Consider the following 288,358-nt stretch of genomic DNA (forward strand, 5'->3'; position numbering starts at 1 on the left):
GTTCCTGTTTTGGCCAGTCTACGCCTCTCTTGCGCTCAAGCCATAAATCGGGCGGAACAATGATTTCAAACAAGGTATTCAAGTCTTCGCAGAGACACTTCGCAAGCTTCACAAACCAACCTGTTTGTTGGTACCACTCGATTGGTTTCTCCCTCAACCTGGGATAATCATTTGTAAAAGATAGGATGTCTCCCCTGGACCACGGTACATGAATTAAAACCCCACCAGCTGTCTCTCTCATTGGTAGTATTTTCACTGATTCCATATCTGGTGTAGTTTTAGCTTTACTTGATCCTGGACTGTCACCTTTCTCCTTGTCTCTTTTCTTAGCCCATCTGCCTTCCCACTTTTCTAATGCTCCCCAGATTTGCGCACTTTGTAATATTTCCTTTAAATGCGCTTTTATTCCGGCAGACCTCATATGCTCGAAGTCCTTTGAGTCAAAGTCTAACCTGTAACTTCTTTTCAAATGTTTAGTATTCTCAAGGTCGATATTGTATTTGTCTGCCAGGTTCGCTAATTTCTGATGTACCTTGCCTACTTCTTTAGTAATCTTAGGGCACAGGTATCTCAATTCTGCTTCTGTGTATGACTCTAATCTGTTTACCCCCATTGTTCCGTCCACTAATTCAGCAGCTTCCACGCCCCGTCTCACAAAATTCAGGTACTCATCTTTTCCCAACCTTTCTGGTTCCACTGCAGTTACTGTAGTCTTTTGCGTAGTAAAGGTCTTCTCTAACCACTCATTCAACTGTTGTACCGTAAAACCTTGTAAGGAGATGTTTCCTGCATGCATCATTGGTGACTGTGAAGCATTCGTATTTATTGTCTGTGGGGTTAATACTCCTAGCCCTGCCTGTCTCATTGCTTCCAACGGGGCTTCAACTGGGCTAAGGTCTATCAAAGGCCTTGTTTTTTCAACCGCTTGTTCTCCTGGGGCCATTAACTGAGGGGTTACTATGGACCCTCCTCTTATTACATCCTGGGGTCATTACTCCCTGATCACATACACCAGGCTTACCTTGTGCATACAATGGCACCGGTGGACCAACAGTAATTGGCAATGATATTGCAACTGGTGTCTGACCTGGTCCCAAACCTCGTGGAGCAGCAACTCCAAAGGTCTGATTTTCTGAAGCCGTGGCAGGTATTAATGGAGGACCTGCTGCTGGATTATACCCCGGTATCAGTTGTGGCTGAGGCTGGGGCAGCAATTGCGGAGTTGACTCAAACTTCATTAACCTCGATTTTGTACATATCGGGTCTGGCGGCACTATAAGGTTTGTAGTAGTCTCTAGTACCGGGACGTCTGGGTAGATTCTCTGTATCTGCGGTGGAGGTTTCAACTGTATCTGCATGTCTGGCGAAGTGGGTACACTGACACCATTCTGTATCAAACCCATATCACTAGTCTGTGCTGGATCAGTAACTCCCTTCTCCTGCGTCTGGTTCCCAGGACCTGCACTAGTGCTCGGGACATTGTCGCTTACCGCATAAGGTGGCGGGCGATCATGTAATATCTGATTTAGGAATTCTTCATCGTCTGAATCATCTTCTTCTTCCCAAGATCTCTTAGTTTCTTTAGGCTTACTAGAGTCTTTGTCTGTTTTACAGGTGGCTTTCTTTCCCTGTGTCTCATCTCCCTGTGTTATTGCTGGGAACAATTTTAATCTGTCAACTATTCCCCGTCTCCACATTTTACTCTCATTATCCCACCTAGCTTCCGCATAAGTATTTTCTGCCCTTTTTATTCTTCTTTGGAATTTCTCTTGTCTCTGTTTAAGAGCCATTAAATCCCAAATCGCTAAAGCCTCATACTGAGCTGGCCTCGGAGGTGGTTTCTGTACACTTAGGCCCATATTTATACTTCTTGACGCTAAACTGCGCTAACGCAGTTTAGCGTCAAAAAGTTTTGCGCCGGCTAACGCCATTCTGAAGCGCCATGCGGGCGCCGTATTTATTGAATGGCGTTAGCCGGCGCAAGCAGACCGGCGCTGCCTGGTGTGCGCGAGAAAAACCACGTACACCAGGCAGCGCCGGCGTAGGGGGAAAATGGCGCATGGGCGTCTTAAAATGGGGCAAGTCAGGTTACGTCGAAAAAATCGTCGTAACCCGACTTGCGCCATTTATTTTCGACGCCCATCCCCCATCAACATGACTCCTATCATTGTAAAGATAGGAGTCATGCCCCCTTGCCCAATGGCCATGCCCAGGGGACTTCTGTCCCCTGGGCATGGTCATTGGGCATAGTGGCATGTAGGGGGGCACAAATCAGGCCCCCCTATGCCAAAAAAAATTATTAAAAAAAAATAAAAAAATACTTACCTGAATGTCCCTGGGGTGGGTCCCTCCAGCCTTGGGTGTCCTCCTGGGGTGGGCAAGGGTGGCAGGGGGGGTCCCTGGGGGCAGGGGAGGGCACTCTGGGCTCATTTTGAGCCCACTTGTCCCTTAACGCCATGCCTGACCCAGGCGTTAAAAAGCGGCGCAAATGCGCCGTTTTTAGCCACGCCCACTCCCGGGCGTCTCTTTTGCCCGGGAGTATAAATACCACGTAAAGGCCTGGGAGTCATTTTTTAGACGGGAACGCCTCCCTTGCATATCATTAACGCAAGGAAGGGGTTCACGCTAAAAAATGACGCACATTCCGGGAACTTTGGCGCTATTCGCCTCTAACGGCATAGTATAAATATGGCGTTAGTTGGCGTTAGTTTAGCGTCGAATTTGCGTCGAAAAAAACGACGCAAATTCGGCGCAAACGGAGTATAAATACGGCCCTTAACATCCACCTTAGATTCTCTAGAACTCTCGTATTGAACGTCCCGTGTTCTGGGAACGCCAAAGATTCCTCTTTTTCTGTCAATTTGCGCCATTGTTTCATCCACAAACAAGGCGCGAAACCTTTTTCCTCCATGACTATGTAAGCTGGAGTTCCCTCAGGCAGTGTAGGCTCCCCTTCACTCGCTATAATGTATGCGTCTCCTTTCAGAGCACTCTTAAAAGCTTTGACAAAATTCATCTTTTGCCCACCTTTCTCAACCTATTGCCTCTCACGGACGGCAGACAATCCGTGTCCGACCCCTCTCGACAACTGACCTATCTCAGCGTGGCACCACTGACGTCACACTCACACACTGCAGCTGACAAAGTCTTGCGGCTCGTCTGCCCCTCACTGGATTCACACCAAACTAATGCAAAATTACTGCGAGCACCTTTAACAACAACACAAATTTGCTGGTTTACTACAGGAAGGGTAACACATTCGCTTCAGAACTTTACAGAGATTTCACTTGAAGCCTCGGCCGCTACTCTCTCCTTCTCAGTTCCTGCACCCGCAAGCAGAATTCGACCTGCAAATCCTACTCTCGACTTGTCAATGGTTTGCTCTAGTGCACTTTAGAACTTGCCAAATCTCCATCGAAGGTTTCACTCACACAATTGACTCAAACTCGACTTGTCAGCCACGCCCGATTGACCTAATTAAACCGCACAAATTACAACATAAACCCAAGTGTCTTCTACACTTGTCAATTTACTCCGGAGTCTTAGACCACGTCGGGTCCGTACATGAACAACCAACCACGTGGATAATTTTGAGCACAAAGCGCCACACTCATATGAAGTACGCCGACTTCCCTACTCTCATACTGCGGAGTACGCAGGGGGTCCTCTGGCTGGAAGACGGTCTGCGGCGCTGCTGTCAGCAGCAGCGTCCACCAGCAAAACACCGCCAGGCCGCATCATTGCTCATGATACAGTCGGCAGTGTTTTGCTGGCGTGGCAGTGCTGCTGTCAGCAGCGCCGCCTTACCGCCGCTGCCGCCATGACTGTCGGCAGTGTTCCACCAGATTCCTGGCAGAATACCGTCGGCAGTCATAATACGCGTTGCCAGCTGATAGCCACGGTGGCGGTATGTTGTCGCCATGGCGGTAGGCGGTCATGCCGCCAATGTTGTAATGTGGGCCATAGTGTCCCTTTTGTAGGTCAAAACCAGTTCATAGCTCATCAGATGTCAACAACAAATAATCCTGTAAGAGGGCACCCACTTGCTTAACCCCCAGCTACTGCTACCTGCCCACCTCTTCTAATCACCAGCAAAGGGTAAGACTGGCAGTGCCTCAGAAGAATATCAGATGAGTAAGGTGCCCATGTTCTAGTCTTCTGAAACCACCAGATCCAGCAGTGTCTGACCATTGCCAACAGGTCCCAGTGCAGCATCCTCAACCACTTAGGGATCAACAGCAACTGAGACAGCTCCTGGTATGGTGGGAAAGTGGTGTCCCCAAACTCATCCCCGCTCTGACAAGCATGCAGCCACCTAGCAACCCATTGCATTTGGCCTGCTAAATAATATGCTTCAAAATCCCAGGCCACTTATCCACCCTCTGTCATTGGTTGCTAAAACTTAGTCACCCTGCACCAGCCCCTATTCTACATCAACCAAGTGAGCAGTGAGTGAGTTTCAGTATCCTGGAATACTGTTCTAGGGACAATCACTGACAGGGCCACAAAATAGTATTACAATTGTGGCAGGACATCATCTTGGTAACCGCCACACACCGGACCACAGATAAGGGCAGAGTTTTTCAAAACTCCACCCTCACCCTCAAGGCAGCCACCAACCCACACTGTTACTCTGCAAATGATCCTAGTGCTCATGGTATATGTGGACTCCCCAAGTATTTAAACAACTTGGGCTCCCATTGCAATTCTACCGGAAGCAGGGGCAAGCCACTCTCGCCTGAACAGGAAATAGGCTGGTCTTCTGCCAATTGACACGGAGGCCGGAAACATCCCCAAAGCTATTTAACAAGCGAATATCCTTCACTGGCTCCATCCACGTGTCTTTTAAGAAGAGCAACATATCGTCACTATAGAGCACAATATAAAGCCACGACCCATATCACAGTATGCCATCAAAATAGTTCTCTACAAGCCAGGGGCAAACAGGAGTGGTGAAAGCTGGCACCCCTGCCTGGTCCCCCTTGTCCATCATGTACATTTCAGTGATAACACCTCTTGTCTTTTCCCGCACAGTGGGGCCTGAGTACAATAGTCTCATCCAAGCCACAAACCCTCTCCCTAGGTTCCTCGCTCCATCACCTCATACAGATATGCCCAATCCAAAGCTGTCTCAATAACCTCTGCCATGAATATCCTCTCTCCCCCAGGGTTGACCCCATCTTGCAGCACATGCAACACTTGCGAATACTGATGGCTGTGTTAGAACCAAGGATGAAGCCAGCCTGATCCCTGTGGATCAAAGCAGTCAAATGAGGCAATAAACGGGACTCTAGGATTTTATAGTCGACATTCAGCATCAACAGTGGGCGATATGCCTTCATATCTGAGGGAGGTCGCCAGGCTAGAGCAGTGGCATCAGCAATGCCTCACTCGTGCCCTCGCAAGAAACCATACTCCCTATCCACTCTGTACAGCTTTATCAGCTTGGGTATCAGTTGTTCAGCATTCCCCCCATAAAAATTCCACAGTCAATCCATCGGAATCCGGGACCTTCCCCCAGCCATACCCTTGATCATTGCACTAAATTCCTCCACGGTGATACCAGAGCCCAGTGCCTCTGCCTCTTTCCCCATTAAACGAAGGCAGCAGCTGATCGAGGCTTGACCAATGCTAATACCAGGATGGAGCACACAGTAGAACGAAGGCACCCCCAAGTCCGGATCCCATGGCGCCGGATCAACAGAAGGGGAAGAGGGGTACACTCCCAGAGCAGTCAAAGAAGCCACCACAGCCATTGCTTCCCGATGATCCTACTGCACCTGTGCAAGTGTGGGACCTCTCTGACTCCATGCTGACTTGTTCTCAGAGTAGGAATGCCACCACAACCCCACACCAGGTGGTCCTCCACCAGGCAGTCCTCCACCAGGGTCCCCCCATCCCAGAGCTGTCAACACAGTGCCATACATCCTGAGGGGATGTGAAAAACTTGACTCCCCTATCTGTGAAAAGGCAAAGTTTTGCAGGGTCCCCATTTGATAGAGATGCTTCTTCTACAATTGATGCCTGTTGTTTCTGCACAGCCCTAGTAAAATCAGGAAAGACAATTATCCTCTGGTTGTACAACATCAGGTTGCCGCAGGCATGTCCCTTCTACAGTATGTGGTCCTAGTCATTATAGTTCAGTAACTTGGCCACCACTGGGAATGCCGCTGCACCAGGTGGGATAGGCATCCCCAGAACCTGATTGGTCATCTTCAAGGCAATGAAGGGGGAGAAATCTACGGGCCACTTTGTCTTCCAATCATGCTTCCAAAAAGGATACTATATCAGTCTCCTCACCCCCCTCAGGCAGTCCAACTACATGAATGTTGTTGCGCTGGGTACTGTTCTTGGCATCCTCAGCACAGTATTCCAACACCTTCATACACCCTCTCTAATGATACCAGCCGCTCTATCAGCATGTCCAACTTCGGTGAGATGTCCCTCAACACATGTTCAGCAGTCAAGACCCTCTCCACTAGCTTACATTGAGCCTCATGCAATTGGCTCACATCCACCACCAATGCATCCACGTTTTGCTTTAAAGCCTCTATCTTATCCTTGATGGTCAGAAGGTTAGTATCCAGGGTGGCAAATGACTCCTGACCCCTTTGTTCAATAGTGTGGTGCTCTCTGTCCTCAACATCACTATTGGACGGAGTCGACAAACATCTGGGGTCTCCACTCTCACACAATTTGGTGTGCCTGCCCACGTCCAATGGTGGAGGGTCAGGAGGGATACTGCTGCAGCATCCCCTTCAGGGCCAAATAATCAAAGCTGTGAGAACCCACACCCATGTGCCAGCGCATGGAAGAAATCTTCCCCTAAAGCCCAAAGGGACCCCCCTAGTGTAGTGGCTGAGCAGTGACAGCAGTCTCCGGCACTCCACTACCGAAGGGACCCCAGCCGGGACCCCAGCCGTGATCACATGTCAGGCATAGGAGGAGGCCAGCCACATTGAATGAGTCCTTGGCACAGCAGATCCATCAGGGCCAAGGCCAGACAGGCCCACACAAGTCAGCCCCCAGAGCCTGTTCCCTGCACACCTTCTCAGTCTGAAATGGCAGGATTACTTGGGAAGGGCGGACTCAATCCACACTATCACAGGCCCCCACTGAGACACCACTCCAAAGGCACATGGGCCTGACAGCGTCAGCTGCTCGTCAGATGCTCCAGCAACACAGAGCCAGGCCACTGATCAGCACATCTGCTACAACAACCTGCCCTCAGTGGCCTCAGCCTTCACCCCATGGCCCCATAGTCCTGCACATGCACCCAGAGACCGGTCTGGGTCACCTCCACGGGTCCCGTCACTTCGTACTCAGCAGTACTTATGTGGTACAGGCTGCTGACATCTTGAGGCTGACGTCTCGCAGCCCCTGCACACCCACGGATTCACCCCCTCACTTCTGGCCCCGGTGTGGCAGGCACAACAGTGTCACACACGCCAGCACGGGGCACCAAGATTCTTTGAGTCTGGGTGTCAGGGAGCCAGGATCAATGCAGGATGGCAGCCGATGCCTGCGCCAGTGGAGGCTCGTCAATTTGAGCCCATAGGCATCGGTGTCAGGCCACCCACTCTCCTTATCCACTTACTACATAAAGTTTTGTTCTGTTACTATTTTAGATGCAAAGGGAAATACAGTTTTTCAAATAGCAAGGGCCCACAATGGCACTGGTCCAACACTGCACCACTATTTAAGAGAAAAAACAATAAATAATTTTGAATTTACCCATGTCTTGAATTAAAAAAACTACAGAAGAGAATTGAAATGGTGATTTGGAGTGACAACGTTTGTATAGTGAAAGGCAGCAAAGTACAATTGTTGGATTTTTACTCTACGTTAAATATATGTATCCTCCATATTAAGTTTACACCCAATGTGATAACTAGCAATTTAATTAACATGAAATATTAACGACAATCACACTTCAGGATAACATTATTAGAACAACCACATAAGTTAAATCAACTGACAAGAATTTTTAGCTGCCATGAGCTACAATCCTCAAATCATTACTTGTGTACTTCCAAACAGTCAATATTTATGAATAAAAAGAATCATGCCTATCCCACAAGAGTTTTGGGAGAAGAACAAAGTCTATTATACAATTTTACAGCAACAGAACAGGCACCGAACTTCTCAACAAAGTTAAATAGAAAGTTAAACAAAAGGCTTGGTCAACACAACGTGAACGGAAAACAGATACAAAAATCTGGATCAAATTTCGTTCATTGATATTTCCTAAAAAACAATGTGAAAACATCCCTGGGCCTACATGCATGAACTGCAATAATTTCATGAAAATCCCACATCCTAATAGCAGATTACTTTGAAGACGGCGGACTATCCTGCATGGATAAGGTTCTAGGGGCCAGATGTAGCAACCCTTTTGCGAGTCGCAAACTGTGAAAATCGCCGTTTGCGACTCGCAAACGTGGGTTTGCAATGCAAAAATGCATATTGCGAGTCGTTACCGACTCGCAATATGCATGTGCGACTCGCAAATAGGAAGGGGTGTTCCCTTCCTATTTGCGACTCGCAATGGTATGCAATACCATTTGCGACCGCATATGCGGTCGCAAATGGCATCGCAGTTACCATCCACTTCAAGTGGATGGTAACACAATCGCAAATTGGAAGGGGTCCCCATGGGACCCCTTCCAGTTTGTGATTGCACCCAAAAATAGTTTTTCAGGGCAGGGAGTGGTCCAAGGGACCACTCCCTGCCCTGAAAAAACCGAAACAAAAGGTTTCGGATTTTTTTAAAATGCAGCTCGTTTTCCCTTAGGGAAAACGGGCTACATTTAAAAAAAAAAAACCTGCTTTATTGAGCAGCAGGTCGCTAACATGGAGGCCTGCTGACGTCAGCAGGCCTCCATGTTAGCGAGTGCCCATAGTCGCTATGGGGCCGCAATTTGCGACCCACCTTATTAATATTAATGAGGTGGGTCTTTGCGACCCCATAGCGACTTGCAGAAGGTGTCTGAGACACCTTTCTGCATCCCAAATTGCGACTTGCAATTTGCGAGTCGCAGAGACTCGCAAATTGCAAATCGCAATTTGGTTTTTTCGGACATCTGGCCCTAAGTTACTTATAACATAAATTACCCCATAGGCTTACTTCATAAGTGGCAAACCACTGAGAAGGCTCTCACTAAAATGAATAGAAATCACAGTGGATTGTACTTAATCACTGGTAGCACAATTCTAAGAATGACAACTTAACGTGGGATAAACAAAGACTACAGGTCACATGTCATGTACCACTCTTTTATGTCAAAGATGCAATAGAAACCTCAGGAGAGCCCAAAGAAAACTATATTAATTAACACTCTGGATTCACTCTATCCATGAGATCTAAGTGAGATGAACAAACTAATGTGCTTTTTATGATCAACATCGAGCACCCACATCTAAAGTGGACCATGGCAGGCAGCTGAAGATAGAGGAAAAACTCTCAAATGTTGTGTACATGCATGCATGTCTAAGACGGAAAGAGTGTGAGTTATATTTCTGAGCATGTGCTTTCATTTCAATAACAGAGAAGAAGAGTCAGAATAAGTGACAGTGATTGATAGTGTAACTGTGAGAAGGAGTGAATTAGAGTGAGTGAGACCAAGTTAGAATTAAATAGTGGGTGTAACAGTGAGAAAAATAGACAGTGCAATTAAGTGAGACTGAAAGTGACTGAGTGAATTGATTCAGTGTGAGTAAAGATGAAAGAGTCAGAGAGATGTGTGTGTGTGTGTCTGTGTCTGAGTGTGATCGAGTGAATATAAATGAACATAAGTAGTGAGAGTGTGTAAAACAACGAGTGTGTGCATGTATATCGGTCTGCCAAAGTGAGTGAGTGAGAGCAAGTGAAATGGGGATTAAGGGTCTGATTTAGATCTTGGTGGAAGAAATACTCCGACACATACGTGACAGACATCCCGTCCGTTGCATTACGATGTCCATACGATATAATGGGATCATAATACGGTCGATGGGCTATCGGTCACGTTTGTGACAAAGTTTTCCCTTCTGCCAAGATCGAAATCAGGCCCTGAGTGAGAATAGATGTGCAAATAAAACTATGAGTGAAAATGAATGGAATAATTTATATAGAATGAGAATGAAAGAGTGAGACTTGACAGCGAGTGAAAGAATGAGTGTAGGTGTAAAAAGAGTTTGAACAAATGTGAGACTGTTTGAGAGAGTGTGAAGAGGAGGGAGGGAGGGAGTATGAGTGAGTAAAAATTAATGTGAGTGACAAGTGAGCATGAGGGAGGAAGAATGTATGTGAAAATTTGTGTTGTGCTCTTGAGTTTGCACTGACCCTTGCATACTAGAGGGGAGGTACAACTTGGCTTACAGAGGCATCCATGGCAAATGCTGCCATATGGAATTCAATTCTTGGTATAATGATTTTCATGGAAAAATGCTGCCATTGAGAACGGGACGTAATTCTTGGCATAAGTAGCACATATGGCAAAATGCTGGACCTGTCATATTCGAAGTAATTTTTGTCATAAGAGGTACACACGGCAAAAGAGTGGTACTGGTGTACTGGAAAAAATTCTTGACATAAAAGGCAACCTTGGAAAAATGCTAACGTTGGCACAGTAGAGGTGATTGTGGACATGTGGTACACTAGTGACAAAATGTTGGTGCTAACATACTGGAGATAATTCTTGCCCTTGGGGAGAAAAACCATGACATATTGGGTGGGAGGCAACCATGACAAAACGCTGGGCCTGACCTACTGGAGGTAATTTTCGACAAATGGGGTCATAATGATACATGAATGCTGTAAATGACATATTTCTGTCACTGGTATTTAATACTTAGCATGAGGTGCAGTGGCAGTATATAGGGGTATTCATGACAAAATGGTGGATCTTGCACAATGGAGGTAAGTCCATTGTGCATAGGAGAGCCCCAGCAGCACATTGAGAAAAAATAGCAGATCCTGGGCAGTGTCAGGCCTTAAAATAGTATGATATGACAGGCTTGGCATAAAATGTGGATTTTTTCAAGTGTTAAGGAAGGAAAGTCCTCATTTTATTAAAGACATAGAGGCGAGTATTATCCAACCACATAGTCTTTTGATTCTAAATACAAAATATTAACATGTAATATGTAACGTGTATAAGTATATTAGATATTAAAGCATACCATCTGAAAAATATTTACATGGACTCATGATTCTGTGTTTTCTCCCTACATTAATATTTAGTTATTTAGATACTTTTCCTCTCTACAGTCCAATCGGCTGTTTCCCAATTTAGGTTATAAGATCTCATTTGTCAATGATTGGACTAGATTTCTTTTTATAACTGACTTTTTTTATATTTCTCATTTTTTCACTTGCTCTTCAACTTTAAATTGACTGTTTTTGACACTCAGAAACAGGAAGGACTGTTGTGCAGCTTTCTTTTATATAGATATTGTAATGTATTGAACTCATTATGTAGTTCATTTACAAGTGTTATGGATTTTTGTTATTCACTTATGACAGGCTTTTTGTTACGGACTTCTCTGAGCATTAATGTGAGAAATTAATGCATAAAACTTGTCTCCATGCTTTTACCAAAATTTGGACGTTCCATCCTTAGCACTTGGAAAATCCACACTGACAGGTATCATTTAGAAATGGGAGGATGGTTTTGTGGTCAACATGTGCACACCAGATTGCCAATGGTTTGACCAAGTGATTGCCTAGGTGATGGATTGGAGAATCTGATGTCTGCCTGGACAAGAACCTTCCGGCAGACTGAAACAGACTGGTTGTGCCACTGGGGTATCATTCTAGGAACGATAGAGAACTGTTCCCGGGGCCTGTCACCCTTATTCCTTTTAGAGAGACCGATAGATCCCAAGAGTTATATATATATATTCGAGTCAACTAGGTTTGAACAAGCCTACAGCACAGATACCCTAAATACATTATCATACTTATGTATGTAATAGTAAGGCTTAATTCAAAGAAATCATAATAAGATATACTTGTTTATTTATTGTTTTTTTTTTCTTTTTTCGATCCATCGCTTCTGAAGGCCCTCGCCTGCCTTTCTCCATTTCACTTACACAGCTCCAATTCTATACTTTCTTGGTTTCTATTTTTCAGTGTTCTAAGACACTCTTGCTCTTTCTTTCTCTAACACAATTGCTTTAGATTCTCGTAGTTTGACTCTTGCTCTAGGCAAGATTGCTGGTTTAAAGATGACAGTACTTAGGCGACTATGCCAGTCCTACAACAAGTCGCAACTGTCATCTCAGTCCTCCCGACTCACAAGAAGCACCTCACCAAAACCCCAAACAGTAAAAGGTGATTTGCGGCAGCCTGACGTCGGTCTGTTCTCAAACAGTAGAGAACAAGACATGTATGGGGACTCAATGACATAAACAATTCCTCGAAAGCAAAAAGTTGAAAAATACCTAATGTGAATACCTACATCTTATCTATTTACTGGCGCTGATAGTGACGCCTTAGCTGAGTGGCTCTGATAGTGCGAAACTAAAACATTGTCCTATTTAGAAACAATGCAGCCATCTTGGGAACATATAATTTAATAATTGAGCTAAAGCAGAGCAAGCTATGTAGGGTACAAGTCACTGGGAAGCAGGGACACAGGCCTGCAAGCCAGAGGGCTAAGCTAACTCCTGTTTCCAATTTAAAACAAGATAGGATTCACCACAAGATATCCCTATGTTGCTTTCTTTCTTAAAATCTCAAGAACGTAATTGTGTTTCTGACTCTTGGACTTCACCCACATGCCCCACTCTCTTTAATAAATGTAGTTCATTACCTCCTCATCGCATTCCTTATTTGAAGAGGAGAGGCCTGTCTGTCTTCGACCGGCACCCCATACCAAAGTTCTCTTTTAGACATAATAATTTGAAAATGGTGGGCCGAATTGATGGAGTTTCATTTAACGGAATTACATCAGAATTCCACAGAATTCTGCGAAGGAGGAGAGTGGGCACCTCAATGTGCAGCACATTCCCCTTGGTGCCATTTCATGACTATGAAAGGGCACCAAGGGGTATCCACTCCATTACATGCCTCTTGGTACCCTTACTTCCTTATGTATGTACTACAGTACAGTGCATACCCCTTATTGCCCTTACAGCAGTGCACTGCATACCCCTTGGTGCCCTTACATAAGTATGTAAGCGCACTGCACCAACCATGGAGTTTGTTTTCAGACACATTTTGTTTTTCTTCCTCCTGTAAAACAGATTAGGACTGTTTTTTTTCTCTTGCCATAGGCTTACGCCTAATTCAGAATTTGGCTCAGAGTGCAGTGGAGCATGGTAAATTTGTAAGAATTCACCTTTATTCTCCAGTGGTTCTTATTTCATTTGTTAAGTATCTAGTAGTTTTCTTATATGCTGGGAGGAGTTTCTATCTCAGACCTAAGTGGGCTGCCATATTGGGTGGCATTGGGATCCAAAATAATATCATCTTTTTGCAAGTAGATTCTTCAATAGAACCTCCCTTCAAAGCATATTCAAGATCTCTTTACTTTAGTGTGATCAGAGGAGATGGTAGACTTCACAGATTCTCATTCTTTTTTCAGTGCTTCTGCAGTCTTTGTACTCAGCTAAAACACTTAGGGGAATATTTACACAGAAGTGGCGCAGTGCAGCGCTGCGTCAAAATTGACAGCGCCACGCTGTGTCACTTCTGAAGCACAGGGATGCACCATATTTACGCAAATATAGTACACCCCTGGGTTTCCCCTAGGGCTGGTGCTAAATTTAGCTGCCAGCGGCAACACAGGCACCCTTGCACCATAGTGCAAGGGTGCCTGCGATAGGAGGGAATGATTGTTTATGTGCAAGAAGGTATCCCTTCCTGCACATAAACAATCTACAAAGGCAGAATGCAGCACACATAGAAGTAGCAGGTTGTTATTATTGAATGATTGTTTATGTGCAGGAAGGAACACCTTCCTGCTCCTAGGCAATCATTCATGGTGTTTTGCTCTTTCTAAGTGTGCTGCAAAATGCAGCACACATAGAAAAAGCAAAAACGAGGCGAAATCAAACTATTTCTCCTCGTTACACCATGCTAATGACATCCCTGGTGTGGTGTTAGTTTTTGGCGCAGCCACAGATTTACTAATTCTTGTAAATCTGGGGCAGCGTCAAAAGCAATGGGTGTTGTAGTGGAACGCCCGCAACAACACCCATTGCACGCCACTCTGCCGCAGAAAACTGCATCAAAGAGGCCCATATTTACAAGGCAGCGTTAAGCCACAAAAAGTGGGAGGAGTTTTTCATCGAAGGGTCAGGCTTTATGGTAAATGAATTCACAGAACTGCACTCCAATCACATTTCTGTCTTCTTTCGAGGTCTTTTTCCGTGGCTTCTTTTTGATTATTTGTCTGCACCTTTGGAAGTTTCATGAACATTTCTGCCTGGTAGACTGGTCCAATGGCAGGTGCTCTTGCCATATATATCACAGAATTCTAGCATACGTTAGTTGAGTTCACGCTAATATGACCCCTGTGGTTTTTAGATCACTTTGAGGAATTGATTTTTAAAATCATGGGTGTCTTGAAGTGGCCCCAGATATCTTACATTCTGGGCCACTGAGTAGTTTTATGTAACCTCTTTGGTTATATCGTCTCTTGTTGATAGTCAAGTTTACAGCCAAACTGGTAACAGCAAAGAGATACTCATGCTGCCTTCATGTTCATTTTTCACTTTGCTTTTGATGAGAGTTGTAGGTATGGAGGTATCGTTGTCACTAGTGACTCAAGTAGGGCGTTTTCTTTCACAGGAACCTTCACCATTATTTAATGCTGTATTAAAACCATAAGACAGCATTGGTTTGCATTCCTGTATGTATTCTGATCAGGTTGGTTGACTGCAATGAAAGCGTACTGCGTGGATAGACCCTCTTCAAGAAGGGATGGGACGAGGAAGGAGATGAGGAGCCAAAGCCTATTTCACTTAGCGGTAATCTTCATTACTATGATTCTCCCTTTCTCATTCCAGTACTTACTAATGTGAAGCTTTGTTTGCAATTTTGCCTTTATGACGTGGTAATAACAGGAAGTGCTTGCAGGGACCACATATGGCACGTGAGGGAAAGTAGGTAAACTCCCTTTTCAAGGGATTATTACTAAAAGAGAACTTTGGTTTAGGATGCCAGCATAGGAGAGACAGGTCCCCCCCATCAAGTAAGTACTGGGACAAGGAAGGATGATGTGGAGTAATGAAGACAGCTGGTAAGTAATCTAGGCATTTCCCCAGATCAGCTTCTCTTGTGTCTCATTGTTTGTACATGTCTCACCATTCTATCTATTTCTTGTGAGTTACTTTCCCCATCTTGTCTTGCTTCATTTTATCCCTATTCCTTGCTGTATCTGTCCCACTCCCCATCATTCTTCCTCTTATATATATTCTCTTTTCTAGTCTTAACCTGTCTACATTTCTCCTGTCTGCCCCCCCTTTTCTCTGCATTTTTCCTGATACTGTTATGTTAGGATGTAGGGCTGGGTGGTATGAAATGTAGCGCTAAGAAGAAGGAGCTGCTGCTGAAATTGGACGGCTGATTTCTGCCACAGCCATTGGAAGCACACAATGGTGTAGTTCCTCTCTGTTCTCCCTACATCACTTGGTTCAGTGGTCTGGAATGAATAGTATGCATGTTTAAATTCAAACATTCTCAGACATAACAGACATAATATTGATTTACATTTCCAAGAAAATAAAGCTAGAAAATAATGCTTTATTCTTACAGTTTCCTGTCTGCAAATTCATCACGTGTGCGATTGCTCAGGGCCAACTGCAAATTTGCAAATTTTGCTCTATACATTTCGACTGAGCCATGACGATTCGTAATCCTATACATAAAAACAGACACATTTTCAGTGAAAATTATTGTTTGTATCTACAAATATTCTTAAAACTATTTGGGCATCTTATAAGAATTTATTGTCATTATAGATAAGTGTCCATATAAGAGCAACTAAGCAGAGAAGCAATAAAGTTTCTCTGCTTAGACTATTCTAACTCACAGACTGAATGCAAACATAATTCCACATAAGAGTAATACAAGTAGTTGTAAAGGTTCAGATGCGTTTTTCCTTGCAAGCTACTTCACTCACATCATATTGAATTCAAGAAATAAGGCAAAGGCATTTTGCTTCATTATTGTTGCTTTCATAATGTAGACTAGAGCATACCGTTTTTGCTTCCTTCCTGATGACATAAAAAGACTGACACCAGGACAAACAGGCATTGGGAAAGCCAACAGGCTGGGCCTTTACAAGGCCTATTGGCTTTGTTTTGCCATGTTGTACAACAGAGTGACTCCTGTTCAGCATGGCTAAAGGTTAGTGGCGTGGAGAGTCAGAGTGGAGTGGGGGAGTAGAGTGTTGTAGAGTGGATTTGCCTGAATGCTGTAGAGTGGAGTAGGAGGATTAGAGTGCCGTAGAGCTGAGCAGAGGGGAGTAGGATTCAGTGGCAGAGAGTGTTGTAGAGTGGAGGGCGGTGGAAAAGTGCGGAGTTAGTTAGAATAGCTTGAGTGGATAGGTGGATTGGTGTGGGGTGGATGGTGGATTGGATTAGAGTGGGGTGGACTGAAATGGGCTGAGGTGGATGGATTGGGGTGGCTTCGAGTGGGGTAGAGTAGATTGAATTGAGTGGGTGGGTGTTTTGGATTGGAGTGATAGGGTTGGGGTGGGCTGGATTGGACTGTGGTGGGGTGTGATAGATTGAATGGGGTGGGGTGTATTGGATTGGATTGCAGTGAATTGGATTGAAGTGGATTGGAGTGGAGTGGAGTGCATGGAGGTGGGCTGGACTGGAGTGCAGTGGGATGGGGTGGGCTGGATGGATTGGATTGGGGTGGACTGAACTGGGATAGGGTGGGTTGGATTGTATTGGGCTGGGGTGGATTGGAGTGGATTGTGTTGGAGTGGGGTGGATTGGAGTGGGTAGGCTGGATGGATTGGACTGGAGTGTGGTAGACTGAACTGGGATGGGGTGGGCTGGATTGGGGTAGAGTGTGGTGGATTGGAGTGGGTTAAAGTGGTTGGCATTGGGTGGGATGGACTGCAATGGGATGGACTGGAGTGGAGTGGGGTGGAGTGGGGTATATCGGAGTGGAGTGAAGTGAGTTAGACTGAGTGGGGTGGACTCAGGTGTGATGGGGTGGATTGGATTGTGTGTGGTAGATTAGATTGTGGTGGATTGGAATGGAGTGGACTGGATTGGATTGGAGTGGTGTAGATTGGATTTGAGTGGGTTAGGTGGATTGATTGGAAAGTGGTCTACTGGATTGAAGTGGGGTAGATTAGGGTGGCTTGGAGTGGGGTGGATTCAACTGGAGTAGGGTGGATGAATGTGGACTAGATTGGACTGAGTCGGATGGATTAAAGTGGATTGTATTGGAGTGGGTGGATTGTATTGGAGTGAGGTAGATTGGGTAGTGGTGGACTTGATTGGAGTGGGGTGGATTGGACTGGAGTGGACTGGGTTGGATTGGAGTAGGGTGGGTTGGATTGTAGTGAGGTGGGATGACTGGAGTAGGGTGGGTTGGATTGGAGTGGGGTGGATCAGACTGCAGTGGGGTGGACTGGCCAGGAGTAGGGTGGGGTCGACTGGACTGAATTGGGGATGATTGAATTGGTGTGGGGTGGATTGGATTGGATTCATGTGGGGTTTACTGTGTTGTAGTGGGGTGGATTGAAGTGGGGTGAATTGGGATGGAGTGGGTTCTACTGGGGTAAGGCGAGGTGGATTGGATTAGAGAGGGGCAACTATTTTGAATTGGAGTGGGTTGTTTGGCATTGTATTGGGGCAGGTTGTTTTGGATTAAAGTGGAACAGACTGGAGTGGGGCAGGTTGAAATGGACTGCAGTGGGGCAGACTGTTTTGGATTGGAGTGGGGCAGATTGTTTTTGATTGGAGTGGGGCAGATTGTTTTGTATTGGAGTAGGGCAGATTGAAGTGGGCAGATTGTTTTGACTGGAATGGGACATACTAGAATGGGTCAGAGTGGAGTGGGAAAGATTGTTTTGGATTGGAGTAGGACAATTGTATTAAGGTGGATTGAAGTTGTGTGAATTGCGTTAGTGTGGGGTTGACTGGATAGGAGTGAGCTGGATTAGAGTGGGGTGAATTGGGATGGGGTGGGGTGTATTGGATTGGGTGAAGTGGATTGGATTGGATTGGAGTTGGACATATTGTTTTGGATTGGATTGGGGCAGATTGGAGTCAGCTGACTTTTTTGATTAGAGTGGGGCAGACTGGAGTGCGGTGCATTTGAGTGGGGCAGATTGTTTTGGATTTTAGTGGGGGGATTTGAGTGGGGACGATTTGAGTGGGGACGATTCGAGTTGGACAGATTGTTTTGGATTGAAGTGGGGCAGGTAGGAGTGGGGAAGATTAGAGTGGGGCAAATTGCTTTGGATTGTAGTGAGGAAGATTGTTTTGGATTGCAGTGCAGCATACTGCAGTGGGCCAGATTGTTTTGGATTGGGACAGATAAGAGTGGGGGAGATTGTTTTGGATTGCAGTGGGGCACATTGTTTTGGACTGGAGTGGGTCGTATTGTTTTGGATTGGAGTGGGGCAGATTGGAGTGAGGCAGAATGTTTTGATTGAGTGGGGCAGATTGCTTTGGAGTGGTGCAGACTGTTTTTGATTAGAGGGGGCAAAATGGATTGGGGCCGATTAGATTGGGGTGGGTTTGGAGGATTGAAGTGGTGTGGGTTGGAGTGGACTAGATTGAGGTGGGGTGGACTGGTGTGGGGTAAAGTGGGTTATAATGGGGTAGATAGTAGTGGGGTGGATTTGAGTGGGGTGGATTGGGGTGCTCTGCATGATTATGTGGTAAAGCATAATTTCAGAGATTATACATAATAAAGAAACACTGTCATTTTGCAATATTTTGAACAAGTTAAGCGTCATCTTTTGAGAACAGCGTCCAAGAGAAAAACAAAAAAAAACATAAGTGGAAAGTGAGAAAAGATGACTTGACAAAATAAAAGACAGCTAGCTTTAAAAAATAAAAAAACAAAATAGTACCTCGATCACATCTGGAGCAGCGGACGGCCATTAATTGAGTTGCAACAAATAGTGTTTGATCCGTGCTAGACACAGAGGAACGGAAATAATTCCAGGTGTGCCTTGTACGAATTATGAGGCTGTAAAGAAGAGTACCACACAAACCAACAAATGTTGAGCGACAGGCATACTCCGAGCCCTTTACTGAACACAACAGTCTTGCAAGCAAGACATGCTCTAGCGCATGCATTTGCAGGCTTGACCCTTATTGTTACTGGCAAAAACAGGATTAATATAAGCAGAAAAGTTCAGTTCAACTCCTCTTTTTAGTGAAATGCTATGCTTAGACAAACTCTATTTCAGTAAGAGCAGCCAATTTCTGTCAGTCTTGAAGTTCCTGTTCTGAGATCAACCCCTTTGTATCAAGGTGTTTCTGTTCTGAACTCAGGCTCTTTTGGTGAAGTGGTTCCTAATTAACAAATATATCTCAGCCTAGTGCATTAGGAGCAAATTTCCAGAGGGCAACCTGCTCATTACCTGTGAATACCCTCTGTAAACAAGCATTGACAAAGCCAGTAGGTCTCAGCAATGCCAGGGTTATTGGCATTGTCAGTGTAGATGTCTTTCAGCCATGTTGCATAGCAGCAAGGCTGCTGTTCAGAATGGTTCAAAGTCCTTGGGAAAAAGCGCTGATGCGGACAATAATGGCTGTGTCACAGAGCATTTCTGTCTGGCAGCAGGGGTGGGACAGGCAAGACAGATCAGGGTGGAGCAAGCAGTACATCGTGGGAGGAGGTGGACAGGAGGTGAGGAGAAAATAAACAAGCATTTGCAATGCAACAAGTCTAGCATTTGCTTGAGTTAGAGCTATTAGCGTTGTAAACCCCTAACTGGAATTTTCTTGGCAAACAAATTAAAAGGAAAAAAACACAGCACGATTGCGCTGAAATTGAAAATGGAAACACCGAGCGCAATTGCACTGCGTGGAAAATAAAAAGATAAAGTAGTTCGGAAACCCTGCTGAAAACATCGAGCCTCGAATGCTTTCAGTAGTATACTGGTGCTGTGTAGAACACTGGAAAAGGCATGATGTATGCATGCCTTTCACAAAAGAAAGCATGCAGATTTTAAAAGGCAAGCCCCCGAACCAATGAAAGTGACTGACATGACATGGACGTGGATAGAAGCCCAAAGAGAGATTACAGCATGGGACGGAGGGCTTTGCGCTTCCCCACAAAAAGTGCATTACTTTTGGTGTCTGATGCTGAGCAGACTGATAAAACCACTGTAAACAATTTGGAAAATGCAAGCATGTGTGAAACATAACTTTAAAGTTAACTGGAATTCTAATCTGAACCCAAGCGCACCCTGCTGATTTTCAGACCTACATCAAGCACAACTGTTCAGTGAAACCTCAAAGAGAGCTTTTACATGCATATTAATAAGTTTGCTTTGACTATGTTTTCTTATACTCAAAAAGTGATCGTTTTAGTTTTGGATATATGAATAGCCTGGTAGTTCTATGTAAAGAGACCACCGAATACAGATCACCCCCAAAATCGACGTAAAATAAAAGCAGTCCCGTGTTATTAGTATGCAATGTAAAATGAGTTGCTGAATAAACAATGTTGCATGGACCGAACCAACAAGCAGCACATCTGCCAAAAACTATGGAAATAATCGGCATGCGGTATAAAATAGGCCAAAATATTACAATTCCATGCTGGAAACAAGATTTTAAAAAGTCCCTAGAGATATACAAAGCATATTTTCTACTGCTTGTGTTAAGTGCAATGGAAGATCCCAGCAATTACAGCGAATGTCCTAAGAGCAGGTTCCGGCCGGAGCACTTGTCTCAAGAAGGCATACGACCCTCCTGCAGCTACCCACTGGATCCCTTTAACGTTTTCTGTGACCTATGAAGATGTTGGCCACCTCCACGGTTACAATGCCGCATTGGCCATTTCGGAATGAAAGTCGTTATGCAAAAATATGCTTTTATTCACTCAATTGTCGAGATGAGTGTTTTACCAGAAGTCCGTACACTTGATGAGGGAAGGGGTTGGAGGACAGGTCAAGCAGCAAAACGAGAGAGGTTTGGGGGACTGCCAAGCAACACTGTGACCTTAATTGAAAAAAATCCCAGCACGCAAACTAATATTTGCAAAAAGACCGAGGTGGCAGAAGGTTTGAAATATGATGGGGGCCCAATTGGTAGAACGGCTAACTCACAAATGCTGCATGCCAACACAAGAGAGACCCTCACATGACTCTCCCTTGCACACTGGGATAGCCAATACTACAATATTCACTGCACTTGGGAAACTTGCCCCATAATGCTTTGCGGGGCATTCCTTTTACAACACATTTTTGTCCATAAAACAGCCTGTGGTGGTCCTAGGACAACAGGACCACCACCGAAATGTTCAACACAACATGGTATTTCAGTCCAGCTCATCTTCTGGACCCCCACACTAGGTTAGGGGGACCCCAAAATCATAACCTATACCACCATTCAATGTATTTTTAAGCTCTTTGTGCCTAGAGCTTTTGTTTTACAGCTGGGTCTAGTTTGTGCTTAGCTTACTAAGTCTAAAAATGTATAATTCACTCTGCTCTCTAGGGGCTGAATATATGGTTTCACTGCAATGATCTCAGCCCTTCTCTTTTCATGTAGTTATGCTCTCCAGGGGCTGACTATATGATTACATTACCACGTTTCTTTCAGATGCTATTTTAATGTGGTGTTCTCTAGGGGATGTTCTGAACATTACAGTCTAATACCTAATTTATAAAGAAATGCACAAACACAGTTTATTTCTGACACAGGTTTAATGTGCTGCATGGCCAAATACTTTTAGGGTCCCCAAGGCGAGACCTATTGGCTATGCCAACGTTTGTATTATTGTCTGTTATTCTACAGCTTCAAACATTTAATTTGCAGAAGAGTGAGCAGTAAAGAGAGAGATGCTCACCAAGTCACAAAATGGTGACTGAAAGCTAAACAGTGGGAACACCCACTCTGTCTACAGTTAAATGTGTTTCTAAAAAAAGATGTTCTTGCCTAACACAGGATTGTTTAGAAGAGGCTTCTAATTGAGAAACGTTGAATAAACAGGGATGGGTTAACTAAGGTTTTACAGATGGAATGAAGTCACAAGGTGATGGGGTGGGATTATCCTAAATTCAATGAAACCCCAACATCACATGCTGTAATTACTCCGGGGCAGATGGTTGGAATAAGTATATATTTGTGAACAAATGTTTGTAATCCAATTATGGATCTGCTAATCACATTGTTAATAGCAAGAAGAATGTTGTAGAAACACATACCGATCGAAGACTGCAGCACCCAAGACTCCTTAAACAAACAATGAGAGACAAAGGGGGCAAGCAGCAATGAGGAAGGGGGTGGGGGGATGGGTCTCACTCACTTTGAAGTCAGAGAAAAAAAAGTAAATAGGCGCCCTCAGAAAACCAGTGTCTGAAGTTTGACTTTTTTTTGAATGCACAGCAAATGTGGCAAGATTTACAGGCCTGTTTACAGCTAGAGAAATGGAGCTTGGAGGGAGTGAAAACAGAAGCGCTTGTGTGAAGTGCTCTTAAGAAAATAAAAAAGTAGTTCCTAATACAGTTATTAAAATGGGGTCAGTAGATGGATAGGAGTAATTAGTCCATGCTCTGGGGAGGGTGTTAGCGCGTCGGACCTTAATAAGTAAACTGTTGGAAACAGCCCTTTTTGCAGGGTCATCCCCAATCTTTTTGCCTCCTGCCTCCTATTTTTTCTGATCTGTTGCTGTTGGCTTTTGAACTCTGAGCACTTTACCACTGCTAACCAGTGCTAAAGTGCACATGCTCTCTGTGTAAATTGTATTGTTGGTTGGTTTATCCATGATTAGCATATTTGATTTACTAGTAAGTCCCTAGTATAGTGCTCCAGAGGTGCCCAGGGCCTGTAAATCAAATGCTACTAGTGGCCCTGCAGCACTGGTTGTGCCACCCATATTAGTAGCCCTGTAATCATGTCTCAGACCTGCCACTGCAGTGTCTGTGTGTGCAGTTTTAACCTGCCAATTCGACTTGGCAAGTGTACCCACTTGCCAGGCCTAAACCTTCCTTTTTCTTACTTGTAAGACACCCCTAAAGTAGTCCCTAAGGCCCATATTTATACTCTGCTTGTGCCGGATTTGCATCATTTTTTTTAACGCAAATTCAGGGCAAAACTAACACCATATTTATACTTTGATGCTAGACCCCGCTAACGTCAAACTATCTCAGTGTGCGTAATTTTCTGGATGTGTGAAACTTCCTTGCGTTAATGACATGCAAGGTAGGCGTTCCCGTCCAAAAAATCACTTAAACACCCGTGTGCCATATTTATCCAACCGTGCAGAAATCCCGCACGGCTGGGAGGCGGAGTCGAAAAATGGCGTACATCCCGATTTGCGTAAAAAATTAACGTCTGGGTCAGGGCAGGCGTTAAAATGGGGCAAACACACCAGTACTTAAGGAAAACCCACATAAGCAACATCAGAGCTCCAAAAGGAAGACATGGAGGTGCTATTCATCTAGCATGCACAAAGACGCAGAGCAGAGGAGCAACAGCAGCAGCTTCCTCCACACCAACAGGGACCCCAAAGGCAATGCCGAAGGCAGGAGAGGATATTCCGGACCAGGTCAACCCTTCAGGGCCTCAGGGAACATGACATCATCCAGAGGAACAGACTAAACTGGCAAGCCATACAGCACCTGCTGCACCACACTGAGCCACAGTTGGCACCCAGCTTGCAGACACTCCTCATCATTCCACCAGAGAGCAAGCTACTAGCTGTCCTGCACATGTTGGCAAGTGGCTCTATTCAAACCACTGGTGCCCTGGTTGCCGGGATCTCACAGCCCTCATTCTCTGCCTTCCTGACCAAGGTACTGGATGCCATAATCTCCCTCACACCCCGCCACATCAGCTTCCCCAACACACAGCAGAAGCAGCAGGAGACCAAACAGGGCTTCTATGAAATCAATGGCTTCCCACAAGTGCTTGGGGCCATTGACTGCACACATGTATGGATTGTGCCACCTGCTGCAACCGAGCATCCATACCGCAACAGGAAGCACACACACTCCATCAATGGGCAGGCCATTGTGGATCACCGGGTATTGATCACCAACATCGTGGCAAAGTATCCTGGGAGTGTACATGATTCATTCATCTTCCACCACAGCACCATCAATCAGCACTTCCAGGATGGACGATATGGCAATGGCCTACTTGTTGATAAGTACAGAAACGTAGTTATATACACACAAAACAGCAACCCTGTAGGAAACACAACACATACACCACTACATTGACACGTGGCCAGGAAGACACTAAGGTCGTGACACTGGTAGTCATGTTTGATATCCTGACCCAATGGAATACGCACCTATGGACAAATGACAGATGGAAGTAACAACAGATGCCACTCCAGAGCCACACAGGACCAATTTAAAACCACACAGTGACAATGACATGGCCTTAACTGGCAGTACAACTTGGAAGATGAATCTTCCAATATCACATCAATAACACTCAATCACACACCCTTCCAAGCAACACGTACTGTGTAAGGGGTGCGTAATGTGTTTCGCTACAGGTCAAACACCATGAGACACATAGCATGATGATGCTGACTCTAATGAAGGAGACATGGAATCATTGAGCCAGTACCAACATCTCACATCACTCCTGGGGTGACATTGCCCGCTCCCAATAAGGAAGTGGACTGTGCTAAGAACACATATTGATGTGACAAGATTGTAAAGTGCACACTGCGACACATGCAGATTGACACAATTACACATACACACAACAGATGTACAAGCACATGAACCTTCTGACACTTAAACCTTCACCCCCACAACCACGTTAGCCAGCTTACCTGGAGCAGTTTCAGTAGTGTAGGTAAACGTTTGCACATGAGCCAACACGGCGAGGGTACAAAAATAGGTTTGCATAGAACTTGTCACACATGGGAAATTTGTGCATCGTCAATTGTGAACACTTCAGTGCTGCCAACTTATGGAGATATGATGTACATTGTCACCTACCCAAATCAAAGGGCATCACTGTTGTTTTTCACATGCTATTACATATGTTGAATTGGATGGGATGTTCAGTCCATATAGTGCAACCGTGTTACCACCACAGTGGAATCAATTCTGTGTGTGGAAGTATCATGTCACCTCCAGTGAAGGCACATGGACACTTCTTTCACATGACATAATGCATGGGAGATACACAATGAGCTGGAAGTTTACAAATATACCGCTGTTATCAGCTCAATCAGCTAAACACCAGTTTTGATAATTAAATAACCCAATTCTGAAAGAACATCCCAGGAGCCTAGGATCCCACACAATAACACAAACACAGATGAGTCACAGATGACACAAGATAACAACTGCCATGCAAAGTGATAAACAAGGTGCAACCAACAGCCAGATATTTACACTAATTTTCTCTTTCAGCTGATTAGGGTTATGGGATCCAGCCATGGATCATTGACCCCCATTTGCCAACCCAAGCACAGCATCAGAGCGTGCCTATAATGAGGCACATCGGAGGACACACACCATAGTAGAGAGGACGTTTGGAATCCTGAAGTCCAGATTCCGGTGCCTCAGCATCACCGGAGGCAGCCTCCTATATTCACCTGAAATGGTCTGCAAGATCATTTTGACCTGTGACATCCTGCACAACATTTGTGTAAGGAGGAACATTCCCCTCTATGAACCAGACCCACAAATGCCTGAAGAGGAGGAAGAGGAGGATGCTGTTCGTGAACATGAGGGGGACCATCCAAACACTGCAGCAGCATTGCGTCAGAGACAACACATTGTACAAAACTTCTAACTATAGTCACCATCACCACTTAGTTAGCATATGTCATTAAACACCTACCTTCGTCACTGAATCCTGCTATGGGTAATTATTTATGCATCACATGATCCTTACGAATCATAATCAGAGTTTAGCCTCAGGGAGCATTGCAGAAATTACAGATTAGGATACTGAAAAAGCCACATCACATTTGATGTATGTACAGCCAACATCACACACAGTGTAAATGACATATGTCCTGTCTATTTCACATGCAAAGGCCAATATCAGAGGACCACAGCTATGTCATACATCCAGGTTGCCAACATGGTTCATTGCAGCACATGAAACACAACTTAAACACCATCAATCATAAGGTAAAAAAGTGCTTCATACATGAGTCAGTGGATGATGCTATTGCATTGGTAACAGGAATGTATGACCAGACCCTTAACAGCAGTAAGTGTGACATCAGCTATCTTTGCATTGAGCATGTGTGACAAGGAGTCTATCTAAGCTGCAAATGGATAGCACAAGTGCCCCAGGTATGACAAGCATTGCCCACAAGACATGCCCTGCGCAGTCCATCCCAGGTAATAAGTCCTGCCACTGCCATGTTTTCAGTCTCTGCCCGCTCTTCTCTAGGGGGCCCTTTAAATGGACTATCTGTACCCTGATAACCTTCATCTACACACACCCAGACTCCCATTCTGACTCCTGTGTGCTTCCCTCTTCAGTATGGCATGCCATAGTCATAGTTCATCAGTCTACATGGACTTCAGGCCTGATAAGGCACTGCCTGGTAGTCGGTAGGACCTGTAATCAGCTGTCCATTGCTTCCCATGTGAAAGGTCCACTTGGCCCTTTGAACTTGATTCTCAACTCCGGGACTTGTGAGAGACTGCAGCTACACACACCTGTGAGCACTTCCATGCAGACCAGCCATTTGAACCTGCCCTGCCCTTGCTGCTGCCTGGAACTGCCTAGAAGCTGACATTTTCTGAATCTCCTTGTTGTGCATTGGTGTACAAATCACTTGTGTAACAGAGCCCTTGGGGGATTGTGTAACGTTGCAGACCACAGCACAAATACAGTTTTTAGTTCCCACAGTGTTGTTCCATCTTTTCCCAGTCAGAGTCTGATCACTGTGTATTTGCCTTGTTCATGTTTGTTCCTGACAGAGCCTGCATCCTGTTAGAGTGACAGGTTCCTGTCTTTGCGTTAACCATAGAGGTTCCCTGGGGCTACATTTGTCTCAAAGATGCTTTCCATGCCCTCTCTTTCCTCCTGGGGTATTGTGTCTGGTAGGTCTACGATGAATCCTCAAATATATAATATAGTTTAATCAGTTTCCTCATAGCATTCTGTTTTTGGACATGTATTCATATAGCCTAATCTAGCCCCATCCCTTGTCTGGTTGTGCATGCATTCATTAGTGCCAAACAGTGACAGTGTGCCATGGCTGTATGCATGGATTTGGTACGGTTGCCTCCAGCACAACAAACAAGGGTTGCCAATGTGTATGTAAGGACAAAACATGTTTGTGCCCTGACGGTCCACACACAGATTCACTTCTGCCGCCACCTTTTGATGGGGCGTGCGTGATGACTAGCTGTGACATTAATTAGCAGAGAGGCACTGGTGTTACCTGTTGCAGTGGGAATTTTAGAGGCCACCCTGTGTACAAATGTTGTGATGAAACCTGCCTGTTTTCTAATACAGATCCAAAATGTTTTTAAGCACACTCTGTCGTCTGACTTATTAGAGGTCTGCAGTGCCGTAGCTGGACTATCCCCATGTGTGTTGTTAGTTGTTCTTTGGCTTTAGGTCAAATCTGCTTTGAAGGATACTCTGTTAATGCAGGGAATGGCTCCACAGACTCATGACTAGACCTGCACGTAACTGTGACAACATGGAGGCCAATACTGGTACAGGGTACACATGGCCACACACTTGAACTGGACACCCTAATGCAATGAACCACTGGAAATATGTGAACACAAGCAGCATGGTCTGCTGGTCCTCCACAGCCACAGGAGAAACATAGGTCATTTACATGACTCAAACTGTGGTGTACCATAACTTTTTTGGATTAGAGTTGGGACTCTGTGTTACAAACACTGTACCTACCTAGCATGTTCAAATGTCTGACTCGTGGGTAGTATACACACAAGTGACGATGACGTTGTATCCAACATTCCAGTACATGTGATGGCTTACCTTTGTAACATTGCCATTATCAACCGTCCCTCTATCTATCATGTGCATAGTTTGTCATAGGAGATGTTTTGTCCCCAAAGTCAGGGAAGTTCACACAGCATAAGACGCTACGGGTATGATAAACACATATCTTGACGGATGTAATTCAATGAATGGCATCTGATGGTTATCCACAATTACAACACATGCATACAAGCACATTATGCAAAACACGTCTTGTGACGTTCACACAGAGGCACAACAACAATTGAAATAGCCAATTCACAGACATAAACACACAGGCCATGAGTGATTTTTTTTAAGTTGCGTAGCCTTGCTATCCTCTATTGACGCACCACCTGCTCAAACTAGGGAATACCAATTTTAATTCCAAATGTTTGGGTTGCTGTTGCATCAGTTAAGATTGCTAATCCGGCACAACAACATGAGCATTATGGTCCACAGTAGTGTGGTCTGCCACATGTGCCCAAACACTAGAACACACACAGCAGGCCCTAAAAGCCTATCTTTGTATAGTTATAGCTTTCATGTACGTTAAAAAGGAGAAAAATGACACAAACACAGTTAAAGACAGATATTTTGACGCAAACGTGTAAAAAAAGACGCATATGCATCAAAATATGCTGCATAAGCGTTAAAAAATGACGCTCACAGACATTATACATCGATTGGTCCCTAGCGTTAATTCCAACACTGCACCCCATGAAATTGTGTATCCATGAAAAATATATTGATCTTTCAATGCGGGGTCATTTTTAAGCATATGCGTAAAAAAATATTGACACAAAGCCCGTAAGCATCATAAAATTTCACGCATCATAATAAAAACGCACCGCATTTGAGACAGGAAGTGATGTATTAGGATATCTTGTTTACAGAAATGGTACAGTGGGTGTACTTTTACTTTCACTCTGCAGTCTGTGATTCTTCTAGACTGAGTGGCTGTGTTGAGAGTTGTGTCTGTCCAAATTGTGCTTTTGTCTCCTGTGTGCCATTCCAATTGCCATCTGTTGTTTTTGTAATTGTCTCAGTAATTCAGTGTAAGTGTGTTTTTGTCATTTTTTTTGCCTAATTTTGTCTTTTTACTGTTAGGCATGTGTAGTGGGCATTGGTAGTTGGGGTATTGTTGGGCTGTTTGTGGGTTCTTTAAGTTTCATTTTCCTACCTCCTTTCCCTGTATTTCCCTCTTTTCCCTTTCCTATCCCTATTATTTTTTTGTGATGTTGGGCAGGCCACGTCTCTGGAGAATGGGTGAGGAGGAGCTGGGGGCTTTCATTTGGCTGGTGTGCCACTTCCTCCCCCTGATGTTAGAGGCTGGTGGCAGGGTGATACAGGGGTATCGCACCGAGGCGAGGAGGCTCAGGTGGTCCAAGGTGCTGTTTCACCTAAAGAGAGTATTCAACAGCCAGCACAACGACCACCAACTCAAACATCGCTGGGCTGACCTTGTGGCCAGAGAGCAAGACCTGTTGGACCACCTGGGTGTGGTGATTGGTAGCCCTGATGGTGAGTACAAATCAGACTAATGTGTACAGTAAAAAGCTCTGTAGTGACAGTAGCAGATTTGGTGACATGCTGCATGGAATGTTTGTGGACATGTAGAACATACAGAGGCCCTGATTTAAACAACATTTTCTACGCATTACCGTCATTTGTTGACCTAAAAGCTGCACAAACTTACAAAACACAACTTGACCGTGTAAATTAGTACTGCTTTGACGTCAATAGATGATGGTAATGCAACACAATGATGATGAGTACAAATCAGACTAATGTGTACAGTAAAAAGCTCTGTAGTGACAGTAGCAGATTTGGTGACATGCTGCATGGAATGTTTGTGGACATGTAGAATGCAAGTTGAACATACAGAGGCCCTGATTTAAACAACATTTTCTACGCTTTACCGTCATTTGTTGACCCAAAAGCTGCACAAACTTACAAAACACAACTTGACCATGTAAATTAGTACTGCTTTGACGTCAATAGATGATGGTAATGCAACACAAACAAATGTTTTATTCATGGTCTGTGAGTGTACCAGGAATGAGATGTATTTCACATGCTAAAGCAAGGAATGAATGTAGTCCCCAATTATTTGGAATACATGTCTGAACTGTATTCATGGCCATACGTACAAAGATCTTCCTAACCTCAGGCAATATCTTAGGTTGTGCAACATTTAAATTAATCATGGATGTCAAAGTAATGCACATTGGATAATATCTAAATGTTTGGTGCTACTTTCCATAGCTGTAGCGTAAAAACAGGAAGCAAATGCTACACATAACAAAAGTAAAACATTTGGCCCTATGTTAATTGTTCCTGTGTGTTTTAATTTGCCTTGAGCACAATTGCTGGTACAGAGCTGATGCATTTGCCATCTGTGTCACTTTATAGCCAAGGATTTTTCATAAGTTAATGGGTCATCATGGGATCCCTGAACTTTGTGAATGCATGTTCACAAATTATCTATTTGCATGATGTTGTGCAAGGGACCCCTTACTGCTTCCATCCTACATATAAAGTGCCAAAATGGTTTGGTAGTTTATGTTTGGTACACCCCTGCTGATCTAGAGCAGCATATGTACAATTGTTAACTTCTCAGTATGAAGGCTATCACAGACATGGGTGAATGCTAAGATCAGCAGACCAGCATTCCTGTGACTGCTGCCATTCCCAAGGTGCATACAAATTGAGACCTATCTTATCAAGATTGCCACAGTAGGACATTTGCTAAACCATGTTTCAATTAGGGGACAGTGTCAGTTCGTTGTATAACCACAGATCACCCAACTTGGCAAATGTAAGATGATGTATGTGGCTAACTGTGATCTACAATACCTGATATAGGTACACAGGGCCCTGAGTAACACATTTCAGATGCAATGACTACACCTGTGCCCATGCTTTCTGTCACGAATGGTCACATTATACACTGTCAGCATTTATTTCTTTGTGGTTTTGATTTAGATAAATGGCCAATCCATGTTTAGTGTAACATTGTCATCAAGTAACACACATCCCTGCCATCATGGTGTCATAGGGGGCATATACGGCTCTAGGTACACTGGCAATATGGCATATGTAACCTACAGACAACACAGGCCCACCTAAAATGGACCATAGAAAGCACAATAAATCCTGAACTAAACTCAACCCACATGAGCATCACACAGTAACTAATTTGTCCCTTGATGCACAATCCACATTACCTGAGTGACTGGTATTGCAGTGCACCAGGAATGTAGCTTTACATGTCTCTCATAACAACAAATGAAGAAATGGAGTACCCTCTAGAAAGAATTCTGCATAAAATTGAGTAATAATGTTTGTCACCACATGATTGTTAGGGCCAGTGCATGTGTGCATATGTGTCTCTATCAATCACTGGAGTGACAGGGTCAATACACGTTTGCAGTGGTATGTCTGTTGGGGTGTCTACATGCCTGAGGTGCTGCTCTATCATCTTAATGTCACACACAGTGATTTTTTGTTCCAAGTTTTGTACAGTGAGCAGACATTGAGCACATTTCACCCTTCCATGTGTTACAGGTGGACCAGCCCCCTACACAATTGGAGGAGTGGCTCGATTTGCGGACCCAGACATAAATCCAGTAAGGGTTGATATGTTAGTTCTGCGTCGTGTTTGCAGATGTTGTGTGATTGACTCCTGTCTGTTGGACACATTGCAAGGTATGATGTGCTGGTACATGATCTGATATGTGACTTGCCTGGAGTTTGACATTTTGTTCCATGTTTGAGTTGGACAATCATTGGCGGAGAGTCATATTTTGGGATTCTAGTGCTGCGCTATAGGCATGGGCAGGTGAACAGGGTGAGATTTGTTGCTACATTTATGCTAGTGATAAATTTGGAGGTGGCCATGTTCATGATTTAGTCAGCAAGTCATACCCTGATTCACACAGACCAGTGATGCTGAAGTAGTACCCACAGATTTGAGCCTCCCTGTTAACTAATGAACATGTATGACTGTATGTTTGACTTCCTAGCAGCATCTGGCTCAACATGTTGTGTAACGTTTACGTGGAACCTGAGTAGAATGTCATAGGTGTGCATGCAGCTCAAACCCAGATGCCTGCTTGCATCTATGTGCTTGTTTTTGGAAAGGTATTAGTGAGATCAAATGATGTTGACAATTGTCCACAATTAGGAACATAAATGTGGATGTGATTGTCCAATGTTTGAGTCAATCCTAGTTGGCAGCCCTCCTTACCTATGGTGGACTGACTACCCCATGGACAGCTGTCCAAAGCTTCCTGGCTGTCCTTGATGTTTGAAAGTATGAGTTGCATGTCCATCACCCCCTGAGGCACAGGGTTAGGGTTAGGAAATATGTATAGCTAGATGTGAGGATCCCAGTGTAGAAGACAGACATGTAATTCCAACATTCATTTGTTCCAACCTAGGATACCCCCTCATAATTAGCTACTGCATTCCGTCCAGGCAATTCCATTTACAAATCACAAATCTCGTGGGCCTTGATTGTCTTCCAGTATATATTCATTAGTTGGCCTGTCACATGTGGAGTACTTGCAGCATTTGTTATGTGACTAATGGCAGAACAATGATGCACAGATCATTTAAGTAGGTACACACCTTTTACAGCATTGCTGTGGTGTTAGCTAGGAGATGTGTAGGCTGCGTTGGCATGTCATTTCTCAGAGACATTCTATGATCTGTACTGTGATTTGGACTGTTTAAGCTAATTTTGAGGAAGTGTTAGCAAATCATCAGTAGATGTATCACACAATAATGTCACTAATGTTTGGCTTTCTCTATTTTTACAGCTGCCAACATGGATGCCCATCAAATCAGGGAATTCCAGAGGCGGGTGATGCGTTACTTCCACATACTAGATGTGGAGTCTGGGTTCTGCAATATGGCATGGCGTTATCGCCATGACAGAGCCACAGGGGCCGGAAGGGCATTTGCCCAAGGAGGGCAATCCTTGCCCACAACAGCCACCACCACCAGCACAACCACTCCGACCACAGTTGCACAAAGGATGACAGCCACTGTTGCAGGTCCCTCTACCTCATCAGCTCCAAGCCCCCAAACAGAAGCTCCTGCACCTCCCCCTCCAAGCACGGCACCAGCACTACCATCCACTAGTGGCACACAAACAACCCCAGCTGCAGTGATAGACAATGCAGAATTCCACCAAATGAAACATGACATGCAACAGATGTTGCGCAGGATGGACAGGATGCAGCAGGAGGTGTCCCGCAATAGCAGGAGACTGCGTAGAATAAAGAAGATCCTGTGGAGGGAAAATCGGTGACTATGTGACCCTCAGCCATGATTTCCTCCCAACCCTCCTCTTTCCTGGTACTTATATTTAGTGAGTTTAGGGGGCTTAGTGTTAGGTTAGAATAGGCTGTTAGTTTAGTTAGTATAAGTGGGTTGGGGGTGGAGGGGCTTATGTTATTACATGTGTTTTTTTTGTGGGTGGGTGGGTGGGGGAAGATGTTGGGATTTATGTGTATAAAATAATATATATATAAAATAATAAATACCAAAAAATATATATTTGTTTAGGATAAGATAGTATGTGTTTAGGTTAGTATATGTTGTTCTACATGTGACAGTCATATAAGGGGGGTGCGGGGTTGATGTTTAGAGTGTTTAGTTAAATGTGATAGGTACGTTTAGCTTAGGGTAGTTAGGGCCAGTTGTGGGTAATGTGTAGTTAGGATAGGATAGGTTAGTTAAGATGTTTCTCCTAGTTTTATTATCCTTTTTTACTGTTTAATAAATATTTAGGTAATCCTTTACAGTATGTGTCATATGCTTGGGGATCAGGGCCTTGGCATGGGTGAACAGTGTACATTTAGTATTTGCATTTGTGTACCATCCTGCATCCAAATCCCATTATTGACATGGTTATTCACAATTCCTAATGTGCAGTCACATTGGCAGCTACACCACAGCTACTTCTCAATGCATCTGCCATCCATTGCACCCACCACTCAAGGTTACTATGGTTCCCAATGTGTTGTGAATTTTGGATGCGTATTTTTAAAAAAACTGTCATCGTTTGAGACCTGATTTGGAATCTTGGCCACGGTGGTACATCTGCCTGCAGACTGACGTTCATGTGAACTCTGAAAAGCTGAATGATGTTTTAATCTTATGTAGTGTTGTATACATAACTCACACCTATCATTTCTTACATCGGACTTCCAGGTTACATAAATGTCCATACACTCGTACACATCCATTCCTGCTGTATGGTGTGTGATGGAAGTTTATAATCAGATGTCACATAAATAAAGATTGTCTTGAAGGGAATATTGAACACATTGATTTTCAGCTCAAACATACCTTGAAGCGGCATTTTTCAATCCAACACAGCATTACACTGTTAGTTTTCAATTTACTTAAGAAATAAGCCCCAGGAAGCGCACATGATGATACAGTCCAGACTTCAGTGCATAGTTATCAGCCCACAATCTTTCAACGCAGTTGTATTGACATTCTATGGCCATTGACATGCGACATACATCATTATTCTCCTACACAGTTGATGTGTCACATTACACAGAGACAAAGCAGTTGTGTAAGTGCTATTTATTTTAAAGTGCTGTAGTGCAATATTTACATAGTCCAGGATTTTGAGTCCATTAGTGTGACGCCTTCTATTGTGATGCTACACAAGTGCAATGGGATATGTCATTTGACATGCTGGGATGAAGTGTCATACAGTGCAGAGGAACATGAATTGCCAATGAGGTAGTGAGAGACAATCACAGAGCATAGTGTCAAGGTAAACAGTGTGCTGGGAAACAGTGCATGTGAGCAGTTGTTGCAAGACGGGCATGTTAACAAGCACATATCCTAGGATATCAGTGCCTATGTGGCATGGACTTGTGCTACTGGGTACTCTTACGGATGAAGGTGATCTGTTCCACTTCTTCATCTTCTGATGTGTGGGTCGTCTCCTCTGCCCTTGGTGGTGGTGGGTTGGAAGGGGCAACACACACTTCAGTGTTTGAAGACGTGGAGCCAGAAATCACAGTAGCTGCCAACTGTGGGGCTATGGAGGGCAGTACTGCAGCAAGGAGGAGCTGCTGGTTCTTAAGGTTAGCAGCTACATCACTATGGTAGGCAGCCAGGTCGGCCCTGAGGGGGTCATTATTGCATTCGTGCACGCAGTGAAAGGTTTGGGGTGCGAGGTGTTGCGGCAACTCCCTTACTGCAGTGGTGAATTCCTTTACAGTTTGTTCCAGTCCTTGCAGGATGGATGTTAGCGCTTGCATGGCTGCTGCATGTTCTACAGATGACATCATGCACGAACGCATCCCCTCAAGGCTGGCTGCCATATTTTGCATCCCCACCTGCACCTCCTTGGCCAGCTCCCGCTGTACTCCAACTACAGTCCTCCCAAAGGTGGTAACAGTGTCCTCAGAGTCCTCAGAGTCCTCAGCTGGGTTGGAGCTGGCAGGTCGTAAAACTGGGGTGGTGGGTGGTTCCTCTGTGATGGCTGCTACTTCTGTGCTCCTCCTTGCGGCTGAAGGTGGGGTCTGGAGGGTTCAAAGGACATCTTGGAGGGTCTGCTGGCTAATGTTTGTCAGCTCGTCATCCATGTAATCAGGGAAGTCCAGGACAGGCATATCCCCAGGAGAGCCATCGTCCTCTGCAATGAGATATTGTACAATTAGTGTGTCTGTGTTGTGGCATTTGTAATGTGACATTCTTGACTTCCTATTAGTTGCACATTGTGATCTTGGTTCCTGTTCATTGTTACTGTCATTAATATTAGCATTCTCTCAGGCCTATGCCGCACCTGCATGTCACATGTATTGTGGGCAGTTTGGGGGAAAGGTTTGCGTCACATTCTCTAGGTGTAGGTTCTGCCCAAATTGTATGTTGCCACCTTATTGTACTACACATCCCTCCGTCTACTTCTATTATTATGGTGTGGCCTTGCACTGGCTGTGGGTGTTCTGATGGCTCTTGCACCACACTTAACAATCTGGAACTGACCCAGTCTTTGATATTCACATCCACTGATATGTTGCTGAGACCTAGCATATACTATGTATAGCACTGGCATGGCATGGCACGATACGGGTGTCAGCATTGGTAGTGTATACTGCTGATGTTGGGGAATGTGTGCTACATTGGATTGCATTGATGGTCCTAGCAGTGTTCCATTTCCTCTTCTGACTGTGCGGGGGTGTTTCACTAGCTAGAAACATATGTCCTTCCCCTCAATGCTGTTGCCTTAGCACTATGACACGTGAGATTTTGCATGGTGCATTGCAGCTATTGTAACACATGCACAGGGTAGACCCTGACATGTGCATCATGGGTATGACATTACTGCTGTGTACCTCATAATGTTAATTACAATACCTGATGTTTGTAGCGCCTACAGACATGAGCATTTGACAGCATTTTATTAATTATAGGGGATTGATAACGTTGTCATCCTGAACCCTTTATTTTAGGTGTGTTTGATCCATGGGTACGTAACTGCCATTGGCTACTTGACCTGCACACACAGCAGAGGTGGTAGTGGCAACTGTTGTCAATGGTAAATACCACTTGCTGATATGGCCTGAGACTGGAAATTGAGCCCTAGTTCATGTAGCGACAATACCAGCTGTCGTCTGACAGCAGGCCAGTTTTACGTTGTACCCTACCCTCCTGGACTGGCTTTGCCTTTCCAACATCCTTGGCATGGCCGAGTACCCTGATGCAAAGGTTGTTGGTGTAGTGGTGTGCTGTGCGCCAGGTTTCCCCTGCACAGCCCATGCACCCGTGTCGTACCCCTTTGCCCTTTCCACTACCTGATTATCATGGCTGACATGCATTGTGTAGTAGGTATGTCCTCCCCCACTTGCAGTTAACATTTAGGCATTTTTGTTCCCCATGCCACTTACCCTGCAACCATCTCCTCCATTTGGTCTAGGGCCTCCTGCGGTGCTGGACTCCCACCTCCAGTCTGCAGTGCTGCCTTCCTGTTCCTTGCCATCTTTTCCTTGGTCCTGCGCTTGCAGTCATGCCAGCGTTTCTTGCACTCGGTGACTGCTCTCCGTATTTCTGCCACACTGTTGATCTTATCGACAATTTGTTGCCAAATTGCCTCTCTCCTCCCAATTGGCAATTTAGAGGTGACAAAAAGTTGATGCTGGTGTTCCGTCACCTCTTTCACCAGTATTTCATGCTCCTCTGCACTGAACCAACACTTCCTTTACTTCTTCTCCCTCTTGGGTTTTGTGTGGGTCCTCCTGGCTGGTTCCTGGTCGGTTGTCATCTTCCTGGGGTCTCTCATGGCTTCTGGAATCCATTTTGGGGCTCCTTTGCACATTTTGCTGTCTTTTTCTTTACGACGTGGCGCAATGGTTTGAGTAAAAAAAAATTACTCTAACCCGTGGTTTGTACCACCGAGTGTCAAAGTATAAATTTGACACTCGGGTGGCGCTAAGAAATGGCGTTAGCTGGCGTTAAACTTTTTCACGCAAAACTGCATTGGCACAGTTTTGCGTCAAAAAGTATAAATATGCCCCTAGGTATCCCCATGGGCAGGGTGCAGTGTATGTTTAGGTAAGGACACATACTAATGTGTTTTATATGTCCTAACAGTGAAATACTACTAATTCGGTTTTCACTGTTGCAAGGTCTATCCCTCTCATAGGTTAACATGGGGGCTGCCTTTAAATTTGATTAAAGCGTAGATTCCCTTTGAGAGCGGATAGATATGTGGAGTTTGGGGTCTCTGAGCTCACAATTTAAAAATACATCTTTTAGTAAAGTTGATTTTGAGATTGTGTGTTTGAAAATGACACTTCTAGAAAGTGAGCATTTTCTTGCTTAAACCATTCTGTGACTCTGCCTGGTTGTGGATTCCCTGTCTGGGTCAGTTTGACAGTTGGGTTGTTTGCACCTCTCTCTAGACAGTGACACAAAGGGAGCTGAGGTGTAGCCTCTGTATCCTGATGAGTCATCTGTTCTAGGAGGGAGGGGTGGAGTGGTCACTCACACCTGAAAGGGCTGTGCCTTCCCTCACACAATGCAGTCTCCAACCCCCTGGTGTGTGTCTGGGGCCTAGCCTGGACAAGGCAGGATTTCACAAATAAGAGAGACTTTTCTTTGAAGTAAGCCTTCTTCAGAGGGCAAAATGGGCATGAGAAGAGCACCCAAACCACAAACTTTAGATCACTTCTGGACAACGAAGAAGAACCTCTGCCCGGAGAAGAGCTGAAGAGCTGAGGAGGAAGAGCTGCCCTGCCTGTGACTGTGCTTTGTGGAGCTACCCTGCAGTTGCTGCTTCTGCCTTGTGAAAGGGGACAAAGACTGGACTTTATTGTGCATTCCTGCTTGTGAATAAATCTCCAAGGGCCAGTCCTGAGCTTGCCTCCTGTTGATGAAGTCTCAGGGCCAACAAAGACTTCCCCTGCCAGCACCTGGACTTTCTGCTGAGACTCCCACCCTGCCAAGTGGCGCCCTATCCAGTACCTGGGGCCTTGACAGGTGAAACTGGCAGACTAAGCCGAAAAATCCACACACAGACCACCATGCAGGAAAGTTTGCGATGAAACCTCCGAGAGCGGGCGCAGAAACAACGCGCCGCCGGCTCCGTTGCTGACATTGACGCAGCGCTTGCAGCGTGGCTGGGAGATCGATGCAAGCAGCTGGAGAAAAGATGCGGCGCATCGCTGGCGGAGGATGGTATCGTCGCAACCCACACATCATGGTTTTGCTATCACCGTGCAGCAGGATTTTCAACGCAAACCTCGCTGGGTGTGGAAAAATGGCGCAATGACTGCCCGGACCCAAGTGCTTCCCGGATCGACGCATTGCTCACCTGCAGGGAGGAAAAACGATGCACGCCGGTCCAACCGGAGAAGGATAAATGACGCACGAGCTAGCTTGCGGGTGAGAAATCGACGTACCGCTTATCTTTTTCGATGCACACTCACCCGTGCGTGGCATTTTAACGCGACCCAGGTACTTTTCAACGTTAACAGTGTTAACATTGTTTTCTAAAGGATTTAAGACTCTTTTTACGTTTTGAATAATAACGACTTGTGTATGGTGAATTTTTGTCGTTTTGGTTAGATAAATATTTCCTATTTTTCTAAACCTGTGTTGTGTCACTTTGTAGTGTTTTCATTAAGTTACTGTGTGTGTTGGTACAAATACTTCACACCTAGCACTCTGAAGTCAAGCTACCAAGGGGGTGAGCGGGGGTTAGCTGAGGGTGATTTTCCTTTACCCTGACAAGAGTGAGGGTCCTTGCTTGGCCAAGGGTAACCCGACTGCCAACCAAAGACCCCATTTCTAACATAAATGTACAAGGGGACGCAAATAGGTTGATGAACCTTTTGACTTGCATTTAAGATGTTCCCACCATAGATGCAGTACATGCAGATCAATAATCAATAATCAATCAATAGCATCAATGATAATCAACAACATATATAATCAGTTAGTCAGTAGTTATCACACACCACGATCTTTCGGTCATGAATAACCACACCTTTTAGTAAAAGTTAGAATATTTATTTCCCCATATTAACAATGCTAAGGTCATGTAAAATAATTTCAAAATCAAATAATAAACATACAGAAAAATCACTGGTTGCCCAAAGCGGCGAAAGATACGTAATCTAATCAAAGCTTGAACAATTACACATTTTAAGGTTACGGTGCAAATTAATAACAAGAACAATTGCAGAAACTATATCACATACATTTAGATTCAGCAAAGGAAAGACATTGATTGTTACTCCACATGGCGAGCTTTCCTTAGTGAGGATCCTAACTAACACTAGATTAGCACCGGCATATTCGGCTTCATGCAAAACATTTTAGTCAACACAAATTTAGAAAACATCTAACTATGGCTCTATCAAAATAGCGCGGTTGATACCTTGAAAGAAAAAGCAAATAGGCATAACAAAACAGATGTCTAACAGTATACCTCTCCCCAATTGGATCGGCAGGCTAAGACAGTCTTCGTCATCAGGACATCAGTTTGGTCAGCAAAGCATCAAGATTCAGCATCAAAGTTCAGAAAATGCAAAATCTTTAATCAATTCGAAAGAATAGAGGTAAACCCTCAAGAAGAATGGGGAGAATGGCAAATGACAAGTGGCAAGTCGCAATGAAAGATTCTTCTTCGTGCAGTCCGGCTAAGTTAGATTTCCTAAAATTACTTCCCAAGTCCTTAATTGGTCAAGGTATCGCATGTTCACTCTTTGTCCAATAAAACTAAAATATCAAATCTATAATTTCTACTAGTACTTGGTTCACATGTCGCTGATTGGCTTCTCTTGCAATGTCCTCATCGTCCGGCTCATCAGGTAACAATATTGCTGCAGCTTATACTCCAGTCAGTGTCTCTATTGTTCTCCTCCTGAGAAAATCAGTCTTACACACATGACACTTATACTGTTACATTTGACAAGAACATCATCTTCCAGCAAGCGTTTCTCATGAGAAAGACTTTTAGCTACAAGCATATTTAGTCATCACAGTGGAAAATTACAGATCAGCCCTCTTAGTACAATTGGGGTAGAGCTGCTGATCAAAAGGATGATATTAGGACTGGAACTGTTAGATGTCTGGAGAAAACAAGTTGATAATTATTGTTTTAGATGTATAGGAGAAGTGAGAAGTCTTTTGTAACCAAAACAAACTTGAATCAGCCTTCTGATGTAAAAAATAATACTGTCTTGCACTTGTGAGTTATATTTCAGCTCTTCAAGTTTGAGAAAGTACACACCTTTTAAAAAATAATACATGACCATGTTAATATTGGAGTAATCGATGTTGATGCACACAGCAATACATTCGTATACACGAATGACGTCGCATTACCATTATTAGATTCCACCGTCATGACCTCTCTGTCAACCCCGGCGTGTAGGTACATGGTCGGGCAGGTTCTGAGACCTAGCCCTGAGGTTACTGACTGGCAGGTCAAGGGTGGGGTAAAACAGCTGGCAGACAGACACACAAACAGGAAAACTTAGATCAAATCCCACAGATAGGCTCAGCAACACCACAATGGTCCCCGGATTTTGGGCCCATTAAAACACATGTGGCCATAAAGTTAGATGCCATATGGAGTGAGGAACACTTAGCCAATCTGGACATAGCACACACAGTAGATGCAGCAACTACGGGTCCCTCAGGCCGGGCATCTGAACACATACTCACTGCCCCACAATGTGTCCACACAAGGTTGAGGCCCACCTGCATTTATTATCTGGAACTGTATTTATGACTCCATGACAACTGTCCTCATTTTTAACCAAGAAAGGAATGTTTTTTTCTTGCTTTATGGTATTCAGAGAAATGTATAAAACCCTACTGCAAACAAACGTACATCAAGAGACAGTCCCCAAACCTCAGTTCTGTAACTGCACTCCCAGCCATAATGTTGAATTAAACAAACTGCTCCTATTTTGCCAGACACCTCATGTCTTTTGTTCTTTAAGGAAAATCCACATTTGAGCTGCATATTGGTGAGCCAGCCAGGATGTGATTGGTTCCTTGGACCCGACTGCGACCAAAGGAAAGGTAACCCACCTGAACTGATTCACATTTGTGCAACAAGAAAGGTGAGCAGATGTCGCAATTGATTGAAAGTTCTGCTGAATATGCAGGGCGTAGGTCCGTCCTAAAGCTTCTGTCAGAAGAATAAGAGACTACATCAGGGCTTTAGTCCTAGCATTTGGCGTGTGACAAACTACATAAAAGCATACCTACATAGCAAGCAGAAGTCACCTTTTGTTGATCATCAGGGAAGGTGAATACTTTTTTGATTTGTTTTAAATTGCTGATCACTTGGACCACTGGGCATGAAACTGCTAGTACACAAAGTCTCTGGGTGTAATATAAGGTCGACACTTCAGTCTTACTAGATCAAAGAGGTTTTCTCAGTGCTACCAGTTTCTTAACATTGCTAGTATCTGAAAGAAATTAGAGGTATGTTCACTTGGACTGCTGGGCATGACACAAATAGTGTGCAGGATCCCTGCGTGTGACACAGGGTGTAATTCAGACGTTAGGGAACTAGTACGATTGGGATCCAAGATATTAGGCATAGATTGTGTTTGGCCAGTTGGTTGTTGAAGGTATTCCTTCATTTCTCCCTATAATTTGTTGTTATCTTTGCCCCGGAACTGTTATCTACAAGACTATCAGGCTCACTTAGTCCCGAGCACTGTGCAGAGTTTCCCTTACTCACACTGTGCCTTTTCAGCTTTTCTTCGTGCCAGCTGAAATAGTGTTATTCTGCTATTGGGAAACTGGTAAATTAATGTGACTGTGTTTTGTCTTGAGTGTTGTGGTTGCTGATGACTGTTAGAAATGGGGTCTTTGGTTGGCAGTCAGGTTACCCCCTGTCCAAGCAAGGACCCTATCTATAGTCAGGGCAAGTCACACACAATCCAAATTATCCTGTGCCCACCCTTTGGTAGCTTGGCACTGAGCAGTCAGGCTTAACTTAGAAGGCAATGTGTAAAGTATTTGTGCAATACATCATGCAATAACACAGTATAGCACCACAAAAATACACCACACAGTGTTTAGAAAAATACATAATATTTATCTGATAAGATGCAGGTCAAAACAATTAAAATGCATGTTCAGATACCACTGTAAAAGTGATATAAAGTGTCTTAAGTCTTTTAAAAGCATAAAAAATCTCTTTCAAGCACAAAGTACCTGGTTTGCGTGCAAAATGTCCGCAAAGAACCACAGATAAGGAGATGCGTGGAAACAAAGGGGTGTGCGTTGATTTCTCAGGGCGCACACAGCGATGCGTCATTTAGTTTTCACGCAGGGACGGCAGTGCATCGATTTCGGGTGCTCGGTCGTGGATCCTCTTCGGGTTGCGGGGATTTCGGACGCCCCGGGGATGATGCATGGATTTCCAAGTCACAGGAGCTGCATCTATTCGGTGGGTGTTGCGTCTAATTTTCTATTGCACGGCAGGCGCTGCATCGATTCCTCTCTGGAAGTCGGGCTGCATAGTTCCGGCTCAGCTGTGCATCGATCCGGTGGGCTGTACGTTGGATGTCCGGTAGCTAGGCTGGCGCTGCATCGATCCTCTTGCTGGGAAGTCAGGCTGCGTCGTTCCGGTTTGGCGTGTGGTGAAATTTTCAACGCGGTGCAGGCTGTGCGTCGTTTCTGGCAGGCTGTGCGTCTAATTTCACTGCACAAGGAATCCTTCTTGTAGGGATGAAGTATTTTTGGTCCTGAGACTTCAGGGAACAAGAGGCAAGCTTCTTCACCACAGCCAGAGAGCAGCAAGGCAGCAGGGCAACAGCAAGGCATCAGTCCTTCACAGAAAGCAGACAGGTGAGTCCTTTGAGCAGCCAGGCAGGTCTTCTTGGCAGGGGGCAGGTTCTCGTTCAGGTTTTCTTCTCCAGGAAGTATCTGAGTTAGTAGGGGCAGATACCCTGTTGAAATACCCAAATGTGCCTTTGAAGTGGAGGAGACTTCAAAGGGTGGCTTAGAAGTGCACAAGGTCCCCTTTCAGTTCAATCCTGTCTGCCAGGGTCTCAGTAGGGGGTGTGGCAGTCCTTTGTGTGAGACCAGGCTACAGTCCTTTGACATGTAAGTGTCAGGCCCTCCACCCTGCCAGCCCAGGAAGACCCATTCAAAAGGCAGATGTATGCAAGTGAGGCTGAGCAGCCTGTGTTTTGGGTGTGTCTGAGTGAATGCACAAGGGAGCTGTCAACTAAACCCAGTCAGACGTGGATTGCAAGGCACAGAAGGATTTAAGTGTAGAGAAATGCTCACTTTCTAAAAGTGGCATTTCTAAAATAATAATATTAAATCCAAATTCACCAGTCAGCAGGATTTTGTATCACCATTCTGGCCATACTAAATATGACCTTCCTACTCCTTTCAGATCAGCAGCTACCACTCAAACAATGTATGAGGGCAGCCCCAATGTTAGCCTATGAAGGGAGCAGGCCTTACAGCAGTGTAAAAACGAATTTAGGAGTTTTACACTACCAGGACATGTAAACTACACAGGTACATGTGCTGCCTTTTACCTACACAGCACCCTGCCCTGTGGGTTACCTAGGGCATACCTTTGGGGTGACTTATGTGTAGAAAAAGGGGTGTTTTGAGCTTGGCAAGTGCTTTTACATGCCAAGTCGAATTGGCAGTGAAACTGTACACCCAGACCTTGAAATGGCATGCCTGAGACTAGATTAAGGAGCTACTTAAGTGGGTGGCACAACCAGTGCTGCAGGCCCACTAGTAGCATTTAATCTACAGGCCCTGGGAGCATATAGTGCACTCTACTAGGGATGTGTAAGTACATTAAATAGTCCAATTGGGTATGATCCAATGTTACCATGTTTAAAGGGAGAGAGCATATGCACTTTAGCACTGGTTAGCAGTGGTAAAGTGCACAGGTTGTAAAAACCAGCAAAAACAGTATCTAAAAAGTAGAGGGAGGCAGGCAAAAAGTTAGGGGTGACCACACCAAGGCTGTCAGGTCTAACAATGACTCAATGTGCTATACCGGTAAATTTCTGTAATTGTGTTTTGCCTTAAGTATTATGTTTTGTCAATGTCTTAATGTGCTATGAAGGCATTGCTGATTCTTACAAATTGCTATTTTATGCCAAAGTAAGGCTAGCTATTTTGACGCCAAATTTCATGCTGTTTTGAATGAACAGTTATGCGTTTTCCTAGGTTGTGATCCTTCATTTGCATTGCTATTTGTGTTGCTAAATGTTTATTTTTTGATGCATCTGTGAATAACATTGAGCTTATAGGACCAAGTGACCCCGTCTACATAGTTAGCACTACCAGGGTAGATCTAGGAACCCTATATGTGTATATATCTCACACTACCACAGTAGAACTGGTAATCCCTGTGTGCACATTTTCCAGTTCCAGAGTAAAACTTAACAAACCTCTAAAAACAGAGAAGTTAAAGAGCCTATAACTTGAGATCCCATAAAACACAAAAATTAAAATAGTAACTATCACCTAAATGGCTACCCAAGTTCATCATGGAATCCCTTCTAAAGCATATGCAAGACGGTTTCCTCATGCAGGCAAAAAAAGCCTAGCAAATTTTGTCACAAATTATACACACACACTAAGGTACACACAGTCCCCTGGCCAAAAGAGGGATAATTTGGCACCTACATAATTGAACACACAAGGGCATAAATACAAACAAAATACACAGGGCAAAAGAAGGATGAAGGAGAGGCATTACTAGAATTCTAGGCCATCTTTGAGTAAGCCTAGGCTGATGACACTAACCCACAACCAATATGCAAGACGACTACACCTCCCCCACCATATGTAGGTATGGATGTGCTCTCCCCGATGCCTGCTATCCCCACATTAGGCCACATCAATCCACGAGTCGAGAGACCCTAAGGGTCCCCTACAGAACAACAGTCTCTCAGGTCTAGACATGACAGATTAATAGGCCAACAATCCTAGGCATCTCAGCACTATACCAGTCCAGTGCTAGAGCTCCCTTACGTTCAACCCTCCTGGCTGTCGTGTTCAGGCCACTGAAGCTCAGTGGCACAGAGAACACCCATTCTGACTGGTTCCATGGGAACGCACTCAAGTAACAGGCAGGTTTATGGTACTTCTGGACAGTGGGACAACAGGGGGGGAGGGGGAGGAAAGGGGTCCCCTGTCCTCTTGGATCCGATACTGAGGAAGGAACCACAGGGTACGCACAGGAAGCTGAGTAAACAACAGATAGCGAGGTTGAGGGCAGGTCCCGACTAATAAGAACAGCACATAGCTCAGAACGAAGCAGGCAATCTAGGTGGGATTTAGAAGAAAGACATGATCTGAGGGGAGGGACAGAGAGAGTGTGCACCCTGGAAGCCCTACAAGAGAGTAGAACAGCACACCCTCCACCTGAGGAAAGCAGGGGTAGGTACAGAGCCCCAGTTGAGGAACAATCTTAGAAAAAATAGGGGAGAGGCTTTTCACTAGGGCCTGTGCCTTACCAGAGTGCCAACAAAGGAGAGGGGAAGACTAGGAAATCAGGGACCAAGTTAGTCTGGTGTAAACTCAGCTTAGGCACAGGAAAACAAAGATGGCACCCTTGCATGAGCACGAGGGGAGCAGGGACGAAGACGCCTGCTGCTCCTCCCGAACACACAGGATAAATAAACTAACCCCAAGGGATATATTAGCTCAGGAGAAAGCTGGACCGAAGGAAGTGATCAGTATGATAGGCCCTGGCTGGAGGAGGGATCCTTAGAACCAGAGGACATAGCTGTTGCGGAAGACTGTATCCAGCATGAAAGAGATGACCCACTGTGGAACTTTAGGGTGCGAATTATAGTAACTTGAATTAACCATAACTATAACAGCTGAAATTCTATGATTTAGTGAGAGAAAATTCAGAACGTAACTATAACATCCCTGTAATCTTTGTTTTTTTCAGTGAATTTCTATGTTGTGTAAAGTAATTTTAGTGACTTTACAGTAATACAACCTCCACCCCATACAGCCTTGGACCAGGCCCTGCACCCAAATCCCTATAAAAACCAGGCCCTGCAGCCTACCACTGATGTGTACCCAATATTGCGCTACGCCTCATCCAGACCCTGCGAGTGACCCCATATAAGTATCCAAACCCGCCATTAGGAATTATGAGATGGAAGAGAGAGAGAGAGAGAGAAAGTGAGAAATTGAGAGAGAGAGATTTAGAGAAAGCGATTGACAGAGATAAATTAAGAGAGAGAGGGAGTTCTTTTAGGCTTTGATGAATGATATTCTTAGAATTAAATACATTTGGACAAATCGAAAATAAAAATCCATTTCACACATAAACAAAGTGAGATCACCTTTCCGTATGTACTTAAAATATTTAATTAAAACAACATTTAAACAAGGAAATGACCACTGGCACTTGAACCCTTAACCTTTTGCATGAGGGTCAGAGATGTTGACCACCAGGCTACGGGTCAGTCCTTACACCTTTCCTACTGTGATGCTGTGATGTCATTGTATGGAGAGACTATTGCAATCTTTCTGTCTCTCCCTTTCATCCCATTTTAAGATGGAAGAGAGAGAGAAAGTGATAGATTTAGAGAAAGGGACTGACAGAGAGAAAGAGAGAGAGAGTTTTTTTTTTTTCAAGCTTTGATGAATGATATACTTAGAATGTGATAGTTTGAGACACATTAAAAAGAAAAATGTGTTTGTCAAGTAAAAAGAGTTAGATCACCTTTCGGTATGTATCTTAAATATTTGAAGGTAAAAGGAAACATGAATTTCTGTGGCCGTTACATGGCAATTGGAAGTCAAGTTGAGGCAGAACACTGTGCCATTAGTGGAAATCAATATGGACTGGCCAATGGTCTTTAGACAATAATGCTAATCTCATTATTGACCCCAAACAGTTAGTTTTTTTTGGTATACATGTATCCCTGGACTATGGTCTAGCTTGATGTTCTTCCTGAGTTACTTTATTTGTATGCCTCCAGTTGTGTGTCTTTTGACTTGCTTACTGCTCCATGTGCTGTTGTTTGCAGTATGCAAGTTTGTGTGCAGTGCTGTTGTCTGCCAAGAGAAGGGTATTTGTTATGTGTATAGGTATGTGTGTGTGTGTGTAAATGCAATGGTGGTGTCATGGCATTGGGTACTGTTTTGTATGGTAAGTATTTATTTTTGTGTTGTCCAATGTGTGCAGGTATGGTGTTAGACTTGTCCCCCAATTATGGCTTATGTATGCATCTGATGTGTGTCATCATGAGTTTTGTTTCTGCTGACATGGGTTGTGATAAATTGTGCTAGCTGTGTTTGCAGTTTCCTGTGCATGTGTCCCTTTAGGTGTGTGCCCCTTGCAGCTAGTTTCTGTAGAGGTATGTCCCATGTAGTAGGAGTTGTATGTGCTCTATTGACATGCCCTTCCCCATTATGCAGATGTGCATGATTATTGGTTTTAGTATTGTTTGTCTCTGAGACCCATGTATGGCCATTTCCTGTGAACGTGTTTTTTGGGGGCCTGTTCAAACTGTTATATGTCCCAGTGCAGTCTCCTTCACTTGGTGACCCAGATGGCCCCATCCCAACTGTTTATAGTTGTCATGTTGCTCTTGGTCTAATTGTGTCTCTGTGGTTTGTGCATGTCATTGTGCTTCCATTGTACTGTGATGTGTGTGATGTATGTGTCCATTGCAGGGCTGCGTACTGGTGGTGTTGTTTATGTTCAATGCCACATCATTACATATGTGTGTTGTATGGGAGGACAGTCCCTGGCCAGTGTGGAATGTGAGTGTGTGAGTTGTATTTGTGCTCTAGGTGTGTTTCTGTTGATGTGTATGACAATGTTGTGTGCTTCAAGAAGAGGGTCCCTGACCCCATATACTAGCCCAACCAGGGACAAAATCAATATTCTTAAAACAATAGGCCGTTCTGTTTGACTAGAAAAAAAACTTAAATTGGTAACATATAATATTATATATCTCTCAAGCCCATATGTAAATGAAATCATTTCCTGTTTATTTAGACCCATCACTGAATTTGCGCAATGTAATAAGTGTGGGAAATTGTGACGTAATCACACAGTATTCTCAGGATGATACAAAGACCTTATTGTGTCCACCAACATGTGAGTGCTTAGATCTACGGCTAACAAGGTGAGACAGAACCTATACCTGTAGTCCACAACCATAAGGAATATACAATAAGTAACAAACAATAACATGGAAAAAAATATTTGAAAAAAATAAACCCTCACAGCAATGTGCCGGGAATGACCACTTCAACAAGATGGGCCCTGACCCAATATAGTGGCCCAACCAGGGACAAAATCAATATTCTTAAAACAATAGGCTACTCTGTTTGACTAAAAACCTTAAGTTGGTAACATATTATAATATGTATATCTCTGGAGCCCATATGTAAATTAAATCATTTCTTGTTTATTTAGATCCATCACCTAATTTGCTCAATGGAATATATGTGGGAAATTATAACCTAATCACACAGTGTTATCAAGATGATACAAATACTTTATCGTGTCCACCAGCATGTGGGTGTTTAGGCCTAAGGCTAATAAGGTGAGCGGGAACCTATACCTGTAGTTCACAACCATAAAGAATAAACAATAAGTACCAAACAATAACATGGAAAAAACATTAAAAAAAACAAAAAAACTCACAGCAATGTGCTGGGACTATGACCACTTCAACATCAGGGTCCCTGACCCAATATAGTGGACCAACCAGGGACAAAAATCAATATTTTTAAAACAATAGGCCACTCTGTTTTACTAGAAAAAACACTTAAATTGGTAACATATTATATTATATATCTCTCAAACCCATATGTAAATTAAATTATTGCTTGTTTGTTTAGACCCGTCACCTAATTTGCTCAATGTAATATATGTGGGAACTCATAACCTAATCACACAGTGTTCTCTAGATGATACAAAGACTTTATCGTGTCCACCAGCATTCAAGTGTTTAGGCCTAAGGCTAATAAGGTGAGTCGGAACCTATACCTGTAGTTCACAACCATAAAGAATAAACAATAAGTACCAAACAAGAACATGGAAAAAACATAAAAAAGAAAAAAAAAACTCACAGCAATATGCGGGGACTATGACCACTTCAACAACAGGGTCCCTGACCCAATATAGTGGACCAACCAGGGACAAAATCAATATTCTTAAAACAGTAGGCCACTCTGTTTGAGTAGAAAAAAAACTTAAATTGGTAACATATTATATTATGTATCTCTCGAGCCCATATGCAAATTAAATCATTTCTAGTTTATTTAGACCTATCACTTAATTTGCTCACTGTAATAAGCGTGGGAAATTATAACCCAATCACACAGTCTTCTCAAGATAATACAAAGACCTTATCGTGTCCACCAGCATGTGATTGTTTAGGCCTAAGTCTAATAAGGTGAGCCAGAACCTATCCCTCTCGTTCACAACCATAAAGAATAAACAATAAGTAACAAACAATAACATGGAAAAAACATAAAAAGCAAAAAGAAAACTCACAGCAACGTGCCGGGAATATGACCACTTCAACGAGAGGTTCCCTGACCCAATATAGTGGCCCAACAAGGGACAAAATCAATATTCTTAAAACAATAGACCACTCTGTTTGACTAGAAAAAAACTTAAATTAGTAACATATTATATTATATATCTCTTGAGTCCTTATGTAAATTAAATCATTTGAGTGTTTAGGCCTAAGGCTAATAAGATGAGATGGAAGCTATACCTGCAGTTCACAATCATAAAGAATAAACAATAATATATCTCTCAAGTTCATATGTGAAATAGAATGACCTATTGATTTAAGAATATTGATTTTGTCCCTGGTTGGGCCACTATATTGGGTCAGGGACCCGCTTGTTTAAGTGGTCATATTCCCGGCACGTAGCTGTGAGGGTTCTTGTACTTTTTAATGTTTTTTACATGTTATTGTTTGTTACTTATTGTTTATTCTTTATGGTTGTGAACTAAAGGTATAGGTTCCAGCCCACCTTATTAGCCTTAGGCTTAAACACTCACATGCTGGAGGACACGATAAGGACTTTGTATCATCTTGAGAACACTGTGTGATTAGGTTGTAATTTCCCAGACTTATTACATTGAGCAAATTATGTGATGGGTCCAAATAAACAAGAAATTATTTAATTTACATAACTGGCTTGAGAGATATATAATATAATATGTTGCCATTTTAAGGTTGTTTGTAGTCAGAGTGGCCTATTGTTTTAAGAATATTGATTTTGTCCGTGGTTGGGCCATTATATTGGGTCAGGGACCCTCTTGTTGAAGTGGTCATATTCCAGGCACGTTGCTGTGAGGGCTTTTTTTGTGTTTTTTCTAGTTTTTTTCCATATTATTGTTTGTTACTTGTTGTTTATTCTCTATGGTTGTGAACTACAGGTATAGGTTCCGGCTCACCTTATTGGCCTCAGGCCTAAACACTCACATGCTGGTGGACACAAGAAGATCTTTTTATCATCTTGAGAACACTGTGTAATTAGGTTATAATTTCCCACACTTATTACATTGAGCAAATTAAGTGATGGGTCTAAATAAACAAGAAACTATTTAATTTACATATGGGCTTGAGAGAGATAAAATATACGTTACCAATTTAAGATTTTTTGTAGTCAAACAGAGTGGCATATTGTTTTAAGAAAATTGACAATGTTATGTAACCGTCAGTCTCCCTGTGCCTGAGCTGTGTGGCTGTGTGTATTTGTGTAGTGTTGCAGTGCAGTGTGAATGTGCTGCCCAAAGTGTGCGTATTGTGACTGTATATATGTCCATCTTGATGTATGTTTGTGAGTGTGTGTTGTTTGCGACATAGTGCCCCCGTCCTATGATATGTTTGCCAGAGCTACAAATGGTTTTCACAGTTTGAGATGCAGGTCGGTGTGTATACTTAAGATTGTTGGTGTCCACAGCAACCTTGATTTTGTTATCTTCCGATGATCAGCGGCATGATGTTTGTGAATGGCTCCATGGTGTCATCAGACATGTAAGGCTACTTGCAGGTGAATGTCTCCCTTTATACAGTCTGTTTCCGCCTTCTAATTAGTGGTATTTAGACCTCCACGGTCACATTGGTGTTGTGCAACCTTGTAATGAGTCTGGCGGAAACACTGTCTCGGCCAGCCTGGTTGTGCTTCCTCTGCACTGTGGCGGTCTGTGCTGCCTGGTGGTGCCGATGGACCACTGGCAGTCTTCTATTGGTACAACTGTCAAACTCGCAATGAGGCCTAGTATCTTTTTCCCTTTAATATGGGTGTCTGTGGGTGTAGTAGTGCCGCTTTGCCAAACTTGTATCAAGTTATCATACCCGGCAGTTTATAGAATTGAATACATATTTTTTAATCTTTCTTTATCAGCATCTTTTCATTGATTTTTTTGTCCATCTATACTCTGGTGTATTGATTACTTTACGTATAGGTATAATTATTTTATACATTATGATTACTTTTATTGAATTGACTGGAATTGCTAAGTTTCATTGGCAGTCACCTTTTTTTGCAGGAGGACAAGACTAAGAGGGTGACAAGTCTGTGAATTACCAGTCACAAAACTTCAGCAACCTTTCTACTAAGAGCATCATTATGAGTTTGGCGGTCTTAGTACCGAAAACCCACTGTGACTGTAGGACCACCACACTCCTGGCAGTCTGACTGCCAGATTCCAACCCTGGCAGTTCGACCGCTGCCACCACCTGGATCACAGATCCCTGCCGTGCTAATTACCGGTCCACTTTCTGCCAGCATTAGCAAGGCGGTTTCACCGCCATGGAAAGGCTGGCTGAAAGCCAGTGATGGGGGCCACAGGACCCTGCCAACACCCTCAGAACGAGGCACAGTCTGTTCTGCAGACAGTGCGCATTCCAACTGTGCTGCTGTGTGACAGCATTGGCCCTGGCAATGCCGTGGCACTGTTTCTGCCAGGCTGACCATGGAAATGTCATAATACGATGTGGAAACATCGTAATACGACTGGGGGTGAGGCCACAGGTATGACGGCAGCCTCACCCACTACGAGCCAGGTGGTACAATGGTCAGACCGCCAAACTCATAACGAGGCACTAAGTTGCTAATCAATGAGAAGTCAAAACAATGACACTCAAGAAACAGACTGCTGCCAAATAAGAGGCAAGTGAAGAGAAGGCACATTTCTTCACAACTGAAAAAAGTAATGGCATCAAACCCATTTCTTTTTCTATGAATTGCAAAACTCAGGGTACCTGCAGAACACTCTTCTGGTCAGGAACATATAGTGATCAACCTTGGACCAACAATAGTATGATTACCAAAGGCGATGTCTTTCAGTGCTGCAGTGACTGCAGTCATGGCTGAGACAATGAGTCTAAAATGGAATTGTCACAACAAACAAACGTTTCTCAGCAAACTGATCAAGAACAACAGTAACATGAGTCTGCTACGCACAATGTTCCCTTGGTAGAGTTGAACAGGAAGTTTGGCTCTTAGCACAGCTGAGTATGGTGTCTGTTATTCCATTGTAACCACGATGTTCACCATTGCCTCCTCTAAGAATAAGAAGGCCAAATTCCCCATCTTCTCAAAGCTCCCCTTCAGATGGAGGAGTGGCCCCTCAAGCCCTGCAATGAGAGACAAGATAAAAGAAAATGTCCAGAAAGAGTACTTGGCAATGAAGAAGATGAACCAGCAATTTTTCATGTCAATAGTTGCAGAGAGAAAGAGCGAATAACCTTCATCATGCCTGCTACTGTTCCTTCACTACCAACTGCTTCATTGTTGCAAAACTCCAAGCATAGGCTCAAGCAATACCCCCCTAAAGCCAAGGCAACACAAAGCAAAAGCAAATCACACCTAGCTCCAAAACAAGTAGTTTTGGGTTGGTGCTATCAGAAAGCTCTCCCCTTCAATTTAGGACTTCATTACAATTAGTTTGAGTGAAGAATACATTGCCCACTGCACAGTTTATTGCAAACTAGTGCTTCATGGGAGGGCAGATGGACATCTTAGCATCAAATCCATTTGTCCCATACAAAAATCAACCATTCGACCCCATGGGGCCAGCAGCTAAGAAAGATGAGTGTTGCGGATACAGAAAGAACCTGAACTAATAGTCGGTGATGAATATGGTGAAGCATCCCATCCATCACTTTTTCTTTATTTCAGTGCAAAGTCCTAAGTGGGAAAGGTATGTCCGGATGGGGTCCTATGCTCACTTTGCCACAGGGACCAAACTACACCTGTCTGAAGCGCCCCAACTAGGGTGAAAACAGCTTTGGGTTGCGTGTGACCCGGTTCAGCGAGAACCTGGTTTGGCATTTCATGCCGAACTTTTCCTACTGGAGCAGAATCAAAGCTGATTTTCTTATGGCTGAGTCTATCTGGAGTAGCAAGGTGGGCAAAAGAACAATAGACTTGGATGCTACTCCAAGTAATTACTAGTGGTGGAGATTAATTTAAACATCCTGTTGATCACTTTTTTGTTTACTTCAGTACAATATTCCAAGTGTGTTGGTTATGTCCAGACATGGACCCCATGCTCACTTTGCTATTGGAACCAAACTGCACTCGACTGAAGAGCCCCAAATTGGGTGAAACCGATCTTGGATTGCTTATGTTCTGGTTTCATGAGGACATGGCTTTGCAGGTAACGTTGGAATGTTCCTAACAGAGCCTGATGAAGGCTAATTTGCATATTGCTGGATCTAATAAGAGGTGGAATTGTGGGCAAATGAATCATGAACTGGGATGTGGCTCTGAGTAATTACCTGTGGCTGAGATTATTTCAAGTATGCTGCTCGTCATTTTTTGGTTTAATTAAATGAAAATGTACTTGTCAGGGCAAGCAGACCGGTCGCTCATACTGCGCAGTAAGCATCAGCCACTACCTCTGTTTGGCAAGAGGAGGGAGAGAGAATCTTTGTGATTTAAAAGCATACAAGTAACTAACCTCCATAGAAGTTACTTGAGGTCAGAAAGTCATTATCGACAGCCTCTTCACAAAAAAGCACTATCACAGCTGTGTTCCAAAACTATACACTGAACCAAGGAATCACTAATCTGGTCCATTTATAAAACAGGAAACTGGACAAAATCTTGGCAGTTGACCACATCCAATTTTCTATGAGGGTAAAAGAGGGATTTCTGTAATTTGTGTAGGCCATGTGTCCAAAACGGGAAATAATTAACTATCTCTGTGTCATAGCTGCACTGTGAAATGCTGGGATTGGTTGATAAGGTAATGAAGAAGAATGCTCTCCAGTACATTTATCTCACTACAGACATATGAACAGGATGTCAAGCTCCAGACTTTATATGCATCACTGTACATTAGGTCTCCTTTAAAGCAGTTAAAGAAAGGCCATTACTTGTTGCCACTTATACTAATGCTTTTCAAGGCATTTCTTAGAATACAACAGTTGCAATGCTCTCCATGGAGAATCACACACACCTTTCAACATCTTGGAAGAATTCAATACCATAGGCCATGGATTGTTTGAACTCAGGGGTATCAAGGCTGGATTCTGCTAAAGTTAATCCAATTGATTAGTGGCAAATTGAAATCAACCAGTCTGAGTTATATTTTAAAGAAATGTTTTGTGCTTTGAGATATGATCAATTATGATTTATTTAGCAGTGGTATGACCGCGGGAGTTTTGTCTCTGATGGGACCAAGCAGCAATGGCAGCTTGTAAAAAGGCTTATATCCAGGAGTTAAAGAAGAGAAAAGTTGACCGGAAGGTTGAGAAATAGGAAAACCTGGTGCACACCTGTCAAGCCAAAAATGTGCAGGTTTTTTGAAAGGCTGTACATGGAGACCTTTCCCCAGGTTCTGTTCCCAACAAAATCAGTACTTATATAGGTCCTGAGGAATGTATATGTAATTTTAGCAGAATGTATCACTCCAATGACTCTATCCAAGAGAGGATTTGATGATGGTATATTGCCTCTGAATATTCAATTCTCCACTGAGGAGGTATTTTACACCATCATTAACAGACCTTCCAGTAAAGCACCTGCCCCTATGGGATTCCCGTGGACATATATGAGAAAAGCCCAGATTTCTGTGCTTGGTTGATTACCAATGTTATTGCAAGGGGGGCATTTCCTCTACTTGGCGTTCCTCCACAATTGTGCCAGTATTTAGAAAGAGTAATGCCCAGGAAACAAAGTGTTATTGTCCAATTTGCCTTTTATTATACAGTAAAAATTATTGTCAGAATAATATTGGACAGGTTGCTTCTCTGGTCCATTGAAAATAATATTTTATCACAGGCCCAATATGGTTTTACAAAAGGTATTGGAACTATATAACAAGGTCTTAATTTACACCTTTTAGTATCTATATATATGTGTGTCAAGTCTAGTACCTCCATCTAGCATTTATGGACCTATCATGTGCCTTTCATTGTGTATACAGGTCTAGGCTCTGGGGTACTTTAAGTTCCTTGGGTATTGAGGAGGGCTAGGTGGCCTTTTTGCAGTGTCTCTATGTGGACCTGGCTACTTCAGTGAGGTATGGGGATGGATGACGGTGTTCTGCTCCCTTTCCAATTAACCAGGGGGGGGGTCCGTCAGGGCTATATGTTGGTGCCCATTCTGTTTTTAATTTATATAAATGGTTTGGAAACCCCCCTAGTGAAATCAGGGATAGATGTTCCATGGGTCAATAAAAAATCTGTCCCAGCACCCCTTTATGCGGATAATGCTGTGCTGCCTGCCAGGATGACTAATAGCCTAAAAGTTTTGATTTCCACTTTTTTCCTGTTCATAAAGGTGCTAGATTTAGAAACTAACTTCACAAAAACCTTTATTATGGTTTGTGGTCTCGAAAACACTGAAACCCACCCTATTAGTATGGGGAAAGTGGCCCAGTTCCCTTGTCTGAGCATAGTGTATGTTAGTGCGTGCTCCTGGTACTCGTGTGTTAGTGACAAGAAAAATCGTTTTTTGCATTACATGCATGTGGTTGGCTCATTTTTTTCTTGTGCTTGTTCCAAAGGAAATAAACTAATAACCCTTAACTTTACATCTATAGCAGGAAGTGTCTACCTATATGTCCTACGGAGAGAGTGTAACAATGATTTTTCAGTCACTAGCAATAAGAATTTCAGTCAGCTTTTTGATTTTGTGGATAAAGTTGCGAACAATATATTATGCTTGGGTATACCATTCAATTTTATATTGGTTTGTAATTTTCATGCTACAGGGATGTGGACTGTATTAACATTGAGGGAAATAAAGTGTGTCACTATCTGTTAGGGGTCCCTCTATCAACATCCCATTTTTCTACTCATCAGGAATTGGGCCCGGAGTATATGGGGATGAGATTAACCATGCTCCTTGATGCTTTGGTGCTCAGTCTAGTAGAAAGAGGAAGCTAGTTAAAAAGGGAAATCATTTTGGACAGTTTATCTTGGTCTTACTGGAATAGGATACCCTGGATTAAATATATTATTGAGACAACTGTTGCCCTAGGATGCCCTACAATCTATAAGAAAACATCAGATATTTGTAAATGGGATTGAGGGTGGATTAGGGAATGTTTCTCTCCCTCAGAAGGACCCAAAAAGAGGAGAGAGAATTAATAAACCCTTCAGTTAGGGATTATTGTCTTTAGCAAACCACACTGGGGGTAGTACCTTATTTGAGTATGGTTCCAAGAACGATATGTACGAACACATTTTCCCATAGACACAAAATGGGTAAAACCCTTTGATACATCTGGCCCTAAGTTCTTGGGAAGCATGTTGTTATCTCAGTTTAGGTTAGGCTCAAATAAGTGGCTACTGTAGGAAAGTCCTTCTTTTTGCCCTGGTCAACCCCAAACTTGCTGGACAGATACTGGTGGTTACTGACTCTTGGCTGTGCCCTGGGTACTACTTACAAGTCCCAGGGCCAGTGCTCTGTACTTTCCTACAGTGGATATGCAAATTAGTCTAATTATAATTGGCAGTATTAACCTACCAATAAGTCCCTAGTATATGGTAGGGCATGTAGGTTTAAGGACCCCGGCATAGGTAGTGCACCCACTGTTTTGTGATACTTGAATGCTTTACACTTTGTCTCCTAGGTTAAGCCTTGTTGCTCGTTGCCAAGCTACCAAGGGTTGATCTGGGGTTAATTTATTGTGACCTAATTGAATCTAGTGGGGGTTAGTGGCCTATTGCTAAGTGTAGGTACTTATCTGCCCTTGCCAATAATCTACTTTCCAAAATTTTTGGTGCACAGTAGTGGGATCCACTACTTGTGTTCAGTATCACACTACAGTTTTAAGTAAAGCAAATTAAAAATCATTTAAATTGTCTTAGCGCAAAAAAAAAAATTGATTTTTAATTTGGATTAATTTCAATTATTTAATTCTTGTGAATTTTCTAAATTCTTGATTCTAATTTTTGCAAAAGGTTTTTGGTGACACAAAACTAGGGAACCATGGATCTTGATCTGGCTAGCCTACCCACAATGGCAGTAGTCCAGCTTATGGTTGTGTACTGAGACGGGGTTGCCTGCAGCCACTAACCTCAGGAAGAATGTTTTGATTAAATCCCTGACAGCCTGGGCTGAGGCCCAATAAGTAGGCACAGAGGAAGCTCCAGGGGAGGAAGAAGTAGGGGAGGATGCCAGCTCCAACCACTCAGGGGACGGAGGGCACCTGAGCCTGGGTGAGGATGAGGAAGACAGGTCCTCACTGCACACAGTTACCAGGGCCATACCCAGAGCTAGTTGTGGGAAGGTGGTCCCTTCAGAAGGAGAGAACCTGTCCTTTAGGGAAAGAGAGCTGGAAGCCCAGCTAGCATATATAGCTTTGGGGGCAGAGAAGCTGGCCCTGGAAAAGAAAAAGTGGGCAAGGGAAAAGAAAATAGATGGTGGCAGTGACCAAGAAGCTGAGATGTCCATCAGTGTTTGTTTTTGCCCCAGACTACCCAAGGGGGTCATTCCTGCCTATGTAGAGGGGGATGATATTGACAAATGGCTGGGGGCCTTTGAGATGGCCCTCCAGATGAGGAGAGTTACGCCTCAGTACTAGAGTTCACTTCTATGGGAGTTGGTCCCTAACTCTGGGAGGGATAGTCTCCTGACCTTAAGAGGGAAGGAGGCAGATTCATACCCTAGTATGAAGAGGTGCTTAACTAAAAGGTGTGGTCTGACCACAGAAAAGTATAAGCTAAGGTTTAGGGACACCCAGAAGACCAGTACCCAGTCCTCGGTTGATTTTGTGGACATCTCAGTTAAGGCACTAGAGGGCTGGATACAAGGCAACAAGGTAAGTACCCTTGAGGGGCTTTACAATTTTATTATGAGGGAGCACCTTCCAACTAATTGTGCCCAAAAGAAGCTCCGCCAGTATCTAGTTGACTCTAAGTTGACCAACCCAGAGAGCTGGGGGAGGCATCAGATGACTGGTTAAGAACAAGGGTTAAACAGAAGCCCCTCGGGGTTGACCAGAAAAAGAGAGGACATGGTTCTTCTCAGGGAACGATCCAAGAGAAGGATGATAAAAAGTCTAAAGAGTCCTCGCAAGAGTCCCGAAAACCTTCTCAGGGTGGGGGAGCCCCGAGCCATGCCACTTCTAAGGGGAAGCAGTACCAGGAGAAGCATTATGATCTTGTTAAGGCAGGAAAGTTTCAGGAGCTTGCTAAGGCCGGTAAGTGTTTTGAGAGTCATCAACCTGGACACAAAAGAGGGGATGCTACCTGCTCCAACCCCCCCCCAATGGTGGGCAGTGATATGGGATTGCTAATGTAGGTGTGGGGGTGGAAGTTAGCCCAGGGTTGGGATCAGGTTACACAGAGGTGCATTGCAACTATGGCCACCTTACCTCCCATCATGGAGAGGTATAGGCAGAGGCCTAGGATCAATGGGACTGAGGTGGAAGCTCTGAGAGATACAGGAGTCAGTGTGACAATGGCCACAGAGAAGCTGGTTTCTCCAAAGCAAGTCATAACCTGGTGTCTTCCACCAAGCAACATATGCAGATAGCAGAGCCAAACTCCATCTCATGGCCATGGTGAGCCTGGAATGGGAAGATGTGACTGGCCCTAAGAAGGTAGCTGTAGCTCCTGCCCTCCCAGTAGAATGTCTGTTGGGAAATGATCTGGAAGCATCTGAATGGTCAGAAGTAGAAAGAAGGGTACATGCACAGATGCTAGACCTCCCTGAATGGGTGTGTGCTGTGACCAGGTCACAGGCAGCACAATAGAGAAGTGCTCGACACTTGGACCCTGGAACAATGGGCCAAGCCTCCAAGAAAAGGCGAAAGGGCACTGGGTCTGGCTTGCCAGCCTCACCAGGTACATAGAGTCAGGAGGAATCCAAACCTGACAGGGAGGATCTGACCTCTGGAAGAGGGACCCTTCCCCTGCAAGCTCTTCCTGACTTGCAGAACTGCAATGAGCAGGTGGGCCCACCAGAGAAGAATTGTGCCAGGGACAAACAAAGTGTCCCATTCTTGAGGGTCTAAGGCAGACTGCTGCCAGGCAAGAACAAAGGGATACTAGTGGAACCCACAAGGTTTATTGGGAGGATGGAGTTCTCTACACAGAGGCAAGGGACCCCAAACCAGGGGCAACTAGGAGAGCGGTGGTCTCCCAGAAGTATAGAGAGTTCCTCCTGACATTAAGCCATGATATACCCTTAGCTGGCCAAGACCTGGAACAGGCTGGCCAACCATTTTTCTTAGCCCTCAATGTCAGAGAAAGTGACAGAGTTTTGCAGCTCCTGTGTCACCTGCCAGGCCAGTTGCAAGGCAGGGGGCACGCCAAAGGCCCCCTTGATACCACTGCCAGTGGTTGGTTCACCCTCTGAGAGGGTGGTGATTGAAATTGTTGGTCCCCTGGACCCACCAACTGCCTCAGGCACAGGTACATGTTGGTGGTTGTGGACCATGCCACCAGGTACCCTGAGGCAATAGCCCTCAGGACAGTCACTGCTCCCACAGTGGCTAGGGCCCTACTTGGTGTGTTCACCAGAGTGGGATTCCCAAAGGAGGTGGACCACAGAAAAGTATAAGCTAAGGTTTAGGGACACCCAGAAGACCAGTACCCAGTCCTCGGTTAATTTTGTGGACATCTCAGTTAAGGCACTAGAGGGCTGGATACAAGGCAACAAGGTAAGTACCCTTGAGGGGCTTTACAATTTTATTATGAGGGAGCACCTTCCAACTAATTGTGCCCAAAAGAAGCTCTGCCAGTATCTAGTTGACTCTAAGTTGACCAACCCAGAGAGCTGGGGGAGGCATCAGATGACTGGTTAAGGGACACACATTGTATGTCAGCCTATCTGAAAGCAATGTGGGATGAGTGTGGTGTTACATATAAGTTCACCACCCCTACCATCCCCAGACCAATAGTCTGGTGGAAAGATTTAAAGATTTAACAAGACCCTGAAGGGCATGATCATGGGTTTGTCTGACAAACTCAGAAGGAGATGGGATGTTCTCCTCCCATGCCTGCTGTTTACAGAGAGAGAGGTGCCACAGGAAGGGATTGAATTCAGCCCCTTTGAGTTACTGTTTGAGCACCCAGTAGGAGGCCCATTATGCTTTGTAAGATAGTCTTGGGAGAAGTCTCTCAAAGAATCCAAGTAGAATGTGCTAGACTATGTGCGGGGCCTGCGGTCACACATGGCTAAGTACATGAAGAAGGCAAGCAGCAAACTGGAGGCCAGCCAAGAGCTCATGAAGCTCTGGAATGACCAGAAGGCTACCATGCCTGAGTATCACCCAAGTCGGCTGGTGTGGGTTTTGGGGCCTTTGGCTCCTAGGGCACTTCAGGCCAAATGGACTGGGCCCTATCCAATTTTGGAAATGGATAGGTCCACCTACCTGGTGGACCTTGGCACCCCCAGGAATCCTCATAGGATCCTACATGTAAACACTGAAACCCCACCAGGACAGAGCAGACATGACTATGCTTATGGTCACTGATGAAGGGAAAGAGAAGAAGAGAGAACCTCTGCCAGAACTCGTTTCTACAAATGCACAAGATGGATCAATGGAGGGAGTGGTACTCTCTCCCAAGTTGGCAGCCCAGCAGCAAAAATACCGTAGACAAGTAGTGGAGCAGTTTGCTGGTCTGTTTTCTTTGACTCCTGTACTCACCAATTGGTGTGTCCTTGACACCTACACTGGTGAAAGTTTACCTGTCAAAAACAAGTTGTACAGGCTGTCTGACCAGGTCAAGGCCAACATTAAGGCTTAGGTGGCTATGATGTTGGATCCAAATGTAATTGAGCCCTCTGATAGTCCTTGGTTCGGTCCAGTGGTACTGGTACCCAAACCTAATCCCCAAGGTGGGAAAAAGGAATTAAGATCCTGTATACACTACAGAGGTCTAAATGCAGTCACCAAGACAGATGCTCACTCTATACCTAGAGCTGATTAACTCATTGATAGATTGAGGGCTGCCAAATACCTGAGTACATTTGATCTGACCTCAGGATACTGGTAGGTTGCCTCAAATCCAGGAGCTAAGGATAGGTCAGCATTTTCCATAGCAGAGGGCCACTTTCAGTTCTAAGTGATACCCTTTGGCCTGAGGAATGCTCCTGCCACCTTCTAATGGTTGGTAAACAGAGTCCTTTCTGGGTTGGAATATTTCAGTGCAGCTTATTTGGATGATGTAGCTGCATTCAGTTCCACCTGGGAGGACCACCTGTTCCACCTGAAGAAAGTGCTTCAGGCCCTGCTTCAAGCAGGCCTGACTATCAAGACAAGCAAGTGTCAGCTAGGGCAAAGTTCAGTTGTGTATCTGGGCCACTTTGTTGGTGGAGGCTGTGTACAGCCTCTCCAGCCAAAGATCCAGACTGTCCAGGATGGGGAGGCTCCTAAAACTTAGACTCAGGTCAGGGCCTTTCTTGGCCTGACTGGCCAAGGACTGGACAGGAGGTTTGTTCAGAATTATGGGTCCATAGCGGTCCACCTGACAGAGCTCACCTCAAAGAAACAGCCAAAGAAAGTCATTTGGACTTTGATACTCTGAAACAGGCTATGTGCTCAGCACCAGTGTTACTGGCCCCTGACCATAGCAAAGAGTTTATAGTGTAAACAGATGCTTCAGAAGAAGGGATTGGGGCAGTGTTAGCACAATTTAATGAAGAGGGCCAGTTGCCTTCATCAGCAGGTGGCTTCTCCCAGACAGAAAATATGAAGTGCCATTGAGAGGGAGGCCTTTGCGGTGGTCTGGTCCCTGAAGAAGTTGAGGCCATACCTGTTTGGCACTCACTTCCATGTACAAACTGACCACAGACCTCTCAGATGGTTGATGCAAATGAGGAGGCGAACCCAAAACTGTTAAGGTGGTCCATTTCTTTACAGTGGATGGACTTCACAGTGGAACATCGACCTGGGAGTGTCCATGCCAAGGCAGATGGCCTTTCCATATTTTTCCACTTAGCTGATGAGGGCTACCAGGGTGTAGGTTAGTACCTTTCATCTGGGGGAGGGAGCAGTGTAGGAAAGTCTTCCTTTTTGCCGTGGTCACCCCCAAACATTTTGAACAGATAATGGTGGTTACAGACTCTTGCCCGTGCCCTGGTTACTGCTTACCAGTCCCAGGGTCAGTGCTCTGTGTAAAGTGGATATGCAAATTAGGCTAATTATAATTGGCATTATCAACCTACCTATAAGTTACTAGTACATGGTAGGGCATGTAGGTTTAGGGACACCAGCATAGGTAGTGCACCCATGGGTGCACTGTGGAGGTGCCAGTGTCATTTTAAAGGCAGGCCTGCCTTGCTGGCTGCTTTTAAAGTAAAAGTAAAGTTCTATGCAAATTCGACTTTGGAATTGAAAGTACTTCCAAAGTCCTAAACTACATTATTTGTACATATAAGTAACCCCTAGGGTGTGTCCTATGTGCCACTGGGATAGGGTGCCATGTAACTATTAGCAGGGATCTTATAAAATTGTTATTTAAGACCTGGTAAGGTAAAATAGCCAAAGTCATTTTTCCCTCACTGAAGTGAACGGCATCCATAAGCTAACATCTGAAAACTTTATTTTAATTAACAAAGTCCTCTTAAGTGTCAGATACCTCGAGTTTGGTATCAAATTAATTGTTATGATAAATCTCACAAGGAAGTTCGAAGAATTTTCATCTCGAAAAATCATTTACGTCCAAACGTAGAGATCTTCACTGAGGACAACTGCGATGTGTTTCTGAGGAAGGGCTGCAGGGAGGTCGGATCGTACTGGCGACTTCGTCCCGCTGAAGAAAATCATCATGAAAACAACTACAATAATTTTTATTGTTTAGTTAATAAAAACCATAACAATCATCTCATAATACAACATGTTTAAAGATAAAACATCTCTAAAATTCTATAAAATTCTGTAAATTCCTTGGCCATGAAACCATGCGAAGATCTAAAATCAGTTTCTTAATTCTAAGATGCAAAAAAGTGCGTGATTAAGTATGCATCCCGGATGGCAGGTTTACGTCTTTGGTGTGTGCAGTCAAGAATTTGATAAATTTGCATATTGATTGTGCATCATTAGGATCAAACATTGACATCACCGCTGACCGACAGGAACGAGTCCCATTTCTCATAAAAAGCAGTTTTAATAGTTGTCTGCGGGCTTCTTTTAAGGCTGGATGAATACAAATCAGGTGAACCATATCTTCTTTCGGGCCTTTGCTTAGCCTGCAGGAAGTCTCTCCTCTATTCTTCCACGATGGTTGATCCGCTCTAGCAGGAGATGCTCCCAAACGCAGAGTCAAGAAGCGATGCTTGATGTGAAGTGCGAAGGTTTCGGCCAGGTATTGTGATGGGGCCATGGTGGTATAAGTGTGCATTACCAGCCAGGCGTGTGAGCGTTGCGCAAGTTTAGCTTTATCATCTAGAAAAGATTGGATACGTATTTCCTTTTTTATCGCTCGACACAAAAGGGAATACGACATGTTGGAATCCGATAGGTACTTTGTTTTCGTCTCTTGCAAGGAGTTGTTCAGGTATCTGTTGTATACTGAATTAGGATTGCTGTTTACTGAACTCCATAGTGCCGCTACTAGCGGGCTGACAGTGTTTTTCCTTATTTTGTACCAGATCTTTATTGTGTGGGCCTTCCTGTCGAGCTGCTGTTGTGTTAGACCAAATTCCAGCCTTATCTGTGCAGGGGAAGCAGAGCAAGGAAGATTGAAGACTTGCTTATAGATTTTTATTTGCTGCCTTTCCAGAAGGTTAGCATGTTTCCCGTATTGGGCTGCGCTTCCGTATGTAATTGCTGGAAGGAATTTAGCCGACATAACCGACATTAGTGGTTTATATGATGGGCCCTTTAATCTTTTAGCAAGAGTGCAGAAAGCGAACGCCAAGGCTTTTGTCTTCTGTAGAATATACTGGTTTTGCGGCACAAAATTGATCTTATTGTCTACTGTAAGTCCAAGATATTTGTAGCTGCAGATCGTATCGAGAGTGAAACCGTTCAATTTTATTTTGTTTTCAGGATTCAAAGAGCAGCCTATTGACATTGTTTTTGTCTTTCAAGTGTTAACCTCTAGTTTGTTTGTCTTTGCAAATTCGCCCAAGGCAGTAACCAGTCGTTGCAACCCTATTTTTGTGTGGCTTAACAGAACAATGTCATCAGCATACGATAGATGTGTTATAGCCAGACTTCCCATCCTTGGAGAATGTGAGTTGGTTGCGTCTAGTTTTGCAGAGAGATCTGCCATGAAGAGGTTAAAGAGGTGTGGGGCCAACACGCAGCCTTGCTTTAATCCTATATTTGTTGGTATTCTCCTGGAAACTTTTGAGCCGTCTGCTACCTTGATTCGTACCCAAGTTTTGTCATACAGCAATTCTATACACCTCAAAATAGGTTCTTGCAAACCCCAACTCCGTAGTTTGTTCCAGAGAATTGCTCTGTCCACACAATCAAAAGCACTTTTGAAATCCACAAAACATATGTGTAAATTTTTCTTTAAGTACTTTGCTCGGTTGGCTATATCTCCTAGCGCAAGAATGTTAGCCACTGTGCCGTAGCCCTTCCGGAAACCAGTTTGATTCATAGGGACCAAGTTATTTAAATTAGACCAGGTGAGCAGGTCTGCTAGGTTTAAAGAGGCAAAGTATTTGGCCTCACTGTCAATTAGAGCTATCAGCCTATAGCTAGCTGGGTTTGCCCTGCTGCCTCCTTTGTATATAGGATTAATGATGGATCCTTTCCAACTATCAGGAATGGTACTGTTACGTTCAACTTCAGCATATAATATTGACAGAGTGGCTGACCAATAATCGAGATCCGCCTTAAATATGGCTTGGGGGAGACCATTAGGGCCGGGAGCCCCGTCCCTACGGCTTCTTCTGATCACCTGGGCTACTTTATTGGCACTGAATCTCATATCACTCTGAGGAACGTCTATAGGTTTTAGTGAAGCCTTCAGTTGCTGATTTTCTACAGGAGGGTTTGGCTTAAAAAAGATGTCTAACAGGTAATCCACCCATTTATCTTCTGAAATTGAAGTACAGTTTATTACTCTTGCTTTTCGGTCTATTTCATTCACTGAGATCCAGAATTCTCTAGTATTAGCCTTTCTTAAGTTGAAAAGTAATTTGATCCAGAAATCCTCCTCTTTTTGGGTTCGTATTTGCCATAGCTGTTTCTTATAATTTTTCCGAAGGGTTTTTATTTGGACACATAAAGATTCTGTAGGAGGTCTATCTTTTGTGGATCTGAGTTTACGTCTCATATCCTTTCTTAATTCTAAGATATTTGGTGGCATAGTTAGTGGCCTCCGGTAATGATTTGGAGCTTGATGCCTGGCCGAGCCAAGTGATGGTACTAACTGTAGAAAGCTGGCCCACACTTCCCCAGCTGAGAGATCTTGGCATGCTGTTGATTGAAGCAGGGTTTTTATATTTTTGCACAGCTGTGGTAAAGAGGACTCCATCCAAAACAAGCGGTTTAGATTGACAGAGGTTACTGTTCCTAATTCATTTATGGCTGGAAGAAAACACGGAGCGTTCCAAGCCAATTCTATGTGCTGAAGCGAATGGTCACTGTGAAGAGTAGGTATGATTTTGAATTTTTTAACATGTGCCACCAGGGGAAGAGAGACGGCAGTATAGTCAATTGTAGTTGCATATTTTGCACTATGATGAGTAAAGTTGGGCGGGACATCACCTTTCACCCTGCCGTTTAGCACCCTCATACTCAGATGTTCTAAGGCCTCGACCAAGTGCTTGCCCCTTATATCCAGTTTCATCTGTATTGATGGTAACTGTGGTAGCACTGACCAAATTGCGTTTTCTGCTGCCAATTGCTCGTCCAGTTCTGGAGTATATATCAGGTTGCTATTAAAGTCACCTGTTACCAAGATGTCCCATGCTGGATTAGCGCACCGTATCTCTCCTATCTTTTGTAGTAACTTCTCGAAGAGAAGTACTTTGCAATGTTTCCACGGATGAGCGTAGACATTAAAGATAATTAGTGGAGCGTGCCGATTGAAACTAAAATTGATTTTTATTGCCTGTAAGTCTGTTGATGAGAAGGCCAGCTGTTCTGTTGGGACCTGAAGAGCTGTAGAGATGTATGTGGCTAGACCACCGCTTGCCCTGCCTGATTTGTTTGATTTTTCAGCTCCAATGTGGTGTAGAGAATAGCCTCCTAGTTCTATTGGGTCTACCAGCCATGTTTCTTGCAGCACTATTATCGAGTAGTTGCAATTGTACATTATTGTAAATCCTTCTGTAATAATTGCTTTTGCTCCCGCAATGTTCCAGGACATAATATTAACGGTCGTCCTTTGATCTGTATCTGGTGCTTTACGTATGGTGGGTCAATTACTTCTCCTTGAATTTAGGGTACGTGCCATCCATCTCCACTCGTCTTGTACTCCATTCCCTACAATTAGGGGGTTAATTCAAGGTATTTGAATCTTTTTCCCCCAATTTAGATTGACGCTGTTCCGCTTCCCCGACGTCCGGGCCCCATCCACGCTTGCGGGCCTGTGATTCAGTTTTTTGAATTGGTTCACTTTTCAGATTTAACAATAGGGGAAAAGGATAACGTGGGCTGGTTGGTTGTGATAGCCGTATACCCCAGTTTTCAAACTGTTGCTTAACTGCCATAATTAAAGCAGCGATTTCGCTTGTTCTCCACATAGTCAGAGTTTGTTCCTGGTCATTCTGAGTGCTGTTGGAGAGGAATTTCAGTGATATTAAATCTGGGGACATCATTTTCTTAGTTGAAGGAAGCTCTGCCAAAAGCCTCAGAATGTTGCCCCTGTTTAGGCTATCTTGTTGGCCGCGTGAGTCATAATCTGGGGTTAGAATGACCTGCCTTGATTCCCTATCATTTTCAATAACATGACTAGATTGGGAACGCTCTATAATTCTGTGTGGCATAGGCCTGTTCCGTTGACCATCCTCCGACTTGTTTCTACTTGGGGCCCTTTTGAGCGTGCATGATTGTTTGCTTAAAAAGCCTTTGTTTTCAAGGCCTGTTGCGGCTATTTGAGTATTTTGAATCGTTACTTTTGTCTTTATTCGTCCATCATGAGGAGTAGTTGCGACCTCCCTTGAAGGATATTTGAGATTTAGGGTCGGTGACAGGTGTGTTTCTCTGGTGCGAGGATTGAGTCTGCACTGCGAGTCGTCTGCTAAAGGAGTGAATTTATTGTTCTTTGTGCCTGCGGGGATTACTATAACTTGCCCCGCATTGACCTGTGCGGACGATCTTTGCCTGGAAGATGTTTTGAGACTCGACAAGATGCCCTGGGTCTTGTCCGGAAGGGTTATTGTAGATAGTGAGGAAGTGGCTTGTGCGACAGCTGCATAGGAGGGTGGCTCTGGTGGAATATTCACTGGTAATTGGGCATCTAAATGGATCTCAGATTTATCCTTGTAGATGCAATTTCCTGCCCTTATGTCTCCCTGACAAGGAGCTGGCAACCTCGTGGCCAATGCGTGCCCGTTCAATTGGTCTTGGGATGTTGGGTGTGGCATGTTATATTTGAGCGATATTGGCGAGTCAGCAGGTAGAAGTTCTCCAGTGAATTGTTGTTCTGGACTGGTGACTACCCCCTCCCTTATGGCTTTGAAGCTATTTGAGATTTGCATGCTGATTACGGTTCCTAAAGCTCGATTTTGCGGTTGCCGAAGCGTTGAAAATATGGGATACAGATTGTCATTAATAGCTTTGGCACGTGTTTGTTTCCTTGCCTTTCTTGCTCGCTTTTTTTGTCTCTTTGTTAGGGGTTTCAGTGCTGGAGCTGGCTGTTCAATTATACTCTCCAAATTGGTAGATGCTGTTTGTTCCGACTGTGAAGATCTATCTGATCCGTCTGTGACCATTGGGTTAATGCACTGAATGTTTGCATCTTTTTTTGCTGGGCTGCTTACCCCAAAGGCTGGTGTCTTTTGAGATGTATCTTGGTTCCTGGAGATGGCCTCATTGGTTTTCCTTGCTTTAACTTCCTGCAGAATCTCTACTAAGACTTGTGGTAACGTACACAGTTTATCTAATATTGGGCCACAATTACAAGGAAAGTGCTGGTGGTTGCAATTTTGTTCAGTTGGACGAATGGCCAGCGAGTCCAGTTTGTGATTGATGCCAGCTATGCATGTGGCCATTACCTTCATTAGATCCATTTGCAAGTCTAACTTATCTGATTGCATGTTAAGAACCGCTGTCGAAGTATGTAGAGCATTCAGCAATGAGGTGTGTAGTCGCGTTAGATCTCTCATTTCACAAGTAGGGTGGCCTGCGTGAGCGGGATTTTTGAATAGAAGTTCCCCGTTAATGGACTCTGAGGGGATATTATTGGAAGGTGAAGCAGTTGAGTTGCTTTTTACCATTAATTCCTCAAGTGATTGTATTTTGGACATCTCGCTAGAAATTTCAATACACGAGTTAAAAGTTCTTTCTTGTTGGTGCGTAGTAATACTGTTTTTAATGCTTCCTACCACCAGAGGATAGCTCGACTGCTGGTCCTTAGGATTCACTAGATCAAAAGTTTTTAAGTCCAGCGCTTCTCCCAGGTCTTTGTTATTTGTTATAGAGAGCGACTGTAACCAGGAATCTTCCAACCCTGTAATTACTTCGGAACCAATGTCCAATCTCTGATTGTTCCCCTGGGTGTTGAAATTTGACCGCGGGATTGGGGTCGATTGTTGGTGGGTTTTCACATACCCAGTGTCATTATGTACCTCTGTCGCATTACCCGTAGAGATTGGAAGCTCGGAGTTACTTGGGTTGCCCATTAAAACCTGTAGATGAGCACCTGGAGAAGTTTCCCGCTCCTGGGCATGTACCTGAGTAACTGAAGTTGATTTGTTGCCCTTGTAGCAGGGGATCACTAAGCACTTCAGGAGCTTGGTCCTTTGATGTTTCCTGACAGGGGAGGGCTACCCCTAATTGTTGTGTTGGGTTTGTTAACAGCCCGGGCCTCATCTGCCCATGATCAGAGATTGTGGAATCAGTGGGGTTGGAAGGCCCACATCGGTGTCGGGATTTGAGAAGAAAGCCACAGCTGGATCTTTCAAAAAGTCTGCCTTGTTAGTGAGTCCTGTTTGTTTGAAGTAGAGCTGAAAAGGAGTGAGGGGCGCTACCAGCTGATCCTGTCTGCTACTTTGCGGACTTGGCGCTGAGTGCTTCGCTGAGCACTTTCCCTTCCCTTGCACCCTCCTTTGGGGTTTTAAAGGTTTGACTTTGCCCTCTGCTAGAATCTTGAGTCGCTCCGATCTCACGGTGGCTATCTCTTGGCCCAGATTGGTGAAAGAGAAGCGCAATTAGCTTTTTCCTGATGTTTAGGATTGCAGGATTACAGTGGCTTACAGCCGCAGGTGAGCGGGGCACCTGGGGGATTCACAAGCCGCACCCAACCTAGCGGGCCGCCTCCGTGTAACCCCGGTGCACTCTCTCTGCAGCAGTTTACAAAAACTGCTGCGCTCACTACGACCTGTAGAGAATGGTGGGCCCTGGTAGGCCCAGAGCACTACACCTTCTGCTTAGGTAATAGTAGGTGAAGTTGTACACGCGACGACGTACAGCAGTGGGCTGAGTGTCCGAGGGCTGAATGTTCGTAGGTTTCGTAAGTGAGGAGGTAGGTGAGGAGCGAGGTGCAGTTGGGAGGTGCGGTGGGTAAGCGGGGCACACAGGGCCCACAAGCTGCACCCAGACCTGGCTGGGCCGCTTCCGTGTGGCCCTGGTGCACTCACTCCGCTGCTGTGACTGACACAGCTGCGCTCACCCTGCCTCTCTCAGTAGCCTTCACGGCAACAGCAATGGCCGCAACGGCAGCGGATGCCCTCGTCCGCGTCTATAGCGGCGCCCTTGTTAGCGCGTCAGCTCTGTCTCGCTCGCTCCGTCTCACTCAGTGCGGCACTCTGTCTCTCCCGTCACAGCCCTTTCATGTCTTCAGCAATGTGTGTTCTGCTCCTGGGGTCACAGCCTCTCGCTCACAGCTCTCCCAATGGTACTGCTACATTCCAAGTTGATCCCAGCGCTCTGCCTTCTTCGCTTCTTCTCCAATTCAGCAGATTCTCTGAAAACACTAAGGGCCATATTTATACTTTTCGACGCACAACTGCGCCAACGCAGTTGTGCGTCAAAAAAGTTAACGCCGGCTAACGCCATTCTGAAGCGCCATGCGGGCGCCGTATTTATTCAATGACGTTAGCCGGCGGCGCTGCCTGGTGTGCGTAAAAAAAAATGACGTACACCAGGCAGCGCCGGCGTAGGGGAATATGGAGCTTGGGCGCCAAAAAATGGGGCAAGTCAGGCTGAGGCAAAATTATCGCCTCAACCCGATTTGCGCCATTTTTTTCGACTCCCAACCCCCATTGAAATGACTCCTGTCTTAGCAAAGACAGGAGTCATGCCCCCTTGCCCAATGGCCATGCCCAGGGGACTTCTGTCCCCTGGGCATGGTCATTGGGCATAGTGGCATGTAGGGGGGCACAAATCATGCCACAAAAAAAAATATATATATACTTACCTGAACTTACCTTATGTTCCCTGGGATGGGTCCCTCCATCCTTGGGCGTCCTCCTGGGGTGGCAAGGGTGGCAGGGGGTGTCCCTGGGGGCATGGGAGGGCACCTCTGGGCTCCTTCCGAGCCCACAGGTCCCTTAACGCCTGCCCTTACCAGGCGCTAAAAAACGACGCAAAAGCGGTTGGATGTCATTTTTTTTTTACCCGCCCACTCCCGGGCGTGATTTTTGCCCGGGAGTGTAAATACGGCGCACACTCCTCGGAGTCAATTTTTTAGACGGGAACGCCTACCTTGCATATCATTAACGCAAAGTAGGTGTCCACGCTAAAAAATGACGCAAACTCCATGGACTTTGGCGCTAGACGCGTCTAACGGCAAAGTATAAATATGGAGTTAGTTTTGCGTCGGAATTGCGTAAAAGAAAACAACGCAATTCCGGCGCAAACAGAGTATAAATATGCCCCTAAGGGGGTCATTACGACCGCCAGGGTAATGTGGCGTCCGTACTGCCAACAGGCTGGCGGTACGGAGACCCGTATTACGACCGCGGCGGTAGCGATGCGGTTGCACCGCCGGGGCCGGCGGTTTCCCGCCGTTTTAGCCCCGGCGGTGATAATCCACCAGGGCAGCCCCCCTACCGCCAGCCTGTTTCTGCCGGTTTGCACCGCCAGGAAGAGGCTGGCGGTAAGGGGTGTCCTGCGGCCCCTTATCAGGGCCCCGGGCAGCTTTTCACTGTCTGCATAGCAGACAGTGAAAAGTGCGACGGGTGCTACTGCACCCGTCGCACGGCCGCAACACCGCCGGCTCCATTAAGTCTCATCCCCTCTGGGCCGGTGGGCGTAAACTTAGTTTGCACCCGCCGGCCTAGCGGGGATGTCGTAATGGGGTCCGCGGGAGTGCGGCCGCATTGGCGGCCGCACAGCGGTTACGGCTTGACTTGTAATGACCCCCTAGGTCTTTTTGCAATCCTTGAACACTGGTTAGGGTCTTACTTTAGCCCCTCCTCTGCCTCTTCCATCTCCTGTAGCAGCGGCACTTTTCTTTGGTGAAACCACAGAAGATTTGTTCCTGGTCCACACTTTTGCACCATCTGTTCCCGGCCGCATCACAGGTACCAGCCACTCTCGTTTCAGGTCCAGGTGCTTCCCATATGAAAGCAGACTGCCGCCTGGTATCTGGTTCTGATGTTGCCTGGTTTTGAAAGAGGAAGTGCAGTTTTCCTAGAAAGCCTTAATCGCGTTTTTCCTCCTGCTCTGGAACTGGGCGAGGTACCCCCAACAGCCTCAAGACTCCGCTGGGACTCCCTTTCTCAGGACTGCTGCCCCCATGTGATCTGGAGCACCACAGCTGCAGAAAACAACTAAGTCGAAAGGTAAACTTTTAACTGAGGCCTCCTGCTTGCTGTTGTCGAGCCGAGCAGGGCTCCATCGCGGTCGGCCTTAAACTTTGACTTTGCCCCTGGCATGGTGAAACCAGATGACCAGATTGGCGCTATTTGTTTCTAAGTGCTAAAAAAACATTGATTCTTTAAAAATTCATATCTCCAGTTCCCCTTATCCGATTTTGATTTTGGATTTTTAAACTGTTTCCTGTGTTTTATTGAATTACTGTTTTGTGATATTTGATTGCTTTACACTTTGCCTCCTAAGTTACGCCTTGTCGCTCGTTGCCAAGCTACCAAGGATTGAGCTGGGGTTAATTTATTGAGACCTAACTGTACCTATTGGGGCTTAGTGGCCTATTGCTAAGTGTAGGCACTTACCTGCCCTTACCAAAAATCCACTTTCCAACAGCTACTCTGTTTCCCACAAGTTCAGTTTGCTTCTTCTTATGAGCATTTGCTCATGCGACGAGAGTTCTCCCCAGACCTTGCTACATTTTGGCTTTTTTCTTCAAATTTTACCTTTCTCTTACTAAACTTTATTTATTGCCTGTGCTACAGAAATTAAATTTTAGCAAGTGCAGAGTGGCGCTGTTATTTTTGCAGCAGTTAGAATGCCCAGCTTGTGTATAGCAACAGGTTCCTCTTTGAAAAATACTCTGCGGCTCATAATTCAATGTTGTTTTCAAACCTGTTTTTTAGATTCTGGATAGTCAATCTTATCAATGTTTTTATTGCTTTTTAATTTTTTCATCTTATATGTGTGTTTTATCTATTTATGAATTAATGTCTCCTTTTATGATCTACTTTGCAAGTGATCTAATAAAGAATTAAATTGTGAATTGATTGATTTATAATAGGAAGAAATTGTATTACTAAGATAACTAATATGTACATATGAGATAAAAATGATATTTTACACAACTATCATAAATAAAATGACATTACGCACAACTATATTTAGAACATGATATTAAATGCCTAAAAGACGATGGCCCTCATTACAACCCTGGCGGTTGGTGGAGAAGTGGCTGTAATACCGCAAACAGGCCGGCTGTAAAAAAACCTGAATTTACAAGCATGGCGGTGACCGCCATGCCAAACCGCCACTTCTCCACTCCGACCTCCAGGGTACTAACGACCACTGTGCTGGAGACTTCGGTCTCCAGCCCGGCAGCCGTCACTACACCGCCGGCGGTATCACGACCCCGCATACTGCCATGGATTTTGTAGTGTTCTGTACCGCCACGAAATCCATGGCGGTAGGCACTATCAGTGCCCGGGAATTAGTTCCCTGGCACTGATAGGGGTCTCCCCCTCTCCCTCTCCATAGAGTCCTCTCCCCAAACCCACGCCCCCCCCACCACCCCTCAAAGGTGGTAGGACCCCCTCCCCCAACATTGACACACGCACACACCCCCTACACGCACACTCACACAACAACTACACATACATGCTGACATACACACAGACATACACGCTGACATACACACAGACATACACACAGACATATGCACAGACATACACACAGACATGCATGCACACATTTTCCATACACACAACACACCCCCTGCATGCATACACGCACTCACACACCCCCTCTACACACTCACATGCACACCCCCATGCACACACACAACACACAACACCCCCTCCCCTAACGGGCAATCACCTTACCTGGTCCGGTGATCCTCCGGGTGGGAGCGGGATCCATGGGGGCTGCTCTGCCGCCAGCTCCCCATCACCAGAACACCGCCACACCGAATCCTGGGACGTGATTTGGTGGGCGATGTTCTGATGACGTGGCGGTGGAGGTGGAGCAGCCTCCGCTTCACCGCCGACCGCCAGTATGGCTGCTGGCGGCTCTCCGTCCGGAAAAGGGCAGAGGGCTGCCAGCAGTCACAATACGCTGTGCGGAAAACCGCCTGCACTGGCGGTCTTCAACACGGCGGTACCACGGCGGTCTTGCGAAAAGACCGCTGAGGTCCAAATGAGGGCCGATATTCTTATCTTCTGTATTCTGTAGCAGAATATGTTGACATCAAATATTTTTTACATAATATTTGTGAGCACAATATTCCTATACAGTATATTGTCGGAATACCTAAAAAGGGGAGCACATGCAGAGATAGGCCATCAAAAATGGGTTCTCTCCATGTGTTCTGATATGCCCACAGGCACTCTGCTATCACCACTCAGTGCATGTTTTCCAAAACCTGGGTGGCTAAAGGTGATTGTGCTGTATATAAGTCAAAGGTTGCAGGTTCTCTTTTTGCCATGCTGTTTGGCACTTTTCAACTTAAATACAACTTCCATCTGAACGTGTAGCCATGTTTAATACCAATGTACAATCCATGATCAAAAAAAGTGTACTTAAACCTCCTGAATCCAAATAAACATGAACAAAAGAGGGCATAAACACAAGCATGCAAAGAAGTGCAATAATAATGAAAGGGAAGGTGTTTCCTGAGGTTAGTCTTCAGGTTAAAAAAGTGGAGACCTAGGGTAACAGTGCAAGATGTTTTCTCATGAAATTAAATTAATTAAAATAGGGAAGACTTGACAATAAAGATGAAAACAAATATGTAATTGAACATCTTTCCAGTGATTCCACCACTATTTTCCCAAATGGTAATGCTTCTGTCAATCAAAATGTGACATTCACTTTGATTTGTGGTAAGATGCATGGCATTTAATTATAATTGACTACTTATTACTTAAATCTGCTTGGGCAACACACTAGTGTTACAAAGACAATTATTGGTGGTTACTGACTCTTGGCTGTGCACTGGGTACTACTTACAAGTCCCAGGGCCAGTGCTCGGTACTTTCCTACAGTGGATATGCAAATTAGTCTAATTATAATTGGCAGTATTAACCTACTAATAAGTCCCTAGTATATGGTAGGGCATGTAGGTTTAAGGACCCCAGCATAGGTAGTGCACCTACTGTTTTGTGATACTTGAATGCTTTACACTTTGTCTCCTAGGTTAAGCCTTGTTGCTCGTTGCCAAGCTACCAAGGGTTGTTCTGGGGTTAATTTATTGTGACCTAATTGAACCTAGTGGGGGTTAGTGGCCTATTGCTAAGTGTAGGTACTTATCTGCACTTGCCAATAATCTACTTTCCAACATTTTTGGTGCACAGTAGTGCGATCCACTACTTGTGTTCAGTATCACACTACAGTTTTAAGTAAAGCAAATTAAAAATCATTTAAATTGTCTTAGCGCAAAAAAAAAAATTGATTTTTAATTTGGATTAATTTCAATTATTTAATTTTTGTGAATTTTCTAAATTCTTGATTCTAATTTTTGCAAAAGGTTTTTGGTGACACAAAACTAGGGAACCATGGATCTTGATCTGGCTAGCCTACCCACAATGGCAGTAGTCCAGCTTATGGTTGTGTACTGAGACGGGGTTGCCTGCAGCCACTAACCTCAGGAAGAATGTTTTGATTAAATCCCTGACAGCCTGGGCTGAGGCCCAATAAGTAGGCACAGAGGAAGCTCCAGGGGAGGAAGAAGTAGGGGAGGATGCCAGCTCCAACCACTCAGGGGAGGGAGGGCACCTGAGCCTAGGTGAGGATGAGGAAGACAGGTCCTCACTGCACACAGTTACCAGGGCCATACCCAGAGCTAGTTGTGGGAAGGCGGTCCCTCCAGAAGGAGAGAACCTGTCCTTTAGGGAAAGAGAGCTGGAAGCCCAGCTAGCATATATAGCTTTGGGGGCAGAGAAGCTGGCCCTGGAAAAGAAAAAGTGGGCAGGGAAAAGAAAATAGATGGTGGCAGTGACCAAGAAGCTGAGATGTCCATCAGTGTTTGTTTTTGCCCCAGACTACCCAAGGGGGTCGTTCCTGCCTATGTAGAGGGGGATGATATTGACAAATGGCTGGGGGCCTTTGAGATGGCCCTCCAGATGAGGAGAGTTAAGCCTCAGTACTAGAGTTCACTTCTATGGGAGTTGGTCCCTAACTCTGGGAGGGATAGTCTCCTGACCTTAAGAGGGAAGGAGGCAGATTCATACCCTAGTATGAAGAGGTGCTTAACTAAAAGGTTTGGTCTGACCACAGAAAAGTATAAGCTAATGTTTAGGGACACCCAGAAGACCAGTACCCAGTCCTCGGTTGATTTTGTGGACATCTCAGTTAAGGCACTAGAGGGCTGGATACAGGGCAACAAGGTAAGTACCCTTGAGGGGCTTTACAATTTTATTATGAGGGAGCACCTTCCAACTAATTGTGCCCAAAAGAAGCTCTGCCAGTATCTAGTTGACTCTAAGTTGACCAACCCCAGAGAGCTGGGGAGGCATCAGATGACTGGTTAAGAACAAGGGTTAAACAGAAGCCCCAAGGGGTTGACCAGAAAAAGAGAGGACATGGTTCTTCTCAGGGAACGATCCAAGAGAAGGATGATAAAAAGTCTAAAGAGTTCTCGCAAGAGTCCCGAAAACCTTCTCAGTGTGGGGGAGCCCCGAGCCATGCCACTTCTAAGGGGAAGCAGTAGCAGGAGAAGCATTATGATCTTGTTAAGGCAGGAAAGTTTCAGGAGCTTGCTAAGGCCGGTAAGTGTTTTGAGAGTCATCAACCTGGACACAAAAGAGGGGATGCTACCTGCTCCAACCCCCCTCCACTGGTGGGCAGTGATATGGGATTGCTAATGTAGGTGTGGAAGTTAGCCCAGGGTTGGGATCAGGTTACACAGAGGTGCATTGCAACTATGGCCACCTTACCTCCCATCATGGAGAGGTATAGGCAGAGGCCTAGGATCAATGGGACTGAGGTGGAAGCTCTGAGAGATACAGGAGTCAGTGTGACAATGGCCACAGAGAAGCTGGTTTCTCCAAAGCAAGTCGTAACCTGGTGTCTTCCACCAAGTAACATATGCAGATAGCAGAGCCAAACTCCATCTCATGGCCAGGGTGAGCCTGGAATGGGAAGATGTGACTGGCCCTTAGAAGGTAGCTGTAGCTCCTGCCCTCCCAGTAGAATGTCTGTTGGGAAATGATCTGGAAGCATCTGAATGGTCAGAAGTAGAAAGAAGGGTCCATGCACAGATGCTAGACCTCCTTGAATGGGTGTGTGCTGTGACCAGGTCACAGGCAGCACAATAGAGAAGTGCTGGACACTTGGACCCTAGAACAATGGGCCAAGCCTCCAAGAAAAGGCGAAAGGGCACTGGGTCTGGCTTGCCAGCCTCACCAGGTACATAGAGTCAGGAGGAATCCAAACCTAACGGGGAGGATCTGACCTCTGGAAGAGGGACCCTTCCCCTGCAAGCTCTTCCTGACTTGCAGAACTGCAATGAGCAGGTGGGCCCACCAGAGACGAATTGTGCCAGGGACAAACAAAGTGTCCCATTCTTGAGGGCCTAAGGCAGACTGCTGCCAGGCACGAACAAGGGGATACTAGTGGAACCCACAAGGTTTATTGGGAGGATGGAGTTCTCTACACGGAGGCAAGGGACCCCAAACCAGGGGCAACTAGGAGAGCGGTTGTCTCCCAGAAGTATAGAGAGTTCCTCCTGACATTAAGCCATGATATACCCTTAGCTGGACATTTGGCACAGACCAAGACCTGGAACAGGCTGGCCAACCATTTTTCTTAGCCCCCAATGTCAGAGAAAGTGACAGAGTTTTGCAGCTCCTGTGTCACCTGCTAGACCAGTTGCAAGGCAGGGGGCACGCCAAAGGCCCCCTTGATACCACTGCCAGTGGTTGGTTCACCCTCTGAGAGGGTGGTGATTGAAATTGTTGGTCCCCTGAACCTACCAACTGCCTCAGGCACAGGTACATTTTGGTGGTTGTGGACCATGCCACCAAGTACCCTGAGGCAATAGCTCTTAGGACATGATTGGGACAGTCACTGCTCCCACAGTGGCTAGGGCCCTACTTGGTGTGTTCACCAGAGTGGGATTCCCAAAGGAGGTGGACTCAGATAGGGACACATATTGTATGTCAGCCTATCTGAAAGCAATGTGAGATGAGTGTGGTGTTACATATAAGTTCACCACCCCTACCATCCCCAGACCAATAGTCTGGTGGAAAGATTTAAAGATTTAACAAGACCCTGAAGGGCATGATCATGGGTTTGTCTGACAAACTCAGAAGGAGATGGGATGCACCCCCAGGAATCATCATAGGATCCTACATGTAAACACTGAAACCCCACCAGGACAGAGCAGACATGACTATGCTTATGGTCACTGATGAAGGGAAAGAGAAGGAGAGAGAACCTCTGCCAGAACTCGTCTCTACAAATGCACAAGATGGATCAATGGAGGGAGTGGTACTCTCTCCCAAGTTGGCAGCCCAGCAGCAAAAATACCGTAGACAAGTAGTGGAGCAGTTTGCTGGTCTGTTTTCTTTGACTCCTGTACTCACCAATTGGTGTGTCATTGACACCTACACTGGTGAAAGTTTACCTGTCAAAAACAAGTTGTACAGGCTGTCTAACCAGGTCAAGGCCAACATCAAGGCTTAGGTGGCTATGATGTTGGATCCCAATGTAATTGAGCCCTCTGATAGTCCTTGGTTCGGTCCAGTGGTACTGGTACCCAAACCTAATCCCCAAGGTGGGAAAAAGGAATTAAGATCCTGTATACACTACAGAGGTCTAAATGCAGTCACCAAGACAGATGCTCACCCCATACCTAGAGCTGATTAGCTCATTGATAGATTGGGGGCTGCCAAATACCTGCGTACATTTGATCTGACCTCAGGATACTGGTAGGTTGCCTCAAATCCAGGAGCTAAGGATAGGTCAGCATTTTCCATAGCAGAGGGCCACTTTCAGTTCTAAGTGATACCCTTTGGCCTGAGGAATGCTCCTGCCACCTTCTAATGGTTGGTGAACAGAGTCCTTTCTGGGTTGGAATATTTCAGTGCAGCTTATTTGGATGATGTAGCTGCATTCAGTTCCACCTGGAAGGACCACCTGTTCCACCTGAAGAAAGTGCTTCAGGCCCTGCTTCAAGCAGGCCTGACTATCAAGACAAGCAAGTGTCAGCTAGGGCAAAGTTCAGTTGTGTATTTGGGCCACTTTGTTGGTGGAGGCCGTGTACAGCCTCTCCAGCCAAAGATCCAGACTGTCCAGGATTGGGAGGCTCCTAAAACTTAGACTCAGGTCAGGGCCTTTCTTGGCCTGACTGGCCAAGGACTGGACAGGAGGTTTGTTCAGAATTATGGGTCCATAACGTCCACTTGACAGAGCTCACTTCAAAGAAACAGCCAAAGAAAGTCATTTGGACTTTGATACTCTGAAACAGGCTATGTGCTCAACACCAGTGTCACTGGCCCCTGACCATAGCAAAGAGTTTATAGTGTAAACAGATGCTTCAGAAGAAGGGATTGGGGCAGTGTTAGCACAATTTAATGAAGAGGGCCAGTTGCCTTCATCAGCAGGTGGCTTCTCCCAGACAGAAAATATGAAGTGCCATTGAGAGGGAGGCCTTTGCGGTGGTCTGGTCCCTGAAGAAGTTGAGGCCATACCTGTTTGGCACTCACTTCCATGTACAAACTGACCACAGACCTCTCAGATGGTTGATGCAAATGAGGAGGCGAACCCAAAACTGTTAAGGTGGTCCATTTCTTTACAGTGGATGGACTTCACAGTGGAACATCGACCTGGGAGTGTCCATGCCAAGGCAGATGGCCTTTCCATATTTTTCCACTTAGCTGATGAGGGCTACCAGGGTGTAGGTTAGTACATTTCATCTGGGGGAGGGAGCAGTGTAGGAAAGTCTTCCTTTTTGCCCTGGTCACCCCCAAACATTTTGAACAGATAATGGTGGTTACAGACTCTTGCCCGTGCCCTGGGTACTGCTTACCAGTCCCAGGGCCAGTGCTCTGTGTAAAGTGGATATGCAAATTAGGCTAATTATAATTGGCATTATCAACCTACCTATAAGTTACTAGTACATGGTAGGGCATGTAGGTTTAGGGACACCAGCATAGGTAGTGCACCCATGGGTGCACTGTGGAGGTGCCAGTGTCATTTTAAAGGCAGGCCTGCCTTGCTGGCTGCTTTTAAAGTAAAAGTAAAGTTCTATGCAAATTCGACTTTGGAATTGAAAGTACTTCCAAAGTCCTAAACTACATTATTTGTACATATAAGTCACCGCTAGGGTGTGCCCTATGTGCCACTGGGATAGGGTGCCATGTAACTATTAGCAGGGATCTTACAAAATTGTTTTTTAAAACCTGGTAAGGTAAAATAGCCAAAGTCATTTTTCCCTCACTGAAGTGAACGGCATCCATAAGCTAACATCTGAAAACTTTATTTTAATTAACAAAGTCCCCTTAAGTGTCAGATACCTCGAGTTTGGTATCAAATTAATTGTTATGATAAATCTCACAAGGAAGTTCGAAGGATTTTCATCTCGAAAAATCATTTACGTCCAAACGTAGAGATCTTCACTGAGGACAACTGCGATGTGTTTCTGAGGAAGGGCTGCAGGGAGGTCAGATCGGACTGGCGACTTCGTCCCGCTGAAGAAAATCATCACGAAAACAACTACAATAATCTTTATTGTTTAGTTAATAAAAACCATAACAATCATCTCATAATACAACATGTTTAAAGATAAAACATCTCTAAAATTCTATAAAATTCTGTAAATTCCTTGGCCATGAAACCATGCATAGATCTAAAATCAGTTTCTTAATTCTAAGATGCAAAACAGTGCGTGATTAAGTATGCATCCCGGATGGCAGGTTTACGTCTTTGGTGTGTGCAGTCAAGAATTTTATAAATTTGCATATTGATTGTGCATCATTAGGATCGAACATTGACATCACCGCTGACCGACAGGAACGAGTCCCATTTCTCATAAAAAGCAGTTTTAATAGTTGTCTGCGGGCTTCTTTTAAGGCTGGATGAATACAAATCAGGTGAACCATATCTACTTTCGGGCCTTTGCTTAGCCTGCAGGAAGTCTCTCCTCTATTCTTCCACGATGGTTGATCCTCTCTAGCAGGAGATGCTCCCAAACACAGAGTCAAGAAGCGATGCTTGATGTGAAGTGCGAAGGTTTCGGCCAGGTATTGTGATGGGGCCATGGTGGTATAAGTGTGCATTACCAGCCAGGCGTGTGAGCGTTGCGCAAGTTTAGCTTTATCATCTAGAAAAGATTGGATACGTATTTCCTTTTTTATCGCTCGACACAAAAGGGAATACGACATGTTGGAATCCCATAGGTACTTTGTTTTCGTCTCTTGCAAGGAGTTGTTCAGGTATCTGTTGTATACTGAATTAGGATTGCCGTTTACTGAACTCCATAGTGCCGCTACTAGCGGACTGACAGTGTTTTTACTTATTTTGTACCAGATCTTTATTGTATGGGCCTTCCTGTTGAGCTGCTGTTGTGTTAGACCAAATTCCAGCCTTATCTGTGGAGAGGAAGCAGAGCAAGGAAGATTGAAGACTTGCTTATAGATTTTTATTTGCTGCCTTTCCCGAAGGTTAGCATCTTTCCCGTATTGGGCTGTGCTTCCGTATGTAATTGCTGAAAGGAATTTAGCTGACATAACAGACATTAGTGGTTTATATGATGGGCCCTTTAATCTTTTAGCAAGAGTGCAGAAAGTGAACGCCAAGGCTTTTGACTTCTGTAGAATATACTGGTTTTGCGGCACAAAATTGATCTTATTGTCTACTGTAAGTCCAAGATATTTGTAGCTGCAGATCGTATCGAGAGTGAAACCGTTCAATTTTATTTTGTTTTCAGGATTCAAAGAGCAGCCTATTGACATTGTTTTTGTCTTTCAAGTGTTAACCTCTAGTTTGTTTGTCTTTGCAAATTCACCCAAGGCAGTAACCAGTCGTTGCAACCCTATTTTTGTGTGGCTTAACAGAACAATGTCATCAGCATACGATAGATGTGTTATAGCCAGACTTCCCATCCTTGGAGAATGTGAGTTGGTTGCGTCTAGTTTTGCAGAGAGATCTGCCATGAAGAGGTTAAAGAGGTGTGGGGCCAACACGCAGCCTTGCTTTAATCCTATATTTGTTGGTATTCTCCTGGAAACTTTTGAGCCGTCTGCTACCTTGATTCGTACCCAAGTTTTGTCATACAGCAATTCTATACACCTTAAAATACGTTCTTGCAAACCCCAACTCCGTAGTTTGTTCCAGAGAATTGCTCTGTCCACACAATCAAAAGCACTTTTGAAATCCACAAAACATATGTGTAAATTTTTCTTTAAGTACTTTGCTCGGTTGGCTACATCTCCTAGCGCAAGAATGTTAGTCACTGTGCCGTAGCCCTTCCGGAAACCAGTTTGATTCATAGGGACCAAGTTATTTAAATTAAACCAGGTGAGCAGGTCTGCTAGGATTAAAGAGGCAACGTATTTGGCCTCACTGTCAATTAGAGCTATCAGCCTATAGCTAGCTGGGTTTGCCCTGTTGCCTCCTTTGTATATAGGATTAATGATGGATCCTTTCCAACTATCAGGAATGGTACTGTTACGTTCGACTTCAGCATATAATATTGACAGAGTGGCTGACCAATAATCGAGATCCGCCTTAAATATGGCTTGGGGGAGACCATTAGGGCCGGGAGCCCCGTCCCTACGGCTCTTTCTGATCACCTGGGCTACTTTATTGGCACTGAATCTCATATCACTCTGAGGAACGTCTGTAGGTTTTAGTGAAGCCTTCAGTTGCTGATTTTCTACAGGAGGGGTTGGCTTAAAAAAGATGTCTAACAGGTAATCCACCCATTTATCTTCTGAAATTGAAGTACAGTTTATTACTCTTGCTTTTCGGTCTATTTCATTCAATGAGATCCAGAATTCTCTAGTATTAGCCTTTCTTAAGTTGAAAAGTAATTTTATCCAGAAATCCTCCTCTTTTTGGATTCGTATTTGCCATAGCTGTTTCTTATAATTTTTCCGAAGGGTTTTTATTTGGACACATAAAGATTCTGTAGGAGGTCTATCTTTTGTGGATCTGAGTTTACGTCTCAGATCCTTTCTTAATTCTAAGATATTTGGTGGCATAGTTAGTGGCCTCCGGTTATGATTTGGAGCTTGATGCCTGGCCGAGCCAAGTGATGGTACTAACTGTAGAAAGCTGGCCCACACTTCCCCAGCTGAGAGATCTTGGCATGCTGTTGATTGAAGCAGGGTTTTTATATTTTTGCACAGCTGTGGTAAAGAGGACTCCATCCAAAACAAGCGGTTTAGATTGACAGAGGATACTGTTCCTAATTCATTTATGGCTGGAAGAAAACACGGAGCGTTCCAAGCCAATTCTATGTGCTGAAGCGAATGGTCACTGTGAAGAGTAGGTATGATTTTGAATTTTTTAACATGTGCCAGCAGGGGAAGAGAGACGGCAGTATAGTCAATTGTAGTTGCATATTTTGCACTATGATGAGCAAAGCTGGGCGGGACATCACCTTTCACCCTGCCGTTTAGCACCCTCATACTCAGATGTTCTAAGGCCTCGACCAATTGCTTGCCCCTTATATCCAGTTTCATCTGTATTGATGGTAACTGTGGTAGCACTGACCAAATTGCATTTTCTGCTGCCAATTGCTCGTCCGGTTCTGGAGTATATATCAGGTTGCTATTAAAGTCGCCTGTTACCAAGATGTCCCATGCTGGATTAGCGCACCATATCTCTTCTATCTTTTGTAGTAACTTCTCAAAGAGAAGTACTTTGCGATGTTTCCACGGATGGGCGTAGACATTAAAGATAATTAGTGGAGCGTGCCGATTGAAACTAAAATTTATTTTTATTGCCTGTAAGTCTGTTGATGAGAAGGCCAGCTGTTCTGTTGGGACCTGAAGTGCTGTAGAGATGTATGTGGCTAGACCACCGCTTGCCCTGCCTGATTTGTTTGATTTTTCAGCTCCAATGTGGTGTAGAGAATAGCCTCCTAGTTCTATTGGGTCTACCAGCCATGTTTCTTGCAGCACTATTATCGAGTAGTTGCAATTGGACATTACTGTAAATCCTTCTGTAATAATTGTTTTTGCTCCCGCAATGTTCCAGGACATAATAGTAACGGTCGGCCTTTGATCTGTATCTGGTGCATTACGTATGGTGGGTCAATTACTTCTCCTTGAATTTAGGGTACGTGCCATCCATCTCCACTCGTCTTGTACTCCATTCCCTACAATTAGGGGGTTAATAGAGGTATTTGAATCTTTTTCCCCCAATTTAGATTGACGCTATTCCGCTTCCCCGACATCCGGGCCCCATCCACGCTTGCGGGCCTGTGATTCAGTTTTTTGAATTGGTTCACTTTTCAGATTTAACAATAGGGGAAAAGGATAACGTGGGCTGGTTGGTTGTGATAGCCGTATACCCCAGTTTTCAAACTGTTGCTTAACTGCCATAATTAAAGCAGCGATTTCGCTTGTTCTCCACATAGTCAGAGTTTGTTCCTGGTCATTCTGAGTGCTGTTGGAGAGGAATTTCAGTGATATTAAATCTGGGGACATAATTTTCTTAGTTGAAGGAAGCTCTGCCAAAAGCCTCAGAATGTTGCCCCTGTTCAGGCTATCTTGTTGGCCGCGTGAGTCAGAATCTGGGGTTAGAATGACCTGCCTTAATTCCCTATCATTTTCAATAACATGACTAGATTGGGAATGCTCTATAATTCTGTGTGGCATAGGCCTGTTCCGTTGACCATCCTCCGACTTGTTTCTACTTGGGGCCCTTTTGAGCGTGCATGATTGTTTGCTTAAAAAGCCTTTGTTTTCAAAGCCTGTTGCGGCTATTTGAGTATTTTGAATCGTTACTTTTGTCTTTATTCGTCCATCATGATGAGTAGTTGCGACCTCCCTTGAAGGATATTTGAGATTTAGGGTCGGTGACAGGTGTGTTTCTCTGGTGCGAGGATTGAGTCTGGACTGCTAGTCGTCTGCTAAAGGAGTGAATTTATTGTTCTTTGTGCCTGCGGGGATTACTATAACTTGCCCCGCATTGACCTGGTCGGACGATCTTTGCCTGGAAGATGTTTTGAGACTCAACAAGATGCCCTGGGTCTTGTCCGGAAGGGTTATTGTAGATAGTGAGGAAGTGGCTTGTGCGACAGCTGCATAGGAGGGTGGCTCTGGTGGAATCTTCACTGGTAATTGGGCATCTAAATGGATCTCAGATTTATCCTTGTAGATGCAATTTCCTGCCCTTATGTCTCCCTGACAAGGAGCTGCCAACCTCGTGGCCAATGCATGCCCGTTCAATTGGTCTTGGGATGTTGGGTGTGGCATGTTATATTTGAGCGACATTGGCGAGTCAGCAGGTAGATGTTCTCCAGTGAATTGTTGTTCTGGACTGGTGACTACCCCCTCCCGTATGGCTTTGAAGCTATTTGAGATTTGCATGCTGCTTACGGTTCCTAAAGCTCGATTTTGCGGTTGCCGAAGCGTTGAAAATATGGGATACAGATTGTCATTAATAGATTTGGCACGTGTTTGTTTCCTTGCCTTTCTTGCTCGCTTTTTTTGTCTCTTTGTTAGGGGTTTCAGTGCTGGAGCTGGCTGTTCAATTATACTCTCCAAATTGGTAGATGCTGTTTGTTCCGACTGTGAAGAACTATCTGATCCATCTGTGACCATTGGGTTAATGCACTGAATGTTTGCATCTTTTTTTGCTGGGCTGCTTACCCCAAAGGCTGGTGTCTTTTGAGATGTATCTTGGTTCCTGGAGATGGCCTCATTGGTTTTCCTTGCTTTAACTTCCTGCAGAATTTCTACTAAGACTTGTGGTAACGTACACAGTTTATCTAATATTGGGCCACAATTACAAGGAAAGTGCTGGTGGTTGCAATTTTGTTCAGTTGGACGAATGGCCAGCGAGTCCAGTTTGTGATTGATGCCAGCTATGCATGTGGCCATTACCTTCATAAGATCCATTTGCAAGTCTAACTTATCTGATTGCATGTTAAGAACCGCTGTCGAAGTATGTAGAGCATTCAGCAATGAGGTGTGTAGTCGCGTTAGATCTCCCATTTCACAAGTAGGGTGGCCTGCGTGAGCGGGATTTTTGAATAGAAGTTCCCTGTTAATGGACTCTGAGGGGATATTATTGGAAGGTGAAGCAGTTGAGTTGCTTTTTACCATTAATTCCTCAAGTGATTGTATTTTGGACATCTCGCTAGAAATTTCAATACACGAGTTAAAAGTTCTTTCTTGTTGGTGCGTAGTAATACTGTTTTTAATGCTTCCTACCACCAGAGGATAGCTCGACTGCTGGTCCTTAGGATTCACTAGATCAAAAGTTTTTAAGTCCAGCGCTTCTCCCAGGTCTTTGTTATTTGTTATAGAGAGCGACTGTAACCAGGAATCTTCCAACCCTGTAATTACTTCGGAACCAATGTCCAATCTCTGATTGTTCCCCTGGGTGTTGAAATTTAACCGCGGGATTGGGGTCGATTGTTGGTGGGTTTTCACATACCCAGTGTCATTATGTACCTCTGTCGCATTACCCGTAGAGATTGGAAGCTCGGAGTTACTTGGGTTGCCCGTTAAAACCTGTAGATGAGCACCTGGAGAAGTTTCCCGCTCCTGGGCATGTACCTGAGTAACTGAAGTTGATTTGTTGCCCTTGGAGCAGGGGATCACTAAGCACTTCAGGAGCTTGGTCCTTTGATGTTTCCTGACAGGGGAGGGCTACCCCTAATTGTTGTGTCGGGTTTGTTAACAGCCCCGGCCCCAGCTGCCCCGTGATCAGAGGTTGTGGAATCAGTGGGGTTGGAAGGCCCACGTCGGTGTCGGGATTTGAGAAGAAAGCCGCAGCTGGATCTTTAAAAAAGTCTGCCTTGTTAGTGAGTCCTGTTTGTTTGAAGTAGAGCTGAAAAGGAGTGAGGGGCGCTACCAGCTGATCCTGTCTGCTACTTTGCGGACTTGGCGCTGAGTGCTTCGCTGAGCACTTTCCCTTCCCTTGCACCCTCCTTTGGGGTTTTAAAGGTTTGACTTTGCCCTCTGCTAGAATCTTGAGTCGCTCCGATCTCACGGTGGCTATCTCTTGGCCCAGATTGGTGAAAGAGAAGCGCAATTTGCTTTTTCCTGATGTTTAGGATTGCAGGATTACAGTGGCTTACAGCGGCAGGTGAGCGGGGCACCCGGGGGATTCACAAGCCGCTCCCAACCTAGCGGGCCGCCTCCGTGTAACCCCGGTGCACTCTCTCTGCAGTAGTTTATAAAAACTGCTGCACTCACTGCTACCTGTAGAGAATGGTGGGCCCTGGTAGGCCCAGAGCACTACAGCTTCTGCTTAGGTAATAGTAGGTGAAGTTGTACACGCGACGACGTGCAGCAGTGGGCTGGGTGTCCGAGGGCTGAATGTTCGTAGGTTTCGTAAGTGAGGAGGTAGGTGAGGAGCGAGGTGCAGTTGGGAGGTGCGGTGGGTAAGCGGGGCACACAGGGCCCACAAGCTGCACCCAGACCTGGCTGGGCCGCTTCCGTGTGGCCCTGGTGCACTCACTCCGCTGCTGTGACTGACACAGCTGCGCTCACCCTGCCTCTCTCAGTAGCCTTCACGGCAACAGCAATGGCCGCAACGGCAGCGGATGCCCTCATCCGCGTCTACAGCGGCGCCCTTGTTAGCGCGTCAGCTCTGTCTCGCTCGCTCCGTCTCACTCAGTGCGTCACTCTGTCTCTCCCGTCACAGCCCTTTCATGTCTTCAGCAATGTGTGTTCTGCTCCTGGGGTCACAGCCTCTCGCTCACAGCTCTCCCAATGGTACTGCTACATTCCAAGTTGATCCCAGCGCTCTGCCTTCTTCGCTTCTTCTCCAATTCAGCAGATTCTCTGAAAACACTAAGGGGGTCATTACGACCGCCAGGGTAATGTGGCGTTCGTACCGCCAACAGGCTGGCGGTACGGAGACCCGTATTAAGACCGCGGCGGTAGCGATGCGGTCGCACCGCCGGGGCTGGCGGTTTCCCGCCGTTTTAGCCCCGGCGGTGATAATCCGCCAGGGCAGCCCCCCTACCGCCAGCCTGTTTCTGGCGGTTTGCACCGCCAGGAAGAGGCTGGCGGTAAGGGGTGTCCTGCGGCCCCTGAAGGCCCCTGCACTGCCCATGCCACTGGCATGGGCAGTGCTGGGGCCCCCTAACAGGGCCCCGGGCAGCTTTTCACTGTCTGCATAGCAGACAGTGAAAAGTGTGACGGGTGCTACTGCACCCGTCGCACGGCTGCAACCCCGCCGGCTCCATTAGGTCTCATCCCCTCTGGGCCGGTGGGCGTAAACTTGGTTTGCACCCGCCGGCCTAGCGGGGATGTCGTAATGGGGTCCGCGGGAGTGCGGCCGCATTGGCGGCCGCACGGCGGTTACCGCTTGACTTGTAATGACACCCTAGGTCTTTTTGCAATCCTTGAACACTGGGTTAGGGTCTTACTTTAGCCCCTCTTCTGCCTCTTCCATCTCCTGTAGCAGCAGCACTTTTCTTTGGTGAAACCACAGAAGATTTGTTCCTGGTCCACACTTTTGCACCATCTGTTCCCGCCCGCATCACAGGTACCAGCCACTCTTGTTTCAGGTCTAGGTGCTTCACATATGAAAGCAGACTGCCGCCTGGTATCTGGTTCTGATGTTGCCTGGTTTTGAAAGAGGAAGTGCAGTTTTCCTAGAAAGCCTTAATCGCGTTTTTCCTCCTGCTCTGGAACTGGGCGAGGTACCCCCAACAGCCTCAAGACTCCGCTGGGACTCCCTTTCTCAGGACTGCTGCCCCCATGTGATCTGGAGCACCACAGCTGCAGAAAACAACTAAGTCGAAAGGTAAACTTTTAACTGAGGCCTCCTGCTTGCTGTTGTCGAGCCGAGCAGGGCTCCATCGCGGTCAGCCTTAAACTTTGACTTTGCCCCTGGCAGGGTGAAACCAGATGACCAGATTGGCACTATTTGTTTCTAAGCGCTAAAAAAACATTGATTCTTTAAAAATTCATATCTCCAGTTCCCCTTATCCGATTTTGATTTTGGATTTTTAAACTGTTTCCTGTGTTTTATTGAATTACTGTTTTGTGATATTGGATTGCTTTACACTTTGCCTCCTAAGTTACGCCTTGTCGCTCGTTGCCAAGCTATCAAGGATTGAGCTGGGGTTAATTTATTGAGACCTAACTGTACCTATTAGGGCTTAGTGGCCTATTGCTAAGTGTAGGCACTTACCTGCCCTTACCAAAAATCCACTTCCAACGGCTACTCTGTTTCCCACAAGTTCAGTTTGCTTCTTCTTATGAGCATTTGCTCATGCGACAAGAGTTCTCCCCAGACCTTGCTACATTTTGGCTTTTTTCTTAAAATTTTACCTTTCTCTTACTAAACTTTATTTGTTGCCTGTGCTACAGAAATTTAATTTTAGCAAGTGCAGAGTGGCGCTGTTATTTTTGCAGCAGTTAGAATGCCCAGCTTGTGTATAGCAACAGGTTCCTCTTTGAAAAATACTCTGCGGCTCATAATTCAATGTTGTTTTCAAACCTGTTTTTTAGATTCTGGATAGTCAATCTTATCAATGTTTTTATTGCTTTTTATTTTTTTCATCTTATATGTGTGTTTTATCTATTTATGAATTAATGTTTTCTTTTATGATCTACTTTGCAAGTGATCTAATAAAGAATTAAATTGTGAATTGATTGATTTATAATAGGAAGAAATTGTATTACTAAGATAACTAATATGTACATATGAGATAAAAATGATATTTTACACAACTATCATAAATAAAATGACATTACGCACAACTATATTTAGAACATGATATTAAATGCCTAAAAGACGATGGCCCTCATTACAACCCTGGCGGTTGGTGGAGAAGTGGCTGTTATACCGCAAACAGGCCGGCTGTAAAAAAACCTGAATTTACAAGCATGGCGGTGACCGCCATGCCAAACCGCCACTTCTCCACTCCGACCGCCAGGGTACTAACGACCACTGTGCTGGAGACTTCGGTCTCCAGCCCAGCAGCCGTCACTACACCGCCGGCGGTATCACAACCCCGCATACTGCCATGGATTTTGTAGTGTTCTGTACCGCCACGAAATCCATGGCGGTAGGCACTATCAGTGCCAGGGAATCAGTTCCCTGGCACTGATAGGGGTCTCCCCCTCTCCCTCTCCCTAGAGTCCTCTCCCCAAACCCACGCCCCCCCACCACCCCTCAAAGGTGGTAGGACCCCCTCCCCCAACATTGACACACGCACACACCCCCTACATGCACACTCACACAACTACACATACATGCTGACATACACACAGGCACACACGCTGACATACACACAGACATACACACAGACATATGCACAGACATACACACAGACATGCATGCACACATTTTCCATACACACAACACACCCCGTGCATGCATACATGCACTCACACACCCCCTCTACACACTCACACCCCCATGCACACACACAACACACAACACCCCCACCCCCCTCCCTTAATGGGCAATCACCTTACCTGGTCCGGTGATCCTCCGGGTGGGAGCGGGATCCATGGGGGCTGCTCTGCCGCCAGCTCCCCGTCACCAGAACACCGCCACACCGAATCCTGGGACGTGATTTGGTGGGCGATGTTCTGATGACGTGGAGGTGGAGGTGGAGCAGCCTCTGCTTCACCGCCGACCGCCAGTATGGCTGCTGGCGGCTCTCCGTCCGGAAAAGGGCAGAGGGCTGCCAGCAGTCATAATACGCTGTGCGGAAAACCGCCTGCACTGGCGGTCTTCAACACGGCGGTACCACGGCGGTCTTGCGAAAAGACCGCTGAGGTCCAAATGAGGGCCGATATTCTTATCTTCTGTATTCTGTAGCAGAATATGTTGACATCAAATATTGTTTACATAATATTTGTGAGCACAATATTCCTATACAGTATATTGTCGGAATACCTAAAAAGGGGAGCACAGGCAGAGATAGGCCATCATAAATAGGTTCTCTCCATGTGTTCTGATATGCCCACAGGCACTCTGCTATCACCACTCAGTGCATGTTTTCCAAAACCTGGGTGGCTAAAGGTGATTGTGCTGTATATAAGTCAAAGGTTGCAGGTTCTCTTTTTGCCATGCTGTTTGGCACTTTTCAACTTAAATACAACTTCCATCTGAACGCGTAGCCATGTTTAATACCAATGTACAATCCATGATCAAAAAAAGTGTACTTAAAGCTCCTGAATCCAAATAAACATGAACAAAAGGGGGCATAAACACAAGCATGCAAAGAAGTGCAATAATAATGAAAGGGAAGGTGTTTCCTGAGGTTAGTCTTCAGGTTAAAAAAGTGGAGACCTAGGGTAACAGTGCAAGATGTTTTCTCATGAAATTAAATTAATTAAAATAGGAAAGACTTGACAATAAAGATGAAAACAAATATGAAATTGAACATCTTTCCAGTGATTCCACCACTATTTTCCCAAATGGTAATGCTTCTGTCAATCAAAATGTGACATTCACTTTGATTTGTGGTAAGATGCATGGCATATAATTATAATTGACTACTTATCACTTAAATCTGCTCGGGCAACACACTAGTGTTACAAAGACAATTATTAGCAATAGGAGTATGATATGAGATGTGCACCATTTCATAATACTTCTAGGACTCTGGTATGCAATAATGTGCTTCAAAGTCACTTACGGTTCTTGAAGTTCGTCATAAAAGTCTACAGCGATCAAAAAAAGAAAAAGAGAAACGTAAGTATTGTGGTTTGAGTAATAATGAATCTCATATACACATTGAACTTCCATTGATGCACCTTGCACTCAGAAAGACAATATTAGCTTTATGGATGCACCAGCATTGCAGAGGTTGACAAAATCACAAATGGGATGCACATTGTTCAATGTTTGGCTGGATTATGATTCCGATTATTGAGATGCAGAGGGGACGATTCATCAAATGGGAAGTCCTCTTCTGTGCCTTGTGTAATGGCTTAGAAACGCCTCACTATAATAGTGAAAGTGCAGAGAGCACACCTTTTTTATTTGTATTAATTATACTTGAATGATCCCCTAATATTCCCATTTAAACATTCTGGGGTCCATTTACAAAGGCATGTTAGAGTACATAAAAGATTAAGACAGAAGTACTGCTTTATGGAATCCAAAATGTCTTTGTGAGTAAGCACATGAGAGTCAATTCCTTTTAAACACTTGCTGCCATTAACTGTGATTTCTATGTCCCATATCCCTTTGGGAAAGAAAGATTCGATCCTTTGTACCTGGCATTGATCAAGGTGTACAACACTCAGGACCCAATTTACAAAGATCTTGCAATGAGCAGGTGTAATTTACTCTAGTAACACTCCTAACCTACTTATGAATTCCAGGAGAAAGCCATAAGTATTCCAGGTTTCTGTTGAAATGTATGAGTATGTTAGGAGTACATCAAGTGTAAGTCACAGAAAAATGCTTGTGAATCAGGCAACTCGGCAATATGTACATTTGTATTCACTAAAATATTTTAATACTGTTATTACAGCAAAGAAATAAAAGCAACGGGTGGCTGCTGAAGTTCGGCATTATCTACTACCAAACACAGGTTGTGGTTTTAACGCTACGTTTCAAACCGAGTCACTTAACTTTACAACTCAGTCTATTTTCACCAGTTACATATATGCATTCAAAAATAAAACTTTAAACCTTCAGAAACTCAGTTGGTCCACCCACACAAGTCCAGGTGTTATATGGATAAATGTGATGATTTGGGAGTGTTGTATGGTTGTAAACAAAGCAACTTCTGAATTCGATTTGGCTGCAGGGATTGAAGAATGCTGGTCCACAATCATAGATGTTCCAATATACACAGTATAATTCAGGGCAGGAAACGGCACAACATTTATTGATATCTACTGGGTTAATTATATGAGAAAAAGTGAAGGCCATAATGACCTCTAAGATCTTTAAGGGGGCATGTGATTAGAAGATAAGACTAATCTGCACATTATTCTTCAAAGACAATGTTATACTTCATAGGAGATGCAGTGACATGTATTTCAAATATATTCCTTGACAAAGGCTTTGTACCATTTGCTCATCTATTAGCCAGAGGACTTAATTATTGGGTTGAATTTAGTTGTGTGCAACTGAAATATCTCGAGTTCCCTAATACCGAATTTCTAAATTACAATGATTGTGGCAACAGGGTATTAGGTCTCTCGATGTTCACATAATACAGAGCACTCTGTGACTTAGCAGCTCTAACTAAGCATTGCTTTAGAAAGGAAGGCAATAAGTATCTTTGGGGGTTATTACAACTTTGGAGGAGGTGTTAATCCATCCCAAATGTGACGGAAATACCACCAGCCGTATTACGAGTTCCATAGGATATAATGGACTCGTAATCCGGCTGGTGGTGTATCTGTCACTTTACCGTCACTTTTGGGACAGATTAACACCTCCTCCAAAGTTGTAATAACCCCCTTTGTGTTTAGTGATTCGCAGTGGGATAGATTGTGAGTTGGCCACAAAGCTGTTTTGTAATACTAAATGGAAACTGTAGGGTTGAACAGGAACTGCACAGTGTGTATTGGGTCAGTTTGTATCCAAGGGTATTGGAAGCTGAAAAGCATTTCCCTCCCCTCTTCACACCAGTTATGTTTAAGTGATTGGGCCACAGCCACCTGAGCAGGCCTTCCGTCTCCCTTCACACCTTGCACAGCCCCTTATGCTTAAAGTCACATGCTCTTAAAATATGTTTTTTATTGACTGTTGCATTCGTGTTCTGATTAGTTCCCAGGGCCAGGGTTTGTATTGACCCCAGGGTTTAGGGGGTTGGTTCTAATTGGTTGATAGGCTTAGGGTTGTGATTGGTTCCTGGGGCTAGGTTTTGTATTGGGCCTATTTGTTCATATGGCCAGGGTTCACTTTTCCTTATTACTGATTCCCTTATCCTGCAGGGCTTGAACCAAATGGAATGTTTGAACCAAATGGAATTTGACATCCTAGGATATTTGATTGACTGCCCATGAAGCATGTAGACAAATTGTGTTATCCACTATCCCGAAGAGGGGGATTAGACCGCTTGTTCAGGAGAACATCTGCATCATCCCTGAAGTTGGCCCAACATTTGCAACCTGTAAGGCAAGCTTTGGGAAGGGTTTGACAGGAGTCATATAGTAAATCGGAACAGTTTGCTTTATGTTACTATGCCATTGGCTAGCATTCTGGATATGCCTGAAAAGGAAGTGGTGAACTGTGTTCGGATCAATTCCCATTTTTGCAAGACTGTTCAAAGGGGTTTCTATATATCTTTGGCAGTGTCACTTCCACAACCTTAGCAGGGCTCTCTAAAGGAATTATAGTTTAAAAAAATTCTAAGCTTTGTGATGCATCCTACAGAAAAGTAGAGCCCGATTCTAATGGTCTAGGTTTTGATGACTTCTCATACTAGGAACCCAGCTCTCAATTTGTAAACTTTAATGCACCAATGTTGCATAAGAAAGAGATCAGATCTATGGCCTAAGACTTTAACCCTTAACATTATCTTATCGCCATATGAAACCAGTGACCGCTATATTGAGCATAATGTTTGCCACAGAGCAACCATCAGGCATCCAATCATAAAATTACAGCTGTATACAAACCTGCAGCTGGGGAAATATACAACATCTCCTAAGAAGCCTATTAAGCATATCACAGTGAAAATCTTCTACCCCCAAGGTTTCACAAAGGGTGAAACCAAAGCCCTTGCCTATTGTGGAAATCTGTGAGATTCCATGTAACAAAATGCCTGTCTACAAGTTATAACATGGTGAAAGAACAATCCCCTCTAAAGTGTTTATTGCTTTAACAGAGGTTTTTCACAATAAATAAGGCACAATGAATAAATATATAACTCTATATTGCTTTTCTGGCTAGTTTTCATAAAACACAGATCAGGCATATGGCTATGTACGTAATGCTTCCCAATAAACCAATACAACATATAGCCTTCGTCATTGGCTTATCACTATAGCCAACTGAATCATACTGTACTGAGTGTATAATTTCCAACAAAGCAATCAGCTGACATCCAGCCATTAAATTAAAAATATATAAAAAATGACAGTGGTAAAAAAATATACAACCATCCCTCAAATGGCATAAAAAGGATTCTCTAAGTGCAAAGTTTCTACCCTGATGGCTAACCATAGATGGTACCCAACGCCATAAACCTTGCTACCATGGTCATTTGTGGGATTTATTTGAACAAAATACACGTCTAAAAGCTTTAGCATTAGCATTTGCATAAATGTTTCACATTAAATATATCAGGTCTACCACCTTTATCAAAGTTTTTCTTAATAAACAGATCTGACCTAGGACGTCTGACATCATTTTCCCAATTAAACAATCAGGCCTTTTGCCTTATGATTATTGACATGCCACCATAAACAACTCAGGCCTATTGTGTTGAGTATAAGACAAAAACACTCTTTTCAGAGGAATCACACACCTATTGCCCAATCAAAAGAGGGTAAAGTGGATAACCAAAATGTAGGTTAAGCTTATCTTTCTGTACTGTTTCTTAAAGTTTTTTTGATGATCACATAAGGTAAGGCTGCGAAGCCAGACTTAAAAGTGTGTAAATGTGGAAAAGCAAAGAGCAGGTCATTTGTTGACTTACCGTTCTGTCATTCTTCAGCCTACCTAAGCGATAATACCTCGACAGCATAATATGTTACAAAACTGTGATTTACCAGTTAAAGACTGCATCATTGCTTTCATTTCCAGCTTAAGTAACAACACCTGAAATAGGGCATGCACTCTAAGATGGAAGGGCATCGTTCCTATCCTATGGCTGTATCCAAAGACTTTCCTTTCAATGTTTTTATGAGGCTCACAGGATAGGGCGACCTGGGTCAGCCCCTTCAAGATGAGACACCAGTTGATTGTATATACATTGACCGCTATGCTTAGAATTCAAGAGGGATTAAAAGCAAGACGTGGGTGGCCCTTTTTAAGTGAGGAACAGAATATTTGCGTGTCTCTGTCTATTACCCTTAGCTATGGTCAAAATATATGTTCAATTAGACATAGTATTATGTGCATGATAAATACCTGGCGAATAAACGTCTATATTTTTCTAAAAAATGAGAATATATCAGCTATAGTGGCACCCTAACCCCACAGAAAAAATAAATGCAGATAAAATCAGTAACAAAATAAATATGAATAAATGCAGACGTCAAAAATAAATACCCCAAAAACCTGAGAGCCTTAAGCATTAAACGTTAATTGGTGATGTTGAATGAACATATGATCAAAGTAACTAATTTGACACCTTTTCCTGTAATTCCGTGAGCAGGGTGAGTTTTAGTGGCACCCGAGTGCTTTCAACCAATCAGGTTGATGGAACAAAATCCCCCCAGAGGTGCAAGAATAAGATGACCTCATATGATTTTCTGGGGGTAAACACTGTAAATCAGTGCAGCATGAGACAAGTAAGCAACAACAGTACAATATTAACGCATGTGGATCATCCCCTTCATTGTATTTAATATAGAAATCCTGCAGGATTGTGCTGTCATACAGGAAACCTGAAGAGGCAGCGCGCCCCTGCACTCCAGGTAGATTTCGGCTTTGAAAAAATACGATTAAATGCATACAAATGGCTCGATTAATGCTGGTGAATTACCGGTACTCCTACTCCAGGTCTGTTTAGGTATGGAGTAGTACCGGGAGGAGATCTATGCTTGAGCGTACTTATAAACGTCCTCCTCACCCCTCCAAGTGAGAGTCTGGATGATAAACTGTGATCAGTTTCACCAAGAGACACAGGCAAAGTGTTTCCAAAATGCAGAAGCATGTGGGTTGACATCGGATGCAGCTACATTGGAAGGGAACTGTTTTCATTCAAGCAGTAGACAGCAACCTGATGCAGTAATCTGGGGAAACTCATAGCAGGTTCGAAGCTACCTAAAAAAACAAAAGGGAAACTAAGGAAACGTCTTGGGGCCTATTCACAAATGCATTTTCGAGAGTGTAAAATAGTACTCATGTACTACTCCTTGTCATACTCTTTTGTGCCTTCGGAAATTGACACAAAATACCGGAAATTGGAATAAAATGGCAATAATTAGGGAATATTGTTACATAATTAGTACCCTCTGTGCACAAAACCTAATAGAGAGTTGGATATTTAATGGCTGATCCAAAAAGGTATGTAAGAGTACATAAAAAAGTGCTCCTGAAGTAGTATTCCCTGTACTCATAAATGCTTTCAATAATTGCCCCCACCCACTTTAAAATCAATCAATTACTGCAAGCAAGGGCGGAACTGTAAAAAAGGAGAAAAGCAAAGTACTGTATTCAGACTTACACACCAGGGGGCATATTTATGTAGCAGTCATGCAGCACAAAGCAGCAAGTAACCCTGCTGCTGAGTGATAGGGAAAGGGAAAGGATGTGCCATATTTAAAACAGTACGCTGCATTCCTGCCTTTTCCCAACACTGGCACATAATGACCTGCCCAGCACCAATGAAGGCACCCTTACACCATGGTGCAAGGATGCCTGCATTGTAAGTAGGACTATTTTTGTGCAGGAAGACGCATCTTCCTGCCCAAAATCAATCTGTGGAGGCTTTCTCCTCTTTCTCTATGTGCTGCATATAGTAAGAGGAACAAATGTGGAGAAATAAACATACTTCTCTTTGTTACAACTCGCCTGAGGAGGCTTAGGAGTTTTAGCAATGCACAGGTCTACCACTTTGGGTAAATCTGGGAATGCATCAAAATCCATGCGTGTTGTGTTGGAACCGCCAGACACCACAAATGAATAGCCTCTCTGAGGCAGACTAAAGCAACACAGAGATGTGTGCTGCATTGCATTAGACTGGGTTTAACGAGCCAGTCAGGGCCATTCAAGGTGGCCTTGTGTGGCTTTAGAAAATGCATTTCGTAGTTGTGTCGCAATTGCACCTCAATGCGTGGTACAAAAGTGACGCCACTACTTCATAAATATGTCCCTTACTATAAATATTCCTATTGCTATACTACTAAAATATGTATAAACGCAAGCCTGATCTAGATGGCAATGATAGTGGATCCTTATCTAAACTCACAAGAGTTGCACACATATTCCTCTTAGGCTCCCCCTAGGGTTACCACTAGCATTACTTGGTTTTATGGTGATGTTTAAAAGAGGGGCCAGTTTGAAGATGGAATTCCTGAGGCCTATCACGATCCTCCATTAGCCCTCTGCAGATTCAGACAATGACTATGCTTCGGATTTTTCCAGAGATCAATTGTCTACAGCACATATTCAAACTTTTAAGATATTCTAGAGAATGTATGAACTACCAACAGTGCAGCTCAAAAATGAAAAAGCAATTATATTTTGTGTCTTTGAGCTTCGTTGTCTGCATTTCATGTCCTTACCCGGAGATTTTCTCATTTAACGAATGTGCCATGAACAGCACAATTAAAAAAGTAAAAAGTCACAGAGCAGGGCTTAAAATGGGATCATGATACAGCCCCAGGAAGCAGCACCTGCAGACCTTTCATAAATAAAGCTGGGCTGGGGAATCAAAGCAGCCTTGGCAAAGAAATGCTCAAACCAACCCCACTCACTTTGTCTCCTCACACAGTCTATCTTTCCTCTCTCTTTTTATTCATCCATTTTCCCTCTTTCCTTCCCTCCCCTCTCTCTTCTCCCACTCTGATTACGTTCTCTCTATCGCCCCTTCATTCCATCTCTTTCACTCTCTTCTGTAGCCTTCCTGTGCTTTTAACCTCGCAGAGCTGGGGAAAGTGACAATGATAATAGAAACAGCCCTGGGCTTTCAAAACCCACCTCAAAGGCCCCAGGTCACAGGGTAAAAGCCCAGTGGAATAGATATCTGTCTAGCCCTTGCAAACAAATGTTTATCAGCTTCCCTTATCAATAGTCCAGTACACATTCTTTGAGCCTTTCTGTTAACTATTAGGTTTGGGTTCTTCGGCTAGTTTCGGGCTAATAGCTATTGCCAAATAAAAAGTGCCTGTTACAGAGCCCAGACATACAGAAGAGAATCACAATGACCAGCTGCACTTAGGTGCAACAATAAGCCAGTGGTTTTTGTCCCTTACATTATGTGCTGTTTATTTGTATGAAAAAAGAGGATCTTTTAGTTACAGCAAAAGGCAATGTACTTTGTGTACTTATAAATTTGGGCGTTGGGTCATACCTTTTGCATAAGGTAGAATGTGAAAAACAAACACAATTATGACTGAAAATTTACTTATAGAAAAACGCTGAATAAAATATCACTATCTCAGAATTTTGAACTAAGTTATTGTACTGTAATTCAATAATGCAGGTCTGAACTTTGCTGAATAGGCTGCATTAGCAGCGTTAAAGATGTATCCTCAAAGAACAGTTTTGTAAAAAGGAGTAAGCAGATAATGTTTGAGTTACAACTGGTGAACTTAAAAAGCTAATATTGGTTACGTATTTAGATACAGACTTAGGGATTCTACTAACTCACATATGTAATGAGAGAACATCAATCAGTTGACCTGCTAACCAGTGGAGGCTGGTGACATTGGAAAGTGATGGGGCGTAAAAGTTCGGGGTGAGTGGGCGGTGGTGAGTGAGTGTAGTGAGCAAATCTGTCTGCCATAAGGTGGTTCACGGGATTCTCCACTCAAGAACATTTTGAAAAAAGAGTGGGCAAATGGTGCATTTTCAAGCACATTTGAGAAAGCAAGAAGGTTAGTTAAGCAATTGTGAAAGTGTAGTCATGACATCAACAAAGAGATTTCATATAACAATGAGGTAGATAGCTGCTTATTCATTATAACCACATAACTTTATAACAGACTTTGCAATAATGCTGACTACCTCACAGATTTCTTTATTTATTGCTATACCTTTACAAATTAAATCTACTGAGGAAATAAAAGTTATTGCTGTTTGTCAGACTGGACACAATGAGGCAGCAAGGAATAAATATGAAAAGGTAGTAGGGCACCGTGAAAGGCACTTTATCTCATTCAGAGGATGAAAAAAATATGATCACATCACTCCCCATCATGATGAAACTCCATTAGCTCTCCTTGAGTCTGCGATCTGAAATGTATGCTAGCACCGAGGAGGTAGATGTCATTGCTGCCTTGAAGGTGAGACAGATTCTATCACCAAAGCTCCTTTTCTGCAGTACCACTGCACTTCCATGCCTCTACACTTTCTGTGGCAAACATGACTATGTTTATTCTGACTTCCATTTAGGGCTGTGTTTGACAAGTAAACGTTGTAAAATCGTTTTATCACCCCATTTCACAAATGACTGTGAAAACACAGTGATTTGGAAGCACAAAGCAACAATACAGATCATTTTGTTTGATTGGAGCAGAGCTGTCTTCTGTGAGTCGCAGTTAAGAAGGGGTGCAATTTATATGGCTAAAGACCCTGTGTTAGAAATGGGGTTTCAGATTGGCTAGGGTATGCACCCAAGCCAGGCAGAATCCACCCTCTCTAGTCGGTGCGAGAGAGTTACACACCCAAGATAACCCCTGCTCACCCCCTTGGTAGCTTGGCCCGAGCAGTCAGGCTTATCCCAGAGGCAATGTGTAAAGAGATTGCACAACACACACAACACACATGACGCACTATCCCCACCACAAAGGAAACACAACACCAAGTTATATTAAAATAAACTGTATTGTACACAATCTCATTTGACCAAACACAACATGTCAGTAATACCGTGCTACACAAGCAGTTGTCAGAACATTACTCAGTTACTAGTACTCTGACAAAGCCAGCAGTAGTCACATGAAACACATAGGCTTCTGGTGATTCTGCATTTTATTCTTCTATCTATTTACTGTAACGTAATTATTGTGTGGTTTTTGTGTTTTTGTCTGTACTTTTATGGCATTTGCCGAATAAAGTTTTGTGACTGACAAAAGTTTTGTGACTGACTGATTCTGCAACATAAGCAGTAGTAGGAAAACAATATCACTAGGAATGCACAGATCATGGAAAACACGTCACCAGAAAGGTCACACAGTATCATTAATGTACACAGTAGAAAATATATTGAGCAATTATCACCATAACATGAGGAATGCATATGTCATGGAAAAAACGTCACCAACAAGGTCAAACAGTATCATGCATTGTAAGAATTACATTGCGCAAATGCCACCAAACCACCAGAAATGCCTAGAACCATAAAGCATTCCTCGCTGGTTCACAGGCCAAGACCCTGAGGCCACATAGAGGGACTCCTGCGCTCCTTTTGTGGTAAATGGGGTCCCAAAAAGTGTCTCTTTAGGGATGGGGCCTCCAGTGAGCTTTTCTTCCCGCCCAGCAAGCAGTTTCAGAGAGAACGTGGGAGGGGGAAGCATACACCCCCTCCTTTCCAATAGTGAGACCTCTCCCTGCAAAGAAAATGCCCAATGGGCAAAAATATCCCAAGTCATCCCAGAGGCCATGACCAGCTCTTGCGGGGACAGGAAAGGTCGCTGGATCAACAAATGTCGGAGCTCTCACGCTCCTCAAGCAGTGACCGGGGAAGAGGGACTTACCCTCACCTCCCTGAGTCTTACTCGTGGGGTGCCCACTCCTCGAATGGGGGCACAGTGTGACAAACTTTCGGCTTGTGGGGCCTCCGCTGAGGCTTCCTCATCACCCGGTGAGAGGACAGAGGCTCTAGCAGCCTCTCACGCCTCGGGGAACACTTGTCTCCCCCTGTGCGTCCTGCACCAGTGTGGTAGGCTCTGGGGCGAACCAGCGAGTAGGAGGGACCTCCGATGAGGTTTCCTTTCCTGCTGGTGCTTCTCCTTCACTCTGTCACCCGCCCGTGCCCGAAATAGAGCCTGAGTGATTGAAAGCAGTCGTCCCAGGCCGCAGGGGTGATTTAACAACAGTTGATGCCTGCATGTGCCCAGGGGCATGCACCAGCGAGCTCCTGTAACCCTGGCACACTGATGAGAGGCGCTCTTCACGCACCTTTCAATTTAGTCGACCCACTCAGCGGTGATTTATCAGCAGTAACCAGCAGTGCGCTCGGGACTCGCTTCGCTGACCCAAGACTAAAGCGCTCAGCATGTTCTTCATTTGGCCCCAAGGCAGAGATCCGAATGTGCTCTCCCTGCAAAGAATAAAGAGCTGATAATGCTCCTATAACCACCCAAAGTGAAGCACTCTTCCTGCCCAGCCTTCAAGGCAGGGATGAGGTTGCAGGGGAACAGGGGGCACACCACCCAGCCCCTGGAGAAAGCAGACCTGGGGCACAGGGAGGTAGGGCCCACAGATTGCAGTCAGTGGCAGTTCCTCCTAGTGACCCAGGAGGTCACAGGTCAGCACAACAGCAGCAGTTCAAGGTGGTTCCTGGTGAGTCCTTCCAGCAGCATCCTGTGTCCAATTTAGTAGAACAAGAATGTCGCCCCTAAAATCGGGAAAACCCCCTGTATTTATACTCAGTTTTGCACAAGCCTTCCCAAAGAGGGGGAGAAGATGTTCCAACCAACTGGTTCTAGGTGTGTCCCTCTCTCCTCCAGCACAGGTTCCAGACATCAGTTGGGGATAAACAAGCCCTTTGTGTGAGGCCTGGGCAAAGCCTTTACAAATGCAGGTGTGTCACGCCTCTCCTTCTCTCAGCCCAGGAGGACCATTCAATATGCAGATGCATCTCTGTGACACCTCCACCCTCCCTGTGTATAGGATATCTGAAAAGTATGCACAAAGCCCAGCTGTCACTCTGCCCCAGATGTGGATTGGAGTCAAGCTGCAAAACACCACAGTCATAAGCACAGAGAAATGCCTACTTTCTAGAAGTGGCATTTCTATAATGGCAACAAAATACCCACCTACACCAGTAAGCAGCATTTCTCATTACCATTACAACCGTATCAAACATGCCTACACTACCCCTCGTAGATCAGACAATACCCCCTAGTCATAAAGCAGGGCATTTCCAATGCAATCCTATGAGCAAGGCAGCACTCACAGCAGTGAGAAACCAAGTAGGCTGTTTGTCACTACCAGGACAGGCCAAACAACCAGGCACATGTCCTGCTTTCTACACACATAGCACCCTGCCCATCAGGCTAGCTAGGGCCTACCTTAGGGGTGACTGACATGTAGTAAAAGGGGAGTTCTGGGCCTAGCAAGTAAATATAGATGCCAGGTCCCTGTGGCAGTACACTGCGCACACAGGCCCTGCGCTAGCAGGTCTGAGAATGATCTGAAAGGCTACTTCTGTGGGTGGCGCAAGCAGCGCTGCAGGGCCACTAGTAGCATTTAATTTACAGGCCCTGGGTACAGGGATACCCGAGTACAAGGAACTTACAGGTAAATTAAATGTGTCAATTAGGTCTAAGCCAATCATACCAACTTTAGAAGAGCGAGCACCTGCACGTAGCACTGATCAGCAGTGATAAGGCGCTAGGAGTCCTAGAGCCAACAACAAGAGGTCAGAAAAATAGGAGGAAGGCAAAAGGTTTGGGGATGACCTGGCAAAAAGGGCTAGGTCCAACACCCATAATGTAGTAATTATCTAAACCGCTGCAGGAAAGCCCTGTTACAGTGAATGCGCTTTTTTACTCATCAAATTGCTGTATACGAAAGTGTAGCTCTTAACAAGATTCCATTTAGCAACTTTCCTTTTAGGCACCAATTATATTCAGCCACTTTCGATTTATTTTTGGTTAAGTCCAATTATGCCAGAGTGCACAGTCTCACATATTTCCTGCACACCAAATAGGTATATTTTCAGTTGTCTGTAATTAGTGGCACAGTGTTCACGCTTACATCACAAGATGGGATGGTGGCAGATTTGAGATTTAATTAGTACATACTACATTTGCTAACAGTCACAGACTCAGTGCAGTGTTTTTTTTTTAATTTCTTCCTCAGCAGCAGCGGGGTAAACAAAACACTGAACACCTCAGATTCAGTCCCTTGCTGAACTTGTAACTGAGACAATGGTTAATTTGAAAATAAAATGTGCCGGTGCCCAAAGCTCTCCTCTGAAACACGCAGCTGCTGCACTTAAATGTGCGAGCTAAAGCAGCGTCATCCTGAAGCAATCTGGGGCCACTTTAATCCATCTAAAGCAAATCCCAGCCCCTTCAGCTCACAGTGGCATAACTCCACCGGAAAACTCATATCTCAGCTCCTACTGGTATCCTGCTTCCCTCCAAACAGATAACACTGGCTCCCACCGAGCTTCCCGCCAAGTAAAAACAGTAGCACAATATTATCCCTACAAAATTTTTTTCTCGGCTAACCTCAGCAAATATACATTATATATTCATGTTTGTTGAGAGCAGGGCAGAGCATTGGTGGCAGCGGAAAAAAATAATCCTTACCGCTTGACAGCTACTTCTTTGAATCTCAGTTCAATATTTGCACCACTGTCAACGTTATTTATTTAATGACTACGCTCCCCCCACCATCTGGAACACTCTCGTTGTTAGGTTAGTTATGTCGTGCATCTAGGTATGCATCGAACTTGTGACCACAAGCTCTGAACTCAACTCTCATTCCCACCCCGGGGACTCTAGACCTGAGCCACAGAAGACACTGCTCCATTCCCGTTCCTGTTAGGAAACAGCATGAGAGCAGTGCAAGGGCTGGCTCGGTAAGGCACTGCCAATGCTCCAAAAGAGACTTGGGGGCTGTGGCAGTAATTCCCCAGGCTCTTTACATTGTGCAGATAGGCGAGGGTTCAAGTGCGCATTTCGGGCTGGTCGGAGCAAGGCACCCAGCCAACCTGACATGCGCACTTCAACCTAAGCAGGCCTGGCACCTGACCTGTCCATCACTGTTTCAAGCAGGCGACTAGTCCCACCCCCATGGGCGTTTGTAGAAGTTTCTTCTTGGGGGGGCAATAATGCTGATATATTGGGTCATGAATATTATCATGCAACGTGTTTTGAAGTGCAGAGATTCTAGATCTCTTCAACAGTACCAGAAATATTGCATAGGTAGGGGCATGTTTTCTGGCATTTCATGCAAGGTAGCGCCGCTAGAGAAGTTGCTGCTCTGCTTCTGTAAAAGGGAGAGAGCAGAACAGTGCTGTATTTCAGAGATATGGTGCAGTTCTGCTCTTTCGTACTGCTGGCACACGTAGGGACAACGCAGGGACCCTTGCATAAAATTACAAAGATGCCAATGTTGTGGTCAGCATAGTTTTTGTGTAGGAACTATCCTTTGAGGCATGCTATTTCCTCTTTGGATTTCCCAGTACGAGGTGTCTTTTTTAGCGTCACAAATAAATAGATCAATAGTCCAAACAATATTCACAGTAACTAATCAACAAATTAATCAATGACGTTTAATAAGACTCAATAGGTGAACACACCATGACCTTTCAGTCATGAATAACCACAACACACTGGTTAAGTGTTAGGATATTTATTTAACTATTGGTTACAACCTAATATAATCTCCGTTAATCTCATTAGCAATCAATCTCATTAAGAACTCATCTAATTTGCAATTAGGACACAAACTAATCAATGTATAGAGAATAGTCATTCAGTATTAACACGTCATTAATATGAAACAACTTAGCAAAGTCTCAGCAGTACATGATTCAACAAAGCAAGAACTCAGTCGTTTGTCTATTTGCACCGGATAATTGGGAACGCCTTAACTAACCTCAAATTAGCATCAGCAAGTTGGGCTTCATGCAAAACATTTTGGCAAACACAAATTTGGAAAACATCTAACTATGGCCTCTGTCAAAATAGCAGTTGGTACCTAGAAAGGAAAGGCAAACAGACAATTACAATTTGCATCAGATAGTTACCAATCCAACAGATCAGCAAACAGCTTCAGTCTTCGTCCTCAGGATATCAGTCGATTCACCATCAGTGGAGATAGAACGGGGCAAAGTCTCAATATAGCATAGTTAAGGAATAGGACTCTTCCCTCATATCGAGGAGAAGTAAGTATAAGATAAGTAGAGGATGATTCAAAGGGAAAAGGACAAGCGAAAGAAGTGAAAAGTCTCTGTCTCTCTGCATCTCTGCTCTGCTCTCCAAAGGTTACTCTCTCCTTGGGTCACTCTGTTAAATCAAAACTACCTAATTAGTTCATAATTCCTCATTGGATAATAATTGTTGCATCTTTATCTCTTTCCAATAATCCTTCATGCACTTTGCCAGAATTTTCCACAAACCACAGTTCTCATGTCACTGATTGGTCCATGTTATTGACATCTTCATCGGTTGGAATGTCAGGTAAGAAAAGTTACACTTTGCGCTCCAGTCAGTGGCTCTATTGTTTTCTCGTACTCCAGGCAGCCTTGCACCTGTTACGAATTACACTGTTGCATTCAGCAAGAATATCTCCTTGAGCAAGTCGGTTCTCATGAGAAAGAATTTACTACGGCTACACACACATCTAACTTCTGGAAAAGTACGGCTTCGTGTCCTTCAGGAAAACAGAACATTGTACGTTTAAAAAATGCAGTCTAACAGGAGACCATGCAACTAGGCCCAGACCCTCACTAAGCTAAGGCCTTAAAATATAATAAGCAACTTCTAATAGATAACTCTAATTATGATATGCTAATACAAATTCAAAACATTAGTACATCATTAATTCAGAATTAAGAAGCTTTCATTAGTCTTCGTATACATTGGTAGCCATTCCCCGGGGGCACATTTCAAACGGGTGCATTATTTCTATGTTAACACATTTTCCATGCAGCTTCATTACACAATATATTGCAAGCTTTTCATGTTAATATTGCTTTGGAAAAACACACTCCAACAATCCCTCCTCTGATGACTCTTGTCATCACATAAACCTTCCCCCAGAAATTTTACATATTACAAATTCTCTTAACTCAATTTCTTCCCTTCTTGGCTTCCCCTTTGATTTTGCCCTGTACAACTTTTCCCTCTGTTTTTCTTCTCTCCTCTTATTATTTTTCGCCATTTTTAATTTTATTCTTTTACTAATTTTACATGCCACCCATAATCCAAATAAGCAAGCTATAACAATCAATGGCCCCTGTACAATTTTAGACAATATCCCATGCCAAATGCTACTAAGCCAATTTCCCACTGAAGCAAATCCCTTTCCAACCTTTTCCCAAACACCTGGTTCTTTCAATTCCTTCAAATCTGTACTGTCCTTAGTCAAGTTAATAAGCATACTTCTAACCTCATTACTATTATCTGGTATATAGGCACAACAATGACGCTCATTAAGCATCTTACAAACTCCGCCATTTTTCGCTAAAAGATTGTCTAAAGCAAGCCTGTTTTGAAGAGTCATACCCCTCTCCGCAGCAAGTTCAGTATCCATCAGGAGTATAGCCCCTGAAAAATTTGTCAACATGTTATCCACAATAGTAGACAACTTTCAAATCTTTATGGAGTTTAAGAGAACTCCCACTGAAGGAATTATCGCCCCAAATATGAATCCTACTACACCAGCAGCAGTTTCTCTCTTCTGTCTAGTACGATGTAATTCAGACAATTTCAGAAACCTTTTCAAACCGTCAAGTTGATATATCTTTGGGAAAACTATCCCCAAATAACATGTCCCATACCATCCCTTTGGAGGACGGTAATAAGCATTAAGTCCACATATATAATAGATCCCTCGGATTGCAGGATCCTGTCCATTTAACATGAACGTCCATTTACAAAAACACATGCTTACATTCACTCATTCCCACAAACATATTGTCATAATATGATTTCGGCCTAGATATGCAAAGCTTCCCTACGGGTAATGCATTTAAAGCTAGCTTCCCTTGTTCTCTAATTGCACCATACCCTTCACTATTAGCAAAAGCCCGCTGTTGCAATCCTTTTTCTAATTTGCCCTTTAATGCTCTTCTCCTATCTTCTGTTTGATCTAGAAAGCTTTTCTCTACAGGTGTAAGCAAGCATTTCAAGTTATTGCGGTGTGCATAAGATGTACTAATCGTCAATGTCAACTCAAAGAATCCTCTAACTAACTTTATACTATAGTATCAAGCTACCCCACTCAAATCTTCTATTATAGGCACATAAGAAAACACAAGGTCATAGTTCGAGTAAAAGTATTGGATCTCCTCCTGATTATAAAATCTTGTTAGTAACAAACTACAACTTATCCCATAGGTTAATGGCAGACTATTATAGGTAACCCCTTCTTGTACCGAAACAGGAATCTGTGTACACACAAAGTAATCCTTCGCATCCATTGTGTCAACATACTCACTCAGCAAGCGATAGAAAAAGTTAGTGGAGAGTTCCCCTTTTGCATTAGTTCCCTCATGCAAATATTTTGTATCTAGTTCGAACCTTTCCCAAGCCGTTAGTGCAGTAGTAGTCTCAGGAATTGTAGCATTATTAGTCCCACTCTTATCCATTAGTGTCACACCCAGAATCACAACCATAATGAATATCACACACACAACACCTAAACCAACACCCAAATATTTACTCCTGCTCCCTCTATTATCCTGACTAGTGTTAGCCATGATCTGTAAAGAATCAGAAAGTGAAGGATGGTTAATACAAACAACAACAGAGGATGGTTAGAAAAGTTTCTTCTTCCTTTTTTTTATTTCTTCGCAGCAAATGTCAAACAAGCAAAAGTCTTCCTTCAGCAATTATTTACAGCTTGCACTTGCACTCCCAGGATCCTTGTCAATTCAGGTTAGCAGCTTGTCAAAATCATTTTTTTCAAAAGTCAATTCAGGTTTTTTAAAGTCTCATCCTGTAAGTTCTCTTTACTTTATTCCGATCTTTACACCAATTCAGTCTGTTCAGCCAGATTCAGGTGCCATAGTACTGAACCGGAATCTCTAGATCAAAGCAAAATGCCAAGAACTCTTGTTGCCATTCAGCTGTCATTGCATACGCCCATTCAGGACCCGCGTACCTTCTGTTTGCTACTCTCTTTTTTTTCAACTTGCGATCACCTTGCAACTCTCCCTCACTTAGATCTTCTCTCCTTGTTGTGTCAACCTCTTCCTCTAATGCATCTTCGACAACCACTTCTCCTTTCTTCACTTGCAATTCTGCCCACCTGTCTCCTTTCAGTATTTCTCTGGTCTTTGATCTCTCTTGTGGCAACCCTTTGCCCTTCTCTGGCTCTATGGTGTTTTCTCTTGACGGACCTGCAGTCTGCTCAAGAGGAGTTTGGAAACTCTGACTCTCTTCCACCTCAACTCCTTCGCCTTCTGGGTCTGTCAAATGCTCTGGCTCATTTCCATAATCGTCTGCTTCTGGGAGAACCTCTCTCTGCTTTGGCTCTCCTGTTGCCTCAATTGAGATAGGCTCACCGTCACCCCTCTGGATCTCGTCCTCCTTCGTCTCTTACTGGAGTGATTAAGCGGTTCTCAAGGGCTCTCCCTCTGTCTCAGTTCCCCTTCGATCACTCTCCGGCCCTGAGACTTCCTTTTCTGTTGTTGGTACTTTCAACAACTCAACTTCCTCATCAGTTGGACATGTCACCTTCTTCGTGTGACTGGCATGGATCCAGTTCGGAATTCCTGCACACTTCACAGCAGTAGTAGTCGTTAGTATCACTTGATATAGCCCCTTCCAACGTGGCTCCAAACACGTCTTCCTTACGTGTTTCTTGATGACAACCCAGTCACCAGCTTTCAGGTTGTGTCCCGGATCATTTATCGGTGGCAGGGTGGTAGCTTCCACCTGGTGAGAAAAAGAGCGCACCACATCAGCCAGACCCTTGCAGTAGTCCAACACCATATCATCTGTGATATTCACAAGAGCATTCGCAGGCACTGCGGGCAGTCTCATAGCTCGGCCCATGAGAATCTCAAGAGGAGACAGGTGCATTCCTCATTGACATTAACACCAAAGGTAATGCATCAGGCCATTTCAAATTTGTGGCTACACACATTTTCGCCATTCTCGACTTCAGGGTACCATTCATCTGCTCCACTAGTCCTGATGCTTCAGGGCGGTAACTACAATGCAACTTCTGCTCAATGTTCAATGCTGCACACAGTAACTTAAGCACCTCGTTGTTGAATTGACTTCCCCTATCTGATTCTAAAGAGATCGGAAACCCGAAACTTGGTATCAATTCCCTAAGCAGCAGCTTTGCTACTGTGAGGCTGTCATTCCTGTGTGTAGGGTACGCTTCAATCCAATGACTAAAGATATACACAATCACCAGCACATATCTCAAACCTCCACACACAGGCATCTCAATAAAATCCAATTGCATTCTGCTAAATGGACCTCCAGCTCTCCCAATGTGGCTCAAATTCACCACTGTCCCTTTTCCCGCATTCATCTGTTGACAAAAGATACACCTATGGCAAATCACTTCTGCAGCTTGTCTGAACTTTGGGTTAAACCAGTCAATTTTGAACAACCTGATCATGGCATCCCTCCCAATATGCACTTGACCATGGTAAAATCTTGCAAATTGTGACAAAAGATTGTTCGGCAAGACCATTTTCCCTTCATCTGAGACCCACAAGTCATCTGGCCTTTGTACGCATTGCATCCTAACCCAAGAACGCTTCTCATCTTTGCTGGCACGTCCCTGCAACAATCTCAATTCTTCCAACGTGTCAATCACCCTTAAGGCGTAACCTGTGCATGTTTAATTTTTTGTTTCAGTTAACAATTCCCATTGATCCTTAAACGATATACAGTTCAATGCGCAAAACCTTGCGACTTGATCCGCATATCCATTTCCCATTGAGACAAAGTCTTGTGACTTCAGGTGTACACTGCATTTCACCACGGCAATTTCATGAGGCAACTGAATCGCGTGCAACAACTCCTTCATTCTCTCACCATTTTTTTACTGGTGAACCAGAAGATGTCAAGAAACCCCTCTGTGACCATAGTTGGCCAAAGTCATAGACAATTCCGAATCCGTATCGACTATCAGTATAGATAGTTACTCTCAATTGAGCAGCGGCATGGCAAGCTCTAGTAAGAGCAACCAATTCAGCTACTTGAGCAGAATATACTCCTTGATTCCAGGACGCTTCCAGGATGCCAGAAATCGTACATACAGCATATTCGTCTCTCAGTACTCCTACCGAGTCTCTCAAACATGAGCCATCAACAAAGATAATTTGGTCATTTTCTTCCAATTGGGTATCTTTAATATCAGGCCTCGGTTTGGTGCACATTTCTGTTACCTCAAGACAATCATGTTCTACATCTTCAACATTTTCAACTTCTGTGTTTTCAGTTGGAAGCAAAGTTGCCGGTTTCAACACTGTACATCTTTTCAACGTTACATTTGGTGACCCCAATATGATCGTTTCATATTTTGTTAACCTTGCATTCATCATGTGCTCCGTTTTAGTATGGGTCAACAGGATTTCAACTGAGTGAGGGACCATGACTGTTATAGGATGTCCCATCACTATACCTTCACACTGTGTGAGGCTTTGTCCAACTGCTGCTACTGCACGCAGACAACCCTGTAAGGCTGCTGCATCAGGGTCCAAAGTAGCTGAAAAATATGCTACTGGTCGGTTTACACCTCCATGGACCTGTGTCAGGACAGACAAAGAACATGCATCACATTCATGACAAAACAGAACTAAAGGCTTTGTGTAATCAGGCATACCTAAAGCTGGAGCCCTGCAAATGCTCTCTCTTAACTCAGTAAAAGCTTTCATTTCCTTATCTTTCAACACTATGACACCTGGCCCTTCCTTGACCGTCAGTCTCACCAATGGCTTGGAGATGACGGAGAAATTTGGGATCCACTGATGTCAGTAACCCACCATTCCTAGAAACATCCTAACATCTCTCCGTGTTGTTGGGGAATTCATCTGTAACAGTGCAGTCACTCTGTCCCTGGATAACTTCCTCAACCCTTTCTCAATTTGATGACCCAAGTACTTCACTTCTTTCTGGCAATACTGCAATTTCTTTGGGGACACCTTGTGCCCATTCTTTCCCAGGTGATTCAGTAAGGCAATCGAATCATACTTGCACTCATCCTTTGTCTTGGATGCGGCCAACAAATTATCAATGTACTGCACTAGAGTCGATTGAAAAGGCAACTCCAATGACTCCAAATCCTTCTTTAGCATTTGATTGAATATGGAAGGTGATTCCGAAAACCCTTGAGGAATTCAATACCAACTGTAAACCTTGTCCAGGAATTTAAAACTGAAGAGAAATTGGCTGTCCTCATGAAGAGGCACAGAAAAGAATGCTTGGGACAAATCAATTTCTGTGAACCATTCTGCATCACATGGAATCTGAAACATAATCACAGCTGGATTTGGCACCACTGGGCATCATTTCACTACTATGCCATTGATCTTTCACAAATCTTGGACAATCCGAACCTTCCCACAAGGCTTTCTCAGTCCCATTATTGGTGAATTACAGGCGTTGCTCATCACTTCCTTCAAGAAACCTTGTTTCACAAAGTCTGCAATTAATTGCGCCACCTTTATAAGGACATCCTGTGCCCTATGATACTGCGGTATCTGGGGGAACACAGCATTTGCCTTCACACTGACTTTAACTGGTTCTACTCCTTTTTATCAGTCCTACTTCTTTCCCCGTCAAATCCCACACTTTCTCTTGGACTGTTCCCTGCAAGTCTGCCAGTAGATCAGCCACTGTGAACATCGTGAAGAAGTTAATCAGTGGGTATTCCTCATCTGTGGGCTCCGTTTCAGGCTCTGAAACCTGTTCCTCTCCTTCATCATCACTGTTTGTCTGAACCTCAATCCCCTCATTTGAACAGGTGATCGAACACCTCGTTTTGCACAGTAAGGGCCTGATTCTAACTTTGGAGGACGGTGTTAAACCGTCCCAAAAGTGGCGGATATACCACCTACCGTATTACGAGTTCCATAGGATATAATGGACTCGTAATACGGTAGGTGGTATATCCGCCACTTTTGGGACGGTTTAACACCGTCCTCCAAAGTTAGAATCAGGCCCTAAGTCTCTTCCCAGTAGGGACACAGGACTTGAATCACAAACCACAAATCTATGCAGTCCTTGGAAAGTGCCAAGCTCACCCGGCACTGGATCTGTGATCGAGTTAGTCAGGAGTTGGTTTGCTACTCCCACTATCTTAACTGTACGTCCCGAAAGAGGCAGTTTCGGAACCTCTGCACTTCTGACTGTAGAGCGTGTAGCTCCTGTGTCAACCAAGAATGAAACCTTGTGACCCATTACCTTCCCCTGACCATAGGGCCCTTTCTGATCTACCTATAAGGATGCTGCAAGCCTACACTCCTCACTATCTGAACTCTCATCCGACCTTTCATCATTTATTCCATTCTCACCACACAATGGGTACTGCTGCACTGTGTTATTTTGATTCATCCTTTGACTTGTGACCTGTTGAGGAAGCATCACCTGTTGCTGTTCCATTGGGGCTAAAGGCACTTGCATTTGCTGTCTAGGTACCATGGGAACCTGCTGTTGCATTTGTTGTAACTGCATCGGCTGTATCCGTGGCATCTGCACTTGCTGCATGGGTTGAAAACCTTGCATCTGATTCATATTATTCTGAAAGTTCGGATTTGGACCTCTCAATCTCCGTCCTCTCACATTTTGAAATGAACTGACATCATTGCTTTGTTGAACAACACCCTCCTGCACCATCATCAAACACTCCTGCTTCCAATGTCCAACGACCCCGCAAGCATGACAAGGTAACATCTTCTTCATCCCCTGAACATCATTTTGAACAACTACAGTGTTCAAACCTGGACTTCTGTTCAGAAAACCTCCGCGACCTCTGCCTCTCACTTGCACCTAAAACATCCCATTTCCTTGCGGCTGTTGTACCATCTGCTGTAAGCAACCTCCCTGCCACCCTGACTGTGCTGCCTTAATGTGCATCACCATTACCTTCTCTTTTAACATTTTATGCTTCAATTCAATCTCGTCACTACAGTACTTCACATACTGCAACTCCTCATAAATCGGCTTCGCTTGCCAGCACATCAAATGACCCTTAATCATCTGACTAATCTCAGGTCTCAACCCTTCAACAAATCAAAACACAAGGTGATTCATGTCCTTCGCCTCAACAACCTCTGTACCACTGTAGTGCTTGAACGCCTTCAACAACCTCTTATAATAGGCATGTATCGACTCCTTGGCTTCCTGAGCCATCCGATCAATCTTTTGCCAATCAATATTCTTTGGCGAAACTCTCGATCTCAGAAACTCAATCACCTTATAGTAGTACTTCATCATCTCAGGAGACGCTGCTCCTGTGATTCTGTCCCTTGACGGTTTCTCGGTCAGCCAATCCACACTTCTCTTGCACTCAAGCCATAAGTCAGCTGGAACTATGATCTCAAAGAGAGCATTCAGGTCTTCCCAAAGGCATTTCGCAAGCGTCACAAACCTGTCCGTCTGCTGATACCACTCTATTGGCTTCTCCCTCAGCCTGGGGAAGTCATTCGTAAATGACAGGATATCACCTCTAGTTCACGGCACATGGACAAGAACCCCTCTGTCAGTCTCTCTCATTGGTAACATCTTTACCGCACTGGTGTCCGGTAATGACTTTGCTGACTGCTCTATGCAATCACTTTTCCTCTTATCTCTTTTCTTCGCCCATCTGCCTTCCCACTTTTCTAAGGCTCCCCAAATGTGTGCACTCTGCAGTATCTCTTTGAGGTGTGCCTTCATCCTAGTAGACCTCATGTGTTCGAAATCCTTAGGCTCAAAATCGAACCTGTAACTCCTCTTCTGATGTTTGGTATTGTCTAACTCGATGCCATACTTATCTGCCAAGTTTGCCAACCTCTGGTGCACCCTGCTCACTTCTTTAGTTATCTTTGGACACAGGTATCTCAATTCTGCTTCCGTGTATGACTCTAACCTGTTCACTCCCATGCTCCCTTCAACAAGTTCATTGGCCTCCATGCCCAACCTCACAAAATTCAGGTACTCTTCTCCTTCCCTTCTCCCTGCTGCTGCAGGAGTAGTCTGTGGAGTATTAAGCTTGTCTAACCAGTCGTTCAGCTGTTGTGCTGTCAAACCCTGTAAGGAGATATTACCAGCCTGCGCTAAAGGTGTCTGCGGTATATTCGCGCTCGAGATATGCAGAGTTAACAGTCTCGAACCTGTCTGTCTCATGGCCTCTGGAGGAGCTCCAATCGGACTGAAGTCTAACAAAGACCTAGATCCTTCATATGTTGGTTCCACTTGAGTCATTCCTTGGGGGCTTCCTATGAACCCTCCTCTTGTCATCTATTGAGTCATCAGCCCTTGATCGCATACACTAGGCTTCGCCTGCGCATACAATGGTACTGGTGGACCAACTGTAATGGGCAAAGATATGGCAGCTGGCGTCTGTCTGTTCCCCAAAACCTGTGAAGTATTAACTCCCATATTCTGGTTCATTACTGGTGCCATGCTTGACTGCGACCCCATGACTGAAGTACAATTCGGAACCATTTGCTGCTGTACCTGGGGCAGTAAAGGTGGATTAGGATCAGTCTGAATCAACTTTGGTCTTCCATATATTGGCTCTGTCGGCATCATCAGATTCGTTGTAGTCTCTAAAACTGGGACATCGGGGTAAAGTCTCTGAACCTGTGGTGGTTGCAACTGAGATTGCATACCCTGGGCAGAAGACGCACTAAAACTACTCTGTACCTGGATTAGTGTTGAGATATGACTAACGTGTATCGGATTCGTTGTCACTTTCTCTTGGGTCGTACCTGCAGGACATGTACTAGTACTCGGTTTTAGTAAGTTGGCTCTGTATATACTATTTCAAAGTAAGAAATATTGTGCACAGAGTCCAAGGGTTCCCCTTGGAAGTAAGATAGTGGCAAAAGTAGATCATTCTAATGCTCTATTTTGTGGTAGTGTGGTCGAGCAGTAGGCTTATCAGAGGGTAGTGTTAAGCATTTGTTGTACACACACAGGCAATAAAGGAGGAACACACACTCAAAGACTTACTCCAGGCCAATAGGTTTTTATATTGAAAAAAATATTTTCTTAGTTCATTTTAAGAACCACAGGTTCAAGATTTACATCAAACACTTTAAATGTAAGGTACTTCACTTAGATACTTTAGGAACTTTGAATGAAAACAATATCATGTACAGTCTTTGTAAAAATGGCAATAAGCTATTTTCAAAGTGGACACTGCAAAAATCAACAGTTCCTGGGGGAGGTAAGTAAAGGTTAGATTAGGAGGTAAGTAAAACACTTACAAGTCTCAGTTCTGGGGCATAGGCAGCCCACCATTGGGGGTTCAAGGCAACCCCAAAGTTACCACACCAGTAGCTCAGGGCTGGTCATGTGCAGAAATCAAAGAGATGCCCAAAACACATAAGCGCCTATGGAGAACAGGGGTGCTCCGGTTCCAGTCTGCCAGCAGGTAAGTATCTGCGTCCTTGGGGGGCAGACCAGGGGAGTTTTGTAGAGCACGGGGGACACAAGTAGGCACATAAAACACACCATCAGCGGCACAGGGGCGGCCGGGTGCAGTGTGCAAAGCAGGCGTCGGGTTTCAGGTAGGAAACAATGGAGGGACCTGGGGGTCGCTCTAGTGGTGCAGGCAGGCACAGGGGGAGGCTTCTTGGGACAGCCACCACCTGGGCTAGGCAGACGGTCGCCTGGGGGTCACTCCTGCGTCAAAGTTCGGTTCCTTCAGGTCCTGGGGGCCTCGGTGCAGTGTTGGTTCCAGGCATCGGGTTCCTTGTTACAGGCAGTCGCGGTCAGGAGGAGCCTCTGGATTCTCTCTGCAGGCGTCGATGTGGGGGCTCAGGGGGGGTCGTCTCTGATTACTCACGGGCTCGCAGTCGCCGGGGAGTCTTCCCTGAGGTGTTGGTTCTCTGGATCTCGAGCTGGGGGCATCTTGTGCAGAGTGGGAAGTCTCACGCTTCCGGCGAAAAAAGTGAAGTCTTTGGAAGTTGCTTCTTTGTTACAAAGAAGTAGCTGGTTTTGAACAGGGCCGCTGTTCACTGGAGTTTCTTAGTCCTTTAGTCCAGGGCAGTCCTCTGAGGCTTCAGAGGCTGCTCGTCCCTGTCGGATGCGTCGCTGGAGCAGGTTTTTGAGTTGGAGACAGGCCAGTAGGGCTGGCGCCAAAGCAGTTGTTGTCTTCCTCCTTCTCTGCAGTTTGCAGGTCAGCAGTCCTTCTTGTTTCTTCAGGTTGCAGGAATCTGATTTCCTGGGTTGTGGGTCGCCCCTAAATACTGAATTCAGGGGGGTGTTTAGGTCACGAGGGCAGTAGCCAATGCCTAGTGTCCTGGAAGGTGGCTACACCCTCTTTGTGCCTCCTCCCTGAGGGTAGGGGGGCACATCCCTAATCCTATTGGGGGAATCCTCCAAAATCAAGATGGAGGATTTCTAAAGGCAGGGGTCACCTCAGCTCAGGACACCTTTAGGGCTGTCCTGACTGGTGGGTGACTCCTCCTTGTTTTTCTCATTATCTCCCCTGGACTTGCCACCAAAAGTGAGGGCTGTGTCCAGGGGGGGGCGGGCATCTCCACTAGCTGGAGTACCCTGGGGCATTGTAACACGAAGCTTGAGCCTTTGAGGCTCACTGCTAGGTATTACAGTTTCTGCAGGGGGAGGTGTTAAGCATCTCGCCTCAGAGAGCACAAAGGCTCTCACCCCAGGGGGTCAGAAACTTGTCTCTCAGCAGCAGGCTGGCACAGACCAGTCAGTCCTGCACTGAAGGATTGTGTAAAATATATGGGGCATCTCTAAGATGCCCTCTGTGTGCATTTTTTAATAAATCCAATACTGGCATCAGTGTGGGTTTATTATTCTGAGAAGTTTGATACCAAACTTCCTGGTATTCAGTGTAGCCATTATGTAGCTGTGTACTTCGTTTTTGACAAACTCCCAGACCATATACTTAATATGGCCACACTGTACTTACAATGTCTAAAAATAGACTTAGACACTGTAGGGGCATATTGCTCATGCAGCTATGCCCTCACCTGTGGTATAGTGCACCCTGCCTTAGGGCTGTAAGGCCTGCTAGAGGGGTGACTTACCTATGCCACGGGCAGTATTTTATGGGCATGGCATCCTGAGGGGGATGTCATGTCGACTTTGCCTTTTTCTTCCCACCAACACACACAATCTACAATGGCAGTGTGCATGTGTTAGGTGAGGGGTCCCTTAGGGTGGCACAACATATGCTGCAGCCTTTAGGGACCTTCCCTGGTCATGTAGTGAATCCTAGTTTGTTTTAACAGGATAACAGGAGTTAGCTTAGCTGTAGGCTTGTAAACTCGTGCCCCCGTCACCTAGTGACTTTTAACCTACTTAGCTTGCTCTGTCTTAGTCCATTTCATTATTTATTTCCTTTAAGATGGCGGCCTTGTTTATAGTTAGGCCACTTGTTATGAGTTTTAGTTTCAGTGTCACTGTGCCAGGGCGTCAAGATCAAGCACAAAAGACAAACAAACAGTAGGTGTTCACACTTAGGGATTTTCCCTCTCTATACTTTGCGAGGGATTGTTGATATTAATTGCCGTCCCAAGCATGCCTGCTATCTATTGTTTTGAAATACACCTACGTCAGGGGACCTTGTAGATCTGTATAAATACATCACACTTCAGACAGATAATCAGAGGGATTGCGACCAGAGGGCATCGCCACCATCGCTGATACCGATGCTGCAGTCGTCTTGACGTTGACCCAGTCTTCGTGTCCCTACAGAGTCTGAGATAGAGACCTCATTCCAAGGTAACGAGGGTTGGGGGCTCCTCTCATGGACAAGGCTTTGGCAGATTAGGTTTAGCAAACCCAGCTCTCCTTTAGGTAGGAGGTTAGGATTATTCTCATTAGGGTATTAGGGCATATTCCATCTCGTACATATATATATATTTCTTTCATATATTGCAAAAATGGTGGGGGTCTTTATAACCATGACTCTCTTCTTCACAATACTGTTGCTTGGTATATTCATTATCCTAATCATTGCAGTTCATGCAACTTATCGCAAATGGCAGTTATGTTAAATAAAAACTATTATAACTTCACTGCATCTGTGTTATTGCCTTTGTTTGTATGAGACATAATACATCTGTGAGAAAAGGGTAATTTCCGTTTAACCACGACAGCCCTGAGATATCTTACTTTGAGTCCATGCGTAAGCGACTGCTACAAATCACCTTTTACTATTGTGTTTCTGGTGAGGTACTTCTAGTGAGCCGGTAAGGTTTGGACAACAGTTACAACTAGTTGTAGGAAGAGACTTAGGGGGTCATTCTGACCTTGGCAGTAAAAGTCACTCACCGCCGGCCAGAAGGCCGCCATAACACCGCTGCAGCCGCGGTAAACCGCCACGGTAAACCGCAACTGGCAAACCGCCAAAAATCCGACATCCTCAAAAATCCGCCACACCAAAGGTCAGCGAAAAAATGGCGCTGACCAAACCTCCACCGTCACGCCAACAGAAATACGCCCATACCATTCCGACCCACAAATCCACGCAGCGGTCTTTCAAACGCGGTATTCCATTGGCGGTACACACCGCCGCGGTCAAAATACACACACCCATAGAAAACTCAGCCACATTGGTCAGTTTGAAATACACACACCTGATACACATACTAACACCACTCCCACACACCCAACACAATATAAAACACACACCCACATCACCCACAAGCCCCTACGACCCGAAATCATTGACGAACGCTAGAGACAGAGCACAGAATAGAGAATCCCACAACACAGAGGCACACAACATCATCACCTACACAGAATCCACGCACCAAACACCACACACCACCACACGCACCACACTCATCACCACAAACGCCACCCCACACCTCAACCACACCACCCCATGGCACCCCAGGTTCAGTGACGCCGAACTCCGGGTCATGGTGGAGGAAATAGTCCGTGTAGAGCCCCAGCTCTTCGGGGCACAGGTGCAGCACACCACCATTGCCAGGAAGATGGAGCTATGGCAAAGGATAGTGGACAGGGTTAACGCGGTGGGACAGCATCCACGCAATCGGGAGGACATCAGGAAGAGATGACACGACCTACGGGGGAAGGTGCGTTCCATGGTATCAAGGCACAACATTGCGGTGCAGAAGACTGGCGGCGGACCCCCACCTACTCCCCCAGAATTTACTGCGTGGGAGGAGGAAGTCTTGCACATCCTGCATCCTGAGGGCCTCGCAGGAGTAGATGGAGGAATGGACTCTGGTAAGGCAAATCTACACTACTGCTTCCCACCCCCACCCCACCTGCATGCCAAATCATACCATCACCCTCACCCCCTCCCCCATCACACCAACCCCTAGCAAAAGGCTCACCATCACAACCCACCCATCCCAACACCAAGCCCTGCATGCGACCACAAAGCATGGACACCCATCACCAAAGCATGCCCACTGCACACACACATCACCCCCACAAGCCACCCTCACAAAAGCCCCCACAAGGAAATGCCTGCACATGGGTACACGGACACCCACCCATCACATGAAATGCCACACACAGAAGCAATAACCATACCTTTATACCCCTGCAGGACCCGAACGCCACCACACCGCCACGGAGGGTCCAGAGATGTCCATCCCACCCCCAGAAGAGGCCCCCAGCGATGACAGCAGCTCTGTCTCCCTGGAGCCAGACGACCAGCCCGGCCCATCGGGGACCTCTGGACAGTCGGTTCCCCACTGACAGCCACAGGCTACACCAGACCCAACCCCCTCTGGGAACACCAGCACAGCTCCCACCCAGCAGGCCCATGCCTCTGTCTCCAGGGCACGTAAATCAGCGGTGTGTCCACGACTACAGGGCACCCAGGTAGACCCACCACCCCAACAACAGGGACCTGAGGGCAGTGGTAGTGAGCACACCGTCCAGGGGACAGAGGCCCAGGAACACAGGGGAACTGGGAGGGCTCCTGTGCGACAGGGGGGGGACAGGCCCGGGGAACCGACTCTCCAAGAGGCCCTCTCCTCCATCATGGGAGCATACCACCGCTCCCAGGAGACGATGGCGACGGTACTGGCCCGGTTCCAGGAGATCCAGGAACTGCAGGAGGAACGGTACATGGGGTTCAGGGAGGAACTGAGGAACATCGGTTCCGCAATGGGGACCATCGTCCTGGCCCTTACCCAGATCATCACCACATTGCGGGACCATGTGGCACCCCAAAGGGCCCCTGTCACTAGCCCAGGCCAGGAACAGCCTACCACCTCCGCCGGCGCTAGTGGACAGGAGGCCCCCACACAACGACAGGCCACCAGAACTCCACCTCCTGCAGAAGAAGAACCACCCCGCAAGCGGAACCTGAGATCTCACAAGAAGACAGAGTAGGATTGCAAGACCCCCGCCAGCCTAAGATACCCCCTGATGCCATCCCACTGTCCCACATTGTCACCCTGTCCAACCTTGAACTGCCCCTGCTCCATCCTTCCACAGGCATATGGACAATGCACCTGTGCGACTGAGAACTGGACTCTGCCATGGACATTACTCCACCCCCACCCATCCCCGCTTCCCAATCATTTACCTATATGTAGCACTTAAAATAAATCACTTATTCCACTTAAATAAACAGGAGTCTGCTTGTATTCTTAACAAATGTATTACACATAACGGTTCAATAATGTCCAGTTACTTTGTGATGACAACATACCAATTTCAATAAGCTTTAGTCCATGGGCAAACAAAGCTGAAGTCAGGCAGTGGGTCATACAGCTCTGAAAAGGGAAGGGAAAGTCACAAATCAGTTAACAGGAACTGGGGGGAAACACAGACAGTGGAGACGCATGAGGCCTCAAGTAAATGTAAATTGGGGTGGCTGTTTCTTACCTGTGTGCTACTGAAAGTATTGTTGTATGACTGTATCCCTGTTGTCCGTGTCGTCCCCGTCGTCTTCCTCCTCTTCACTCTCCACAGGCTCCACAGCTGCAACAACACCACCATCTGGGCCATCCTCCTGCAGAAAAGGAACCTGGCGTCGCAATGCAAGATTGTGAAGCATACAGCAGGCCACGATGATCTGGCACACCTTCTTTGGGGAGTACATGAGGGATCCCCCTGTCATATGCAGGCACCTAAACCTGGCCTTCAGGACCCCGAAGGTCCTTTCTATGATCCTCCTAGTTCGCCGATGGGCCTCATTGTACCGTTCCTCTGCCCTGGTCCGGGGATTCCTCACTGGGGTCAGTAGCCACGACAGGTTGGGGTAACCAGAGTCACCAATTAGCCACACACGGTGTCTCTGTAGCTGTTCCATCACATAAGTGATGCTGCTATTTCGCATGACATACGCGTCATGCACTGACCCAGGGAACTTGGCATTTACATGGGAGATGTACTGGTCAGCCAAACAGACCACCTGGACATTCATCGAATGATAACTTTTTCTGTTTCGGTACACCTGCTCACTTTCTTTGGGGGGAACCAAAGCCACATGGGTCCCATCAATGGCACCAATGATGTTGGGGATATGTCCAAGGGCATAGAAATCACCCTTCACTGTAGCCAATTCGCCCACCTCAGGGAAAATAATGTAGCTCCGCATGTATTTCATCAGGGCAGACAACACTCTGGACAAAACCTTAGAAAACATAGGCTGAGACATCCCGGATGATATGGCCACTGTTGTCTGGAAAGACCCACTTGCCAAAAAATGGAGTACTGACAGAACCTGCACCAGAGGGGGAATCCCTGTGGGTTGGCGGATGGGGGACATCAGGTCTGGCTCCAGCTGGGCACATAGTTCATGTACAGTTGCTCTGTCAAGCCGGTATGTAAGAATGATATGTCGTTCTTCCATTGTCGACAGGTCCACCAGCGGTCGGTACACGGGAGGATTCATCCTTCTCCTCGCAAGTCCCAGCGGACGGTGCCTAGGAAGGACAACATGGAGCACAGAGTCAAGCAACCCACAGGTTAGTTCACACAGCTTGCACAGTACACGAATCGCTATGCATGGAACGGCTTGTATGAGTGGCAATGCAAGGCCTAGGCCTGTGTGACGCAGTAGAAATCATGCCATGTGGGCCCTTGAAATGGCGGCTGCCTGACCTGTGAAGTGTGACAGTGGGATGTGAGGTCACTGCGCTGGCGTGGCACACCGTGGCGTTAGGCGGTCGAAGACCGCGCGCAAAGCAGCATTGGTTAACATTGAACCCTATGGGTCTCAGGAGCCAATGACGATGTGCGCCGGCGGTACGCACCGCCGCGGGCGTGGCTGCCATTTTCTATCTGATTAATCACTCGAGACCTGATCATCCACAGGAGAGGACCTATACTGCAAGTGCTGCTGTGACCTCGGTCTGGGAGATACAATGGCTGCTGCGACTGGGGAAAGGGCCCCTGCCTTCACTGCCGAAGAATTGGAGAAACTTGTTGATGGGGTCCTCCCTCAGTATGCGCTACTCTGCGGTCCTCCAGACCAACAGGTTAGTACACAGGGTGCACGTTGAATGGGCAATGCCTGTGTTGAGTGGGGTGTATGTAAGATGGTGGGTAGGGGAGCGAATGAGGAGTGCAACGCACGAAAGATGAGAGCATGTGCCACATGGCAAGGTTGGGGGGGGGGGGGGGCCACTCACATTGACCAGGCAGAAAACTGATGCGATTTCCTTTACCACCCTGTACATGTCACATAGGTCAGCGCCCATCAGAAGATCGACATTTGGCGTGCCATCGCCAAGGACGTCCGGGCCCTGGGGGTCCACAATAGACGGGGCACCCACTGCCGAAAGAGGTGGGAGGACATCCGCCGCGGGACCAGAAAGACCGCCGAGTCTCTGCTGGGGATGGCCTCCCAACGTAGGAGGGGTGCCAGCCGGCAATTGACCCCCCTGATGTCCCGGATCCTGGCGGTGGCCTACCCCGATTTGGATGGGCGCGTGAGGACATCACAGCAGACACAAGGGGGTGAGTATCAGCACATTCTGCTATCTTTGCGCGCAGTGAAGGTGTCTGGGTGGGGGAGGAGGGCTGTGGCTATCTCCAGGCCAGGGCGCATTCTGTAGGCTAGGCCCCTCCGTTAGACACGGCCCTGTGCCCCCGCCCCCCACCTCTGTAGGGTGCCAAGTACAGCTAGCCATGGTCCGGCCCCACCCATGTGTGCATTTGTCGTCCATAGACACGTAGGCCTAATCACAATAACTGAGTGGTGTACCCCCATTGCGCGGCCTAGTTCAGGGGGCTTCTGTGTCTGTCCTCTCCGCCAACGGTGTTGCCAATGCATGCACTCAACCTGTCTTCATTTCTCCCCCCCCATTTTCTTTGTCTTCCTGTTCATGTGTGCATTAGCATCATCAGGCGGTGGAGAAGTGGCATCGGCGCACGAGGGAGCTGCATCTCACATGGCCCCGGAGGGCCATACAACAGACTCCGAGTACACCAGTGAGACGGAGGGCGAGTGGAGCTCCACAACGGGGACCCGTGGAGACGTCAGCGACACCGACACGTCCTCGGAAGGGAGCTCCCTAGCGGTGGCGGCAACATCCGTGCCCGCCGCCACAACAGGTACAGCCGCCACCCAGCGCACCAGCCCCGCCCTCCCAGCAGCCCCTCAGCCTTCGCTCCGTGCCCGCTCTGCCAGGAAGGCGGGCATCTCCTTCACCCCAGGCACCTCAGGCCCTGCCCCAGTTACCCCTGCTGCCCTCAGTGAGGAGGTCATTGACCTCCTCAGGACACTCATTGTTGGGCAGTCTACCCTTTAGAATGCCATCCAGGGTGTAGAAAGGGAGGTGCATCGGAGCAATGCATACCTGGAGGGCATTCATTCGGGTCAGGCTGCCCATCAGCGATCGTTCAACGCTCTGGCCTCAGCACTGACGGCAGCCATTGTCCCTGTCTCCAGCCTCCCTCTTCTGACTCCCTCCACCCAGTCCCAGTCTCCTGTTCTTCTGCCTATCCCATCCACACCATCAGACCAGCCTGCACACACCTCTACACCCAAGGCCAGCTCATCCAGACATAGGCACCACAGATCCCACAAGCATTCACCCAAGCAACATACAGATGCAGACATGCCAACAGTCACTACCACCTCTGTGTCCCCCACCTCCTCATCTCCCTCCTCCCTCCCTGTGACGTCTCCACTCACACCTGCATGCACACCAGCATCAGCCAGTACTTCCATCACCAGCACACCCTCCATTACAGTCCGCACACGTGCAGTCACCAGCCCCACTGCCATTTACACGTCCCCTGTGTCCTCTCCCACTGTGTCTGTCACCCCCTCTTCCAAAGCACACAAATGCAGGCAGCCACCCACCCAACAGCCATCCACCTCACGACAGCCTCCGTCACAAGCACCTGCACCCAAAGACAGCACACTTGACTCTCCTACAACCACATCCTCTTCCTCCACTCCCATACCCACTACAGCTACCCGTCCCTGTCCTTCCCAAGTCGTTTTCCTTTCCAACCTTGAGCTCATTCCAATCCCTGACCCACCCCCTCCATCTGGTAAGAATAAAAAAAGCACCTCAGCCACCACCAGCCCTGCATCTACTGTGACCATAGTGCAGGGCTATTGGAGTCCACCAGATCCTAGGGCAGGAACATCGGCCAGCAGCAAGGGGACTGCCAGCCCCCCCCCCTGGGAAGAGGACTAAAAAGAAGAAGGCCCGGCGCGACAAGCCTGAGACGGCTGCCACCAAGGACAGTAGCATTGCCCCGTCACCTGCCACATCATCCAAGGGAGGCAAGGGCCACAGAGCTCCAGCGAAGGAGGGCAAGGGCAGCAGGGCGGAGAAGTCAGGCAGCAGGCGAGCTGCCCAGGAGGGCCCCACCAGCCCCATTCCGGGTGTGACGGACAACACCCACGGGCCCAGGACTCCATCACAGGAGGGCGCCGCGACTGCAAGTTCGGATGGTGAATGAGCGGGAAGTCTTGCCCAGGTCTGGCTCCATAGACACACAGGACAAGCACCGGTGAACAGGGCCCCGCTGGGAGGAGCACCGCTGAACAGGGCCCCGCCGGGAGGAGCACCGCTGAACGGGCCCCGCCGGGACAAGAACCGCTGAACAGGGCCCCGGCGGGAGGAGCACCGCTGAACAGGGCCCCGCCGGGACAAGAACCGCTGAACAGGCCCCGCCGGGAGGAGAACCGCTGAACAGGGCCCCGCCGGAAGGAGCACCGCTGAACAGGGCCCTGCTGGGAGGAGCACCGCTGAACAGGGCCCTGGCAGGAGGAGCACCGCTGAACAGGGCCCCGCCGGAAGGAGCACCGCTGAACAGGGCCCCGCCGGGACAAGAACCGCTGAACGGGCCCCGCCGGGAGGAGCACCGCTGAACAGGGCCCCGCCGGGAGGAGCACCGCTGAACGGGCCCCACCGGGACAAGAACCACTGAACGGGCCCCGCCGGGAGGAGCACCGCTGAACAGGGCCCCGCCGGGACAAGAACCGCTGAACGTGCCCCGCCAGGAGGAGCACCGCTGAACAGGGCCCCGCCGGGAGGAGCACCGCTGAACGGGCCCCGCCGGGAGGAGCACCGCTGAACAGGGCCCTGGCGGGAGGAGCACCACTGAACAGGGCCCCGCCGTCTCAAGCACCGCTCCGCTGGGCCCTTCCTGTCAAGCACCGCACCGCTGGGCCCCGCCGTCTCAAGCACCGCTCCGCTGGGCCCTTCATCTCAAGCACCGCTCCGCTGGGCCCTTCATCTCAAGCACCGCTCCGCTGGGCCCTTCATCTCAAGCACCGCTCCGCTGGGCCCTTCCTGTCAAGCACCGCTCCGCTGGGCCCTTCATCTCAAGCACTGCTCCGCTGGGCCCTTCATCTCAAGCACCGCACCGCTGGGCCCCGCCGTCTCAAACACCGCTCCGCTGGGCCCTTCATCTCAAGCACCGCTCCGCTGGGCCCTTACTGTCAAGCACCGCTCCGCTGGGCCCTTCATCTCAAGCACCGCTCCGCTGGGCCCTTCATCTCAAGCACCGCACCGCTGGGCCCCGCCGTCTCAAACACTGCTCCGCTGGGCCCTTCATCTCAAGCACAGCTCTGCTGGGCCCTTCCTGTCAAGCACCGCTCCGCTGGGCCGTTCCTGTCAAGCACCGCACCGCTGGGCCCCTTCATCTCAAGCACCGCACCGCTGGGCCCTTCATCTAAAGCACCGCTCCGCTGTGCCCTTCATCTCAAGCACAGCTCCGCTGGGCCCTTCATCTCAAGCACCGCACCGCTGGGCCCCGCTGTCTCAAACACCGCTCCGCTGGGCCCTTCATCTCAAGCACCGCTGGCCCATTGACAGTGCCGGTTCTGTGTCGAGCAGGGCTTCAGGAAGCACTCTGGGCACCATGCCTCCTCCAATAACAGTGGAGTCGGTAATCCATCTGATGGACTGTGGCTTTGCACTCCCCAGGATGGTCCAGTGGGCAAGCCTCCCACTGTAGAGACTTGAGAGACTGTGGCTTTGCACTCCCCAGGATGGTACAGTGGGCAAGCCTCCCACTGTAGGGACTTGTGAGACTGTGGCTTTGCTCTCCCCAGGATGGAACAGTGGGCAAGCCTCCCACTGTAGAGCCTTGAGAGACTGTGGCTTTGCACTCCCCAGGAAGGTCCAGTGGGCAAGCCTCCCACTGTAGGGACTTGTGAGACTGTGGCTTTGCACTCCCCAGGATGGGACAGTGGGCATGGAGGCCCCTCGTGGATCTGGCGTCGTAGACTCATGTGGCTGAGGTGCCTTCCCTTCCCCCTGAGGTGCCTGTATTTTTATCATCTGATGCCCCTGCAGTGTTCTCTCCAATGGTATCTGGTCTCCTGTGTGGGCGTTGCCCATGTGTTTGTGCACATTGGCCCACGGACTATGGAACTTTGACGGAATGTGCAGGACTTTTTGCCTATGTATATATTGTTGACTATGTTCATTCCTTATTTTTGTATCTTTTATATGGCATATTTGCCATTCCTTCAATTGAGCTATTTATACATATATTTTATAGATCATTTAAATTGTGTCTTTGCATTATTCTGGGGGGTTTGTGTGGTGTCACTCTGACTTGTTGCTCGGCATTGGGGTGTAGGTATTTGTAGTGGGGGAGTGGGTGTATGGCGCATGTGTGTGCCCGTAAGCTTTCCTCCTCCCCCCTCGCCTGTGTCGTAGGTGCAGTACTCACCGTTGTCGTCTGCACCGGCGTTCGTACTCCTGGTAGATGAGCAGGTAGACAATAGCTGGTAGGATGTGTAATTCGGGCTCCATGCTGTCCTAATTCCTCGTGGAGTGTGTAGAGGTGAGCGTTTTCCCGTTCGTAGTCTGTTTCCGCCGTGTTTTTATCGGCGGGGCTCCCGCCCCGGAAAAGGTGGCGGATTGGTGAGTTGTGATAGGGTGGGCGGTACATTATCTGCCGCCTGCCTGTTGGCGGTGACCGCCGCGCTGTTTGTCGGTCCGGCCGTGGCGGTCGGAGTGTTAAAGTGGCGGCCTGTGTTGGCGGTTTCCGCCAGGGTTAGAATTCCATTTTTTGGACCGCCGGCCTGTTTGCGGGTTGGCCGCCGCTTTGACACCGACCGCCAGGGTCAGAATGACCCCCTTAGTCACCTACAAACGAAAGTACTGTCATCCTGAGACCAGCAGTCTTGCTCAGAGCAAGAGTCCAAACTACGACAGTCACAGGGCCCTTGGTACCACTGGTACCTTTTACAAGGGACTTATCTGTGTGCCAATTGTGGAAACAATGGTACATTTTAGGTGAAAGAACATTGGTGCTGGGGCCTGGTTAGCAGGGTCCCAGCACACTTTCCAGTCAAGTCAGCATCAGTATCAGGCAAAAAGTGGGGGATAACTGCAACAGGGAGCCATTTTCTTACATCGGTCTATTGTCATCTATCGCATATGATGGTGGTCGATCATTCAATAACTGGTTAAGGAGCTCATCATCGTCTGAGTCATCTACCTATGACCATGGCTTCCTAGCCTCTTTGGAAGGATTTTTGTCAGTCTTACAAGTGGCTTTCCCCCTTTGTCTTCGCCTTCTTGAGCTATTGCTAGAAACAGCCTGACTCCATCTATTGTTTCCCTTCTCCAAACCCTTTGTGCACTATCCCACCTAGCCTCCGCTAGTGTCTTTTCTGCTTTCCTCATTCTCCTCTCAAATTTCTGTTGCTGTTGTTGTATGGCCATCAGCTCCCAAATTGCTAATGCCTCAAACTGTGCTGGTATTGGAGGTGGCTTTAATTCATTTAGCACCCTCCGCAAATTTTCCAAAATCCTCAAATTGAACGTTCCGTGTTCCGGAAATGCTAAGCACCCCTTGTTCTCTGTACCCTTGCACCACTGCTTTAGCCAAAGACATGGTGCGACCCCCTTTTCCTCCATTACAGCATAAGCCGGTGTATCCTCTGGTGGTGTAACTTCCCCTACACTCGCGGTAATATATACGTCTCCCCTCAAAGCGCTCTTTAAAGCCTTGAAAATTTTCATTTTTATGTCCTTTATTTTGTTCACGATCGAATCAGGAAGTGACTTTAATTCCCAGAACTCTCTTCGCCTACCTTCTCAACCAACTGCCTCTCACGGACGGCTGCCAATCCGCACGCGACCCTTCTCACTTACCAACCTGTTCCAGCGCAACTCCAATGACGTCACACTCACCCACACTGCGGCTGACAAAGTCTTGCAGCTTGTCCTCCCACTCTCGAATCCACACAAACTAATGCAATATATTGCGAGCACCAACCAAAAATAAATTCAAATTTGACGGTTTACCACAGGAAAGGGTAACACAATCGCTTCAGAACTTTACAGAGATTTCGCTTAGCCTCGGCCGCTACTCTCTCCTTCTCAGATCCCGCATTCGCAAGCAAAATTTGACCTTCAAATTTTACTCTCGACTTGTCAATGGATTGTTCTAGTGCACTTTAGAACTCACCAAATCTCCATCGAAGTTTTCATTCACTCACTTTGACTCATAGTCGACTTGTCGATTTTGCCATCAACCTATTAAACCATGCAAATTACAACATAAACCAAGTGTCTCATACACTTATCAATATACTTCGGAGTCTTAGACCACGCAGGGTCCGTACATCATCAACAAACACGTGGACAATTTTTGAGCACAAAGCGCCACACTCACATGAAGTTCGGCGACTTCCCTACTCTCATACTGCAGAGTACGCACACTCCTACTAAAACATCATCATCTGGTCTAAAATCCTCACAGACTTCACAGTTCACTTGCGGTATGCATAAGCTGTGCAAGCGCAAATCCTACTTTATCCACCCGATCACTAGAACGCCGAGAACATACTCAAACTTCCTTCAGCAAGCTCTGAGATTCTGAGAAAGTCATTTGGGACTCAAGGGCACATCATCTCTCCAATTTGTATCATTACAAAAGAATATTTTTTCCAAACCCAATTTTTTTCTCGATACACCTTGCTTACTCCCAAACCACGCCCATCAATTTCTACCAGACTCTTTAACCATCAACTCTATCAAACCATAGTCCCTTGTACTGGGGCCCCAAAGGGCCAAACCATCTGCACTGCTACCAAAAACTGATAGCTCGTCAGAGCCTTGATAAGTAAACTTACAAGGAGACACGCCTAGGTCAATGAACCTTTGGACCACGTTCGGGGACTTCCCAGTACGAGGTGTCTTTTTGGCATCACAAATAAATAGATCAATAGTCCAATCAACATTCACAGTAACTAATCAACAAATTAATCAATGACGTTTAATAAGACTCAATAGTTGAACACACCATGACCTTTCAGTCATGAATGACCACAACAAACTAGTTAAGTGTTAGGATATTTATTTCCCTATTTGTTACAAGTAGTAGTAGTACAAAATCTTTATTCGACTTTCACCAACTCATAAAAGACATAACAATCATAAAAAGATCTCCAGTTATAGTACATACATTTCAATATACAATAAAAAATCAAGTAGGTAAAATAATAAAAATGTGATAAAAAACACACAACAGTAAAAGAAACCTATCACAGTAGATTATATTTCGATTGTATCCCCCATAGATTTCCTTATCTTTAATACAGAGCATAAAAAATTAGCTAAGATTCCACATGTCTCTAAAGAAGATAGTGACTGGAGACAGGCGTAGGCTGTGCGATATTGGGGGAGATTGATTTTCCTTAAAAGTGGAACAACTAGGCGCTTCCTCTGGTAGGCGTAGAAATTACAAAATAAAACCACATGGATTGTGGATTGCGGTGTTTCTGCATCACAAGGGCATGGTTTTAACAAGGTGGACCAATCGTTCATAGTTGGGAATGAAACTAGGCGATGAAACGTATCTAGCCTAAATCTAGTAAGAACATAACGGTGGCGAGGGAGTACCATATTTGCCAAGTAAGGCTGCATGCCCTCAGCCGTCAAAATTATTTGGTTATGAATGACTGAAGTTTTTTTTTATTCCACACCCCAACGTATGTCTTCTAGATGTTTTAATGCCAGTTTACTCAGATCCTTCCTAGATATCTTCTGCAATGAGACTGGATTTGTATAATAGTCTTTATTGCCCAATTTTCCAAGAAAGGTCATGATGTATTTTAACCATGGTACCCTTGATGAGTATGATGACTTCGTACAATCGGACAGAATGGCCTTATTAAAACTAGTGTGTTCCGAGGACCAGACTTTACGCTATAATAGCAATGGCTGAATCTTTATCAAGTCTGCAATATAGGGAACCCCAAGTTCCGAGTGTGTGACATACGATGAGGTGCCTTTTGGTACCCTCAGCAAGTGTCGTAGGAAATCATTTTCCACAGTCTGGACTAGATCGCAGTTTGTATGGCCCCAAATTCCTGCCCCGTACGTAACAGCTGGAATGCACTTGGCTTTATAGATCTTTACCATATTAGGTGGTATGATCCCCCAAGCCTTTTGGAGAAGAGTCGTAGTGCCATCGTTGTTTTGATCAGGTGCACTCTCTTCGTCTTCCTGCAGTTGGCCCAAGAACCCAGCTTATCAAGTGTTATGCCCAAGTATGAAAAGGTTTGTGCGATTTCGACCTTGCTATCTGCAATAGTGATGTTGTAAAGCTTGCCGCGCTTCCCTCCGCAGTTCATGATAAAAGTTTTGGAGCGGTTGACAGTGAGTCCCAGCTGTGTCATGTATGTAATGCAGGTTGTTAGGAGTTTCTGGAGAGCTATTGGGGTCCTGGCCATTAGTACTACGTTGTCTGCATAAAGTAATGCCGGAACAGGTCGATTATCTAGTTGGGGTAGATCGTTACACCTAGTGGCCAGTTCATTGTCTAGATTGTTTATATACATTGAAAACAGGAACGGAGCAAGAACGCAGCCTTGGCGCACTCCTCTATGTAGACCAAAGGGGTGGGTACATTCCCCTTTTAGGCCATACCTCACTCTTGCTCTGCTCCCTATGTACATTTCGCGAATAAATTGAATTAAGGCTGGTTCCACCCCCATGCTGTTTAAAATATCCCATAGTTTATCATGGATTACACAGTCGAAGGCTGATGATAAGTCAATAAAGGCCAGGTACAGGTTGCCTGGTCTGATCTTGGTATACTTTGCAATAATGAGATTTAAATTTAGACTTTGTTCCACAGTTCCGATACCTTTCCGGAATCCATACTGGACCGGGGATAAAACGTTCTGTTCCTCTGCCCATGTTTGCAGCCTATTCAGAATTATTCTCCCTGCTAGTTTAGCTGTTGTGTCCAGCAGGGAGATTGGCCTGTAACAGGCTGGATTAAGGCGGTCACCCTTTTTATATATTGGGATTATGTTAGAGTCTCTCCAAGATGGTAGGGGTCCGCATGTGCAGATAGCCCTCAATGTCTGAGTCAGTACAGGCCCCCACAGCTCAATATTGGCCTTAAATATATCAATCGGAACACCATCAGGGCCTGGCGCTTTCCCTGATTTACTTTCTATTATAGCTTCCTCTACCTCCTGGAGACTAAATTGGGGGGTAATGACTAGGCGCGGACCTTCCTGTGCGTCATGGTCATGTGTATGGTCTAATATATTACTCGTCAATGAATATATATTAGAGAAGTGTGCTACCCAGTCTTCTTCGGAGATAGCAATTTCCATCCTAGGAATGTCACTGTCCCCTAGCATGGGGGAATTTATTGTCTGCCAGAAGAGTATATAATCTTTCTTACGACTTGCTATATGGAGGGTTTCCCACAAGTTTGTTTTTATAGTCAATTTCCTTTCCTTTATTGCTGTCTTCTATTCCTGTCTGCGTTTGCGTATGTCACTCGAGCACCTTTTTGGGGCATTTAGGGCCTTTTTCAGTCTCTTATGTGCTTGGGTGCAGTTGTGGTCAAACCATCCGCACATCTTTTTATTCTCTACCTTACTGCTTTTAATAGTGAGGGCTTCTTTTATAGTTTGTGTAATCATTGTAAACGCACTTAGACATTGCCCTGGATGTGGGTTCTCTCTTAGACAGTCTGCGAAAGCATGTTTGCATTGGTGTATTACCTGTTTCAATAAAAAGTTAGGGTCTGTCTGGGCCCACTTCATAGTGTATCCATTGCGCGGGGCCAGTTCAATATCATCTACCAGTATAATACTATCTTCCCTAGCTACTAAAAGGGGAGATAGTAGGAGATTCATGCTCTGGGGGTAGTGATCACTAATTGCGATGTCGTGCAAGGTATAGTTTGTAAGATAGTGAGTGAAGTGAGTGGACATTAGGACATAATCGATCACTGTATTTGCGCCTCTTTCGTTATACGTTGGTTTGAACTGTGGATTGGCCAAAACTAATTCATTTACAAAGGATAGGTTGTAGGTTTGAGTCAGTAAATTAATTTCCTCTCCTTGAATGTTATGAGAGAAGTGGAGGCTTGCACCTATACCTTCCGAGTCCCAACCACATATCTTATCTGAAATTTCTTCGCACGGATGGACGTTAAAATCACCCCCCCATATCAATAGAATCTCTCGATTATTTTTACCGAATATTTTCTTTAAATCATTTTCCATTCCCACTAAGATGTTGGAGAATTCTCCTGGAGCAGCATTATTATAAAAATTAATAATGACTAAGTGGGTCTTGTGATCCAGGTTACTCTCTATCAATTGGTAATATGGACTCGTAAATTGCATCTCTAAGTCCTGTAAGGGTAATTTGTTGGAAATATATGTGCACAGTCCCCCTTTGGGTCTACCATGCCTTGACTGCTCGGCAGGAGTATGAAATGTTTTATAGCCATTTAGATGGGCGGGAGTTAAAAGCCATGTCTCTTGTAGGCAAACACATGAATAGTCTACTATAAAATTGGCCCAAATCTCATTATCTAGCTTATAGGCTAAGCCTGCAATATTCCAGAATAGTAAGACTATTTCCGGTTTCTGATAAAGGTACTGCTTAAAGTTGCGGTGCTGGTCCTTTGGGGAGGGAGGGGGGGTATTGCTGTTAGTTAAGTTTAGTATACGTCTGGGATCATCGCCCTGGCTTAGATAAGGTAGACTCTTGTTCCTTACAGGAACCATAGTGTGTGATGTGACTTCCTTTTGTAGGTCCATCCCTGATATGTAAATTGTTTTAACTACTCTTTCAGGGAGGGCTGACTGTTTCGTGTCCAGTCAATCTATATTTTCCAACATTGAAAGGGGGAAAAATCTGTTGCATGTTATAGATAAGTCTGGGCTAGATGAGGGTGCTACAGCTCGCTGTGGGTGGATGGAGTTATTCCCTGCTGGTCTTTGATAGAAATAACCCAGGGGTAGTAGCGAGATTCCTTGTAGGGTAACTTGTCTGGCTCCTAAGTCATGGATAATTCTATTCACTAGGTTCGGTGAACCAAAAGAAAGGACCACACAATCTCCAGTTAGTGCTTTCGTGCTATTCCCGATCCATTTAATTCTTCTGACCATTTTTATGTCATCAAAAAGGGTCCTTACTGAGCCAGGGCCCATTCGGGTCCCGATCCAATTGAGGGCCTTGTTTCTCAAGGCTGACCACGTTTCAAGTTGTTGATCGTCTGTCGGTGGGACATTAGCCAAGACCACAACATATGGTGTGGCCTCCGGGGGGAGGTGTAGCAAGTCACTAGGGAGGTAGATGGAATTCGGGGGTTTGATCCTGCTAGTTGTATTTCTCCCTGGATTTGAGTGGTGGTAGGTAGTCGCTGCCCTATGCGCTACTTGCTATCTTATGAAGTGTGGGCTTTAGATTTTGTTATCTGAGGAAGGATTATGTGGTGAAATGGATGAAAAGGAGGGTTGGGTGGAATGATACGGCGAGGGAGGTATTGATTGAGTTTGTAATTCAGTCGGAGAATTAATATTTCGGTATGAACTGATTGGCCTGTTGTATGGAATAGGGTGTCCGTTGTTCTCACGTTCTGGGGGCCGCGATGTGCTACTGGTGTCCTTGTTTTGAGAATGCGTATGTTCCTGTTGTAAGGACTTTATTATTTCGAAACCTGCCTCGAGCCTAGACTCCACCCCCTTTAGGCGCTCCGACATAGAGTCCAAGGTGGCTCCGATAGATAATTTCAATGAGATCACTGTCTCGTGGAGATTTATAAGGAGCGACCGAACAGTGTCTCCTGCTGAGGTTGGGGGTTTCTTCCGCGTTGATTTTCTTGGATATTTTTTAGTTGGAATAGTTCTTGGGGTAGTTCTTGGGTCTATCACTGGCATTGTTTTTGCGTTCTTATCCACCAGGGTTACCTCTGGTTTTCTTGGTCGCTTGGCGACAGAGGATAGTTCATCCATGGAGTAGATTAGATTCGAAGAGTCTTTAACGCAGCCATTTGTAAGCCTTTCTCTTGAATGTCCATCCCCATGTTCGCTGGATGGGGAGTTGTGTTGCGGTGGTGTAGACCCTGGTGATTCGTGGGAGCGCTCTTTAGATGATGACAATTTCCCTTCAACAGTAGCGATTTGCTTATCTGTCATTCCCATCGCCCCAGAGATATATTTTAATATAGATGAACTGTCTTTTAAATTTGGATTGTTTAGTTTTGAATGTTTCCTTTTACCCATGATTGTAATGTATTTTTATTTGATTAATTTAATGACCGGTTACTCAAGGGGCTATATTTAGGTATATAAAAACTATTTCCTTGGTGCTAAAATGTTTAAAACGAGGGAGAGCAGGCAGAGCACCAACACAGTACCTTCAGGCAGCCAAAACACTTGTAGGGGGCCTCGTCCCGAAGTCCAGAATGCTTTTTTGGAGAGATGTCAGGGGGGTGGCCCTGCCCTGCCTCTTCCTGGCAATGACGGGCAAGGACGGGCCCGTCCTTGGCCCGGGCGCGTCCCGCGCGGCGGGAGCGCGAGCAAAGTTTAAAGGGCTCCTGCCCCTTTGATCTGGTACCCACAAACAACGCGCTTCCCGCGACGGCGGGAGCGTGAGCAAAGTTTCAAGGGCTCCTGCCCCTTTGATCTGGTATCCACAAACAACGCGCTTCTATTTGTTACAACCTAATATCATCTCCGTTAATCTCATTAGCAATCAATCTCATTAAGAACTCATCTAATTTGCAATTAGGAAACAAATTAATCAATGTATAGAGAATAGTCATTCAGTATTAACACGTCATTAATATGAAACAACTAAGCAAAGTCTCAGCAGTACATGATTTAACAAAGCAAGAACTCAGTTGTTTGTCTATTTGCACCGGATAATTGGGAACGCCTTAACTAACCTCAAATTAGCATTAACATGTTGGGCTTCATGCAAAACATTTTGGCAAACACAAATTTGGAAAACATCTAACTATGGCCTCTGTCAAAATAGCAGTTGGTACCTAGAAAGGAAAGGCAAATAGACAATTACAATTTGCATCAGATAGTTACCAATCCAACAGATCAGCAAACAGCTTCAGTCTTCATCCTCAGGATATCAGTCGATTCGCCATCAGCAGAGATAGAACGGTGCAAAGTCTCAATATAGCATAGTTAAGGAATAGGACTCTTCCCTCATATGGAGGAGAAGTAAGTATAAGATAAGTAGAGGATGGTTCAAAGAGAAAAGGACAAGCAAAAGAAGTGACAAGTCTCTGTCTCTCTGCGTCTCTACTCTCAAAAGGTTACTCTCTCCTTGGGTCACTCTGTTAAATCAAAACTACCTAATTAGTTCATAATTCCTCATTGGATAATAGTTGGTGCATCTTTATCTCTGTCCAATAATCCTTCATGGACTTTACCAGAATTTTCCACAAACCACAGTTCTCATGTCACTTATTGGTCCATGTTATTGACGTCTTCATTGGTTGGAATGTCAGGTAAGAAAAGTTACACTTTACGCTCCAGTCAGTGTCTCTATTGTTTTCTCATACTCCAGGCAGCCTTGCTCCTGTTATAAATTATACTGTTGCATTCAGCAAGAATATCTCCTTGAGCAAGTCGATTCTCATGAGAAAGAATTTACTACGGCTACACACACATCTAACTTCTGGAAAAGTACGGCTTCGTGTCCTTCAGGAAAACAGCACATTGCACGTTCAGGAAATGCAGTCTAATACGAGACCAGGCAACTAGGCCCAGACATTCGCTAAGCTAAGGCCTTAAAATATAATAAGCAACTTCTAATACATAACTCTAATTATGATATGGTAATACAAATTCAAAACATTAGTACATAATTTATTCAGAATTAAAAAGCTTTCATTAGTCTTCGTATACATTGGTAGCCATTCCCCGGAGGCACATTTCAAACGTGTGCATTATTTCTATGTTAACACATTTTCTATGCAGGTTCATTACACAATATATTGCAAGCTATTCATGTTAATATTGCTTTTGGAAAAACACACTCCAACAGAGGTGTGCTACTGAAGTCTCCCTGAGTACATTTTGTAACTAAATGAAAGCAATGAAATCATCCAAGAGAGAGAGGGAGAGGGGTTGGTAGATTTGTGGGAACGCATATGTCTGGGTGATCCTTAAAAAGGAAGGAAAGTATCCCATCTTTTGCATTGTAACATCAAGTCAGTGTAAATATAAATGTACCAATTATTTTGTATGATGTCTTTTGGATATCTGGAGTCACACTGAGACATTGCGATATTTTCTATCAAATCTTGCAGCTCAATAACCCTTGGATTTGATGCTTTGACATGTTTCTGTGTATAAATTGTTTAGGACTAAAAAATCAATTCCTTTCAAGTTCCACATCAATAATAATAGCAACAGCTTTTTTATGCAGCCCTTGCTGCCATTGTTGTGTGGTTTATTAAAGCTGTAAATCAAAGGTTTCACTTTTAGCCAAACTGAAGGTAAAGCTTTTATTGATTTTAGGAGGACGAATGACCTAGGCATCTCTGCTGGGATTTGAACCTCTGAATGATAGGCCCCATACAGATTGCTGTAGCAGACACAGTAAATGTACTATCTCTCTGTATTATCCTAGGTGACCTTTGCACTCTGGTTTCTTCACTTTATTTCTCCAGTTATGTACATCACCCCATGTCTTGAAAACTAGTTCAATACTCCCAGCAGAAAATGCTCACCATCTTGCAGCACCTCAGTTATATGTATGTGAATATTCAATCAATATTGTTTATTTTGGATTCAAAGAGTCTTAAAAGCAACATAAAATCAACAGATGTAAAGAAAATTAACCATACACCAGTACAATCTTGTAAAAGCAACATAATCCACATATTGGCACATTGCACAATATTGTTTGTGAATCAACAAGATAGCCTAATGATTATCATTGCAGTGCATATAATATAAAAACAGCATAATAGCTATGAGCCAATACTCTGAAAGAAATCATAGTAAAAAGCCAAATATAGTAGCCATTATCTAAAGATTACCATAGCAGCAAAGATACTGCCTATAACACTGTGAAAGGAGGAGAATAATAAACCAAAGGTGCTATTAAACACAGTATCGAAACCACAACTAAATATCAATTGCAGTACTTAAATGATCAATCTTGAGCTCTGCTAATTTCATGCTTCTGATCCATGAAGAGGATAAACATTTAGCAACATTAATACAAATCATTTAATTTGTCATCAGATCGCATAATTTGCACAACAAGTTCATCCTGCTTAAGAACTAAAAGAAGACGCATTGGCTTAATCCACTTCTTCCGAGAAGTTAAATAAACCTTGCAGAAAAAGAAGTGAGGAAACGTTTCAGACTCCAATTTACATGACAGGCATAAAGAACGTGCACGGAAATTCACTCCTCAGAAAATAAAAAAACTGTTAATAGGTAACATTCCATGTCTGAATCTAATGTATAACTGTTTGGCTAGGGGGGCAAGTAATCGTATTCAGGAAAGGCTCAAATGACGGAAAGCTTCAAAATCTAAAAGTTTATCCATCAAACTATTTGAATTACATTTTTATAATCCTCTTCCCAAAGAAGAACTTTTAATCGTTGTTTTCCCTCATCCCAGAGAAGAACCTTTAATCATTGTTTAATCGCATATTTAGAGATAAGAACAGCATCAGCAGGAGAGTCCAAAAGCACAGTAGCATCAAGCCTAAATATGGTTTTCTAAACATACCTTAGCCAGGGAATCCTCAAAGGATCTTTAGAACACATTATTTCCACAAGGAGGAGCCTATAAGGCGCAAAGTCACCACTAATGCATTTGGGTACACATCCACATCTAGTAGCTGAGGTAGACAAGGGGAATAAAGACAACAGATTTGTTTTCTGCCACTGTGAGCCTCTTAACCTTGGCATGGCCCATAACTCTGCGTCACACATAGCAGACCCTTTGTCCTTAGCATTATAGATCTCTACCGCTGGAGCAATGACCTAGTCTTAGGCCCTCGTTATGAGTTTGGCGGTCCCACTGCAGGACCGTCAAACTCATGGGGAGCACGCCACTGCCATGCCGGTGATGTCCCCACTGAGCGTATTATAATGTCCCAGCCTGGCTGACCAGTGGGAACATTGTAAAATGCAGTTCCCGCTGGGCAGCCCAGTAGGAACAGTGCAGCAATATTGGCCCCAGCATCCTCGGAAGCAGACAGTGTGCTTTCCGAGGGTGCTGGACAGGGCGGCCCCTGCACTGCCCATGTCATGGGTATGGCCAGTGCAGGGGCCCAACTTGGCACCCAGCACTGGCTTTCCACCAGTCTTTCCATGGCCGGGTCCTTGCATTGGAAAGGCTGGTGTAAAGCTGAGTTGTAATCAGCCAGATGGCGCTGACTTCAGCACAACTTAGGCGCCGTCACCACGCTGGGAACCAATGTTCCTGGTGGGGACGGCAGTCTTTAGGCGGGTCTGCCCGCAAAGGTTGTAATGGAGGGGTAGAACGCTTGGAGGCCGCGGTCCGACCGTCATCCTGAGTGTGGTGGTATACTTGTAATGTAGGCCTTAGTCTTCTTTGCTAACTGTAAGATGGCCCTAGATTCCTGTTGTAGCTCAAATGCACTCTTCTCAATCTGCATACAATAAATCAACTCGTTAGACAGTCTAACTCTCAAGTAATTAAAGTATTTTACTTGCTCAATTGATTCTTTGTGTGTCTTCATACAACACTTCCCAAATTTGACTGTTAGAAGACATAAATGTTGTTTTTTTGATATTCAATTCTAAACTCCTCTCAGTGCAGAAGGATAGAAAATGATCCCCTAAAGCTTGTAAACCAATCAGTGTTTTTGATATACGTGGTGTGCCACTCGCAAACAATAATGATGGAAGTTTAGCAACCTGTATTTTTAGAGCATCTTTCCCAGGACAATCCAGATATTGTACCTGAACATAGGAAAGTTTGAGCCTATACACAGTCCTTACACACTCTTATCTCAAATCAAAAACTATTAAACAACTCACCCTTTCTACCACACCTCACCCAAGCATAATTGGTCTTTTGCAATCTTATCAGGACTGATAATAAACCATTAGAAACCCCCGCATTGGTCTGAACAGCCACATCTTATGTTGGGTAATTGAACTAAAGGCTAATTATAAGTCCACAAAAAACATAAACAAGAGTCCCTTCTCCAACAGCACTGTTTTCTGGTATATGGTGCAGAAGCAAAATATTTGATCCATTGCACTAATCTTCTGCTAGAAACCAGCTTGGAGGTAAGTTAGAATGTTATTCTCTATAACTCATTCTGAAAGTTTTCCCAAAATGTGTCGGCAGAAGAGTTTTTGTAACCCATCTACCAAATTAATGGTCCTACAATTTCGGGGATCCTCTTGACTGCCCTTTTAATAAACGGGAACGATCCTGGCTTAATGCTAAGAATTGAGAAGAGTCCCACCCCCCACTACTGATTTTGAATGTAAATGTTAATAGAGGCCTGATATAGTAAGTGTTGCAGGTAATAGATCACACAATATAGCTTCAGGGCCTGGGGTCTTTCCTGGGACAATAGCAGTCAGTGTCTCTAGAGACTCTTGGAGTATTATTTCATGGTGGCATACTAGTTCCTTTGATTTTAAAAAAAACAGGGATGTTAAGGTTACCAGGCGTCATACCGGAGTATAACCCTTCAAACCGCTCAACCCAGGTCTAAGACTGGAGATAAAAATCAACATGGATTGTAGCAAATTTGCTTCTGCAGGCAACACTATTCCAAAAGGCCTTATTGTCACTACTCTCACTGCACTCATCAAATCTCCCCAGTCGGATCCACGCTTCTCCAACTCATTCTTATATTTCCTCCTAGCATGTACAGTTTGCTCCCGATTATACATTTTGAAAGACTGAATTAAACCCGCCTTGGTGAGTCTGCAATGTCTATTATACCAAGGATGTTTCGATCTTCCATTAGAGGTCAACTGTATTCCCAGTATTTCGATTGTTTAGCACAGGTCAAGCAGAATCAGAAATATATTAATTATTTGACTCACGCGTTTAAAAAATACACACTGTAAAACAAATCTCTTTGCATAATCATGATGATTGACAAATCCCATAAAGGTGGGAGCACAGAAGCTGACAATCGAACAAGTGTGCCCAGCTTGTGCCTGAAAATGACTGAAGCTGGTGACTGTCCCAGAGAGAGGTAAAGAGCTTGTATTGTGTGATTTTGCTTCATAAATATGAAAGGTCAGGTTTCTAGTGTCTTTCCACTTGACAAATCGTTTTTAACTTGACAGTTATTTCACTAAATTGTCTACAATACATCTCCACAGGGAACTAAGGGCCAGATGTAGCAAAGGTTTTTACCCATTCTGTATCTATGGGAAAAAGTGTTCGTACATCTGGCCCTAAGATTCATCGATTGTTTGTTCATGAAGTATTTGGTACTTTTTGGCTTCTCTTTTATTCTTACAGGGACAGCCTATCCTTGCATCATAAGCACATTTTAGGATTTTCCCAAAGTACAGGGAAAAGCTAGTGCCATACATTCCCCGGATAACACAAAAAATGAAATACTGCAAAACTTCCACTTTTACATGTTGGCATCTCAGCAGATCAGCAATACAGTGCAGAAACTAATTAAGAATATTTTTCAAGAAATGGAAACCTCGTGACAAATGTACTTATGATTCTAGCAACAGAACCATTGTTTGCCTTTGCACACAGTGTCCCGAGCTCTCATTTTTTGTCGGACTATAGGTGGTCTGATGTAGCTGGAGCTCTCCGGAACGAGGAGGAGGGCAGCCTTGGCGCGTACTGGCTTAGGCTGGTAGTGACCTTCCAAAGGTCTAGTCCTATTTCCAGTGATGCGAGTACAGCATAGATGGCACTTCCAACATGCAAGCACCCAAAAAAACTATCCAAAGTCAAGCACCACGAAACAAGGAAACACTTACCTATCTTGTGCAGGTGCCACACACAACATTTCTTTGGATGGTCAGAGTGCAGTGTGGCAGGCTAGTGACTGGACATTGGCACCACTGTCTATCAATGTTCACACATGCCTATACTGACATGGACAAACACATAACTAAAATGCCATCAGTCGTGTTGACTCATAAATCCAACAATGATTGTTGACCTGTGGGCTGATCAAATTGTGAATGCCCATTCTTATTAAGCTATTCCTGAAGGGGTAGACCCTATGACACTGCATGTGTGTTCATCCAAGTATAAATTATACTTTTAACAAGAAACGGCTGAAGGAGGTTTTCCCAAAATCCTTCTCTATATATTATATGGTTTTTTACCTCTGACAGAGAGTAAAAACTGTTTTATGTCAGACCACAAAACTCAAACCATTGGTGCTGACAACAGTGCTCCAGAAGAATGCACCTATTCATTTTAAAGGAAGAAAATTCTATACAATTGTGAGTGATTTGAGAACCTGCTGCTGGGATCTGTGTCTATCTTAAAGGTCAAGGATCTGAATATTTACCTCGGTGTTTTAAATATATTTATAGGTAAATATAGGCATTATTACTACACAATTCGTGGTATTAATTGAATGTACTTATGAAGAATAATATTGCAGTGATCTCTCTCCAGAATCAAACCCATCATTTAATGTAGATTACATACATCTGCATCAGGTGTGTGTATTTAGTAACAAGTGATCTATAGCTAACATAATTTTACACTATCAAATTAATCTAAACTTTTTTAAGGTCTTTCCACATTCAAAAACCTTAAGAACTGGTTAATAGATCACAGCATTTATATTCTTTATTAACATTTACTTATTAACATTTACTTATTATTGTAAATATTAAAAGCATTTGTAGCACTCTGCATATCCAGTCCCGGTGTTTTTTTTTATTACTAATTTCCTTGGCACACTGATTTCTGCAGAGTGCTAACACCACTGACCTAATATGCTCAATGCTTCCTTTTCAGGTCTGACGTGAGACAAGAGCTTATGGGCCATATGTATGAAGTCCCGCATTTTCACAACCAGGAAGTGAGTCAGTGCATGCAGTTTCCAGAAGCCTCAGCCACAGGAGCAGGCAGACATACTTAGCACAGCATCAGGGAGGCAATCAGGAGAGTCAGCCAGCACCATAAGACACAATGGCAACTGAAGGGAATGGCAAGAAGACAGGAGAAAGAAAGAGAAAATTCAATTCAGTGAGCAGGTAATGAAGGTGCTCACAGAAGAGGTTGTCAAGAATCATGAGAAGTTATTTGGTAAAAACTCACTCAATGTTCTGGAAAGTGACTGAGGAGATTCTTAAGAACTGGTATGACTTACATTCTCGTGCCAAGGAGAGGGTAGCAGGCAGGCTGAAGGAGGCAAGGAGCACTGGCGGAGGACCATCCACCCGGACTCCATCCACCCCCTTGGATGACATGGTGGAGTCGACACTGCAGCCTGAAGCAGTAGTTGGTGTCACTGACATAGACACCTCAGGCACACTAAACACCTGCAAAGGTAAGGGCAGTAATGAATGAAATCACCATATGTACATGTACAATGGTCCCTTAGATGAATGCAATGTTACAATGCAGTGTGAAAAATAGTCCATGACATATTTTCCATGCTATCTAACAATGCCTTATGGGAGTGGAAGTCCATACTCCAACAGTCTACCTTGAATAAACATTGCAGTATTGTGTATAACCAAACGGAGAGACAATACAAAAGACAATCAGAGACACTATGCCAGGGAATCTGTTTACTAAAAATTGTAACAGTGAACTGAGAAATGAAAAAAGTACTTTATGACTGACATGGTGCGCATTGATGTTGCAGATGTTCCTGCACCAGATGCAGCAGAAACAGAAACGGGGGGAACGAGGAAAGCCAGCCAAGGTTTGAGTCCGACATCATCAAGTCCATTACACCACCACCACCTGGACACAGGGCAACAGTGGAACCAATCCCTAAGCTTACTCAGGACTCCGATGACTTGCAAGAAGATGTACAGACACCACCTTCTGATGGTAGACGCACCCACAGACGTCAGTCCCTTTACCAGCGCCTGTATACTCCCCTCAGGAGGCATAGAGCAGATGACACACAGAGCTCAGAGGAAGGCGAGGGCCCATCTCTGTTTGGTGGTCTGGAGGCATCCATGTTAAAGGGGCAGCACCTACAATGTAAGCAGATTAAATCAATGCACAGGCAGTTGGTGTCTATCAATCACAAAATATGCCAACTGAATGCAACAGTGCAGGAAGGACAGAAATCTACAGCAGAAAATCTAAGGGAGATGACAAATGCAATTAAGGAACTCTGCACTGTAATGCAGCAGGACCATGTCACCCACTGTAGGCACCATCACCAATTGATGGGTAGGTTGGATGGGTTCAGCAGATCGTAAATCGCCTCACTAATGCAACTGCTTTGATGTGAGCATGCAAGTGGAAATGGGAAATTGTAGTTGGGACGTTGCATGGGAATTGGTGCAGGTTACCAATGTAGACAGCCTGGAGTGCTGCGAACAGAGAGCTGGGTGGTTGGGATAGTGAGGAGCTCTCTTGCCTCTGTAGTGTCACAGCCTCTGTGATGGATTCTAGGCATTGCAGTTTCAGACACAGTACTGTCTCAGAACCAGCAACAAGGGGTGCCGCTGAGCTCACTGAGCGTTCTAGTGGAAAACGTGGATGTTAAAAGTAATGCGGGCATGTGCTGGGCCTTACATATTTTGGGACATTGCATTACTAATATGATGTTAATACCGTAACATTTAATTTGAATACATATAGTGCTTTTGGACTACCTATGTTCTATGCCCACATATTCAACCAGAGGCTAAGGCAGTAAATGTGATACGTGTAGCAAAAAAAAGAAACAAGATGTGGTGGTGTTATTACTTACATCAGAAATAGTTGTGCATAATCTTAGCACTTCTTTCCCTATCGTTGGCTGCTCTGCATCGGTCTGCTGGGTGAGGGGGTAGCAATGGGTCGTCATCCTCATCTGTGTGTTCCAGTGGTATGCCTCTTGCTGTTGCAATGTTATACAACATAGCACATGTGGCCACAATCTTAAGCAGGTTTCCCAACTGTATTGTAGTGCCCCCCAACTTTTGTGCAGGCACTAGAAGCAACTCTTCTGCAGGCCAAAGGTCCTCTCAATGACACTTCACATTCTCCTATGCCGCATTGTAACGCTGTTCACTTGGTGTGGCTGGATTGAGAAAAGGTGTTAGGATGAACGACCGCTCTACATATGCACTCTCTCCTAAAATGACAGGAGTGAAAACAGAGTCATTGTCATCTCTGATCTCACCTGTACAATATGCTACATTGTTCTCTGTTACATTACCAAGTAGGTATTCTTCTCCAAACTCTCCAGCAAGAAGCATGTCTACATTCCACTATGTCTGAAGATGTACGAGTCATGTGTGCTACCAGGGAATCTGGCCGCTAAATCAGTAATGATGTGTGAGGCATTGCAGATGACCTGTATGTTAATGGAATGGCTATTTTTTCTATTCCTGTATATCTATTTAGTTTCAGATGGCAGACAGATTGTCACATGTGTCCTATCAATGCAGTCAATGACATGTGGGAATTGGGCTATCTGGTAAAAAATAAATTTTGTGAGCTGCAAGCCCTGTAGGGTGTTGGGGAATTTGATTTGCTAATTTATTTTAGATAACATTGCATTTAGAAATGCATTGAAGAAACATGAGAGCGCACTTTGAGACACACCTCCGGCTGCTACTATAACCCCATGATAGCTTCCTGAGGCTAAGAGGACCAGGAAACATAATACCTGTGCATGAGTGGGTATGGCATTGGTTCTGTGTGTGTGTCGCTGCAGTTGTGGTTGTAAGTCTGCTATTAGGTCTAGTATAATGGCAGAATTCAACCTATACCTATCACATGTCTCCTACTCTGTTTGGTTAACAGAGTAATGCACACTCTGAAAATGCACCCCTGTCTCCTCCTCCTTCGTCTCAAATCCAGGATCCCCAAGCCAGGATCCTCATCCTCCTCACCATGATGTAGAGTAAAGCCATTGTTAAAAAGGGCTGATGAACTCTTGGCCTCTTTTAATATGTTGCACCTGATTACCACCTGATTTGAGTTGGTTGTAAATTGCACATCCAAAATTCCCGTTTTGTGACGATTCCCAATTTGGGAATGGTTCATATATATAAATAGCGATTCGTAATTTTAATGAATCACTATTTTTGTGATTCTTTAAATTTGCACTGCTAATGCCCGTCATATATTTTGCATGGCTGTTTTGCATTTGCAAATGGTGGAATTTTATGATTCGCACCGTTTGTGAATGCAAATAGTTTGATGAATCTGGCCCTTTATTTTTTAATAAAGTATGTAATATACCGATAAGGACTTTCAGTCAGCCCTTTTCACTCACTAGTCTGCTGTAGTGTCACCAGAGCATAATCATGGGGCAGAAGGTCAGCCCACTTCAGTGACTGGCTCTTGCACAATGTGCACATCTGCACAATAAGTCGTCCCCTTCAGTCAGTTAGGAAATACTAATGCAATGTGGACCTTTACGTAAAAAATATATATTTCAGATTTTAGACAATGCTTGTTCTCATTCAGTGTATGCCTTCATGCAAAAAGCATTCCCAAACAAAATACGCATTGATATGCCCTAAAGGCCAGAAGCTAATGCTCAACCAGTTGGTTTTGACAGTGCTTTTTAAAAAAAAAAGAATAGATGAATTCTCTCACCTACTGCAGGATCTAGATGAGCAAGCAAACTATGAATAATCAGAGGCATTTTGACAAAACTCTGAACACAATGCCAGAAATAAAATTACTTTTGTGGGAATAATAAAAATCACACTTTAAACAAGGTGGAAGCAAGCCTTGTTTCATTGAGGTGAGATCACTTAGGGCCTCATTACGACCCTGGCTGCCGGCGGTAAGCTGGCGGTAACACCGCCAACAGGCTGGCGATGTGCCGCCAGCTATTATGACTGTGGCGCTATAGCCACGGCCATACCGCCGGCCCCTCCACTATACCGCCAGCTTTCACCCGGCGGTCATAATCCCCAGGGCAGCGGTGCCAGTACCGCTGCTCTGGGATTATGAGTCCCCAACAGCCAGCCTGGCCACATTGGTAAACACCACCATGGAAAGGCTGGCGGTAAGGGGGACTTGGGGGGCCCCTGCACTGCCCATGTTATTATTTGCTATAGTCATGATCTCAAATAAAACATGTCCGCAACACATAACGACCTTCGAGACCTAGATTGCGTAGGCAATTCCTGGTTGCATGCCACAACAACTTTGATCGCTCAGTACCACATAACTTCCATTGGAAAGTGCATGAAATACCGGACGAATCAAAGGGAGGGGAGTACCCTTCAGAAAACTGGCCAAGTTCGTGACCCCCGCATTGCAAAGGCCGTGAAGGGACACCTGCTTACATATCATTAAATGACTAACAGTAGTCTCACAATCGCTTTCCGCTTAGAAAAATCTCTGTTTCGCCGTTCAAACATTTATAATTAAAGGGCAGCTCCCACTCTTCCTTAATATAGATATTGCCTAGTTGCTCCAACCTGCTTACTGCAAGATGTTTCAAGCAATTCGAGAAACAAAAGGTTGAAATGGGCAAATTAATTATGCCATGTAAGAGGAAAATTGTTGAAGGACTCTGCTACTGTGAAAGGTAACTTGTCTAACTTTTCAATATGAAGCATGGTGAAACTAGCTTCTCTTTTAGCCATTGTCTGCTGTTCCCTGGAAAGATTAAAAGCAGTGAACAATTCACTACCGTTAATGTACTTCCATGGAATGCGGCCATTTTTCAGTGTCTGCAAAGTCCAACCTAGCTGCATGATGGAACACAGCTGAGCTTGTATATGATATAAATGGGACATGTCTATCTGAATGATATCAATAGCAGACAACACAATGTTAGATAGTGAATAAATCCTGTTGGACAGAGTGTTCATGCCGTTGTCAACAACTGCTAAAGCCTTTTCCAAGTTTTCCTTATCTAATTGCCTTAAACACGCAGCAGCTTCCATCTGCGAAAGTTTCCAAATTTCATTATACATAGCATACAGGAACTTTTTAAAGCGCTGTTTCCTAGGACCTAGCAGGAAATCCTGCAAGTCTACATTTTCAGAAAGAGTGTTAAGATGTTTTTTAACTGTGGCTAATGTGTTAGTCTGTACCCGTTGTTGGCACAGTTTACCCACACTATATGTTGTGACTATACCTGTGTGTTGACCTGATACAAAGCGAGGGTCTGGCCTGTTAATTGTAAAATTCTAATTCTAATCCTAATTTGTGACAGAGGTAACTTGAAATAATATGACTCCGCATTTTTTGTGTCATGCCCAGTGAAATATGTAAATTTGTCTGTGTAGTGTTTTGGGTTCCCCACTGTTGGTGTTAAATAGTGTTCCCACTGTGTATAGTTCAATACTGGCCTGTGTCTAGTGGCACGGTGTAGGTAGGAATGTCCCCAATTGTTGTAACAGAACATTTCCCCATAATTCATTGTATGTTCATATACATCATCACTTTCAAATACAGAATAGTCCTTCATTTCAGTTAGCATGGAAACAACTGTTTGGACATCCCAATCGTCAGATACAACATCAGGTGTAACCACATCTGTCATCGATATTCTGAACACATATGGAATTGAATGACCTCTGTAGGCCCGTCTATATATAAGGGAACAGTGTCACACACAATCCCATCAGAAATCGGTATTGCTGAAATGTTCACAAGGGACAAGTCTCTTCGGACCTCATGTGAGCATTAATATGGAGTTAAGACTTCTTCCACAGGCTCGACAGAGTAGCGTTCAGGAATATAATGACCATTTATAAGCAAAAAGAAAACAGTGACACAACCAACCCAAAAAAATAATGCTGCAAATGTCAAACAGAACCATAAATAGTTCCATGGGTAAATTAAATAATTATTTTTAAGCCATTGATACAGCTTACGTGTTTTCAAAACATTGTCAATCATAATAGTGGATTAGTCTGAAGAAAAATCATCAATGTCTATGAAATAGCCAGAGGCAGTCTCTGCAAATGCTGGAGCCGGTGCATTACTCGAAGATTGGTCCACTTCATGTGGAGGCTCATAGTAGACCGTGTCATCAGTCTGTATAGTGTTAGTGTAAAAAACAGCCATATCTTGGACAGATGTTGTACTTGAAGTGGTAACTGGAATTAGCAAGAGTTTGTTTTCTGCCCTCCCCATGGTCGAGGAGGTCTCTGTGACAGCGTTGGACATTGTTGCATAGTCCGTAGCAGTGTTGTTAATTCTACTATATAGAGGTATGTCCTGTTGGGTAGTGAGAGGGGATCGGGAACTAGCCAAGGGACCTCTTGGTCTACTGTGAAGGATCGGCCACATGGTGAACTTTGACGTCATCAATGGAAATGAATCTGTTTGTTCTGGAACCAGGCAGGGGTGGTAAGACGGCAGTTCTGGTACCTTGAATTCCCAAGACCGGGACCGGTGCTCTGTATGATGGACCAAATTCCTTCTTCACAGCGATCTTCTCACAAACCAGATTGCCAACTTTAGGAATCCAGCCAGTCAAAGTTTTTGGTAAATCCCTTATTCCTAATGTGGCAGCACTGGTGGATGATTTATCATCACAAAATTGCTGAAGCTCCTGTAAGACAGTGAGACGTTCATTTATGTCAAATGGTGTTTCTGCTGCCACCGAACCTGAGCCATCAAGATCTGGGACATGCATAGGTATCCCAAAGAGAACCTCATAAGGAGTGCGTCCCCACAAGGACCTTCTTGGCAGATTATTCAGTGCTCTCTGGACCCAATATAGGTGATGAAGCCAACTATGGTGTCCCTGAATGCCTTAGAGGCAAATGCAGGGCCCTGGCCCGAATGGAAGATTTAATGAGATGCTGAAGTCTCCTATTCATTGCATAGCAGGATGCTGAGCCTGGGAGATGTTACAATTTATGAGACGGACTGAACAATTATTGGTTGATGGAAGAAAGGGAGCAATAGCACTGATGTTAAAGGTTCTCTTCAATTTAATTAGTGCTTGCTTTGTTAGAATTTAAAGCAGATTCCCTTAGAGGTTTGAGGGGTGCAGACTTCTCTGCATCCTTTAATCTTGCAAGTGTGAGGCTTTATGCTAAACACTTTTTCCTTTTGAAAGACTTGTGCCGAAGTCTTCACCATGCTGATACCTTCTCACTTTCCCAACTTGTCCTAAGCAACTCTCCAAATTGCCTTATGATTTTATTCCAGCCATGTTTAAGATTTAGTAGTGAACCATCCTCATTTCTTACTAAGAGCACTGAAATGTCTTTAGGATTATTTCAAGTTTAAGAAGGAGAACAAAAGTTTCTTTATGGAACATCTGTTTCTAATCCTCTGCTTCTATATTGCAGTGATTGTAAGTGCTCTGTATCTTAATCTATTGAGACTGAACTGATTGCACTATTTCCTCTTACCAGCTGCAATCTTATGCCTTTTCAATATTCTATGACAAGCAAATATCGTTGATTGATTATTTGACTTCAAATAAAACAACTTAATCTGAATTTTTTATTCTTCGTCTTTATTGTTGGGCCAAATATGCTTCACTGTGAATTAAAATGTCTGTTATTGTAACTTTCATGTGCATCTTGACCAACAGAAAAAGGTCCTTTGGAGGAGAGTGTAAATTGACGCTTGTGTGCACTCTCGCTTGCTTATTTAAAATTTGTGATTAATTTTAGCTTAAAATTTGAAAGACCAAAAGAAAATGTGGTTATATTTGGGGTTCTAACAACTTTCTGGCAGTGCTTATTATGTAAAACGAAGAGTGACAGTGCCCAAAGTTCTGCTCAGAAACCTGCAGCGAGTGCAATTAAAGGTTGATGCATGCCAAGGCTGGTAGTTTTAAATCCACCTCACGCCTCTTTAATCTGCTAGCAGACACTGACTAACCCATATGTACGAAAGGATTTTGCATTTCTTAATGGTCCAAATCGCTATTTTGGACACAAATAAATGCAAAACTGCATTTCCTTATGTACAAAGGCCTATGCGGCCTGCAAAGTGCAATTTCTACCCAATAGAAATCGCATTTTGCGAGTTGCAAAATGGAAAATCGCAAATAAAGATTTCCTAGACGCATGTACATATCATTTCCTAATTTGCAACTGGCCACAAAAGGTGCAATTAGGAAATGCTATTACCATTGACTTGGAACTAATGGTAACCAGGTGTAAACAGACAAAAAGCACCCAAAATGCATCAGAATCACTACCAGTAGCGGCTTTGGACATCCCGGCACAGAGGTTATGGATAAGTACTTTGCAAGTAAGTGTAAAATATCTCTCTATCTTTCTATCTATGTTTCTATCTATCTATCTATTTATCTATCTGTCTATCTATCTATCTATCTATCTATCTATTTACATATATTTATATGTTACGACCAGTATATTTTTATGGTTTAGGGTGGGTGCAGGATTTTTGTTGGCAACAGTAATTTAAGTGTTTTTTGGTGGGTATGGGTTTTTGTTTTGGGCGGTATAAAAAAGATCTATTTTTTAATATATATATATATATATATATATATATATATATATATATATATATTTATATATTATATATATATGGTTTATACTTACCTGTTAATCTGCTAATTGTTTTTACCACGCATATGTCTTCACCATGCTTGTCTTTACAACAAAAAACCCAGATAATGCAAGTATTTTACATGTAGGTATATATATAAATATATATATATATATATATATATATATATATATATATATATATATATACATATATATATATATATATATATATATATATATATATGTAGTGGCTGTAGCCACTAGGTAGTTATAGTTAGGACCTAGTTTCTATAGAAAAAGCAATGTTTTGCTTGCCTACATCTTCGGTGTTGCCTGACGACTCTTCATGAAATTTTCCAAAGAAAATCAACAGTCACGTGAGCTGCCGTCTGGGAAATTTCAGGGGGTCTGTCAGTCGGGGGCCGAGATGAAGGGCAGTAAAATTTAGAGCTTTTCCAATGTTAATTCTCTTAGGAAAAATTGAATAGCGCAAAAGCCACTGGATGGAATTACACCAAATTTGGCAGAAAGGTAGTTCTTGGTCTAGAAAGAGCCCTTTTTGTTATTTGGCGTAAATCCGTTCAGTAGTTTTTGAGAAATTTAAGAAAATCCAAATGTGTATATATATATAGGGACACGAAGGATTCATGACCCCTCTCGATCTTGTGCAGAGATCTGATTGTCTGATAACACTTCACCAACAGAAGTGTTGGCAGCCTTCTTAGGACTCGGCTGAAGCCAAGTCCCAGAAAAAATATTAAAAATACAAAGAGGGCCAGGGTACGATAATATAATTTTTTTTATTTTACGGTTGTATCACGGATCCGCTGTAAAATAAAGAAACAAAAACAAAGCACAGTCTCCTGCGCTTCCTTATTTTAAAGCCTCTGGGCATTTGTGTAGAAATGTGGGGGCCTCCTGATCCCTTCCCACTGCCCCGGGGACCGCCACCTCTCCAGGGCTTATATTGTTTATGATGGGGAGTGGGTGTCCCCAGCTGTCCTGGGGACAGCCACTTCCGAAGGGCTGTTATGATATGCGGGAGACTGCCAGGGCCCCTCCGGCTGCCCTGGGGACCATCCCCTCCCAGGGGCATTTAAGAAATGATATGCGGGGGGCCTTTGGCCCTTCAAGCCCTGGAAGTAAAACCCCCAAGGCACATATTTAAAAAAATAAATTGGGGTCCCTTTGGGGCCCCATTAGCCCTGGGGACCACCACCCCCGTGGCAAATAGAAAACAATTGAAAGGGGGTCCATTTCAGACCCCCAGGTCCCTGGGACCCCCACCCCCTGGGGTTATCTTCACGTTTGAGGAGGACCACGTGGCCTCCCTCTTAGAGCCTCTGATGGCCATGGGGATCGCCACCACCAGGGCTGGCTCCTGCTATGTCCCAGTGGTTGGATTAACATATAGTAATGACAATTACTATACGTTAAAAAAAATAGAAATTCACTGAAAAAAAAAAAATTGCAGGGACGTTATAGTCAGGAAATAGATTTGAAAAAAAACATAGAAATTCGCTGAAACAACAAAGGTTAGAGGGACGTTATAGTTAGGCTCACATTGCAAGCATACAAAACCATAGAAATTCAGCAGTTAGAGTTACCTCAAATAACAATAACTTGTGCCCTAAGACTCACAACCTCGCCATGCACTGCTAAATACTCCACAAATTACGGAACCCATGACATCTCTGATAACATGCTTGATGATATCAATGTAATATGTGCAGTAAAAATAATTAGGAAAAAACTGTGTGTGTGTGTGACACACACATACACACATATATATAAAATAAATGGTTTATACATCTAAAAAGATATAATTTTGGTTGTGAAGTCAAGCATGGTAAAAGCACAGTTGTGGGAAAGACTTGTGTGGTTATGGCTTGCGTGATTCGGTCATACAAAATTATCCATTTAAAAATACACCATTCGGCAGTCAAGGAGTAAAGCAGTATCCTGCATCCAATCCAATAATGCTGAAGAGTACCTTGGTGTGTTTGATGCTTGCATCAGTGTGGTTTGTCAGGGTGTCTTTTGCTGCATCTTTGAGTCGCTGGTGGTATTTGGGTAGGGCAGGCTTGAAAGTGGTTCTGTTTGTCGTTTCTCCTCTTTCCAGTAGTTGCCATCTGTGTTTCATTGTCCTGAGTTCTGGTGTGTACCAGTTGGCTCGTTTGGTGGCCCTGTGGATCTTAGATTGTTTGATGGGGTGACTTAGTCAGCGAAGTTGGTGATCCATGTGGTAAAGTTCTTGGCTGCTTGTTCTAGTTTGTTTGCGGGGTCAGGCTGGGTGTTGTTTTGGGCATCCATCAATTGGGTCTGGGTTACCTTGTTCCAGCTGGGGAAGGGATTGTTGAGGGGCTGGTGGCAGTGCATGGTGATCCTGTGATGGTGAAGTGGACGATGGAGTGTCGGTCCAGGTGAGTTATGTGGCATGGCTGTATTTGACACTGCCTTTGGCTGGGAAGATTGGGTCCAGTGTGTATCCTTCTATGTGTGTGGGGCCAGTGAACAGCTGGGTCAGGCCAATGTTGCTCATGCATTCCAGGAGGTTGATGGAGTTAGTGTCTATGGGGTCATCCAGGTGGAAGTTGAGTTCTCCGAGGAAGATGTAGGGCTTGGACTTGATGGCTAGTGGGGCGATGAAGTTGGTAATGGCATTGCAGAAACTGGTTCCTGGTCCTGGGGATCTGTAGGTGAGGGTGACTCTGATGGTTGTTCTGTCATGAGTGTGGATTTGGATATTGAGATGTTCCATGGTTTGTGTGGTGTCGTCCTCGTTGGTGGTACATCTGATTGTTTCTTTGTGGATGATGGCGATGCCGCCACCATGTTTGTTGGTGCGGTTTCGGCATGCCACCTTTTAGCCGTTGACTGTTGTGGAGGCAATGTTGGTGGCGAAGGAGGGGGTAAGACAGGTTTCTGTGATGACAATCATGTGAGGGGCTAGGGTGAAGATGGTGTCCCAGACTTCGTGGCATGTTTGCAGAGAGATTGAACGTCGAGTATAAGGAATCAGAAAGGTTTGGGGGCTGGGCGGCAAAGTGGGAGTGGCTCGGGTATCGGTGAACGTGGGAGGTCCTGAGTTGCAGGTGAAGAGTCAGCAGTGGCAGGTGAACGACCCTGCTGTTGAGTGTGGAGATGCGAGACAGCAGTTGTTGCAGAATCTGGGGTCTAGGGCCTGGAGATCAGTGCTGGAGTACCTGTGGGTGGTTTGACGGCCAGGTTTCCTGGCGCTGAGCGCGGTCCAGGAGATGATGGGCACAGACAGGTTTGCCTTTGGCACGCCTTTAGCACCTGTCAACTGGCTTTTTAACCTACACCAATATTATTCTACAGTTGTTTGCTTCCGCAAAAATAAATACTTGTTCCTGTGGTATTTATTTGTAATGCTTTACATTGCCAAACAACATTTTTGTGAATCCAGACCTACTGGCATTGGCAATGTTTGTTTTTACTTTTATGTTCCATGGTATTACCACAAGTAATGCCTGCAGAATACACAAATAAGTTTTTTTATTGTTCTCCTCCCACAGGATTTAATTGCCTTTGAGACATGGGGCCAGATGTAAAAAGCGTTTTAAATGGCGCAAACTGCGAAATTCGCAGTTTGCGCCATGAAAAATGCACATTGCGATGCACATTCCCATTTTGCGAGACGGTACCGACTTGCAAAATGGGAATGCGACTCGCAAATAGGAATGGGTGGTCACTTCCGATTTGCGATTCGCACCGTGATGCAAAATTGCCTTGTGACCGCGAACGCGGTCGCAAAGCAATTCGCAGTTAGCACCCATGTCAAGTGGGTGCTAACTCATTCGCAAAAGGGAAGGGGTCCTCATGGGACCCCTTCCCCTTTGTGAATGTCGCCATAAATATTTTTTCAGAGCAGGCAGTGGTCCAATGGACCACTGCCTACTCTGAAAAAACGAAACCAAATGGTTTCATTTTTTCTTTTGTATTGCAACTCGTTTTCCTTTAACTCTTAATCCTGGGAGTCTTCTACTTTATGCACTACCTCCCTCCCATTATGTTCATTTTTGTCCCCTTTGCATACTCTTGCATAATGCCCCCTTGCTCCGCAATTCCGGCATATGCAATTCCGAGCCGGACACTCCGGGTTGTTAGCCAGATGTCTACTATTACCACATCTATAGCATCTACTTCTCGTGCTTTCTGGGGTGTTTTTCCTAAGTGAGACTTCCTGGACTCTACTTTCTTCCTCAACTTTAGGTTCTCTACACTCCTGTTTGGAACTAACCTTGACTTCTCTTACTTCTTCCACTATGGTAGTACTTTTTATTAACTTCATGCACTCCAACATGTGCTCAATACTCTTGGCAACCTCAATAGCCTCTTTTAAGGAGGAGTTTAGCATCAATAGCTTTTCTTGTACTTTAATATTGTTGGTGCATCTTACCAATTGGTCTCTGATTAAAGAATCTTCAAGGCTCCCGAAATCACAAGTTGTCACAAGTCCTTTCAGGCAAGCAAATTAACTTGAGACCCTCTCATCTTTACCTTGCGTCCTACTGAAGAACTTGTGTCTTTCTAGAACGACATTTACTCTTAACCCAAAATGACCTTCTAATTTCTTGAGGGCTTTCTCATATCTAGTTCCTCCCCCCTCCTCCTCCTCCTCGGGCTCTGATAAGTTGTCATAAACCTTCCGTCCTTGTATGCCTAAATTATGTAGCAGAATGTGCTGTTTTCTTGGTGGTGAGAATTTCTCCCCACCAATGGCTATTAAGTACAATTCAAATAATTTTATCCAGTCCTTCCAAAGTAGGCTTGGCTCTCCTACCTCATTTAGAAACGGAGGGGGTTGAGACATACTAGCAGCAGCCAAGTTGTGCTATGTGTCTGTATAGTCAACTGTAAAGAATTACATTAATATATAGTTTACTCTAATACCCTTGTACACCAGAGGAAAACGTGAATGTTCCTTGATATGCACTTTGAGACAGTGTATTTACTGTAGCCTACATGGATTAGAGATTTCTGGAAAGGAATTCACAAACATAAACAACTGTGTTTGCATTTGTCTACTGTGCACTTGTTAGCTCACATATACAGTTGATTTTTAAATCATTGATAATTAGTTATCTCTAATACCCTTGTACACAGAGGAAAATGTGAATGTTCCTTGATCTGCACTTTGAGACAGTGTACTTACTATAATCTACAATGGATTAGAGATTTCTAAAAGATTCACATGCATAAACAACTGTATTTGCATACATCTACTGTGTACTTGCTAGTTCTCCATATACAGGTGATTTGTAGACTTACACTTGCTGATATGGTAATAATTAGATCTTAACTAGATCAATATGTTTAGTTTCCTCTTAAACGTATTCCCCGCATAACAGGGAATACAAACTCTCAGCCATCAGTCACAGCGTTGATTAGATCATCAAAAGCGAGCCAAAATAAACAAACCAAGATTGTTTCTTGGCGCTGTCCACGACGTGTACGAGTGCCGTGGAAATATGCTTCCTCCACACTTCAGCACCATGGAAACGCATCTCTTCCACGCCTACAACTCCGCCCTAGGACTTCAGCCGTCCAGCTCCTCATGTCACCTCTCTCTGCCGCTCCGATCAGAGAGTCTCTCGGTTGCTCAGATCAGCACCTCTCCGATACGCCGTTTCCTACCTGGAGAAGTGGCGTTGTCACGTCTCTCCGCTGCTGATATTGCTGCTTCGCTCGACATTTCTCTGGGTTATCAACCCGAGGAAGCAGTTCCACAGCTCCCTGCACCGCTCTCCAATCGGCGCCCGTCACTGCGCTTCTCCAGTCAGCGGGTTATTCCTGGAGAAGCACTTCGTGGGAGTCAATTGACTTCCTTCAGGTAAAGATGTTACTTCCACTGCGTTTCAACCTGGGCTCACGCAGGCTTCCCTCAGACGGCAACCCGACTCCAAGTTCAAGGGAGGCTCGACAACACGTAACATCCACAATGGCACTAGAACCAGGGGTGAGGAGTTCAACTGCCCCCTGCGCAGTATCCCATCCTCGTCGCCAAATAATTTGTTGTAAGTAAGCTAGCAACAACAACGAAGATTTAAGAGGTTTATTCATGAACTCCTCAATGCCAACACTACTCCAACGCCTCTCACAGCTCTCTCAACATTCCAAGGTAAGCTCCCAGCCGGTCCATTTGTCCTCACATTCTAAAGAGGACCAGGAGTGAACCATTGGTTAATTATTTACAGCTTGGATCAATACACACTTAAGTTTGTCACATTACCTTAATAATAATTATAAAGAAAACATAATATTTACAATGACAGTTCTAGTCTTTTATAACATATCATTTTGTTTGTCATATACTTATAACACATGCCTTTGTGAATCGGCCCTCAGATGGCCAACTCTCTAGTTGATAAAAGGGCAACGGGCGCAGTCTAGTTGTACTAATTGTACATGAATATTTACTGAATATTTATATTTTATTTGCATTTTATGTGCCTGGGGACAATTCACAAAGGTACGTGTACGTAAAATTGTACTACGTGAGTATTACTCCACACTCTCCAAAATGCTTTTGGGAATACACCTCATTGTTTGAATGCTGAATTGTTACTGACTTATGATTTGCACATTTGGACCTCGGCTTAAAAGTGCATCACACAGAGACGTTTCTGATGCACAAAATAAGACAGTGCTTCAGAGCAGGGGAATTACTGGGTACCAAAATAGTATTGCACACAAATTTGTGGTGAAAAAATTACCAGTGTTTGCAAATAAGTACACAAAGAAAGTATTGCGGGACCTTTCAGCAATAGCTTAGAACACAACATGAAGATATTTGCAAAACACATTTCCGCATTACCCATCAAATATTTATTGACTTCGTCACTCATTGACTGTGCACCGTTTTTAAAGCAGTTTTTTTTTAGAAAACACTTACCGATCTGAGCCAATAAAAAGGTGAGCCACGGCGGGAGATGGCGAATCTCAGAATCAAATTCTTTGAATGTAGATCTCCCTTTTGTCATTCTTGCAATGAACCAGTTTTTAATTCTACAAAGACAAATAGGCAATGCATTTAAACCAGTTATTAGAAAAAACAAATATGCAATAATTGACAGAGCAAACATTCCGTGATCAAGATCCTGCAGGGTTTTACCCCCAATCTAGAAATCTAAGCTCTGCTACTCAGAGCTCATTGTTCATTTGACTGTACCACAGTAACCGTGTGCAAGGACCCTTCATGTGCAAGGTCCTACTCTTTGGCGCTCCCTCTCCTTTCTGCTTAGACTTGAAACCAACTTCTTCAGATTCAGAAGGCTGCTAAAAAAAACTCTTATTAAGGAAATCCTTTGCCCCTGCCTCACCTGTGCCTGGACACAGATTTGCAGGTAGGATACCATTCCATGGTCAGTCTCCGGGTTATTACATATCCGCAAGACTTTATCATCTATAGGCGACTCAGTGTCTATGGTTTCTTGTTCTTGTATTAAATGTTGTCTTTGATGTACTACCTAACCATTGCATATCTGATGCCACATGGTGGGAGGCTGTCTCTGAGGCTGCGGTTGTAGCATGGGCAAAACTCTAAATACATAAATAATAATAAAAATAAAGGCATACAATGCATAAAATATGGGCACACTTGAGAAAAATTCAATATGGCTTATTATTAATACAGCTTTTTCATTGATTGGCGATTTTATGGTTGTGGTTGCATAAGCAAATGTCAGCATTTGTTAATTTGTGGATGAATCGAAGAACGAGTATCTGAGCAGCTGTAAGAGTGAGTGACTGAGTGTAAGGTAGATGAAACGATGACTGAGTGCCTGGATGGACAAATTAGTACGTTAATGCACAGATTTATTGTTAGATAAATGGGTGAGTGTATAAATGGATGAATAGGGAAGAAAATTAATGGATGGATTAATAATCAAGTGAGTGGCTGACCGTATGCATGAATAGGTGCATAGATGGTTGAGATGATGGTTAAGTGAGTGCAGAACACAGTTCTGAAATGCTTGACATCAACAGTAATCCTTAACTACTTTACTCATTATTACACAAGTATTCAGGGCATTTGCAAGTAGCCTTGCTTGTTCAACTTTGGTCACTTTGGCACCCCTTTTCACTTCAAACTTTATACCAACCAATAATATATTCTTGGTCTCCTCCTTTTTCCTGTACTCTGTGACCTACAGGCACAGGTGTTGCATGAGTCAAACATCACACTCGCAGGACTTGTGCAGCTTCCACAAAAGTGTTGGGGGACTTTGCCAAAAATTACTTTACGTCGTTTAATATCTGTGAATTACTATCTCTGGCCCACCAAATGTCAGTGATATACAAATACAGCGAATCCAAATATACAAATGTTGGACATGGCCCTCTCTGCATGGTAATCCCAAAACATTTTGCCTTCACTGAACTGTTTTCTGAAACTGTTTTTGTTGCTTTTTTAGGTTCTGCCCACTTTACCACTGCTAAATAGTTCTTGTGCTCTCTCATTTGACCATGGTAAAATTGGCTCATATCCAATTGGCATATTTAATTTACTTGTAAGTCCCTAGTAAAGTGGTGCTACCTGTGCCTAGGGTCTATAGATGAAATGCTACCAGTATGTCTACAGCACTGATTGTGCCACACACTTAAGTAGCCCCTTAACTATGCCTCAGGCCTGCCATTGCAGCGTGTGTGTGCAGTTTTAAACTTCCATCTCGAACTGGCAAAGTAAGCCTTTTGCCAGTCACAAACCTTCATTTTCAATATAAATATCACAAGGGTAGGCCTTGGACAGCCCAGAAGGCAGGGTGCAATCTATTTCAAAGGTAGGACATTGGCTTTTAAGTTTTACATGCCCTAATAGTGAAAAATACTCTACTGCAAGGCCTGCCTCTCACATAGGATAACATTGGAGTTACCATATTACATTTAAAAAGCTGTATGTAACATCCAAATAAAAACTGGTAAGCAGTTCATGTTCGGTAGGACATGGGATTTTAAGTTTTACATGCCCTAATAGTGAAAAATACTCTACTGCAAGGCCTGCCTCTCACATAGGATAACATTGGAGTTACCATATTACATTTAAAAAGCTGTATGTAACATCCGAATGGAAACTGGTAAGCAGTTCATGTTCGGTATCTTTAGAATTGTAAGAAATCCTCTCATATGGTGAAGTCAGATTTTAAATTACAATTTTGAAATGCCATATTTAGAATATTGGTGTTTTCCTTCCTTAGCCATTTAGTTCCTGTAGCCTGTCTCTGGGTCACATGACTGTGTGTATCTGTAGTTGGCATTTGTGTATTCTTCCTGGGTAACCACACAAAATAGAGAGCTTAGGTGTGACTGGATGGGCCACCACTGGCAGATGGTAAGGTGGCACTGGACACAGCCCTACTTACACTTGAATGGGATGTGTCCTGCCTTCACAAGAAGGGCTGCATACCACCTTTAGTTAGTCTGCAGCCAGGGCAGGGATGGTAGGAACACTGTGCATTTCAAAGGAAACCTCCAAGAGGATTCTTCCACTTCAAAGGAATGCCCAGGTATAAATATTGGAACTCAGAAACCAACTCTTCATTACACTGCTGAACCTATGGAGACTGCCAGGAAGAAGGACTCTTGTGCTAATGGAAGGACTGCCATTCAGCTGAACTGTTTCCCTGCTGTGCTGACCTGGTCCCTGCTGCCCTCTTGCCTGGGTGAGAAGGACTGGACCTGCATCCCTTGAACCCAGGACTTCAGATTGACTTGAACGGTTAGTTGGCTGGCCTACTGACTAGAGCATCAGGGACAGCAGGCTCCAACAACCTTGAACTCAGCACCTGGACTCTGCCATCTGTAAGTCCTACCCTGCCAAGTGGTGCCACCCAGTCTTGGACCCTTTGAGGTGAGCCTGAAGGTACTCTACCAGCCTATCTGTGGATCCAGCAGAACTGATGCATCTCCTCTGCTGTGCGGAGCAATCCTGAGCAGAACCGATTCATCACCTCTGTTGCTAGGCTCTCAGCACAAGGACTTCTCATCAACCTAGCTGCCCACATCGGACTCAACGCTGTGAGAAGTTCCCCGATGCAGGCACTTGCAACACAAATCTCTTGTTGACAGCAGCCTCGACAATGACGCAGGTTCTCGCATGACAAATCTCACAGCTCCTTGGAACCAACACATTGCCTTGACTGTGTGATGCACCTTCAATGCTGGACTTCATATCTCGAGCCCTCATCGACGGATCCTCGCTGATGATGGAGAACCTCATGTTGTAGCTCCTTAGAACCAATTCATCACTTCAGTTGTGCAACACATCCTAAACGCAGGACCTCACAAATCTCCAGAACCAGGATTTAAGGTACTCTTGTTCAGCTGGCCTAACTAGGTTTGTGTAGCCTGCCCATGCTCTATCACAGTTGGCCTGAACTTGAGACTTTTTCCTGTTCCCGACCAGATATCCAAAGTTGTCACTTTGTGCTTTTTGGAGCTATCTTCACTGAATCCTTTAAACCTGCATATCTCTGGTTCTATGGAATAGATTTGTATTGTTTTTGTATTCATTAATTTATCAAAAATTACTCTACAGTTCAGATCTGGTGTGGAATCCTTTCGTGGTGTATTTTCATTGTGTTACTGTTAGAAGTGTTGCACAAATACTTTCAACATTACCTCCAAGTTAAGCCTGACTTCTGTTCCAAGCTACCAGAGCGTTGACACAGGCTAATTTGAGGTTTGCTTATGATTTCACCCTGCCGGGGATTGTGGTTCTGGATTGAGTAGGTAATCCTCCATAACCCCCTTACCCTTCCCAACAAGTAATCCAATTTTCTTACAATAAATATGTACATATTGATTGAGTAGAATGCAGTTAATGTTGAGCTATAGCTCAGCAAACACAAAATTGAAAAGGCCCTGAAATCCACCAGTTATGGTATACAACTTACGATGCACACCATAACTCACATCCCCACCAAGTTTCTCTTTTGTTGGCCATCTATTTTTCATCACATTCTATCACCAAGTGGTGAAACAATTATGGTGTCAGCATCTTGCGTGCATTAGAACAATCTGCCTTAGTAGGATGCTCTGGAGAAGGGAGATGGGACATGGAAAGCCACAATGAGTTAAAGTATGGAAGCCCCATCACTATATTTATTTGCTCATTACATCAATAATGCACAATAAACTCCTTCCGCTACCCAAAACTCTGCCAAATTATTTCAGTTTATTTGTAATGAAGATCCTGAGCTCATCTCTGCTGGCACTTGGGACTGCTGTGGCAATACAATGCCCATTGGATGGTGAATATGTGAGTAGCATTTGACCCAACCAATGATAGGCAGCAAAACCTTTTTCCTATATAGATAGTAAGCACTAAAGCGGTTCATAGCCAGATCTGTAAAGGTAATAAAGCCAAAGCTCATGTTTATTTTATTGGAAAAGTGCGGTATGACATTAATGGAATTTCTTCAAAAGTTTTATATTCTACATTTAACAAATGTCACGCTGTATATTTAGTGCGTTTTCACCAGAATATTCGCATAATGCACAGTATGAATCACATTTCAGTAGGAATTCTAATCTCCTCATCTCTGGGGGTAAAGTTTAAAATGCTTCTTTGCATATTTTTACATCTGCAAATGATTTCTATAGCAAAGATCATACGACTACTTGCTCAATTCAGGAAATTGCATACTTGATTGCACAAGTTACACTTTGGTCTACCGGTAATCCCTTTAACCTTTTAAAATGTACACTGCTTCCATTTACTTGATGCACGAGAATTGTTAAGTTTCGAACAGTTTTAGAACACTAGGCAGATCTATGTGCATCTAGTTAACATGCAGAGGCCTTCTGTACTGCTATACCCGTGTTACTTGCAGCTTCTTTCGTTTTGTCAAGGCAGTTGCACCTTGTCTGTGCCTTAGCTTATGCATGTTGGTATTTGCGGGGAGAGGAAGTTTCTGCTCCTTATGTCTGAGCTTTTTGTCATGGGCAGAGAGTTCATGTTAGAACTCTGCCATCTGTGCATCATCTATTTGGACATGCATTCAGGCATGCACGACAGAGTGCAGAGCTACAGGGGAAGGGTATTTTAACTCTCACATGAGTTCAAAATGGATGAATGGGATGCTTATCAGTAACTTATGAGTAGCTGCCATAGAGGAAGTGCTGGCTGTCCCCAGAGTGGTAGTACGCGTCACCTGAACGCCCCAGCTAGGGTAAGAAGCAGGGGTGTCTGCTCTGTTACGGGGGAGGAGCGTTGCTTTCTCCCTCCAGCAGCAGCAGCTGCAAAACCTTTACAAGAAATTGATAATAAACTGCGCTTATTATTGTTTTCTTGTAAAGGGGCAGGCCACAAGGATGACAAGCAGTGAGGGGGAGTGCAGAGCACTCCCCCTCCCAGCGCATGTGTGTTTGGCCGGACAAACACACATGCGCAGTAGGCTCTCTCCAGAACAGCAACACAGTTTCTGGGCTGGAGCGAGCATGCACAGGCTCCCAGACTGCCTGGGAGCACCCTGGCTGGGTGCTCCCAGCCAATCCTGACACTGCCCTGACCAGTGTCAGGATTGGCCACAGGGAGGCTGGGAGTCTGTGCCTGAAGCCTGGAACAGAGGAGCAGAGTGGCGGCGAGTGAAGGTACGTATTTTGAAAAAAATATATATATATTTTCCCGTACCCCCGTGCACCGACCGCCCTTGTCGCTACTGGTAAGAAGACAAACATTAATGTGTGCACCACCAGCAGGGACTTTAGAACTGGTTCTGGTGTGCACATCCCTGAGGAGAGGTATACTTTAAAAGGGATTCACAGAATCACTGAAAGATGCATTAGAGCCTGGACTCAATAAAGGGCTCAGGGGTTGTGATGTTGTTGAATGCATTTTCCCCATAAGGGGCCATAGAAAAAAGAGTGGCCCTTCTATCATTGGCAAGCACTAAGACTGTGGGGGACAGATTAGGACAACACTCTGTGGGGAGCAACAGGGTTGAAGAATGTATTACTGCCAAAGCACATAGACAAGCTCGATCGCCAGGGCAGAGCAGTGACAAAATTAACCTTAGTGCACATAGCAGGTGGGGCAATAAAATATTTAATGTACCCACCTGAGGTCTCAATGACGAGGCCTTTCGGCCACCGTGGCATCATTTCTTTTTGGCACAACAGTGTCGCAAGCAGTGCTCTACACTGCTTTACATTTACAAACTGATGCATTGGGCACAATGTGTCAGTTTGTAAAGCATTGTGACAATTATACCTGTGCCAGGTATAATCTATGCAAGGTAGGTGTTAAAACGGGAAAAGCCACGCATAATTGACACAGTGAAATTTACAACATTTCACTGCGACATTCTGCAACTTCACTGCGTCAGAATTGTATTGCCTGCTCAGAGCAGGTGTAAAAATGAATCAGGGCTTTTCTCAATTGGGGCCTCCTGGCATTGCTGGACTAGTGTCATTTTTTGACGCCAGTCAGCAATGCGTAAATTTAGCTCCACAGATGCATCAGAATTTCTGATGCATTTGTGAAAGAGTGTGACATGGAGCTCTGTATTGTAAATACAGTGCATCCATGGTGTCATTAGAGGGTCATGGGGCAGCGCGAGAAATCTGACACATCGGAGCCAATGTGTCAGATTCTTGTAAATGAGGCTCCAGTTGCTTAGGGATTGTGGGAGTTGAAGAGGAACATGTCTCACAGAAATGGTAGGAACTCCTCTCAGGCAAAAGAATTTGAGTGGTTGCAGACAAGCACTACTACCTAAAGGGGGACCAGAGAACAATGTGTTTTTGGCTAAGGATAAACGAAACAATGCAACATTTAGGGCACCGAAAGGTGACCATCAGCATGAGCCACGTACTCTGGGACAGGGAACACATGATGGATTATATAGTGAAATAGAGCTGTGTAGCCAGAGAAATATGCATGGTATGGATGGCAGATCAGAAGGAGGATGTGTATTAATTGAGGAGCTATTAGAAGAATGAAACGCATAATGTGTTTGTTACGCCAACTAGGAGGTAATCTTGTGTCATGAGTTCCCTAGAAGAGGCACTTGGTTTTAACGCAAAGATCTTTCAGAATGTCTAAAGGCCCACTTGGCACAGTCGTGCATGCTCACTTCGCTCGCTTTCTTAGGCAGATTTATTGTCTCGTTTTACACCACACAACTTTCAAAAGTAATCAGTGACCACTATATCCAACTAGTGGAGATGAAGGAGGAGGTATCAATATTTTTCAATTCGGTGAACCTGTGCTAGGCACTAAAGATTTCCGACTGAATTATAAAAAGCATTGAACAAAATATACTTTCTTGTAAATCTAAGTACAAAAGAAAAAAATATTCATCTACCTGCAGAAAAGTAAATTCATCTTGCATTTTACAACCAAACCGCGAGAGATATTAGAATATTGCCAAGAGCCTATCTGCATGGCGAACCAAAGTCCTTACTGTAGTTTCTTGAAGAGTGACGGGTCCGATTCACAAACCATAAACTGAGAAATAGTTTTACTGCAACATTCCTGAATATGGAAGATATCTGTAAACTGGGGGAAAGCAGTGTTGTCAGAGGTCTGAGACTATAAACTCCGTGTATTCTGTATTCTGAAGGGCAGATCTGCTGTCAGATTGGGCTTGACAAGGGCAAAAATCAAGTGAGAGATTTCCAGCAGTGCTGTTACGCTCTGGGACAGTTTTGCACACACATAATGGTCCAACATACCACAGCCGACCCTGGAGAGAAAATGCAGTGACTGCACTACCCTTTCAAAATATACTCGTAGGTGGAAACTCACTTTCCACCCATCTACAGGGGCAGGCGACCCTGCTGTGTGTGGTACGTGGCATTCAAAAACGTTTACCGTCCAAGGCCTCAGCCTGTAATTCCTTTGTAACTTGATTAATAATTCTGTTTAGATTGTGACTTCTCATACTGAGCGATAGGTTAATTCCTGGGATGTGTGCCTGTAATTTCAATTGTATATGAAGTAGTATTCTGCTGTAATGACTTTGATTTCTTTGTGACATTTTTTCAGCACCCCTAACGGGGAACGCCCCCTTTGCATACATTATGCCTGGCACGTGCATAATGTACTGCACAGGGTTACAAAGTGGAGGAATGCCTGCATTGCTCCACTTTGTAAACATGGTGGGGGAAAAGGCCACCATAGCACTGCCTTAGCGTTAAACAAATGATGGTAAGGTGGCAATAAAGTGATGCCAGGCCCTACTAAAGCAGGACCTCTGTGACCTCTTGAAGGATAGCTCTGTTGCCTTAGATTCAACATTCACAATTTACATAACTAAAGGGAAAGATTTATCCTGAGATTCCTGAGTCTATAAAGTTTCTGTAATCTGGAAAATATCCCTAGTTTTATACAGACTGACCTGTGAGATCTGTATAACGTGGGGGATATCTTGGCTGTCTGATGGCCAAAACGGTATGAGATAAGTGGTCTGGGAGATAACTCTGGGGTCAGTGTAATGAGACTGATGTAGTCTAAAATTCAGTAGAGTCCCTTGTGTCACAAAGGTCATCAGAAATTCATAGTTTTTGCTTTATGTTAGTTGGAGTGCAAACAGTTAAACGTAGAAGGTGCACTGACATGCAATTTAAGTGTGCACTTGCTTGTGTTTCAGAGTTTGACTTGGGTGGTATTTGAATTAAATCACATGTTAGAGGGACAAAATTGATGTTATAATGTAATTTGAACTGTAGACTAACTGTACATATAGAAACAATATTGGATTTTTGATGATTAAAGAATTAAATAATGAGCAAAAATGAGAGAAATGCACTTCTCTTTTGTACCCAATGAAGTGCAGTAACAAAGCTTTTCATTGCAATTAAATGCATTACTCATGTTGATGAAATATTATTAATGTTGAATTTAAAAGTTTGCATATTGCATGTGTTTTACTAAAACGCATTAATTAAATGCATTATAATAATTTCTGGTGTTAGCATGAGTGAGGCCTTTTGAAGCTTGTAATTTGTGACCGTACTAGAAATGCTGATTTATTTCCTAATGTGAACTTTCTTTTAGGTAATGCTCTCATGAGAAGCTCAGCTAGTTGGTAACAGGCTCTATTGTTTAAGTATAGAGAGAATGTAGCGCAGTGTTCTTTACGGAAAAACATAGTGGAACATAGACTAACATTGTATACAATTGTTTCAAACTTGTGTGGAGTCACACGGGTGGAAAATGTTCCCATGACAGACCTAGGGAAGAATTGGACTGTTTCAATTTGGAGTCATACGATCAATTTCTATTGGACGATGCCCATTCAACGTGACATGAACTGATACCTCTGATGAATCAGAATGCTTTGGGAATTCTGAAATATTGATGAATATTTGAACTTTGGGCAGTTCCTAGCAGCTTGCAGAGAGCTCCTGATGTTTGTAGATGTCTAGTTGATTCTAATGCTTTGCTGATGAAGATTTCCTGAATTTTCCAAGGAATTCTGTATTCATTGGAGAGGTAGCTCTCTCTCAAACATTGCCTTTTGAAATGCCTTTAAATATTTTAAAATTATTTTATATTCCCATCAGAAAAGTCTTGACCGAGCTTCTGATATGCCCGACGCTTTCCCTTTTTACTTACCTAACTTAATAGTGACCTGAAACTGAGATTATCTTTTTCCAAATTATTTTTGTCCTCTTTGTTTTTTTTTTGCTGATGTGTTTCTCCCCACACATGTATTTCCCTGATTTGGAAAGGTAGGGCTGACCTGAGCAAAGCTAAAGTTTATGGACTCGGATAATTCGATTTGACTGATGATTGTGAACTCTGAGCAATGTATCATCTCTGTAACTCAGATATTCTTGTTGATGATATACATTATTCTTCTTGAATGCTTGGTTTTATTAATGTAAGTTCGCCTACATCTATTTTGACACGTTGGGCAACCCTTGGTCCTTATGTATCTTTATAACTTGGTTCTGTGCATTGTCTACATGACTTTGAATTTGTACTTGTAATAAATCAATCAATTTTATTCCTGAATGGAGTTTTCCTTCTGTGGCCACATTGGTCATGGTGTTTAAATTGTTTGGGTTTGTACTGAAGTTTTGTTGATGGTTCTACCATACTACTTACTGGGCCCAACCATTCAACCTTGAAGAGTATTGATTATTGAGAGGGATGAAAATGCTACAACAGTTCTGCTGGCAGAATGAAGGTTTCATCCCATGGGGGAGAACCATTTGCGTATAGTGATAAGGAGATAGGATTGACCCCATGCGAATGTCGAGTCTAAAGATTGCCCATCCCAAACCCTGTCCCATGTTTCAGTCCAAAGATTGATAAAGTCCAGCATCGTGCCTACAAGTGATGGGATGATGAGTACAGATATGGTTTTGCGCTTGAGATGCTTGGCTTGAAGATTGCTGTGAAGTGTGATGTTGTGGAGTGTTTTGCGGAGTTGTCGTACTCAAATTGATTGTGGCGCTTTGGGCTAAAAAATGTCTGCAGGTGTTGTTGTTGACTGGTCCGTCGTGGCCTAAGAACCCTGGATACCGCACAAGTGTAGAAGGCACTTGGTTCATTTATTGTCTGCTTTGAGGTACTTGTCATGAGAAGTCATTGACAGTGGCAATAGTTTTCCGTGAATGAGTGTGAGTTGTTGGTTGGTATTTAGTGAATCCCCAGGGCATATGGAGTATCTATATCAAGCAGAGTGAGAATTGCTGGTCAAGTTTCACTTGTTGTGTAATTGTGAAAGCTACAGTCGAAGAAATGTAATCCTGTACAGATTTGAAGTGTTTGAACTCCTATCTGTAGTGAACATACAGGCTGTTGGGTTTGGCTAGCAATATTTTGCATTAGGCGTGAGTGAGCGATTGTGTGAGAAACAATTGTGAAGAGATTACAGCTGATGAATGAAGTGAGTGTGACATCATATTGTGCAACGCTGGTATAGGTTGGTTAGTGTGAAGCTGCGCTGGCACTGGTGGATAGGCCCATATTGATATTGGTTGAGATCCATGAAAACAAAGGTTTGTTTGATTGAAGCTACTTCCTGATTCGTTCGAAAGCTGCTGTGATTAAATGAATTTGGTCGAAAATTACATTTTTCAAAGCATTAAAAAGTTCATGAAGGGAAGATATGTTTATTCCAGTTAGAGATGGTATTGAAACGTCACCAGAGGGAACTCCAGATTATATTGTGCTGTCCATAAAGGGTTGCATGGATGTACTTGGCTTTAACAATGGTGCAAAGTTACTGAGAAAAAATGTGCTTTTCCCTGATAGGCAACATTTATTTTGAGGCGAATAGGGCATTAAATTAGACCACCTCCAAGACCTGCATAATGTGAGAATTTACTGCCCATGAAAGAATGTCAGCTAAATATGAGAATAGAATGCATAAAGCAATTAAGACCGTTTCAGGAGATGGGATGCAGAGCAGAAAATGCGGAGAGCAGATATATTAGATGGAGTCAGAATGTTTCCAGCTAATTCAGAGGAAGGTGATGAGAGTATAAAACAAAAGACCCGAAAGGAAGCAGAAAAAGCACAACAGACAGCCGAAACTGAGAGGAATAAGACAGTAACTTATGAAAGTGATTCAGACAATGAGTTTATAAATCATTTATTGATGAATCATTCACCACCATATCATTCTGGTGAGACAGAAACGAGAGGTGAAACAGTACAGAACGTAGTCCAGAATGTGACAACTGCTCCAGAACTCAGATTGTTCTAATTGTGTCTATAAATTCAGAGACACAAGTGTCTGTGGTTTATCCACGGGTTTCCATTGTTCACACAGTTCTGCCTGTTCCAAGATCAGATGTAAATCAAGTTGTCCCAGAACCCAATGTGAGTCAAACTGTGCAGGCACCTTATTTGAATGATCCTCTTTGAAATTGTGCCCAGCATCAGCTTGTATCCATGCTGAGTCCAGTTCAAACAATGACAAATGTTACCCCAAGTCAAAAAGGACAAAGTTTCAGCACTGTTTTAACAGGCCAGAGTGCAGGAATACCAATTCCTGAAAATCAGACAAATCTTATAGGTCTGATGCATTAAGTGTCCTAGTGACTATAGGTCCAGTTGCTAGATAAAAGAGTTGTACGTGGAGACAATTGGCCTAAAGAGGTGGTGCCTGGTGTACGAATGCCATCAACCATTGCTAAAGAATCTGAATAGTCAACTCAAAGTGAAAAGGATGCTGAGAGTCAGGTAAGCAGAATGTCAAAAAGAAAAAGACTATGAAGCAGAAAGTACTCAGACCCTGAATGGACATATTATTCTGCTGATGACTGGGAACAGAAGTTTATCGCCTTTTGTGCTAACAATTCAAATCCAGCTCAATATTCTTCAGATTGAAATTGCTTTGGCCCTGAACTTTGAAATCTCATTGCCAGTCAATGAAGAGAGACATTATGATTGCAAACTATGCCTTTATTAGAGACATTTAAAACTTTAGTAGAGGCTTTTGAACATTTGCAAGTAGAGGAAACTCTTGATAACCTTTCTAAAAGATCAAGGAACTTTTTGTGAATAATCTGAACTTTTTGAAGAAACTTTTTTGATTTTGCTTTCTTTGCTCACAAATAAAAGGGGTTGAAAAGATGCAGGGATACACTGAAGTCGCTTTGCATTCTTGAATTTTGATGTTTTAATTCAAACTTTGATCTAAAACTAGAGAACTTATGGAGTTGTGAATAATTATGTTTTTGAAAGAGACTATTTTTTAATTGCTTTGCTCACAAATAAAAAGGACTGAAAAGAGACAGTGATAAACCAAAGCAGCTTTGCATTTTTGATTTTGAATTCAGGCTTTTTGGTCTGGAATTAGAGAACTCATTGAGTCAAATCGCAATAGAAGTAGTATGTGTAACTGTGTATGTAGAGGTCTAGCAGTAGTGATAGTTATCATGAACATATTATTGCTTATAGGTCTGAATTTGCCTGCAGCAACTGATTCAGATCAGATTACACACACACTTGTTTCGAATTCAGTAAATTCCCTTGCAGATCCAAATTAATTTTACACACTGATACTTCAAAATGTGATTTATCTGCAAACGTGCAGTATAAGTTGTTGTATGAATATCTTGAGACAATGGAAGTTAGAGACTGTTACATGTGTACACAGCTGCCTTCATCAGTTAGTGAAGGAATTACATATCACAGTTTACCTCTAACCTATGGAAGTTACAATAGTCTGTAATTAACACTATTTTATCAGCAAGAGTGTTATCAATTTTTTTATTCAAATTAAGATCTAGGGCCTCATTATAAGTTTGGCAGTCCTAAAAGCAGACCGCCAAAGCTGTTGGGAGGACACCACCATTATACCAAAGGTGTCCCCAACCATGTTACAATGTTCCCACCGGGCTGACTGACGGGAAAAGTGCTATGAGATTAGCCTCAACTCCTTTAAGGGAGCAGAACCAATATCGTAGCACACAGCACTCTCAGAATGCACAGGGGGGTGGGGGAGCCTGCACACCCTAACTGCCAGCCTTTCCATGGTGGTCTGACCACCAAGGAAAGGCTGGGAGCAAGATGAGTTGTAATCAGACAGGCGGCGTCAAGTTCAGTGGTGCCTGGTTGAGTACAACTCAGACTGCCATCACCACTTCAAGAATAATGTACCTGTGGGAATGGCGGTCTCCTGTCGGGTCTGGCCTCCAGGGTTGTAATGTGGTAGTCGGACCGCCACAGCTGTGTCAGTTCAACTGCCGACCACGAGGCTGGCAGTCCTAGGACCACCAGTCTGGTGGTGAGGCCCTTGGTGTTTTAAATTGTCCCTATTACGAAACATTTAAGTAGCATTGCAAAGGTGATGAGCATTGATTACGTGGGAGGTTTCTTTTAACCCAAATTGCCAATTTGGAACAGTATATGCTCAAAAGAATAATTTAACCTGCATTCTTAGTCCTGTAGAAAAGGAATTATTTGGACAACTTGAGGAAAGAAGGAGAGCAATGAAAGCCAGAATGAAAAAGGAGTAGTTTTACAGAATTGGGAGTAAGATGCAATATTCATTGGCTGGAAATCAAGGATTCCTGGCTATTGATTGGTAACATGTAGGGAAGCAATGTAAATATAGGCCAAAATCAAAGACTGATACACATTTTGTAGGTACTAGTGAGTGTAGACATGTATTTTTGCTTAAAACTGTTTGCATTTTTATGCTGAATGGTCACGACTTCGCCATACCAGGTGTTTATTTTATATGTGGGAAAAATTTCTATTATGAGCTGCCAAGAGGCTGGTATGGTGCATGCTAGCTGGGAGTAGTTTTTCACAAATGTATCATGTGGAACATTTTAATGATCCATATTGGAGTGAGAGATCAAACTCCAGAGTAAGTGCTTCAGAAATTACAGGAGATCATTTTGGTGCCATAATTCCATCAGGTGTGATCTTGAACGATATCAAGATACGTTGTCAACAATAGTAGATATGTTATCTCCAGAGACAACAGGTGCCATATTGCTAATGGACACAGTAATGGTAGCTATGTAATCAATGGTTTTGCAAAACTGTCTTGCTTTAGACATATCACTTGTGAAGGAAGGAGACGTTTACAAAATGCTACATGTGCAACAATGTTGCACATACATACTGGCCAATAGTAAGGAGGTAAGAAAGTACATTTCAAACTTGACTGACTTAAAAGAAAGGCCTGAAAGAACTGACAGCAACGGGTGCATAGGAGGCTATAGGAAATGGGTTAACAGCCATTGGTAGATGGTTTGGAAATCTGGGAAGGGGTAGCAGGGGAAGCATACTGAATCCCCTTTTGATTGTAACCTAGTTGCAGTTGGATTTGACAAGTTATACAAGATACTGAAGGAGAAAAGAGCTAAGAGTAGACAGCAAAGAAAAGAGATAGAAATGGAGGATAGGAGGAGCCTGTATGAAAGTGATGTCAAGCAGTTGGAGGACTTCAGAAGATCTTACCTGAAATAAACCTCTGAAATTTTGGGCAGTTTCATTGTAAAGGAGAGTGGGAGTCATTTATGATGACTTCGTAGTCATCAAAGGGGGGAATGAAGTAGTCTAGAGTCCCTCGTGTTACAAAGGTCATCAGAATGTGACAATATAAGCTTTATGTTAATCAGAGTACTAACAGTTAAACGTAGAAGCTGCACTGACACGCAATTTAAATGTGCACTTGCTTCTCTTTCAGAGTTCGACTTGATGGTATTTGAATTAAATCATTTTAGATGGATAAAAATGATGTTCTAATGTAATTTAGACTCTAGACTAACTGTACATATAGAAATTATATTGGATTTTTGATGATTAATGAAATACAAATATGTGCAAAAATAAGAGAAATGCACTCTGCTGTACCTAATGAAATGCAATGACAATTCTTTTCATTTGGAATTAAATGTATTACTCGTATTGGTGAACTATTATTAATGTTGAATTTATAAGTTTTCATATTACATGTGTTTTACTAAAACACACTAATTAAATGCATTATTATAATTTCTGGTGTTAGTATGAGGTAGTCCTGTTGAAGCTTGTAATTTGTGACTGTGCTAAAAATGTTGATTCATTTCCTAACATAGACTTTCTTTTACATTCTGATCTCATGAGAAGCTCAGGTAGTTGGTTGTAGGTTCTATTGTTTAAGTATAGAAAGAATCTAGGGCCAGATGTAGGAAAAAAGCAATTTGCGACTTGCAAATTGCGAGTCCCTGCGACTCGCAATTTGCAAGTCGCAAATTGCTATGCAGTACGGTGTCTCAGACACCCACTGCAACTCGCAATGGGGTCGCAATGACCCACCTCATGAATATTCATGAGGTGGGTCGCAAATTGCGGCCCCATTGTGAGTATAGGCACTCGCTAACATGGAGACCTGCTGACGTCAGCAGACCTCCATGTTAGCGACCTGCTTTTAAATAAAGCAGTTTTTTTTTTTTGAAGTGTAGCCCGTTTTCCCTAAGGGAAAACGAGCTGCACTTTAAAAAAAAACGAAACCTTTAGTTTCGGTTTTTTTCAGGGCAGGGAGTGGTCCCTTGGACCACTCCCTGCCCTGAAAAAATATTTTGGGCTCCAGTCACAAACTGGAAGGGGTCCCATGGGGACCCCTTCCAATTTGCGATTGGGTTACCATCCACTTGAAGTGGATGGTAACTGCGATGCCATTTGCGACCGCATATGCAGTCGCAAATGGTATTGCATCCCAATGCGACTCGCAAATAGGAAGGGAACACCCCTTCCTATTTGCGAGTCTGAAATGCATTTTGCGAGTCGGTAACGACTCGCAAAATGCATTTCTGCATTGGGATACGCGTTTTGCGACATCTGGCCCCTAGTGTAGTGTCTTTGACGGAAGAACATCGTAGAACATACACTGACATTTTATACAATTGTTTCAAACATGCATGGAGTCACAAGGATGGAAGATGGCCCCACTACAGACCTGGAAAAGAACTGGTCTGTTTCAATTTGGAGTCATGCAATCAATTTCTATTGGACGATTCCCATTCAACGTGAATTGTACTGATACCTTTGACAAACCAGAATGCTTTGGGAATTCTAAAATGTTGATGAACTCTGGGCAGTTCCTAGCAATTTGCAGAAAAACTCCTGATGATTGCAGATGTCTTGATGATTCTGATACTTTGCTGATGAAGATTTCCTGATTGCTGTACCCTTTGGAGAAGCAGCTCCTCTCTCTGCCATTGCCTTTCGAAATACCTTTTTAGTTTTAGAAATGATTTTATGTTCCCATCAGAAGACTCTTGACTGAGCTTCTGATATGCTTACACTTTCCCTTTTTACTTATCGTTTGCCTAACTTAACTAGTGACCTGCAGTCTGAGATTATCTTTTTCCAAATTATTTGTGTCCTCTTTTTGTGTTTTTTTATGTTTTTTTTACCGTACGTGTTTCTCCCCAAACATGTATTTCCTGGATTTGTTTAGTAGTAGGGTGGATCTGTTTATGGACTCCGCTAATTCTATTTGACCAATAATTATTTACTCTGAGCAACAAATCATCTCTGTAACTCAGATATTCTTGTTGATGATATGCATCATTCTTCCTGAATGCTTGGTTTATTAATGTTAGTTCACCTAAATTTGCACGCCTAGGGCAACACTTGGTCCTTATGTATCCTTATAATTTGGTTTTGCACATTGTCTACATGTCTTTTAACTTGTATTTGTAATAAATCCCTTAAGATTATTCCTGAATGGAGTTTTCCTTCCATGGCCACATTGGTCATGGTGTTTAAAATGTTTGGGTTTGTATAGAAAGTTTGTTGATGGTTCTATCACACTACTTACTGGGTCCAAATATTCATCCACCTTGAACAGCATTGTTTTCCGTGAAGGATGTAAATGCTACAACAAGCCTATAAGATGGTTGTAAACTAATGGATAGATTTTGTGTCTGAGACAACAGCCTGTGTAATTCTCCTGCATTTTCTCAGGAATAGGCTTGATGAGACATGTGCAACACGTGGAATAGCTCTGCTGTCTAACATCCCAGTACAAACCTAAACAATATGTGTAATAGAGAGACAGCTTTGAGAACTGAGAATAAAAAATCTCTGCAACAAGACAGTCTTGAGGTCAAGCTTTTGTAATGCAGCATGCAGAACAGCTTTCTTTAATGTACTCATAAAACCTTCAACAAGATGATTAGACTGTGGCCAAAGAGGTGTGCGCTGCTGATGCTTCACATTAAGCAGATTAAGAAAGTCTCTGAATTCTCAACTATTAAAAGTTGAGCCATTGTCATATTTTAAAATTGAAAGGAATGCTCCATGTCGCAAAGATTGCATCTAATCTCTCAATGACTCTTTCCTGAGTGATAGATGAGAGAACCTTTACTAATGGAAAATTGGAGTATTCATCCACAGTCACCATCAGGTCAGCTGCAAGTCTTGCCCATACATGCTTTGGTATCTCTGACATGCTTAAGGGGCGTTGGGTGATTTTCAATGACAGGCAGTTGCATGGATGACAGGCCTTTCATTGAGATGAGGAAACGAAACTCGATGGTAGATTGCTCATTTTATGGCAATGATTCCACAATGTCCTTAATGGGCTATTTCAATTATCAGTTGTCGTAGACTCTCCAGAATGACAATTTTGGAACCCCTCATAATAATAGCTTCTTGTGTCACCAACAGTTCATCTTTGATGTTTTTAAACGCCTGGTATTCACTGTCACTCGTAAGAGGTTGAGTATGTTGGTTTCATGACTGATGGGTAATGTCTTTCAGTTTTAACATATCACTATCTTTATGGCACTGACAATTTGTTCCAATGGAATGGCAGCAGGATTGTTTGATTTCACAATGAAATTTCTGTAGGCTTCAGCTGTCTTCGAAGGGTTACCTTGACACTGTATAAGCACTCTGCAGAAGTAGTCCGTTGTTTTTTGATCTTTCCTTGGATGATGCACATATCAGTAGTCATACTCCTATAATTGTAGACCCAATGTTCAATGCGTGAGAACATCTTGGCCTTTGGATTGCCCAAGATGGTCAACAATACTTGATGTCAAAAACATAAAAAGCTTTCTGTATAAGAACACATGGAAATATTCTAACTTTCTTTCTCAGATTGTGGATAAGCATGTTCAGTTTGGGACAAACCTTTGCTTGCATATGCCACAAATATGTCTTTGAGCATTTGCGTGCCCGTTGTGCTGGGCAAGGTTTGCACCTAACCCGACAGGACTGGCAACAACAACTTCTCTTTGTAGCTTTGAATCAAAATATGCCATTTTCAATAGCATGTTTGATTCTCTTAAAATGTTGCTCACATTCATGTGAACAGTGAAATGAAACATTATTTTTCATCTACTCACTCTCTCAATGGAGCACTCACAGTGACAAAGTCTCCAATGTGTTTAGAATAGTAACTGGCCATGCCAAGGAATGAGTGTAAAATGGAAACATCTTGTGGGGGACTGGAAGTTGACAGCGTTTAACTTTAGCTGGATCTCTTGCCATGCCCCATGAAAAATATGGACAAAGAATTTTAGCTTTGCCTTATTGAATTCACCTTTCTCAGCACTTAGCATTAAACCTGCATCAGCAAGTAAACAACACACCTGCCTGAGAGCTTTATCGTGTTCCTTCTGTGTATCTCTGAAAACGAATATGCCATTGCTATAGTTGAAAGTCTTCATGACAGGCTGTATGATACATCAAATGGCATCTTGAAAAATCTCTGCAGCACATGAATCACTGTTAGAAATGGGGTCTCTGGTTGGCAGTCAGTTTTCACTCTGTCCAAGCAAGGACCCTCACTCTAGGTAGGGCTATGGAGATACACACGCAGATAACCCCTGCCCACCCCCTTGCTAGCTTGGCACAAGCCGTCAGGCTTATCTCAAAGGCAATGTGTAAAGTATTTGTACCAACACACACAGTAATACAGTGAAAACCCTACAAAATGGACACCACACCAGTTTAGACAAATAGGCAATATTTATCTAAATCAAACAAGACGAAAACGACGAAAATCTAACCTACACAAGTAAAGTTGTGAATTTTTAAAGTAAAAAGAGTCTTACTACATAAAAAACAATGGAAACGTTGTTGTTACACGAAGACCCTAGTTTGCGTAAAAAATAAAGCCGAATGGGCGAGTGTGCATCGGAAAAGTCAGCGATGTATCGATTCCTTATTCGTAAGTGAGGCCGTGTGTCATTTCTTCTCTGGTTGGGTATGCAATGCGTTGTTTTTCTCTCCCACAAGAGAGCGATGCGTCGATTTCTTGGCGGGGCACCTCAGATCCATGCACGTTCACGATGATTTTGAATCCCAGCACCAATGCATGAGAAATCCAGCCACACAGTGATGGAAAACTGCACTGTGTGGGGCTTAAGTCAATTTTTAGAAGCCGAAAGTGGGTGCTGCTTCAAAATTTTCCCTGCACATCTTCCTGCACGTGGATTTCAGTCCTTGTTCTACCAGCTTCACCTTTCAAAGGCCCAGGGACTGGATAGGGCACCACTTGGCAGGGCAGGAGTCTCAGCAGAGAGTCCAGGTGCTGGCAGTGGAAGACTTTGATGGCCCTGAGACTTCAAAATAGGAGGCAAGCTCAATCCAAGCCCTTAGAGACACTTCACAAGCAGGAATATACCACAAACTCCATTCTTCGTCCACTTTTAGGCAGAAGCAGCAACTGCAGGCCAACCCAGCAAAGCCCAGTCACAGGTAAAGTGGCAGTACTCCTCCTCCAGCTCTTTAGCTCTTCTCCTTGGCAGAGGTTCCTCTTGGTTCCAGAAGTAATCTAAAAATCTGGGATTTGGGGTTCACTACTTATACCCCTTTTTGCCTTTGAAGTAGGCAAACCTGAAAGGAAAGTCTCTGTTGTTCGCAAGATCCTTGCTTGACCAGGCCTGGCTCCAGACTCACACCAGGGGGTTGGAGACTGCATTGTGTGAGGGCAGGCACAGCCCTTTCAGGTAAAAGTGACCACTCCTCCTTCTACTGTAGCCCAAATGGCCCATCAGGATATGCAGGCTTTACCCCAGCTCCCTTTGTCACTGTCAAGTGGAGTTTCACAAACAGCCCAACTGTCAGTCTCACCCAGACAGGGAATACACAAGCGGGCAGAGTCACAGAATGGTTTAAGCAAGGAAATGCCTACTTTCTAAAAGTGGGATTTTCAAACAGACAATTTAAAAACCAACTTTACCAAAATATGTATTTTTAAATTGTGAGTTCAGAGACCCTAAACTCCAAATCTCTATCTTCTCCCAAAGGGAAACTGCACTTATAAGATATTTAAAGGAAGTCCCCAGGTTAACCTATGAGAGAGATAGGCCTTACAAAAGTGAAAACCTAATTTAGCAGTATTTCACTGTTAGGACATATAAAACACAACAGTACATGTCCCACCTTCAACACACACTGCACCCTTCTCATAGGGCTACCAAGGCTCACCTTAGGGATGCCTTACATGTACAAAAAGAGAAGGTTTGGGCTTGGCAAGTGGGTACAGTTGCCAGGTCAAATTGGCAGTTTAAAACTGCACACACAGTCAATGCAGTGGCAGGTCTGAGCCATGTGTACAGGGTTACTCATGTGGGTGGCACAGCCTGTGCTGCAGACCCACTAGTAGCATTTGATTTACAGGCCCTGGGCACCTCTAGTGCACCTTACTAGGGTCTTACTAGTTAATAAAATATGCAAATCAGGGATAAACCAATCACCAATAGAATTTACACAGATAACACATGCACTTTAGAGCTAGTTAGCAGTGGTAAAGTGCCCAGAGTCCTCAAAGCAACAAAAACATGTCAGAAAAAATAGGAGGAAGGAGGCAAAAAGTTTGGGGTGATCCTGCAAAAAGGGCCAAGTCCAACAAACACAAAATTTAGTCTTTTGTACTGACACAGACCTATATGTGTAGAAAAGGTTGTAATGTATTTGCAATGCTCGTTAATTTCCAACTGATGATATCCCTATTGTTCTCTTTCAATTGCCTTGTTGGCTGGATGCAAATCCACAAAGATGCGTACAGCTTCTTCACTGACCTTTTTGGGCACTACCACAATGGGAGAAATCCATGGCATTAGACCAGTAGAACCCTAAACGATATGATGCCTCAGTAATGATTCGAGTTCCTTTTCAACAGCTTCTTGTAAATGAAATGCCTTTCTTCTGTGTCCTCAATGATATGCAATTGTACTTTCATAGCCTTTAGTTTTCCTAGCTCATGAAACAATGAAGGAAACTAACACTATTTTGTGATGAGCATTCATGTTGTAGTTCACTGAAATCAGTCGGACATCAACAGCTGTGCTGAAACTGAGTAAAGAAGTACTTGACGCTGTACCTTGAAGCAAGTGGATGGGTGCTTGCATTTTTGTTTTATTGGGTTTCATAGTCGCTACGAATGAACTTTTACTTTTCAAGGCTGTCAATGCCGCCCATGTCTACACTTTAATTTGCAGTGGCATCATTTGTCTCAATGGAGCTAGTTCATTATCTCATTCCTCATGCATAATATTTATTGACGCACCACTGTTGATGATGAAAGGAATTGAACAACCACCTATTTTTAGTGTAATCTTTAGAGAATTACTTTGAGCTTTTCCACGTCTACTTTTGATTGACTGGTATTTTTGTTCACATGCAGCCAGTCCAACAGGTGCGCATTTTTCTGAGGTAAAGATCAATATTGCACAATCATCTTAACTTTCACTGGATACTGATGAACTTCTTGACGATAATTTAGATGGCAATCAACTTCGTTTGGTGTCGATTTGTCTCAACTGATTATGTCCTTTGGCCTTGTGGATGTGCATCGAACATTGCTTCTGGAACGTTCGGTCAGCCATTTTGTCATCTCGCCGTGACTCACTTAGGCCAAAGTGGCGCAGCACAGTGCTGCTCCAAACATAGCAGCGCCACACTGTGCTACTTTTGAAACACAGGGATGACCGTATTCACAGGAATACAGCGTAGCCCTGCATTTCCCCCTGCACCGGCGCTAAATTAAGATATCTGCACCCAAGCAGACATCCTTGCACCATAGTGCAAGGGTGTCTGAATAGAGGGGATAGATTGTTTATGTGCAGGAAGGTGTCCCTTCCAGCACATAAACAATTTATTATGGCGATTTGGCACTTCTATGTGTGCTGTAAAATGCAGAATATATAGAAGCACCAAAGCATAGTTTCAGAGTGATTGTGCACCTTCCTGCACATAAACAATCATCCATGGCATTTTGCTTCTTCTATGTGTGCTGCAGAATGGCACCTCCCACATTGAGACACTCAGGATCTGGATGCAGCAGGTTGTCGCTCACAATATGGCTACCACCCCTCCAGCCTCACCTCTGGTATTCACTGTGGACCCAATGCATTTGGGCAGAGACCAGGACTGGGCCTGTCCCCCAACGTAGACCAGGGGGAGTCATCTCCTCGTGCCCCCTGAATCACTCCACCAGTACCTGGCAAGCCACAACAAACAGCTGAGGGGGGGTGAAGTAAATCCTGAGGCCGTTGCATTGTTAGACAACCCCTATTGCTGCCTAAGTCCTTAATGTGCTGCTGGCCTTGGCCCGATCAGGCCTCCATGCCACCACAACCATGGTGAATTTGGGTCGTTTAAAGGATGGTATGTGGCCCGCTACCAGGGAGGTTAGACTGCAGCCAGTAAGCAGGTGAAGGTTGGCCGTCCAAGGGGGTGAAAGCTCTCAGGAGGCCTTCACATCACGAAGGGTATAACCAACCAGTGCCTGAAGTCAGCTCACTGGTGCATTAGAGCCTTCACCACCCCCCCAATCTCACCTTCAATTTTCTCTATGAGCCACTACACATTTCGGCCCTTCTTAGGCCTAGGCCTGCTTCCTTGCACGGTCTTAGGGGAATCGACTTCCTGCACCCTCTGTACCTCCTCACGGGTGCCTGTCAGGCCCAGGCAAGCAGTAGATGGATGTGCACTGGGGGGAAGGTCAATCCGGGGGAGCCGTGCAATATGTCCACCCTCTGCTACTGCTGCAACCCTTGGTACACACCCGGCCTAGGCCTAATATGGCCCCTGTGCTACTGCAATCATGCTGGGTTTAGGGCTACTTGCGGACAGCATGCAGCCGGCTGCTAGGAGGATTAGATAGCCAGTCATAGGCAGGCAATATTTGGCAGTGTGAGCTGGCAATATCAGTCAAGAGACCTGTTCGCTGCTAGGCCAGCTCCCCACCTTCAATTATAGTTGACTTACCGGTGCAGTCCGTACATGGACTGGCCCTCACATCACCTCCACTGTGTCAATCAGGGTGGCCAACCACTGAAGTCGTTAGTGGAAGCCAAGAACCTCAGGCCACTTGTATTAGGGGGCCACTGTTGCTGGCTGCCAGATCCCCTATCTCTGGTGGTTGCCGCGACCTTCACTTCATACTGGGTGCAGCTTCAATATATTTGCTATGGCTTTGCTCGTCAACCAGGCCAGCAGCTCCCAGACTTTCTCCTGCTCTGGAGGGAAATGTCTGTTCCCTCCTTTGTTGTTTTATGAGACGGGGGGATCACAGGAAGGCGGAACTCCCACCATATCTCACAGGGGAAGTGAAGGGCCCTGCGTGAGGAGCTTAGGGGAGACGCGTCTTGTCGGGTCTCCTCCCTTGCCATGTCCCATGTTAATTTCTACAGTGCTATTTCCTAACTATAACATCCCTGTAACCTTTGTTTTTTTCATTGTATTTCTAGGGTTTTCTTAACATAAAGTAATATTTAATTCCCATTCATTAATCCAACCGCTGCTGCACACAGATTGTGGCCATGTTTGGTGGGGGGTTGGCTGCAGGGCCTGGTCAGAGGCCAGGCCCTGCTGCCAACCCCTGCATGAAGCCAACTCCATGCTGTGCACGGCCTGTGGACAGGCCCTGTGACCAAGCTCCCAAAGGCAGCCAACCCAGGACGATTTGGGCTGCAGTGACCCCATCGTTCAGAGCCTGACGTATTTTGTGGGGCAGGGGGGCCACCCTGGGCCAATTTTTACCCTGGTGACCCCATCCCCTAGGGCCCAGTGCATTCTTTTTTAGGGGAGAGGGGTATGTGGCCCCCTCCCTAGATGTTTTTTGGTCCCAGAGTCCCCTTACCCTGGGGCCCACCACTGAATTTATGAGGGAGGAGGGTCCACAGCCCCTCTCCCTGGGCCGATTTTGGCCTTGGGGACCCCATCTCCCGGGGCCCAGCAATAATTTAAATCGAGGGGGGCAGGCAACCCCCTTCCCTGGGCTGATTTTGGTCCTGCAGAACCCATCTCCCAGGCCCCCTACCATATTGTGAAGGAAGAAAGCGTACGCAGCCCACAGGGGCCCTCCACATTTGTAAATGGGGGGGCACAAAGACGCCTCTCCCTGAACTAATATCGGCCCCAGGGACCCCATCCCCCAGGGCCTGCCCAATTTCTAAAGGAAGAGGGTTTTGGTTTGGGGATCGCAACCTCCGGAGCCCGGACAACTTCTGTAGGGGAGGGGGGTCAAATTTCTAAAAGGGGAGGGTTTTGGCCTCAGGACTGCATCCGCTGAGGCCTGGCCAATTTATGAAGGGGAGGGGGGATACATGGCCCCCTCCCTGATTTTGGTCCCTATGTTATTGAGAAAAATGCATGCGGAGAGAGCAATTTTTTCATCTGTTTCCCTGCCCGCTTCAGTGCGGGCAGGGAAATGGATGAAAAGTCTGCTCCCAGAGGGCGGGAACATTTTTCATGCTCCTGTCTGCTGGGAGCAGCCTTTGTGTTTGCTCTTGCTTGGTGGGAGTTTTGACATTGCTCCAGTCAAGCAAGAGCAAACAGAGGTTTCCCTGCCCATGTCAGTGAGGGCAGGGAAACCGCTATGTCCGTTGGTGCCCACACCGGGACATAGCAAGAGCTGACCCTGGAGTATATGATCCCAGGACTATTAATGAGTCCAGGAAGGGGGCTGCGTGGTCCCCTCACTAGTTAATGCATGTTGGACCCTGGGGAAAGGGGTCGCTGGTGCTGAACGTGGCCCGGGGACAGAGATGCAGTCTCCCTCCCCCTTTGTTGATAAGGCTGTGCCCAGGGAATGGGGTCCCTGGTCTGAAATTGGCCTGCAAGGAGGGCCCGCACCCCCTCCCCATTGTCCAAAATAGCTAGACCTCACTGAATGGTGTCCCCAGAGTCGAAATTGGCTCAGGAGGGGGGCTGTGCCACCCCTCTGTCTGTTTTCCAGCACTGCCCTGCCCCGGGGATGGGGTCCCTGGGGCTGAAAATTGACCCGGGGGGCGTGTGGCTACCCTCCCTGTTTCCAGAATCAGCAGGGCCCAGGAAATAGGCTTACCAGGTCCATAATCGCCCTGGGGAGGAGAGCCACATGCACCTTTCTCCCCTACAATATAATAAAATTAATTGCTCCCTGGACCTAGTCCATCAGGGGGCCATAAAACCAAGTGTGTGCAATCACGCTTGTTTTTAACAAATGTTATTAAGGATCTACTGAAAAATAAAAAGGTTTTTGGCCCCATCACCAGGCCAGGGGGATCAGGGTATTCCTACCCTGTCCGGTTGTGTTTTTTTGTGATTTTTCTTAGGACTCAGCCAAGTCTTAGTCCCAGGACAGCTGCCACCATGTCATGGCTTAAGTGGTGGTAGCCAATCAGATCTTATATGGAGATTTGTCAGAGTCATAGAACCTACCCGTCTCTAGACATACACAAATATTTTTTCATTAATAACTCCAAAAATACTAAATAAATTTACACCATATCACAAAAATAGATCTTTCTGGACCAAGATTTAGGATTCTGCCAAATTTGGTGTAATTCTGTTCAGCGGTTCGGGCTCTAGTTGTGTCTAAAATCCCCAAGGGAAATTGCATCGGGAAAATGGGTTTTGGGCCCCCTGCCTTTTTCTCTGTCCCCACTTGACGAATCCTCCAAAAACTTTGTAGACAGTAGCTGAAGTGAGTGGCAAACTAGTTGTTTGAGCCACATTTATTAGCAAAACTAAAACTATTTTCCTATAGAAACTAGGTCCTAACTATAACTACCTTCTGGCACCCACCAGTATTCTATATATATATGTGTGTGTCTGTGTTTGTGTGTGTGCGTGCGTGAGTACATGTGCATGCGCATGCATGTGTGTGTGTCTGTATATACCTAAGCCATTACACAGGCTTGTTAATGGAGAAGTTCATGGACGATCCTAAAATGTGTTGCCTCTTACCTCAATGAGAGCCACTCACTTCCTCCATTCTCCTCAGCAGCATTCACATTCATAGTTTGAGAACAAAATGGCACGAGCATTGCTACTCTGACGTATTATTTACGTTTGCTCTGTACTTCAGCACATCCTCTCATTCAGTCTCATCTGCTACTGTCAAGTAATCATCCTAAAGCTCAAAAATCCATTGGATCTTGATAGCTTTACCATGTACCATCAGACAGTATTAACAAACATACCCTTGATGAGTGCCAAAGTGCATTTGCATAAAGGAAACATGTGATTCCGTGGGACTGCTGTAGCTACAACAATGTGTGTCTCTTTGATGGGCTATAAGGCCCATCAGAGAGACACGCATTCTGGTGGGGGGATGTGGTCGGCTTTGGGCGGTACAAAGGGTCTGAGCCTTGTATAGGGTGAAATAAGTTTTTATTTTCTTTATATTGTTGAGTTAATCTACTACATTTGTTTTATTTATATGTCTTGTGGAATTCTCCAGTCTCTGTTAATCGTCTTGTCTTTTGGTTCTTCCCCTAGGTTCGCGGACGTCTGGTCCTTGGGCCTCCCGAGAGTACCGGAAAACAAACAGAGGAGAAACTACGGTAAGTACGTTGTGGGGCGCTTTTGTGGGCTTCCTTTATTAGAGGTACATGCAGGGAGGGATTCCTCAGGGTGACTGGTGGTGAAGGGTATTCCACTGTGAGGGTGAGGGTTGTTTACTTGAGTCACGTTCTGTCTCTTTCTTTAGTAGACAGAACTATGCACCAAAAGTGCTCCCCCAGTGGCTCACTGTGCTCCCCCTATCCCACCTCCCCGGTTCCTTTCCCCTGTGCCCCTGTTATTCTCTTATGTCCCTTTTTCCCCAGGAGGGACCATACCTTGAGGAGCCACGGCCCTCCTGGGCCGTGGAGGGTTCCTTGGGTCTTCACCTCTCGTTCCTCGAGGGAAACCGCTTTGTTTTCCTCTCGCCTCCGTGTGGGTCCAGAGTCCTCTTCTGCTTCGGCGTCTGCGTCTCTCTCCCCTTCCGACTCTTACTGCTCCACGTCTCGCGCGCGCGCCGTGCAGTCCGTCGTCTCTTGTAGTTCCCCCGTCCGGAACTCCGCTCCTGTGACGTCCGACAGCGTTCCCATGTTACCATGGGAACGCGGAAGTGAATTGAGTGAGCCGTCAGAGCGGTGCCAGCTCTGGGAGGTAGGAGACGCGGTCGCGGAGACCCGTCTACAGGGGGGCTCAGCACTGTGATCTTATCATGCTTTTTTGCTGCACCTAGGAAGGAGTCGAAAGCGAAAAAAGTGACAGGATAGGACGCTTACACCTTAATGGCTAAAGTGTGGATGCATAGGAAGTGTGTGAATGTCATGTGGCCTAAGTGTTAAGTGTTTTGATTTTTTGCATGTGTGCCAAAGGCTGCTTTGACTACGTAAACGAAAATGTGTAGCTGTGCCTACCAAAGAAAGCAACAAGAAAAGGAGCATATACCTCTGATCTGTGGAAATATCCTTGATATAGGTTTGTAAAAATCTTTTTGATTAACATTTTAAGGGCTTGCCATGTGCATGGTCATTACGTAGCACTAATTATGCGTATCTTCAAGCTCTAAATATACAACATTATTCAGCAGTCTCACTCAGATCAGAAACCTTTACACTCCAGTTTCTCATTGCTATTCTTTGGCTTCTTCCAACAGTGATGCAGATAAATGTTTTTAGAGTAGGGGTGCAGGCCATTCAATGTCACCTCAGTAATGGGCCTTTGCTCCTATGTCTTTAATCTAACCAAACACCTACTTCACCTAGCAGTTTTTCTCTTCCTTTAATAATTAATTTAATGTCAGTTCTAACTTATTGTCCATTGTCTCCCATTTTTTATAAAGAGATTTTGGTCACCACCATATTGGCGATCCAGATCCTTAGCCATTGTTCCTTATGTATCTTAGGTTTAGTTGCGCTATATGAAAATGTGAAATAAAGAATGGTTTTGAGACATCAGGTACTACAGACAAAGCAAGTATAGCTAATATATTTGTGCAACTTAATCAGAAACAATGACAATGGGACTGCAAACTCAGATTTTGATTACAGAAGAGCAAGAACTTAGTTGCTTTTCATGACTTCTGATGCTCTGTTTTAAAGAGAGACCCGTTTTTTCTACTCCAAGTAAATTCTAGATTCTGTCCACAACTACTGGTCATCAATTCATGTAAACATTGTAAACTGCTGAGAAGCTCACAGTCTGAAGTTTGGTGAGCTTTGCTTATTCGAGTGTTGGGTATGACCCAGACCACTATAATAAACGATGTTCTTAGCATCCTTCACAAGGGTGATTCTTCTTAACATGTTTACTAGCACCAAAATGTGAAGGTATACTCATAAAGTAATACCCTTAAATAAATGTTCTGTGGAAGAGCTGTTCTTGGACTATTCAGCCACAACTAGGGATACAAATTTCTGACTCCAGCCAAACATCATTTTATGGCATGTGGCATAATGCCTTCACATCCACTTTGTTTCCAGTTTTTTTTTTATAGATTATTGTCAGTTGTATTCGTCCTATTGGTCCAATAAAAAGCAAATGAATACTAACAGAATGTATCGGTTAGCTGAAGTCAAAGATTGCCCTAGCAACAAGGAAGGATTTGGGCGCATGGTTTGGCGCCTTTTGAAGATGGCTGCTTTCCCGTGATCTCGGTGACTGCGACGGGAGGCAGGGATGCCACTTGGTGATTTGAGGCATTCCTTGTTTATCACAGAGAGCGGGTACATTTAGGGGAATATGTGTGCAGTGAAGTGAACACCCCTAAGACTTTTTACGAGAACGCTATTTGGGACATTTTTTACTTGAAAAGCATGGCGGTCACCTGAGGAAAAGATTGCGCCACAATTATTTTTTCAACATTTTCCTGCTACTGGCTGTATATTAAGTAGAGTGGAGATTAATTGTCATAAATTGAGTATTCAGTTTATATTTACTCAATTTATTTTTCTATTTAGTCTCCTGTTTTCAAAAGTGAGGTCATTTGTAAGGTACCTCGATATATTTACCTCATAACTTTTGACACAATATTTTTTTTGTATATTGGCAGATCTAAAAATCTCCAATTGACTAACAGTAAATTACAAGTTAACAAAAGCTCTGACAAAATTGCTCTAACTAACTCATTTACCCTATTATTAAATGTGGAAAATACAGGTGATAATATTCAGGAATTTTCTTTGTCTACACTTCAATGCCTGTGTCTTCGACTTCGGCTATTAATAAACTATTGTCCAAGTTTCCTGTAACATCAACTGCATCAACCAATAAAAGGGTCAAGAAAGATCCTCCATCACCTATTAAAACTGTTAATAGCAAAATTATGGAGTTACTTCTTGAGGAGATTAGAGCTCTTAAACCCTATATGGAAGAAACTAATAGACAATTAAATGTACTTGATGATAAATGGTCCCATGTGGAGAACAGACTCATAGAATAAAAAAAATAGAGGTGCTGGAGGATTCAGTTACGTCCATTAAAACTTTACAATCTGAAGTTACCTTGTTGAAAAAGCATGCATAGGACATTTGAAAATCAAAATAAAAGAAACAATCTCAGTTTTTATGGTTTGGTTGAGGGACTTAAAGGATCAGATCCAACATCTTTCTTTCAATAATGTTTGCCCAAGATTCTAGATCTTTCTATTTCTCCTGTTTTGAATACACAAAGAGCCCATAGGCTGGGTCATCCTTCTCATAAGTCTTCGACGTCAAAGAAAACAAGAGGTGTAATCCTTTTTTTTTTTTTATGTTTGGCAAAGCTGCCAAGGTTCATGGTCAGATCTCGTGGTCAGGCTCCATTCTCTTCTTTGCGCAGGATTATGCCAAATCTACAGCAGACAAACGGAAGAAATTCTTGGACAGTTATCCAGCCCTTAAAGCACTTAATGCTCGATAGAGGCTCATTCATCCATGTTTGTTCAAGGTGACTTACAATAAAAAAAACTACCACATATGAAGATCCGGCTTTATTGCAGAAGTTTATTGATTCCTGCAGAGGTGAAAACATGGATATATCCAAAGCAACGGAGATGTAATTATTATCACGTTTCTATAGAACTATAAACATGCTAGTACTGATGCCTATGTTGCTCCAATGACTCATTATTTAAAATAATTGGTTATTGCTAATCTGACCTATACAATTCTCTTTTTAGATTTTAATTCTTCAAGGTGCCCGTTTCTGTGATGTGTTTTGTGCAACTTGGTCTTCCTTCCCTTTTGTATCTGCGGTCATGGAGTTACTGTTGTGTCATCTTCGTTTTGTGGCTTCACCACCCTCATTCGTTTTGTTTTGTAGGTGTGTTTTTATTGCTTGTCTTATATTTTTGTATTTTTAATTGTCTCTTCTACAATATGTTGTTTCCTATCTCTCGCTTTTCTTTTTCTTCTTCTATTTTCTTCTTTTCTCTTCTTTTTTAGCTTTTCTTGATCATATTTATTTTTTCTGTCTTTCATATCTTATTATGTTCCTGTTTAGTTAATCTTCTGACATATATAGTTGATTTTGTATCTAAAATGTTACGGTTATGTTATAAAAATTGTGTCTTTAAACAAAAATTTTAGTTATTTCATGGAATGTTAAAGGTTTAAGATCTCCAATAAATGCCAAAGAGTTTTAACACATATTCTAAAGTTAAAAGCTGATGATGCTCTATCTCAAGAAATTCATATTTCTGAAACCGATGCCGGCAAACTTAAGAGACAATGGGTAGGGCATGTATAAAAAATTGAACAATTATACTATGTCATAAAGCTTTAGATATTTCTGTTCTAGCTCAAGAATCAGATACTATGGGCAGATGGGTTATCGCAACAGTATCTACAAACCAAATCCCTCTAACTGTTTTTAACATTTATGCACCATCTCAACCAGACACATCTTATTGGAATTAAATGTACCAAAATTAAGGGATTTTTCTAATAAATACCTAATTTTTGGAGGAGATTATAATATGATAATAGATCCTTTTATGGATCACAATTCTAAATCTAGGTTTATACCATCTACTACCTTTTCAAACTTTGCCTCTATGATCAAACTCGGGCATTGACAGATGTTTGGAGATTATGCAATCCCACTTTGCAAGAATATACTTTTTTCTCACCTGCACATTCTTCCCAATCAAGGATAGATTATTTATTTATTTCACAACACCTTGTACAAAATGTTTTGGATGTAGAAATTGGTTCTATATTAATTTCAGAACATGCACCCGTGAGTAGGGATCTAGATCTCATACAACATAGCCAAAAAAATAATAGATGGAGATTTAATAACTCTTTACTTCTAGATACTAAGTTTCTCCAACTTTCTGAAAACTTTGCTACACATTTCGTTTTAGAGAATGATACTCCTCAGTAAACTGTTCACATAATTTGGGATGCTTTTAAAGCAGCATCTAGAGATTTTATTATTTCTGATGTTGCTAATAAAAAGAAAATCGCTACAAAAAATTACTTCAATCCATGGAACACATCAAACAATTAGAAAATATATATTACTCCTCTACTATTTACTTTTAAGAGGAACCCAACATAAATTGCTAATTAGTATCTACTTAAATCCAGTGCTAAATATAATGGAGGTCGAAATAAGTCAGGAAAACTTTTGGCTAATTATCTTAAAATTAAAAAAGATAGAACAAAGACAGTATCTATTTACCTCATTTCCAATGCGTTACTACATAAAAATGATGACATTTTAAATGAGTTTGTTCATTTCTATTCACAATTATATACTCCATAATCGAATCCTTCACAGGATCAGATCTTTCATTATTTGGCATCTATTAATCTATTTGGCATCTATTAATCTTTCAAACTCTGATTTTTCTGCTCTTGACAAAGACAGTTCTATCAAAGAAATTCTCAATGCAATTAATCGTATCAAGAAGGATGGCTCCTGGGCCAGACAGCTTCACTATAGAATTTTATTTGCATTTCTCTAAAATATTAATTCCAATAATATACAAACTTATCTCTTATTTCATCACATCTAACTCGCCTGGAGGATCTTTTCAAGATGCTTTAATCTGCCTTATACCAAAAGATAACAAAGATCTAAAGAGAGTAAGAATTATAGACCAATTTCCCTAGTCAATTTGGACATTTTTGCTAAGATTCTGGCTTTTGTTTAAGACCTCTTCTTACGAAATTAATTGATAAGGAGCAATCTGGATTTATTGAAGGACGTCTACTGTCGGATAATACAAGATTATTTTTTAATATCTTAAGCAAATCTGTTGCTTATTAAGAGTCTCTCTCAGCAATTGCGCTAGATGCTGAAAAGGCTTTTGATCGTGTTAATTGGCTTTTTGTTTTTTCATCTTTTTTTTGGTTTGGTTTTGGAGCTAAATTCATACATCTAATATCATTATTATATACATCCCCTAAAGCAGCCATTTTTCTAAATGATCTCATCTCTCCTTCTTCCTCTCTTTTTAGAGGAGTCCGTCAGGGCTGTCTGCTATCACCCCTTTTGTTTGTTCTTGCTTTGGAGCCTTTGTTTAATAAAGCTTAGAGTTAATCCAAATTTGCATGGTTTCCAATATGGGGAAAGGCATTTAAAACTTTTGGCCTATGCTGATAATACTCTGCTTTTTGTATCCAAACAACTTTCGTTATTACCTGCTTTCTTGTTGGAAGTTGACATTTTTGCCAATATTTCAGGATGTAAATCAAACAAAGAAATAAAAAAATAAATAAAAAAATCTGCTTTCCTGACGATTTTAAATCATCCAATTTTCATTGGAAAAATGATCAAATTGAACATCTGGGCCTTTGGTTTAAGTCTTCCTTCAATGATACAGGTTCCTGTAACTTCCTGCAGTTATTCTCTACTCTTAACTCCCTTATATCTAAATGGAAGCCTCTATTTTTATCCTGGTGGGGTAGATTCGATTTTCTTAGAATGATGATGCTTCCTGTAATTCTTTTCTATTCATCAAATATCCCAACCAATATCCCCCATCAATATTTTAAGAAGATTAACTCGATTTTAACTACAATTTTATGGAATAATAAAAAAAAACAAGAATGTCACTTAAAAAATTAATGAGACCTAAGTCTCTAGGAGGAGTTAATTTTCCAGACTTACGCTCATACCATACAGACTTTGTCCTTAAACAAGCTTCTTTTTTAATGAATGAAGATGAGTTTTATTGAATGAAGATAAGGGTTGATGTTGAAAGATCTTTTTTTTTTTTATGAAGATGAGGGTTGAAGTTGAAAGGTCATTTTTTGATCCTTTCTCCTTTTCAGAAGTCTTAATGCTAACACAGAAACCAACTTGCGTCTCTCTTCCTATTTTGAACAATTCCTGTAGAATTTTACAACCGATTTATGTTCCATATAATCAGAATAAAGATCCATTTCTTAATGCATCAATTTGGTATAACAAATATATCAAAATGAATATTAGAACTATTTATTGGAAAACAGGGCATGTTAAAGGATTAAAATGGGTACATCAACTATTTGACAATGGAGTTCTTCTTACTTTTATGTAGGCTCAACATCTTTTCTCTTTTCCATCCTCATTTGCTAGAAAATATGTTGTTTTAATAAATAGCGTAAAGAGTACATAGAAACAATCTCCAACTCAAGAAACATCCGCTATTCAAGGTTCTCCAATTAAGAATCTCTTATTCAAGTCCCCATCAGCTTCCCCTATTTATGATGATATTACTGCCACTCCTAAAGACAGACCTGTGGGAGAAGGATTTGGATACTTCCGTTCCAATCTCCTTATGGAATAAAATTTGGATTAAAATACGGAAATCCTTAAGAGCAGCTAATGCAATACAAACTTTATTCTTGGTATACAAGAGATTAATAATTACTCCATGGTCCTTACATAAAATGGATTCTACTTCTCAGACCTCTTATTGGTCCTTTAAGGGGCCATCTTCTGATCTTAAACATGTTATTTGAGGGTCCTTTCACATAACAGTTTTGGGTAAAAGTTTGGAATCAAACCAATATTATTTTTAATACTCAAATCCAGTGGTTCCCAAACTGTGCGCCGCGGCTCCTTGGTGCGCCGTCAAAATTAGCCAGGGGCGCCGCACACAGTCTGGAAACCACTCGGAGGTGCTTTTAATCGGTAGCTTTTCACCGTGGTTTTGGAAACAAAACCCCCTGCATTAATTATTGTGACCAGCGGAGGGCGCCAGAGTACCATTAATAATATCCCTATGACAAAAGAAAAGAAATAGTTTAAAATAAATGGTTTTCAGGAACCTGAACGAGAGAATTAAGAAGTCAAACTGTAAATAGTGTAGTACAGGTACAGGCTGGGATTACGTTCCCCCACCCGCCAAAAAAAAGTAACATAATGGGGAGCCGTGGCCAACACGGCCAATAGGTCAAAGGAGCCGGGGATCGAAAAAGTTTGGGAACCACTGCTCAAATCCCTTTTAATTTTACAAATATATTTTTGGGAAGTCTTGCAGAAGAATGGTCTTATTATCACGATGAAAATGTTTTAATTTTAAATCTGTTATTAGCTGTTGCATTTCAACAAATTACTAAATCTTGGAAGGATTCTTCCAGTTTATCCTTTCAAGTTTGGTGTTACGGTGTATGCTATAATTATAGGCTAGACAGAGCCTATATTTCCCCTTTGTCCCTTGCCATTAAAAGAGATATGCTATGGTTACCTATTATACATTTCCTGAACTCTTTGACCTACTCATCAAATACTCACTTTCCTAGAAATAAAGAAGTTTCTAAACCTCTGTGAATTATTTATTGTTACATTTTATGTACTTGCATATATTTCTATATTCTCATATTTCTATATATATTTATACATATAGGATATATTTTTAGAATTAATAATGTTAACACAAAATGTGAGTTTCTTATGAGAGAAAAGTGAAATTACATGAAACTGAATGTAATTTAAGTGTTATTGTACAACTTATTCAAACTTTTTATTGTTTTTCTATCAATTGATTGTTGTATTATTTATTAATAAGCTTTTATTTTAAACTTCAAAAACAAGGAAGGATTCGGCATCACTACCTCTTACACTGTCAGACACAGTTAGTGCTGATGCCTGCAGGCTTCCAATGTAAAGTCCATGCTAACCAGAACTATTGTTAATATGTCCCCATTGCATCCTAAGGTGGGTTAATAGCTGGGTGCACCAGACCCCTGTCATGGGAAGGCGAGCTGAGCACACACAAGCAACCTGCCATTCTTCTTACCTCCCAAGTTAATTGTGCTTAATGCACCTTGTACAAAGGACACAAAGGGGGTCATTACAACATTGGCGGTAAAAGCCGCTTACCGCCGCGCAGAAGACCGCCAATACACCGCTGCGGCGGCAGAATTCCGCCACAGCTATTATGACCCACATCTCGGAATCCGCTGAAATTCAGACACCCACACAAGTCCGCCACACCAAAGGTCAGTGATAAACTGGCGAAAACAAAACCTCCACCGTCACACCAACAGAAACACGCCCATGCTATTACGACCCACGAATCCAAGCGGCGGTCTTTCAACTGCGGTATTCTATTGGCGGTACACACCGCCGCGCTCAAAATACACACACATCTCCAAAACACTGCCACATTGGACAATTCGAATTACACACACCTGATACACATACAAACACCACTTCCACACACCCAACACAATATAAAACACACACCCACATCACCCACAAACCCCTACGACCAAAAATTATAGACGAAGGAGAGAGAGAGAGCACAGCATAGACAACCCCACCACACAGAGGCACACAACACCATCACCCACACAACATCCACGCACAAAACACCACACACCACTACACATCACCACACTCATCACCACATACACCACCCCACACATCACCTACACCACCCCATGGCACAGCAAAGACACCCCAGGTTTTCAGAGGAGGAGCTTAGGGTCATGGTGGAGGAAATCGTACAGGTAGAGCCCCAGCTATTTGGATCCCAGGTGCAGCACACCTCCATTGCAAGTAAGATGGAGCTATGGCGAAGAATAGTGGATAGGGTCAACGCAGTGGGACAGCACCCAAGAAATTGGGAGGACATCAGGAAGAGGTGGAACGACCTATGGGGAAGGTGCGTTCCGTGGTCTCCAGGCACAATATTGCGGTTCAGCAGACTGGCGGTGGACCCCCACCTCCTCCCCCACAACTAACAACATGGGAGGAGCAGGTCTTGACCATTATGCATCCAGAGGGCCTCGGAGGAGTCGGTGGAGGAATGGACACTGGTAAGTCAAATCTTAACTATCATATCCCCCACCCTACCTGCATGCTATCACACACCCCCACCCTCACCCCTTCCCCTATCACTCCAACTCCTCACTAATGTACTAATAACACAAACCACCCATCCCAACACCAAGCCCTGCATGACACAATAAAGCATGGACACCCATCACTAAAGCATGCCCACTGCACATACCCATAACACCCCCTAACCATCATCACACAAGCCCCCACAAAGGAATGCTAGCAATGGGGTACACGCTCACCGACCCATTGCACACCATGACACACACAGGTGCAATAATCATGCTTTTACACCCCTGCAGGATCACTACCTAACGTCACCAGACAGGAGGGTCCAGACATCTCTACCCCACCCACAGAAGAGGCCCACAGTGATGACAGCAGCTCTGGCCAACTGGATCCAGATGACCAGCCCGGACCATTGTGGGCCTCGGGACAGTCAGTTCCCCTCGCACAGGCACAGCCCAACACTGACCTTCCACCCTCTGGAAACACCAGTATAGCACCCACCCAGCGGGCCCATACCTCCGTACCAAGGACACGTCGATCAGCTGTGTGTCCACCACTACAGGGAACCCAGGATAACCCACCACCCCAACAACAACAGGGACCTGGGGGCAGTGGTAGTGGGCACACGGTCCAGGGGACGGAGGCCCAGGAACACAGGGGAACTGGGAGGGCTGCTGTGCGACAGGGTGCGGACAGGCCAAGGGAACCCACTCTCCACGAGGCCCTCTCCTCCATCATGGGAGCATACCACCACTCCCAGGAGACAATGGCTACAGTCCTGGCCAAGTTTCAGGAGATGCAGCGCCTGCAGGAGGAACAGTATTTGGGGTTCAGGGAGGAACTCAGAACCATCAGCTCCGCCCTGGGCACCATCGTAGGGGTGCTGAAGGACATACAGAACACCATGAGGGACACCGTGGTACTTCAAGGGGCCCCTGACACTAGCCTGGACGATGAACTGCCCACCACCTCCGCCGGCGCTAGTGGACAGGACGCCCGCCACAGGACCACCACACCAGCACCCCACCCCCTGCAGATGGAGAACCACCCCCCAAGCGGTCCCTGAGATCCAGGAACAGGACAGAGCACGATGGCAAGACCCCCGCCAAGAAATGAGACCACCCTGATTGTCATCCCACTGTCCCACTTTGTAACCCTGTCCATATTGGAACTGCCCCAGCTCCACTTCCTATGCCCATATGGGCAATGCACCTGTGAGACTAATAGACTGGACTCTGCCATGGACATTCCTCCACCATCACCCATCACCATTTTACCACCCCCTCCAATAATTAGCACTTCAATAAACACCTTTGAAGCTCAAAAATCTCTGGAGTCAGTCTGTGATTTTGAAAATGTGTATTAGCTATGACAATGACAAAATCCGTTCGAAAATGTAATGTCAACATACCTATGTCACACATCACAAGTCCATGAAGGATGCAAGCAGATGACACACGTTGGTAACCACACCTGTGAAACCGTAATGGAAATGTACAACTCAGTTACCAAATACTGCTTGAAATTGACAGACAGGATAAAGTTAGAAGTGTGAAAGTAAATGTAGTAGTCAAGAAAGTGTTCTCACCTGTGTGTCACTGGAAATATTGCTGTATGACTGAGTCCCTGTTGTCAATGTCTTCTTCCTCTGCTTCTTCCTCATCACTGTCCACAGGCTCCACAGCTGCCACAACACCGTCATCTGGACCATCCTCCTGCAGAAAAGGCACCTGGCGTCGCAAAGCCAAGTTGTGAAGCATAGAGCAGGCGATGATGATCTGGCACACCTTCCTTGGTGAGTAGAATAGGGAACCACCTGTCATATGGAGGCACCTGAACCTGGCCTTCAGGAGGCCGAAGGTGCGTTTGATCACCCTCCTAGTCTGCCCATGTGCCTCATTGTAATGTTCCTCTGCCCTGGTCCTGGGATTCCTCACTGGGGTCAATAGCCATGACAGGTTGGGGTAACCAGAGTCCCCTAATAGCCACACCCGGTGCCTCTGGAGTTGACCCATCATATAAGGGATGCTGCTATTCCGCAGGATGTAGGCGTCATGCACTGAGCCAGGGAAAATAGCATTTACCTGCGAGATGTACTGGTCTGCCAAACATACCATCTGTACATTCATGGAATGATAACTCTTCCGGTTCCAGTACACCTGTTCACTCCTGTGGGGGGGGACCAGAGATACATGGGTCCCATCAATGGCACCTATGATGTTAGGGATATGTCCAAGGGCATAGAAGTCACCATTAACAGTAGCCAAATCCTCCACCTGAGGGAAAACGATGTAGCTCCTCATGTGTTTCAGTAGGGCAGACAACACTCTGGACAACACGTTGGAAAACATAGGCTGGGACATCCCTGATGCCATGGCCACTGTTGTTTGAAATGACCCACTTGCTAGGAAATGGAGCACTGATAGCACCTGCACTTGAGGGGGGATTCCTGTGGGATGGCGGATTGGTGACATAAGGTCTGGCTCCAACTGGGTACACAGTTCCTGGATTGTGGCATGGTCAAACCTGTAGTTGACAATTAAATGTCGCTCCTCCATTGTCAACAGGTCCACCAGCAGTCGGTACACCGGAGGATTCCGCCATCTCCTCACATGTCCCAGCTGACGGTGCCTAGGAAGGACAACAGCGACCACAGAGTCAAGCAACTCAGAGGTATGTACCCACAACTGCACAGAACACGAAACAAATTCCAAAAAGTTGTCTGTATGTGTGTTGAGTCCAGGCCTAGGTATGTGTGACGCAGTTGAAAATTAAGCAAAAACAACAAGTGATGGACGGAATGCTGAACATTGTCAAACACTCACCCCCAGTCATAGATCTGGGTTTAATCCATCATTTTTTTGCTCACCATGCCACCCCAGCTTGGACCCGTCCATCACTTGTTGTTTTTGCATTTGTCGCCCTAAGTGGGAAGGGTATGCCCAGACGTGGGTCCCATGCTTCCCATGCCACTGGATTCAAGCTAGCCTTGCTGATGAGGGGTGAAACCCCGAAACCTGTCCCAGGATGCTTGTTTCCAGTCCAGGGAAGACCTGGCCTAGCAGTTCGGGCTGGACTGTTCCCATGGGGAACAGGGTCAAGACTGATTTGCATATGGCTGGGTCCAAACTGGAATGGCATGGGCAGCAAAAAAACGATGGATTAAACCCAGATCTGTGACTGGGGGTGAATGTTTGACAATGTTCAGCATTCCGTCCATCACTTGTTGTTTTTGCATTTGTCGCCCTAAGTGGGAAGGGTATGCCCAGACGTGGGTCCCGTGCTTCCCATGCCACTGGATTCAAGCTAGCCTGGCTGATGAGGGGTGAAACCCCGAAACTGGTCCCAGGATGCTTGTTTCCAGTCCAGGGAAGACCTGGCCTAGCAGTTCGGGCTGGACTGTTCCCATGGGGAACAGGGTCAAGACTGATTTGCATATGGCTGGGTCCAAACTGGAATGGCATGGGCAGCAAAAAAACGATGGATTAAACCCAGATCTGTGACTGGGGGTGAATGTTTGACAATGTTCAGCATTCCGTCCATCACTTGTTGTTTTTGCATTTGTTGCCCTAAGTGGGAAGGGTATGCCCAGACGTGGGTCCCGTGCTTCCCATGCCACTGGATTCAAGCTAGCCTGGCTGATGAGGGGTGAAACCCCGAAACCGGTCCCAGGATGCTTGTTTCCAGTCCAGGGAAGACCTGGCCTAGCAGTTCGGGCTGGACTGTTCCCATGGGGAACAGGGTCAAGACTGATTTGCATATGGCTGGGTCCAAACTGGAATGGCATGGGCAGCAAAAAAACGATGGATTAAACCCAGATCTGTGACTGGGGGTGAATGTTTGACAATGTTCAGCATTCCGTCCATCACTTGTTGTTTTTGCAGTTGAAAATTAAGCCATGTGAGCCCCTGAAATGGCGGCTGCCTGACCTCTAAAGTGGGACAATGGGATGTGAGGTAACTGCGCTGGCGTTGTACACCGTCGCGGTAGGCGGTCGAAGACCGCTGCGCAATGCTGCATTGGTTAACATTGGACCCTATGGGTCCCAGGAGCCAATGACGAAGTGCGCCGGCGGTGATGATACGCACCGCCGCGGACGTCACCGCCGCAGACGTGACCGCCATTTTCTATCTGTTGAATCACTCGATACCTGATCTTCGACAGGAGAGGACCTATACTGCAAGTGCTGCTGTGACCTCGGTCTGGAAGAGACAATGGCATGTGCGTCTGGGGAAAGGGCCCCTGCCTTCACTGCACAGGAGTTGGAGAAGCTCGTGGATGGGGTTCTCCCCCAGTACACGCTGCTCTATGGTCCTCCAGACCAACAGGTGAGTACATAGGGTGCAAGTTGTATGGGCTATGGCTGGGTGGAGAGGGCTGGATGTAAGAAGGAAGGTGGCAGAGTTCTGCGAACATGAAGGACTGTGAATGCATGTGCCAGATGGCAAGGGTAGGGATGTGGGCCACTCACTTCGACAGTGCAGTTGGTAATGACTTCTCTTCTTCCCCTGTACATGTCATGTAGGTCAGCGCCCACCAGAAGCAGGATATTTGGCGTGCCATCGCCAAGGACGTCTGGACCCTGGGGGTCCACCAGAGACGGAGCACCCACTGCCGTAAAAGATGGGAGGACATTCGCCGCTGGAGCAAGAAGACGGCGGAGGCTCAGCTGGGGATGGCCTTCCAACGTGGGAGGGGTGCCCGTCGCACCATGACCCCCCTGATGTTCCGGATCCTGGCGGTGGCCTACCCTGAGTTGGATGGGCGCTTGAGGGCATCACAGCAGACACAAGGGGGTGAGTACACTCTCATTCTGCTGACTTTGCGTGCAGTGGAGGGGTCTGGGTGGGGGAGGAGGGCTGTGGGTTTCCCTAGGCCAGGGCGAGTTCCGTAGGCTAGGCCCCTCCGTAATGCAGGCCATGTGGCACTTCACCCCACCTCTGTAGAGTGCCAAGTACAGGTATACATGCCCCTTTGTCATCTATGTGTGTAGATGTCCACCATAGCCATGTAGGCCATATCCCAGGAACTGCATCTGTAGTGGCCAAGAGCACGGCGTAGTGCAGAGGGCTGCTGTGTCTGTATTGTCCGCCAACGGTAGCGGTAAGCCATGCACTCAACCTGTCTTTCTTCTGTCATCGTCCCCCCCCTTTTTGTGCTCTCCCAGTTCTTTTGTGCATCAGCATCATCAGGCGGAGGTACAGTGGCACCGGAGCACGAGGGGGCTGCATCCCACATGGCCATGAAGGGCCACACCACGGACTCAGAATACACCAGTAGGACGGAGGGCGAGGGGAACTTCACGGCGGTCACTGGATCAGCAACCAGCGACACGGACTCGTCCTCCGTGGGAGCTCCCTTGTGGTGGCGGCAACATCTGTGCCTCCCACTTCTACAGGTACAGCCGCCACCCCCCTACCAGCACCGTCTTCCCAGCAGCCCCTCAGCCTTCGCTCCGTGCCCGCTCACCCAGGAGGGTGGGCATCACCTTCGACCCAGGCACCTCAGCCCCTGCCCCTGTCACCTCTACTGCCCTCAGTGAGGAGGCCATTGACCTCCTCAGGTCACTCACTGTTGGGCAGTCTACCATTGTGAATGCCATCCAGGGTGTAGAAAGGGAGTTGCAACACACTAATGCATTACTGGAGGGCATTCATTCTGGTCAGGCTGCCCATCATCGAACCCTGCAATCTCTGGCCTCAGCACTGATGGCAGCCATTGTCCCTGTGTCTAGCATCCCCCCTCCAACTTCCTCCACCCAGACCCAATCCCTATACCTCTGCCTATCCCAAGCACACCATCAGACCAGCCTGCACACACCTCAACACACAAGGGCAGCTCAGGCAAACATAGGCACCACACATCCCACAGCCACTCACACAAGCATCACCAACATACAGACACAGCAACATCCACTGCCTCCACTGTGCCCCCCTCCTCGTCATCTCCCTCCTCCCTCCCAGTGTCGTCTACACTCTCACCTGCATGCACTACCACTACAGCCACTAGGACTCGCACCAGCACACCCACCACCACACCCCGCTCACCTGCACTCACCACCCCCACTACCATTTACACCTCCCCTGTGTCCTCTCCCAGTGTGTCTGTGACGCCCCTCCCAAAGTACACAAACGCGGGCACACACACACACACAACATCCATCCACCTCACAACAGCCTCCAGAACATGCACCTGCACCCAAATCATCAAAAGTTACACCTCCTACAACCACCTCCTCTTCCTCCACTCCCAGACCCCCCCCAGCTACCCGTCCCAGTGTTCGTCAGAAACTTTTCCTGAGCAACGTTGACTTCTTTCCCACCACCACCCCCCTCCAATTCATAGGTCCCGTACTAGCACCTCAACCCAAAAATCTCTGGTACCAGTGGTGCCTGTTAGAGGTATGTGGAGTGCACCGGGCACCAGGGCAGCCAGTGTGACACAGAGCCAAAGCACAGCCAGTCCCCCCCCTGTGAAGCACCAGAAGTTGGACAGTGCCCGACGGGAGAGGGAGAAGACTCCTGCCGGCAAAGCCGCTCACAAGGGTCCAGGGGGGAGTGTCGAGTCAGCTGTGACTCCTCCCAAGGTGGGGAAGGGGCAGAACAAAGCGCCAAAGTCTGGGAAGAGCAGCACGGCGGAGAAGGTCGCCATCATCCCCGCTGCCCAGGACGCCACTGCCAGCCTGATCGTCACTGGTCAGGAGACCACCGCCAGAGTCAGTGCCCAGGAGGGCAGTCCAATCGTCACTGGTCAGGAGACCACCGCCAGAGTCAGTGCCCAGGAGGGCAGTTCAATCGTCAGTGGTCAGGAGACCACCGCCAGAGTCAGTGCCCAGGAGGGCACCAGCAGCCACAGCCCGCTGGGCAATAAGGGACCACCATGGCAAACACCGCTGCACAGGTCAGAGACAGCAAAGTCAAGTACCGCTGAACAGGGCAAAGACCGCCATGGCAAGCACCATTGAACAGGTCAGAAACTGCTAAGTCAAACACCGCTGAACAGGGCAAAGACCTCCATGGCAAGCACCGCTAAACAGGGCAACAGGGCAAAGACCGCCATGGCAAGCAGCGCTGAACAGGTCAGAAACTGCTAAGTCAAGCACCGCTGAACAGGGCAAAGACCGCCATGGCAAGCATCGCTGAACAGGTCAGAAACTGCTAAGTCAAGCACCACTAAACACAGGGCAAGCACCGCTGAACAGGGCAAAGACCGCCATGGCAAGCACCGCTGAAAAGGTCAGAAACTGCAAAGTCAAGCACCGCTGAACAGGGCAAAGACCGCCATGGCAAGCACCGCTGAACAGGGCAAGCACCGCAAAATCAAGCACCGGTAGCCCATGTGCGGCAGGGGTAGTGACGGAACTGGGACTGTCACAGGGAGAGTGATGCACTCTGGGCACCAGTCCCCCTCCAGAACCAGTGGAGAACAGCATCCACTACCTCAGTCCTTAACAGGATGAAGCACTCTGGGCACCAGTCCCCCTCCAGAACCAGTGGAGAACAGCATCCACTACCTCAGTCCTTAACAGGATGAAGCACTCTGGGCTGTCTGCCATGGGACCTATTCTCGCTGCCCACGCAATGAGTTCTCATGCTCAGGTGACCCTGTAACAGGGGGGCTCTTGTGGCGTGCAATCAGCACGCGAGCCTGGGATCTCTCTACCAGCGCCATCGGAGCAGCGGTACCCAGTTGCATGCCACCGGGTTCACTCTGCCAAACCCTGGGGAGGGGTGACTGGCACCCTCCTCCCTTCACTGGTTGACTTAGTGGCAATTCCTGCACAGCCATGTCCTAGGACCGCAGAGACCAGAAACTTTCCTGCATGGAGCACTAGACTGAGCCCCTTTGGCATGTAATTGACACACAAGCTTTTCGGTCCGCTTGTTGGACCGCAGGGACAGCAGTGACTAATTGATTGATCAAGAGCCCCTTCTGCTGTGCTGCAGAGATGGATAACTTCCATGGAGCACATCCTCTGTGGCATGGCTCTGCATTGCAGTGATATTTAATGGTGCATTCATATCCCTGCAGGGGGAGCTAGGCGAGCTGCCTGACCAATCGAGACCCAGAGAGGGCATCTATGTGGGTGCACTGGGTCCTGAGGAGCACCCTCCTTATGCTGCAGGCAAGAATGTGGCAGGCTATTCTTGACGTGCCCTCAGCACGCGGGCCAAGGCATTCTGCTTCCCCCACCTTTGGGCTGTATGGGGCGGCAATCTCTCTGGTGCCCCCACATAGCCCCTTTGGGCTCGTTTCCTCACCCTACCTCCATCAGACTTGTGGAAATAGGTGGCTTAGACCCTCTCCAACCTGCAGAAAAGCCATTTCAATGTGCATTTGGCATGTATGTAAAGAACATCATGCCCTGCCTCTCACGGACTTGAGGTGAGGACTTTCTTCTGGTACCCCCCCTGACTCACGGGCAACTATTGACTCTAAATGAGACTCTCTCTGCCACTGCGCCTGGCCTGATGGCGTTCACAGCCACATCTCCACATCAAGACATTCTTGATCACTCTGTGCTTCGTTCAAGGCTACAGTTTGGTACTTTGCCGGTGAACGTGGTAGAAGTTTAGTCTTCAACATTCATAGAAACTACACATCCTTACGTAGGGACATTTTCTTAGAACATCAGCTGTGTTATTATAAAAAGACTTCCTAGTCCCATTACACGTTAAAAGGGAGATTTCAGCCAGGGAACCACAAATGTATGCTCATTGCTGAATGCTTCGCTACAGATGCTATCGCAGACTACAGGCCATTGTTCGGGTATGAGGGTTGATGTCCTCCCGGGGGAGCCTGAAAGGCAGAATTAGAGTTTAACATGCTGTGCTCAGATTATGACTTAGATAGGAAATAATCCATCGATCATAGTGACAATATTATAGCGTTGTTTTTATGCTTCACTCTTTTCGGCACCATTTTAATACTGTCATGTTGTGTTGTTCTGGCTATTGCAGCTCAGGCTTTGCTATCTAAGATGCAGTTGTTTTATTAAACTAATTATTAAAAAATATACTGCATCTGTTTGTCATTTATATATGAGACTGAATAGTAAATAAGAGAACCGGATGTGACCTGAGTGACCACGACTTCCCTGAGAAGCCCAGTGTGTCATGCGCTCAGCTGCCCAATCATCCCTATCTTCTGGTAGAGATGAGGCACTGCTACTTAGCCCGAGCAAAACCCGAATTTAGAGCGACAGGTGTCACCCACTGTGGGTCAGACTCAGTCTCCCACACCGTGGATGATCTTGCTGCTCAAAATCCAGTAGTCTCATTAGAATAATGAGAGTCTACGCGACATGGTGCTGCCAGCTTTTGGTCAGACTCTAATTTTCGGGTCCTCCGGAGTATCTCTGTCTCATTATATATAATGACACCTCAATGCCGTATCCAGAGACATCCGTGGTGCTGAGGATTTCCACCACAGCTGTGCAGGTGATCCTACTACAGCTGGAGGTTGTTCAAGCTTGAACTTTAAAAGGAAAACCCCATTTTGGTGTGCCTTCTCTGATCTCATAGTGTTACTATCATGGCGAATCCCCAACAGGTACAAATAGCTGTTAGTATGAGACAACCTCTAACAGCACATTTACTAGCGAATGGCCTAACGGCCCAGGGAGGTCCAGTCACATTCATGGTGGACACCCATGCAGCTTATAGAACAGAACTTTTTTACTCTTGGGTCACATTTCCAGCAGTTGATGGGAACACAAATACATTTCACCAATATACACCCACGAATGCGCCTGGACAATACAGAGCATACGCATATTTAGAGATACCTCTGTCTTATCAAGAACATAATAAATGGCTTGATGGCACCCCTACCCCACACAATATTACCAGTAAGGTTAGGTCCACTAAGTAATGATGGTCCTACCTGGCCTTTATTGGCCACCTATACACCACATCCTGTGGTTGCAAATTTAGCAGTAGCTGAGGTTTGTCGCTTATATATTGAATTAATAGCGATATATAGACGATTAGTACAATTTGTAATGCAAACACTAAACACAAACCCAGCACGTGCTGCTCCAGCACACCCACATGCAGTAATGCCAGGTATAAATCCTGTGACTGTACATTCCAGCATGGGTAAAGTACCAGCCAAACGAGAGGAAACTCCATTTTGGCTGGCACAGAAAATTAATACACTGGAGGCAGTATTTCCCCATACGGGACCTCAGGATCAACATAGAATATTAACAATGTGCTTGACTTTTGGGATGGTCCCTACAGTAGAAAACTGTAATACTTGGGGCACGGTATTTGCCGCGTTCTGTACAACTGCACACTGGACACCAACACTTGCCAACTTACCGGAAGTGTTGAAACAAATTCAAGATGAATACGGGGCTGCCCCGGCCGTGGATTTGAGAATGCAATTGATGGGCAATTTTGCCACAGTATCTTCAAGTAACCTCAAAGGGGAAGCGGTCGCACTTGCAGTGCGCATGCGACTTCGTGACTTTCCACAACAGGATCAGGAACGAGAGCTGCCTAAAATAATAGCAGAGACCCATTCAAGTATTGGTCGAGATAGCTTAGGGGCCAGACCACACAAACCACAATTTCAGGGTAAATCGAACAAATATACCCCCAAGCAAGCACCTGAGGGCAATAAGAAACGCTGGGATGAAAAACAACAAACTCCTAAAAAAGAGAGGGGAGAATTTCCGCGTATGGAGACCCCACAGAATAGGTATAATCTCAGAAATAGAGATAATATAAAAACGCCTGATAGATGTCAATATACTGATACACGCCAATCTCGTTCCTTTCAGGACTCATCGGAAAAAGGAAATGAGAGAGGTGGGCGATCAGAGTGAAGAGCAAAGTACGTGAAACGAGACAGGAATCACAACGCTCTTCTGAGGTTTCTGTTAAAAAGGAAGAGAAACCCGCCCAACAAAAACAACAATTTAAAAAGAAAAAAGGTGGCAGCAGTCGCAGTCCGACATGCCACACAGGAAGAGGGCCCTCTTGAAGAACAAGAATTGGGCTCTAGCCTTGCTAGACAGCGCAGCAGAGGTCACAATAGTTCGCCTGAATCTTCTAGAGCATCTGGAGGTGAAAGCAACTGATGACTTTGTACAAGTAGAAACGACGGACATGCATGTCTCTGCACCTAATAGGGTGTGCAAAGTAGCGTTACAGTTAGAAGGAGACATTTAATTCACAAGATATGCAATCTTTTGGGATCGCGTAGTAAAAGTATATGATGTCTTGTTGGCCGAACAAGATTGTCCACCTGACTTTGTCCGTACCTGCCCATGTGGAGAAGAAGTCATTAAGCCTTCTTTCTCACCCCTTGTTCCAGAGGAACTCGCTGAACCCTATTCCATTAAAAGGGCTCTGACACAAGCACTTGCATTATACAGACATCACGTGGGATGGGATAAAGAATCCCCCTACCATGTAATTCCAATTAAAAGTGAACCTCAGCCACAACCGCAGTATCCTATAAAACATGAAGCAAAAGCACCAGTGAGAGAAATACTCACGCAATTAGAGTACCAGGGGGTAACTGAACCCTGTGTCTCGCCAATGAATAACCCATTATTCTCCGTAGCTAAACCAGACCATTCAAACAGAATAGTCTTAGACTACAGACATTTAAACAGTCATACACGTACCTATGCTATCCAAAACTCGCATAGCACAGCACTAATGAGCAACAAAGTGTGTAAAAAATACAAAACAACACGAGACATTTCCAATGGGTTTTTCTGCCAAAATATAGCGCCTGATAGTAGAGACTTAACAAGTTTCAGCGCACTAGTCTCCCAGAAAAAATTCAGTTGTTTACCTCAGGGGTATGAGAACAGCCCAGGACTGTTCACGGCTCGTGTCACTGCTATTTTGTACAAGATAGACCCTGAAGCATTGTCCTATGTGGATGATATCTATCTCATGTATGATGAATTACTACAACATTTAAGACGGGTAGCCCGCATTGTTGTAGGGTTTGCTGAATTTGGATATAAATTTAACTTCAGAAAAACAAAAATAGCCTTCCTCAGTGTCCTGTTCCTAGGAAATGAGATGTCAAGTGAAAGGAAGAGCCTAGCGCCACAATTCTTAGAGAAATGCGCAAAGTTACAACCACCGAATACGATGAAAAAACTCCAAACACTATTGGGTTTCCTAATTTTCGGCAGAACCTACATTCCAAATTATGCTACACGCATAAAACCTTTATATGACCTAATACGTCCTGATTTTTCAAGTAAATTCTGGATAATTGAACATACACGTATACTTCGAGAGTTGCAGACAAATATGCTTGCAGCACAACACCTGCATACGAGGGACAACAAAACACATTTGGTCATCAGAGTAATAGCTGGGGCCATCGGTTTCACCTATGTAACGTTTAATGAAGGTGAGACAGTCCCGATTGCATACAAATTGCATATGTATTCAGCAGAAGAACAACGCTTTGCTCCCACAGAGAAAATTCTCACTGCTGTACAGATGGCTCTCATTAAAGAAAGACCTCTTGCACAAGGAAAACACATTGTTGTCATTTCTCCAATCCCAGCCCTAGAGGCTGTTACAAAAGCTAGCGTTCCAAACGCGAAAGCATTACATCCACATTGGATACAATGGGCTACGTCTCTGACAGCCACTGATGTAGACTACATTTTTGACCCAAAGTTACAAACTCAGGAATTTTTACAATATGAAATAGAATATCCAGTTCCAGCAAATACTTTGCCTATTGAACAATATCATAGAGTCATGTACACCGACGGCTCTGCACAACCTGCAATTGGAACTAAACATCAATATTCTGCTGCTTGCGCAGTCGTAAGTGGCTACATGGAGGGCTATACATTTTGTCCTCTACATACCTTTAAACAAACCCTAGGGGATTGTATAGCACAATTGGCTGAGCTAAAAGCTCTGCTGATGGCGCTGGAACACACGGATCCTGCACAGCCTACACTGATTCTTTGCGATTCATATTATTGTGTCCTATCCTTTAATGAATGCCTGCATTATTGGCGCCAGAATGGGTTCAGAAATTCCAAAGGCAACACCATTAAACACAGACTACTGTGGGGGAAGGTAGCTGACCTGAAAGACATGCTACCAAATGTCCATGTTGTACACACACTTGGACACCAGCGCATTGGAATACATGTTGCTGGAAATACACTCGCTGATGAAGCCACAAAGTCAGCAGTGGCAGTAGCTACTGTAGCTGCAGTGACTCGCTCGAGTTCCAAACCGGACGCAGACATTTGGGCTGCTGTGACAGTTACGGCTGATGGTACGCTATATCCGAAAGGATTTCCTAACAAATATCACTATCACATGGGAAGTATGCTGAACGCTGAAGTTAAAATACCAGGTGTAGGCGTACGAGACATCCCCAACAAAGACATAAGATCACAATTGATTAAAGCAGCGCATGAAGAGGTGGCATCTGCCCATGCTGGTGTGGCGGCTACAATTTCAATCTTACAGGCCCGTTATTGGTGGCCAGGTCTCTATAAGGAGACTAAGCAGTATGTCCTTTGTGGTGGCATCTGTCAACAAATCAAAAGTTTCCACTGCCGAGCTCCCGCCGCAGACACCACTCTTGATTTCAAACAAACCATTACAATGTGTGTACTTGGACAACTGTGGTCCCTTAACATCTGATAGCGCATACAAATATATTTTAGTAGCTGTTGATTCATGCTCCAGATTTGTATGGGTGTGGCCACAACGCTAAGCTGACGCTCGGACTGTTATTAAAGATTTGCAAGTCTTTATCGGTACATATGCAGTTGCGACTTTCCATTTGGACCAGGGCCCTGCTTTCGCATCAAGGACATTCAGGGACTCCATTGCTTCGTTGGGGGTCCAACTCCAGTACTCTTCTCCTTTTCATCCCGAGGGAAATAGTGTTGTGGAGTGATTAAACCGCGATCTAAAGCAATCCTTAACAGCCAGAGTCTTAGGTACGGGTCGTAGTTGGCTTTCCATTAAGTCCAGAGAGCGCTAAATAATCTGCCTAGAAGATCCCTGGAAGGGTCGTACTTCATATGAGTGCCTGTTCGGAACTCTAATGTATGTTCCGGATCTTGATGGTCATGGCGTGGAGGCAGCAGAAACACCTTTTGACATAAATGAACGTGTCACTGTCTTACAGGAATTGCAACAGTTTTGTGATGATAATTCTTTATAAAGTGCCGCTTACACAGGAATTAAGAATGTGCCTGTAACATCTACTGGCTGGATTCCCAGAGTTAGGGATCTTGTACGTGAGAAAGTCACTGTGAAAAAGGAATTTGGCCCTTCTTATCGAAGACTTTGTATCCCTAGTACAGTCCCTGTACTACGGATACACGGTACCAGAACTGTTATTCTACCACCGTTGGCAGGTGCCAAAGAAAATTGTTTTGTCTCTATTGACAATGTCAAACTATACCATGTGGCCGATCCTGCACAGCCGACCAAGAGGAAGATCCAAGAGTTCCCATATCTCTCTCACTACTGGGAAAGAAGTTCCTCTACAAGTTGTTTACACCAACACCGACACCTCTCCAAGCTTGGAGATGGTGGAAGATGATCTTGCATTAGTTCCACTAACGTCAACTAATTTAGAAACATTTGACCGAGTCAACTTTACTTCAAATCAAACTAATGGTGCTGTCTATAGTATGCCACCACAGGAAACACCAACTCCACCACTGATAACGGCTCCGCCATTTGCACAAACTGCCTCTGGTTATTTTGCCCACTTCAACGATGATTTCCCAGACTCATTCGCCTCTTCGACAGCTGATTTGTCAAGGACACGTAAGCTAACAAACTGGCTTAAAGAAACATATTTTATTTTTCCATGGAACTATCTATGGCTCTCTCTGACTGTCCTAACCTTTCTACTTTGGATTGGCTTTGTCATTACCTTTTACTTGTTAATACATGGTCATTTTTTACCTGAAAGATCGACAGTTGCACTGGTGGAGGAGGTTTGGAAACCACATTTTTCATCACATAAAGTCTGAAGAAACTTATTCTTTGTGAATATTTCCGCAGTGCCAATTCCCGATGGGATTGTTTGGGACAAAGTAATGTTTGATATATATAGTCCCAGGGAAGTTATTCAAATACCGTACGTGTTTAAATTATCAATGAATGATATAATAATACCAGGCATTGTTTCTGATGATTGGGATGTGAAAACAGTTGATTCTATGATGACTGAAATGCAATATTATACTGTCTTTGAAAATGAAGATGTTTACCTATTTAAGGGAAATTATGGTGATATGTTTTGCTATAATTATTATGGGCACCATTTCATACATAGAGCTAGCAGTCCAAAAACTGTTTTTAATTACACTCAATGGGAACATTGCCGTGACTCCACCTCACGGGGGTTCCAAAACATATACTGAAAAGTTTGCATATTTTTCTGCGCACAATCAAAAGAATGCTGAGTCATATTATTTTAAAGTACCTCCTACTAAGGATATACATATGTTATTGGCCAATACGAAATTTATATATTCGGATTCCTTTGTTTCCCGGTTATCGATAGAAGGCTATGTCAAATCAAGGGAAAGGAAACATTGTTTAGAGCACGCCTTGTCCCTGTACAAATTATCTTTTTAAACGAAGCTGTTCAACAGACGAGTTGTTTAGGCTTAGCTAAAGTTAAGGAATTAAATATGCCCAGTATACCTGCCCCCGCAAAGTTTTATAAAATGCAAAAGTATACAAATGCAACTGAAAATGAGCTTGATTAGTGTGTCCAGAATGGTACATTTAATGCTTCACTGACACATCCTGGCAGGTGGTTATTGTGGCCAGTGGATACCAAGGGGTGTCACCAACGTTTTCTTAACTCCTCAGGGGTTTCAGGACGAGTAGGCCAGACCCTCGCTATATATCACCAGAACATGCGGGTATAATTACAACATATAGTGTGGGGAAATTATGCCAGCAGTGGCTAAAATCATCCTCACTAGATGCAGTTAGAGAACACCTCAGTCTCCTGTTTAAGTCCACTGACTTACAAGATTTCCTGTCAGGACCCAGAACACCATGTAGGAAGCGTTTCTTATATGCAGTATACAATGAAATTTGGAAACTTTCCGAACAAGATGCTGCTGCCCGGTTAAGGCACATAGATCAGTAAAATCTAAAAAAGGCATTAGCTGTTGTGGATAATGGGATTAACACTTTGTCCAACCGGATAGACACCCTAAATAATATTGTCTCTTCTGCTATAGACATTATACAATCAGATATGTCTTCTTTACACCATGGACAGAGTCGGATCAGGTCCATTATGCAGTTGGGTTGGACGCTTCAAACATTGAAGGCGGGTCGCGTTCCATGGCAGCATGTAAGTGCAAGGGAGATATTTTCTCCATAGAGAAATTAGGAAAGTTGCCTTTTACTGTGGCTGAAATACCACCTGCTGAGTGGTTAATACATGGGGTTATTAATCTGCCTATTTCTACACTTCAATTCACCTCCTGTTTAAAACACATTACGGTAGGCAGTTATGAAAAGCTGGGAGATAGTTACATTCATGTCCCTGACACCATCTGCGACCCGCAAGGGGGTCGCAAAGGCCCACCTCATTAATATTCATGAGGTGGGTCGCAATTTGTGACCCCCTTGCGGGTGGCGGCATTCACAGGGATGGTGGCCTGCTGCGGACAGCAGACCACCATGTCCGTGACTGCTTTTAAATAAAGCAGTTTTTTCTTTTTGTAATGCAGCCTGTTTTCCTTAAAGGAAAACGAGATGCATTACAAAAATGAAATAGGACCACTGCCTGCTCTGAAAGAATGTTTGCAGTTCCATTCACAACGGTGGAATGGGTCCCGTGGGGACCCCTTCCCTTTTGCGAATGGGTTTCCACCTATTTGAAATGGGTGCAAACTGCGATTGCTTTGCACTACGACTCGCAATTAGGAAGGGGACACCCCTTCATAACTGCGACTCACCAACCCGTTTTACGATTCAGTAACCAGGTTACCGAATCGCAAAACGGGTTTTGTGCATTGCAAAGTGCATTTTGCCTGTCACAAACAGCGAAAATCGCTGTTTGCGACATGCAAAATATTTCCTACATCTAGCCCCTAGTGACCTGGTGGCATAAAGCAATCAGAAAATAAACTCGGGAAACGCCTGATCGACCTATGACACTCGTGGAAGGAAGATTTGGAAAGACCCTTACACGACTCAGAATGGTCCATGGCCATAGAGTCCCCCAGGTAGTGCCACCAAATGCACTTTTCAAAACATCCAATTCATTATGTTACACGGGCCTATCTTATGCTCTCCTAGCTCAACCACCTGTTTCCCGAGGACGGTCTGTCTTGCCCAAGATGCTAAGCCACAGTAGCTGACCTCTAGCATAAGCTCTGGTCATACCCCAGCATAGCTGGGTATTGGCATGCAATACATAGCACACTTGCCCCCTTTACGGAACTTGTGAGGTTCAATTACTTGGGAGGCTACCACCCGTGGTATTTACCTCAGTGGAAAGAATCATAACATGCAGACATGCTTAGCCAATCTAACCCTTCTGCTTGCTAAGCATCTTCTCACCATAGACTGGAAAGCACAACAACTCCCGATGTTTCCAGCACTTAATTTGGGCTTGTTGTTTCTGGTGCAGAGTACCGGCACTTATTTTTCTGCCTCAAGCATTTACTGCGAGCAAAACACACATATGGGAACGACGGAGGAAGAGAAAAACGAAAAAACGCCACAATGGGAGAAAGCTGCAAGAGTGAGCTGAAAGGGCAGGGAGTGGCTGTAAATGGATTGAAGAGGCCCGAGATGGCTTTAGGGTTAAGCTGCCTCAATATTCCCTGTTCACACATTTAATTGCAGCTGTCACGTGTTTCAGAGGAGGGCTTTGGGCACCTGCACGTTTTTATTTACAAATTAAGCACTGGAAGCCTCCCAAGTGGCAAAGGGCACTTATACGTCGGGTGATGCAGACAGCGCTGCATTACATTGAGAAGAGGCCCAGCGGCTCTCAAAATGCCCAATAGCTGCAGCCTGCTACAAATGCTCACATAATTTAAAGAGATGACTCCTGATGATCTTCCCCCACTCTCCCCAACCCCCTTTGCTCCTACAGACTAACTAGACTAGTATAATCTTATCCCATTTCCCTCCCCCTTATCGTGCTGTCAGGACGGCTGGGTTTGAGAGTTCACGAGCTCGCCACTCCGATTGCCCTCTATCCTGTGTCCTCAGCCCACGCTCACACCCTTTTTAGGGTTGAGCCTGCGTCGCATGCACTTGCGCATGCGTTTCGCTAAGCGAGACGCTTTAGGAATTAGAAAGAGCCCTGTCCACGTCACGTCAGTGTTTTTCATTGGCTCGTGGGCTTGCCTGTTAGAATCTGCTTGATTTCATTAGTGGAAGGCATGCTGACGTCATGCCTTTTCCGGTGGATAGCCCTCCTCGAGCGCATCGACCAAGTACAGAAAACATGCGAGGCTCGCTGTTTTCCGTCCGGCTCATGGACTACTTTTTTCCTATTTTCCCAGCGCGATCTCGCTTGGCAGAGGTCGAGCACTTTACATAATATCGACCCTGTTACACAGTTAATTGCACTTTTTCTGGTTACCTACATAATTGCACTTTTGCCGAAAGGTTTCATTACGAGTGAAAGGTCCGGTTAGGAGTTTACAACGCTATCAGCTCTAACACAAGCAAACGCAAGACCCGTTGCATTGCAAAGGCTTGGTCATCTTTCTTCTGCCGACATATCTCGCACCCCTCTCCATTTGTCATCTCTTACGTTTCACATTCTATCTTCTCCCAGTTGCTTTGAACCCCTCTGTTAGTGAGAGATTTCCCTCACTCTCTCCTTCACATTGCATTCGTTTGTGTGAAGTGCCTAAGAAGCTTATCTCTGGATCCCAAACTAATTGCCTCCACCCAAATGTCCGTCCCGGAACTCACCTTTTGATCCACAGTGTAATACACTGTGGAAACCTATGTATGTCACTGATTATTGACATTTGTCTGCCTAACGTGTGTATACATGCACTCGATACTCATTTTCTCATGGTTATGACTCAACAGCTGGCTGCATTTTCTTCTACTGTACCTAACAAGTTATGCTGTAACTAGACTTTCTTCAAAATATTAAAATCTCAATAAAAGTTATTTTCCAAAAAGAAAGGACATATGTAAAACTGAGAAAAAAATCAGAGCAGTAATCTTGTAAGCGGCACCTCCTACACACAAATGACATTTTGAAATAATTGTAATTGTAGTTTGTAAATCAAAAATGTGTCTTTTTTTATACCTGTGTAATAGAACCTTCAATTGAATGTATCTTTTACACTTCCCTACCACTAGCCCCTTGTTAGAAGACTGGGAAAGAAAAAGTAAGCAGAGCTCAATTTGCAAGTTTAATCATTTCAACAGTTTGTCAGACAAAATTTCTTCTCATTCTACAGCACGTCTTTGAACACAATAAATGCACTGAGAAAACAAGCATTAGCATAGCCAACAGGTCTTGCCTTTCAAACCGTATACCTGTTTAGTCAGAGCTATTGGCTTTGCCAATGTCTTTAAGCTATGTTGTAGAGCAGCGTGGGTGCGGTGCAGCATGTTAAAAAGATATAATAAAAAAGTGCTACAGGCAATTTATTACCTTATATATTGCCAAGGAGATATTATGTGCAACTGAACAACCCCGCTTGAGCACTAGAGCAATCCTGGTGCTGAAGTGGTGCTGCACACATGCTGAGTTGGTGCTGCACTGGTGGTGGTGCATTGATGCAGAAGGCTGGTGTACTGATGCTGAGATTGTACTGTGATGATGCTGAAGTGGTGCTGTGGTGGTGCTGCACTGATGCTGAGGTGGTGCTGCGCAAATGCTGTGCTGAGGTGGTGCTACACTGGTGCTGAGGTGGTTCTGAGTGATACTGAAGTGGTGGTGTGCTTGTGTGGAGGTGGTGCTCTGGTGTTGCTGTTACTGAGGTGGGGCTGAGTGATGCTGAGGTGGTGCTGAGTCATGCCAAGGTGGTGATGCTGCACTCATGCTCAGGCGGTACTGAGCTGGTGCTCTGGTGGTTCTGTGCTGGTGCTGAGGTGGTGATGTGCTGGTGCTGAGGTGGTGCTATGTCTAGGTCATGCTCAGATGGTGCTGAGGTGATGCTGTGCTGGTGTTGAGGTGGTGCTGTCCTGGGGATGAGTGATGCTGAGGCAGTGCTGTGCTGAGGTGGTAGGTGCTGTGGTGGTGCTCAGGTGCTGCTGAGTGATGCTAAAGTGGTGCTGAGCGATGCTAACTGGTGCTGAAGTGGTGCTGTACTGATGCTGAGGTGGGAATCAGGTGGTGCTGAGGTGGTCTTGCCCTGATGTACTGGTGCTTAGGTGTTGCTGCACTGATGCTGGGGTGGTGTTCAGGTGGTGCTAAAGAGGTGCTGTACTGATGCTGAGGTGGTCCTGCACTGGTAGTTGAGAGGTGCTGCGCTGGTGCAGAGGTGGTACTGCACTGGTGCAAAGAGGTGCTGCACTGGTGCTCAGATGTGCTGTGCTTTTGCTGAGGTGGTGCTGCGCTGGTGTTGAGATGGTGCTGCGCTGGGGCTGAGTGACACTGAGGCGGTACAGTGCTGGTGCTGAGGTAGTGCTGTGGTGGTGCTCAGGTGCTGCTGAGTGATGCTCAGGTGGTGCTGCAGTGGTGCTGCTGAGTGATGCAGATTTGGTAGTGAATGACGCTGACTGGTGGTGAGTTTGTGCTGAGTTGGTGTTGCACTGATGCACTGGTGCTGAGGTGGTGCTACGCTGTCACTGTCATGGCGCTCTAATAGTGCTAAAAAGGTGCTGTGCTGGTGCTGAGTGATACTGTGGTGGTGCTGTCCTGGGACAAGCACTCCAGTGGGCACCAGGTGTGAGCAATGATGTTAACGTGCCCAGTACGCTCAAAGCACCTGAATGCACAGCCTACAGATATTAGCTGGTTTACGGGGGCCATTCATTCTATCCAGCTCATCAAAGGCAGTACTAGGCATCCGTAATGAGTTAAATCTAGAGTCCACAGATTAAACAGGATGGTGGTTGTGAAAAAAGAACTCCAAACATGAGCCTGCTTCGAAAGAGAGGAGGATCAGCGACACAAAGTGCAATTAAATAACCAGCAGCTTGGCTAAAGGGAGCCTGAACCTCTCACCACTCCGGAGAAGGGAGGATGGCAGGGCGGGGAGGGAGGACAGGCACTGGGCGTTCAACAAAAGGTGTTTTCCAATCAAACATTAATCCTGCTTGTGTGGGAACACATAATGTAAAAGTTCCTAACAATCAGTTTGGTGGAGATGTACACACTCATGGCAGCAAACACCAGATTAGTGCACATATAGGCCCTCATTACAACCCTAGCGGTAAATGCCGCCTACCGCAGTTCTGACGGCCGCCAACATACCGTGACCGCGGCGGTAATCCGCCCCTATACATACACCTACACAAGTCCGCGAGACCAAAGATCAGTGATAAACTGGCGATAGCCAAACCCACACCGTTACACCAACAGGAATACGCCCACAGTATCATGACCCACGAATCACGGCTGCAGTCTTTCAATTGCGGTAAACCATTGGCGGTACATACCGCCGTGCTCAAAATACACACACACTTACAAAACTACACCACATTGGACAATTCAAACTACACACACCTGACACACATACACACACCACACCCACACACCCAATCCAATATAAAACACACACCCATATTACCCACAACCCTTTCAACAACAAAAAAAGATAGCAAGCAGAGAGAGACAAGCAAGGAGCACCCACTCAATCAGAGGCACAGAACACCATCACCCATACACCATTCACGCCCATCACAGCATACACCACAACACATCACCCCACACATCACCCCACACATCCTCACACATATCACTCACACCACATACATGGCACCCCAAAGACACCCTGGGTTTTCAGAGGAGGAGCTAACGGTAATGGTGTAGGAAATCATCCGGGTAGAGCCAAAGCTATTCGGATCACAGGTGCAGCAGATGTCCATTGCAAGGAAGATGGAGCTATAGCAGAGGATCGTGGATAGGGTCAACGCCGTGGGACAGCACCCAAGAACTAGGGATGACATCAGGAAGAGGTGGAATGACCTACGGGGGAAGGTGCGTTCTGTGGTATCAAGACACCAGATAGCTGTAGAGAGGACTGGTGGTGGACCCCCACCTCTTCCCCGACAACTAACAACATGGGAGGAGCAAGTTTTGGCGATCATGCATCCTGAGGGCCTCGCAGGAGTAGCAGGAGGACTGGACTCTGGTAAGTCAAATCTTAACTACTTCATCCCACCCACCCTACCTGCATGCCATCACAAACTCATATCCCTATCCTCACCCCTATCACTCCACCACCTCACATATACCCCACCATCACAACCCACCCATCTCAATACCAAGCCCTGCATGCAACAACAATGCATGGACACCCATCACAGATCTGCATGGACACCCATCACCCCAGCATGCCGAATAGAGAGACTCACCCGGCCCACAAAATCACCAACCACACAAGGGCAAGCCGACAGGGAAATCACAATCATAGAGGGGAACACACCCATGCACAATAAGACACACGCAGATACATTAACAATGCATTTGCATCCCAACAGGACCCCTACTCAACGTCACCGGAGAGGAGGTGCCAGCTACATCCAGTCCCCCTCCACAGTGACGACAGCAGCTCTGCACGCATGGATCAGGATGACCAACCTGGCCCATCAGGGGCTCCTGGACAGTTGGTTACCCTGCCACAGTCCCAACCCACCACAGAGCCTCCCCCCTGAGGAAACACCAGCACAGCACCCACCAAGCGGGCCCATGCCACTGTCCCCAGGACACATCAATCAGCAGTGTGTCCACCACTACAGGGACCCCAGGCAACCCCACAAACACAGGACAATCAGGGACCTGGGATCAGTGGCAGTGGGCACACGGTTCAGGGGACAGAGGCACATGACAACAGGGAAGGTGGGAGGACTGCAGTGTGACAGGGAAGGACAGGCCCAGGGAACCCACTCTACACAAGGCACTCTCCAACATCCTGGGAGCATACCACCATTCCCAGGAGACGATGGGCCAGATACTGGCCAAGTTGCAGGAGACCCAGCGGCTGCAGGAGGGACAGTACTTGGGGATCAGGGATGACCTAACAAAAATATACACCATCCTGATCACCATTGCAGGGGCTGACATGGGCAAGACCATGAGGGAGGCAGTGGCACAACAAAGGGCGTCTGACACTAACCAAACTGAGGAACAGCTTCCACCTCCTCCGGCGCTAGTGGACAGGAGTACCCGCCACAGGACGAACAGGCCACCAGCACCCCACCCCCTGCAGAGGGAGAACCAGCCTGCAAACGGCCCCTGCAATCCAGGCAGAAGACAGAGAACATTGCCAAGACCACCGCTAGGAAATAGGACTCTCCTGATAGTCACCCTTCTGTCCCACTCTGTTACCCTGTCCACCTTGAACTGCCATTGTTCCCCTTCCTATACCCCCTTGTACAATGCACCTGTGATACCAAGAGACTGGACTCTACCATATCCTTTCCTCCACCATCACCCCAGCCCTTTGCACATACCTCTATACTTATTAGCACCTAAATAAACACCCTTGAAACAAATACCAATCTGGAGTCAGTCTAATGATTCACAAATGTATTAGTACAACATTATTAAAGCATTGCAAAGCATATATACAGTGAAATATACTACAGGATGACCTTTGGTGGGCAGCAGTACATATAGCAGGAGCCAGAATGGGGCAGAGAGATATGAAAAAAGAGAATCCAAAGGTAACAGTCAGTGGCCATAGACATAGGGTAAGAGGCTGCCTTGTACAATGTCCAACAGATTACTGACATGTTAAGTGGAGTTACAGTCTCTTACCTGTGTGTCACTGGAAGTACTGCTGTATTATATTTGTTCTGTTGTCCACATCTTCTTCCTCTGCCTCCTCTTCCTCACTGTCCACAGGCTCCACCGCTGCCACAAGACCATCTCCAGACACATCCTCCTGCAGAAAAGGCACCTGACGTCTCAAGGCCAGGTTGTGCAACATGCAGCATGCAACGATGATCTGGCACATCTTCTTGGGTGAGTAGTACAGGGATCCGCCTGTCAGATGGAGGCACTTGAACCTGGCCTTCAGGAGGCCAAAGGTTCTTTCTATAATCCTCCTTGTACACCCATGTGCCTCATTGTAACATTCCTCTGCCCTTGTCCTGGCATTCCTCACTGGGGTCAGTAGCCATGAGAGGTTGGGGTAACCAGAGTCACATGTAAATGTCGAGGGACAACTGATTTTGTGTTTACCTCTCAATCCAGTCTGGGAATGAGTAAAGTTTGGAGAATTGGCCACTCTCCAAGTTTATTTGGTTCTCACACTGAGTTTGCTTTTAACGATGGCCCTGGGCAACAGCGAGGGGGAGAAAGATCTTGACTTCAGACAGGAAAGGACGTCAGTTGCCTGTCTACCGTTTGGGTAGAAAATCTCTTTCTCGCAGTTGAACCAGAGTCATCAACTTGCAGACCTCCGAAAGATGAAGCGGAGTGATAGGCCCTACGGTGATGCAATTTTGACTTTTATGCTTTGCTTTGAAGTTCTGCTATAATATAATCACATGTATTTGCTGTGTACATTGCAACTGAGAAGTACTTTGATAAATGTTGCTTTCATTGCTGTGACTACTTTTAAACGTGTGCTTCCAACCTACTAATTTCGTCATAAGATAAGAGAAAGAAAGCAAAACATTTTGGCGTTAATCGGCAGTCTGGGAGTCGGAGTTAGAGATTGGAAGTGCACTATTTAAAAGTGTAATTGTTTTTTGTTGTTTAGAGAATTAAAGAAGCACGGCAGACCATGTTTGAAAATGCATGTGAAGTTAAACTGTCTTATGGTGCTGTGAGAAACATGTTTTCTTGTTAATCAGGACTTTGTGAGTCTTGGGATGAGTGCTTTGATAAAGCATATTTTGAAAGAAATGATGTTCCTTTTGTTCTTGACAGAAGGGTTTGGATACTTGTGTCTGCTTACAGAAAAATGCAGGAGAGATGTAGGCAGTTAGAACATGAAAATAAGAATTTACGTGAGCAAAATAGCAAGAACACATTATTGCAAGATAATGCTGAAATCTATAAAACTATTGTAGTAGAATGAAGTGCATTCCTTAACAGATTACACTGTGAACGCAGTTGAGAATGTTATTTTCAGACCGCTTTTGCAAAATACGATGTTTAAAATTAATTTAGACAAGGCAGCAGTACTTTTGTACAGTTACTGGGAATTCAGTGGATTCCAGAAAATAGACAGAGGTTGTCACAAGTAAAACAAAAGATTTTAGAGTTTCTTACTATTTGCACTAAGCAAGAGACACCAAGTTTCATGAGCTTGTTTGATTTTTGGAAACAGTATAGCCCTCATCTGAGTGAAATCTTAACACTTTGGTACAAAGTAACTAGGAAAAAACATGAGCAGCTGCGCGCTTTTGATTTGGCAAATTAAATAATTCAGACTTTAGGTTTCTGCGCAGTGCAAGAGGGAAACACTGATTTACATGTAAATCAGAATCAGGGGAAGACAAAAGTGCCCCTGGAACTTTGGATTAAGCTTTTGACTTGTTATTGGGCTCTAGTGAATACTGAGCAAATGATATTAAATGATAATGTCATTGTGAAACCTGAAATATCAAGCATGCAGTGGGTGATGAGTTCCCCCTAAATCTCACAGTATAGGAAAGGTACAAGAGGCTAGTATCTTACACTGGATCTGGTACATGCAAGACAGGGCTAGAGTCACTGCAGCCCTACATGAACAGGTGTCACAAGCCCCTTTTCAGGATGAGGAGTGGGTGCAGGGAGTACCACAGGTAAAAGAGTCACCAGTGAAATTGATTGCACCATTTGAATTCGTGTCCCCTGAGGATAAAAAGCGTGTGTGTTTGACTAATGATTAATTGACTGAAAAGTTGTTGTCTACCACAGGAGAAGGAACAGAGTTGTACAATGCGTTTCAGACTTTAAAGCAAGAGCTGCTTGAGATGTGTCATTTTTACACTGATTCTTGGTTCACTGCCAATGGTTTAGCCATTTGGTTTTCCACATGGCTTGTACATAACTGGTTCAATTCCCTTGCAGATGTTAAAGAGAAAAATTCAGAAACAGAAGTGTCCACCCAGAATTCTGACTTAGTAGGGATGGCTAAGTGGGTGCACCAGAAATGTGGACATCTGGGAGAAAAAGTCACTTACAGGTGGGCAGAGATTAGAGAGATGCACATTCCTCTACATTTGATAAAAACTGTGATTTTGCAATGTCCTATTTGTCAGCACACACAACAGAGATCTGTCCCACTAACAGTCAAAGATCAGTTGGGGAGAGGAAGGTTACCAGGACAGATATGGCAAATTGATCAGGTTTTAGGGGGAGTGATTGCTGCAGATTACCAAGGAGAAATCAAAATTATGCTGATAACTAGAAAAGAATCCGATCCATTCATACAGATTGGAGACAGAATTGCCCAACTTGTCAAATGTGCAGTGAATGGAGGTTTGGTAAAGAAGGAGTCTGCCCCAGCCCTTCTGACAGTGCAAGGAAAGGGAAGCTGTGGTGCAGCAGGTACAAACCTTAGTGCTAAGGTGTGGGTTGAAGCCCCAGGTGCCCCTCCAGAACCTGCAGAACTTATAACAAAGGGCCCCAAGATTATAAAACAAGGAAAAGGAGAGGAAGGGCACATTACAGGTGACAAATATTATTTGCAAGAAAAGTCATACTTTTTTCTTTTGCAGATCCTACCACGACTCGCCACTGACCATGAGTGTGCTGTGTGGTCTCCCTTCGGGTGTGTGCGTGTGGGGTCCGGGATGTACCGAACCCCCAACCTGAACCTGATTGATTGAAGTACAAACCCCATGGATCCATTTTGCGCAACTGGCGCCTTCAGTCCAAGTTCTACATGGGATCAATATAAAGTTTGTCAACTTGTTTGATTACATTCTTCCACTGGAACTAAGCAACCTTACCAGTTAACTGTCTGTGTTTTTTCGTGTGGAACTCTGACTTTCGCTTACATTCCAGCAAACCATTCAGGTGGACCGTGTACCTTTACATGAGTAGAACTCATGCTACATCAACTTGCTGTTTTAGAGACACTATTATCCCAATCAGAGTATATAAGTTTCAGTCTTTTCATTGTAGATGTATCTGATTTGAAAGGTTATGAGATCAATATGTTAATCCACTTCCATTGCTTTACAGTGATTGCTTTTATCATTCAAATCTGATTTGCTTATGGTGTTTTTTGTTGTTGTTGTTGTTTTTGTTTTTTTGTTTTTGTTTGAAATAAGAGGTATGTAAACAAAAATTCATTGGTCATAGTGTGGAGTGTTATACTATTAATTGTGTTTAACCAATGACTTTGTGTTTCACCACTGCGCATATTAGTTGCTCAATGTTCACCAGTAGCACATTACATGTTCTATTCAGTTTAGCTGCATATTGGCTTTAACATGGCATTAGACATTACATTTGGATTGTAGGTCAGCTGCCTATTGACTTTAACATGGCATTAGCCATTACATTCTGTATTCAGTTTAGCTGCCTATTGGCTTTAACATGGCATTAGACATTACATTTGGTATTTAGGTTAACTGCCTATTGGCTTTAACGTGGAGTTAGACATTGCAGTTGAGACATTGCAGATGAGCTGTGTTTTTCCAAGCTGTGTTTTTCCACATGATAGACCAAGCTGTGTTTTTCACACCAAACCCTAGCTGATAAGAGAGCGTAGATTTTGTGTTTACCTCTCAATCCAGTCTGGGAACGAGTGAAGTTTGGAGAATTGACTACTCTCCAAGTTTATCCCGTTCTCACACTGAGGGGCATATTTATACTCTGTTTGTGCTGGAATTGCGTCGTTTTTTTTTACGCAATTTCGACGCAAAACTAACTCCACATTTATACTTTGGCGTTAGACGCGTCTAGCGCCAAAGTCCATGGAGTTTGCGTCATTTTTTAGCGTGGACACCTACTTTGCGTTAATGATATGCAAGGTAGGCGTTCCCGTCTAAAAAACTGACTCCGAGGCATGTGCGCCGTATTTACACTCCCGGGCAAAATTCACACCCGGGAGTGGGCGGGTCAAAAAAAATGACGTACGCCCGCTTTTGCGCCGTTTTTTAGCGCCTGGAAAAGGCAGGCGTTAAGGGACCTGTGGGCTCTGAAGGACCCCAGAGGTGCCCTCCCATGCCCCCAGGGACACCCCCTGTCACCCTTGCCCACCCCAGGAGGACACCCAAGGCTGGAGGGACCCATCCCAGGGACATTAAGGTAAGTTCAGGTAGGTATTTTATTTTTTTTTTTGTGGCATAGGGGGGCCTGATTTGTGCCCCCCTACATGCCACTATGCCCAATGACCATGCCCAGAGGACAGAAGTCCCCTGGGCATGGCCATTGGGCAAGGGGTCATGACTCCTGTCTTTGCTAAGTCAGGAGTCATTTCTATGGGGTTTGGGAGTCGAAAAAAATGGCACAAATCGGGTTGAGGCGAAAAATTTGCCTCAGCCTGACTTGCCCCATTTTTTTACGCCCAAGCTCCATATCCCCCTACGCCGGCGCTGCCTGGTGTACGTCGTTTTTTTCCACGCACACCAGGCAGCGCCGGCGGCTAACGCCGGCTAACGTCATTGATTAAATACGGCGCCCGCAAGGTGCTTCAGAATGGCGTTAGCCGGCGCAAATTTTTTTGACGCAAAACTGCGTTAGCGCAGTTTTGCGTCAAAAAGTATAAATATGGCCCTGAGTTTGCTTTTAACGATGGCCCTGGTCAACGGTGAGGGGGAGAAAGATCTTGGCTTCAGATAGGAACGGACGTCAGTTGCCTGTCTCCCGTTTGGGTAGAAAATCTCTTTCTCGCAGTTGAACCGGAGTCATCAACTTGCAGACCTCAGAAAGATGAAGCGGAGTGATAGCCCTACGGTGATGCAATTTTGACTTTTATGCTTTGCTTTGAAGTTCTGCTATAATATAATCACATGTATTTGCTGTGTACATTGCAACTGAGAAGTACTTTGATAAATGTTGCTTTCATTGCTGCGACTACTTTTAAACGTGTGCTTCCAACCTACTAATTTCATCTTTCAGGAACCTCGTGGTGAAGAAATAATAACAATAAATGTCTTCTTTAAACTAAGAAGTGCATTCCAGAGAAGTTTTGTTAGCTCGGTCATAAGATAAGCGAAGGAAAGAAAAACACCATGCAAACACACCAACATCCACTGCCTCCACTGTATACCCCTCCTCCTCATCGTCCACCTCCTTCCCAGTAGCGTCTACACTCAGACCTGCATGTACTACATCTTCATCCACTGCATCCATCACCAGCACGTCCATCACAACACAGCCCTCACGAGAAGTCACCACCCCCACAACCATGCACACATCCCCTTTGTCCTCTCCCAGTGTGTCTGTGACCCCTCCTCCCAAAGTACACAAACGCAAGCACCCACCCAAAAGCCATCCACCTCACAACAGCATCCAGTCCAGGCACCTTCACCCAAACTCAGCAGACAGACACCTCCTACAACCACTCCCTCTTCCTCCACTCCCAAACCCTCTCCATATTCCCACCCCAGTGTGTTTAAGAAACTGTTCCTGGCAAACATTGACCTGTTCCCTACGCCTCCCCCCGTCCTTCCCCTCGGGACAGGGTGTCCAGATCCCAGGCCAGCACCTCAGCCACCAAGTTGGCAGATGCTGTGGTATCTGCAACTCCCAGAGGATCAAAGTGGGCACCCATCAGGCCAGGCAGTGTGCCACCGACCCCTGCAAAGGACCAACCCATTCTGCCACCTCTGCCAAGGTGAAGAAGGGGCCAGCATGCAGCACGGCCAAGGAGCACAAACCACCCAGCAAGGCCTCCTCCAAAACTCCAGCTGCCAGTGCCAAGATCCTAGCACCATCTGCCAAGGTGAGGAAGGGGCAGAAAAGCCATGGCAAGGCACTTCAGGCCTCTGAGGCTCCAGGTGAGGGCCTTGTGCCCACCATCAGAACCAACAGCCCTGCCACCTGTACTGCGGCAAGCACCGCCACAAACACTACCGCAAGCACCGCCACCTACACCGCCACATGCCCCGCTGCTGCCACAACAACTGTCAGCAGCAGAATCCCCAGTGGGCAGCCTTCCGAGGTTGTAGGAGTCGGGCTAGTGCCTCCCTCTACCACTGGCAGCACCAGCACCTGCACCACAGCCAGCACCATCAGCATCCCCCGCAAGCACTGCCACCTGCACCGCTGACAGTAGGACCACTACCAGCAGCAGCAGCCCCAGTGTGTGTCCATCTGAGGCTGCAGGAGACGGCCTGGAGCCTCCCACCAACACTGGAAGCACCCCCACCAGCACCGGCACTACCAACAGTTTGCAGCCTTAGTCGCCGCAGGATGGAGTTTGGCCCAGCCTCCATGGAGTATCATGCTACCTGTTCCCTGCAAATCCCATGCCTCAGACACCCAGGTGAGGGATTGTGAACTGCCACACCCCAAGTGCACAAGGCCCCCTCCAGAACCAGTGGAGAAATGCATCCTCTCACCCTATCCTTTGCAGGATGAAGCATATTAGGCACAATGCCCCCTCCAGAACCAGTGGAGAAATGCATCCACTAACCCTATCCTTGGCAGGATGAAGCAGACTGGGCACAAGCCCCCCTCAAGAATCAGTGGAAGAAAGCATCCACTCACCCCCTCCTTGCCAGGATGAAGCACACTGGGCACAAAGCCCCCTCCAGTACCAGTGGAGAAATGCATCCACTCACCCTATCCTTGGCAGGATGAAACAGACTGGGCACAAAGCCCCCTCCAGAACCAGTAGAGAAGCCATCCACTTGAGAAACTGTGGCCTGCACTCCCCCGGACCAAGCAGTGAGCAAACCAACCACTAGAGAGACTGTGGCCTTGCACTCCCCAGGACCAAGCAGTGGGCAACCCACCAACTTGAGAGACTATCGCTTTGCACTCCCCAGGACCTAGCAGGGAGCATGGAGCCCCTTCGAGGAGCAGTGGTGTTATTCCTTCTTCTGGCTGAGGTGCCCCCCCTTCCCGTCCCCCTGAGGTGCCTGTGTTTACGACCTGATGCCCCAGCAGTGTTCTCTCCGTATTGAGGCAGGAGTCAAGTGTGGGCTTGGCCCATGGTTTTTGGCCCAGTGGGCCACGGACATTTGCAAAGGACAATGTATGGCCTTCTGTACATATTGTAAATATTTGTATATACTGTTTTCTATTTGTTAAGTATATCCGCATATTTCAAAATACAATTGAACTCAATTCCTTTTGTCCTTGCGTTCTTCCAGGGGGTAACGGGGTGTACATGTACTGTTGTTGCATGTGTTTGTGTGTATAGTGTTGTGGATGAGGACAGGGGTGGGGGTGTTGCGTGTGTGTGTCACTCTCTTTTTCCTTCCGCCCTCCCCTGTGTGCTAGGTGGAGGACTCACCGTGGTCGTCGCCGCCGCCTTTGATATTCCTGGTGTATGAGGAGGCAGACCAGCATCGGCAAGACCCTCAGCTCGGACTCCATGGCGTCCTGGTTCTTCGTTGATTGTCGAGAGGTGAGTGGTTTCCCTTCCAAAGACTGTTTCTGCTGTGCTTTTGATGGTGTTGATACCGCCCCGGAAAGGCTGGTGGTATGGCGGGTTGTAATAGGGTGGGCGGTACATTGTCTTCCGCCTATCTGTTGGCGGTGACCGCTGTGGTGTTTGTTGCTACCGCCGTGGTGGTCGGAGTGTTAAAGTGGCTCTCTATGTTGGCAATTTACGCTATGGTCATGATCCCATTTATTTTACTGCCGGCCTGTTGGCGGTATTATCGCCGGCCTGTTGGGGGTATTACCACCAGGGTTGTAATGAGGGCCATAGTGTGTGTATATGATAAATTCAAACCCAAGATTTACATTTGGCTACACAAGTGGCAATTCACATGCACGTACAAACATGGCATACTGCTCACACACATTAAATGTATACATGTGTACACAATCCTGGCAACACACGCTGCCTTGGCCACAATTAACATACTTTGGGGGTCATTCTGACCTTGGTGGTCCATGACCGCCATGGCGGAGGGCAGCGGAAGCACCGCCAACAGGCTGGCGGTGCTTCCTGGGCGATTCTGACCGCGGCGGTAAAGCCGTGGTCAGAAAAGGGGAGCTGGTGGTTTCCCGCCGGTTTCCCGCTGGCCCAGGGAATCCGCCATGGCGGCGCTGCTTGCAGCACCGACATGGGGATTCCGAGCGCCTCCCCGCCAGCCTGTTTCTGGCGGTGTCCACCGCCGGAACCAGGATGGCGGGAACGGCTGCTGTGGGGCCCCTGGGGGCCCCTGCACTGCCCATGCCACTGGCATGGGCAGTGCAGGGCCCCCCTAACCGGGCCCCACAAAGATTTTCACTGTCTGCTGTGCAGACAGTGAAAATCGCAACGGGTGCCACTGCACCCGTCGCACCCCTTCAACTCCGCCGGCTCCATTCCGAGCCGGCTTCATTGTTGAAGGGGCTGTCCCGCTGGGCCGGCCGGCGGTCTTCTGGCGGTCGCCCGCAGGCCCAGTGGGAAAGCCGGAATGGCCACCTTTATGTCTCTTGGTGCCTGCCTGATTATTCAGCCGCAGCAGTTTTGATGTCACTGTCTCCTTACTGCTGTGTACACAGAGTGAACAGATGATTCCCTTTTTCTCAAACCAGCGAATCTCGGAAACGAAAGTAAGAACCACTTTGAATAAACAATCAGATACTTGGGCTGTCTCTAAAGTTACTTAGATGATACCGCGGGTGCCAATGAGAGGAGAGCTATGCTTCAGGATACCTTGGATTAAAGGCTTGCACCGTAGACAGCACAGCAATGAAACTGTTTAGTAGTGCTTTATATAGCGCTTAACACTGAGCCCCATGTTTCAACCATGATTAGAAGATACAACTTGGTTAAAAAGATGTTTTATACTCAGGAGGATGGCTGTGGGCTGGCATGAGCTTTAGCCATAAAACACTTCCGACATAAGATTCTGCTGTGCTGTGCCGATCAGTAATATTTACCAAAGTTTTGTTTGGGGTAAGCACCATTAATCCATACACTTGGTACCCATTTCTGCAACTTACAAAGAGCACAATCTAAACAGAATATTTATGCTAAGAAAAAGCAGAAGTTCACTTATAAGTTACTGCTCACCGACAGGTTTAAAGGGGAAGAGGACAGCGGTGTGGGAGACATGCACCACTATCAATAATTCAATCAAACAATCAAATAAATTTCTTAAGCGCCCTAATCACCCGGTAGGGTCTCAAGACACTGGGGGGGGGGGCGTTATTGCTCGAAGAGCCATGTTTTGAGGTGCTTTCTGAAGGTTAGGAGGTCCTGGGTCTTGCGTAGGTTGGTGGGGAGGGAGTTCCAGGTTTTGGCGGCGAGGAGGGAGAAGGATCTGCCGCCGGAGGTAGTGCATTGGATGCTGTGGACGGTAGCGAGGGTGAGGTCGGCGGAGCGGAGCTGTCGAGTTGGTTTGTGGAAGTTGATTCGTTCGTTGAGGTAGGCCGGTCCAGTGTCATGGAGGGCTTTATAAATGTGGACAAGGATTTTGAAAATTATCCTTTTGTTGATGGGCAGCCAGTATAGGGATCCTAGGTGGGCGGAGATGTGTTTGTGGCGAGGGAGGTTGAGGATGAGACGTGCGGCTGCATTCCATGTGCGCTGGATTTTTCTCTGAAGCTTGGCTGTGGTCCTAGCATAGAGGGTGTTGCCGTAGTCCAGTCTGCTGCTTATGTGGGCATGGGTGACTGTTCTTCTTGTTTCTAAAGGAATCCATTTGAAAGTCTTGCGTAGCATGCGAAGGGTGTTAAAACAGGAGGATGATATGGAGTTGATTTGCTGAGTCATGGAGAGAGATGAGTCCAGAATGATGCCGAGATTGCATGCATGGGTGGTGGGTGTTGGGAGTGGTCCAAGGGTGGTGGGCCACCAGGAGTCGTTCCATGCTGTCTTGTTGGGACCGAAGGTGATGATCTTGTTTTTTTCTGAGTTCAATTTGAGGTGGCTTGCTGTCATCCAGTTAGCGATGGCGAGGAGTCCGGCATGTAGGTTATTCTTGGCGGTATATGGGCTCCTCATGAGGGAGATGATGAGCTGGGTGTCATCAGCGTACGAAATGATAGTGAGGCCGTGGGGGCGGATGATGTTGGTGGAGGCAGAATATCTTCATGTAGATATTGAGAAGGGTGGGGCCGAGGGAGGATCCTTGGTGGACCCCACAGATGGTCTTGGTGGCTTTAGACCGGAAAGGAGGGAGGCGAACTCTTTGGGTTCTTTCGGAGAGGAAGGAGGTGAGCCAGTCCAGGGCTTTTGTGGCGAATTCCGGCGTCGAAGAGGCGTGTGCAAAGGGTTTGGTGGCATACGGTTACGAAAGCTGCGGAGAGGTCTAGGAGGATGAGGGCGACGGTTTCGCCCTTGTCCAATCTGGTCCTGATGTCATCTGCACAGGCGATGAGGGCGGTCTCGGTGCTGTGGTTTTTGCGGAATCCAGACTGGGAGACCTCGAGTATGTTGTTGTCTTCTAGGAAGCGAGACAGTTGTATTTTGTTTAGTGTATGTTTGTTTAGTGTCTGCCCTCTAAAACTAGGCATTCTTGTGTTTCGGTTTATAATGTTAGATAACTAAGATGGAAGGACACAAGAAGATCTGCCAAGGAGCAGACACCTTGCTCTGAAGGAAATGACAGGATTTGAAGCCACGTTGCACGATGTCTGAGGCATGAGGCTTAGGCGGCGCTGCATAATCTCATGCGATACTTACAAAGATAACACACATGCATGAATTCAGGCACTGGTCCAGGAGTGGGGGACGGGCTGGACACTTAAATAAACACACCTACGTGCCAGAGTCCGAGGTGTCCGAGATATGCTTCGTAAAGGTGATAACCAGACAGGCATCAGACACGTCAGCCGAGGCGGAGGGGGTAGGAGTACACAGAGGCATCAGCAGGTGGCAGATAGGCCCATTATACACACAGAGGGGGCAGAAGTCATCTCTGTTGTAACCCAGGACAACGCAGAGACCAAAAAAAATAGTTTGTGGAGCTGAACATTTCACAGGAAGATCATTTCCATGCCCGGGTGCTGCTGTGCAACCAAGACAAAATCCAGATGGAATTTGCAATCCTAACACAGTGTAAATTAGTTATAGAATTACTGGCTGCCCTTCCTGTTCAGAGACCCTCCCAGGCTCACCCTTTTCCATCTGAAAACAAAATGGAATGATTTATTTATGGGCTGAACATTGTAAGAGTACAGAAACCAGTATTCCAACAAGTTCGGGAAAGGCTGCGTGATACAAGAGGAAGTCCTCCGTTTTCCAGTCCTTTTTCTTATCTGCTGGTTAGGATATTTGGGGTCTTGGTATATGAAAGAAAAACATATTTCATGCTACAGCGCGTGCTCCACTGCTGCAAGTTGATAACCATTCTTAGTCCATGCACTATAGAACATTCCAGTGTACCCCGCAAACCTCCAGGCAGGAAGGGGCAAGTGTGTGTTTTCATATTGACTATGTAGGCAAAGTGGTGCACCTGTCTATGGTAACAGGGGGTCGATGCCATGAATTTGAGAGCCCTAGCCCTGACAACGAAAACAAAGGCACATGCTGGGTGCGGCAGCTGTCTGTGCAGCAGCCGTCATCCAGCACACTTTCCGATCTGAGATTGAATTTCTGCATTAACGCTGCCCGGTAAAGACAGTTAGCAAAGCTCAGAAAAGCAAACTCCTCCTCCCCGTCCAGCTCTCCTCAGATGCTCCAAAACTGCCTGTATCCATCAACTTCTCTCCAGGACACATACAACCACGGGATGCCACATAATATATGGCCAGCATACAAGCGGTACATATAATGAAAGAGGGTGAAGGGGGAGACGCAGAGAGAGGTGAATGGAAACACATTTTTTAGAAGGAAAAAATAATGGCACGCTGCATCCCCACCCCACAGGCTTTATTTTATATGGGGAACACGATTCAGAGAAGGACGTGCTGTTTCATACTCCAGCACAACCTGCAGCTGGGGACTTTTGCATTGCCTTAAACCGAAATAGAAGTTTGCAAATCACTTAGGCGGATTTTCTACGTTCTTTGCTTTTTGGAAAGAGGTGACCCTGCCCCCCTGTGTCACTATGACCAGCCGCTCCAAGTGAAGCAACCATGGGATCTCTAAGGGCCTGCGGACCTTGTTCCGGCTCATCACGCATTTTATTGGTACAAACTAAAACAAAACCAGAAGTACTTCGAGACAGGATAGGGTGTAACATTCAAAGCTGCCGAGTTTAGTACTTGGAACCCAGTTTGAGTCTCCACGTCAGTTCTCCTTGTGCCTTATAAAAAGAAACAGTTTAAATACATGCTGATCATTTATTAACAAAATAAAACAATGGGGAAAGGGAAACAAAATGACAAATGTAGAATGCCGATAGAAGTATATTAGCACTACAGCAAACAAACTTCCGTCAGGTGAAAGCAGGAAGATAAGTGTGTTTGATTCAACAACCAAAAAACACAACAACCCCAAACATGAGCAAAGACAAATGGAAAAAATATTGCGACAAAGCTAACCTAAATGGCCAGAAGTGAAGTGATCGATGTAACAGGGTCAGTCTCCCAGCAGGAACAAAACAGCCAAAAGGCAGGACAAATGTAAAGTATTCACCAAAGAAACCAAAGGAATTTTGAAAGGCAGGCGAAGGAACAAATGAAAATCAATGGGCGTGCGGAAAGCTCACAGATAAGATGTAGCATGTCTCGAGACTAGAGCATGCACTGCCTAGGCTCTTCCTAAAAAGACTCAAAGACCTCTCTATTGCTAAATTTACCATCTCAACTCTGTCAAATGTATGAGGGGTGCTCGAACACCTCTGCACCTCTACTACCAACACCTAGCAGTATTCCTATATTTGTTTTATCTAACATCTAAACAATGTTCAGTGTCAATGCATCATGCCCTAGACCTTGAATTCTTCTCCAGTGTACTCACAGAGAACGCTATAAAAATTATATCACACTAACCATCAGATTATGCAACCTGTAACACAACAACTAATAAAGGCACTTCTCATCTTCTCTAACTAGGTACCCATATTTGTCAGTGGCATTCTGAGTATCCCATCGTAGTTCCCTCAGTGACTACAGGTTATCCTGGTATGCTATGCGGTGTGAGAAGCCTCTTTGGAGGATTATAAGAACAAGGTATGCCATATCAAATCCCTCCCAGAAGTATCCTATTATTTATTCTGAACTCTTGTAGCCAATATTTCAGCTTTCATTCAACTAAATGTTTCATGCCTCCATTGCAATAATCTAGGGATCTTAGTGGGTTGTCAAGACACAGCAATTAGGTCCTTAGCCATTAATAATGTGAAATCTTTCTTGGGGACTACCTTGATCAGAATCCACCTGGAGGCTAGAGGAGCTGCCGGAATCTGTTCTTTGGAACTACCTCACCCAGAATCTATCTGGGTGGCGGAAGCGGCCAGGGGAGGTGTGGCAGTGACACAGGGGCGCTATGAAAACACTGTTGTGTGCCCAATGCACTAGACACTGTTCTTTGGAGCTACCTTGCTCAGAATGCATCTGGGGAACCAGAGGAGGCGTGACACTACCACAGAGGCAATATTCAAATACCATTGTGTGCCTGCAGCACTGGATGCTGTTCTTGAGAACTACCTTGCCCAGAATCCATCTTGGGGCCAGAGGAGGCATGGCTGCACCACTGGCTGCTATTAAAATACTGCTGTATGCCTGCAGTGCAGGATGCTGTTCTTTAGATCTACCTTGCCCATAATTTATTTGGGAGTAGAGGAGGCATAGCAGCACTGTGGAGTGCTGTTAAAATACAGCTGTGTGACCATAGCATTGATCACATGAGGGGCGCATGTGGGACACACTCAGGATGTGCCCAGGCTAAGACCAGACCAAGAGCTTATCTGCACCTATCAGAGTCTGGAGGAAGCTGGCCTGGCCTGAGCTCCTGAGCTGGGTGAAGCTCAGTTTTCCTGAGCTATCCAGGGATGGAGAAAAGAAAAACAACTAGAGGCAGCAGTAGCACAAATCTCAGAGGTACATCCATCGCTTAAATTTTAGAAAGGGCAGTAGGAGTGATCAGCAGTGAAATTTCTCTCAAAGAGGGAAGTCTTTCTATGGACTCAGGGCGGGGTCATTTTTCTGTTGATCACCTAATTGAGGTTGATTGCCCTAGTGCCACTACTTCAAACCTTATGCTAGCTCTATCTGGAAACTAGACAGATCAGACCCCTAACAAGGACCCCAGCTCGCCCACAGCCTCAACCCCTAAATCTAAAAGAAAGAAAGTGTGTAACCATACAGCGGAGAGATCATCTGTCAATTTTATCATCAACAAGCTTGATGCAGCAATGGCTAAGGGACGGGGGAAGGCCTACAGAGGACTACTTTACAAACCAGTATCCTGTAGCAGGCCAAGTTGGCCCCCATTTTGGAGAGACTGGCCCATATCAAGTCTCAGCTTACCTCACTCATTAAGAACACTTGTCATACCATCCCTCTCCAGCACCAGTGCCCTCTCCTGTCCCAGTGCCACCCCACTGCAGCAAATTCCACATATGGGAAGAATTAGCCAAGCCACAGACCCTGCTATCACCCTGATTGCATATTCTGCTGTTGTTCAACAGGCCTCAGCTTCAAACTCAGCCTGGTCCCATGTTAAGAATGTTACACCTCAGGCATCAAATCTTCGAAGCAACTCAATTAGTCACACATCAGCTGGAGAGCTTGGTCCTGATGAATGTGTGGGAATTTGTTGGATCCCATGACCAGCCAACCTATTGGGGGAGGGGGTCATGCTACCACAATTAATTAAATGTTTCTGTCAAAAAGATTGATGAACAGCATATTGTACTGTGTAGTAATGGTTATTTTTCACGGTAACGCTTTGGTAGCATACCTTAATCTGCTTTTAAACAAACATCATCCCCTCACCCTAAAATCCCTTACAACACCCCTTCCTACTAACTCAGGGCTATAACTGTGTTAGAAGCTTGCGAACCCAAGCCTTTTACTGGGCAGGTTTCTTGGAACCCACTTACAATCTTTTCTCCATTATCTCAAGGATGACGTGTGTAGCTCGCTGCTTGCTCAGGCCTTTGAGAAGTTAGTTGCTGTTATTAAGTGTGCCTTTTTGAAGCCTCGCAACATGTTCCAAGGATCCTGTTGTTGTTGCAATCACTCACAAGCTTTACAAGGAGTCTTTGAGGGAGGGCAAACTTGTAGTCAACATAGCCAACTGGGAGCTAAAAAGAAAAATCCAAGGGAATTTTGGCTATGGCTATGGTCTGTATTGCATCTGTCAACCAATTTAACCTCCTTTGCTGCTACATTACATCAGCTGCTTGGGTCTCCCACTTCTTAGCATTATACAGAGTTGAGGTGGCTGGACTTTTGGCTCTGGCTCTGAAAGGTGCAGAGGTCTCTGGTTTTATGCTAACCTTCACAGTATATGAAGTAAGGTAGGCAATAGACTTTTGCCCGAGACATAAGGCATCTCCCCAGATGGTATGCTGATTCATCTGGTTAATTGTAAAACTGATCCTAGGGTGCTCTTTTTGACAAGCCTTTTTAATAATCTTGATAGTAGCACTCTCCCGAGTTCCTGGACTTTGTCCATACTCATACCTATCTTTAAACAAGCATTTTCAATGCAACAGGTCTCGCATTTGCTCGAGTTAGAGCTATTAGCGTTGTAAAGCAAAAAAAAACGCAGCGCGATCACGCTATGTAAAATGCAGCGCGATCGCGCTGCGTGGAAAATAAACAGATAAAGTAGTCCGAACTCGAGGCTGAAAACATCAAGCCTCGTATGTTTTAGGTACTTTACCGGTGCTGTGTAGGTGGGCTAAACACCAGAAAAGGCATGACGTATGCATGCCTTTCACAAATGAAAGCAAGCGAATTTTAAAAGGCAAGCCCATAAACCAATGTAAGTGACTGACGTGGCATGGGTGTGGTTTCATGCCCAAAGAGAGATTACAGAATGGACGGAGCACTTTGAGCTCGCCCATAAAAAAGATGATCCTAGTGATCCTAAATGTTACCGTCCAACATCACTTATTGACACATCTGCTGAATAAATCAAGAGAGTAATCTACAAATAAAATGCATAATGCCAGAAAAGGGTGTATTTTTAAGGGATTAATGGTACACCAAGTATTTAAATTACATTATTCCAACACCTACACTCACAACAGTGCACTACAGTGGGGATTACACCCCCAAACCCTTACATTGATTGGGCTATTCAATCAATTAAACCTACAACAATACTGAGGCACTCGTTGATCTAGTATCAATTATCAACAATATTTACATCAGTTCCTGCAATATTAAGTTCTGTGCAATAGTTTATCCTTAGTAAAATCAGAGAAAGGCAATAGCAATACCATTCCAGACGTCGAAATCGTCACATGAGAATTTGTTTCTGTCCGAGTTTCTTTTACGTGCCCCCTCACAGTAAAAATCTTTAGAATCAGAATAAATATAAAATTCCAATATTTTTATTCCTACTGATTCATATCAAATGTCCTCTCATCAGATTCCGTGTATTACCACACTCCTCAGTATTCAGATTGTAAGTCCATTTCTTACGCCAAATAAACCGGAGAATAGTTCCATATTCATTTCCTAGTTCATTATTGTTGATTATTGATAAATCGTCCATCCTTCTTATAGATTACTCCTTAACCCCTTCGCTGCCAGGCCTTTCCCCCCTCCTGTGCTGAGCCTTTTTTTGGCTATTTGGGGCAGTTTGCGCTTAGGCCCTCATAACGTTTTGTTCATATAAGCTACCCACGCCAAATTTGCATCCTTTTTTTCCAACATCCTAGGGAGTCTAGAGGTACCCAGACTTTGTGGGTTCCCCTGAAGGAGACCAAGAAATTAGCCAAAATACAGTGAAAATGTTTTTTTGTTTTCTTTAAAATGCGGAAAAAGGGCTGCAGAAGGCAGCTTGTGTTTTTTCCCCTAAAAATGGCATCAACAAAGGGTTTGTGGTGGCAAGATCACCATCTTTCCAGCTTTCAGAAACAGGCAGACCTGAATTGGAAAACCCCATTTTCAATACAATTTTGACATTTTACTGGGACATACCCCATTTTTACTATTTTTTGTGCTTTCAGCCTCCTTCCAGTTAGTGACCAAAATGGGTGAGAAACCAATGCTGGACCCAGAAAGCTAAACATTTCTGAAAAGTAGACAAAATTCTGAATTCAGCAAGGGGTCATTTGTGTATATCCTACAAGTGTTTCCTACAGAAAATAACAGCTGAAAAAACAAAATATTGAAATTGAGGTAAACAAAAACAGCCATTTTTCTCCACGTTTTACTCTGTAACTTTTTCTTGCGATGTCAGATGTTTGAAAGCAATATACTGTTACATCAGCTGGACTCTTCTGGTTGTAGGGACATATAGGGCTTGTAGGTTCATCAGGAACTCTAGGTACCCAGAGCCAATAAATGAGCTGCACCTTGCAATGGGTTTTTATACTATACCGGGTGTACAGCAATTCATTTGATGAAATATAAAAAGCAAAAAATAGGTATCAAGAAAACCTTTGTATTTCCAAAATGGCCACAAGATAAGGTGTTGAGAAGCAGTGGTTATTTGCACATCTCTGAATTCCGGGGTGCCCATACTTGCATGTGAATTACAGGGCATTTCTCAAATAGACGTCTTTTTTACACACTGCCTTACATTTGGAAGGAAAAAATGGAGACAAAGACAAGGGGCAATAACACTTGTTTTGCTATTCTGTGTTCCCCCAAGTCTCCCGATAAAAATGGTACCTCACTTGTGTGGGTAGGCCTAGTGCCCACCAAAGGAAATGGGCCAAAACACAACGTGGACACATCACATGTTTTCACAGAAAACAGAGGTGTTTTTTACAAAGTGCCTACCTGTGGATTTTGGCCTCTAGCTCAGCTGGCACCTGGGAAACCTAGCAAAAGAGTGCATTTCTGAAAACTAGACACCTAGGGGAATCCAAGATGGGGTGACTTGTGGGGACATGACCAGGTTCTGTTACCCAGAATCCTTTGCAAACCTCAAAATTTGACCAAAAAACACTTTTTGCTCTCATTTCGGTGACAGAAAGTTCTGGAATCTGAGAGGAGCCACAAATTTCCTTCCACCCAGCGTTCCCCCAAGTCTCCCGATAAAAATGGTACCTCACTTTTGTGGGTAGGCCTACCGCCCACGAAAGGAAATGGCCCAAAACACAACGTGGACACATCACATTTTTTCACAGAAAACAGAGGTGTTTTTTTACAAAGTGCCTACCTGTGGATTTTGGCCTCTAGCTCAGCTGGCACCTGGGGAAACCTAGCAAACCAGTGCATTTTGGAAAACTAGACACCTAGGGGAATCTAAGATGGTGTGACTTGTGCGGCTCTGACCAGGTTCTGTTACCCAGAATCCTTTGCAAACCTCAGAATTTGACCAAAAACACCTTTTCTTCTCATTTCGGTGACAGAAAGTTCTGGAATCTGAGAGGAGTCACAAATTTCCTTCCACCCAGCGTTCCCCCAAGTCTCCCGATAAAAATGGTACCTTACTTGTGTGGGTAGGCCTAGTGCCCACGAAAGGAAATGGCCCAAAACACAACGTGGACACATCACATTTTTTCACAGAAAACAGAGGGTTTTTTTTACAAAGTGCCTACCTGTGGATTTTGGCCTCTAGCTCAGCTGGCACCTGGGGAAACCTAGCAAACCAGTGCATTTTGGAAAACTAGACACCTAGGGGAATCTAAGATGGTGTGACTTGTGCGGCTCTGACCAGGTTCTGTTACCCAGAATCCTTTGCAAACCTCAGAATTTGACCAAAAACACCTTTTCTTCTCATTTCGGTGACAGAAAGTTCTGGAATCTGAGAGGAGTCACAAATTTCCTTCCACCCAGCGTTCCCCCAAGTCTCCCGATAAAAATGGTACCATACTTGTGTGGGTAGGCCTAGTGCCCACGAAAGGAAATGGCCCAAAACACAACGTGGACACATCACATTTTTTCACAGAAAACAGAGGTGTTTTTTACAAAGTGCCTACCTGTGGATTTTGGCCTCTAGCTCAGCCGGCACCTGGGGAAACCTAGCAAACCAGTGCATTTCTGAAAACTAGACACCTAGGGGAATCCAAGATGGGGTGACTTGTGGGGACATGACCAGGTTCTGTTACCCAGAATCCTTTGCAAACCTCAAATTTTGACCAAAAAACACTTTTTGCTCTCATTTTGGTGACAGAAAGTTCTGGTATCTGAGAGGAGCCACAAATTTCCTTCCACCCAGCGTTCCCCCAAGTCTCCCGATAAAAATGGTACCTCACTTGTGTGGGTAGGCCTACCGTCCACTAAAGGAAATGGCCCAAAACACAACGTGGACACATCACATGTTTTCACAGAAAACAGAGGTGTTTTTTTACAAAGTGCTTACCTGTGGATTTTGGCCTCTAGCTCAGCCGGCACCTGGGTAAACCTAGCAAACCAGCGCATTTCTGAAAACTAGACACCTAGGGGAATCCAAGATGGGGTGACTTGTGGGGACATGACCAGGTTCTGTTACCCAGAATCCTTTGCAAACCTCAAATTTTGACCAAAAAACACTTTTTGCTCTCATTTTGGTGACAGAAAGTTCTGGAATCTGAGAGGAGCCACAAATTTCCTTCCACCCAGCGTTCCCCCAAGTCTCCCGATAAAAATGGTACCTCACTGTTGTGGGTAGGCCTACCGCCCACGAAAGGAAATGGCCCAAAACACAACGTGGACACATCACATTTTTTAACAGAAAACAGAGGTGTTTTTTTACAAAGTGCCTACCTGTGGATTTTGGCCTCTAGCTCAGCTGGCACCTGGGGAAACCTAGCAAACCAGTGCATTTTTGAAAACTAGACACCTAGGGGAATCTAAGATGGTGTGACTTGTGTGGCTCTGACCAGGTTCTGTTACCCAGAATCCTTTGCAAACCTCAGAATTTGACCAAAAAACACCTTTTCTTCTCATTTCGGTGACAGAAAGTTCTGGAATCTGAGAGGAGTCACACATTTCCTTCCACCCAGCGTTCCCCCAAGTCTCCCGATAAAAATGGTACCTCACTTGTGTGGGTAGGCCTAGTGCCCACGAAAGGAAATGGCCCAAAACACAACGTGGACACATCACATGTTTTCACAGAAAACAGAGGTGTTTTTTACAAAGTGCCTACCTGTGGATTTTGGCCTCTAGCTCAGCCGGCACCTGGGGAAACCTAGCAAACCAGCGCATTTCTGAAAACTAGACACCTAGGGGAAACCAAGATGGGGTGACTTGTGGGGATATGACCAGGTTCTGTTACCCAGAATCCTTTGCAAACCTCAAAATTTGACCCAAAACAATTTTTGCTCTCATTTCGGTGACAGAAAGTTCTGGAATCGGAGAGGAGCCACGAACTTCCTTCCACCTAGCGTCCCCCCAAGTCTCCCGTTAAAAATGGTACCTCACTTGTGTGGGTAGGCCTAGCGCCCATGAACGGAAATGGCCCAAAACACAACGTGGACACATCACATGTTTTCACAGAAAACAGAGGTGTTTTTTACAAAGTGCCTACCTGTGGATTTTGGCCACTAGCTCAGCCGGCACCTGGGGAAACCTAGCAAACCAGTGCATTTCTGAAAACTAGACACCTAGGGGAATCCAAGATGGGGTGACTTGAGGGGACATGACCAGGTTCTGTTACCCAGAATCCTTTGCAAACCTCAAAATTTGACCAAAAACACTTTTTGCTCTCATTTCGGTGACAGAAAGTTCTGGAATCTGAGAGGAGCCACAAATTTCCTTCCACCCAGCGTTCCCCCAAGTCTCCCGATAAAAATGGTACCTCACTTGTGTGGGTAGGCCTACCGCCCATGAAAGGAAATGGCCCAAAACACAACGTGGACACATCACATTTTTTCACAGAAAACAGAGGTGTTTTGTTACAAAGTGCCTACCTGTGGATTTTGGCCTCTAGCTCAGCTGGCACCTGGGGAAACCTAGCAAACCAGTGCATTTTTGAAAACTAGACACCTAGGGGAATCTAAGATGGTGTGACTTGTGCGTCTCTGACCAGGTTCTGCTACCCAGAATCCTTTGCAAACCTCAGAATTTGACCAAAAAACACCTTTTCTTTTCATTTCGGTGACAGAAAGTTCTGGAATCTGAGAGGAGTCACAAATTTCCTTCCACCCAGCGTTCCCCCAAGTCTCCCGATAAAAATGGTACCTCACTTGTGTGGGTAGGCCTAGTGCCCACGAAAGGAAATGGCCCAAAACACAACCTGGACACATCACATTTTTTCACAGAAAACAGAGGTGTATTTTACAAAGTGCCTACCTGTGGATTTTGGCCTCTAGCTCAGCCGGCACCTTGGGAAACCTAGCAAACCAGTGCATTTCTGAAAACTAGACACCTAGGGGAATCCAAGATGGGGTGACTTGTGGGGACATGACCAGGTTCTGTTACCCAGAATCCTTTGCAAACCTCAAATTTTGACCAAAAAACACTTTTTGCTCTCATTTTGGTGACAGAAAGTTCTGGTATCTGAGAGGAGCCACAAATTTCCTTCCACCCAGCGTTCCCCCAAGTCTCCCGATAAAAATGGTACCTCACTTGTGTGGGTAGGCCTACCGCCCACGAAAGGAAATGGCCCAAAACACAACGTGGACACATCACATGTTTTCACAGAAAACAGAGGTGTTTTTTTACAAAGTGCCTACCTGTGGATTTTGGCCTCTAGCTCAGCCGGCACCTGGGGAAACCTAGCAAACCAGCGCATTTCTGAAAACTAGACACCTAGGGGAAACCAAGATGGGGTGACTTGTGGGGACATGACCAGGTTCTGTTACCCAGAATCCTTTGCAAACCTCAAATTTTGACCAAAAAACACTTTTTGCTCTCATTTCGGTGACAGAAAGTTCTGGAATCTGAGAGGAGCCACAAATTTCCTTCCACCCAGCGTTCCCCCAAGTCTCCCGATAAAAATGGTACCTCACTTGTGTGGGTAGGCCTACTGCCCACGAAAGAAAATGGCCCAAAACACAACGTGGACACATCACATTTTTTAACAGAAAACAGAGGTGTTTTTTTACAAAGTGCCTACCTGTGGATTTTGGCCTCTAGCTCAGCTGGCACCTGGGGAAACCTAGCAAACCAGTGCATTTTTGAAAACTAGACACCTAGGGGAATCTAAGATGGTGTGACTTGTGCGGCTCTGACCAGGTTCTGTTACCCAGAATCCTTTGCAAACCTCAGAATTTGACCAAAAAACACCTTTTCTTCTCATTTCGGTGACAGAAAGTTCTGGAATCTGAGAGGAGTCACAAATTTCCTTCCACCCAGCGTTCCCCCAAGTCTCCCGATAACAAAGGTACCTCACTTGTGTGGGTAGGCCTAGTGCCCACGAAAGGAAATGGCCCAAAACACAACATGGACACATCACATGTTTTCACAGAAAACAGAGGTGTTTTTTACAAAGTGCCTACCTGTGGATTTTGGCCTCTAGCTCAGCCGGCACCTGGGGAAACCTAGCAAACCAGCGCATTTCTGAAAACTAGACACCTAGGGGAAACCAAGATGGGGTGACTTGTGGGGATATGACCAGGTTCTGTTACCCAGAATCCTTTGCAAACCTCAAAATTTGACCCAAAACAATTTTTGCTCTCATTTCGGTGACAGAAAGTTCTGGAATCTGAGAGGAGCCACAAATTTCCTTCCACCCAGCGTTCCCCCAAGTCTCCCGATAAAAATGGTGCCTCACTTGTGTGGGTAGGCCTACCGCCCACGAAAGGAAATGGCCCAAAACACAACGTGGACACATCACATTTTTTACGCAGAAAACAGAGGTGTTTTTTACAAAGTGCCTACCTGTGGATTTTAGCCCTTAGCTCAGCCGGCACCTGGGGAAACCTAGCAAACCAGTGCATTTTTTAAAACTAGACACCTAGGGGAATCCAAGATGGGGTGACTTGTGGGGCTCTGACCAGGTGCTGTTACCCAGAATCCTTTGCAAACCTCAAAATTTGACCAAAAAAACACAATTTCCTCTCATTTCGGTGACAGAAAGTTCTGGAATCGGAGAGGAGCCACGAACTTCCTTCCACCCAGCATCCCCCCCAAGTCTCCCGTTAAAAATGGTACCTCACTTGTGTGGGTAGGCCTAGCGCCCATGAACGGAAATGGCCCAAAACACAACGTGGACACATCACATGTTTTCACAGAAAACAGAGGTGTTTTTTACAAAGTGCCTACCTGTGGATTTTGGCCTCTAGCTCAGCCGGCACCTGGGGAAACCTAGCAAACCAGTGCATTTCTGAAAACTAGACACCTAGGGGAATCCAAGATGGGGTGACTTGTGGGGACATGACCAGGTTCTGTTACCCAGAATCCTTGCAAACCTCAAAATTTGACCAAAAAACACTTTTTGCTCTCATTTCGGTGACAGAAAGTTCTGGAATCTGAGAGGAGCCACAAATTTCCTTCAACCCAGCGTTCCCCCAAGTCTCCCGATAAAAATGGTACCTCACTTGTGTGGGTAGGCCTACCGCCCACAAAAGGAAATGGCCCAAAACACAACGTGGACACATCACATTTTTTCACAGAAAACAGAGGTGTTTTTTTACAAAGTGCCTACCTGTGGATTTTGGCCTCTAGCTCAGCTGGCACCTGGGAAACCTAGCAAACCAGTGCATTTTTTAAAACTAGACACCTAGGGGAATCTAAGATGGTGTGACTTGTGCGGCTCTGACCAGGTTCTGTTACCCAGAATCCTTTGCAAACCTCAGAATTTGACCAAAAAACACCTTTTCTTCTCATTTCGGTGACAGAAAGTTCTGGAATCTGAGAGGAGTCACAAATTTCCTTCCACCCAGCGTTCCCCCAAGTCTCCCGATAAAAATGGTACCTTACTTGTGTGGGTAGGCCTAGTGCCCACGAAAGGAAATGGCCCAAAACACAACGTGGACACATCACATGTTTTCACAGAAAACAGAGGTGTTTTTTTACAAAGTGCCTACCTGTGGATTTTGGCCTCTAGCTCAGCCGGCACCTGGGGAAACCTAGCAAACCAGCGCATTTCTGAAAACTAGACACCTAAGGGAAACCAAGATGGGGTGACTTGTGGGGATATGACCAGGTTCTGTTACCCAGAATCCTTTGCAAACCTCAAAATCTGACCAAAAAACACTTTTTGCTCTCATTTCGGTGACAGAAAGTTCTGGAATCTGAGAGGAGCCACAAATTTCCTTCCACCCAGCGTTCCCCCAAGTCTCCCGATAAAAATGGTACCTCACTTGTGTGGGTAGGCCTAGTGCCCACGAAAGGAAATGGCCCAAAACACAACGTGGACTCATCACATGTTTTCACAGAAAACAGAGGTGTTTTTTACAAAGTGCCTACCTGTGGATTTTGGCCTCTAGCTCAGCCGGCACCTGGGGTAACCTAGCAAACCAGCGCATTTCTGAAAACTAGACACCTAGGGGAAACCAAGATGGGGTGACTTGTGGGGATATGACCAGGTTCTGTTACCCAGAATCCTATGCAAACCTCAAAATTTGACCAAAAACAATTTTTGCTCTCATTTCGGTGACAGAAAGTTCTGGAATCTGAGAGGAGCCACAAATTTCCTTCCACCCAGCGTTCCCCCAAGTCTCCCGATAAAAATGGTGCCTCACTTGTGTGGGTAGGCCTACCGCCCACGAAAGGAAATGGCCCAAAACACAACGTGGACACATCACATTTTTTTGCAGAAAACAGAGGTGTTTTTTACAAAGTGCCTACCTGTGGATTTTAGCCCCTAGCTCAGCCGGCACATGGGGAAACCTAGCAAACCAGCGCATTTTGTAAAACTAGACACCTAGGGGGATCCAAGATGGGGTGACTTGTGGGGCTCTGACCAGGTGCTGTTACCCAGAATCCTTTGCAAACCTCAAAATTTGACCAAAAAAATACCATTTCCTCTCATTTCGGTGACAGAAAGTTCTGGAATCGGAGAGGAGCCACGAACTTCCTTCCACCCAGCGTCCCCCCAAGTCTCCCGTTAAAAATGGTACCTCACTTGTGTGGGTAGGCCTAGCGCCCACGAACGGAAATGGCCCAAAACACAATGTGGACACATCAAATTTTTTCACAGAAAACAGAGGTGTTTTTTTACAAAGTGCCTACCTGTGGATTTTGGCCTCTAGCTCAGCTGGCACCTGGGGAAACCTAGCAAACCAGCGCATTTTTGAAAACTAGACACCTAGGGGAATCTAAGATGGTGTGACTTGTGGGGCTCTGACCAGGTTCTGTTACCGAGAATCTTTTGCAAACCTCAAAATTTGACCAAAAAAACACGTTTTCCTCTCATTTCGATGACAGAAAGTTCTGGAATCGGAGAGGAGCCACGAACTTCCTTCCACCCAGCATTCCCCCAAGTCTCCCATTAAAAATGGTACCTCACTTGTGTGGGTACGCCTAGCGCCCACATGAGGAAATGGGCCAAAACACAACGTGGACACATCACATTTTTTCACAGAAAACAGAGGTGTTTTTTACAACGTGCCTACCTGTGGATTTTGGCCTCTAGCTCAGTCGGCACCTGGGGAAACCTAGCAAACCAGCACATTTTTTAAAACTAGACACCTAGGGGAATCCAAGATGGGGTGACTTGTGGGGCTCTGACCAGGTTCTGTTACCCAGATTCCTTTACAAACCTCAAAATTTGGCCCAAAAAAAATTTTTTCCTCTCTTTTCGGTGACAGAAAGTCTGGAATCTGAGAGGAGCCACAAATTTCCTTCCACCCAGCGTTCCCCCAAGTCTCCCGATAAAAATGGTACCTCACTTGTTTGGGTAGGCCTACCGCCCACAAAAAGAAATGGCCCAAAACACAACGTGGACACATCATATTTTTTCACAGAAAACAGAGGTGTTTTTTACAAAGTGCCTACCTGTGGATTTTGGCCTCTAGCTCAGCTGGCACCTGGGGAAACCTAGCAAACCAGCGCATTTTTGAAAACTAGACACCTAGGGGAATATAAGATGGTATGACTTGTGGGGCTCTGACCAGGTTCTGTTACCCAGAATCCTTTGCAAACCTCAGAATTTGACTAAAAAACACCTTTTGCTCTCATTTCGGTGACAGAAAGTTCTGGAATCTGAGAGGAGCCACAAATTTCCTTCCACCCGGCGTTCCCCCAAGTCTCCTGATAAAAATGGTACCTCACTTGTGTGGGTAGGCCTAGCGCCCACGAAAGGAAATGGCTCAAAACACAACGTGGACACATCAAAATTATCAAATACAAAACTACCTGTTTTTGCAGGTGGGGCACCTGCGTTTTTGGTCCTGGGCTCAGCAGCCTTCTAGGGAAACCCTCTGAAACCCAGACATTTCTGAAAACTAGACACCCGAAGGAGTCCAGTGAGGTGTGACTTGCGTGGATCCCCCAATGTTTTCTTACCCAGAATCCTCAGCAAACCTCAAAGTAGCTATAAAATCTAAATTTTCCCACATTTCTGTGTGGAAACACCGCACTGGGACACATTTCATACCACCCAATGTTCCCCTCAGTCTCCTGATAAAAATGATACCTCATTTGTGTAGGTGGGCCAAGTGCTTGTGAAAGGGAAGGGCCAAAAACATGTCAAAATTGAGGGGGAATAAAAGGGAGTCCAAAAGGGCAGTTCGCAAAAAAAAATTTTAGGCTGACAAGTGCAGCAGAATTTTTATCGGTATGGATGAGACAATGCTGGGTGGTAGGAATTTTTTAATTCCTGCAGATTCTGGAAGGTTCCATCACAAAAAAGTGGGAAATATGTGTGATTTCCAACAAAGTTGGAGGTTTGCAGGGGACTGTGGTGTGGGTACAAAAATGGTGCGGTTGCATGTGAAACACACCACCCTGGAATCACCCAGATGTTTAGTTTTCAGATATGTCTAGGTCTTGTGGATTTTTCTACATGGCAGTGTCCCAAAGTCCATAAAGTGCAGCCCTCACCATTCCAAGTGGGATGATTTTGAGAGTAAGCCAAGTTCTCATGGCCCAAATGTAAAACTAAAACCCAAAATAATCAAATGTCTTCTTGCTTGCTGTGGGATAAGACTTTTTAGAGTGCGGGGGAGAGCTGAAAGACTGTTACCCCCTTCAGTTGAGGTGAGGGCGTAACCAGGCCCATACTGGTTGGTAGCCACCACCCCAATATTTTTTTTTTTTTTTTAATTCCCTGGCATCTAGTAGACTTTCTGCCCCCCCGGGATGTGGATCAGGGATAATTGCCCCATCTGCCCACTAGTGGGCAGAACAACTTTGGCCCCATTTATTTGGGGTGGGGGTATTGCCATACCCCCACCCTCTTATTTTTGAAAAAAAAAACTTCCCTGGCCTCTGGTGGGCTTTCTGCCCTCTCTTGCAGCAGAAGGGCCTTCCAAAAATAGGCCCACCTGCCCCCAATGGGGGTGCAGATATGGCGAACAGTAATGTGCCCCCATGGGGAGCGACCCTTACCCAAGGGGCTGCCTCCCTAAAGAAAACACACACACCAATCCCTGGTGCCTAAGTGGTTTCTGCCCCCATGGGGGCAGATTGGCCTGGGGCAGAAATGGTCTAAATACAATTTGCCCCCCAGGGGAGCGACCCTTGCCTAATGGGTCGCTCCCCATCTCTAAAAAAAAAGAAAAAAAGAAATAAATTGCCCTGGCACCTAGAGGTTTCTGCCCCCCCTGGGGGCAGATCGGCCTAATAACAATAGGCCGATCTGCCCCCAGGGGGGGCAGAAATGACCTAAAATAAATTTGGCCCACCCCACCCCCCCGGGTAGCGACCCTTGCCTACGGGGTCGCTCCCCTTGCATGACATTGGCGCAAAAAAAAAAATCTCTGGTGCCTAGTATTGACCTTAAATCGTCCGATCTGCCCCCAAAGGGGGAAGAAATGGCCTAAATACAATTTGCCCCTCCAGGGGAGCGACCCTTGCCTGAGGGGTTGCTCACCATCTGTAAAACAACAACAACAACAAAAATCCCCGGTGCTTAGTGGTTTCTGCCCCCCTTGGGGGCAGATCGGCCTAATTAAAATAGGCTGATCTGCCCCCCCAAGGGGGCAGAAATGGCCTAAAATAAATTTGCCCCCCAGGGGAACGATCCTTGCCTAAGGGGTCGCTCCCCTTGCGTGAAATTCACGAAGAAAAAAAAACTCCCTGGTATCTAGTGGTTTCTGTCCCCCTTGGCGGCTGATTGGCCTCATAAAAATAGGCCAAGCTGCCCGCAAGGGGGGCAGAAATGGCCTAAATATAACTTGCCCCCTAGGGGAGCAACCATTGCCTAAGGGGTCGCTCCCCACCTCTAAAAATAAAAATAAAAAATAAATGATCCCTGGTGTCTAGAGGTTTCTGCCCCCTATGGGGGCAGAAAAGGCCTTAAAAAAAATGCCCCCCCCCCGGAGCGACCCTTGCCCAAGGGGTCGCTCCCTTGTGCCAATTTCCTAATAAAAGGTAAATCTCTGGTATCTAGTGGGTGATAAACTGTTAGTATAAAGAAACACCCATTGTGAGTCCTATCCAACCAAAATCATGTGCCACCAATAGTACCAAAGAAATAATAACCAATATCAAAGTAGCAAAAACAACCATGCTTGTATTAGTATGTGTAATAACTTACCAGTTTACTGCCAAGCTATGTATAGAGACCAATGTAACAGCCTGACACACTAAACCCAATTAATAATTACCTCCAATGGACAAAGTGTCTTACACCTGCAGTAATTATGTCAGTTGAAAGGACCACCAGTAAATCAATATCGAAGAGTTTTACCCCAAAGAGAAAGACGCTCCAGTCGTAGCTATCCACTAGAAAACAAACACAGTATGATCATTTTTAAATAAATCCAGAAGCGTCTAAACCAAGTTAACCTCATAGTATACTTCAGTCTCCAGACTTCGTTAAACAGGCTCAGTATCCTTTGACAGGTTACAAATAAATGACCTCAAAATAAACATATCACGGCTCCCCAAGGACGCCTGCTTGAAGATTCCTGATCTCCCAATACTTCAAACGGACGCGTGTACGCCGTAAGCGCCGCGCCCGTATGTCTGTCATTTAAACCTTCGAGGTAGAGCAACCAAAAGAGGACTCCTCGAGCTCGTCCTCAATCAAAATAGAGAGAGGACTAAACAAATCTAACGGGAATATCCATGCCACTTCTACAATTCCCCACATGCTACACACCATTAAGCTGCTATATATTTTAATATTCTTAAGGTTAACACCCATCATATAAACCCTATAGATTTAAAGCGTGTCAGTAAAGGTGTCATCATAAGTGGCATTAAAACTCAACATATCCACCCAAGAGAACTACATACACATATTGATCCAAGTAAGAGGGAAGACCGGAAAGTACCTAGAGGTGCCCCAATTTCAATAGTCAAAAAGACCCAATAATGTAAATAATATAAAGTATACTGCATATACAATCTAAACAGTCTTAATCTTTGTCCTATTTAACATAGATTTTATAAAAAATGTACATTGTTATCTTGAACATAAATTAGCATGCATTACAAAGACTCATATCTAACCCATCTTACGTTGCCTCCAAAGCAAAATAGTGGGCACTTCTGAATACATACGTACAAAAATAAATCTGTAAGTAATGGACAATTTCCCACATTGAAATGGCTATGTATAAGGCACAAACATTCCTTCACAAATAGAGTTCATTATTCTAGCAGTGTTGGCTCATACCTAACCACATTATTGTTTCTAGGCCTATGCCCCCAGGAAATACTCCAATTCTCTATCAGCATTCAACCCTTCTTCCACCGCTCTTAGGCACATTATCCACATTGCTTCCTTCCTCCGTAATGTCAATTCCCTATTCCCCCCTCTCAGATCTTTCAGTACATGTTCACAGCCCAAAAACTTAAAGCTGCTTTTTGTTTTTTGAAACTCACAACTCATCATATGTGCCACCAATGGATATATAACATCTTGTTGTACCAAAGCTCTTGCATGTTCCCCAATTCTCACTTTAAGAGGTTGAATTGTACTTCCTACGTAGAACCGCTCCTATTTGTGAATGATTATATATACCACATAGGATGTGTTACAGTTTATGCTAGATCTGAAAGTAAATGTCTCACCCAGTTTGCTAGAAAATGATTTTCTCCCGTGACAGGCCCATTTACAGAGTCCACAATCTCCACATTTAAAGAAACCTATTCTCTGGGCTGATAACCAGTCAATATTAGGTATAGTTTTAGGGAAGCTAGGACTAAGAATATCTTTCAATGATCTACCCTTACGGAAAGTAAATGTCGTCTTATTCGTCACAAATTCCCTCAAAACTTCATCCTGATATAAAACGTGCCAATGTTTGGTGACATATTTCTTCAATACCCAGGCATTATCTGTGATATCCGTGATTAATCTCAACTTTTCCCCATTCTCCTCCTGTTTACTAGTATTGTGTCTAGACTTAAGAGTCATGCACCTCGGTATACGTCTTACTCTTTCCTGTGCCCTTTTAATAATATATTGCCGATACCCTCTTGTTTCAAAACGTTTACCCATTTCCTCAATACATTCTTCAAATTCCACATCTCTACTACAGTTCCTTTGTGCCCTAATCATCTCACCATAAGGAATTGACTCAATTTGGTGTTTAGGATGTGCACTTCCTGCATGCAGCACAGAGTTACAGGCAGTAGACTTGCGAAATAGTTTACTCTGTATTCGGCCATTCTCTATAAATAACTCCACATCCAGAAATTCTATCCGTGTCTCACTATGATGACATGTAAATTTAACATTCATATTGTTGGAGTTCAAATATTCAAAAAATTCCAACAGCTGATTGACACCACCTCTCCAGATCATTATACAACCGTCTCTGTAGCGTCCCCAATATAAAATAAACGTCTGCCATGGAGCTGCACCTGGGCCCCAGACCCACCTCTCCTCAAACAGACCCATAAATAGACCTGCGTAAGAAGGGGAAAACCTGGAGCCCATGGCCACCCCTTGCTTCTGTCTAAACCAGTCCTGTTTAAAAAGGAAGAAGTTGTTGTCAAGAATCAAGGAAATCATGTCTAATAGCATTCTTGTATGTTGCCATAAGCTTGCAGATTTCTTATTAAAAAAACACTCTATTGCTTCCAGACCCACGTTATGTTGTATACATGTATATAGAGACACCACATCTAGGGTAACCAGTAACATATTCTCTTCCCATTCCACATCATTAAGAATACTAAGAATATGCGTTGTATCCTTAATATACGATGGCAAGTTTTGTACAATAGGTTTCAAAAATACATCAACATATTCAGATAATTTTTCTGTGGGACACCCAATATCTGAGATTATAGGTTTGCCCAGAGGGAAGGGTAATTCTTTGTGAATTGTGGGTAGGGTGTAGAAGCACGGGAACCTTGGTCTTACCACCTTAAGGTACAGAAACTCATCCCTACTCAATAGATCCAATTGATACCAAATCTCCAATTTCTTGTTAATGATATCACACAACCTCGATATCGGGTTAGATCCCATCTTTTCATAGCATTGACTGTCATCCAATTGCAACCGTATCTCCTGTTCATAATCAATCCTATTCATGATGACCACATTCCCATCCTTATCCGCTTGCCTTATCCTAATATGATCATTTCGCTTAAGATCCTTGAGTGCACATAATTCCCCCTGACTTAAATTAGTAGTGTTTCTGTGGAATCTATTTCTCGATTCATGTAAATCTATATCCCTGCACACTAAATCAAATAAAATTTCCAAATTTCTATTATCAAATGACTTGGGAACCCATTTTGATTTGCTTTTAAGGCCACTCCTTCCACTGGTATCACATGTAATATCCAAGTCTTCCAATATCTGAGAAAAAATAATGGGGACTTCTTCATGTTCCGAAATAGATAACAGTGTGGCAGTGTCAAATACATCTTTAATGGAAGGTGTATTCATCTCCACACTTAATGCTAAATTATCCCTGATTTTTGGTCCTGTAGGATTCAATTTAAAATATTTCTTCAATTTCAATCGTCTAATAAATTTTAACAGATCTATCTTTGATCTACATATGTCGCCCCTACTGGTAGGACAAAAACTCAATCCCTTCTCCAGTAATGATATCACTTCAGGTGACAGTGTCAAGTCTGATAGATTAACTATATTAATAGCTGAATCTGTTGTGAGCCTCACATTCTTTTGTCCCTGGACCTAGTTACCATACCCACTTTTTCTATTGAATCTTCCCCTTCTTCTACCCCTTCTGGTCCTCCTGTAACCAACTTTTTTCTGCTCTGATCCCGATGACTTTGTTTCATCCTTAAGAGTTCCTGTAAAAAAACACTCCTACTATCAGACTTTGCCTGTAATGATGTACCAGTTGCCCCCTCTATCTCACTTTCACTTGATGCCAGTCCACTTAATGAGGTAGAGCCTGAAGATATTGAAGTTTGAGACACCCCGTCTTGATGGGTTGAGATTTACCAATTGATCATATTTTCTAGCAAAAGTAAACACTCTGCCCGTTTGGTAATCTCTCTCGTCACGCTTGAGTTTCCTAGTCTTTCTCTGCATGATCTCCTCCTGATATTTTAATAATACTTCCTAGAAGATTCTGTAGTTTTTTCAGTGGCCTCCGGAAGGTTTAATTCCTTTATTTCACCCTCCAAAGTGGCAATTTCCTTCTGAAGTGAGGCAACCTTCCTTTCTGAATTAGTAATCAAAATTTCCATCAGTCTAAGAGAACTAGATGTCAGTTCCTTGTCCCATAAATTAAGTAAATCGGTATTCAGATCATCGTAAGTGGGAAAAATCTGAGACCTCAATCCCCTTGGAATTCGGTTCAGTTTTATATATTGTTTCAGTGTGGCACCATCCCACCACTTTCATAGTTCATTCTTTTTCAACCTCTCTAACCTTATAAACTTCATCTTTAGACCCTCATTCTGTGGACGGTTTGTATTAAACAATGTTATAGTACTGCCTTTCTCCAAATTGCCGAAAAGTTCTTCTGTCAACCTAGTCCTATCCATCACTGTTTCATCCTACTTTTGCAGCCCTCCCTTATAGTAAACTAATAAATAATGCCAGAAAAGGGTGTATTCTTAAGGGAGTAATGGCGCACCAAGTATTTAAATTATATTAGTCCAACTCCTACACTCACAACGGTGCATTACAGTGGGGAATACACCCTCAAACCCCTAAATTGATTGTGCTATTCAATCAATTAAACCTACAACAATACTGAGGCACTCGTTGATCTAGTATCAATTATCAACAATATTTACATCAGTTCCTGCAATATTAAGTTCTGTGCAATAGTTTATTCTTAGTAAAATCAAAGAAAGGCAATAGCAATAACATTCCAGACCTCGAAATCATCACATGAGATTTTGTTTCTGTCCGAGTTTCTTTTACGTGCCCCCTCACAGCAAAAATCTTTAAAATCAGAATAAATATAAAATTCTAATATTTTTATTCCTACTGATTCATATCAAATGTCCTCTCATCAGATTACGTGTATTACCACACTCCTCAGTATTCAGATTGTAAGTCCATTTCTTACGCCAAATAAACCGGAGAATAGTTCCATATTAATTTCCTAGTTCATTATTGTTGATTATTGATTAATCGTCCATCCTTCTTATAGATTACTCCTTAATGAAATGTCCATCATTCTTTTAACAACCTCACAGCCAACACATGTTTCGTCACTTGACTTCTTCAGGGCTGAGACTTAGTCGCTTCACAACATATAAAACTTCCTGGATGTCAAAAGCCACAAGAAAAATATAATCATCAACATAGATCAATAAATCCTGGTAAAGTCCATTAAGTCTAAGACAAAAAGGTTGGAAGAAAGAACCACACTTCGTTAGCCCTTACCCATAAAGCTGATCATGACTAAAGGTGATAAACTGTTAGTATAAAGAAACACCCATTGTGAGTCCTATCCAACCAAAATCATGTGCCACCAATAGTACCAAAGAAATAATAACCAATATCAAAGTAGCAAAAACAACCACACTTTCTCCTCCCTTATTATGCACTAAGAGCTGGGTTTCAGATACATGAAAGATGAGAGCAAATGGGTCCCCATAGCATTGTGCTGGCAGTATGGTCTAACGAGGAGGCTGCCCTGACCTCGCGCTTGCCATTATCAAAGACTGTTTAAGCCTTGTCATGGCTTTTATTATCACATGGTTGGCATATTTTTCGGGAACTCTAAATAGTCCTTCCCGAGTTCGACCTCAGGATAAGAAAGCTGTGAAGGCCCAGTCATTAACAAGCATCCATTTCAAGAGGGAAGAAGCTGAAAAGGTGAAACCTACCATGGCGACATTCTCCACTCTACGATCAAACAGTTGTATGGAGTTTAATCAGAGGCTGGTGTTAAGTAGATGGTAAAGGGCGCTTTTATTATGGTTCTCCTAGGTTTCCAAAATCCTCTGCCCTCCAAAACGTTTGTGCGATAGGAAGTCTACTCTATCTTTTTTACATTTGATATTCTTTTGTCAATTTTACATCCTATATAACAAAATGTTTTTACTTCCATATTTTAGAAAAATTTACTTTATACCTTGCAGCAGCCTAGCAACATTTCCAATTATTTGAAAATAAAGAGTTTCGATTTAGAGTTAGTGCCTATTTAAAATGTGCAGTTTATTTTAGAAAAAAAGTATATGGTAATGATCTTATCGTTTTAATTTTTTTTACATTCTACTGCTGAGCTCAATGAAAGGATGTTGTACTTGTACGCCTGTGTCTGTCCCACAGGAGAATACATATATTTGACTGATTGTCTTATCTAAAATCTTTAAAGTATGTATTCCACTTTAGTGGTTTTCGGATCTTACCATAATTAATTCAGACTAGACAGGTCTGCGCACTAATTTGAACAGGAAACGCACAAACCTAACATGCCCATGCCATGTGGTAAATGTAGCTTCGTCCACACCACATCTCGGACAGGCATTAGAAATGCTTGAGTAAATTCATTATAAACGTTTCAGTGTTATAAGTTTGATGAAAGTAATTAAACAGACTATATTTAAAGATTTAATTGCTAAACACCTTAAATGTAAACGTTTTTGCCCTCTCCCACTCTTTTCTCTGTTAGTGTTCTCAAAAATCTCAGTCTGGTCCCTAGATTCAGCTGTAGCGCAACCCGTTTATCCCAGTAACGGTTTTGCCAAGAAAAAGCAATAGCTGCATTTCATAGACAAGACCTTCAGTCATCTTGCAACACTTTTTTATTGTTTAATTGCATCTGTCATTCAGCTGTGGATGAGGAACTGTCCGACCGACAAGCCAAACTCGTCTGTGAGTCCTAAGAAGGAATCCATTTTACTGCTATGTATATATCTTTAGCCGTGTTAATGCCCACAAAATCCAATGGACCAATCCCCCACCGGTCGTATTAATATCATTTTGTCCATATGCCATAAGAGCAAGTCGGGTGCACAAGTAACATCCCCTCTTCTTTTTAGTGTATCAGACTCAACACTTGATATATGACCCAGTGCAAGAGCACAGCGCCCACTACCTGTTCTGGTCACTCAGTCCTGTAATTGCCAGGGGTTCTCGATCCTCCTCTAAACTGGGTAAGTTCTTCAGCTCATCCCATCGATAGTGGGGTGGGTGAAGATCCTGACGCTGGCCCTCAGTCATGGCTCATGCCCACTACAGTCATCACAGTGACCTTTCTCCTCTGACGACCACTTTGCACTTCTTGCTTGGTACCGGTGGCCCACTCTGGCATGCGGGGTCACCGTCCCTCCACAACACACAGGCTCCAACCCGATTGGTATAGTACCTCTCTTCACAGCTGCCCCACCTAGAATACTGGTGTTGCGGGCTTATCACCACACATGGGCTATGGCTCGTTCGGAACAACAGAACTCCTCATGACTGCCCCACCTAGCATATGGGGTCTCCAACTTATTCTCCAAATAGGCAATGATCTCTTTGGTGTAACAACAATCACAGCTCATTTCATGGTGGCCCTCCTCTGGCATTTAGTGGTCACTGACTTCCCTTGCACATGGGTCACAACCTGATTGGTGCAGCAGCCATCTCCTCACACTTCGCTAGGGATCCACCAACGAGGACTCCAATCTAGACGTCGCTTCCGCCAACACTTTCTTCCTCAAATTGCACACTCAGCTTGGCAAGCAGGCAAGTGCTGGTCCTCCAGGTCAGGTAATCTTGGATTCCATGAATGATGTCCCCTCACCCAGTTTGGAGATAAGGATGCCTTGGCCTCACGTCCTGGCCACAGGCAGAAGACTTGCAGACCTTCTCCTCCTTGCACAGCCCAAATGGCCACTTGACAGTTGACACGTTTTGGGGTCTCAAGCTCCCTTTCTTACAGTCCATTTCCAGACATTAAATGTGATTTAGAGTATGAGTCCTTGAAGTTTATGTTGGAGGTCTGCTTTCTTTTGAAGTACCCACTCTTCTATTCTCTCTTCCTCCTGAAAGCAGTCTGCCACAGCAGGAGCAACTCTATATCTGATAGCCCCTCAACACAGCCCATGGGAATTTCGAAAGGTTCACATCTGAATGTCAGCCACAGTGATATGTGTATCAAAAGATTACCCCAGGGTGTCAGCCCCACTATTTAAGATTCTCTTATCAGCCCCAACTCCTTCCAGAGACGTGCCCAGGACCCTTACTTGTGACCGCTCTCTGTAAGTGCACTTGTTCAAGTCTACCGAAGAGCCTGTCACACCCTTTCTCGAGTGTGTCCCACCCAGCTTACAGGAATGTAATAATACACAAATATGGATGCAGGGATTCCTCTGCTTCCTCTCTTCATGTTTCAGCATGCAGCCCAGGTGTTCCAAAATGGAACCCAGAGTCTTGCATGTATTGTGCCATTCACAGGCACACATACACCCAGTACATGCATACAGCATACACGCACTGGGCAGCACTACATTCTTCATGTATTGTACCACTCACAGGCACACATTCACTCAACAATTGCACATAAAATATATGCACTGCACAGTACTGTATTATCCCTGTATTGTACCATTCACAGTCACATATACACCCATCACCTGTAGATCACACTTGCACTGTGCAGCACTACAGACCAAACCAATGTAGGCCAAGTGTTAGTTAAGCACACAGCAGCAGAACTTTAAATACTCGAGCTTGTAGGCCTCACTCCAGTGTCACATGTAAAAGGGACCTGTTCACTCCTACTGATCACTACATGGTATGCTGTCCCCACCAAGCAGCTTAAGTCCTGGTAAAGGCGGTAGCATTCATGTTGGAAAATGGGTTATTGGTAGGGCAAGTAGGTACCTACAACTAGCAAAAAGCCACTAACCTCCACCTAGGTACAGTTAGGTCTCAGTAAATTAATCCCAGCTCAACCCTTGGTAGCTTGGCAACGAGCGTCAAGGCTTAACTTAGGAGACAAAGTGTAAAGCATTCAAATATCACAAAACAGTAATTAAATAAAACACAGGAAACAGTTTAAAAATCCAAAACCAATTTATAAAAATAGTTTATATTTTTATCTTTAAAATGACACAAAAACGATTAAAATCGGTTCAGGGGAACCGGAGATATGAATTTTTAAAGAATTGTTACTTTTCTAGCGCTTAGAAACAAAAAGCGCCAATCGGGTCATCTGGTTGCACCTCGACCGGGGCAAAGTCAAACTTTCAGGCCGACCGCGATGGAGCCCTGCTCGGCTACAGGTCGCGGGAGGCCTCGGTTAAAAAGTTACCTTCTGACTTAGTCTTTATTTTGAAGTTTTTCTTCACCGGGACGAACCTGCCAGTTGAATCCGACCTCCTGGAGCCCTTGTCCGGATACGCGATGTGGGTTTCCTCGGTGGAGACTTTTACCTTCGGACTTAGTCGTTTTTTCGAGATGAAAATCCTTCGACCGGGGTAAACCTGGATCTTGATCCGACGTCCATGGAGCCCTTCTCGGATACGATGGCTGGGAGGTCCCGGTCAACTTTTTACCTTCGGACTTAGTCTCTTTTTTGGATGTTTTTCTTTACCGGGACGAACCACGAAGTCAGGCCGGGTCGCGGTTGAGGCAAGCCGGCTAGAATTTCCGCAGCGGGTCGGTCCCTCTCTGGAGCTTTTTTCCCAAAATTATCAAATCTTTTCCAAACTTCTGGGGCTTCACCCAGATGTTCTTTTAAGGTTCTTTTGGGGTCCACAGCTCACCCCAATGGTCCAGAAGTTCTGTGATGGTCCTTGGGGGGTGCGGACTTCAACTCCCAGAATGCACCTGGCGCAAACTCCTTTTTGGCCACTGGACAGTGGTCAGCTGGTCGCTTTCTTCAGGAGTTGGTGCAGGGGACTCTGGTTAGCAATTTTTCACCTGTAGCAAACAGGGAGTCCCTCCTTGAACCAGTTGAAGCCAGGCAAAGTCCTTCTTGTGGTGAAGCCCAAGTGTGCAGCTGGTGCAGTCCTTCTGAGTGCAGGTTCCAGGTGCAGGCCAGGGGTCCAGCAGGGCAGTCCTTCTTCTCCTTAAGTTCTTTCTTCTTGAAATTTGGTGGGGATCTGAGGTGTGGGGGCAGGTCTGCCAGTTTTATCCTTGCTCCTGGGTGAAAAGCAGGGGGGCCCTGGTTCTCCAATCAGGGACAGGGTCGTCCCCCTGTGATGACCACTTCCTGGGAAGTGTGGCAAAAATCCATCCCAGAAGGCAACAGTCTCTAAAAATCCAACATGGATGAATCTGATTTTTGGAGGTTACATCTGGCTGAGCCCACCCACTGGTGTGGCTAAAAATCATAAACACACCCCTCTCCTGCCCTCTCCTAATCTAATCAAGGGGGCACCTAATTGTCTGGGGTTGCAGGATGTGGGGGTGTTGCTGGGTGCTGCAAATGTCCTTCTCTGCCTTTGAAGACCAGTTTGGCAGCCCTCCCCCTTCCTGCCTCACCATCTGCTGAGGGGAGATTCTCTCCCCCAAGCACATTCCTTTGTGTGAAGCCTGGCCACTTCACACCTCATCAAGGCAGCCTGGCAGAAGCTGCTGCAGGCTGGCCAATCAGAGCACAGCAGCAAAAACAATGCAGAGCTGAAATTGGCAACTTTTTAGGTAAAGTCTAAACTTTTTAACTGAACAAGTTATATTAAATCCAACAACTGGAAGTTGTGGGATTTATTACAACAATTAATTTGATACCAAATTCTTGGTATGTAACATTTAAGGAGACTTTAAAATGTAAAATAAAGTCTGCCCATTCTAGCCTATGAAGGCCATTTACTTCAATGAGGGAAAAACGAATTTGGCTGTTTTTACCTCACCAGGGCTTATAAATCTATTTTTATAAAGTCCCTGCTTATAGTTACATGGCACCCAGCCCTAGGGGCACATAGGGCACACCTTAGGGGTGACTTATATGTAAAGATAAGGTAGTTTAAGACTTTGGAAGTACCTTTAATTCCAAAGTCGAATTTGCATATAACTTTAATTTAAAAGCAGCCAGCAAGGCAGGCTTGCTTTTAAAATGACACTGGGCACCTCAGCAGTGCACCTAGGTGTGCACCACCTATGCTGTGGTCCCTAAACCTACATGCCCTACCATATACTAGGGACTTATAGGTAGGTTAACTTAGCCAATTATAATTAGCCTAATTTGCATATCCATTTTACACAGAGCACAGGCCCTGGGACTGGTTAGCAGTACCCAGGGCACCATCAAAGTCAGGAAAACACCAGCAAAAAGAGGAAAATGGGGGCAAAAAGTTATGGGGCCTCTGCAATCAGCCCTGTTTTCTCACACAACCCCCCCCCCCCAGCCCACACGCCCAGGAGACTCAGCCCAACCCTGGGAGAGTCTTCCTGGCTTGTTAGGCGAGGAAGACAGTGAAGAAAACTGGCTGTCCCTTTGCAGGGCCTACTCTGCCTTATATCCTCCTGTCAGGGTCACTCCCTATGGGTAGTGAAGCCATCCCAACAGTAAAAGGACCCAACTCAAACTGAAACTTTCCTCTAGGGGGGTCTTCCTCCTTTCTCTCTGCCAACTTGGGTAGTGAGGTGCCCACCTCCCCTACTCCAAACTTTGCTAGGGCAACACCTAGCTTACCCAAAGAGGTCACCCAACACTTGAGCAACCCCACCATGACCAATAGGGTCAGGGGGCCTACTTTGCTATTGGCCCTGGGGTCTGCCTCCCAGGCCAAGTACATTGCTGCCAGGAAGGCTAGCACCCAGCAGAGGCTACTGACAGCTGTCAGTACCCAGAACCACACCCTAAGCTCTCCACTGACAGGTGGCTGAGCTGCTTTAGGGGCAACTTTGGGGTCCTGGCACCCCTCTTGCTGTCTAGAGTGGGGGGCTACCACCTCCTGTGGCAGACACCCTCCTTCCACTCTCTCTTCTGTCAGTGCAGGGGCAACACCCTGCATCTGGACAGCTGCCTGACTACTCAGGACTTCCTTGGTGTCAGGTGAGGCCTCACCAGTGCCAACTCTGGGTTCCCCCCTTACTGGGGCAGAAGGCCCTTGGCTCCCTGGAACTCTCTTTAAGAGTGGCCTACCCTTCCTTTTCTTCTTTCCTTTTCTTGGGGACCCCTGTCTCCTAACTGTAGGGACTGACTCCCCAGGACTTTGGGTTGGGGGGGCGCCCTGGGCGACCACCCCATCTGTGACCAGACTCACCTCTGGGAGGTCATTGTCCAGGATACAATCTAGGGGAAGGTCAGCACTGACTACCACCCTAATCCAGTCAAGGATACCCTCCCTCTCTAGGGGCACTATGGCTACAGGTTTGGAGGTGACCTCCCCTGTGGCTATCCTGACTTTCTTTGTCTTTCCTGGGACATACATGTCTGGGGTCACTAACCGGTCACTCACTATAGTGTGACTGGCACAGGTGTCTCTCAGGCCAGTGGTAGGGATCCCATTCACTTGAATGTGGTGGAAGTGCCTACTTCCACCCTCAGGGATCACCAGCTTACCATCTGGTCCTGTCTCCCAGCACAATGCTAGGAGGACTTCATCATCTGAGGAATCCTCCTCTATGGCTACACTGGACAGCCCAGTGCTAACCACCTTCCTTGGACAGGCTGCATCTCCTCTGAAGTGACCTGTCTGCTGACAGTCAAAGCAAGCCCTACTGTCCAAGAGTTTTTTTAACCCTGGGTCTCCCTGTCTCTGCTTGTCAGAGTGGGAGTGGGATTTACTCTCCTCCTTCTTAGGGTTCTGGGGTACAGAGGGAGTCTCTGTGGTGGGCTTACCACCTCCCTCCTTAGGTTTTTGGGGACCTGTCCCCCCCTTCTTGGAGTCTCCCCCCTGGGACTTGACAACCACCCTGGTTCTCAACCACTCATCAGCTGCCTCCCCTAGCTCTCTAGGGTTGGTCTGCTTAGAGTCCACTAGATGCTGGCGTAACCTTTCTTGGGTACAATTGGTCAAGATGTGCTCTCTCATGATCAGATTGTATAACCCCTCATAAGTATCTACTTTGTTACCAATAATCCAGCCCTCTAGTGCCTTTAGTGAAATGTCCACAAAGTCAACCCAAGCCTGGGTACTGACCTTCTGGGTGTCCCTGAACTTCATTCTATATTGCTCTGGGGTCAGACCAAACTTCTTGGCTAAGCACCTCTTCATACTAGGGTATGAATCTGCCTCCTCCCCCCTTAAGGTCAGAAGCCTATCCCTCCCTGAGTTGGGGACCAACTCCCACAAAAGGGAACCCCAGTATTGAGGCCTAACCCTTCTCATTTGGAGTGCCCTCTCAAAGGCCCCCAGCCACTTATCTATGTCATCCCCCTCTACATAAACAGGAACTACCCCCTTGGGTAATCTGGAGCAAACTCCCCCACCCATGGACACCTCAGCTTCTTTATCGCTGCTTCCATCTCTTTTCTCTTTGTATGCCCACTTTTTCTTTTCTAGGGCCAGCTTCTCTGCTTCCAAAGCTATGTATGCTAGCTGGGCCTCCAGCTCTCTTTCTCTGATGGATGGGTTCTCTCCTCCTGAAAGGACCCCCTTCCCACCACTAGCTTTGGATCTGCCCCTAGTGACTGTGTTTACTGAGGACCGTTCTTCCTCATCCTCACTTGGGCTCAGATGCCTTCCCTCCCCTGAGTGGTTAGAGCTTGCATCCTCCCTTCTTTCTCCCTCCTCTGGAGCTTCTTCTGACTCTACCTCTTGGGCCTCAGCCCATGCTGTCAGGGATGTGATCAGGATTTGCTTCCTGAGATCAGTGGTTGCAGGCAACCCTCTTTCAATACACAACCCCCTAAGCTGGACTACTGTCAGTGTGGGTAGGCTAGCCAGATCAAGCTCCATGGTTCCCTAGTTTTGTGTCAACAAAAACTTTTTGCAAAAATTGGAAACAAGAATTTAGAAAAATTTAAAAAATTCAATAATTGAAATTAATCCAAATTAAAAATGAAAAACAATTTTTGCACTAGGACAATTTAAAGGATTTTTAATTTGTTTTACCTAAAACTGTAACGTGATATTGAACACAAGTACAGGATCCCATCGCTGCTTCCAATTATGTTGGAAAATGGGTTATTGGTAGGGCAGGTAGGTACCTACACCTAGCAACAAGCCACTAACCTCCACCTAGGTACAGTTAGGTCTCAGTAAATTAATCCCAGCTCAACCCTTGGTAGCTTGGCAACGAGCGTCAAGGCTTAACTTAGGAGACAAAGTGTAAAGCATTCAAATATCACAAAACAGTAATTAAATAAAACACAGGAAACAGTTTAAAAATCCAAAACCAATTTATAAAAATAGTTTATATTTTTATCTTTAAAATGACACAAAAACGATTAAAATCGGTTCAGGGGAACCGGAGATATGAATTTTTAAAGAATTGTTACTTTTCTAGCGCTTAGAAACAAAAAGCGCCAATCGGGTCATCTGGTTGCACCTCGACCGGGGCAAAGTCAAACTTTCAGGCCGACCGCGATGGAGCCCTGCTCGGCTACAGGTCGCGGGAGGCCTCGGTTAAAAAGTTACCTTCTGACTTAGTCTTTATTTTGAAGTTTTTCTTCACCGGGACGAACCTGCCAGTTGAATCCGACCTCCTGGAGCCCTTGTCCGGATACGCGATGTGGGTTTCCTCGGTGGAGACTTTTACCTTCGGACTTAGTCGTTTTTTCGAGATGAAAATCCTTCGACCGGGGTAAACCTGGATCTTGATCCGACGTCCATGGAGCTCTTCTCGGATACGATGGCTGGGAGGTCCCGGTCAACTTTTTACCTTCGGACTTAGTCTCTTTTTTAGATGTTTTTCTTTACCGGGACGAACCACGAAGTCAGGCCGGGTCGCAGTTGAGGCAAGCCGGCTAGAATTTCCGTGGCTGGTCGGTCCCTCTCTAGAGCTTTTTTCCAAAAATTATCAAATCTTTTCCAAACTTCTGGGGCTTCACCCAGATGTTCTTTTAAGGTTCTTTTGGGGTCCACAGCTCACCCCAAGGGTCCAGAAGTTCTGTGATGGTCCTTGGGGGGTGCGGACTTCAACTCCCAGAATGCACCTGGCGCAAACTCCTTTTTGGCCACTGGACAGTGGTCAGCTGGTCGCTTTCTTCAGGAGTTGGTGCAGGGGACTCTGGTTAGCAATTTTTCACCTGTAGCAAACAGGGAGTCCCTCCTTGAACCAGTTGAAGCCAGGCAAAGTCCTTCTTGTGGTGAAGCCCAAGTGTGCAGCTGGTGCAGTCCTTCTGAGTGCAGGTTCCAGGTGCAGGCCAGGGGTCCAGCAGGGCAGTCCTTCTTCTCCTTAAGTACTTTCTTCTTGAAATTTGGTGGGGATCTGAGGTGTGGGGGCAGGTCTGCCAGTTTTATCCTTGCTCCTGGGTGAAAAGCAGGGGGGCCCTGGTTCTCCAATCAGGGACAGGGTCGTCCCCCTGTGATGACCACTTCCTGGGAAGTGTGGCAAAAATCCATCCCAGAAGGCAACAGTCTCTAAAAATCCAACATGGATGAATCTGATTTTTGGAGGTTACATCTGGCTGAGCCCACCCACTGGTGTGGCTAAAAATCATAAACACACCCTTCTCCTGCCCTCTCCTAATCTAATCAAGGGGGCACCTAATTGTCTGGGGTTGCAGGATGTGGGGGTGTTGCTGGGTGCTGCAAATGTCCTTCTCTGCCTTTGAAGACCAGTTTGGCAGCCCTCCCCCTTCCTGCCTCACCATCTGCTGAGGGGAGATTCTCTCCCCCAAGCTCATTCCTTTGTGTGAAGCCTGGCCACTTCACACCTCATCAAGGCAGCCTGGCAGAAGCTGCTGCAGGCTGGCCAATCAGAGCACAGCAGCAAAAACAATGCAGAGCTGAAATTGGCAACTTTTTAGGTAAAGTCTAAACTTTTTACCTGAACAAGTTATATTAAATCCAACAACTGGAAGTTGTGGGATTTATTACAACAATTAATTTGATACCAAATTCTTGGTATGTAACATTTAAGGAGACTTTAAAATGTAAAATAAAGTCTGCCCATTCTAGCCTATGAAGGCCATTTACTTCAATGAGGGAAAAACAAATTTGGCTGTTTTTACCTCACCAGGGCTTATAAATCTATTTTTATAAAGTCCCTGCTTATAGTTACATGGCACCCAGCCCTAGGGGCACATAGGGCACACCTTAGGGGTGACTTATATGTAAAAATAAGGTAGTTTAAGACTTTGGAAGTACCTTTAATTCCAAAGTCGAATTTGCATATAACTTTAATTTAAAAGCAGCCAGCAAGGCATTTTAAAATGACACTGGGCACCTCAGCAGTGCACCTAGGTGTGCACCACCTATGCTGTGGTCCCTAAACCTACATGCCCTACCATATACTAGGGACTTATAGGTAGGTTAACTTAGCCAATTATAATTAGCCTAATTTGCATATCCATTTTACACAGAGAACAGGCCCTGGGACTGGTTAGCAGTACCCAGGGCACCATCAAAGTCAGGAAAACACCAGCAAAAAGAGGAAAATGGGGGCAAAAAGTTATGGGGCCTCTGCAATCAGCCCTGTTTTCTCACAATTCACAACTATGAAGGTAGTGCTTTGGGTGACCCTGCCAGTCCAACAAGATTGAAATCTGTAAGACAGGCTTGTCAGGGCGCACACACATTATCCGTGTTTGTCCAAGACAAGAAAACTCAGCATTAGGGATCCAGATATCAGTACACTTGGGGTACTCACGGCAGGAGTACACATCCATACCCATGCAAGGGACTTTTCTGTCCCAACATTATAAAACCCTCCTTTTTGTTAAAGCCACACACTCCATAATAGACATTGGGAGGTGATGCCAGAACTGCTTTGATCCCCCATTGCAGTGGTACAGATGGTATAGTTGCCATCCTACATGTCCCCAGTGTAATGGTAAATTTAAATTCACAAGTATTTGAAGGTGGTAGATACCCAGTGGTTGTCCTATTTGCCAGCCAGAGAAGAACACTGTTCCCCATCAATCCTCAAAGGCTACCTAGAGTATCTATCCCTATTCATATGGGATGGCCAAACTCATAAAAAATTCGAAATACAGTGGGTAACTCTCAGTTGGGGTTAGTCAGAAACAACTTTCATTTGCAGACAGTGAACCTTTGTGTATTGTGTAGGTAATTGTTATTTCCTTGTAGTCCAGACTTTGTCTGATATGCCAAGCTAATTGCTAGACGTTCAGGGAGCAGCACAGATGGGGGACTCACTGTCTCAGAAGACTATTGTTGCCAGGAGGAGGGGCTCAAGCCTGATTACCCCAAGGCATGCGCTTAAAGCTCCTTTACACATCCCACAGCACGGGACATTCAGGGAGCTGAACTGCAGGGTAACTCACTGTCCCAGAAGACTGTTGTTACCAGGAGGATGGGCCCGAAACAAATTCCCCTGTGCAGTGTGCTTAAAGCACCTTTCAACCTCCCGCGCCACTGGACGTTTAGAGAGCTGCACTGCCGGGGGACTCACTGTCCCAGAAGACTGTTGTTGCCAGGAGAAGGGACCCGAATCTGATTCCCGCGCTCCGCATGCTTAAAGCGCCTTTCCACCTCCTACAGCGTGGGATGCGCCTGGGCAAAACCCAGGCCAAGGGTGGGCCTGTTCATGCCCGTCGGAGTCCAGAGGAGGCTAGGCCACCCCTCATTTAGCTAAATCTGGGGAGCCCTCAGACGCTGTGATCAGAAGCCCGTCAGCTCACTTGCGACCCCCCCAGGTACTGTGGTTGTACTTAGATGTAAATGCAGTGGAGTATCCTCTGTTCCTGTGTATATTGCCTTTAGACTGTTGAGAAGCTTCAGTGGAATGAGGGGAGGTATTTTCTCTTGCTCATTGTGTTGATTTATCCCCGGTGTGCTGATGTTCGCATTGACTTTCTCACTGACAAAGGGAAGAAATAGAATTGGTATTGTTGAGGGTTTGACTGCACAAATTGTGGGAATACATGCTAGGCACTAGCGGTGGAAGGGGGAACGAAGTTTACTTTGAGAAGGTGATAGCGCGTCCAGTCCGTATAAATTACTTATGTTTGGACACGCCGGAGGTCGGTGAACCTTTTGACCGGGTTGAGTTCTCCTCATCCAAAGAATTGTCGGATCTCTCAAATCAATAATCAATAATCATTTATAATCAATAACCAATATTCAATTAGTAATCAATCAACAATTAGTTAAACAGAAAATCAATAATTAAACACACCATGACCTTTCAGTCATAAATAACCACACCCGTTTATTAAAAGTTAATGAGTTTATTTCCCTATATTAACAAAGCTAGCACAATGTAAGTAAGTCTCAAAATCAAATGATACACATATACGAACATTACTAGCTGTCTATATCGATGGAAAAACGCAATCTACGTAAAACTTGGATTATAATGCACTCAAAAAAAGCAATGCAAATCACTAATAAAAGTAACTGAATTTGACTAATTGCATACATCGGTCAGCATAACGATTTCAATTCAGCACGGTGCATCAAATGAATCCCTCAACTAACCTCTGATTAGCATTGGCATGTGGGGCTTCATGCAAAATGAATTTAATCAACACAAATTCAGAAAACTTCTAGCTTATGCTCTGTCAAAATAAGCAGTTGGTACCTAAGAAGGAAAATACAATGAATAATACATTTATCCTTTCATAATTACCAATTACAATCAGCATTCAAGATAAGTCTTCGTCCTTCAGGTACCTTCAGCATGGGGCAGACTTCAAAGGGGCAAAGTTTAAATCAAGTTTTCCTTGCAGCAGCAAGGAGAATGGGGGGCAAAAGTTATTATATGGGCAAGGCAAAATAAAGTTAAAGTTAAAGTCTCTAGGGTGAGAATTCTTTAAAGTCTCTCTCTGGGATAGAGAAAAGGCATCAAAATGTAATCAAAATGGCTTCTCGAATCTGGCTTCAAAATGGCATCAAAGAAAAATGGTTGGCTTCTCTTTGTCCGGTGGGATTAAATAAGAAACGTTCCAAATTCTTCAGGGTCTTCCATTGGAGGGTCCATGGGGTGGTTTCTCTTTAACCAATGAATAGTGTATTTTCTCTTAATGCTCATCTACGCATAAGGTGTCCTTGGAGTTTTGGAACACAAGTAGCAACAAAGTTGGCAATTAATTTTACATCAGTGTCCTCATTGTCTGCACCTGCAGAAACTGACCTTGCTTCAAACGGGATAAAAGTTGCCTAGCACGCAACTTTAAGATAAGTGTATTAGTCATTCTACTGGAAAAATACAGCCTTTAAGGGTTTAAAAAACGTCTTTGATAATACAAGTGAAAACTACGCAGTTAAAATTGAGACCAGGCGACTAGGCCAAAGCCTCTGCTAAATTTAAGCTAAGCATATAACAGTTTAACAAGAAAATCATAGAATATAGCTTCAATTATGACACATTCATACATTTGTTGATTTTCATGATTAATTAAGCTTGTTCATACTAATGGCGAACTACTTCGTGGGCACATTTTTCTACATACATTATTTTTCTTTGCTAAAATCACATTGTCTTATACAGTTTTGTTACACGATATATGAATGTTTGTTAGTCTTTCTTTTTCTGCTTCATCAAAGGTTAATCGGAATATTGCATCAGGAATAATTTGGGACACATTGTAGTGGCCGTAGAGTGACTTGGCAGACGTAGCACTTTGTTAAAGGCGTCATCGTATATTTCCAGAATCGGCTTATTTCTCGCCTCTTGTTTTCGCTTTAGGCTTCAGGGCTAGTATAGCCGGTGGGGGCAGTACATATCTTAATGTGGGCTCTGTAAGCCTGTGCCTGTGGAGGAGCACTTTGGGAGCAGTAAAGCACTATTTGCTCTATCTGATATTCTGCACTTCCCACATTGAGGGGTGAATAGTGTGGAAGACATTTGAGCAAAAGAATGGGGAAGCGCGAAGCAACTGAGGCACAACTGGGTAAGAGAAAGACCCCAAAAATAACGAGGAACGTAGGGGGTAACTGCATAATGGCAGAAATAGATGACCTAATAGAAAGGTCAGGTCAATGTTAAGCGAATAGGCTAAGCCAGCCAACTCATCTAGTTAAAAAATTACTGCTTTTTACACAAAGAAGGGGGGGGGGGGGCAGCAGAAAATCGAAACACAATAAAAGTCTGCACAAGGTCATGGTGTAGATCAATGGGGTCCCCAGACTTTGCCCACAGCAGCCACTGACAATGCCATAATGGCTCTAGTTCACTCACGAGGTCACCATCCAATAGAGAATCTAATACCCCTAGAAATAGCCAAGGAGGGTTAGTGGGGTTGACCCTGGGCATTACTTGCTCAAATAGATATACTCCTTTGGCAACTAGAGACTCAACTAACGCTTCTGAGGCAAACTCGAAAGGTCTCAGCTCGACATTTCAAGACCCCTTAATAAGAGAAGAGCCCCAAGAGGGAAGGGAACTAATACAGCCCTCAAAAATGTCAGGCTGCAGGCATACACACGAAGATATGAGGGAATTAACTGCAAAAACTGACACCTTAACAAGTGAGATTGCTGATTTAAAACATCTTATTAAAAATTTAATGGTGCTCTTAAAGGGCCAAGATGGATGGCACCTGAGCAGATGGGTGTGTCCAAGTCACATTTTGTTTAAACCACCACGCTCATTGACTCAATGTCGCCCAAATGCACATCGTAAGTCACTGCCTACCCTAGACCAGACAAACCACATCTCTACTGGTTCATCCTTTTGGCAGAGGAACCACGAGGTAGTACGTAGCAGCCCGCTAATAAGAGATAACAAGGCACAGACGAGATCAATAGATAAGGAGGACTTCCATGCATCAAACACTCCTTTGCAAGGCTTCACAACATCAAAAGCAATTCACACAACAAATGGGAAGTAGAAACATGCAACACCCAAAAATCAGGGTCGAGTATAGGCAAAGAAAAGACAAAATTTCAATAGCATGCAACACGCTAAGGAACTCTCAAATAGAACAAGGGAACATAAACTGCTTTTAACAAATGTTCCAAAGTTAGGCAAAATAGTTGGGAGAGTGGGGATTCTCTTAAAAATAAGATCATACACTGGATTAGACATAAATGTCAGGGTTTGTTGGTTGTCTGTTTGGATATTGTGACAGCTGAACGGCTAGCTAGCAGGAATTGGAGTAATGACACTGTTGTCCTCATGTTTAGTGACTACACAATAATAGGCGGCTTGATCGCCATGGACCTAAGATCAAGCATACTTATAACATCCACAATGCGGTTTAAGCTGCATAACCCACTGCTTGAGGAAGGAATTTCATCTAGGAATCAGCATGCTCCGATTAGTCAACTAAGGCACAACCAATACACGATCAATCAGGAGGTAGTGGACTGACTGAACTATACTGCACCAATTGTAGCAGTTACTAGAACATTATCAGGTGAGCAGGCCCAAATGCTGGTGGAAATTCGAGATACAATTGTAAATAGGATTATACCTCAGGAGCCAGAAAGGAAAGGAAGAGGGAAGCCCGTAACAACATATGACACAGAGTTAAGATATCAGTCCGAACCAACTTCTTTAATAACACCCAAATCAGAACCCATCTGTCTAGTCTCCTGGAACGTGGCAGGATTAAGACAAAAGGTAAAGGACCCTGATTGGCACAAATATATCGACAGGTTTTACCTCTGCCTTTTTCAAGAGACCTGGCTAGTGGACCCACCATATACGTTGGGATACAAAAAGTATCATATCAATGCAATTCCCTCGCCGAGTGGAAGGTGCTCAGGGGGTTGATCCTTTGGTTAAAAATGTCATTAAATGTTACAGTTATTGTGCACCCCATAGATCCGCTTGACATCCCGGGAGTACTACATATAGGAGTACACTACACATGTTCAATGTGTATATAAGGCTACGAAGGAGCAAACAGGAGTCAAGGATTGTGGAAATATTAGATAACACACTCGAAACCATAGTGCATAAAGGCACAATTATTATAAGGGTGTTTTCAATTGTACGTATGAGCCAATATTTGGCTTAGGTTCTGTTTGAAAGATGAGGACATGGTAAGAGGTATCCCTCATTTAAGAGTAGGTCCACTGGTACCTTGCACAGTTGCTGCTACGCAATTGGTACATTTTATAATAGAACATGGCCTGAGAGCATGAAATAACAGGATGAACTCCAATAATGCAAATCTCTATACTTTTAAAAGGGGAAGTGTTCAATCTAGGATAGTTTAAATCTTACATAGTACCATCTCATGAGATAGGATAGCTGCCTTTAAAATAGATACAAGAGAACACAGCGACCATTTCCTGTTATGTTTAGCGATGGCAAGGAGCCTTCCAGAAATACGACCATCTGGCAGGAATGGAGCAGCAGTTTATTGGCAATAATCACAGGACAGTCAAGTGGCCCACCATATTAAATCACCTAGAAACCCTGACCAACATTTATAACATGTCTTAAGATGTCGTGAGTCCTTATGCCAATCGGACCTCATCTGATCCCTCAATACTGGATGTCCATTAGTCGTTGGTCACTGCCGTTAGGCCGCACTTGACTAAGCCTTCAGTTTGAGAGGAAAGGCAAGTGGCTGAAAGAGATTCTCTGTGTAATCCCTGGTACTCCAAGGTATGTAAAGCGGCTAAGAAGTCACTTCCTAAAGCTTTAAATAGCAGAAATGTAATAGCCGTGCGAGAGGCCAGGGCTAACTGTAAAAACGTTTTACATACAGCTGAAAGTGACTGGGAATAAAGGAACTGGGACGACTTGCTCGAAGTGACAAAACACTACTTTCACATTTTGGAAGATAATTGCCATTGGAAGCAAAGATATACTAACTCATTATGAGCATTATTTGGATCCCAGCATTTGGAACCAATACTTTACAGATCTGTACTCTGAGCCCACAGAGCACAGCCGAGAAGTTAAGGGGGGGTTCTAATATCTGTGCAGAGGAAGCCATAGTACTTAAAGATTAATTCAGCATGTATGAAACGTTGGAGGCCATAGATGCTATTAAACCAGGACTTAACAAAATCCCGGGAGACCTATTTAAACATGCTAAAGATGTATGGGCCCCGTATACTAATTTAATGAGTAATGCAGTAGCCTCGGGATCGTCTGTTCCCTGCACATGGAAAGGGGCTGAAATAGTCCCAAGCCACAAAAAAGGGAGTGAGCAAGGATCTTAGCATTATAGATGTACTACAAAAATATATGCTAGGCAGGTGCTAAGGAAACTGAGTGACTGGAGGGATGATAATACCATTCTATCAGTATCTGAGGCAGGGTTTAGGACCTGTGTAAATACAATTGACCAAGTCTTCAGACTTCTATGTATCCTGTGGAAATATACCAAATTAAGGGGGGTATATGTACATCGCATTTATAGATCTTAGGATGGCCTTTGACCTTGTCCCAAGAGGCCCTAAATGGGCTATGCTCAAAAGATAGGGGGTACCCAATGACTTCCTAATAAAGACTCCACCAAGACAGCTACGCCCAAGTGCGATGGGGTATGCATGGTAAACTCATGGAACCCATCCCCATCAATAGGGGAGTGAGGTAGGGGTGCGTGCTTGCACCCACCCTGTTCTCATTCTATGTGAACGATATAGTTGACCATCTAAAAAATGCAGCCATGATTTCAGAAAGCTTTGTGGGGGTACAAGTGATACTTTTTGCGGGTAACACCATTTTGGTGTCACCGACGCCTAGGGGCCTCCAACAGTTACTTGATGAGTTCAATACATACTGTGCAACAAGGGGACTAGAAATAAACACCAGCAAAGCCAACTACATGGCCATTAAACCTCACAGGACCCTTAAGAAAAACCTTAAAATCCAAGAGTACAAATTTTAGCATGTGTCCAATTTTAGTTATCTTGGTGTAACACTAGACTCTAGGTTATCATGACTTCTCCATATGATCAAAACAAAAGTGGTGCTTGCTCATAACTCAAGGGCCGTCACTTATAAAATACCAAAGATTCAAATCTAAAATTGTTACTCCGGCCCTAGAATTGTACAGACACAAAGCTCAATCCACAGCCTTATATGGGGCTGAGCTGTGGGGCCCAGGTGACCCAAAAGAGCGTATTCTAATTGAAAGTAAATGTTTATAAGTTTTGGAGAGGGTTCAAGGGGCTACCTACATCAACAACATTAATATCTATGCACGAACATGTAAACATCAGACAAACAGAGCATTTAGTAGCCCTGAGACCATTCCTTTATTGGATAAGATTGTGGACAACCCAGAAACTGATCCACTATAGAGAAGACCTTCTGGAATTAATGGAGCTTGATAGCTCCATAACCTTACTATGGCTTCAATATATCCAGACTTTGTTCAGCAAACCTGGCCTATTTTTTTATTGGAGTGAATCCCATACATTGACACCCAATTCAAAGGTCCAATTGAAGCAAATATACTGGGAGTATGTTTTGAAGGCTTTACACCAAAATTTTAGATCAGGTCGGCTCACAACACAATTTCTTACTGTGAAACCGAACCCAAGTTTTAAAGAGTTTATCAACACAATTCAACCCAAGCTGGCGAAAACATTAAATTTGGAATTTCATTACTATACTTTTCAAGTAAGAGCTTTCACTACACAAAGGAAGCCACAAGAGAATATTGAAGGAGATGCTAATTGCACTTTATGCACTTTAGGCAGCTCTGAAAATATTGCACATATGTTGTGTTTTTACAGAGCCTACTGCAAACATAGGAGGGAATGGATTCAACCTATTTGTAGAAATCTACTGGTTAGGAAACATCCGGAAGCCCTAAGAATTATAAAATATGAAACAACTCTCTATGTAGTATATGGTTTGAGTAAATATCTGCTTGTAGTTGGTTTTACACGTGGGAAGATGGGCCTGAAATTTTGAAATAATATGAATTTAATATTTATTAATTGTTGGGCTAACAATTTTATTTGTATGGACTGATTTTAGTTGTATGAGAATTGAGCAAATATCTAATGTATTATTTTTAGTTTATATGATAGTGAATTGTGTATTTGCTTTTAATGGTTTAAAACCACCTTAAATCTGTTCAGAATCATTGTATTATTAGGGTGAATAGCAATGGTGAGAGTGGACAGCCTCCATCCAACTGCCTCTCTATCTGTAATAACAATGCCTGTTCTAACTCTTGCTTTAAGCTTGAAATAAAACAATAGAGCCCATTGTAAAAATGTTCATCATACCACATCTTTGTCAGAGTTGCATAAAGAAATTCCAAACTAGTGGTGTCAAATGACTTTTTAAGATCTGTAAATGTCACCAATTCCTCTAGTTCATTTTCCTTAAAACTTCCCATTATTTGAAATAATCTCCTGAGACTGGGAGGGTTTGCTGTTGTTGGGAATAAACTGGTCAGTCTGCACTAGTTTTGTCTGGACCTTCAATAGTCGGACAGCTAGAATTGCGCTAAGGACCTTGTTGTCTCTATTGAGAAAGGCGAGGGGCCTAGAATCAGCCTTGTCCATCCTATCGCAATCAGATTTTGGAAGAAATAAAATCAGAGTCTCCATGGTTGTAGGGGAAAGACTCCCAGCTGTCCTGTATGTATTGTAGAGTTCCACTAAATTAGGCATAAGAAGACCTTCAGAGATTGTGTATAATTCGGTCAAAAGACCATCTATTTTGGGGTTTTCTAGGAGTTCAAAGATCCGATGGCTTTCCTGATGTCTACAGTTCAATCAATCAATAGTTTATTCGGTCCAGGTTTGGACCATTTGAGAAATTAAAAAATAATCATACATACAGAAGGATAAAAACCATAGACCATCAGGTAAAAAGAGACATTAGCAATTAGTACACTGCTTATATAAAAAAAGGGTTCATAAAACTACATAAAAAGTTTCATAAATAATTAAGACAAGACTCTTAAAATAGTGTCTGGATCTTGCCCTATACAAGAAGCTAAATGCTAAAATAATACGAATCAATTGTTAAAAACATATAAACTATTCTAAGACGGATTTGTACATAAGATAAGACATAGAAACTACATACAATAGGTCCTGTTTACAAAAGTTAGAAGTCAATCAGTGGAAAATGGAGCCCTAAGTTAGTCAGTTCTCTTAAATAAGTTGATCAGATAAATTGCATCTTGCCATTTATAAAATTATATGCGCCAAGGGGCTTTTGAGTCACTTCAATTGGGGTAACCCACTAGACAACATGCTCGGAGATACAGTCTTATGTCCTTGATAGATCGCACTAATGATTTCGCCCAGACTATTATGACAGGATGCTAATTCGCTAACTTCTAGACCGTTCTTCAACCAGTGGATTTAAGATCTGTAATGATTCTACTGCGGATTTTCCATGCTGCTGCCAAATATTTAGAAACAGAGCTCACTACCAGCGTGAAAGTGTCATATTTACACATTCTATATACACTGTTTCGGTTTTGTGTTGACAGTGTTTTGCACAGAGGAATAATCCACTTCCCTCGAGGGCATTTGTACAAAGGACAGAAAAATAGGACATGCTCAGAAGTTTCCTTGCATAGATGGCAGTTTATGCATTTGTCAGATAAAGGACTATTGGTCGACCAGCAAGCCGTAAAGCTGTTGACTGCCAATGTTCCATATCTGAACTGAAGTAGTAAAGAGCAGGCACGGGCTGGTATAGGGAGATCAAGGAAGCTTTCAGGCAGAGGTTCGTGTTTGACCAGCAGAAACTCTGCTGTCAGCCGACCTAACCCAGTTGAGCCGAGAGATTCCTCATGAATTTTTTCCCAATATCGATCTTTGATCAGGCGTCTAGCGTTACCAGGAATCATCTCTGGATTCTCCCAATAATGGGATAAATTCAGTTTGACCCAAGCCGCTTTCATCTCCCTTAGCCACCTTACTTTTTCCCATCCGTAGCAAGGAGTCAATAGTTCTTTAACTGCTAACCTGAAGGGTTTCGAGTTCTTCCGTTTTCCATAGTCTGACCCAGTACAGAAGTGGTCTTAAGCATGCTGTATCTTTAATGCTATTTAGACCCAGGTCCAGTCTTAGGGGGAGCATCGGCGAGCCCTTCCCTAGTCTGGATATGTGTCTAAGGAAATTATTTTCTTTGATTTGAAGAGTGTCCAGTTGTCTGTGAGATCCCCAAAGTTCCGCTCCATATAGGGCCGCGGCACGGATTTGGGCTTTGTAAATTTCTGAGATAAGTGTCAGAGGGGGGCTTATTGCAGTGCAAGCCTTACGTCCTATCGCTCCACATCTTTGGCTGATGGTTAATGCCCCTTTCCTTATAGCTGCATCCCAACTGCCCTTATCAGATAGTCTGATGCCCAGGTAATCGTATTCCATTACCCTCTCCAGGTGAATTGAGTCCATCTTTATATTTGCTCTAAGCTTCTTGTTCGGGGCACTGTATATCATGAGTTTAGTTTTCTTAACATTTATATCTAACCCGTAATCTCTGCAGAATACCCCGAACTGGTTAACCAGATTTTGGATTCCCATAGATGATTTAGACAGGAGGATAGTGTCATCTGCATAGAGTAGGCATGGAACTTTGTTTCCGGCCAGCTTTGGGGAATCATTAATGCAATTTGCTAAATACTTGATACAATTATTTATGTATAGAAGAAAAAGAGTAGGGGCCAAAACACACCCCTGTCTGACTCCCCTCTCGATAGCCACTGCTTCTGTTAGATCACCATCCTTACCGCTCCTGATTTGTGCATAAGTATTCTCGTGTAGTCGGGCGATAAGTTTCAAGAGGCCGTGTGGGATACCCATATTGGCTAGTGTCAGCCATAGCTGGTTTCTGGGGACCAGATCAAACGCGGCTCTAAGATCAATAAAAACTACAAAAAGGTTGCCCCCTCCCACTTCCACAGTCTTCCATTTTATTGTTAAAAATCTTAGCACCTGATCTATGGTACTAACTGCTGCCCTAAACCCTGCTTGTAGATCAGAAATGGCATTGGTTTCCAGAATCCATTCTTCTAGACGGGACAAAATTTGCTTTGCAAAAAGTTTTTTGAAGTTGTCAAGTAAGGAGATTGGACGGTAGTTGACAGGGTTAGAGGGGTTACCTTTCTTAAAGATGGGAACAATCTCTGCTCCCATCCAGGAACTCGGGACAGGTGCTCCTGCAGTTACCGCATTGGAAATGAGGTTCAGATATGGGGCCCCTATATCCGGGTTTGTCTTGTATAAATCGCCTGGTATTTTATCAAGGCCGGGGGCCTTTCCCCATTTCAGTGAAACGATCGCAGCCCTGGTTTCAGCCAGGGTAAATTCAATTTTGGGGGTCTCAGTAATCATGATATGGCTCAATTCCCTGGTAGTAACACTGGTAATCCCAGAATATAATCGGGAAAAGTGATCTGTCCACTCTACAGGGAGTATTGAGGCACCAGGTGAACGATTAGGTTCTTCACTGGCATCAGCCACCAGTTTCCAAAATTTCGAGGTGTTGTTTATTTTAGCAGACTCCAGAAGGGAAACCCATCTAGATTCATCCCATCTCCTACGGGCTCTACTTTGTTCCTGTTTATAATCTTTCCTAGCTTCCCTTATATGATCTGACTGGCCTCCTCTTAAAGCTCTCAGCAGTTTGTGCTGTGCTTCCCTGCATGCATTGTTAAACCACCTTGCGTTGCACTTCTTTTTAACTTCTTTTGCAGGCTCTTTAGTAAAAAGATTTTTTAGAGAATTAAAAAATTGAGTGTGGGCTGCTATAAGCCCACCACTATCTTCTAAAGGCTGAGAAATGCAATCCATGTGATCAGCCTGTACAGCCTGTACTGCCTGTAGACAGATGCCAAGGTGACTGTGTTGGTGTTCAGGGGTTCCCATCTGACATTTCGTCTATTGTTGGTCAGTGCGAGCTGTTGTTCGTGAGTCTTGTGACAGGAGACTTCAAGTAGGGGTAATAAATTCCTAAGAGATAAAATCAATGGCTCATGGTCACTTTCCTCATGTTCTACAATATTCATGTCAACCACATAACCCCACAAGCGGATGTCAAGCAAAATATAATCTATCTGGCTCTTCTGTGTCCCGCGCCTAAATGTAGGGTGAAGATTTGGGTCCGAACGGGAGCGACCATTGCAGGCCCGCAGGCCATGTGCCAACGTAATATCCACAACCTGATGTGTTAATCTATTTATTTTTGGTCTTTTGCTTGACACCAGTTGAGGGATACCCCAGTAGGCGTCTTCATCTTTGTATAGTTCCTGGGCCAGCAAATAGGGTTCGAAAGTGACATTAAATCTCCTGCAATAAGAATAAAGTGGGAGGGTGATTTGCAAGAGAGAAAGCTGTCCAAAATAGTCAATGTGTCGGACTCATATTTGCTACCCAGGCTCCTGTTATAGATATTGATTATTAAAAGTGGTTTCTCGCTAAGGGATGGTATTGATAAACCCATCAAATCGGGGCAGCCCAAGTCAATTGTTTCAGCAGAAGTGGTCAATGATCAAACTGCAGTAACAGATGACATTTCAGAGACACAGTCAAGAACAAGGAGTCATTTTGGTAACTTTCAAATATTGCCCTGATTTCAAATACTATCCTGCCCAACATTCCTCAACCTAAAATTCAACTTAGAACAGTTCTGGGAACCTACTTTCCAGGCCCGCCGCAAATACATTTTATCCATTCATTGCCAGCGTAATCCCCTTTTTCAGAACATACAAAAACAATTAAGACACAATCAATAAAGAGAATATATCTTTATTGTTTTACACTCAGTACTTCCTTACAAGAGTTTAGGACTATTGTTAAATTTTATAGTGGGGCATCTCTCCCATTAACTCACCGTACAATATGAAACAGAAGCCTTGCCCCTGAACATCAATAATTAATTAGTATAAGGAAGGGAGGTGTACCTGCAGTGACTGGTGACATCATTGGGTCACTTGTGATGCTGTCCTCACATACATGGAACCAAGAATAGAACTTGGCAAATAATCATCTGAGTCAACCACCAAGAACTTCAAAAGAATCTGCTATACATCAGTCCTATTTTCCCTTGTCAAAGTGAAAGGCACATTACTGGATGTTTTTCCAATGCACATAATTCTTTACTATGATGGGTCTTTGTTTGGCCACTGGTGATGTGGGGTGTAACAGTGCTCTGTGCACCCTTTCAATGATGAAGAACTTTAACAACCCCTTGAGTGTGGTTACTTTTTTTAATTATTCCCCGGGAAATAATGCCGTTAAAGGGCCTTCAGCCCTCTCAGTGATACCCACAAACAAAACGTTTTTTCATCTTGAGCAACCTTCAGTATCCTCTGCTTTACACACAAGTAACTTTATCCTGTCCTGTAGGTCAAGGATGTGGGTGCACTCTCTGTAACTCCATTGCCACCTCCCACAACTTAGTCTCATTATATTCAACCCTATCTACCTGTTTTAAATTATAAGGATTTTAAAACTTTTATTTGATGACTACAGTATTAATTTTAATTTCCACTGCTGCTAGAATCTTTTGTAGGGCCACAAGAATGCAATAAAATTTGGCTTCCAATGTGAGTTTCATTGGTTTGGACGATAAGGGTCCTTTCCTCTCGGTACATCTAGATACAGTAGTCATTCAGCCCCCAGGGTGGGAGCCTACCACACCAGCTTGATTCTGTCCATGTCTTGGATATGGGGAGAAACATGGTCACAGATGGTGGTGTAGAGATTGGTACCCCCGCTCAGCTCCAAAAACACTTAAAAGAACATATGATGATGGATGGCATGATGAACAATGTGAAGCATTCACCCCCAGGATCAGGGCTTAAATCCACATTTTTTTGCTTATCACGTCATTTCAGTTTGGACCCAGCCTAATGCAAATCAGTCTTGACCCTGCCCCCATGGGAATAGTCCAGTCCAAACTGCCAGGTCAGGTCCTCCCTGGAATGAAACCAAGCATCCTGGGACCAGTTTCACGGTATCACCACCCTCATCAACCAAGCTAGCCTGAATCCAGGGCATGGCAAGCATGGGACTCACATCTGGGCATACCCATTCCATTTAGGGTGACAAATGTAAGAAGAACAGATGATGGACGGAATGCCGAACAATGTCCAACTTTCACCCCCAGTCAGAGATCTGGGCCTAAATCCATTGTTTTTTGCTCACCATTCCATTCCATTTTGGACCCAGCCGTATGCAAATACGTTTTGATCCTGCTCCCCATGGGAACAGTCCAGTCCCAGGACTGAAACAAGAATCCATTGTCAGTGGCTGAAATTAATTCAAGCATTCCATCCATCACCTTGTTGTTTTTGCATTTGCTGCCCTAAGTGACCTGATGTGGGTCCTTGGTTCATTGTGCCACTGGAACCAAGCTATACCTGGCTAAAGAACCCTAACTAAGACAAAACCGGCTATAGGTTGTGTGCATTCAGTTTGAGGAAGACCCTAGCCTGGCAGTGTAGGCTAGACTGTTTCCATGAGGAGCAGAGTCAAGATTGATTTGCATATGGCTGGGTCCCTGGGATCTTGGGCAAAAAAACATGGATTGGTATGTAGCCTCAGTGATTGCCAGTGGCTGGGTCCTTGGGCAAAAAAACATTGATTTGGATGTAGCCTGAGCAGTTGCCGGTGTTTGAGATTAATTTGAGCATCCCATCTAAGACCTTTTTTTTTTTGCTGCCCTAAGTGTGCCAGATGTGCCCAGACATTGGTCCCGGGCTCACTGCCACAGGAACAAAGCTACACCTACCTGAAGAGCCCTAACTAGGTTGAAATCGGTCATAGGTTGTTTGTGTTCTGGTTCAGGGAGGACCTGGCCTGGCAGTTCAGGCTGGAAGGTTCTCATGAGGAGCAAGGTCAAAAGTGATTTGCATATGGCTAGGTCCAAACTGAGCTGGCATGATGGGCAAAAAATGATGGGTTGAGATGCAGCCCGAGTGATTGCCACTGTCTGAGATTAATTCAAGCATTCCACCTATCACTTTGTTGTTTTTGCATTTGCTGTCCACTGTTTAAGCAAGCAGATGAATGCCCGCTAGAAATAAACAGCCTTCTAGCACTGCGTTAGGTATATAGGAGATTTATTGCTCACCAGGATCATTTCTGTCTCCTTTAAGTATGTGGGAGGACGTTGCGGGGTCACATGGTACCACAACACTCCAATATACTTCTTAGGTTAGTCATCGTATACAGACATAAAAGGTGTCATGTCCAAAACATGTTCGGATCCACTGCTCAGGCAGTGCTTTCTCTCCTTCAGGATAATTAGTTGCTTGCAACAGAAGATCACCTTTCATTGCTGCTTTGCGATCCATTGCGGCACTCACCCCTACTTGTCAAACATATCGCCTAATTTGCTGATGCGTCCCAAGTGCCCAACTGCCCAGTTGCTCAACACACCAGGTGAGGAATGTGTACTCTCCAGCAGAAGTCTGGTTTCTGCATACTCCACCCACACACAGTTGTCAGCTCCACCAAGCACCAAAATGGGCACTCTCAATTACCATCCAAGAGGGATCACATCTTGATACTGCTGACAGCTTATCTGGATTCTACTGCTTCCTGGTATGCACCCCAGGTAGCTGTCTCACACTCAACTGATGGGAATAATCAGGTGAAACTTCTTTCCCCTCACTCTCCCTCCTTTACCAAAATAATTTGACCAAAAAGTGACAGTTGTCTACACCTTGGCAAGAGATTGTCCACCTTCTCCATCTGTGACTTATACTGCATGCTGGTTGTCTTCAGCACCATTACGTCTGTTGTTAAGGCTGAGTGCAGTAGTGTTGCCAAATACATTTTATGGTGGAAGACGCATAATCCAGAGGGATGGACCCTTACCACTCTCAATTTATATTTAGCTATAAGACATCAGAAAACTTTTTTCAAATTTTCAAATGATAGAGCACAAAAATGGCATACAAAATACCTATTTATTTTCATCATAATTGATGTTCAAAAATATAACTCAATACTTCAGTGTGTAACCCCCTCACATATACCTATCACTCTTCCTAACACACACATAAATAAAGTGTCATTCATGATCCAAAATATACAGTTATATCATAGTAGATCTATTACAGTGTATCATTGTAAATTGTAATACTGATACTCCTCCCTTGACTTATCTGGGGGATTTGCCTTTGTTTTTTAATTGCAACCTACAGGGATGGGAATACGTTCTTCAGCCTTGGCATATGACCTGAGGCTTCCAAGGGGCAATGAGATTGCTCCATAGGAATGGGCAGTACACAACCCACTATTGAAATTGAAGAGCAATTATTGGGCGATTGGTAATTTATACATTTTGATTACTTCTTTTAGGTGAATCTCCAACTGACCAATAGTAATGGGCATTGCATAATAAGTTATGTTATGGTTAGTACGGAAACAGTAGATGAAAATTTACTAAAGTTCATGGAAAAGGTTTTTTTCAAGAAGGATATCAGGGGACACTGATAGACCAAATATCAAAAGGTAAGTATGAATACATTTTCATTACCTAACTCCACACCACACATATATATATATATATATATATATATATATATATATATATATATATATGTATGTATATGTGTGTGTGTGTGTATGTGTATATATATATATATATATATATATATATATATATGTATACACACATACATATATTTGTTCAGCCAATTGCAACGCTTCTTTTCGCATGCATATTCGTGGAAATTCACGAATTTTGCAAATTATTCACTGCCAGAGATATACAAATGTATTTGTCATCAAGTATCTCCTAAACTACAGAATGGATTTACACTAAGGGCCAGATGTAGAAAGCATTTTGCATGGTGCAAACAGCTAATTTTGCTGTTTGTGCCATGCAAAATGCACATCGCGATGCTCATTCCCATTTTGCGAGTCGGTAACCTGGTTACCGACTCGCAAAATGGGAATGCGGCTCGCAAATAGGAAGGGGTGTTCCCCTTCCTATTTGCTATTCGCATCGCAATGTAGAATTGCTTTGTGACCGCGAACGCGGTTGCAAAGCAATTCGTAGTTAGCACCCATTTCAAATGGGTGCTAACCCATTCGCAAAATGGAAGGGGTCCCCATGGGACCCCTTCCCCTTTGTGAATGGCTCTGAAAACATTTTTTCAGAGCAGGCAGTGGTCCTATGGTCCACTGCCTGCTCTGAAAAAATGAAACAAAAACGTTTATTTTTTCCGTGTGTATTGCAACTCGTTTTCCTTTAAGGGCTGCAATACAAAAAAAAAACTGCTTTATTAACAAGCAGTCACAGACATGGTGGTCTGCTGTCTCCAGCAGGCCACCATCATTGTGAGTGCTGCGAATCGGAAGGGGGTTGCAAATTGCGACCCACCTCATTAATATTAAGGAGGTGGGTCTTTGCGACCCCATTCCGATTCGCAGATGGTGTCAGGGACACCATCCAGCATCCAGGTTTGCGACTCACAAATTGCCAGTCGCCCAGACTCACAAATTGCGAGTCGCAAACCCTTTTTTTCGTACATCTAGCCCTAAATAACAAAAAGCACTCTTTGCTTACCAGCGCCACCTTTCTGCCAAATTTGGTGTAATTCTGTTGAGTGGTTCAGGCTGCAGACGTGTTGACATCTCCTATGGGAATTAACATGGGAAACACAAAGTTTTTAGGACGCCTTTTTGGCCCCCTCTTGATGGAACACCCCGAAACTTCCGGTGCACAGCAAGAATCACCAGGCCACTTTTTCTGGAAAATTTCGTGAAGATTCATCAACGAGTGCCAAAGATATAGGCAAGCCAAAAAACACTTCGCGTTTTCAATGAAAACATGGCCCTAACTATAATTACTTAGTGGCAACTGCAACTAGGTAATATATATATTTTGCCAGCAGGTAGCTATAGTAATTTTTTATTTTCTTTTGCTAATAACTTTGGCATTGTTTGATAAATCTTCCCGAAATTTTCAAAACTGGTGTGCTAGTTACTTCAGCTGCTGTCTGGAAAATACTGGGGTGATTCATCAAGCGGGGGCCGAGAAAAAGAGGTGGGATCCTAAAATGCATTTTCCCCTGTAATTTTCCATAGAGATTTTAGACACAACCACAGCTCGAACCGCTGAATGGATTAACACCACATTTATCAGAAAGCTAGATGTTGGTCCAGAAAGAACTCTTTTTGTAATCTGGTGTAAATGTCTTCAGTAGTTTTGGAGTTATTGAAGAAAAAAGATTTTGTATATCTAGAGATGTTGATCATGGTGGATCCGTGGATCCACGCGCCAACAGCAATGCAATGATTTGCTGGCCACACCCTGAGAGAAAAGTTGCGGCTGCTATTTTTGTCTATTGACTAGGTTCCCAGGAAGGAAAAAATAAAGCTTGAAACTGAAAGAGGGGGTCACTGTAGAGGTACCTTGACCTAATGGGACTGATGGGGGGGCCCTCTGAGGGACCCCACAGGATAACAAAATTGCCCAAAACATTTTTTGGGAGTGTGCAAGGATCTGGGGATCCTTTGTAGCAGTCAGTGCAGCCCCTCTTTGAATACGTGGTGGATCCAGGCCTCAATAAAAAAAAGTACACCCACTCACAGATCAACTCACACACTCATTCACACACCTATTTACACACTCACACACCCACTCAGAGACCCACAAAACCCCTACCTCACCCAGACACAGTCCCACAGAGCCACTCACACACCCAGACACCCACTCAATCACCCACTCACATACTCACCCACTCACAGGCCCACAAAACCAGAACCACACCCAGTCACAGAGCCACACAGCCACTCACACACCCACTTGCACATGCATTCATACACTCACACCCCTACTCAAAGACCCACACAAACATTCATACAGCCACTCAAACACCCACACACCCACTCACATACCCACAAAAGCACTCGCACACCAAGTCACAGAGCCCCACAGCCACTCACAAACTGAAAAAACTGCTCACAGCCACTCAAACACCTGTACAGCCCCCCACACACCCACAAAACCACTGACACACCTACTCACAGACCCACACAGCCGCTCTCACACCTACATACCTATATATATGCATGTGTGTGTGTGTGTATATATATATATATATATATATATATATATATATATATATATATATATGATCAAGGTGCGTTATACATTGAAACTTGTAGAGTTTTCTGGCTATGCACTGCTAAATAAATACAGGATCAGTTACACCGCTGTCCTGTCTATTTTGGAGTGCGTTTTTGCTGGCTTGCAGAGATTTTGATAGTTTGACAGGATCCTCACACGTACGCACACCAGAGTCATCTGGGACTGGGGATTTTGTGTGTGTGTGTGTATATATATATATATATATATATATATATATATATATATATATATATATATATATATATATCCCCTACTGGTGACAGCCAGAATGTTGTTATAGCTAGGACCAAGCGTTCCCATAGACAAAGCATTTTTTATTTTGCAGATAAATTTGCAGCTGTTCAAATTTTCAAAACTAGTTTGCCACTCGCTGTAGGCGATGTGTGGAAAGTTCAGGTTGATTTGTCGAGCGGGGCTGAAAAAAGGTGGGTCCCAAAACACTTTTTCCCCATGTAATGTCAATGGAATTTAGCAATTTTTAGACACAATTACAGCCCAAACTGCTGAATGGAATTACACCAAATTTGGTAGAAACCTAGATCTTAGTCCAGAAAGAGCCCTTTTTTGTAATTTGGTGCAAAACTGTTCAGTAGTTTCAGAGTTATTAAAGGAAAAAAATATATATATCTAGGGGTGTGGATCCTTCATAGATCCACGGGTATTCGCAGATCCAAACCCAAAAGCATGGCCCTGACTGGCTGGCCATAACCTGAAAGGAAATTTGCCATTTTGTTTCTCAGCTGGACCCCAGGGAGAAATTATAAATAAAAAATCACGTAAGGGGTCAAGATAGAAGTACCCTGACTCCACTGGAAACATAGAGGGGGTCTCTGATGGATCGCTTTTGGCCAAGTTGGCCAAATCATTTTTTGTTGACCGAGCCACGGCTCTGACGAAGCTCTCAGCCCAACCCCCAGTGTAAAATCGCAAAGGATCCGCAGCTCTGTAGGCCAGTGAAAATAAAAAACAGGCCACCACTCACATAGCAAACCCCCCCTGGACACGGACAAATGCTGTGCGCAGTGGTGGTTGTATTAACATATGGTAAGTATATATTACTTCATGTTAGAAAAACCATAAAAATTCACTGAAAAAATCAAAGGCTACAGGGACATTATATTTAGGGTCACATTTTACACACACAAAACCATAGAAATTCAGCAGTTATAGTTATACTTATATCTATACTTATCGGAACAAAACTATAACTCGTGCAGTTAAGTAACTTTAGGCTACAAGTTATAGTTTATTAACACACTGCACACCTACTCAGAGGGGGCAACTGCACATTCAACCTGAGCCGTCTGGTGTCAAAATACTTCATTGACCTGGAAATGAAGACCCTGGGGGGGCTGGAACACGGAAGAAGAGCTTAGTGTACCTGTATGGGACAAATTTCTAGTATTCCGGGTCTTCCCAGTCTATATTTATTTGTTTTGCAGTGTAGCCATACTTCTCCTTTTCCTCCCACTAATAATGATAGCTGTCCCTTCTCCCACAGGAAGACAGAGACGTCGCACCCACAGCGGCGACAGTGCTGCTCTATACAAATAAAGTTTGATTGATTGATTGATTGGTTACCAGGCTTGATCTTCTCAGACTAGCCTTCCACCTCCTTTGGACAGAGGTTCTCGTTACTGGAGCTGCATGTGGAATATCTATCTATCTATCTATCTATCTATCTATCTATCTATCTATCTATCTATCTATCTATACACACACACACAGATATATATGTATATATTTAAGTACACACACACATGTATACATTTTTCCCCAAGGTAGATAGATGTGGAGTTAAGAATCGTAAATCTACGTTTATCTTTAAATGCTTAAATCATTACCTTCTCAATACTTTGGTCTGCAAATCTGACATAATTGGTCCACCACTCTGATGGAATCTAAATGCTGCAGTAAGAATCATAACTACTGACCACAGACACATTTTAAAGTCTCAGAATGGTAATAACAGACATTTAACTGGGCCTCTATCAATCACCTTGATATCACTCTACAACAAAATATCTTGTTTATATACAAGTCGATAGCCACTACCAACGTCTGTCTTACCTGCGTGAATTAGGTGACGTAGGGTGGCTTTCTGTAGAGAAAAAAACAACTTTATTCACATATATGTAAACGAAATCTCATTCTATCTTTCACTGAAATAGTGGTGCAACAAAAACATTCACCAATATTGAATCGATGAGATCAGTGCTGGAAAGGGAAAAAAAATTACACTGTGATCTAATAAATAGACGGTCAACGGGTGGCAGCAGTACGAAGGTGAAGTCATGAAAGGTGGAGTTATGAGGAATGGAGTCTGGCAGCCAACTTACACATTTATGTTTTTAAAACTCTGCCAAAAGAAATTGGTCTTATAAGCCATTTGAGTTTCAGTCAGACATATTATCTGGGGTTTGTAAGCCAAAATTTCCTCTTTAACCATTTGGCTCTTCATAGGACTATGAAGGCCCTTCACATTCCAACACACTAACTTGAATTGGGTCATAATGCATGTTTAGGACCAAGAAGACTAATATCTGCTACAAACAAGAAACAGTCAGATGTATCACTAAGAAGCCCAGAGGAAAGCCTGAGAACATCATAAATAATTTTCCCAAAATGCCACCCTGACAAAACCCACCCAAGTATTGCAAAAAGAAATCCCATATACCAGCAGCCCCCGTCCCCAGCTGTTGGGGAAAAAGTCATCCCACCCTTTAGGCCTGACAGATGTTCCAGACAGCCAATAGTGTGCTCCCATTTTTCCCATTTTACCCTTTGCCGACCACTACCACCATAAAGTCCTTGAAATGAGAGAGAGAAGAAAGATGCAAAGGAAAAAAAAGACAAGCACTTGTCATTAATGCCTTGAGCCACGTAGTGCATCGAATACCACGTCACCAACCAA

The sequence above is a fragment of the Pleurodeles waltl genome, chromosome 2_2, assembly GCF_031143425.1.
Source record: "Pleurodeles waltl isolate 20211129_DDA chromosome 2_2, aPleWal1.hap1.20221129, whole genome shotgun sequence".
NCBI lineage: Eukaryota > Metazoa > Chordata > Amphibia > Caudata > Salamandridae > Pleurodeles > Pleurodeles waltl.